Genomic DNA, 288,358 nt, shown 5'->3' with positions numbered 1-288,358 from the left:
CCCCCCCATATTTTTTCACCCCCTGGGGCCGAGGGGCATCAACACTGAACCCTCTTGGCTCTGAGGCCATTGCCTCCCCCTAGAATGCAGTCTCTGTATCACAAGGAACTTGGGTCTGTCCATCTCTCTTTTGGGACACCTGTCCCCACAATCTCTCCTTTGGGACACCTGTCCCCCCCATATTTTTTCACCCCCTGGGGCTGAGGGGCACCGACACTGAACCCTCTTGGTTCTGTGGCCATTGCCTCCCCCTAGAATGCAGTCTCTGTATCACAAGGAACATGGTTCTGTCCGTGGCTATACAAAAAGAGTCCAGCAAAAGCCACTCCATCATCTCTTCCCACTAGGATTCTTCTCTACTCTTCTACTATCTCTCGCTTGCCCAGACCTCTCTCACACTGGACCATTTCCTTCCTCATCTTCCACTCTATCTTCTAGGAAAGGTCAATGTTCTGTAAAGTTCTCATTCTCCAAAAAGGGGTTAAAAGCTCCTACACGCGGCTGGCTGAACTCCCGCTTCTCCGTCCCAGCCATGCTGCCGGCACAGGCCCATGTTTATCAAGCTTCAAGGTTACAGTCTCAGGCAGCGGCTCTTTCTCTCTCTCTCTGTGTCTCTCAGGGGGGGCTGCCCGATGGCTCCCGGTGTCTCTCCCTCTCTCTCTTCCACCCTTCCACCCCGGGGCTCAGGCCTACCTCTCCCGGCCACATGGCTTTTCCCCTCCCCCAGCCCAGCCAGCATCTGGGCCAGGGGAGAGACCCGAACTCTTTCCCGCCGGAAACCCAAGAGAGCCTCCCAGGGGAGAGCTCTGCTTTTAACCCCATATTCTCAGAGGCGTGTCCATGTCCCAATGGCCAGGTTAAATGCCAATATTAAAGCCTGAATATCCATTGGCCCAAAACACAGCATCCCAAAAAACACATTTCCTGTCAAACCACCACAGGCAACTTTATGAGTACTGTCTAGGAAACAGTTGAGGATATGCTGTTCATTCTTTTTAGTTCAGAGAAGCATGTGGTTCTGGGGCAGAATTACTGGAGGAACATTTGGCACAGACCATCATGAAACAGTCTTTTCTTTTTTGCTGTCTGTATGAAGATGCTGAAGCAGGGCATTGTGAAAAATTATTAAAAAACTCAAGGTGCATTATAAGACATGGACTCTTCACCTGTTATACACAAATGGATACAGACTATATCTGGTGGTATTTAATCCTAAACAGCATTCATTCACTCCACTGCAAAATGCAAACCTAAATTCAGACAAAAATGTAATATTTATTACATGCAAGTCTCAACAATAATATCCACCCAGTGAAAGAAACAACTTCATCTGAAGCTGACAGATGTCCAACATGGTGAATCACAACTTAAAACAGCCATAAGTAAGTCAGTGGGACATAACCAAGCAAAATATAGAATAAATTCAGTCTTTCTGATACAGTGGAGTGATCTGTTAAAGAGGGAAACTATAAGGCAGTTTTCAAAGAAGAACTACTTTTGAAGGTGCTGTTGATCTCAGAAAGGTGAGACTGAACCACAAAGATGCTTTCTTTAAAGTGGAAGACTTGCATCCTTTAGTTCCCACAGGGGAGGCTTGACATTAAATAAGTCCAAGGAAAATCCTGCGTAGTCCTTCAAGTAAGGAAAGAAATTGCCTCATAATACATAGCAGCCTGCTACAGTGAGAGTCAAGAACAATAGGCGAGGAAGTCGAAAGATCAATCCTAACCATATTGTGAAGGCCTCTGCCAAGGATAGGCTTTTTATACCGGATGCTAATCCTCAGATGCATTTCAATGTCTTTTTTGAGCCTGTTGCTCCACATAGTGTTTTTTGAAACTTTTTACATCGGTCAACATGTGTACAGATCATCAGGCAAACAAATTTAAATGTCATTGTCGGGGTGAGGAAAAGGGGCCGGGGGGGAGGGCAGGAGTTTGTGAAAACATACATAAAGAAGTTGCAGATTATGCTTCTAGAAGAAGAATCAAGGTTTGTGGTTTTCCTGTCCCTGACTAAAACAGATGTCTGCTTCTTACAAACCAAACAGGAGGTTTTCTGGATCCTGGTTTTAATATCTTATTTGTGTTTGTATGAATGTGGGTGTTTTCAGGACATCCCTGGACAGTTATTAAACCACTGACCGGTGCAGGCTCTGCTACAGATGGATTTAATTCAAGACTGGTGCTATTATATTAATGGGTTTAATTTAAACAGAACTAGCCTTGCTGGCCAAATTACTGCCATTTAAATCAATTGGCTTAGGGGAAAAAACAGCCTGACCATAGCCATTAGCCTTCAATTTATTACTGTATCAGTTTTAAACTGGGTAAGGCATATTGCTCAGTGTCTGTCCTCCTGTCCTTTGGTGCTGCTTCCTCTCCTCACCATACAGTAATAAAAGACCTACAGGGCAAAGAAAAAAAGAAAATCTGAAACATCACATTAATTTAAAGTCAATGTTTCATGAGCAAAGACCAGGTATCTCATGAAAGAGACTCTCCATAGGATCCAATACTTGCCTTTGATGTCACCTCATTAAATTGAGATTCAAATGATCTAACAGATGTATTAGTTTAAAAAGACATTTTACTGCATTTTTTTACGATATAAAAAAGTCGCAATGTCTTTTTTTTTTTTTTTAACACATTTCAACCTGATTCAAATAGAAAAGCAAAAGGGAAGAAAATGCTTTAGATGTGCTCTTTTGATTTTTTCCAATCTTGCCTGAATAAAATGGAATGGGAGATCAAGAACACTCAATTAATTTCAACACTGGGTGTCAGAGGGAAAAGGAGAGGGAGGAGGGGGGGATATTATAGATGCACAACACTTAACAAATGCATAGATTGAAAGAAGGAAATATGGGGGGGGGGAGAGAGATAAAAAACCATGTCTATATTTTATTGCACTCAGTAAGCTTTTCACTTGTATTTATAGCTGCAATTATATCTCAATGAGGTTTGTCTACAGTGTTGGCTTCACGCTAATTTTCCCCCTCACTGCATTCTTGGAATAGCCTCGGACTGTTTATGAACCAGACATATTGACCTCATTTACAGCTAGCAGTTTAAATCCATAATTTTTCCACCCACAATCCCTCTTTGACATTCCGGCAATGCGGCCGGCTCACTGAGACTGAACTAAAAGTCTCACACTTCATTGAACACCATTATGCGGCTTTATGCTTATAAGCCTGTTTCCCTCAGCTGCCTTTCAGCTTTGCTGGAGATCCGTTTGGCCACAGGCCGGCAGTGATTAACTGGAAGAATCCAATAAATCAGCCTGTCAGCCAGCAGGCTCTCCTCACTGTGTCTACAAATCGACATTTGGATTTGCACTCTCTTTTTTTCCCTCCCCCTTTGCTCTCCTTCCTTCCCTCGCCTGCCTCTCTGCCTCTCTTTATTCAGCCCCCATCATCATCTCCCCATCCTCCCTCACACACCATCCCCAAGGGTAGCAGGTTGCCCCTTTTCTACCCACTAAAAAGTGAGCTGGAAAGAAGGCTATTGTTAGCATGGCTGGACTTTACAAACAGTCCTTTGGTGAAGCAAGTTGGTTTTGAATTGTGTGCTATGCCAGTGGGCACTCTATTTCCCTATTTCATTTAAATTCCATCCATCCCACACTACACACGCAAATACAAACACGCACACACACACACACACACACACACACACATCTCATTAACTTTTGCTGTTCCCCTTACATCAGAGAGACAGTAATGGAGGTGATTGAGAGGGAGAGAAGATTGACTTTCTTGCACTGGCTTTCCTATCTGCTGTTAAAACAATAGGCATAGAGAGAGCCCAGGAAAACAGGGGTGCCTGCCACTGAGCAGAAGAGCAATGGCTCTCCAAGCTCTGTGTGACCTGACCCTTTCTGCTGCTTTTATATTAGAAAACTATAATCAGGTCCCCTGCTTGCTCATTGGGGGGGGCGGTTCCTTTTCCTTTGATTTCAGGTCTTTGGTCAGTGCTGCACTGGCAGCTGGCCTGCTTCCACAATGGCATGCTTGTGGACACTTTGAGGTGTCTCTGTCTGCCTTCTGCTGTTTCACAGGGATCTTGATTGCCCTTTCTCTCTTCCCTCACTTTGGTTGTGGTTCTGAGAGAAGGACTCCAAGTGCCTCCTTTTTTATGGGCTCTGGATCCCAGACAGGGTGCTCCCCTCCTCCAGCATGCTCCTGGGCTTCATTTTGGGCAGTGCTGGACTCTCCTCCATTGGGGCCACCCTGTTCTTCCATCCAGGATTACATCTGCACAAATATTTTTTTGGCATCTGGTGGTCAAACAAAGCACCGCGTAGCAGCTGGGGGAAAGGAGACCACCACAGACTGGAATTTCCTGGGACAGCCTGTCATGGTTTGACACTGGCACAATGCCAGTGCCCCCATGAGAATACCCTCTCCCTGGTTTCTGCTGTGAGATGTGACCAGGAATAAGCAAAGCAGGCTCCCACTTAGAAAAAAAAAATTATTAACTAAACTACAAGGGAAAGGAAAAAAAAAAAGAAACACACAAGGAAAATGAAAACTTCACAAATACATCTCCTCCTCCTCCCCAGCAAATTCCCAATACAATACATCCCCCAAATCATCGACTCTCAGTCCGGCACCACCCTTCAGAATACTCAATCCTCAGTTCATCAAGAGGAGGAGTCCTTCTTGTGCCAATGGTGACCTCTTCCTTTCATGTCCAGCGCTCTCACCACTGAACGCGGACCAGAGCTGCTTCTAGGGTTGACTTTTAAGGATGCTTCGTTCCACTCCAAAAAGGCACAGTCTCAGCTTTGGGACATCTGTCCCCCCCATATTTTTCACTCCCTGGGGCCGAGGGGTACCCACACCGAACCCTCTTGGTCCTGAGGCATTGCCTCCCCCTAGAATGCAGTCCCTGTATCACAAGGAAACATGGCTCTGTCCATGGCTACACAAAAAGAGTCCAGCATAAGCTACTCCATCATCTCTTCCACCTGAGTTCTTCTCTATTTCTCTCGTGGCCCATTTCCTCTTATCTCATGTCTATCTCTTGTCTCATTCAGCTCCAGGAGGATTAGCATTTGCAAGGTTTCCATCATCCAAGAAAAGGGTTAAAAATCTGAGGCTCTGTCTGTCCAGAACTCTCACAGCTGCCCAGCCGGGCACCTTCTCGCTGCCCCACCCCTTCTCCTTCTTGGCCGGCCACTATTCAATTTCAAGGTGGCACAAGCACAGGCAGAGGCTCTCTCTCTGTCTCTCCTGGGAGGGGTGGGGGTGGCTGCCCGATGCCTCTCAGTGCTCCTCCACCCTTCCATCCTGCAGGGGCCTTCCCCTCCCTTCTGTCCAGGCCCCGGCCTACCTCACCCGGCCCCATGGCTGCCCCTGGGCCTACCTCACCCGGCCGCATGGCTGCCCCTGGGCCTACCTCACCCGGCCGCATGGCTGCCCCTGGGCCTACTTCACCCGGCCCCATGGCTGCCCCTGGGCCTACCTCACCCGGCCGCATGGCTGCCCCTGGGCCTACCTCACCCGGCCCCATGGCTGCCCCTGGGCCTACTTCACCCGGCCGCATGGCTGCCCCTGGGCCTACCTCACCCGGCCCCATGGCTGCCCCTGGGCCTACCTCACCCGGCCCCATGGCTGCCCCTGGGCCTACCTCACCCGGCCCCATGGCTGCCCCTGCCCCGCCCAGCCCACAGCCAGGCAGGGCAGCTCTGAACCTTTCACTGACCAGAACCAAGAGAGCCTCCCAGGGCAGAGCCCTGCTTTAACCCCGTGTTCTCAGAGGCAGATTCAATGTCCCAATGGCCACGTTAGGTGCCATTGTTAAAATCTGAGCACCCATTGGCCTAACCACAGCATCCCAGAAAACATATTTCCTGTCAAACCACCACACAGCCTCATTTGGAGCTCTTCCTTGTACCACAGTACTGTTGCATCCACAGCACGTGGCACAGAGGGGAAAGACCTGGGCTGGAGGTGATGAGTTGCCTTCTGTTAGCCAAGCAATTGCTAGCTGTGACAGGTGGCAATGCTGGGTATGTCTGCCATCTCTCCAAATGTTCCCAGAAAAGAGAGAGAAAGCTGGACGGACTTGCCTGTGTTATCTTTGCATGAAATTTAAAAATTAAACCAAATTGTTTGGGGTTCTCAAATTCACACAAAAGAAATTGCAAAACCTTGAAGGCTTATTTTTTGTTTCCCTTTCTTCTGGGTAAGGATGCTCACCCTCTCCTACCAACTTTTGCCATTCACTAGCCCTGTACTGAGGATCCAAGAACACACCATCGACCCTAATACACACCACTGTAGACCCTAACACAGGGAAGGAAGAGCTGCTGGGAACTCTGCCTGCCCCATTACCCATCGGTGTGTGCATGGGTGTGCCCTCTTAGTCCCAGCATGACCTTTGACTAAAGCTGCCATTTGGCTCTATGAGAAGAGATTAGGTTGTATCTGTAAAATTAATTGAGACTTGGATATGAGAGATGCATGCAGGTCAAAAACCATGAAATTTAGGTAGGAGGGTCTGGTAGCTCATAATTACGCCCCACAATGAAGGCAGTATATTGTGGGATGCAGGCAGACAGAATTATCATGTGGAGTTTAACTGGTGGGTTCCTTTTGCCTCCTTTCTCATCTAGTGGCAGCCAGAGTAACTTTTTCATCAAAACCCACTACTATCATAATTTTCTCTTCTTCTCTGCGGTTTCACTGGAATGGTGACTATTTCTCTCTCTTTTCATTTACATTGCATTGCTTTATTAAAAATAGATGAAAAAAGCATGTGAAATGTCATACTTCAGGTCAGAAGATAATTTTATTTAGATCTCAACAACCCAAATATATAAAAGGAGAGAAAATGGAATTTTCATTCAACTCCAGTACATTGTTATATCCCTATTTGCAAAAAACCCTGTATATTCTTTGGCAGTAACTGATAAAAAGTTCAAAAGATGTAGCCGACATAAATTTTTTCCTTTTAAGAATATGTTTATACTGCATACAACTTCTTGCTATGCTTACTAACCACTTAACTAGCCACACTCCAGACCTTATAGACAAAAAGCCTTTCTGAAATTTGGTTGCTTTCTGTTTTCTGCTGCTCACATATGAAAGAATAAATATGAGCTGTTGATTTACTTTCTCAAAATTGTTCTATTTACCTCTGACTTCACCCTCCATGAATTAAAAAATCTCATTTTGCCTTTATATATCAGGTCTCTCCCTGATTTTATTTTGCTCTTTGGCCTTTTCTATTTTATATTTCTTTCTCTCACAAGATAATATATTAGGCCAAATTTGCAGACTCTGAAAATGCTTTTGAATCAATTTCTGTTATAGCACGAAATTTTGGAATTATTATAATTTATGAGTTTTCCTTCTTTATAAAAATTGTACCAAGAAACTTCTTTAAAAAATTGTTTGTTGTTAAAACTTCTATATTTCTAAATTTCCATTTAATTCATAACATGGAATAAAAAAATTTTAAAAGCAGCAAGTTTTGAGAAATGAAAATCAAAACTGTTCAAAATTTCTCTTTTTTTCTCTATCTCAAATTAATTTTCACTTTTCAATAAGCCCTAATTTTTAAATACTTTGTGTGCTAATTATTAGATCCCTCAATGGCACTGAATTTTAAATGAGTAATTTTGGGTTGATGTCAATGTGTTTGCTTTAACTCCTAATTTTAGTAGGTCTCACCCTTCTATCTCAGTTTATGTTCAGTTTGATATGATGTAAAGTGATATTTCAAGCTTAGATTGAATTTGAAAGAAAATTAATTATTTTCTAGTTAACATATAGGTTTTCTTGCACTTCTTATGGAATGAAGAATTACAGCTCTTATAATCAGACTTGTACACACCCTATAGCTGTCCTTAAACAGTCAGAGTAGAGCGCCAGTAACTTCAGTATCTTTCTACATTTATTTCATTTATCGATGTGGGGGATACATGTAATACCTGTATAGAATATATGGTGAGGATGGTATATTTATACATATTACCATTCTAGTAGCTGAGGACTTGAGAAAAGGAGTTCCAAGAGATTTTGTGGCTAGGCTGAAGGAAATTAGACAGAAGGAAGATTGCTTATGAGAGAATGAGAAATGAAAGCTGCCTTCCTAGAATGAGAGCATAGAAGAATACCCAAACCTACTCTAAACTCTTACTAGCCATGGTCTGGGATTCCTGCTCCTCGTGCCCTTGATACATGAGTTGATCCTTAAGCAGATCCTGTTTAGTCAAGATCTGCTTGCTGTGTCTGGGCAACACCCAGAGAGCACAGTACAGCTGGGGCAACCCAGGTGTGTGTCCAAGGAAATGAAGACACGGTGGCTGTGGCAGAGGTGAACAGAAGAAGCTGTAGGTTATTTATTCCCCTCAATAGACAGCAAAATTCTGGTTTTCCTCTCTTGGCAACCAGGGTTGCTCAGGAGTGACTATGTCTTCAGTATTTTTACTGTTTGCAGCATTACTTAGCACTGCCTGCCTCAGGGCCTGGCAGAGGTTAGGAAGAGGTCAAGCTGCCAGAAACCTGTCCCTGCTAAGAATGAGGACTTGAGTCTGTACCTCTTATTGTGCTCCTAATCTCTGCTGCTTAAACAGTGTGCAAGAAGATATTTCTGAGTACTGGGATGTAAGTATTTGGGCAGTTTAAAACCTATCAAACACAATAAAACTGATTAATTAATAGTGGTCACTTTGCAATAGTTGTCCTTAAACAGTCAGAGTAGAGCGCCAGTAACTTCAGTATCTTTCTACATTTATTTCATTTATTGATGTGCGGGATCTGATCCTGGAAACATCTGCCTTCTAGTGTCTACTACCTTGCAGTCTATGAAGAGGAGTTCCCTAGCCAAATGGACATTTCCATGTTTAGAATGATGGAATTCAGTCTGATGTCCATCTTAAATCATTATTCCAAATGGCAGTATGCTATTTCTTTTTTTACTACTGACTTCTATTATTGATTGCCTTTCGTGACTTGGTCAACAAATACACTTTAATCCTGGGTGTCCTTTCAAGCCAGATCTGGTTGGTCTAAGTTGCATCTAAATATAACCTTAAGGAAGGAACTGATTGCCTTTAAACTATGCTAGCTTTCTTATTTCTGCATTATTTTAGCATCAAACTGAACTGTTCCAGCAGCTGCTGCTAAATTTGCAAGGCTTCAGAAGCTGCTAAACATCCTACTCTTGCTTAGATGGAAAGGTAAACCATTGCTTGATTTTTATTTTTTTCTGTGCAGCTGAGTGCCTTCAAGTTATCTCATTAAGACTGTATTTCACAGCTATGATGCTGCCACTTCCCTGCAGGCCCAATATCTTTGATCAGAGATCTAGCCTGAAAAATAGAGGCTGGAAGCTGAGTCCCAGGAGGCACAATAACATGTGTTCTTGGTCTCTTTTCCTGAGGAGAAGCTAACTAGTCTGTTCCTTGTCCTCTGTTGCAGAAAGAAATATCCCCTTTTTTACACACACACAGTCCCAACACTTCAGTTCAGACTTGTTGCTGCTCTGCCTCCTTCACTGGCCACATTCTGCCTGGCTTGGCAGGAGCAGGAGCACAAGGGTAGCAGAAGAGGCAGCATTTCAGGAGTCACTCTGACAGGGTGACAATGACGGAAGTGAAGTGCTTAGGGTTCACAGCAGTGGGAACAATAGCTGAGAACACCAAGTGCAGCCTGTAAATAGGGAAGGGTATGCTCCAAGGCACCCTTGCCTCTTGCTTGACACTTGGTGCCTGCTCAGAAAAAAAGAGTTGCATGCTTTTCCTCTGCTGAGACCTATAAAGGGTATGTGTTCTTGCCCATATCATGCCCCTATTCATGACAAATTGAACACAAAATCTTGTATTCTGTCTAAGCATATAATTTGGGGTATTAGATGGGTTGCTGGGAAGCCACAGTTTATCTTGTAACTCTTATATTTCTCAAATAGCCCGACTGGAGCACACATAAAATCTGAATAGAGTCATGTATGGCACTTTTTTTAATTGCTAAAGTAAAGCACTTTCAATTCCTGGCAAAGAGGCTTCTGCTGCTGACATTAGAAAACCAGTAATATGTCTATACTGTAACCACTTAATTATACACAGAGGCATAATCACATAATGTGTCACTCTGTAAAAAAAAAATTCTGACTGTGAAACTTGTACAGAGACATCCACAGACATATGAACAGTATTGCATTCTGAATAACATAATTTTCAGAAGTGACTGAAAAAAACCAGCTTCCTTCCTGTGGGGACTATCCCAGTATCAAAACTGGCTTTGTCCTAAGCTGAAAAACAGAAGAACAAGAATCTTTCTAGAACAGAATATTAACTAGGCTATATCAAGAATTAATGTAAGAAGATATTTTAATTTCTATCAATGTGAAACCTTGTCTCCTTCATCACTCTTCAATAGAATAGTGTGCATTTTCTAATGGGAAAAAAGACTGATTTGGCACAATTTGTTTCTGCCATTTGAAATTTAACTTGATTTTTTAATGAGGTGAGATGTTAACAGGTTGCTTTTCTATCTCCATTTGCACTCAGGCACTCCATAAATAAACAAAACTCTCTTCTTGTTTTTGCAGAAATCAACCCAATAAATCATATATGGTTAGCTGTTTGAATACCATTAAAGTATTATTTTTTTTTTAAGGTACCTATCCCACCTCTAGTGTCACCTAGAATAAAAGCAGATTGTGGTGGTGGGGAGTATTGTGAGGAAAAATTACTTTTATTATCTGTACACAAAATTGCACCGTCTTTGACCTTTATGAAGGGTCAGGCGAGATCTGAGTGATACCATCCAGCCCAGATAAGGTTGTGGATGAATAAACAATACAATTTGTATTATTAACAGCTTTAAAAAATAATAATACCTGTGCTACCGCCTGATTTATTTATGTTTGTTTGTGCACAGCTTCAGGAGCTGATAAGGCTAGACACGCGTGGGTGTAAGCCTCACTGAAATGGGCTGAGAAAACCTGAGAGATACCCCATTATGATTACTAAGTAGTATTAGAGGGAAAGAAACAATAGGAAATGAGATTAACTAATTCTTCTGTTAGGATCACCCCTAGAATTCCTTCTCTCCTCCAGCACAAGGCAATCCCCATTAGTGGACTCTCCTTGAAAGAGTGGTCAAGGGGTCATATAGATCAAAATAAGCTGAATTACCTATGACACAATATATGTATTCACAGCAAGATATGCATAAATGGAAGGAAAATAATTAGTAATTCCAAGCATCATGGTGATGATGAGACACCTGCAGGATAATCATCCAAATCAAATATTTGTCTCAGCTTCTTCAGATGATCTATCTCTTCCTGCAGCCGCTGAATGTCAGCGGTACAGAGCGTGTGCTGAAAGGCAAGGCTGCCAGCTTGACAAAGGCAGGAATCCTCCTCCCACATGCAGCAGCAAAGCCCTCTTTCCCTCTCACTACCATGCTTTGCCCTCAGTGCAAGTATAAATGTTGAAGGGAATCAACAATATTGCATTGCATGGAAAAAGAGAACCAAATTTACTCAATGCTTGGCCACAAAACTTCCACTCAAATCTGTAGAAATTATTTTTCTTCATCTATACAGTACTTTATGGAAAGGATATTGGCTTTTGAGGCTCTCAGAGCATATCAATATGTGATGTGTTGTCTCAGATATAAAACTTCTTTTCTGAAGAACTACTCAGTATTTTTAAGAGCTTATTCAAGGGAAGACTAGCTTGAAGGCAGGCCAAATACAGAACAAAGTGCTTATTTTCCTCAGGTATCTAGGAAAATAATTAAGTTGGTTTTTCTCCCCTCTAATTCACTGAAAGGGCATATTCATTTGACTGGGAATTTCAACTGTGTCTAGGACAGATAGCTATGTTCCAAAAATTAGGGGAAATGCTAGATGGTCTTGAAATTAGATATTTGAAGGATGTTCCTAGGTTTGGCCTCAGTGCTGCCCTTTGCACAAGAATTGTGGAGATTTGCACTCTAAATGCCATTTATTCTTTTTCTACAAAAAAAGTCAACTTGGTACCTTTTGTGTTGACAAAGGTTGCCACACTGGAGGAAACATTTACAATCAATTGTGGATGCTTTCAAAATCTATTTGGTGTTTACAGAAATGTCTGCTGTCAGATATTGCCAAGTAAAGTTGCTGAATCAGTATCTAAATCTGTTTCCTTTCTGTTTCTAATGTGGCCAACTTCCACGGTTGTGATGGCCACTCTTCACTTCGTCAGCAAAGGTTTTGTGTGGCTCTCTAGGGTCACAGAAATAGTGATCTGGAGTATGTGTAGGTTTAAGAGATATTTATACATCCTACAGGGTGTGCCTGCTTTTTTTACCTTCCTGACAAGAAACATACCCTGAAATCACATCATACATGTGGGCTAGAGCTTTCAAAATCTGTTAGATTCCTGTGTAATCACATAGGCTCAGGTGACTATGAAAGTGAGTAGTAGTTGAACTTTTATCAATGAAAATGTCTCACATAGAATTTCCAAGTCCAACTTATTTCTGAAGATTTGAAACTTCGTGCTTGTGTGTAACTCCACCGTAGGCAGCAATAACAAAGCATTCTGGGTTTGCTCTCTTTTATGAGGTTAGAAACTCACATGGATAAAATTTAAGTACTCTGAAATATAGACAATGAGTACGTTTGTCATCTTGTCAGTCTACCTCCCTGTATTTAATTGCTTTTCATGTAATTTAGCTAAGGACCATCGGAAAAAAAAATTAAACAAACTGACATGACTACTCTCCCTTCCTCCCTCCATACTTATTTGGAATCCTGGATATCACATAAATATATATATACACATGCATATAGTTGTGTATACTTTGGTGATAATTAAGGTTCAGATAGTGGTGGATAATCCAAGTAACTTCTTGGAAACTACTGCTGCTTTCACTGACCCTTGTCTCCAAAACTTCTAAGATTTCAAGCGTTCAGATTATGGCTTACCCATTGTTTTGATAACTCCAGAAACATGTTTTCAGACATAGCAAATATTATATGACCATACTACACAAATTGTTTGTGACTTTTCTCTGAGAAAATATGTGTTTAAACAGCATAACTCAGCCAAGTTGTTCCAATGTCCTGAACTTCTTCCAAAGTGAAGTGAAAATAAAAGGACTTGACAGAAGGAAGCCATGCTCATGCTCATTTTAACTTACTTAGAAGTCTGTTTGCCCATTGATAACACATTGCTGCCCTAGAGAATGGGACAGGGATGGTTTGCCAAAGATTTTCAAGCTCCTTTTAAGGTAAGCACCTCACTCATATAACCTATATATTATATGGATTACACGTGGCCTCTTTCTCCCCTGTGCACCCCCCCAAACTGATGAAGTAGTGGCATAAATTCCTAAGATCCTGTTTCTTCTTCTTTAGCTATAAAGCTGGCAGAAAAGTAAAATCTGTCTGTTGGGGTTTTTAGCTATGCATATCATGAGCCTAGAGATAGATCAGAAGACATTATGAATATGAGTTAGAGTGAATGTGACAACAGCCTGTAGCCACACATCCTTGGACTGTAATCTTGTTAAATCTTGCTAGCTAAGCAGTCAGACATTTCCTGATACTTAAGTGGACAGACTCAGGTGTATTTAGTAGGAGTGACTCTGCTGAATTTGCTTGCTGATGTGGAGCTAATGGGTCACTGCTGATGGCATTATCGCTGTCTGAGGCTTCTAAATATGCTATTAGGAGAATGTGTCAAACTGAATTTTGAACTTTGAATGGAAAATCTCATTGCATAAGAAGGACTTTAAATGTTATATCTCAACATACCTACATATCTTTAGCAGTAATTCCACTCAAATTGATTATTCCATGGAACAGTTAATACTTTGTCCCCTTTTTTGTGACATGCTAACATTTTTAGAGGGAAGTCTTCTTCAGTTTGTGGGACCAATGGTTTAAGAATTGAGAGTGCATTTTTCTTTGAGTCATAGTAAAATGCCTACCCCTCATCTTTTCTTCCCAGACACTGAACAGGAGAATTCAAATATGGTAATAAAGTAGATAATGAGAAAAAAAAATCTGTGTATGTAGACAGGAACTAAGAGAATTATGAAATTAATTTTACATAAGACCTGCAAATGAAATCTCATTGCTAATACTGATCAGTGTCTTCTTTGGAATTCTAATGTGTCACATCCCCAAGTTTGAAAGTGTTTCCCTCATTTTGTTTATGTTCTTTCCATAAGAATGTGAAATGCTTCTTCCTTAGAAACAATCCAGAACAATTTCAGCTATGACTTTTGACTCAGTTCTTAAGCTTAGTTATTATTTAATCAGTGACTTCTCTAGAAAAGATAATATAGTTATCTGAATATATCCACCTTATTTGCTGTTGGCTTGGGCTTTTTACTTCATCCTTTCTGTTCATGTCAAGAACTTTTCACTGGGCACCTGACTGCCAGAATGCCTGGAAACGGTTTACACTGCAAAATATTGCAGAACATATTTTAGTAGTCCATAAAATGCTGATGTGGAAGAACTTTGCTGCAGGTGATGCGATCATACACACACACAAACTGATAGAATTAAACTACTTTAAAGATGTAAAAAACCTACCTAAAGATCCAGCAAGGTAGCATATTTATTGCTTTGTGCAAAACAACAACAACAACAAATCTTTATATTAATTGATTTTAATCCTTGTGTCACCTGAGGCCAGGGTGAATTATTTATTCATGTTTTCTATATAGACATTTCTTATAGGCATATAGACATGCCCTTTGAACATTATGTGTGTACATTATATTAAAATAGTCTTTAAAATGAATTCTTTATCTTCATGATTTTTAATTTTTAGTATTCCTACTACATCTGGTATCATTTTAATGCTTCCATCTTGCATTAAAAGAAAACTAATTCATAAATCACAGGTCTTTAATATTTCTTTGGCTATGTAACTTTAATTCATATACAAAATGATGTTTGTACATCAGACAGGTGACAAAAAGATATTTTTGTTAATTTCCTGTTTTGTTAATTTTATGGCTGGCAGATTTGGTCTTCTAAAGACTGAAGTTTAGATGAGAATGGATTAGAAAAGAGAGTTTGGAAGCTAGATTAGATGAGCTTTTCACCAGATCCTGGTGTTTTAGCTCTGCTGTGAAAATCTGTGGCAATGTAATTGAGAAGGCAGGTAACTGCCTTAATTTCATGTCTTGGGTTTCACTTCAAGTCAGGTATCTGAGTAATCTTTATTTTAACTTTTGTCTGGTTCAGGTTGTCCATATCTTGGTAATCTATAGGGGGAAAAAAAAACTATCTTAGGAATGCTCATATTTACACTTCATTCACTACCTTGTTTTTACCAAGTGATTTACATTAAATAAGCCCAAATTTTATATTCACCTATTCCTCAAAAAGCTAAATAATTGCATTTTTGAACTTCTATTATATCATATATAGAGAGAGGGGGAAAAAGATCGTTTCGTTCAGGAAGCAAACTTTTCCTGAGTCACAATTAAATGAATAAATTAATTTATAAGAGGTAAAGCAAGGTGAGATTTCAATGATTTAACACTATTATTTCAAAATTCCAAGGGTGGAAATAGTCTAAATTAGTGCAGTACAAAGAACTGGACATATTTTTATGTTGAATTCAGCCACTGGCAAGATAAATGTTTCCTTCCTGATTTTTTGTACCAGACTCCTGCATAATAGCCAGGGCATCCCAGTGATCCGTTTGTCCATTCGACTGAACTTTCCAAAACTAGCTAGGAGCCTTTACTCCCATATTTCTCTCTGAGTAATCTTCAAAATTTGAAAAACCTGTAAAAGAGGAACATATTTTTACTGGCAGTCCTTTGCTGACAGCTTTACACCATAAAGCAGTTATGTTCACCCTTCTTCCCTCTCCAGTGTCATATTGAATATCTTTCCTGATCATTCTTATTTGGCAGTGCTCAGACTGGATTTTTAAGGGTCAGATAAAATGGCACTGCTCTGACAGTTGCTGGTAAAAAAACAAATATCAAAAATATTCACATTTCTTTGAACAAAAGAGATTTGCTTCTTTGGTGCACTTAAGCAAAAAAAAAAAACAACCAACCAACCAAAAAAAAAAAGCAAAACAAAACAAAACAAAACAAAACAAAAAAAAAACAAACAAAAAACCACCACAGAGAGATCTTTAATCAGTGAGGTTCAAAACTTTTGAACCCCAAATCTTCAGGAAAAACACTTAAAACAAGATGGGTGGCCTGTAGCTGTAGCTCTGTGAAGGCTGTCTGAGAATGATATTAAGCTTTGTGTAGAACAAATACTGTGTGAGTTCTTCAGAGAGTACTCAGTGTGGCAGGAAGGGAGAAACAGTGTACGGAGAACCTGCAATGACACTCTGCTAAAGTGTCTGCCATGGATCTCAGAATCATGTTTGTGTAGACATATGTGAATCTGAGAAAACTGAATTGATGAACAAACTCAGAATCTCCCTTGTCACCTACTATCTCTTACGCTTCTTGAGCATAGTTCAAGAACTATGCAAGATAAACCAAGATAAACCAAGAACCAGTTACCTTCAAGACTAAACAAATACAGCTAGAGACATTTTGTGAAAAAAGTACTTGAAAATACTTGGGAATAAGAAAACCCTAAAGATGATGACATTTAGCATTTTTCCTCTGCAGATTTGGATTCTTTCCTTAGGCTATAATATGAATGGAAATTAATACAGTGATCTTTCCCAAGGGTTTTATTCACAGTTGAGTAGGATTGTCTATATTGACCTCAGTGACAACCTGCCTTGGATTCCGAGTCTCATTTGGACTATTTCATGTTTCAAAACCTGTGATATAATTTGCTATATTTGAAAATTACTGCATTATAGCCATCCAGAATAGAATTATAGGGAGAAAGGGAGTTCAGCTTCTGAAAACATGAGAAGCATTACAGTAATGTTAATTCAGCACTAGAGAAATTAAACATTTCTTTTACAATAATTCCTGTCTAACTTGTTCCACTGAGTATCATATAAAGACTGTTTTTCTGTCATAAGTCTTTTAATGAACATGAATTATAAAATTACTTGAAATTTACTCTCTTGGAACTTTTTCATCATTGATTTAAAGAATCAAAGGCATCAAGGAGATGGAGTTATAAAGTACAAAGACTATAAAATATATAGAAACAAATCTATAGCCACAAACACAGAACTGGCTGTTCTAATGTTATATTTCCCTTCCAACCTCACACGAAGAAAGTGCTGAGCTCTCTCAGTTTTTCACAAAAGGGAACTTTCTCATATTGCAGGTCAATCCCAAGGACTCCCAAATATCTGAAATGACCTGTAGCAGATTTCACTCCTGCAGTCTTGTTTTCACTCTTATGTTAATGGTGCTGCATTTGCTCTGTATAACACAGATATCTGGGGTTTTTCTGTCTCAAATTGCAAGGTCTTCCTTTTCTTCCAGTTTCCATATTGATCTTTCTAAGGTTCTTGTGCCATTTTGCTCTTGTGTTCTGGGTCAAATATTTCCTGTTTTCTGTGCAACAGGTCTTCAACAATACAAAGTTTACCTTCAACTAAAATAAGTAGCACTAAGTCATAAGTAGCACATAAATCTCACAAGAACTCAGAATTTCATTTGGGGCAAAATAAAAGAAAAACTTCTGAGGGTTCAGTGAAGCACTTAGATATTCTTCTGATGCTTTTCTTTTTCTTGCATCCTTGTGATCAAAATGCAAAGCCCTTATTTTCTCTCATTGACTGAAAACAGAAAAATATGTAGGTAGAAGTGAGAAGGGGAGGAAGAAGAGAAAAGAGTTTGCTTTAGGAAAGACCTTTCCTCTGAATTTGTAGTATCCCAGAATTAGAATGAGAGGCATTAAGTCTAGGCAGAGAGAGCAGCAACAAGCTAAGTTTGATGCCTATCCCTGCTTATCCTTTCCTGACATATTTCTACACCCAAGAAAGGTTAAGCTGCATGTGAAACAGAAAAAGGTCTTGAAGGGTCTAGCCAATAAATCCTTTCCATTTTGCAGCTCTGTGAGTGGAGGAAGACAGGTACAATTGCCCTGAACCAGCTTTAAATCAGTAACTGGTTTTTGATTGTTTTGTTGTTTTTGTTTTTGTTTTTTTTTCTTTTCACAATGATTAGCATCAGTAAGAGTGACTATAAAAATGCTTCTGCTCTAAAGTGACTTTGGTGGTTGATTTGTACTCACTCATCTCTTAGTTTCATAGATACTTAAGGCACTTAAAGCCCTTTAAAAGCAGTATTTAAGGACTTGATCCATTTACTTTCTTTCCACAGTTCCCCTCTTTCTGGTCCGCAAAAGATATTTTAAAAACAAAACTCTCCAGATAGTCTTGTCCTCTGTCTTTGTGGCACCCTCTCTACATTTTTATCATTGTGATTCTGACACATTCATCTCTTCAGTTGCCTCCCAGATGATTGCAGCTCTGTGATTTCAAAACTTGGATGTGGTCTAAATTTCCCAGTAGAAATCCAGAGTGCTGAACTATTTTCATTCCATTTTCAGAACTTCTCTTCCTGATTGTTGCCAGACTTACAGCTTCTTGCAGGCTTCTGTTGAAGAGACCACAGGAACAGGGTCCTGGGGTAACCAGGAGATGTACTGGTTACCCCAGGTGGGCAGAATGCAACAACAGCAAATGCTGTAGATGTTGAACTTTGACTTTCAGCAATAGGCTCCTTGACTATCTCTCCCCTCCTTAGAACTTCTATCTAAATGCCAGCCTTAGCTCTATGTGTGCTTATCATCTTCTCACAACTACACCAGACCAGGCCGCACACCCAGGTGATTATTTTCCAATGAACAATTTTCATCTGGGTATTGGAGAGGTAGTAGAGTAAGCCAAGGGAAAAAAAAAGGCATGTTCAAAGACAGTTTCAGAAACTGCTCTTCTGAGTGACATGTTTGTCATTGCCACCTTGGCAACATGAATGGTGTGATTCCATCTTCTTTTCACACTGCTCACCCAGTTGTAGTGGCTTATATCCTTACAGTGTATGTTTATTCTTCCTTCTGTACACAAACAGTAACACTCAATTTTTTCACTGTACTAGTGCAAACATCCTAATAATGCCGGGCTTTAGATTGATTATATCTATGAATAGCTGTCTCAGATCATGCAGCAGATACTGAGGAAATGAATTTGAGAATACTGGAAAAATTAAAAAACTAAAAGATAGGAGCATTGTCATAGGAACAATGATAGGCAAACAAACTTTCTATACTGTGTATACATTCTCCAGCTTTGTGGGGTTTTTCAAGTTAATTTTCTTTAATGAAACAACACTAAAATTGAGATATGTAAATGTACTTTTTTTCAACTTAGATGCTTGATTGCATTGATTCAGTGCATGGACTGGTCATCAGTAACTCACAGTGGTAAATGCACATGCTGCTAACATCTTTTTCTTCCATGTCTTTTGTCATTTGGTTGCTCCAGTCAGATTTTCAGCATTTGTAGATAAAATATCTGAGGAGGTCAGCTGTGGGTCAAAGATGCTTGGCTGGCTCTATATAAGCCAGTCTGATATGAAGGAGAATATACCCAAGTTCAGCCAATCTGTCTTGTGTACTCATCTGTTTGTTTGGTCACTAACTCAGGAATCTGTATTCCACAACCAGCTGTCACTAATTTTCTTATATCCTTTACATCTTCCTTGTCATTCCCTCTGATTTATACATATGTTCTATGTCATATTTCTGTTTATTCAGACACTTTTTCTCAACTTTGGTGTCTGACTGTTTATTCAGGATAACAGAAAATTGACAATATAGATGTCTAAAACATCTTGAGTTATAAAGAGCATTGCATCTCCACATGCACCTACATAGGGCTCCTTTGTCCCTGGATGATTAAGAACTTGTCTACAGAATGGTTTTCGCATTCATACGTCACACGGACCCAGCAGTTGACTAAATATGAGTCTGTGTTTTATTTTGAACTGTCCCTTTGGGATATAACCATCACAGACACTACAGTTACCATTCAATTGTCTTCTCCCTTCCTCCTTCTTCTTTCACAAGGATCTATTTTTACAGTATTTTTAAGGGAGACAAAAATAAAAATAAAAATTTGAAAAAATAAAATTAAAAGTAAAAAAAAAAAAAGAAAAAGCACAATGCCTTAGCATCTCTTTATACTGTCCCATGTAACTTTCTGTAGTCAGCATTGGACGTTAAAAAGTTATTATAAGCACCTAGTAGAGAAAGGGCAACTAGGCTTCTAGAAAAGAAAGTAAGCCTAAGGCAAAAAAAACTGAAGAGACGTCCTGAACTCTCAATTCTAGTGTTACTTTTGGGAAAGTAACACTTTGGAAAAAAAGTCTCTGTAAACCATAGTACCTACTGCTTATTTTTTGAAATGAGTAAGCAATTTCACCATTCTTTGCTGAGAACAAAGTATAATGCAAATGGTGATAATCTTTTGTAAATTTCACAAGTATTATCCATGTTTGTGGTGCTTAATTTGGGACAGAATTAGGATGTTTGTGGGATTTTTGTTACATCTTACTTTATGACAAAAGGAGCCTTGAACTTATTATATCAAACACTTGCTGAATTACTTCTACAGAAATGTACTTGCCTCTCAATCCAGCCAAATGGATAAAAATGCAGTCGGCAAGGAAACGGTTCCATAAAAAGAGAAGAATGGCAATTTTTCAGCTCAAAGTTCCTTGAGCACAAATAGAATCACAGCAGAACTGAGAAAGAAGAAGCTGTCCTGCTTGCTGCTGAGAGCACAAGCTTCTCTTTACACTTCATTTCTGAATGTCCTTTAAAACCTGGTAGAACAAATGAAAGTTATAACTAACAAGACCTTTTGTAGGTCTAATTTCAAGTGGCAGTTTGTACTTTTATTATTTCTAAGCAGCTTGTAAGATGCTTTGCATCTGATTTACAATGTTTTATTTATCTCATGGTCAAGCTTTGATGGAATTCCTTATTTTCAGCTGTTCTGTTCTAAAATTGTCTGCAAAAAATCATGTCAGACTCCTGTCTCAGTGATGTCAGAGTTAAATCTGCAATGGCTTCCATGATTTATTCCTAATCTACTCCAGCTAGAAATCACTCTCAGAACCTCAGCCCCATTGAAACTCATTATGCCAATTACACGATGGCAGCATTTGTCAGAGTTATTTATTCACTATTTCAATGGAGAATTACTGGGTATATGAAGATGCAGTTATCTTAGATGTTAGCAGCAAGAAATAAGTCAGTACTGACATATTTAATATATTCTTTAGTTCATAAGCAATGCTTTTTCTGAGCATTTACACCTCTAAAAAGCTTCATATGGGTTTAGGTGGTATGTGTGTCTCATTGTGCATTGTCAACAACTGAATGTGGCTATATGCTTTTTCACATGTTGAAACAATGCAGGCACTTTCCTCATTGTGCTTGGGACCTAGTGGTAACTCTTTGTGTTCACAAGCATTAATCATCCATTATCCTGGAGTCCAAGGGCCTATCTTCCTTGTCATTTATCATGGTATAGGCTTTCTTTGTGTCCTGGTGGGGTGGGCCCTTATTCTTGAGAACACACCCCTTCTACAGGGTGAAAGGTGAATGAGACTTTGCCCTTCTTTTAGGTTTTCCTCTAATGATGATCCATTTGCTGTGTATATAAAGTTTCAAATATGGCAGTCCTTATGGCAGCTGCCTAACTTCCAAGCTGACTTGTAGAAGAACAGATCAGGGGAATTACATGACTTTAGACAACATTTTACTATAACACTGTTGAAATGGTGCATGTGTGTTAAATACATAGAACATGGTATAGTTCATCTAGCTGGCAGACTGTTTGTCCAGCTAACACTTCCTGTCTGAGTGAATTCACCTCATTTTTTCTATTTATTGGGTCAGGAGAGAGAGGAGTGGGGGTATTTTTTGGCCCTAATTACTAGTACAAATAAATGAAGGCAAATATATTTTTATAGCATAATTCATCGCCATTGACCTAGATGAAAGCCTACCCTGAAATTTGTGGGTGAATGAAATTACTTTAGCTTATGGGGCTAGACAATGTTGAACTGAATATCTTGTTTATATGTTTGGAATTTTGGAAAAGAACAACTCTCTTCCAAGCATGGCACTGATGCTTATGGCCTCTGCAACATTAGCAGACTGAGACAGCAAGTGTTTCAGACAAAGTCAAGACAAGCTCTTCCTTAAAGGTGACACAAGAAATTGCATAGATGACTACAGGTTACTTAGAGATGACTAGCATATCATGTTAATGTGATTACTGTATGGAATAATTGCACTTTATGTCAGCAGTTCTGGTGACATGGTCTTCACTCATGAGATTATTTCCCACCACCAAAAAGCCGAAAGCATGTCAGCCCAAACTTCTGTGCTGAATTCTAAAATCAGTGACATCGTGTTAACCAACTTTTTCTTTTTCTTTTCTTTCTCTCTGATCATGGAATGGGAAAGTTGCACAGGCTGGGTTGCAGAGCATGAGGCACTCTAAGTACGTCTGTCCGGAACCCTGCGGTGTGTGTGCAGGCAGGGCAGGGCAGGGCAGGGCAGGGCAGGGCAGGGCAGGACAGGACAGGGCAGGGCAGGCAGGGCCCGGCCCTGCTGAGCGAGGCCCTGCCCTGCCCGCACGGCCCAGCCCCGGGGCTCTGTCCCGGCCCCGCGGTGCCGCCAGGCCCGGGCCCGCCGGAGGCCGTGCCCACACCCAGCCTGGAGCCCCGGGCTGGCCCTGCAGTGGCCGAGTGACCGCAGGTCCCACCTGGGGGAAGGGCCCAGGATGGCCAAAGGGTATTTAAACCAAAGGGTATTTAAACCAAAAGGTATTTAAACCAAAGGGTATTTAAACCAGAGCCTGCAGTTTAAAGCTGAACACCACTGGAACCAGGACTGGTAGCTATATTTGTTCTTTTCTACACCTTTTCTGTCTTTCTCTCTTCCCCTTTCTGCTTCTTCTAATTCCTTCTTCCTGGAGTTTTGAGTAACTTAAAATCAGATGGGCTTAGAGTTTGCAAACTCCAGTTGAATGCACTAAGTTAATCCTTTGTGAGATGTTTTATGCTGATTGGATGCTGCTCTGCACTTTTGCCAGCATTCTCTGATTTTCTGAAGGTTGTCAGTAAAGTTTTTTGTTGTTTGACCTCTTGAGAATATTTTGTCAATATTTTTCCTTTGCATCTAACTCAGGGTACAACCAAAAACTGTAAGTTCTTTTAAGAGTCTCATAAAGCAAGATTTTGGGGACTTAAAGAGAGAATTTAGCCATTTGCAATCTTCATGCTATAGTGTTGGTACAATTGTCACAGCAGTAAACCAACTGCAATGTAGAGGCAAACTGCAGGCAATCCAGGAGACTCCTGGAATGCATGGAGGATAACTTCTTGAGGCAGGTAATAGATACATCTGTCACTGGGGATGATGTGATACTGGACCTGATTATCACCAAGAAGTAAGTATCACCAATAAGTTTGCTGGTTAGCAGACCAGCTGGGGACATCAAGAGGCAGCCTGAGCTGCAGTGATCATGCATGGGTAGAGTTTGCAAATCTGAGGAATATGGAACAAGACCCTGAATTTTAGGAGGAGGGGTTAATCTATAGCGCCTTCTGGGAAACCCTCTGGAACAGGAAAGCAGAACAGAACTGGCAGATCTTTAAGGACACTTTTCATAGAGCCCAACAGCTCTTCAAATCTCATGTGTAGGGTGACAGCAAAGGATGTCAAGAGACTGATATGGGTGAATCAAGAGCTGCTGGTCAGACTTAAGCATAAGAAGCAAATGCAAAGTCTGTGTAAGTAGAAGCAGGTAACTGGGAAAGAACATTGGGACACAATCAAGTTGGGTAGGGATGGGGTGAGGAGGGTCCAAGCATGCATAAAGATCAATTTGACAAGATTAATAATGAAAACTTCTGCAGGTATATCAGCCATAACATGAAGACCAACCACACTGATGAACACCAATGGTAAATGGTAACTGTGGATAGGGAGAAGGCAGATGCACAGTGCCATCTCTGGAATTGTTCAAGGCCAGGTTGTATGGGGTCCTGAGCAATCTGATCTAGTAAGTGGTAACCCTGTCCACAGCAGAGGACCTATAACGTCCTTTTTTACCCTAAAAATTTTATGATTTTATAGTTAATTCTATTCTATAAAAATATGTATAAGTTTCCAAAGTAATTAGACATGGAAATTTGTGCCTATTGTTATAAATTAATTTGATTTGCACAATTCAAATTTCAGATGACAAGAGAAAGATAAAAAATAAACTTTTTAGAGTGAATTTACTGGACTACATTTACAGGGCACTTTTTGCAGTGTTAGGAACAGCTTGTTTTTATTTTTACTTAACTCTTCGAAAAATAAATACATAATGTTGGTTTTAATAGGTTAGATGAGGGCTCATTGAAAGAATTAGTTGGACTTTTCTTTTGCTAATGGACACCAGAGAATTCCTCATTTAAGAATGTGTAAGGAGAATTAGGATGAAAGAAATACAATTACTTTTAAATATCTGTCCCTAAAACCTGGGTATCAGACTGGTGATAGTCCTTATTTAGATCTGGGTCAGCAAATGTTGTTCATGCCAGATGCTGTCCTCTATTTAATTTCAAAAAAGAACCTGAGGGTTTATTAATTGCCATTGGTGTAGCTGACTTCAAAATGTAGATCAATGTAGATCCTCTGTGTTTACACAGATGTTGTACAACCATGGAAACCATTAATTTCCCCTAGCAATTTTGTGCAAGGCTTCTTATATGTTTCTCTTGTGGTTGTTCAGGACTCTCAAAGCTTGGTAACATTAGGCACCTGCATATTTCACTGCAGTGTCTTATCTGTCCCACATGAAAGGTCTTACCCAGTGGACATTCTTAGTATATTTTTGTCAGGTCAGACCTGGAGCAACCAAAAGACAAAGCAACGAGAGCTCTGACCCAATGCTAAAGAAGAGTATTCTACCAGGTCTGTTGGAGAACATGTTCTCTAATATCTGGATCATACAAGGGTTTTTGAGCGCTGTTCTTGGGAGATGATCCAGCCATCACACTCAAGGATACTTTTATACTGTCTTGTCCTGAGACAGCTTCTTTGAAGCATAAATATTCAGCAGCAGAAAGAGGGTGTTTTCATCTCATAGGATTTATGTGGGAGAGGAAGAAGATAGGGATTCCAGTTTCTTCTCCAAAAAACACATAAAACCTAACCTGACTTAAAACAGTCAAGTCCAAAGCCCTGTTCTTTTTTTTTTTTCCTATTTCATTCTTTCTGTGAATTCATATTCAAATTTACTTCTTTTGCTTTATAGCCTTCATTAATTCCAAGTGATGAGTGAAGTTAATGGGAAGTTTTCTTCCCACTGAGGTGCAGATTTAATGCATGCTTAAGAACACAGAGGAAGCCTGTCTCAAACTGAAAGCAAAGAGAATGCATAGGCTCTTTTAAAGGTAAGGGTTATAAAAATAAATTGCCAACATCTTCACTGTTTGTTTCTCAGGGGCTGAGCTGCCACTAGTACATTATGCATGTTGTTTTTTTAAAGACACTAATTATTTTACATGATGTTTATTAAGCCCTTTATATCATTGCTATTCACCAGCTACCCAAATTCTTCAAGTGCAAGCAAAAGAAATAAAGGTCATCCATGGCTTTGACATGCTTTTGATGAATATGGTCTGTATAACATTTACCACAACTCAGAACAGAAGCCATTATTTAAGTAAAGCCGGTTATTGTTCATTAGTACAAAGAGTGTGCAGTAAATACAATGAAAGATTGCTCGGTTTACTATATCTTTGTCATCCAAAACAGCTCTATGAATAACTACAGGGATTTGTCTTTGAATGACTTATTTGCTTGCTGCCTAATAAATAACATGTAATTAGGTTAATATATTGTTTCCTAGTTATGCTAGCAATGTAGTGGAGGAAAATAAAAGGGTGATTTCACATACAAAAGAATGGTAGATAATTTTAACACAATCCCTTAAAATGCTTGGACTCATTAGGTATGGCTTAAACTGCTGGGAGGTCTATGTGTAAAGGAAAATCAGGAAATGGGTTTAATGAGTTCCTTATTACTCAGGTCATGAGTTATTACACAGGTAGTATAAAACTGCAGCAACGATTCTGCATTGAATAAAAGACCCATGGTGACCTGACACTGGAGAATGAAAATATGCTGTGCTAGATTACAATTCTGGACATTTTACTCAATCTACCCATATTTTTTTTCTGGAACATTTATTTCAGGATCAACAGTGAATAAGTGTCCATTTGTGTCAGCTGGCTCCACTGGAAATAAATGTTTGATGAAATGTCTTGAGAAGACCTCATGGCACTCAGAGGAGTTGCTTGTTTATTGTGTGAATGCTGAACAGGCTAAATGCCATGATGTGTAAGGGCAGTGACAAAAAACAGCAGTAGGCAAAAAAATATTAGCTCTTTACTAAGAAAACAATGAATATGAAGTCACCAGTGATCCTTTAAAAATTAAAAGCTTGATCAGTAATATGTTAGCATACCAGCATCTTGTTTTAAAAGAAATTTAGGGATGCTCTTTTGGATGTTAAGACAGTGCATGTGTCCCTTAGGCCAATTTTAGAATTCTCTTAAACTGCCAATCCCAAATCATTCACCGTTTATAGAACTTAGTATTAGACTAGTATTAGAGTATTAGAAACAATGAGGAACAGTCATCTTTAGACATCTGATTAGAGGCATGAGTGATTGTTATTCACATTCAATTTTTCTGTTCTAATGCAACTATGTTATTTATTCCATAATGTCACAGGTCTTATAAATTTTCAAACTGGGTCTGTAGAGAATAAAATCAAATTCAATCATGATTTTCAGTCAAAAACATACTTAAATAGTTTCTCCAAGTCTCTTTGGTCTGACAGAGAAATTACAGGTGAGGTTTAAGTCTCAGTGACATGGATCTTCTACTACTTTTCCTTTAGTAGGCTCTTCATTCAAGTTTGCTAAGCCTATTTATAAAAGATGCAGAATTCTTGGTCAATATATATAAAATATTCAATCATTGGTCTTAACCAGACTACAAGTACTTGCCTGTGAAAGTCGCCACCTCACATCATTGGTCTTAACCAGACTACAAGTACTTGCCTGTGAAAGTCGCCACCTCACACAACAAGCTCTTTTCCTGACCCATACTTCTGTGGCAGCATGGCCTCTGTTGTTGGCAGAGGCCAGAAGAGAGGATGTTGTTGTCATGATCAGTGCAAGTTGCCAAGGAGATTGATTTGCCTCAATAAAAATGAATAGGAATCAGATATGTCAGATGACTGGTGATGAACTGGATTTGTCCACACAAATGATGGCTCCTATCATCTGATGAAAGGATGTGTCACAGGGACAGGGGCTGACTTCGTTGGAAATTATACAACTTCTAAAACTTTTTATATAACTTTAGTCACGGGTTTGTTCTCCTTTGCTCAGGGACAGAGGAATTGAACTTTCTCTTTAAAAGAAAGAGAACTTTCTCTGTTCATCTGGTGATGCCTGATGAGCTACAAATTTGGAGTAGACAGAAGATACACAGGAGGTAAACATTAATGAACATAACTCCAAACGTCACCCCTTGGAGAGGTAAGAGACACGTGGTCTGGGAAAAGATTGGTAAGAGAACCAAACAAGGAGAAGGGAGTGAGAGCCAATAGGAAACTGAATACTAAGAACTTTGTAGTTTAAGACTAATGTATGAGAATTTCTTTGTGTTTTGTCTGTATACGTATGTAAAAAGTCTGGTAAGAGCCATGTGTGGTGGAATGATTTTCACTGCACAACCCAGACATGTGTAGATGAAATTATTTCTATTACACATCCTAGCCAGAATAAAGTGATCCTTGATCCTGTAACACTGAAGAGATGTTGGTGGAGCATTTCTGTCTTTCCCACATTTTGACAATTAGATTGAAAGAGGCTTCATTGGTGGGTGTCAGCTATCTTGCTGTCTGTGCTGGGTCTGGCTGAGATAGATCTAATATTCTATGTGGTAACTCATAATGTGCTGCTTCTTTATGTCCGTATTTGGTGAAACTGTTGAAACACCAGTGTTTTGTCTGTTGCTGGAAAATACCTGAGCACCTTCAAGGCATTCTGGTTTTTGCCCCCTGTTCCCAAATTGAGCAGCCTTAGGAAGGTCAAGAAATTGAGAGAAGACACAGACAGAACAGCTGATCAGATCTGACCAAAGCGATATCTTATACCATAATTTGTCATGTTCAGCAACAAAAGTTCAAGGGAGGGGGAAGACAAGGAAGACATCTGTTCTGGTGTTTGTCTCCCCAATTAGCTGTTATGTGTGCTCAGGCTCTACCTTCCAGGAGGTGGGTGGACACCTGACTACCCATGGCAAGTAGTAAACAAGTTCCTTTGTTTTGCTTGAATGTACAGCTTTTGCTTCACCGGTTAAACTGTCTTTAACTTGATCCATGAGCTCACTCACTTTATTTCTGTTGTCCTGATCCTACAGATGTGTGGGTGCTCAGTTGTTTGCTAGACTCAACCCACCACACTTTCCTTGTAAATATGGGACAGGTAACATGCGTTTTTAGAAAAGTAAATTTTAACTCCAACCACAGTTCTAGGATTCCTCCATGCATATACCTTGCATGATATGTGTTTTAACACCACAATCTATTCTCAGCAATTTGAAAATCAACTTGTATTCCCTAAGAGTGCTACAGGCAACTGACTCTTCACACACTGCTTTGAACATCTCGCCTGAAGGCTCTGGCAAATGCACTAAGGCAAGGAATTTTAGAGATGAGATTGTTCCTTTTGTCCTTACCTCACCCCATTGGATTTACTAGCAACTACTATTCACTGTTTGGCCTGTATCACACACTGTTCTCCCAGTCCTGTGCATTGCCAGAGGCACAAAGGAACAGATAGAGAAAAGTGATCAATCCTCAGTTTGAAGTGAAATGGCAGGTCAGTTCTTCTGTGGGTTAAGAATAGGCAGGAATATAAAACATGACTTTGGTGTGCAACACTTGATATGTTTTGAAATCTGCAGTGTTTGACAACAGCCCAGTTTGAGAACAAGCTGATACCTACCGCTCAATTGCATGCTTCCCAAATAGTTTCAGTCACTTTTCATGGACTATTTAGTAAATGACTGATTTAGTGCACGTTTAGCTTGCTTAATAGCATTATTTAATGCTGTGTGTTATTTTGGGTAAAATTGTTATAGATTTTTAATAGGAAACTGCATCAAACTTAGGACATACACTGCTTGATCTTCAACAGGTATGATTTAATTAATTAATTAATTAATCATTTACGGGAAATGATCCTTTAATTAATGTCCCACTACAAATAGATCCTCTGCATGTTTATCTCATGTCAATAATGCTTTAAGTCTTGTTGGCTTGTTTATTTAAAAGCTGTAGACAACCATCTAGTATAAATTTTACATTATAGATCAGCTGCCTGCATGAACAAATTTGAAATATATGGTTGTGCACACAAACACATACATGCCTGTCTGTTTAAGGCCAAGTTTCTTGTAAAAGAGGAATCTGAAAATCTGACTTGTAAGGGCCTTTCATTACCCTCCATCTTCCCTTTATATTTTTGTACACAGTGAAAAGAACCAACATGGCCCCTTTTCAGTGTTTAAGTATGCCCAGTTCAGGGAAGTGACTGCTAGAGAACTGCTGAACCAGAATGAACCAGAATAGGAGTGAAGTATTTGCTTAATTTTTTTGCTAATGCACTTTATTGCAGTGCTTACATTAGTGCCTGTGTTAATTCAGTACCTATTAGCTGCAATTCAACAAGGTGATCAAGTAAAGGCATAATGTAACACTGCACAGTCCCCTTACTTCATCACCAGTAGCTCCTAAACTTGAAGTTAAGCATATATTTAACTACTTTACAAAGCTGCCTCTTCAGTGAATATGTTTTATTTAACATTTTCTAAAGTTAATTATTTTCCAAGCTAAGTATTCTGCCTTTCCTTCGGTTCTGTTCATAGTCTCTGTGTGCCACTGCCCATGAAATAATTAATCAAGGGGGGAAAAAAATGTATCTTCTAATTAACACAGACAACATAAACAGAATAGTGGCATTCCTTAGTGCAGTTAGACAGCTAATTGTTTCCTCTCCCTTCAGTGTGGGAGAGACAACTACACATGCAGGGAGGAAAGCTTTCTCTGTTGCACTGAAGGGGTTGTGCACCATTTATCAAGCTGACTGCTCTGTCATATCAGTGGAAGGACCCTGGAGAGCCCTGACCATGAGATTGAAGGTTGGTACCAATTTACTGCAACACAAATGCATTGAACAGGAAAGAGAGAGCTTCTAATCTCTTCAATTTTCCTACATTACCCTGAAGGCTAGGGAATTAAATGAAACAGTAGCTGGTGACAACTTCAGAGGATCCTGAATGCATGACAGGAAAAGTACTAAAATAACTCAATAGTTTTATTTTACACATTATACACTTTATACATTTATACATTTTATACGTTAATCTTAGCCCTGCATAAAGAAACAGGTTATGCCTCTTGGATATATATCTTCTCGAGAAAAGGAGAAAAGCTTACTGAATTCAGTATCTGTCTGTTTCAAATTTGTTAGCAACATTTATTAAAAATACATTAAAAATATATAAAACCAAACAGAACATATCCCAGGGTCTTGTAATTTTCCTTTAGTTCGTTGACTTTGGCAAAATTTCATTGCATTTTTGATCTTTAGCAGTGCCAGTCTCTGGAAAATCATTAGAACAAGAGAATTTGTAATGCCAGTCAGCTCTCATGCCCACTTCATACAGAGTCCTTACACCAGTCTCTCCAGAAAAGTGTAAGAGATCCGTCCCCACACTGTGCCAATGGGGGGAAATCAAGATCTTGTCCAAACACTTTGGCTAGAGAATGCTTTAAATGCCAAACATCCAGCCTTATTTTCTGATTAGTCATTTCTCATCTTGCATTAATTGTTGCAATGCTGAGTATTTATAGCTATATAAATGTCCATTTCCATCATTAAATCTTGCTTGTTTTTGATACTGCTGAATGCTGCATGGAATCCTCCTCTCTCTGAGACTGCAGTGTTAATTCACAAAAATACAAAAAGAAGGCATTTATGTCTCATCATCATCATCTGCACAGATTTAATTCTTGCTCAAAACCCAGAGCACCTTCCTTTACAAAGCTACCCACAGAAACAGCTGTGTTCCAAGTGCTGCTAGCAAGATATAAATAATAATAGCGCTACATGGTAATATATAAATGGGAATAATCTTAAGGCATCCCTATACCTTCAATTTAAAGGATTGCTAAAGGCCATCATTTCCCATTTCCTAGTAGGCTGGGGGAGTTGGGAGTCACACAATAAAAGGACATACAACAATTATTATAGCATTACCATTTGCAATCCTAGAGCTAAAGGTCAGTGTGGTTTGCTACTGTAATATTTCCAGGGATTTATAACATGCCTGCATAAAATTTTTCTCCAGGTTAATATTTTCTACATTGAGTGTTAATCTGGATATTTTTTTTTTTTCAGCATAAAACAACAAGAAAATGTTTCACTGTATGAATGCTGTTCCAGTCCTAGGTTGTTTTAAATTTATGCTCTCTTGTAAACATACACATTTTAGACTTCAGAACTCTGCTTTAGAAAGTGAGATCTCATCTCAAGTCAAAATGATTTCAGAGTTTGAAAATAAAATGAAAAGTATAATATTGAAATTATAATTTTCAAGTTTTATAATGCCCTAAACATTTTTGTGTCCACACATGTATGTCATGTATAGATTTTATTAGTCACAAAGTGGCACATTTCTTAAACAGGTAGTTACTCTTTCAACACTTGAAAAATAATTTTATCTGGACTGTAAGAAAGAGAGATCTATTATCACAGGGAGAACATAACAGTTCTGCAAGGTAAGTACCAGTTTCTTCCCAAGAGAGCTGCTAAGCATCTGGGCCTCAGAGCAGTAAAGTATTTGAGCATATGTTTTCCTAGAGAGCCCCTGGCAACTGGGGCAAGTGCTGATGGTCACTATGAGTCATTGCCCTGCTTTGCAAGGGCTTCTGCTGTCATTTGGAAAGATCAGTAGGAAAACTGCTACCTCTCCAGGTCTGCAGTCTCCCCTCACCTTTAGTTCCACTGTTTGAGATGACTTCCAAAAAGTCTCCTTGCTCCCACCCCATGGCCCACCCAAGTGACCAGCTTTCTCCTTTCCACACAGACACATGTTAATTCCAGGTGAAATTGCAGCCCTTTCAGCTGTCTTAGCACCTTCTCAGCATTCTCACTGCAAATCAGTTTGAATGCTGCAGGTTTAAAATAGTCTTCTTTGAAACCAGCTTCTCATGATACTGTTCCTTGCTAAGCCATGTTCCTGCATTAAAAATTAATCAGGTAGATTAAGTAGCTTTTATCCTCCCATTTCCCACAGTTTTAAGCTTATCTTCTTTGCCATGTACCCCATCTAAAAGAGATTCATCCACACCAGAGTGCTGGTCCCTAGGACCAAGGAACACAGGACATCTTTCTTTAGCCTTTTCCCATCCTTTGTCCCTCCTTCTTTTTCAACAGACGTTCACTCTTCAAATGATGAATCCAGTCTTTACCAGGTCATGTGGCTGTGAAGAAAGAACTGGTGTGAGGGGCTTCATGCTCTGAATCCCTGGGAGGGAGATTCTCTGTTTCCCACCCTGAATCCTTATGTTCCGTCTACAGGGGAGGTCATTTATAGAACCTTGGAGACTTGGATCTGTAAAAGTCTCATTTTTCTTGTCTCTCTTTTCCTTCATTATTGTAATTCCCTTTTTTTTCTGCATCTTGATCTTTGCTGGCTTTGTTTATTTACCCACCACATGTTAACTTACCCAGCACCATTTTCCAGCATCTGTTATACAGGATCTAGCCAACCTCATGCACCTCTGCATAGCTGGGGACAGAACTTCAGAAAGCACTTAAACCTTATCCTGTCATTTGAAATCATGGTCTAGTTTATGTTTGTTCTTGTTTTCTCCCACCTCTGTGAATTACTCCTTTTATGTGTCTTTAGGGACTTCTTTTATTTCATCAAATTATGTCATAAAGTATTTCCAAAGGGAAAAATATATCATTTCCATCCACAGTCTCATGAAAACACTAGTTTATCAAATGTTTACACTTTGCTCAGCAACTCAGAGTCTTTCCTTATACTAAAATATGCCTGAGATTTAAAAAGTTTAAATACTACTGCTTCTAGTTTTAAAACAAAAAAGAAATAGATGACAACTATCTACTAAATTGATTTGCAGTAAGATTGTGTCCCACTCTCGTAGAATTTTTCAGCTCTCTCTAACTGTGTAAAAGCATTTCCTCTTTTAAACTTTCATTCAACGTGAGCCCGAAAGAAACAGTAATTCCCTTTGTGCCACTGTAAATTGTAAAACTCTGCAGTGCAGAATTATGACGATGAATCTAAAAACTGCTTTTCTTACATTGACTAAATTATTTCCTCTTTGTGAGGAGACTTCTTTCTTTGCAAAAGCATGTTAAATCCCTTGTCTAGGCATTTCTTCTCTCCTTAAAAGGTAAATGGCCTTGTGGTGTTTTTCATTCCCCCATTGGAATGATTTTCTTTTTGAGTGTTTTCTATTAATCATTACCCACATTGTAAGATCTAATCCTAAGAAGCTTCCAAAAATAACAGAATCTTTTAAAATGCCATCTTTTTGAACACAAATGCTAAAAGAATCTATTTTAATGTGAGTGCAGTTCCTGATATCTGCAGCTGTAATGCCCTTTCAGGTAAGAAATATCATGACATTTGATCTACTGTCATGGTGGCATCTGTGCAGTCTAACTCAGGACAGGTGAGAGAGAAGATAAAATGCTTCTTTTATTAGGAAGGATAAGAATTAAATTGCTTTCTACAGAAAATGAAATCATGATGAATGAAGTAATTAGCCAATCAGTTTTTATGTTTTAGGGTGTTGGATGTTTGGGTACTGCTGTTAAGAAGTGATGAAAGTAAGTTCTCTGAAGGTGTAATCCTGCAGATGCTGGGTTCCACTGATTTTTGGTTTGATTTTGGTTTTGGCTTTTTTTTTTCCTCTGGGGCATATTTAATTACAATGTCACAAGGGTATGCTTCTTACTATTTCAGGAGGATATGCTTTTTAGTATTGCTGAGTAGTAACTGAAGGAAGGGTATGTCAAAAACATTTTAGAGAACCTAGAACTGTCTCTTTGCTAAAGAACACTGTCTTGTTATATGTATCTTCAGTAAAGAAAAGGATTTAGATTTTGGTTTCATTCTTGGTGTGTACTTCCACGTGAACAGGTTTGGTTTGGGCTACTGTATGCTGAATGAGGCGACAGCAAGTGGAACTGCATGACACATCCATGAAAATTGCTTGACTCATTTAGTAGATCCTTTCTGTGCAGCCTGACATTTTCAGATTTAACACACCATCGATCTGACTAATTAGGCTGGGCAGAGGGCCGAGCTGAGGGCCACAAGGGGTTTCCCATGCCTCAGTCTCTGTGCCTCACTGCACTGTGTCAGGGGAGCAGAGCAATGGGTCATGCACCCGGCTAGAGGTCACACAAATGCACCTGTTCCCCTTGTCATGGCGCAGCACAGAGCTGTGACACCAAACTGCTGCGACCCTTTTGTGTCATCAGCTTAGTCCCACATCCACCAGTGATGGGGAGCTCTCAGCTGGAATAGGGATAGTACTCCACCATGGGAAGAGGGTAGGCTCTTAGCATGGGGCAGGATGTGTCATCACTGTGTCTTAATTGTTTACTGATACTGCTGGTGGCCGCCTACTCACCTTGTCCTGATCAAGCTCAAACTGCCGAGGATCTGGTGGGCACTTGTCATTCAATCAGGAGTCTGAGCTTTCTAGCAGCTTTTTGTAGCCCCTCATAACACTGTCAAAAGCAGTCTTCAGAGGCTGAGACTTGGAGGCAGAAGGCAGGTAGATGCATCAAGGAAAACACCTGAATGAGAAATGGCAACTGCACATAACATAGGCTTGGCAGCAAGCTGCTGGAGGGAATGTGAGAAACTGCACTGCCATCCAAATGTGTCTAGCTAATGGACCTTAATATGTGTGATGAGTAAGGTGGCTTAAAAACACATACAGCTTTTACCTTCAGAAATAAGTTGAAATATTTATGCTGTGATTTATCTCTTTCATAACATATTGGCAACAAGAAGTGCACTGGAAAGTGGGGCACTAAACAGCCACTAAATTAGTAGCCACATATGTTGTGGTTTACAGAAGAAAGTATTTTGTTTATTCAAATTAACCTATAAGTACACAATTTCACAAAATAAAAGCCAGCAGCTTTGGTAGGATCAGAAAGAGAGAAGGGGACTTTTATGCACTAAGAACCCAGCCCTATTTCTTATTCTGAGGCTTGATAATTTAAAAAAATGTGACAGCTAAAACCCACTGGCACATGCTGCAAAGAAGGATGTGATAAAATAATGCTACTCATCTTCAAGGCTGTCAGTTCAGCAATCAGTACTTCTATTCATCTCCGCGGCCTGCTAACTCAGTGCTACCATGCGATAGATAAACCCTAATCCAAGTGACAGCGTTCAAATCAGAACTGATTTGATTGTTCACATATGATACCACAAGACACCAGAAGCCTAAAGAGTTTATAAAAATGCCTGGATGTCTCTTGTAGGCACACTTCCCTTCAGAATATCTTGCAGTATAGGATACACCAGCTCTTAAACCAGGGGTAATTTGTAGGTCATGAAAATGCTTTGGTGGCACAGTCAGTTCTTATCACAGTCTAACTCTAGCAAGAGAAAGAAAAGCTCAAAAATAAAATGTGGTTCAGACCTTGTGAAACCCACCTATTCTGCTTTCAAGTCTGCCTTGCAGGAAGTGAAATCCTTTTCTTTCTCTGCAGAGACCAGACTCGCTCTTGAAGAGATCAAACATGAAGGCATTTGTTTCCATGCATAAAGCAGAGTACATTGGAGAGTGGTTTTATGGCACACATGTCAGTATCCCGAAAGTCATCCTTGCCTCTCAGGATGCTCCTTTCAACAAAAGCTGCAACAGAGCTACTATTCAAACCTGAGGCAGTAATTGGGATTTTGCAGGCGTTCGGTGGGAGCATTACATTTAATTTCTGAAACATAATTCTGAACAAAGAACTGATGGTACTGATACTGTGTGGAGATTTCAAAGTGTAGTGTGCCTTTATTTTCATACTTTTCACTAGTGTATCCTGAAGTTTTATACTAACACATAGGAGAATAATTGTTCAAGTAGTTCCAGAAGACAATGGCCATGAAGTAATTGAAAGCAGAATGTGACCTGTAGCTGTTCAAGATCAAGAACAAAAAACTGAACAACTTTTCAAGGAAATTGACAAAGTGCCTGAATACAGAGTGAAATTATAGTACTTCAGGAGACAATGGGTTTTCCTCTTGTGTCCGGGTCATTTCACGAAACAAAGGGTAAAATTCTCTTTGTAAAGTCTTATGTTGAGAACAGATGTCTCTATTTAACAAGGTACTTAAGCCTGTGTTTAGTTTCAATCTTAGGAAAAAATCTTCACTCCTGTGCTTTAAATATAGGATCAGGAAGCTAAATTGCTCTGCAACCAGACTTTGCATCAATTGTATGATGACACATACACACACGTTGTACACATACATGTTATCTATCCATCTATCTATCTATCTATCTATCATTAATTATTTATTTATTTGGTTGGTTTTTTATTAGCAAGACTGTGGGGTTCTTATCTTTTTCAAAGGATATGAGTGCGAGACAGGTTTTTCTCACATGTTTTATGTAAAGTAGATTGTTGGTCTCATAGTATATGATATAGTTTTTATATCTTCTTTTTATGTTGCTTAAAGCATGTAAATGCCTTCTTTTTTCCCTAAGCTTTTTCCTCTAAGATTTAGAGGTGCATTGAATAATATTTTTCTACTGTTATCCTCAAGAAAAATGCAATTTGAACTTTTCTGAATCATACTATGCTTCTTTTCTTGGTGTTCACTTATTCTGTCTTTGGTTCTGCTTTTGCTAGTTGTTGTGGGATAAATGTTAATAGAGAAATAGAGAGAAGTCCTGATCTGAAATATTATCAAGTTGTCTTGAGAAAGGAAAAAAATTGCCATGTGCAGTATACAAAAACATACAGTCAGCCCACATATGTACTTTGTGATGTCAGAGGAATTTCAGATTTGTTAAATTTCCCGATACACTTCCCAATACACTTACAGCTCAGTTCTGTGAGCTTTAGGTATTTAAAAGTCTTTTAAACCTGATCTTTTGATTTTATTATAGGCGGTGTTTTTGGAGTACTTTAGGCTGTTATAACTGTCGCTATCTTTATACTACATTTAGGTTCAAATTGGGAATTTACATTGCACTCAAAAATACAAATCTCTTTTGGCAACTTTACTTGTGTAGGTGTCACCCTCCTCATCACATCTGAGCTGCATTGGATAGCTGTGGCCTCTATCAAGACAGAGTAGATTGTCTCAAACAGGTCACATTTCTCTTGCTCTCTCTGTATGAGAAGTTTTCTGACTATTTACAACATGTATCACCCTGCCCCAGCTTTTGATGTGCTTGCTCCTGAATCACTAATACATCTGTATTTAACTGTCAAGACTCTCCACACTTAGCAAGTGCATAATGTACTCTGTCCTGGGGACTGAAATCCAGGCAGAGTCTCCAAATCTGTGCAAAAACTGACCCTGCCTATACTGAATGATTCCTCCTCAGTACCCACTGACAGGTTGGTCCCACTGTACAGGTACACCTGACAAGCCAGAAATATTTGATCTTGGCCTGGCATCCCCGAGTATATAACACCTGCTATGATCAGTGTTTGCTTTATTGCTAGTGAAGGGATCAACAACTGCTCCCAGGGGCATGATTTTATGATTTTAAAGCCTGTTAGAATGAATAAATAAAAATGAACTGCACCTCTTTGTTAATGGTTATTTTGATTAAAACCCTATGCTTTTGCATTTCTAGTTGAGGTTAGAAATTAGCATTAGAGTTTGTATAGTTTTTCTTTTTGTTTGATTTGATGGTAAGAAAGCTGTAACCTTGCTGAGAGGGTGACAAATTCAGATACAGGCAACCAGTACTTGACAGGTTCTATCAGAAAACCAAACAAGGGAAGAGTTTGTATGCCTGCTACCAGCTGTCACAGTATTGAACAATGAATGTTTGATGAAGCTGACCTGCAAATACACACATCCCACTGAAAGTGAGCTTTAAGTACTCTCTATCTGACAAAATTAAAAAGAAGAGGCCTTTGTTGATAATATGTATAAATATATATGAAATAATATTTATTTAGGTCTCCCTCTGTAGAAGTACATCAGTAAAATTTGAACCATAATTCCTTTTTTGCTAAATGAGATCTGATGAGGAATTCAAATCATGGTGAAATGGCAGCTGAGGCTGATGGAGCTCTGTCCTTTCACAGCTGAGATTAACTTGGACCATGCTGTTTGTACCTTGAAAAGCTCTATTATCCTCAAAGAAAATCACAGTGAATCTTGCAAATAGAACCATCAAGTGATGTTCTGAAGATGATTTTTTTGTTTACTGTGTTAGCTGTGTATTTTTATTTTTTTGGTAAAAACCAAAACAAGATTGAACAAAAACCAAAACCAAAGCAGCAAAAACCCAAACAAAAAACAAATTTAAAAAATCCACAACCCCCACCCCAAAACCAACCAAACAATAAAAACCTAAAACAAACAAACAAACAAACAAACAAACACACGACAAAGAGCAAGAAAGTGTAGTTAGAATTGTCCAGCTTCAGTAAATACTTTGTGCATCCAAAGGATAGTAACCCTCAGGCTAAGATAACTTTTATTAATTTTATTAAATTAATAAAATAACTTTTTATTAAATTACTAAGATAACTTTTTCATTTTATTAAAATGAAAATTTCCATATGAAGACAGTGCAGCAGATCCTGGATGTATTATCCTATCTTATTGCAGTCAAGTGAGGTTCTTTGCTTTGCCCTCTGTTACTGTTGCTTTTACCTTCTGGGAGCAAATCCTTTTATGTCTTTGTCCTTATTGTTAGAATGCAGGTGCTAATGATATTTTTTAATCTGGAGGAGATTCTAACAAGGGACAGAGTATTTGGTACAAGTGACTTCTTATGCTAGTCACACTCCTGGTCAACAATGCTTAGCACTCATTGTTTTGTTTTACCTAGCTGCAGCCGTGATATAAAATGTACCAATCCTTAAAGAATGAAGAGTAGCACATAAATTAAAAAACAAAACAAAACAAAACAAAAAACCCAAAAAAACCCTCACAAAACTAAAAGGGCACTGATGTTGGGCTGCTTCTGGGCTCCACTATTTCTTTTTTTCACTAGGAGCTCAGAGTTTGGTCCAGCTGTTCTATGTATTCTCTACTGCTTTGTCCCTCATGCTAGTATTGAGGAAAGTTTTGGTTTTCTGTGGAAAAAGCAGCCAAGGACTGGATCCTAAGTAGCCCCAAAAATAGGAGAAAAAGAAAAATGCTTATGCCCCAATTTAGGGAAACCACTATTTACAGATCTAGTTATTTTTGCCTTTATATCCTCCTCTCTGACTCTATCTTCTCTTTGCCAAAAGAACGAAATTTAGACTCACAGAGTTTAAATTACAAGTGACAGTAGGCAAAGTTTGGAGGAGAACTTCTGTCTTTCGATAGAGTGGCTGATGTAGTGAGAATAACAGATGAGCCCTTTTGGAAGACAGATCTGCAGCTGGTCTGTTGTTTTTGGTGGTTTTTTTTTTTCTCAAACATGTCAGTTAGTCTACATAACAGATACAATTTTTCCTTACAGAACTTGTTGTGCTAATAATATTCTCAGAGTCTTACAGTTATAACAGTACTAAATCAGTGCTAGAGATGATAACAGCCCATCTGATTAAAAAATAAATAATCCCATAAAATATGGGATGTCTGATCCCTCAGCTTTAATGCAAAAAACCTGTATTTCAAATAAGAATAAACAAACCACACAGTCACATGCTTTGTTGCACTTAGTACTGTATTTTGAGAAAATCTTCAAGATACAATTTTTCAGAAGATCATTTGACTATTAGAAATGCCCCCTCAGTGCCATAGGATGCGATTCAAAAAATGCCATTCTGGCTTGGCAAAAGCAGTAGTTGCAGGCTACTATCTTGAGTTCTGTTTTGAAATTTGAAGGATATTAATATGAATGACTTGCTTTGATACTATTTTCTACATGTCATTGTCTTGTGAGACCTTTCCTTATCTGCTGAGGCCAGTGCAAGTAAGCTGTTTGGTGCAATTCCACTGAAATCAATAGTGGTACCTTTCCCTCCTAGGATGCACTTACTTAATATTTACCTGATAAGATGCCTCTTTCTTTTGCTTTGCCTGTTTCTCATGGAAAAGGCAATTTTTCCCCCAGTGGTAACAATGAGAATTTAGGTATATGCATGAGCATCTGCTTAGAGATAAAATCTTTAGCATGTGAGAGAGAAAAAAATTTCTCCTGCATCCTGTTCCTATGCAAATATTAACGGATTTCACTGACAAGTGTCAGAGAAAAACTTGTCAAAATTTTTTTACATCAATACCTTTTTTTCTATATCATAATGAAGGGATAATATATTGCAATAATAAACTTCAGGGGCCTTGGTAATACAGACTGCAGGTGGCTAGTAAGGATAAGTGAACTGGCACACTGCCTGGCCTGGCATTTGCTTCAATAGTTCACTTTTGGCAGCTTTTCTCAATCTGAGATTACTGTCTTCCCTTCCCACCTCTGATGTAACCTTTAAATAAACATATGCCAGTGACAGACCAGATATTTGAGTGGAGAACTGACCTAATATTTCTTTTCTTTCTATAATAGGACCATTCCCAGGTTGCCTGTTTGTTATAACCTGCCCCAGAAGGTGAGAGTCACCCAGGCTTTTGTTATTATATCCCTTAGATAGACTGAGTGAAGTAGATAGATAGATGGATAGATAGATAGATAGATAGATAGATAGATAGATAGATAGATAGATAGATGGATAGATAGATGATCGATCCCTCAAATGGATTAGTGTGAAATGACACTCAATGATTGGCATTTATAAATGTATATATGTAGGGTTTATTTTAAAATTACTTGGTTGCAATTGAAAGTAGGTATGTAGCTGTTTTGTTTATTATTATCTATAATAATATAGCAATATAAAAAGCATGAAAATATCACTTAAGAAATAATATAAGGAAAAGAAAGAAAGGGAAAGAAAAGATAAGAGTAGACAGAGACCACTGCTCGTGGATTCAGTGACAAGAGCTGATTGTTGCAGTTTAGATGTCCCTTGGTTGAAGTGATGGTGGCCATCTTGATCCCTTGGTTGTGGGGGAAGCCCACAGGACCCAGGGTTCAGTGGGTTGTATACATCCAGGTTCAGGTGGGCATGCCTAACCATCTTTCCTGGTGGTGGGGAGCTTTTACACTGTCTGATGCAACACTGTGGAACATGGCAGCCCTTCTATGGAAGGCCCCAGAAGTAAGTCTGGGGGAACATCAGGGATCTTTAATGGTATATGACACCTTCCAAGACATGACAGCTGCCTCTCACATCAGTGTGGTTGAGCCAGTTTTGCCCCATCAGAGGGAATTTCCCAATACCTTCTCTGACATTGTAGGAGTGAGTCAGTTGTGTAAAGAAGGACTTTGTCAGGATAAAAAACATTATCCCACCTCGAGGGTGCAAACCCCGCTCCAGCAAAGCACCCTGCTGGCCCTGCTAATGGTCTGTGTTTTTGAGTAGTTAACAATTAACATTCCAATCTCTCACACGCTTGCAGTATGATCCCATGGGCATGGTAGTACCAGACTATGTTATTTTCTAAGCATATTTTGGGAACACTATTGAGTTGTGTTGTCATTTCAGTAATTATATCAGGGATAATATTCTTTGGCTATGTTGTTTAAAATTCCATCTCACTGGTACTTTGGAGAACAGCAGACCAGTGTAAGTAGCTGCCTGCTTTGAGGTATAAATACCTGACTGCTGAGATTGTATTACAAGGAGACAAACTGGAAGCATTGTGTCCCTGTACAGTGCATACTCTTGGATGGGTGATGCAGTCTCACATTGGCTTGCTTTGTAATTCTTCAGGCTGAGACCACACACACCATGCTTGTCTCCTCTGTGGAAAAGCAGAGGTGCTCTGGTTAAGGCACAGCCACTCCCACAGTAGAGACAATACACTTGACTTCTGATAGAAGAGTCCTGATGCTGGTGTCTCACTGGTTAAATGATGTCAGTTCAGGTCAACTTACCCATATTTCACCACTGTGCAAGTGAATTATGGATCTGACAAACAGATATCCTTAATGATAAAAATAGTAATAGTTAATAAATATATATTAGATTAGTAAGTTTTTGTATATTATGAAGTATAGTTAAAATAGTTGCAACTTTTATTTGCAATAATGCTCCAAAGATATCTGGCTAGGAAGCGTAACATTTAGATGGATGCAGAATTTTGGAAGAAAATAATTCTGACCTTGCTTCAATACTTTTCCTTGCTTTTTCTTACCTTGGGTTCAACAATCATATATTTTCTTTATCCATTGAGTAAGATGCTGTGATTTCACAGCACATTTAAAAAAAAGTTTACATTATTCTTCAAAACCTGTCACCTGTCATTTAAATCTCTTTCTTTTCTGACTCTGACACTGCCTTATTACTGACATTTCTCTCTTGCTCATACTTTTCATTATTTTCCTCATTTGCTCGACATCTTTGCTATTCTGAGCCACTTTCACCTATTTTTCTGTCTTTCTGTCCCTGTTTCTTTCAATCCTCATAAGTAAACGCTTTTCTGTCCTCCATCTCCCTGCCCTCTCTCATACTCCCAGTGCTTGGTGCAGGTCCTGTGACTTTGTGAGATATTTGAAGCTTACGTATTTTTGTCCAGCTTGGTGATTTACATTTTGGATAAATTCAGCAGTGCTTTAGAGCTGGACCAGCAGCCGGGTAAATGTCATCAGCTGAGCATGCTGACTCAGAAAATGGTGCCAAGCCTCCAGCTTCAGAGGCTTTGCCCTGCTCCCTCAAAGAGGCTGAAATACTGTTCTGATATTAACTGCTCTCACCTCAGTGCCTCATGGTGAGCAGAGCAAGCTTGCTCTGCTCACCATGAGGCCCTTTAGAACATTGAAAGCCCTTTAGAACAATAACTGGAGCTCCCCAAGGACCCCATGATGCCCCTGCCATTACTTTCATTCAAGTTAGGTGATGTCTGAGTTTCACCACACCTTGAGCTTGACATAGAATTTCTGTTGTCTCCCAGTTAGGCAGATACTTCTATTACATCATTCATGATTCCTCTCTTCCCTCCATGGTCTTACATGGTGAAAGATTTGCTGGCAGGAATGGTCCTGCCTGCTCCTGGACAACTGTGTTGTTCATGGCATGACTGAACTGGGCTTGGCTCCTTATGGGTCTGGCTCTTGCTTTATGAGTTTCAATGCAGCTCAGCACCATGAAGAGTGGATATCTGCAGGAAATGCAGATGCTGTGGAAATCACAGCATACTGGAAATGCTAAATAAGGGTTACTGAACATCTGCGCCAAAAAGATGACAGTGCCTATTGAGAAATGGTTTAAGAGAGACTGGGAAGGCTGTAGCACTTGATGAGATCTAACCACAGTTGGTCTGTATGTAAGTTACAGTCTTACTTCTGACTTTCAATGGGTTCTGTTGCGCAAAGAACTTAGCAAACATGGAACAAAGCTTGGACCCTTCCTGGAAAAGATAAACATTCAAATACAGTCCTTGCACAACAGAAAAACTGATTTACCTCCAGGTTAAATACTCCTTTCAGGTCAGAATCTTTTATTGATACCTACATTGTTTATTTCTACTTTTACGGACTCCTGGAATGCTTTTATTTTGCAATGTATTTTTTTTTTTTTGATGGACACTGGCTCTTGAAATACTGACACCACTACTTTGAAAAGTGGAAATAGGAGGCAAGATCTTTTTCTCTGCCAAAAATTTTCCTCCTCAGTTAGGCTCTGTCAGTGACAATAATGTTGGCAGCTCTCACTTTGGAATGCCCGAGGTATAATGTGATGTCAGGCCTTCATACTTTTCAGGTTGAAAGGTTTTCAGGGTTTTTTTCCTTTTTTAAAGAAGAAAATCTGTACTCATGAAATTCTTATTTCCTTGACTGGGTTACTATCAACTGTCTTGTCATGAAAATCTCACAGCAAATAGAGAAGACACAAGCTCTTATGCTGTGGCTTGGCTTAGGTTCAGCATGTCCACACGGTTAGAACTTCAGATCAGTGTATTCATTTATAGATGACATTTTACTGTCTACATCTGTTTTCTTGTCCTGCACATGCTGCTGCCAGGACTAACAGATTCTATACTGCTCACAGCTAGGAGTTAGTGTGTTCATATCTTGTAGGCTGTGGGTTTAATACAACTTTCTTTCTCATCCTGAGTTCTCCATGGTGTTTTCCCATACAAAATAGTGCTCTGTAAGTCTTCCTTGTTGGTGTGAGTGGTACTAATCTCCTGCTAAAGGAAGAATGGGGTAGCAAATGATGAAAAAACATCAAAACATCACAATGAAAAGGTGCAAATTTATAGGATAAAGTAAGAAATGTGCATCACTCTACCTCAGGAATGGTCTATCAAAAAGAAGGACTTCAGAGACAGCTAAAGAGAACTGAAAGATCAGTCTGAAAAAAACTGCCCATATGAAAAGGTTTATGTTAATGTTTATGTTAAAAATAGCAGGTATAGGAAAGGTAGGTAGAAAGATACCCAGAAGAGTGGAAAAAAGAGTGGATGGATTATGCTAGAACTCTAGATTTTTAAAATTATTCTTCTGAAGCATCTTTGAAGCACTGTTCACTTAGCATTGGACTTAAACAGGCCACAGCAATTATCATATTGGCTCAGACAAAAGTATCAGTAGCAAAGCACATTCTTTGACTACATGTTTTAAACTAAAATCAGTACATTTTTATTCCAAACAGAGTTGGCTTTAAGTAACAGAACAAATTGAGTAGACTGTGTTGTATCTTTTCAAATTATTTCAAACACTTGTCTGCAGCATTTTAATTAGGAAAGGAGAATCATAAGCTTCTACAGGCTTGTTCTGATTTTGTGTGGCGTTACCTTTATGACATGCTAGTTTGGCTCTTCTTGAAGCAACAGGGGGAGAGTTGAACTTCATTTATCTTAATGACCATCATATGGCAGCTCTTTGAAAAAATGTTTTTTAGAAAAGATGCTCCCCATTTGTCTGGGAAGGTATGTATTGACTGAGGATTAAGGATGGATTGCCTCTTCTGAAATATAAACAGCAACTTTTTTGACTGCGGCTTGTCAACACAATTAGAAGAACTAAACACCTAGTTCTGCTTTTGGGAAATAGTACTAAATGAAAACAAGAATGTGGTAAATCTGTTTCTTGGTAGGAGAGAAATTAAGGAATTGGAGAAGGAGTTTTATTGTAATGAACTTAGAAATGTAAATCTGAAGACAAAAAACTGCCACACATAATATAGGTAATAACAGATAATAACATTGGTGGTATAAGCAGAAAATTCATTTTTTCTTTTAGAATTTGGGGAGAAAAATACCTAGCATGTTTGGCTGAATGTTTTTTCCTTTTGAGGAGCTGCTTTTAGAAAAAGCTGGTTTTTCTTAAAAACACTTGCAACATGAAATTATTTGAATTGTATCTGTTCCTTGGTAAATGGGTAAACACCCAAATAGTAATTTTTATTTCAATGGTGCTATTCATACAAATAATTGTGTGTAAGTGGGAGTGAGAAAATGACAAATGTCTTCCTTTGCCATTTCTGTGAATAGCTTCTCTTTTTTTAAATTGACTTTAAGTGAAAGCATCTCTCTCTCACTCTACAGTTCTCTTTTAACTGTTCCAAGGATTGGATAGAAAGCATTGGCACACTTAAGACAATTCCATTAGCAGCAGTATAACTTGGTCTTCTGGCAGAGACTGTCAAGCCTTGGGTGGATGTTATCACTAAAATACTACCTGCACATGCTGTACTATTTCACCTGTACATGGAGAAAAAAATCTCGCAGTGTGACAGGGAGACCTAGAAGCAATGCTGTCGTGCCCTTCTACTAAATCTTACAGATTAATACACTGAAGGTCCTAGATACTTTACGCATGGAAGGCAGGTTCCAACACTCCTGATACTTGTGGTATCTATCTGGTGCCAGCAGTGGTTTCATTTAATGCATCATGGGAGAAAATGTAGCATTTTAAAATCAGATCTCTGGAAATCATAAGCAAATTCTCTTCATCTCAGATCCATTGATCATGTTATAAGGATTACTGCTACAGCCTGATCTCAATGAGATTGTGCTAAAAGGAATTCCAAATTTCAGCAATGGTTAGTTATGAAATTAGCTTAGCTGATTAAAGCATGGTCCTAATAACACCAGGGTTGTGGGTTCAATCCCTGTTATGAGCAATTCACTTAAGAGGTCTCTAAGGAACCTCTTGAGTCCCTTTCAACTCAGAATGTTCTATGATTTAGATGTAAAAGTAGCTATGATGAATTCCAGTGATACATGTTTTTGTTGGTAGAATGAGAACAACTTTGCAGTTACTACTTGATATTCATTTAAAACAACATTATTACCAAACAGCCGTCCCATCTCTTCTGCCAAGTCCTTGTTCATGTGCCCTACTTCTGTATTATGCCACCACAACTAGCTACAAAGCCTTGTAGAAAACCATACTGATAAGCCAATCAGCTAAAAATTCCTCTTGTTCCCCCGTTTACTGTCATTTTCATTTCAATCAGGCTCCCAACCTTGTTACTTTACAAATCCTTTACTAGCACAATATAGGGATTGGTGTAAGAATAGCTTCAAAATGAGCAGTGGAACAAGACCAGATTTGGGGGGAAAGATGTGGACTTTTCTTGGAGGGTAAATTGAATTATATTTAATTTGTAGGCTTCTATTTTAAACAAATTCTGAATTCTTTCTTCATGGACATTGTTCATTTTTCATTTAATTTACTGTTTTCCTCCAACACACCTATCAGTAAACATTTCTACATTTGATCTGAACAAAAAGCGCCAAAAGGAAACAACAAAGATACAGGGTCTTTTTAATATCTTAACTTCAGTAGATTTTTTAAATTACTCTTGCCTAGATTTTTTCAGCTCTAATTAGTTCTGTAGAATGATTACTGAGTGATTTACCTGAGTGTAAGATTTTGTTGAATAGGCAAATACTACTTGTGATTAGAATTTGGGGGGAAAATAGAGTTCCTTTGTTAGGTTTTTCCCAGTTCCACTGGGATAAATAATAATCCTTTGCCAGTGAAAAAATGTTCATTCTTGTTTCAAGGGGAAGAAAATAGACTGGTCATTAGCAATAAATTGAAATTATCAGTATTATCAAAGTGAATATGCTGCTCTTGTTAAACACTGGTAATCTAGCTGTGTTTAAAAGCCATGTAAAAAACAGTAGTTTTGCATCTTCTTTTGGCACTTAGTCAACAAGGCATGATACATGATGCAGTTACCGATTCCTGAAAAACTCACTAGACAACATGACCACTTTTAAGCACAGAATACTAATGTTTAAACCATTATATCACCTACATTTCCATACAATTTTTCACGAAGTATTTAATGCATTACAGTAGTATAAATACTTTCCTATATTAAGACATCCACTGAAAAACTAGAAATAATAAAATAAAAATATAAAGTCTACTGCAAAGTTCATGTTATTCCAGACTTGGATTTCAGCCAACAGACCTAAAATAATTTTAGAATGTAGAATGCTTCTCACTTTGTAATGTAAGCATCTACAGAGGCACATACATGGGACCAAATCACCTTCAATGTGAAGCAATGCAATTCCATTGAACTTAGCAGATGAGGCTGTGGCCATATGCACATATCTACATGTATGTTATTGTAACACACTCATGTGCTTACGTGGGATGGACATAAAACCATGTGCGCATGTAACAGTGTAATCACACAGAATTTCTTTCCTCTGCCAGCAAATTTTTCATTAGACTGGAAAAATGGAAAGCCTTCATGTACTTTAGATATTAATTATTTCTGGTTATGAGAGTCATATGGTTTTTCATATCATTTCTGATTTTTAGGGTGTCCCTTGCTGAAACAGTGCCAAGGTTATTTGTCTGAAAGTCATTAATGATAGAAATAAAAGACTTGAGGAGAGGAGGAAAGATGGAAGTTTAATTTCACTGAATTTGTCCATAGAGAATACACTCAGTTAATATTATGACTTTTAAAATGTGGTATGCTACTGAAAAACTATTTATAAAGCCTTAGTATACACATGGTACCTGCTATGTAAAATCTGCAGAACTGTGGTTGAATAAAGGAAACAGACCTTCACATCGCAACAACTACAAGGTGTCAGGGCAGAAGCTGGCTCCTTTTCCTCCACAGGCTGCCACTTCAAGGGAGAGAAGATACTGATGGGGAAAAAACTTTTGAGCAACTTTAAAAGGAAAGTAGATGGTACAAATTGCAAAACCTTTTGAAGGGAAAAAAGTTATCCATAAAATTTCAGGTGCAATGGATTAAAAGATGGAAGAGGTTGATAGACAAATAATTAAAGGAAGCATCTCAGGAGGCAGAAGCTCACTCTCTCTTCTTGTATGTACACAAACTACTGATTTCCTGATAGCTGTTTCCATACTTGAAAGTCTTGTTTCTTTATTTTTTATTTTTTCTTTCCTTTTTTTCCCTTTTTTTTCAGCTTGTTTGTTGTTATGCTTTATAAAGATACCATGAATTATTCCCAAGTGGACAACAAACCTAATTCTTTTCTAAGCTGCACCTTCATAAAACCAATATAATTCTGTCAAAATGAATGGATAGAATAGTACCATTATTTTGCAGAGTGTTAAAAACAGCCTTGTTCCTGCAGAGGCAGGATATCTGTTATTCTTTGAGCTTCCTATTATCTATATTAAGCCTCTAGGCTACTTGTTACTTCTATTGTGATTGCTAATGCATGTTCCTGTTTAGTACTGGTATTATCTCTTGCATGGTCCAGGGATAGCTTGTTCTGTCTTGGTGTTAAGTGCTGGTGAGATGCAATCAAATTTCGTACCTTCAGACCACCATAAGTGACAGACAAGAGGATGATTCATCAATAGTAACTGCTTTAATGGACCTCTTCAGTGTGACAGAGTATTATGTGAATCACATATTACAATGAAATGTACCATTGAAGAACAAACTGCAAAACCTAAAGAAAAAGAAGATATCTAAGTCAGCCAAAGAGTGATCTCAATTCTAGTTAGAACCAATGATTTTTTCCAATGCAGAATAACAGGGGTTTTTTTTGTGCTCCTGACTGGCCTACTGCTAATACTACACACTGTATCTTGGGGTTTGCAGTACTATCACAAAATATCATAAAGTAGAAAGTTGGTAGGAACCACAGTGGGGTCATCTGGTCCAGCTACTTGCTCAAGTAGAAGCAACTCAGAGGACATGGCACAGGAATGTGTCCAGATAGTTCTTGAATATCTTCAGTGAAGGAGACTCCACAAACTCTCAGGACAATCTGTGCCAGTTCTTGATCATGTGCACTGTAGTATGTTCCAGAAATGGTTGGCACTTTCTTTAATCTGTCCTTTGTGTATGTTTGATACACTTATAAAATGTTTTTCAATTTCATTGCTTCCCATAGATCTTTACGTTCTTTTCCTTTTCCTCATTTTTCTCTCATTTTACTCGTGGTGTACATCAGGGTTAGGTTTTCTTTCATGCCTTACTGTTTCCAGCAGATCACCACCTTCTTCTTGAGACACTCCTGGTTTAAAATCAAGCATGATGCCCACTGACATAACTGGGGACTGAAATCCCATAGAGCAGAGGCCAAATTTGGTAGATATTTTCTAACATTTTGCCTCTGGAAGTATAGAAGAATAAGAAATAAGGCCTAAAGGAAATTTAAAGGCTCAAGGATGACAATGAGGTACTCCTTTATGATTGCCAGAAAAAATTCAGATTTTTTTGATCATGACAGTACTTATTAGACAATACGCATTGAAATAGAGCCATGTATGGTTTGATTCCTACCATAGGATGAATGAGGAGAGTGTAATTTATGGGAGAGTAATATGTGGAAAAACTAAGATTATCCTAAGTAAAATGCATTTTTTAAATATATCTCCCGTGAATACATCTTCTATGTTAAAAATATTCAGAAATCTTGAGAGAGTCTGATGTAGCAAGGTTCAAAAAATATGTGTTCACAAAACAACTGCAATGGTCAAGGCTTTGCATATGGAAACTTTTCGTCATTTCACAGGTGAAAATTACAGGTGAAAATTAAAATATGATTGAGTGTAGTTATTCCTACATTCAGAGGCAATGCTGAAGAGTGTTCAAGCTAAGCACCAAAGAGTATATAATCACATCTTGAAGAGAAGTTCGTACTTTGCAAGTTCAAATGAACAGCTAAGATTGTCATAGAGAAAATATGTCATTTTACCCTCTCTACAAATTGGTTAATGAGGTTCCATTGGAATAAGTAACTTCCCAAAGGTTATATAAGTCTGTGGCAAAACAATGAACTGAAATTAGCTCTCCAAGGTGCACAGTGTGACAGTGCAATGATGTCTTTATTTCTATTCCCACAGTATTTATTTAATCTCTGCTGATTTTTAAAATTTCCTTTTAATCTTAGAGAATATTAAGAAATCGCTTTAAAAAGCCAAAATCCTTAAATAAACCCCCAACCTGTTTTCCTGAATGCTTTTCTGTCCCATAGGTTACCATAGGAAGTCGTGTTATGATCATGTTTAATTGTATAGGCTGTATTATCAGCAACGAAAGTAAATCTTGACATTAGGAAACCTGAGGGTAAAATGTTTAAAAGGGAAGAAGGCATTTCATATTGGACAGATTTGCATGTGTTCAGCATTAGATAGAGAGCTTTAAAGAAAACACATAAGAGTCTGAGCACTGAGGCTTTTCTGGATTCCCCACTGGGGATGTGATACTGCACTTCGTTAATATGTTATAAACACAAACGGGCTGGCACTTGCTGAATTCACACTGCACATTAAAAGTTTGAGGTTCCAGAGGGAATTCAGAATTCCTCCTCTTAACGGAACTGCTTTTCTCTGGGGAGATGTAAGAAGCCACCACTGTGATCAGCAGCAGCGTGGAGACAGGCAGTTTCTGCAGTAGTAGAAACACTCATTTCTCCACTTGTTTAAACCACAAGCTCTGACTCTACCCTCCAATGTTCTGTGTACATGACAGTTTAGGATAGTTTGCAAGTCATTCATATGACATCTGTAAGAAAGGTCTTGCAATAAAAATCAAAATTTACCCTGTAGTATGCAGAATATGCTAGCTGAAAACATAAATTGTTATTAAATTGTCTTATTTTTTCAATGTAAGATTTTAATAATAACTCTTTGGTATTTTTCTTTCTTACCAGTTTGCTCATACAGTGATGCTTTTGACATATTTTTAAGAAAGGAGAGCATAATCCTGTTGTCCTAAACTCTTTTCTACAACTGACAAGAAAATATTTTTCTTGTACATAAAGCTGTAAAAAACAGATCTAAAAAGAGGACGTTGAAGTGGGAGTGTGAAAATTTACATCCCTAGATCCTATATAGCAATCCTGACAACGGCTGTTTTGCTGATGGCTAATCATTCCAGTACTCCCTTTTCAGATGGTTTCCATCTCATACTTTCTACCAGGTGCTAGGCATCCCATCTGCCATGCCCATTGGGATTTTGCTGTCCCTGGGCACTCTCAGTGCTTACTGGTGAGCTTAGTGTCAGACACTCAGTCAAATCAGCAGAAGTTATGTGATGAGGCATCTAAAACCTATGGTTTACTGGTGGCTCTTCCTTTATGGCTATAGCGGGGTCAGCAGCACATGGCCTTCACCATGCCTCAAAGCAAAATTCTCACCGAACTCTAGCAAAGTCAGAAAACTTGGGCTTATTTGTGTCTAAGGTGAGTTTCACCCCTCATCTCCAGTTCACTGGTTTACAAAGTGCCTTAAAATAGCTCCGCTGTCAAAGCCAATATATGAACTCCTCGTCACTATACCAATGTAAATTATTACTTATCTAAAATTTTTTAAGGTGAAAATATATGGCATTGCAAAATGACATTTGACAGCAAAATGTGCCTGCAGTGACTGATGTGAGCTTTCAGTCTGCTGTGCTCCTAGAAACAAATGGACTGCTTTCACATATCTCCAGTCTCCAGGTCTGTCTGTGGATACTACAGTGACTTCTCTTTGTTCTGTACTTGAGTGCTGTAAGAGTCAAGGTCTCATCTGTCATGTGCTATAGATAATCTTAAAAACACCTTAACAGACAACATATGAACCCCAGGGCTGTTTATATTCATGAAAACTATTCCCCCCGCAGAGGTCACATTGAGTGAGATAAACCGTGTCATCAAATATGCAGCATACATTGCAACAGGGGTCTGGCATTGCAGGCTGAAGACTTTTTTTGAGTTGTGTCAAGGAGCACTGTTTTTGTCCTTAGCTTGATGAACAGTTTTAAACAGCCAGCACTCTTGTAGTTCAAATGTAGATGAGAATAGAAGTTACCACTATCCTCACTTCTCTGTACTGAAATGACAAAATGCATTTTCTCTTACCTGACTGCTTAATACCCAGTGAAGAGCTGATATACAAGTGTCGTGGTTGTATATGTATGCAATGAAATAGAGCTAATAAAATTAAGCAGCTGCCTGACAGCAACATTGCAAAGGACTGTCTTTCTGTGTTGCAGGCTGCAATATGTGCCTGACACATAATCAGGTCACAGGTTGCATTTGTACCTGTGGCAATAAAGATAATATTTAAAACTGATACAATAGCTACTTTTTCCCAAAATGTTTTATGATCTAATCAGAGAAACAACCCTAGAAATTATTGTGTGTTTACTCTATTTTACTGCTGTTATCAAAATCTTACCTGAAAATAAGAATAGGGATGTCTGGGTATTTGCAGTGCACTCCTACACATCCCACATCCAATTTTCCCTCGACTTTAGTGAGTTTTGGATTAGTTCTTTTGAAAAAGAACTAATTAGTTCTGTTTGAAAAAAAAAAATAAGGCTGCTTCAGTAGAGGATTTCACAAGCATATTGATATTTGTTTTGTCTTATACTATCACTGCAAATAACTTCACAGCCATCACTGACACCCTCTATCTAGTTTTTGCAGAGTTGATGTCCAAAATGCAAGTATACATCAATTTTTTAACAAATATTAAGAGATTGCATCTAGCTAAAACTTGTTATGAAGAATTTAGTGTGCATATTGTGCCTCCACACTTGTTTTATTCTGCTAAATAGCCTATGCAGAAAACAATTTACTTATCCATTAAAAAACAAAACAAAAACACCATACAAAAAAAACCCAAACAAAAAAGCCCTAAGAACAACAACAAAAAACCCCCAACCCTGTTCTATTCTGTTTTGGTTTCTGGGGTTCTGTTGTCATTTTATCCTAAAGTGCTGTTTCCTCACATTTGCATCTACCAGCCTTTTTAATGTGATATTCCATTTAAACTGCCTTTTAATTATATGTGCTGCCTTGGCAGAACATGACTGATGTACTAGCGTTAATTAGGGCTCCAGTCAGCAGCCTATGCCAGCTGGAAACTGAGAAACAAGCGTAAATTATTCTGTCATCAATCAGCTCAAAAATGTTTGAATCACTAATTAGTTTGCAATTTGGGTGACAGTTTATCTGACGCAGGCGGTGTCAGAAACTTCAGATCTTAGATGAATAATTTGCCAGCAACAAGCACATATTCCCTGCTTTTAAATACATGAAGGTTTATCTGCATGTTGAAAGGTGGCTCAGCAGTCTTCATTAACTTCCAACTGGGACTATGTAAATCAGGAATCAGTGTGAGGCACTTCAGTCTGTGGTGGCTTAGCAGATGATATTTAGAAAAAGAAAGCCTCTTTTCTCTCTTTTTTTATTAATAATTCATAAACTGATAGACGAGAATGTTTGGGCTTTAACAGCTTAAAGAAATCACAATGGTTAAAAAAAAGAAGGCAATCACCCCCTTTTACATGAAAATTAGTTGTGCTGCATCTTGCTGTTTAACTGATTTAGCCTCCTCCACTGTCATGTGTCTGGAATGTTAAGCAGTAAGTGATTAGCCCTTGTCCTTTAAAGCAGGATCATTATTGGGGTTTTATTAAATGGCAGACTTGTGTTTCCATTTAAAGGGTACCGGAGGTGGGGGAGGGGAAACAAGAAATTGCTGACAGGAAGCAGAAAAGGTTAGCAGTGTCTCAGAAGGAGAAACTATTCAACATTATAAGTGCAGTTGAGAGAGTCAACATCTGTGTTATTCTTATCTATAAGAGAGATAAGTTTAATATCTTGCAACACATACACCTATTCTGTGTCCCATAGATAAAACAGAACTGTAAAAACAACTGAGGGAGACAGTATTACTGGGTAGAGAGACAGCAATGTGTCTTCCACCTACTCATCCATCCTTCTGGAACTGAAAGATGGCTTTGATATGGAAAGATGCAACAAGAGCAGGGAGGAGACCTGCAAGCCAACCATGGTGCCAAATAAAAAAACAGTTGAGGATAAGATTCTGAGGTTCTCTGTGGCTGGCAAAGGGCATGCTCTCTGCACTCAGAGCTTTGACAAGGTAAGAGAAGCAGAAAATATGATACTGTGTAATTACGATTAGCTAGTGCCATTCTAAGCACAACAGAACAGTAGCATGCATGGGGGTGCTAATGCTTAGTAAGTGTTAACAAAAGGATTTGAAGTAAGAAGTCAGTGACAGTTTGGTGACAGTCCTTTCCCCTACTGTCCCAAGTCCCTCTGCTTTCAAGTTCTGTTTGTTATAGCCAGAACAAATATGGTATGTCATATTTTCCCTGGTATGTTATATTTTTAACACCTTATCTACATTGGTTTAAAACTTTACTGAACTTTATCTACTTTGGTATAATTTTTTACAATATATTAAATAGACTTATGTAAAATAATTCTGTTTTCAGAAATTTATAGGAAAAATGAGTTTTCTGCTTTAAGGGAGAAAAAAGTCCAACTAACAGGACATATTGGGTTTGTATACGGCAAAAATTTTGATTCTTGGGCTGCTTCATTGAGAATTTTTAGATGTTACAGGCAAAAATTGTTAAGGCTGGCAAAATATACAGTCTTCATAATACAGCAGTATTTTACACCATTTTAATGCAAAGAAAAAGGCAAGGTTAGTAAAATTGCAATATCCTTAAAAAACTTCACATCACCAAAGACCAGGAGAAATTAGTTGGAAATACAGTAGATGTGGTCTTTAGCTGGGGGATCCCCCCCTAGCAGGGGGATCACATGCACACACATGCCCATGGGGTATGTCCTGTGAAAAAAATCAGTACTGGACTGGGTATGAGGCTGTGGAACCCTCAGGCCATCCAGAGTAACCAGTCCTCTTTCCTGTTGACCACCACTACATCCCTCATCCAGGCTAAGTACCTTCCATGGATGGTCCCTGATTACACTTCTCCTTAGGTGGGTGCCCAAAGTGGGATTCTGAGGGCAATCAAGTGGGAGGGAGCTGCAAATACAGAAATCCCTATGTAACAATACGTAGACTAGGAGATCCAGGTTTCAAGGTATCAGATCACGCACTCAACACGAATGGCACATTTGACTTTAATCCCTCTGTCTCAACTCTCTGTCAGCACAATGCTGGAAAAATAAATTCTTGTTTGTCAAGCACTTTAATGAACTACATAAAAAGCACATGCAGAAATTAATGAGTCTGGCTTTAGATGCAAGTTTAAATATTGGAAAATAAACAAAGGTTTGGACTGCACACTCCAGAATGAAGGTAAAGCAAAATAGTGAATAACTGCTTACTCTGCAGGCTCTCCTCTATACATTGAATAAGGCTGTGGTCTGCATAGGGACAAAAAAAGAGCTTTATGGGAATTTCTTTTAACAAAAACCTTTTTGCTTGTTTTTTGTTTTAGAAGAAAATACCAGTTTCTCAAAACTGAAACCTTTTATGGAAAAAAGTTCATATGAATGACAGTTTTTTCAACAGGACTTCAGTGGCCCAGAGGAGAATTTGTTGTCAAAAGGTAAGCTGGAGAGTGATAAACCCACAGAGGCAGACCCACTCCAGAGCTGCCACCAGCTTGATGATAAAGCAACACTAAATGCTGTGCTACCATAGAAAAATTCAGCTGTCTTGTAGGAGTAGATGATGGCTGGAGGTCATGCATCTGGCGACAACCTTCTTTCTTCTCCATCATATACCTTTCTTGTTATATTCTGCTTAATGTATGAAGAAATCATGCTACTCCTGCTCTTTCTTGACAATTCCCATCTTGCTTTCCACATCACAAAGGAGATCTGAGGTAATTCAAGTGCTGGAAATCTGTTTCTACTCTTTTTCTTTCATTGCTTTTATTTCAAAAGGTCTATTCTTTATTCCTAAATAACACTGCTGGATCCTAGAAATCTTTTGACTCTGTAAAGCAAATGGACACATGGACAACTGTGGAGATCACTGTAATGTAATACTGTCATTTCTAACTTTTGACTGTACAGAACGTACACATGAATATGCAGCTGCCTAGTCTGTAGACATTTGCCAGGGTGTAAAACTGCAAACTCCATGAGATTTCTAACAAAAATAAAGCAAAAAAAATAATCACCAAATCAATTTAAGCTTGTACGTATGGACTATTTATCTATCTCAGTACTGACAAACTACTACAAAAATCACTGTCCTACTCTATATACAGCATCCCTGTTCTCAGCCCTCTAAAAACTAAATAGATGTGACAGATCACTGGTGAGAAGAAAACTGTTCCTCCTTCAAAGAGGAAAATGGCTGCTAATACACAGAGAAAATGGCCTGTATAAAGTTGCACTGGAAGCCTTTGGCAGCATTGGCAGGTGAGCAGCTGTATAGTGAAGCCTAGCTTAAGGCTTTAAGCTCTTGATAGTTCTTTCTATTTGCATGAGGTGCAGATAACTTCTACATGATCATGTTGTATTTCTTTTTAAATTATTACAGACCTTTTATAAGTCTGAGGTCAGCTTCTTTGAGTTTAACTTATCTTAAAGACAAATTATGTTTGTTTTAAAGAGATCTTTGGACCAAGGGCAGGTACTTTGTCTTTAAATGCTCACTCAACTCTAGAAAAATAAGAACTGTGAGAGAGGTTTTTTTGTTTTGGTTTTTTTTTTAATGTGTAAGTTGAAGTCAGAAAATCCATAATTCTGCTGTTGTCAGAAGCTGGTCTGAGGAAAGGCATACTGCAATTAGAGGAAGGGCCTGAGTTCTAGCTCTGTGTGGCTCAGCTGGAAGAAATAAATTCCCAGAATCTACTCTGTTATCTCAGGACTTCTTGCTGAACTACATTATCATGACATCAAGGAAGAAGAATGAGTTAAAATAATAAAAACAGATTGTTTAGAATCACAGAGAATAAATTTCTGCTATGCCTTTTCTTGATGCCTCCTTAGCAGTTCCTTTAAATGCTACAAAGTATTTTAGAACTTCTTTGATTTTGTTTTTGGGCTTGGGTTTGTTTGATATTTTTCTTTTCAATGCAATTATGTTTGTAATATGTTGCTATTGTGAAGGGATGGAACCTTTACTGTTGGACATCAGCTGGCATGCTTTGTCAGTGTTGAGGGAGAGGCGTGCCAGGAAAAGTGTTAGCTCTTGTTTATCCATTACTGGCACTGGTGCAACTAGTGAAGAGAACATCTCAAACAGCTTTTGAAACTATTTTTTGGAATAGGGTAAGTTTTTTTTAAACCAAATATGTTTCAAAGGGAGTACAAACTTTTCTCTCCTAGTTTGTTCTCTTGATTCCTTCCATTTCATACATCTTATTAGACAATGAGAAAGAAAGATGAGGGTAAGGAAGTCCTTAAAATCGACTGACTATCCTTAAAGGAAACCTGTTTAGAGACTAGTATGTAGACTTCATCACAGAGAATGAGCCAAGACAGGAAATATCTAGGGTAAAAATCATATTAATATGAAAGACTAGTGAAAGACTAGTGAAGACAGAAAAGGGGCCATAGGTCTGGATGAGCTCTTGCTTATGTTTAGATATTCATAGAATCAGAGAATCAATTAGGTTGGAAAAGACCTCTAAGATCATCAAGTCCAACCTATGACCAAACACCACCTTGTTAATTAGACCATGGCACCAAGTACCATACCCAGTCTTTCCTTAAAAAACCCCAGGGAAAGTGACTTTACCACCTCCCTGAGCAGCTCATGTCAATGTCTAATTACCCTTTTTGTGAAGAAATTTCTCCCAGTGTCCAACCTGAACCTCTCCTGGCACTGTTTAAGACTACATCCTCTTATCTTGTTTCTGGATGTCTGGGAGAAGAGGCTAAAATCTGAATTGGTTAAAAACTCCTTTCATTAATTGTACAGAGCATTAAGGTCCCCCGAGCCTCTTTTTTACCAGGCTAAGCAACAACAGCTCCCTCAGCCATTCCCCATGGACTTGTGCTCCAAACCCTTTGCCAGCCTTGTCATCCTTTTTTGGATGTGCCCCAGCTCCTCAGTGTCTGTCCTGCACTGAGGAGCCCAGAAGTTGACACAGCACTTGAGGTGTGGCCTCACCAGTGCTGAGTACATGGGGTCAATCAGTGCCCTGGCCCTGCTGGCCACACTATTGCTGATCCAGGCCAGGATGCCATTGGCCTTCCTGGCCACTTGGGCATAGCTGGGTCGTGTTCAGATGCTGTTGACCAGCGCCTCTAGGTCATTTTCCACTGGGCAGCTTTCCAGCCACTCTGTCCCCAGCCTGTAGCACTGTCTGGGGTTATTGGGACTGAAGTGCACTGGCACTTCACCTTGTTTGTTGAACATCATACCATTGGTCTTGGCGCCTCTATCCAGCCTGTCTATGTCCCTCTGCAAGGTCTTCCCATCCTCCAGGAGATCAACATTCCCACCCAATTTGGTGTCATCTGTGAATTTACTGAGGACACACTTGGTCCCCTCATCCTAGCCATAAATAAAAGTACTGAACAGGACTGGGCCAATGCTGATCCCTGGGGGACACCCCTAGTGACTCGGTGATAACTAGGTGCAGCACCATTCATTACTGGTGTCTGGGCCTGGCTGTCCAGCATTCTTAATCCAGCAAAGGCTGCACATGTCCAAGCTATGGGCTACCAGCATTTCCAGGAGAATGCTGTGAGATACAGTATTGAGGGCTTTACTGAAGTTCAGATAGTCACACCCACAGCCTTCTCTCATCCACAGAACCAGTGACCGAGTCAAAGAAGGTGGTCAGGTTGGCCTGGTAGGACTTGCCTTTCCTAAACCCCTGCTAGGTGGGCCTGGTCCCCTGGGTGTGTTGTATGTGCTGTGTGATAGCACTCAAGATGATCTGCTCCATAACCTTTCTAGGCATCAAGGTCAGGCTGATCTTGCTGTCAAGCCTGTGGTTCCCTGGATCTTCCTTCTGGCCCTTCTTGTGGATAGGAATCACACTGGACAACTTCCACTCATCTGGAACTTTTCCAGTTAACCAGGACTGATCTTAAATGATGAAGAGCAGCTGAGTGAGCTCTTCCACCAGCTCCCTCATCATCTTAGGATGAAACCCACCTGTCCCCACAGACTTGTGAGCATCTAAGTGGCACAGCAGTCACTAATTACTTCCTCATGGATTACACGGGGTCTGTTCTGCTCCCTATGCCTGCCTACCATGTCAGGGGGACAATTGCTCTGAGCATAACTAGGCAAAGAAGGCAGTAAATATCTCAGCTTTTCCCTCCTCATTGGTCGCTGTATTCCCCTCTTTGTCCAATAAAGAATGGAGTTTTACCTTGGCTGGCATTTTGTTATTAATGTATTTTTAAAAACTGGTGCAACCAATAGCAACCAGATTAAGTTTCAGCTAAATTTTTGCCTTTCTAGTTTTATTTCTACATGACCTAACAACATCCTTATAGACTTCCTAAGTTACCTTCCCCTTTTTCCAGAGGTTATATACCCTCTCTTTTTCCCTGAGTTCCAGTGAAAGCTCACTGCTCAGCCAGGCCAGTCTTCTTCCCTTCTGTGTGTTTGCACATAGGAATAGCTTGCCCCTGAAACTTCAATACTTCTTTTTTAAAGTATGTCCCATCTTCTTGGCCCACTTTGTTTTTAGAGGCTGATTCCCAAAGCTCTCTCACAGCCAGTATCCTAGTCTAAGTTTGTATAGGCTAAAGTCAGTATAGGCTAAAGTCTGTACTGGGCAAGTTCAGGGTAGATGTTGTGGTGCTCTCCAGGAATGTCCTAGACTGCCTCTTCTGTGCTGTGGTGAGTTTCCAGCAGACATTTGGCCAGTTAAACAAGGACTGACAATCATGAAACATCAGCATCACATCATAGAATAGTTCATCCAGCTCCTCATCCTGGTTGGGTGGTCTATAACAGACTCCCACCAGGATATCTGCCTTTTCAGCCTTCCCCTGATTGTCACCCATAGGCACTCAACCTTCTCATTGCTAGCCTTGAGCTCTGTACACTCAAAACACTTCCTACTGTACAGAGTCTCCCCACACCTCTCCTTCCTTTCCTGTCCCTTCTGAAGAGCTTGTAGCCATCCAGTGCAGCACTCTGCTCATCCCACCACATTTCTGTCATTGCTTTCCTGCTGCACAGTGGCCTCCAGCTCCTCCTGTTTGTTACCCATATCGTGTGCATTGGTGTAGTTGCACTTCAGCTGGGCTACTGATTTTACTCCTAACCCTGGCATCCTACCCCCAGGCTCATCTTAAGTGAGCTTGGTCTTATTCCCATGCCCCTTCTAGCCAAATGCTTCAGGTAGAAACCTGCATACTGTGGAGGTCCTTGCTTATCAGTGAGCAATTATGAGTATCTAGAGAGCTGTTAAGTGGCTGGGTTGTCCATAGCCCCCTACTGATTACAGGGTTCAGCATGCTCCTAATGTGAAAGGAAAGCCTCCTTGGAAGTCTGCTCTTCTCTGCTTCCTGATCATTTGCTGCTTATGGAGAGAAAGGGTACTTAGGGCTATTTTTCCCTCCATCCCTCTCATCCTAGAGGACAAGTTGCAGGAAAGACTAACCACAGAACTAGTCTGCAAAATTTGGTAAGTGCCCTGCCTCTTCAGACAACCTTGTATCACTGCTACCAAGTTCCTAGACCTTCCTGGTGGTAGTGGAGTGATGATTTCCTTTTAGTTTTTCTTCATTTTTTTTTAGGATAAAAGGAACTGTTCTGTATCCCTGCCTGATGATGGTTTCTTCCAGGTGAAGAGGGTTGCAGGGCTAGTAACTGGTCCATCTCTAGCTCCCTGAAGTTAGTGTGGAGCATTTTCATTTCAAGGAAGTCTTGATACCCTAAGGCACTTGTAAAACTAAATATCATAGTTCTCAAGGTGAAGTTGTTTTTTTTTCTGGGATAAAATGTATTTTAGAAAATATTTTCCATGTCTTACACATTCTGTCTTTCTTAAATTGGACATTTATTAGCTATAATTGTTCATAATTCAATAATACTTAACAAAATATACTCCTGAAAATCTTTAAATCAACTGCCAACACTTTGGGCATGAAGGGTCAACCTTTATGCCTGATGTTCTTGTAGTCTTTATGATCTCTCTATCATCACTCATTCAGAACACTTCCTAGCAGATTTTCCTCACTTACCCTTATGCTCTTTGGTTAGAGTGTTTAATGCCATAGGGGTGATCTTTCTAAGTAAGCTCCTTCTCTGCTCTCTTTAAATTCTAATGCACATCCGCAGATCCCGATCAAGTAGATAAAAATTGCTGATTGTATGATCTTATACTTTACCTTGTGTAAAAACCAAAAAAAAGAGAAATCTCTGTCTTTAGTTCTACCTCTAATCCTGCAAGTTTGAAATATTTGTAGGTTTTTAAATGAGAAATAGAGTTTTTTCTGAACTACAGGTACGTTTCCAGTACTTCACTGTTAATCTAACTTACTGATATGGCTTCTTTATGAACAGCTGTTGCTTTATCAGCATGGTTATCAAAATCAGCTTCTCACAATACTTCTGATGCAGTAGAAATTGGGGTGAGATTTGGGAATTTCTTTATTGGACATGCTGGGAGGAGTTTATTATGCTTTTCAACATAATGAGGTCAAACCTAGGGTGCTTAATATTGAGAAATTACATTCAAAATGTGATTTCTATGGGGTTTTTTTGGTCAGGAAAATACATATTATTTCAAATTCTGTATAGTTCACAGTACTCCCCTTAGAACAAGACAAACCTGAAAAATGTAGTGTTTGTCACAGGCACAATGTGAAAGAAAGTTCTTTTAGTACTTACCAGAGGCTCCTTAATGTCTTTCAGTACTGAGTCTTTCCACGAGCTATCATAAAAATTACAAATGTTCCTCTTTTTCTGTAATTCTGAGATAGTATCATAGCTGATGACACCTTCCCTTTGCTACCTGCTGTGACAGGGGATAAAGTGACTCAGCTTTGTAAAAACTTAACAGGTTCTCCATCCTCTGGAGTTGTATCTCATCAGCAGGTAATGGAGCCAAGATTGTTCCTCCCACCTACTTCTACCCCATCTGATATTAGAAACTCAGTGTAGAATATTTTGGAAAATGTGAGGACAGTGCTCTCTTCCTATGAGTCCCATTCATGGTGTCTTGTACACCATATAAATGCAATTAGAAACTATTTTTCCAATAGTTTTAAAAAGGCTTTTGCATCTTGGTATATGCTATTTCTGATTACATTCTACTATGCTAGAACTTCTTGAAAATACCTGTTGTTAGATGTAAATTCCCTATTATATAGACATAATATTTTTTCTCTTAATGCTACTTTTATCCTTTTACTTTCAAAGGGTAAAGTAGGATTATGGAATAGAACTTTCTAAAACTGCATAGTTTATACATTTGTATCATTCTGGATGTTGTATGGTAGCCTGTTGACTTTTCACAAGACAGAGCTGAGCAGCTGGCACAGCATTTTTAATGTACTTAATCAGGAGGTCAAGAATGTGGTCTAATATGCTTTTTTCCTTATGATTTTGTTAAATATGTCTTTAATCACTAAACACATGATTGATGACTTCAGAAAATATATGCATTTTACACTTATACATACAATTTGGGTTGGACTTTTATTCTTGCATCCTATTTAAAGGATAATAAAAGCAAAGATGAAAGATTCATCTTGTCTTTCTAGCATCAGATTGTCATAAAGTGCAACTTAGCACACGTTAGCAGTAATTTAGACACCTTGGGTGTCAAATCAGGTTTGAAAGCCATAATAGGGGAAGGAGGTAACTGGGTTTGCTTGATTAGTCAGGTGAACCAGTCAGTAGCAAACTTCAGGTTTCTGAAAATGAAATCATGAAGCTCAGAGTGGGAAGTAAGTTAGAATAGTAGAAATTATAGAAATAGAAACTGAGAAATATAGTAACTGAGAATCCTTGCATGAACATTGTATGCCTTAGGACCTTACAAAGAACCCAGAGAAGTATGGCAAAGCTGGTGACGCCACAAAAATTCATAATCAAGACTGAAATTCTCAAAGCAGTACAATGGATTCTAAAAAAGGATTTGAGAGGATTTCTAGTAGCACTTCTGTGGATAACTTCCTGCAGTATTTGAAAATCTTAATCTAATTTTCTGAAGTTGGATAAACAATGACTAGAATAAGATATAAGAATAGCCTATATTTTCACATATGATGATAAATACTAGATGAAAATACCAAGATGGACTAAATCCATAATAAGGGATAAGATGATGACATTCAAAACAGAGAAAAGGGGATTTTTATTATTTTTTATGCAGACAATGAGATATAGTTCAGCCATAAGATATTATTACCCTCTCCATTGAAGCTTCAGCCATTTGTCACAAGATTTTTTAAACTAGTTAGGATAAAATACTAGAAAATATACTGCTAGGAACCTTCCTGCAGTAAGGAAGGAGCAAATAGTGATATATTTACTTTTTGTAGTAGCAAAAACTTCATCCACCTAATGTCTCAGTGTTTTTTCAAGTACTGCAACTCACTTCTCTAATAATAATGAAGAATGTAATTGTAATTAGTTGACGCTGGCTGGACACCAAACATCCACCGAAGCTGCTCTATCCCTCTCCTCTGCAAATGGACGGGGAGAGAAAATATAATGAAGGGTTTATGAGTTGAGATAAGGGCAGAGGGAGATCACTCGCCAAATACTGTCATGGGCAAAACAGCCTGGAATTAGAGATATTAATTGAATTTATTATTAACAAAATCAGAGCAGGATAATAAGAAGTAAAAACAGACCTTAAAAACACCTTTCCCCACCCCTCCCTCTGTACCTCATTTCCTCAGTGATGCAGAGAGGCGAGGAAGGGGGATTATGGTCAGTTCACCGAAAGTTTTTCACACTGCTCACTGAGAGGAGTCCTTCCCCTTTTCCATTGTGGGATCCCTTCTAAAAGAGGGGGATGAACTTTCTCCATGAACTTTCCACTGTGAGTCCATTCCACAGGAAACAGTTATCCACAAAATGCTCCAATGTGGATCACTCTTCCATGGGGTGCAGTTCTACCAGGAAACCTCTGGTGTGGCCTCCTCTCTTCTCAGGTCTGCAGGCCCCTGCCAGGAGCCTGCTCCAGGACAGGCTTCCCATGGGTTCACAACCTCTGCTCAGGCATCCACCTGCTCAAGCCTGGGTCTTCTCCATGGGCTGCAGGTGGATCTTTGCATCCCCATGGACCTCCATGGGCTACAGGGGCACAGCTGCCTCGCCATGGGCCACACCACAGACTGCAGGGGAATCTCAGCTCTGGCTCAGCCCTGGACCATCTCCTCTCCCTCCTTCTCCATTGACTTTGGTATCTGCAGAGTTGTTCCTCTCACATATTCTCACCTACTCTTCACTGGCCACAATTACAACTGCCCAATAATTTACTTCTTAGATTTGTTATCACAGAGGTATTGCCACCATTTCTAATTGGCCCAGCCCTGGCCAGGTTATCCATCATGGAGCCAGCTGGTGTTGGTCCTGCTGGACACAGAGGAAGCTTCTGTCAGCTTCTCACAGAACTTATCCCTGCAGTCACCCTGCTACAAAAACTTGGCCATGCAAACCTAATACAATAATTTTTTATTTTTAAATACTATTTTATTTTCAGTAATAATAAGCCTATACCAAACTTCCTTTCAGTTTGGGCTTATGTGGCCAATACATTTATGCCCATTCCCTTCCCATTAGGCCATTAAAATGCATTAAAATGGATCTGATTGAAATGGGAGAAACTTTAAATGTATCTTGGAGGGTTCATATATTTGGAGTCAGAAGCACCAAGAGAAGAAACTGGATCTTGGTTCAAAATAAATATATATGCAAAGCCATAGCAATATTCTGGTCCCTAGGGTATAATTTCCTCTGCTCTTGTAAGTGGGGTTGTAAATATATCAGAATATAACCATGCTTTTTTCTACACTGTGTTTATGTTTCTATAATCTCTGGAAACAACTGTATTAAGGCTCCATAGATTTTTTTTCTCCACTGTGGGAGACTTTCTTTTTCCGACAGCTATGCCTGGATATTTAACTACAGGCAACAGCATAATGAGTCCAAGAAAATGACTATTGAATTTCAGAAACACACTTAAATACTTTCCAGAAAAAGTGTCTCTGCTGGGCTATGGTCTACTATTTCCAAAATGCAATGGGAAGAAAAATAACAAAGAATTGTACCTTTGATTATTGAAGAGCTGCAGCAAGTTTAATCCTTGAAGCTTGAAAGAGCTTTCTGTAAATCAGCCAATTTGTTGAAAAGTCCTACCATGAGTATTTACAGGCAAATCACTATATGAAAATTACTGTGCCCCACTGAAATCCATAATGAAGTTATCACTGAAAAACCGTGGTTGTTCAACCATGCTGATGATTATTTCTAGTGTGATCAGGTGGGGTTGGCCTGTGTAGAGCTTTATGCAGGCATTTGATTCAGGTATTGAACACCCAATCTACTGAAACTATTGAAGACAGATGGCTTTTTTTTTTGGTGGGTATCTTATAAGGGCAATATTGTACTAGTTTAATTTCTTATATTGATGTTTTGGTCAGATGGGCAGTTTTGGCACTGCAGGTACTGCAAATGAGAATGTCTGCTAGTGTTTTCTCTAGTGTTATCCTTATTACAGGTATGCAGCTCAGCTATTAATCAAAAGTATAAAGGAACTCATTCTGACAGTAATGTGTTTTGATTTTATAAAACTAAAAACATCTGTAGGTTTTGGGAATCTTAACTTCTGATATGGAAAAAAATCTCTCTGTATATATTTATCAATTTTTCAAAGGCTTATATGTTGAATAGATATTTCAGATTGAAGTATATGATATAAAACCTTTGTTGTCTTTTTCTAACAAAGAAACAGAAAAACTAATTGAAGAAAACAAGACATTTGTAGGTAGCCTACAAAGAAATCCCACTTGCAGGCAGAATTAATTGGCAAATTGCTTTATGATGTGCCAATACATTTAGATGCAGCAAAGTGCTCCATTCTGGTAGAGCAGAATCTCTACCAGATTTCTACTGTTTTGCCTGTCTGCAAAAACACTTGATGGCATGGTGGTTTTAATTTAGACTGTATGTTTCAAAAATAAATTATCATGCAATTTCTAGAAATGAGAGAAAATTTTTTCAGAGGATGTACTTCATTTTAAGGAGGCAAAGTGAATTGTAGGCTGGCGTTACTGCTATTCTATAGCAGAGGCTGCTCACCATTTCTCAGACTTCAGCCCAGAGAATCAAAAATTTTCAAAGTATTTTGTAAAACAAAAGAACCTCGGTTTACTAGAGAGATAGGGCTCACACTTTTCTACCTATAGCTACACATTCACATTCATAGTGGAAAACGTAGCAACAGCTTATTTAAAATACTGATAATCAGCAAGCTAATAACTGTGGTTTTACCCATCTTAAGGCAGTTGAGAAACCTATTCCATATAATTAGACAAGTTTTGGCTTGAGAGACAAAGGCCCTTCATACTTCATTTTGGGCATAACTGCCTGTGTTTCTCTTCTTTTTTTTTTTTTTTAATTATTGCAAACTTAACTTTTGAAATATTCAGAGCAAAAATTTCTATGCCATGAGATAAACAACGTATATGTCAATTATTTCAAAACAGATTTAAGAGTGTAAGTGTCCAGACTTCATTTCTGACTTCCTCATTCAAAAATATTACCAATCCTACTCTAAGATGTCCAACTGAGGAATGGGAATCTTGTTATTAAATCTACAGTCATTTTAGGTATCTAATTTAAAACTATATGGCTAGCTTTTTCAGCAGAATTAGCATTTTCTATAATTTAATAGATGCGGAGGATTGAATCACTGATCTCACTTACAGCCATGAATGCTCAGCACTTTGCAGATTATTCAATATGGTCTTAAAATGCCACCCATAAAATAGAAATGCACGATTGGTGTCTGCCTATGGAAACTTTGGTTTATAACTTGTCTGAAACAGCAAAGTTGCTGCTGCAGTGACAGGACATCTTGGAAATATAAATACTGGCACAGCACTGCTTTCAGAGCTAGGCTGTCTTTAGTTTATTGCACTAGCCTTATCCACTAGCTCTATTCCACTAGCCCTTTCATGAGCTCTATTCAGTGTCACCCCCAAACTCCTGCCACAGATGTGAGAGGGTAACCATCAGCACTCTTTCTATTACCTCACAACTGGAGTAATATACCCAAATCAAGTTTTTTTCTTTATACTGAAGGAGAGCAAGGTGAAAATAAATGCAGAGTTATGTAATTATGCTTCAATGACCAAAACTGAAAATACTCCTAATATTGATATTTCTTTACTTCTTCATGCTGATAATCCCAACAATAATTCTTGCAGTGAGTACTTTATATGAAATTTTCTGAAGTTTTAAAAAGCATTTTAAAGCATTGACTCCTCTGTCCTTCTGTCCCTAAAAATCACATGGTAGCAAACTGAGACACGAAAAGCATTGCCTTCCTGAACCTGTATCACTAGAGCCAAGAGGCAGCAATAGCCATCATACCTGCTGTACTTGCTGGCAGCAAGGGTATCTTAGATCTGATGTGGACTTTAGGGAATGTGAGCAGACACAGTTCCTTCTGACTTTTTTGAGTCCTGCCACAACCACTCCAGTGTGTTTTTTCAGTTCTATCACTTAATTGTCATTGTTACTTTCTTCTTCATGGCCTAGTTACTCTCAAATCCTGTGAATGTTCCTCTTTGTTGCAGGCCATCATACCCACTGTTTTACTCACAGTCTTTTATTCAAAACAATCTCTACTGTTTTGCATTTTTTTTTCCTCAAAAACTTCTTATCTGTATTGTTGAGTCCCCTTCTGCTCTGTCCTGGCCAGCTAGCAGCACTGACTCTGCTTCCAAAGCTCTCTGTGAAGTTTCCATCTCTATTTTCCTTGACTCCAGTTCTTAGTCCTAGGACACTGAGCTATAAAAGGCTTGAGCATCTTGAATAAATGGTAAATGCCTCAAGGTTTTGGGAAATCTAAATTTCTCATTTGGTAAAAAATCTCAGTGCCCATTTACCATTTTTTGAAGGATTCAAAGGCTTATATGTTGGCTAGATAGGTTGCTTACATTTCTCTGCAGATGGTAGAAAGTGTGTTTCAGTGCAGACAAGTTCACCTGCTATATTTCAAGGAGTTCACTCAAAGTACTGGTGTTTTAGAGTTTCCTAAAATAAATAAAAATTTCTAATACAAGCAAAACATTTTCTCAGAACCACTCAAAACATTTTATCTAAACTTGCCAAAAAGTTCATATTGAGGTGCTTAATAGAAAAGTATAAATTCAGTCCCATACTGGATGATATATCAACATGATTTTATAATAAGAAGTACGAAATAACTCCAACAAAAGGAAAGTGTAATATGAGTTCGCTTGCTCTTTTATCTCATCACTGTGATGTGATTCTGCCCATGGATTTACTGAAAGAAACAGGAAGGAACAGGCAGTTGGATAAATGGCATCCTATCATTCACCAGGCTGGGATTTATTCCATATTGTCTGATGTGATTTAAATTGAGCAGCCTCCATTGACCACCAAACGGAAATACCAGCCCATATGTTAAGCTAGGATTGCTTCTGTGGGAGGCAAAGAGAATTCATCCCATATGCTCAATAAATTGAAGGCTTTAAAGTATTCACCACTTTCACTGGACATTTAGTTTATGCTTTATTTAGGGATGACTGAGTTGAATTCACCCTTAGTGTGAAAATTGTAAGTGGCATACTGTTTCTCTGAAACTGTGCACTTGAATCTGAATTTGCAAAAAAAGGCCTGATGGATGATAGTGAGAATACTTTGTGCTTTAGAGAAAACTAGTTTCCACAGTCAATATGCCAGGCCGTATATGCCATGGAGCAAACATTTGTAGTAGACACTTCCTCTGATTCTGGCAGTTTCTCTCTGGAAATCAAATTAATTCATGTTGCTTTTCTGCACCAGAATGCTTTTTTTTTAAAAAAAGATTAAAAAATATTTCCTTATTTATCTTAGAATATGTTGGATTTCTCAGCAGTCATATAGTAGTGACTTAAGCAGCATTATTATTACTTTTATTATTTGATGGTAAGTGAAAGTGAGGAACAGGAAACAAGAAAAAAACCCCAAAAACTACAGCAGTGGTATCATTAAAATGAGTTGGATTTTATAGTTGCCTAATACTGAAGAGGCTAAAGGTACATTTTGCTTCAAAGCCAAGAAAAATTAAATCACAATGATCTGATTTAGTATAGTTAAGTGAGATTATCAGCAAAGACATAGTATTTCATTTAAAGGAAGTACCTGGTGGCACCAACAATATCAACAATATAAATTACAGAAATGTTAGTAACAACAAAAACATTCAATTTCTTAACAAAGGTCAACAGTAAATCTATCTAAAATACATAAGGCTCATAAAAGTCATGGCTTAGAAACAGTGACTGAAACTGATGTTCACAAAGTCAGCATTTAAGCATGAAGATGCTATAAAATAAATAAAGACAGGATTAATTTAACAAGTTATCTCAAGAGTAGAATAAGAAAAGTGAATTAACAGTTACTCATGCAATTCAGAAGGACACTCTTTTCCTGTAAGGTAACTGAAAACAGAAGTGAGAACATTGTGTTGAATTCATTCACTAAATAAGTTTGCTGACAGCTGTACAGATCTGTGTGTACAACAAGGCAGCAGAATCTGTTGTATCAGGAAAGAGATCTGCCATAATAAAATTGCCTATCTTGTTCTTGTATAACAATAGAAAGCAAGCCTTATTCTCTTGTTTCATATTGACTCAGCTGTTCCAACAGCACAGGTGTGCACCAGCTTTTAGGAAGATGCAAGTTGGGAGAATCAGATCACATTTTTGCAGAAGAGCCTGGAACATTTCAGTGTCTTCAGATTAAATCCATCTGCCTTCTATCTTGAGGGAGGGAGGGAGGGAGGGAGGGAGGGAGGGAGGAAGGAAGGAAGGAAGGAAGGAAGGAAGGAAGGAAGGAAGGAAGGAAGGAAGGAAGGAAGGAAGGAAGGAAGGAAGGAAGGAAGGAAGGAAGGAAGGAAGGAAGGAAGGAAGGAAGGAAGGAAGGAAGGAAGGAAGGAAGGAAGGAAGGAAAGGAAATAATACTTCTCCTTATTTATTTGAACTAAAAGCTCATGTATTTGGAATACATTCTTCTATCAGCTGTTTCATGCTTTATCATTCCTCTCTGTTTGAAAGGACAATATGGTATTTGACTGCCAAAAATCCAGGAACCAAGGACCAAGTTTTCAGTGAAGGTTTCTGTCTTTTTCTATCAATTATGAAAACTGCAATTGGTTAAGAATGATACAGTGTCCCACCAAACATTTGTTTTAACTATTAGTATGCTATATTTTATAATAAGCATTAAACTAATAAATCATGTCTTATATTAATTTACATACACTACTGTCCCTTGTTTATTTTCAGCACCACATTCTAAAATAAGGTTTGTTTTTTCTGCTTAATTGACCCTTTTTCTTCTAGTCTGACAGAACTATAATAGTTCTTTTCTTAACATCAAACTCTCTGCTCTTTAATTTTGCTTCATGTGTCATTCTGAGGATTAACAAAGCAGTCTTTGTGAATTGCAAACAATGCAAGTACCACAGCTTGGAAACCACTGCACTCTAACATGTGGTTACTAAATTACCATTTTTTTCAGTGTAAGAACAAGAATTTTAGCTTTCATTCATACATGCTTGATTTTTTCCCATAGGTAGAATAGTTATATGACCTGAGGAATGAACATGTCTAAGTACAAATTCCCACAAAGAATTCACAAATGTCACAAAAGAAAAATAAAGGTTCTCTGAGCAAGGTTCATCTAATTGTGATAAGGATCTAAGACCCACAATCCCCTTTTTACTGAGGCAGTATGTTTTGCTGAAGTGCAGAATAATGCCGTGGCACGTGGAGTTTCCCTAGTACTGTATTGGGCTGTTAATAATTTTCTGTCTGGTACACTGAAACTTGCCAACACCAAGCTATTTATTCATCCACTGGTCTTTCTCCAGTTTTGGACAGTGTCTTCAGCATATTTTATCTAGGAAGACTTTTCCAAAAGTAGTTCCTGAAATATCTATTGGAAGAGCTTAAAGTTATTTCTTCCTTGAAAGATTCTATGTACAAACCAGACCATTTGAGCTTTTTATAACATGCTTTGATAAGAGCTCAAGGTAGTGAAAACCTATGTATAAGTATACAAAACCAAGCAACAGTATGCTAAGAGAAGTAACACAGAAGTATCTCACCTTAGGAGACAATTAATTGTTTCTGTATTCAAAGCATACACCTAGTGCCTATTTACTCAGTAATCAAACACAGTGGATGAAGCCTTAATTTAACATGAACATTGGATTCTCTTCATCGTTAACTTCTCTTGTGAAGGGTGTAAACATTCTCCTGAATGATGTGTATCCTGTTCATATTGGTTTGACTGGGACATTAACTTAGTGTAGAGGAAAAAAGCATTAAAATGTCACCAACTGGAAAATGCAAGCCTAGCTGCTTCTTCTTTTTCTTTTTCTTTTTCTTTTTCTTTTTCTTTTTCTTTTTCTTTTTCTTTTTCTTTTTCATAATAATAATAATAATAATAATAATAATAATAATAGTAACATATCTATTTTACAGGTGACTGGCACATATGTATCATAGTCTCTCTACATTTTTAAAATCCTTTTCATCTAATTAAATAAGACACTAATTTTGGAGAGTAACTTCCACTAAAGCTATCATTCTAATAACATTGCAATTTTCCTCAAGGGAAAAAATCTTTTTGTCTACTATGTTGGGTTTTTTTAACACACAGGCATTTAACTTTTAAATAATTTAATTATGATGCACTTCATAACACAAAATAACCAGAGACTTCTGCTGAAATAATTTATAGCTTTTAGCCTCAAAAATAAATGGCAGTCTTTGATGTTTTCAGCCATACCATAACACTGGTATGGCTGATATATAGTTTATTTATATAGTTTATAGTTTATTTTAGATATATAGTTTATTTTCAGGTAATCCTGTAAGATATATAGTTTATTTTCAGGTAATCCTGTAAGGAGCAAAGGTCTTGATTGTTTTTTGACACTGTCTGCCATGTTACCCTTATTGTCAAAGTCCAGAAGTGTGGACAAGATAAATGGATGGTGAGGTGGATTGAGAAATGGATGAATGGAGGATTCCAGAGGGTTATGTTCAGTGACACAGAGTCTAGCTGGAGGCCTGTCACAAGTACTTTGTCCCACTTGGATGAAGAGACAGCCTCCTCCTCAGCAGGCTGCTGATGACACAGCTGGGAGCAGGGGCTGATACTACAGTTCAGAAGGGCGCTGACAAAGTGGAGAGAGGGGCAGAGAAGAACTGTCTGAAATTCAACAAAGGCAAATGCAGGGTCCTGCACCTGGGGAGGAAGAACCCCAGGCACCAGCACAGGCTGGGGTCTGATCTGCTGGGAAGCAGCTCTGAGGAGAAGGGCCTGGGGTTCCTGGTGGACAGCGAGCTGTCCATGAGCAGCAGTGTGTCCTGGTGGCCAGGAAGGGCAATGGTGTCCTGGGGTGCATTGGGAAGAGCAGTGCCAGCAGGCTGGGGGAGGTGATCCTGCCCCTCTACTCTGTCCTGCCCTGGTGAGGCCGTGTGTGGAGAACTGTGTCCAACTCTGGGCTCTCCAAGACAAGAAAGACATGGAGATCCTGGAGCAGGCCTAGTCAAGGGCTATGAAGATGATTAGGGGGCAGCCTCAATTATGAGGAAAGGCTGAGACAGCTAGGAGGAAGAAGCTTGTCAATGTATTCAAGTACCTGAAGGGAGGGTGTCAAGAGGATGGAGGCTCGGCTTGGTGGTGCCAAGCAATAGGACAAGAGGCAACAGGTACAAACCGATGCACGGGGAAATTCTGCTTGAACATGAGGAAGAACATCTTTACTGTGCAGATGATTGTGCACTGGCACAGATTTCCCAGAGAGGTTGTGGAGTCTCTCTCACTGGAGATCCACAAGGACTGATTTGGACACAATCCTGTGCCATGTGCTCTGGGATGATGCTGCTTGAGCAGGGAGGTTGGACCAGATGACTCCACTGACGGTTCCTGCCAACCTTACCCACTCTGTGATTCTTGATCTTTATGGGTCCCTTCCAACTTGAGAAATTCTATGCTTCTTTGGTCTTTCATGTTTTAATTCTTGAAGGGATAAAATCAAATGAAGTGTATGAGGCTATTCAGTGCAAAATATTCTCTACTATTCCTCCTGGCCTTCAGGAACATTTTTTGTAAGAGTCAAGGAGATACAGCTACAATTTTACCTCTGCTTCCCTTCCCAACTTCCCACAGCAATGAAGTACTTATTCTAGCTCTCAAACTTTCAGGGTTTTTTCCAAAAATATTCTTTTTCATTTCTTTCCAACATCTGATCTAGTCCAAAATCCAGTCCTCCACTTGTTCCCCTACATATTTCCACTTGTAATGAATCTGTCTCAGCAAGGATGACCTCAGAATTCTGCACAGTTCTTGCTTTCCAAATCCTGTTCCTGTCTTGCAGCATGGACACCTGAAATCCTCACTGTCCCCTTGCCCCTCAGACCTTTTAGTCAGAACTCTTTGCACAGCCCTCTACTCCAGGTCCTGGTGTTCCTAGAGCCCTCCTAAGCCCTCAGTCTTTCCCACTGACAGCCTGGTGCAGCCATTACTCCCCATGAGCAGGGGCTCTGGTAATCTAGCACCTTTTTTCCCGGTTTCCCACCCTAGCTCAGATGCTGTTGTGCAGGAGAGGGGAAGCAAGCTTGGCTCATATAGCCGAGGCTCTGACATCCAGAGCACACCTCAAGCCACAAACGGGCCTGTGACTGCTTAGCGCCCATTTCCCAAAGCTAAAAATACGTAACACACACCTAACACACGTGTGTCTCATTGAAAAAAGGTTAGAGAAAAAGCATAAAGGTTAGAGGACAATATGTTCTTTTTCTACCACTTTTCACAGCATCCTTACCCTTTCTTTATGCATTTTCTGCACTTCCTGGGCAAAGAGTTTTCCTGGAGTTATTGGTGACCAGTCTTCACCTAAGGCAAATGAAGAGCACCAGAATGGGAACAGTAAGTCCTTCCCCATCCCTTACAGTCAGCACAGGCATGAGTCTAAGGAAGGAAAGTCAGAGTGAGGAAAGAGAAGTAAAGGGGAGGGAAAAAATACAGGGAATTGACAAGGAAGGGCTCTGCAATGACCTTGGAGCCAGACAAAAGAAAAGATCACTGAGAAGTCAGAGGTGAACATTTAAAGATTAAGAGATAGAGAAGAAGGTATCTTGTTTCACAGCAAGCCTTGCAGCACTGTAATTCCCTATGTGTTTCTCACTGGCCATTTCTTGAGGCATTTGCTCCTCTTTAACAGCTGGAGGCTCCCTGGGAGAAGGCTGCTGGAAGTGCTGCATCAGTGAGGCACTGGGGCTAGCAGCAATTCTCATTTCTCAAAACAATCCCCTTACTCAGCTTGAAAGTCATGTGCTAGGTTTTCATCTTGTCTTTGTATATTAGCTTCTGTTTCAGATCTGATATCACAGCTTAAATAGGTAGGCTCCACGTGAAGGACATTGAACTTGGCAAAAGATAATCCTGCTATTCAACAAAGCGCACTTTGTTGCTTGCATTGAAACAAATTATTTGAAATGAAAGCCCATTATTTGGAACACATTGGTTTCAAAATTGACCATGCCCTTCTCTGTATTGCAAGAATTCAAAGTAAATTTTGATGATATGTCATTTTGCACCTTTTCATCAGACACAAAGGGAAAAATAAACCCACATCAGTTTATTTTTATTCAGTAATGTAAAAAGTTAGATTTTCTAATGACTTTTGTCAAGTGGTGAAGCTTATAGCTTGTCTACTAGAAGTTCCTTGTCTCTTCTTTTGTTATTAGTTTTAAAGTGTTTATCACCCTTCTGTTTAGTGATATTGACCCTGATGTGTTCAGAAATCCCCTTCACTTGTTGTAGCTAAGGGATAATTCTCAGTGTCTAAGAAAACGGGAGGCCTGCAGTCTACAGAAAATATTGCAAATAAACAAGACTAGAAACAAATTTCCTTCCTGTGCATCTTAACTGAGACTGTTGCAGCATCTTCTATTCTTTATCAGTGTAAAACTAGCATTTTTGGCAGTGATCTGTTTACTTCAAGAAGTATCCCAAAGTTGGGAAGGACTTTTTGAAGACACAAAAGTTGTGTTTACACTCATCTCCCACTTTTCCTTAATATTGGGCCACAAAATACATCCTGTGTTACCATATGAATACAAGACCGAGATATCCAGAAGTCTCAGGCTAACTCTTGGTGTAGCTCTAAACTGGTTGTGTGTTTGACCTGGGAGATGTTTATTAATTCAAGGTTTGCTCTCTGTTTTCTTATCAGAAATTCCATATCAAACCTGAGCAACACTTCGATGGAAAGTACATCTGAAACCACTGCACTTTTTGATAGACCTTCTTGGACATTTTTCCTATGAAAAGCTGTTTTACTGATAAAGTGCTTCATAATATTTGAAGCTGGGTTGGTACCCTCAAACAAGTTTAGTGAAAGGATTTAAGGGTAACAATTAGAAAGAATAGGAGGTAAGGAGGACAGTAAGCTTTTATCAGTATGCTCTAAGCCTGGAATTAATTGCTTGGAGCTATTTCAAGGGAGTCTTTTTATAGAACCTTGCACAGTTTGGAATTGAGTTTTCATCCTCACCATTAGTACCACAAAGCAAAGCCTCGCTTATCAATTGGTATGAAGCTAGAATGCTGTATTTCCTCCATACAAAAGTAGTTTGAACATTAAATTTGGCATTCTCTCCTAGAGCTCTCTGCTTTCTAATACCAATTTGTTGTTCTGTTCAGCATGGGCTGTCACAACAATGTCAATATTTTCAGCTGTAAAATGCAACTGAGCCTGTGAAGTTTTTCCAAAATAATGTCATTCAAGCCAGATCATATGCTATAACAAACAGTATTTTCAGTCTGTTGGCCACCAGTGTTTTCATTCATTTTGGGATGCTTTCATTTATCTTTATATTCTGTATGTAGAACATAATTCTGTGATATTTCTTTATTGATCTTCAAATGTTTGTTGGAATTGGTTGGAATTGGTTCAGCCAGGTTTTTTGGGTTAGTACAATGTGCTCATACCAGGATAGCAGAACATCGGTGGCTGATACTTGTGTTACTGGTTTTCCCTTAATTGCCTCAGTTTACCATGCAAATAAACAACTACTGTTAAGCCATGACCAAGGATACATCTTCCGTATTCCCCGAAATACTGCAATTTCAGAAACAGCTACCTTTCCCCAGAGCTGATGCTGTAGAGTAAATGGTTGCAATCTCACCAGAAAAAATACAGAAAAAAGTGTTTGACACTAGAAGTCTTACTCGATAAGCACAAAGAAAGAGTGCTGCAAGCATATGTGTTTTGGTTTACAAGACATGAACAAGTGTGGTCTTTAACACTGTTCTTGAGATTACTGTCTGTAAGAGCCTGATTTCACAGAATCATTTAATCACAACATACTTTGGGTTGTAAGGGACCATAAAGATCTTCTATTTTCAACCCTCCTTCCACCCTAGTGGACATCTTCCACTACACCAGGTTGCTCAGAGCACCATCCAGCTTGGCCTGGAACAATTCCAGGGATAAGGAGTCCACAGCTTCTCTGGACAAGCCACTCCAGTTTCCTACCACCCTCATGGTGAAAAAAAATTTATTCAACCTGGTTCACTTGAGCTGTGCTAATGTGACAATCATTCTCAGCAATGTAAGAAAGAGTGATGAGAACTTCTGGTTGAATACAAGCAATGTATTCTCTTGCTGTTCCCATGTCTGTCTAAGCTTTTTATTTAGCTTTTAATCAATGGAGATGAATTTTTAATTTTTTTTCTCATCTAAATGACCTCCAGAACGCCATGTTCTGCAAATTACAAAGGCTCCCATCCTCCCATCACAAAAACATTGCCAAAGGTTTCTTTTTTTGCCTGATTACAGCAACTCAATATTTCTTTTATGCCCTCTGCCTTTCTAAGTGAACCACCTTCAGTTTCTTTGGTGGAATGATTATGCAGAAGAAGCATTCACAATGCTACAGAGCCCAAAGGGGAAAACGATGGCTTTGCCATCAGCCCTGAAAAGGGGCAGTGCAAATAGGAATCACTCTATGTTTTACTGTTTGTCCCCAGTTTGGAGAAGCACTAGGCAGTAAGTATATCTCTCATGCAGCCTTGGCCCAGCTAGACCTGACGATGTAGGGACCCTCTGTCTGTCTCTGCTCTTTTTCACTCACTGCTTCCTAGTTGACAGAGGAGTAAGAGGACTCCTTAATGTATACTACTTTCCTGTGAAAACCATGCTTCGGCACATGGATACATAACTTGACTCAAAGACACAGCACCAAGACAAAGCTTTTCTGCCTGCAACTGTTGTGTTTTTAACAGGTACTTACAGCTAACCTGCCTGCATGAACACTACCACCCTCAGCAAGGGCTCTACCCTATTGTGGCACAGGTTTTTTTCCTATCTGGAAGGAAATCATCTATAGCCTGTCTGGGCTGTAACTCTGCCTAGTTTTAAATCCTAGCAAAAGACAGCTACTGCAAAGTGTGCCTATATTTCATTGGTAAGAAGCAGCCAATTTACAGTATGATATATAATGTCTGTTGATCTTTTTTTTTTTTACCTAAAATACTGTCATGCACTCTCACAATCTTATAATACACAGAATATATATAGGATGTACCTAGGTGATACTAAAAGATATTTAACTTATTTTGTGAAAAATGCTTGCAAGAGACAAGCAAGACATGTTGAGTTGAATCAAAGTTGATTAGGAAACATGCACAAAAATGCAGCCACAAGCACTTTGGGGCTATAAGGCTGCATGTTCATTTTCTTTCAAGTAAGTTGTTCTGCATGCTCCATAACTAGGGTAACAGTGGCAGATCTATAGTCTCCTTTGACTCACTGTAAAACTGTGCTTGTTGTACAAAAGGTAAAACATTTCAGAAAGTATTTTTCAAGAAGAATCTTCCATTCGAGCTGTCTGTGCATTTTTATAGAAACACAGGTAATGCAAAAAATTTGTGGCCAGGAATGTTAGTTCATCTCTTTTCAGACTTAGTCTTCAAGATTTTTGTTCACACATCCAAATATCATGTAGCTGTTCTTAAGTTTTAGGAAGCTACCCTTTTAAATTAGGAATTTGGCTTCAAAATTTTTTTAGTTATAGCTAAGATGTATTATGAATTCACCAGTTAACATGCAAAACACATCACTTAGATCAGGAAATGGGGAAGCCTCTTCTTCCTTCATTACAGAGCTCAATAACCTCCTGTCCCACAACAGTCTGACAAACTTCTTCCAAGTTATTTACATGTTAAAGAATGAACATCAGAATACAATCCTTTATAGAAAATATGCTATATTCTGGTATGTTGAAAGTAAACTTGCTCCCCAGAGAGATCTTTTTCTTTAATGGAGAGACAGCAAAGTAAAGCAAGGTTTGTCTGGCAAGGTTATGGCTCTGTCCAAAGAGCCTCCTATCTCCATGGAAAAGTCTGCAGTCCTGTACCCACAGTTGGCAAGACAAGAGGAGTGATGCTCGTGTGTCACGGTTTTCTCTTTGCAAGTTCAATTTCTTTCCTAGGGAAAGCAAAGCAAAGAAGAAGGGAAAAAAGTGGGAGGAGGATGACGTACACACAAGGTTTATTAGGTCAGGGCTAGGACATGTACTTGGATTTGACAGCTGAAACATGCTTTTAGGTCCTCAGCACAAAGAACTACAAATCTCATGGCACGTAACAGCACTTCAGATAGACAATGGTTGATGTCAAACTGATGTGAAATGAAAAGCTTCTTTTCAGTTTGTCAGAAAATGACTTTTTGATTTCAGCTGAGCTGGGCTAAAACAAAACATTCTGTTTTAATTTTTCTCATTCAAAACCAAACAATGTCTTTTCCTTCCACAGCAATTTCTGGGGTTTGTTTTTGGTTTGGTTTTTTTTTTTTCCCCTACAGATATTTGTTGAGCCTCTTTACAAATATCTGCAAAGGTCCAGTTAGATAGAAAATATCCAGCCACCTTCAGTCTTTTAAGGATTGAAATCTGTGTCTAATGTCATCATAAGGCAGATGTTTAGACTGCAAATGATGGAGAGCCCTCTGGAGATGATGGAAAGCCCTCTCCTTTGCCCTTTCTAGCTTCCTGATCCTACAAAACATAATCTGACCTGCACAGCTTGACCAAAAGCTCAGCAAGCCTGGGGTATAACTTTAAAATACCACTTTGAATCAAATCCATATACTAGAAGGTTCTCTCCAAATCACACTGCTTTGTTCTTCTAATAATGTTGCTATTCACTAAAATTGTGCTGAAAAAAGTCATAGAGCTGCAGTAAAAATGTTTTCAGCAGGATTTCAATAATCATTATCCTTAAGATAACTTAGAAGGATAGATTACTTGCAATATGAGAAACACTTTTGTTCCAAAGTCGTTTAGGCATTACCAAAAAACTAAACTAAATTTGTGTAATTTTGCAAACCATCTTACAACACAAATAGGAATATGCAGTCACATATTTAATCAGGGAAACTGCAAGAGAATGTGCCATGTGTGAACTGTGGCTAAATCAGCATTTTCCTAGGAGCTGGCATTAGCTGAACAGTATTTAAACTCAGCAAAAATTGACTCTTTGTTTCATGAAGCACTTCTGAACTCAGCTGAAATATCCAGAAAATACTATGAGCAAATCATAAGTATTCTCTAGGTACCTTTTTGCACAAAGTCTCAGGTGTTGATGTTTAGAATGCTAGTTCTGGAAGTGGTCACCTATGTCATGTTAGTTTTTTCCTCTGCTTGGAAAAACAAGAACAAATGTAGATAAAATCCTTTTCTTTGATAACAATTTTGTGTTGACTTCAAGACCAGGCCATCTCCAAAGATGTCCACAGAAAAAGCTGCAAATAGTTTGTATTTGCAGTTGAATAAAAGGCTTGCCTGATCTAGAAGTAATTGTGAACGCGTTCCTTCTTTGGCTAGTAGCAGTTTCAAGTAATTCTTGTCTATACATAGCTTTGCCAGACTTAAATTAAGTACATGAATGACATAGAAATGTTTTACATTGTGTAAAAATATCACTTGGATATAACTTAATTTGTACATTTCTCTTGAACTAGGAGAAACATCAACACTGCATTAGAGTCAGGACAAATAATTCTCTTCTTTTTCTGGCTAAACAGACACAGTCTGATTAAATTTTTGTTAAAGATTAATATAGTCTATATATATTGTTTGCAATATCCTTAAAAATAATTGTATTAAACTATAATCTTAGTCATTATCTGCCTTTTCTCCTCAATAAAAAAGCAAAGTCTCCTAGAGTGGAGACGTTATACAAATTGTACTGTTTAGTAATAGCAGTGTTCATTATGAGAGGCCTAATTATGGTCATCATTTACAAAAAAAGTCAGTCTTGCCACAGAAGGCATAATAATGAATGCCTCTTGCTTAAAAATTAACTAAACATTTTTTTCTGAAGGCATGAAGTCTACTAGTCTGCAGTATGTCATCACTTTTATTCTTCTCTTTAAAATAATTAATAATAATGAAAAGTATATTACAAGTAATTGCGAAATCAGAGTATTTTTTAAACTGCAGTTGGATATGTTTGTTTATTTACATGATTAACCATGCAAAATCCAGAAAAGGGTACAAGAATAAAAGACAAGTCATTTTAGTTATGCAGGGATTATTCTATATGCAGGACCAAGCTGACTTCTTATTTACAGTGGTGCAAATAAATGGCAAATTTAATTCTACTCCAATTTACAGAAGAATGGTCAGGAGCCTCCTTATTTCTAGAAACTAATACATAATGTGAGAAGCACAAATAACAACTGCGTGTTCCTCAAGGAATGATGTGTTCCAGTAAAGGAGTCCAACACAGTACTTATCTAAGGGGTTTAGACTGGGTTTCTAGGTGTGGCCCTAGGCTTTACAAACCCAAGATACAATAGGATTTAATAGTTTTAACAAGTCAGGAGGATGGAAAGCAGCTTTTAGGTTTCAGAAGAACTTATATTTTAATAATGTAGTGTGCTTTAGTTGATGTGTAAATTGTACAACACAATTTTGAAAACAAAGTTTGTAGCAAGCTCACTGACATTTTAAATTTCAGTTTTAATTCATCTGTAGTTACTCTGAGTTTGGTAAAACATGGATTCTTCATTTAGAAGAGGCATTTTGTTCTTAGCTAACCTGGCAAAGCACATTGGAGGCTCATGATTTTGAAACTTCATAAAAATTACCTGTGTTTTCTTCTTGCAACCAAGAATATAAAGAATTTGGTATAAAAAAGTTTTGTTCCACCATATCAAAGGAATATCTCTTTGTAGCCAGTTCTATCTGTTATGGTTTGCTGTGATATCTTTTGGGATCAGAGTTTACAAAGATGATGCTCGGACTAGATTCAGAAGACTCTCACCCTTCCAGAATAAATTAGCAAACAAAAATACTGCTGGCAAAGAAAAGGGTTTCAAAGCTAAAGTGTTAGGATAATTAAATGCATATTTCAGCAGTATTTATTTGGCATTGATTGGCTGAGGCCACTTACTGTGAAGAGTTGAATAGTTAATTCAAGTGCTAGACATCTCCTAAAGGAGATGACCTTGGGGTCATATAATTGTAACGGTAATTTATTTAGTCGAAGCAAATGAGTATGTTCTCAATTAGCTTAGCAGGCATTATAACAAGACTGTTGGGATTTATATTTGTTTGTGTCATTCTGCTGTAAGAATAAAGTTATTGGATCTCTTTGCCTGCATTTAGTTCTCCAGTTCATGATTCTTCACAGAAGAGATGTAAAAGTTTTCTCCACTTGATTAATAGGTGACTAATCCCAATGCTGCAGATATTGGCATAATCACTCAAGGGAGCTGTGGGATATACAGCAGTATCACTGGCAGAAGACAGTGTTACTTACTTAAATCTCTCATGCTGTTTTTTTCCCCCTAATAGATATTCTAAAATTTACCCCATAAGTTGGTGCCTGATATAAAGTTATTCGACCATTGGGGCTCTTGAAGTTTTATCACAGATATTTTATTCTGCTGGGACATTTTTTCCCACTGCTTTAATCTGCTGTCAGTATAAAATTGGAAAGCACTAACTCAACTGTGTTCTTCCTCAATAATGCTGCAATCCTCTGGGCTAAATTTCCTCATGTATTTTTTAAATTTTCAAATATTAATACATTTTCAGTCTTCACTGGTTGGGGTAAATGCCAAAGAATGTATGACCTACCTCACACGGCAGCATATGATTGATTAATGGAAACTTGCCATCTAGATTTGTCCATTATCACGAACTACCATTAGAAATAAAACAACCATTATGATTTTGTAGAAATTGCTCCATAAGACAGCTGGGAAAAATGGGTCACCAAAAAATGTTTAAAAAATTGAAAATTAGAAAAAAAAAAAAAGAAACAAAGACAGAAAAAATAGGAATTTTTTTCAAGGCTTGTCTTTCAGCAATCAGAAGATTGAGTGGAGACTCACTGTGGTGGTGGAGGTTGAAGTTGTGTAGGTGATCAGATCCGTGGGTGCAGGTCGATGCTACTAGCATGGCTGGACCTGTGCCTGCCTCGCAGGTGGAGAGTGTCAGTATGAGGATAGGTAGAATTGTGGAGATTGATGATTGGACCTGGATGGGTCATATGGCTAGGGCAACGTATATATGGATAGCATTATGTTCCCCAAACATAGTAGGGCAGAGATTAGATGGGTTCGGTGAAAGGCTAGGCCTAGGCTGCTTAGAGTAAAGGCTAAGCTCAGGAAGTCACTCAGTGTGACTTCCTGCGCTCTGCCAGGAGAGGTCTCTGCAGGACACACACTACTGCAGGAAGGGCTGGGCAGCCTGTGTGTGGTCCCAGCCTTCCCCTCTGGCAAAAAGCACGAGATGTATGTTCCGACTCAACGCTATGGTTAGGATGAAGGCAGCTCAGTTTCATCACGTGCTCCCATTTATAAAAATTAGAGGCAGGTTTGGAAATCCTTTAGAGTTTAGAAGCAGACTAATCAGGTTGTTAAAACAGTCTGGCCGAGTTGGTTTGCTTCATTTCGAACAAATAACATTCACATACCCCAAGAAAAAAGAACCATCTTCCTACCTCCCTTGTGACATTTACAAATCATGCAGAGCACTTATGTCCAAGCTTTAGTCTCTTTCTTATACACATGCTTGAATATTTCATTGAGCAGAGATGACTATCACTCAGTCTGTATAAGAATTCCTTGATTGTCTTATTTTCCCAGTCGTGGGGAATCTGCTCCCACTGTTTTCCTGCTCATGGGAAGTCAACACATGCACACAGCACTCTCAAAAGTCAGAGGACATTTGGTGGTCAAGGAAACTTTGCATAACCTGCTTAAAATTCCATGTGATACAGAATATCTGTCCTTCAAAGTGTGCAATAGAAAAAACTGTTCAATTTTTCTAATATTTGGCAATCAATGATGGTACTGAACTTAGCATATAGATACAAATAATTTTGTAGCCAGTGCTATTTTACAAAATTTTCCAAGGAAAAGATAGTTTCAAAGTAAGTTCATTTTTCTGCCTGTACCGTGAAGTTGTACAACTCTGTCTGCAGAGGTTTGGGAGAAGAATTGTTTAGTTCTTTTCAGTCTCAAGCTCCCTATCAACTAGGATAATTGGAAAGAAGAAAAACCAAATGAGAAATTTACAGTCATAGTAGAAAACATTTGTTTTCCATTTACTAGTCAGTACTTTGAAAGACATTTATGGCAACAGTGAATGAGTAACTTTGATCAGGATACTTATGTTGTTGTTGGAACATGGATTTCAGGGTCTGTCTATGGACACTGGGGCTTGGAGGTTGACTGTGATTTCCAAACAAGTTAAAACATTTTTTTGTCCCTTGAGTCGACTATGATATTTCATTGTAAAAAGATTATTTAGTGTTAGGAAAACAATAATGCTAAAAAATCATCCTTCCTTTCCAGTAGAGTCTCATCACCTCTTAATCACTGAAAGGTGATTAGGAAATCTTCACTCTGTCCCAAATCTCATTCTACTCACTGTGTGAGGCCTCCTGTTGATATTATATTAAGGCCTTTGGGCCATGAAAAAGGCTATTAAATCTTACAAGTTAATATGCATATACACCTTCAAATTAACAATGTGTAGTCTTTGCAACAGCTTTGAGAGCTCTGGCTTATTGCATGAAATGCAGTATTCTCTAAGTGAAAGAATATTTTGTTCAGTCTTTAACTTCTTTGAACGGAATAATTTTGAAGAAATCTTCTGTATGTTATGTGTCCTGTTTTACAGCAAGTGCTATAGTATTGTACAAAAGCAGTCTGTTTTTGGTGATCCAAAAACCACCAAGTTTTACCATATAGATTTTACAGTGACTATTATAATGTTCTGTGTGACTGCTTCATGTAAGCAATTTCAGTCTACCAAGCTCAACATTAGTTTAAATACTTGAGTGCTGAATGCTGTTGGTCCTATTTAGATCAAGAATATGTGGGCAGTATGTCTTATTTAGACAGAGAGTATGTGGGCAGAGCTTCACTGAGTTGGAGGAAGTTGAATCCACTCTTGCCAAATCTGACCATGCCTATAGCAGTAACATCAAATTTCTTTATATGAGATAATCTGTAGTCTATATGTAACATGTATATAATAGAACACATTTATTTCATGGCAAGCTCAGTATTTTACCTTGCTGGTAGAAAGGCTGGAAGAGAGGGGTAGAGGAACTCTCTTCCTCCCATAATACAGGAAGAAGTACCAGAAAATTACTAAGATGCTTCCCCAATGCTGTGTCTCTGTGGTATGTCCTCCAGGAACTCCCTGCCCCTGGCCACATGCAGCCTGGAGGATAATATCCCAACAGCCAGCACTGCTGCCTTCAACCTGAGTCTCTCTCACAGTGACAGCAGAGGTCTTCAACAAAATTTTGCTATCTGGCCTCTCCCCATTAAATTTTCTGGTCAAACAGTAGAAAAAAAAGATTTTCCTGGTGGTCATGTTCAAATGTTTTCCCATTTGCCCATGTTCTGCATTTTATGCTCACAGAAATTCTACTGACCACTGAAAAAACTGTTGTCTCGGGCTGTAATCAACCGCACAGGCAAAAGGGACAGCAGGTAAATGATGACATATGGAAAACCTGTGACATTTTGAGTTGTCTATTGAGAAAAATTCCACAGGTCTAGGTTTCCCACTGGTGTAGGTTATCTTTTATTGGCATTAATGGCACTTGGCAGATAAGCTCCCTTGAAAAAATTACATACCTTACTGTCCAGATGCCTGACCAGTAACCGCACGAGGAAATCATCATGCTCATAGAGGAACAGTAGGTTTTCTGAAAACAGACCACATTCCACCTCTTGGTAGAAAAGATACCTTTCATCTTGACAAGCTTGAGATATGGGAATTTAACATTATAGTCTTGCTGAAATGAAAGTGCCATGGGTTATATGAGTATATTTTTAATAAAATTCTGTAACATTGATCAATCTGTGCCCTTAATGTAAAGCTGACATCAATTCCCCAAGACACACTATGGTACTGTATTAATACTTGAAAATGTCTTATAAATGTTTATTTTGTATTTGGCATAACTAGTGTACCACTATAGAAATTGCTTCTATTGACCCTCAGAATACAAATTTGTTGGATTATCATGACTGACATATTCAGAATTACTCATTCTTGCCAAACATAGCATAACAACTTTTTAACATTCCCTTTTCTTTCCAACTGCTTCCACTTTCATTATATGAAATATAGCTGTATTATATACGCCCTCTCATTGCCTAACATGTTTTTTTCAGGGTTTGAGAAGATTTACATTTGGAGCTAAATGTTTCAGTGATTGCTCTGTTGGATTTCATTATACTAGTGTAGTTAATCAAAGCAGGTCCAGCCTTGCAACCATGATTCATTGTACGTTTTTTTGAACTTAGTCATTTATACTGAATGAATATACACATTATCACCAGAGTACCAGATTTCCTTTAACAGACTGCACAACACTGCACTGTAGTGCCTTAATAAACTGCTTATGCCATGTGCACACTACAGCTGCTTTTCTGTTTTTTTTTAATTTTTTTCCCTTTTTGAGGAATTAATTGAAAGCCAGTCTCCTTACCAGGGGAATGAGAGACTCACTGGGTGTGTAGCCAGTGCTAGGGAAATGGTTTTCTGTTGTTGTCCTAATGACTGCAATTTCACTACACACATGGATATTTTCAGATCTACACACTACAGGGATATTTACAGATCTACTACACATGCAGCTGGGTGGTCTGCACAATAGTCATTAAGGAGAAATCCCCAAATAATTGTAACATGCTCAAGTTTGGCTGATGTTTATTCAACCACATGCTTAATAGTGTAGTTCAGTTACAGGCAAGAGAACCACTGGGTTTGGTATGGCTAAAAAAAGATTTTGTGGTTTCTGTTTTCTTCTCTTGGACAATCTAATCTTGGTTTTGCCACTTCTGTTGAGAGGTAAAATTCTTTTACCCTCCAAGAACCCTGGGAGGTAAACATTTAAGGTAGTAGCCTATGTTAACTAACACTTGCTAACTATTTTGCAGTTTTATGCTGCCTAGCATCTGTATTTAATGTGCTGGCAGAGTTGAGCTAAAGCCTCAGCAACCTCTTTCAAATGCTATAAATCAAACATACAGAGCTATTTAGCTGCCTAGAGGTGAAGATGGGTGTTTAGTAAGATTTATCTAAATGCCTAAACAGGTCAGGTACTTAATTCCCACTGAAATCGAATGACAGTACTTCAAATACCTCTGTAAATCAAGATGCTTGTACTTCTGCCAACAATGGACTTTTGAAATGTGTTAATACTAGCACCTGCTGTTGTCATCCTTTTATTCTCTGTCTGGACTGAACACTTGTGACAGTCACATGCTTTTAGTATAATGTGGAGGGAAGCAGTACTATGTGGAGGAAAGTAGTACTAGCAAAACCAGTTTTGACAAGTGTCTAGATGAAATTCAGGCACAGCTGACTGGGTATCTCTGTATTCCTAATCTCTGTTTATGCACAGCTGGCTCATTACAACATGTGGTGTTCACCATTTCCAATACAGGAAAAACACACTGGCTGTAACGTGTAAGGTGTGACTGAATGAGAAGCCAGTCCGTAAAGAGAACAGTGGTGATTGTCCACTTTGCATCAGTTGCTTAGTAAAAGTAAATGTGGTGGGAAGGGAAAATCTTGTAGATATTCAGTATGTTACTGTTCTATGAAAACTGTAAGTTTGCATCCAGCATGTTAAATGGATATAAATTAATTGGATACTGATACATAAGATTTCCTTGATTGGAAGGATCCTCCACTTATTTAAAGCTGCCCCCCCCCCAACAGCTCCTCTGACACAGCTCCTTTTAGCCGTTGTCACAGAAGAAGTATATTACAAAAGTGAGAAGTGATTTTCACCTCCTCAAGCAACCCTGAGCACAATGGTTAGATAGCACAGCATGGAACAAAATCAATTTTGAGGAGGACTGTTGGATGGCTGTTGCTACTGTCATCAGTCTAGTTTGCTACTGCCTAGGAACTATTTTTTGTCTTAACAAAAGGTACCCAACAGCATCAAACAATTACAAAAAGGGGACATAGACAAATAGAATGCAAATATCTGCCCCTGGGATTGTCTTTGTGTCCTCAGTGTCACTTATCTGCCCTACCAACAGCATATTGTTAATTCATTCGCCTGTCTAAAAATGAGATTGTATATTGTGTTGGCTATGTGATAATGACAATCCCCTTTTGTGTTTGCTTTCTACACACATTTGAATGATTGCCTTTTACTGGCACAAATGGTCATAGAACACATGCTCCCCTGTCACATGCAGGGGTATTCACTAAAAACTAAATGTCATAGTCGCATGTGTAAGTATTTATTTCAGAAATATATGCTAGTTTTTCTACTGCATGAATAGAAAGAATACTTTGCGACTCATTTGGCTCGTCACAGCTAAACAATCCAACCAAGTTGTCAAATACTTACATATTGGTTTTGGATTAATCTACATGGTTAATGGCTACTTTTTAAAAAAATTATTTCAAATAACAAATTAATCTGGAAAATGATAAGCTTTTTGCAAAAAAAAAAAGGCAACATGTGTCTGATGAAAGATTCATTGTGAATTATTCACCAGTCTCAAACTGTAGAAAGTGTTAAGATAAAAGATCTGTAAACTCATCAACATTCAACAAAATTCACCAAGCCTGCTGCATCTTTCTTTTTTTTTTTTTGGTCACAGCATTTCTGCCTATGAAAATATACTCATGAATTTGCAAGATTCTACATATTTTATGTTTATTTCCTGAACTAACAATTATTTAGCAGTTAAAGCAAATCTATATTTCCAATAGATCTGTGGTGTTCTGTTTTATTGCTTTACTTCAAAGACTTATTAGTATTTCACATAGATTAATGCTGCTTAGAACACATAGTTTAATTCCTTCCCAGTGCATATGATTTCAACAACTCCAACTCTTCAACAAGAGGGGAAGACTATTCAGCCTTCCTGATATTAAATAAAAAGAATACAAGTAGGAGGAAGTAGTATATAAATATTAATTTATCTTAATCATCCTTGTAATTTTATATGACTAATTTACTCACATGTAGAAGTTTTGTTATGTCTACTGAGCCATGATTTGAGGGTATGCATTGTCCTCATACAGGATGTTGGGCTACTTGCTTCTGGTGAAACTTTCCCCAATGTACTAGGGAATGTAAAGATAGCTGGGAACTTTCCTATGCATCCTAATACTGTAAAGATTGACCTGCATAGATAATCCCTATTGCAAGCACCTTGACTGCATTATGATGAGCAGAATACAAATTTTTGGCAATTTTTAAAATTATCTAAACAGTGGAATGTACAATTGTTGACTTTTCAGACTTAAACCATCATTCAGTTAGATTGTTTTCCACAATAGAACTTTAACCACAAAAAGTCTGACTACATAATTTCCCTATCTCTTTATAGGAAGTGATTGCCTTCTATGATAGGCTAGAAAAGGGCTTATTGGGGGGATAAATAGCCTTCTTAGATGGGATTCTTGAGAGAAGAAGTCCAGCAGATCACTTTAAAGATTGCTTTTTTAATAAGAAATCCTACACAGTTAAACTCTGATAGGAAATACAGCAAATGTTTAACAGAATAGCACCACCCTTTTTTGCAAAACACACAAAAAATCATACTATTTTACTTCCAGTTAGTGAGTGGGAAATAAAATGTTATACTGAATACAAAAATATGTATTTTTAGAGCGTTGAATTGTGAATACATAGAATTTTTCAGGCAAACACCCCCTTGCCCCAGTTCTTCAGAAATGTGACTTCTGAAATCTACAAATTAGGAAGAGGCAGGAAAAAATCCTCTACTTTTTTTTTTTTTTCTTAATATATATATCGATAGTGGGGAAGAAAATGTCTATCTAAACATTTGGGAAGATGCTTAAAGTTTGTACACAAACCCTAAAGCAACAGTTAGTAATTCACTAGATGGAGATACTAGAAGGCAGCTTATAATTATTGATCTGTTAAGGGTTTTGTTATTGGTCATTTGTGTCTGTTGAAGATGTTCTAACAATTTACTGTCAATGACAACAGGATCCTGGAGTTGGGATCACTCTAGCATTGTTAGCATTTACTAGGATAGATAAAGGCCACATTTCTAGATACATCCAGAAGCACTAAGAGTGAAAAGGCATCCTTCCCAGCCAACATAGTTAAATGCTAGTTCCCAGTATAGTATATCCAGGCCCTTGAGCACAGAGTGCAGTGGTCTCTTACTCATTCATTCATATTTATTTATTTAATTAATGTCCTTTACAAAAATCAAATGCTTACAAAGTGCATAAGGAGACCTCAGGTGGATGAATCACCTTTATCTTTTCCCACCCTCACTAATCCTGCTATTTGACTCATGATAAGAAAAAAACTCCACTTATGAAAATCAGGCATTTGAAAATAGATATCTAATGGTGCAGAAATATGTCTTACTAATTCTGGATCCAAGGCACATGTACATATATGAATGATCATTTAAGATAAACTTAACTTTTCACTAAGACTGACTGTAACTTGAGAAAATGTTATTTTAAGATAAAAATAGGCTAAGAACCACCTGTATTCTCTGGTTCACTATGTGAAATGGGAAGCACATCAGAATACACCTCAAGGTATTAAAAGCAACATATCCTCCCATCAACTGCATGTCACCATAGTACAAAAGGCTTTCTGCTAAGACTACCTGAGAACTGAAGTGAACAGGAAAATCCCTTTTAAATAATTAGAAGTTTTAAAAATGAAGTTTTAAAAATGAAGCCAACCTATGGAGAGACAATTCATGTCCATGTTATACGCTTCATGATGTGAAAAGTCTCCTGAGCACTACTTGCATGCACAAAATTGTTGAGTTTCCTGCCATTTTAAAGGTTACATTTTAAAAGTCAGGTTTATATAGGAGGTAGGACTGAAAACCAACCTGAGCAACAGAAGGATAAGAAGAGATGAACAGCTCTTTTAAACAGTGTGTTTAGGAGAAAGAGGAATTTCTAGAGCTTCAGTATTTTGTTTGGAGGCAGTACTGTTCCTGGATATTACCAGAAAAAGGCCAGTTTGAGTTCAGTGCCTCAGTGTGAATGGCTGTGAAGACAAGCCCAGACTACAGCATGATGAAGTGGGAGCAGTAGAATTTAACGCAAGGCCAGCAGGTGAGTGCCTCCTTGGGAGGTTCTCACAGATGACCCCACATCTGAAAACCTCCTGTATATGTTTTATGTGAGTCAATTGAAAAATTCATTGACTTAATAATCAGCACCTCCTTAAGTCCGTTCTTGAAATGGGTCAAGGGATACAGGAAATAAAGAATGCCAGACAGAGAGAAATTAATCAATGCAATTACATGCTTTGGTTGTTTTATCAAAAAGCCGACCCAACAAACATGCAAAGCCAAAACATCTCAAGAATACCTTGCATTTATTTATTTATGGCTTAGTTTTACTTGCTTCTTATAGAAATAGTGTTGCACTATTATTACTATTAGTTTATTATTATTTAATTTTCCCAGAAAAGTAAAAGTATGCTTAAAGGTAAGGTATTTTGGCAGTGTTTAGCCCTTTCTGTCATATTCTTCTGCTGTGCTTATATTAATTTAAATGTGTAATCTGCAAAATTATTTTAGCAGTGTAAAGTTTTTCTTAGTTCTAATGAAAGACAGAAGACACCAACTGCTATGGAAACTTCCCTGTCCAGCCATCCAGAAGCCACTCTGGCCATCACTCCCATACCACCTGAACTGGGACTGAGACCCCTTCGCAGCTACACCCCCGTGCTCACCCAGCCTGTGTGAGAACAGAACAGGTTTCCTGACTGGCATGACCCCACATTTCCACAGCACTCTCAGGCATCTTGATCCTTAGAATAATCTAATCATGGTGCAATAACTAAATAAGAAAAATAACAGCTTGAGAGGGGTGCCTCTGAATAGACTGTGAACAAAGGATCCCCTGGGCTTTTACAAACTCACAGTCTAAGGACAGGCAAGGAAAGGAAAACCTGGGACTCACCTGCTCTTGCTGTGCCTCAGTGTCCCCTCACATGGCCAGGCCACATGTCCCTGAGCCCTTTGTTATGGAAAGGGTCAGCAGTTCCCAGCCTATTGCCCAGGGTCTTCACCTGCCAGAGCTCAGCCTGCAGCTCCTACTGCAGCTGCACCCATAGCTAGCTACCTGCACTGAACATATTCCTCAAAAACCACAACCCTCCTCCACACTTCATCCTAGGCATCATTAAGCTGGGTTTAATTTCTATTTACTTATTTTTCTCCAAATCTCTTGGGCCCTGTGCATCATTATCTTCAATGAACATCTTTAGTAAACAGGACATTTAAGTGTATTTGTGTTGTTCTGGCTTGTTGCAGTTGTTTAACTGATTGGATCACATGCTGCTTTGATCATTTAAAAGAGAAAAGGTTTTTACAGCAAAATATACTGGAATATTTTGCAGCAGACTAAGGAGAGAGTTGTATTCATTTTTTTAATTTTCTCAATGATGTCTCTGTTTTCAAACACCCTGGAGATGAACACCCTCCCACACACACACACGTGCGCCTTCTGATCATCTTGACTTTGAAGGTTCAAGGTTAATCATTTCCATTGCATAAAGAATTCATTTTTCCTTATGATGAAGAATCTTCTGAGGTTAATTTGAAAGTGCACTTGAGTTGGGGCCTGCCATGGAGTACTTCAGGTTACACCACACATGATCTTGAACCTTAAATCTCTTGGTTTTTTGCTAGTCTAGGATAAGACAATTGTATTACTGATACCTACAGACAAGATTGGTTCTTTCTGCCTTCTTGACAGTTCTGCAACTTTGGATTGATCTTCAGGTTTGAATATGAATATATTGTTCATGAGATGAAGTTTGCAACAACTACAGTAACTTGAAAATTCTGCCTTAATGGTAGAAAGAAATGAAGTGGTTGTTTTGAGTAAATCCATGCATGCTTAAGTAAAAGAACAGATCAGAATATTGAAGACTGGTTGTTCGATGTCATATAAGGATTTCGTTATGTTTCAATTTGTGGGAATGGGATTAGAACTGATTTGGGCTGCCCATGATAAATCAGCATGCTAGGAGCAGAAGGAAGTGAGGTTGGTCACCTTTGCTCCACTGCTCCCCCCTCATCCCAACTGCTAGATATAGATACTAGCTAGCTCTTTTTGCTGTATGTTTTATAATAGTCAATCCCATACAGTTCCAATCATTGGTAGGTGACGTGATACCACATTTCCAACTTGAGTTTTCTAATGAAAATCCTATCAGCTTTATTTTTGGAAAATTGGTCCACAATCCAGAAGAAGTGAAGTTTTAGGGTCAAATCTTGAAAAAAGGAAGCTGAAGAACTATATGAACACTGCACACTCTCTCCCACATGCACATGGGCATTTGCTCACCTGCCTGTTGCTTGCAGCTGCAGTAACACAGAGAGGCACTTTTAATCAGATGTCCAGTTTTTCATATGCTACTTGGAGCCCCTGCTATGAAATTTTAAATGCACAAACATGATTGGTTATACTCTTTGTATGTAGATATTCAACTAATATTAGTAATGAACCATTTGAGTTTTCTTTTGTGTTGGTTCTCTAGAATGTTTTGGGTGAGCTTCATATCTAAGCACATGAATCTGAACAATGCTAATAAATCCAGATGGTACATTTTTACACTAATTTTGCTTAGCTAGAAATATCTGCTCAAGACAGAGAGTCAAAGAGTGAATACTTGTGGAATTAGGCCCTGTATATAAAGTCTTCTTTCTCAGGGATTTCAACAGCCTTAATTAATTCTCATCATCCTGCTGTGTGTAGCTAGAAATTTTACTATCCCCATTTTAGAGATGGATAAAATTAGTCATATAAAGGTTAAGTGATTTGTGCAAGGTCATGTTGCAACTCTGTAGCAGGGCTGAGAACAGAATTAGAAGTCATAACCTGTGTTACCTTGGGCTAATGATAAGTCCACATGCCACGTGTTATCCTTTCATAAATGACACAGACAAAGGCTGACTATAAATTAAGTATTTAAGAGATTCTCTATATAGCTCTTAATATTGTATGTATCATAAAGGGGCTCAGGTGCACCTGATGGAACATTGGATTCTCTGAGTTGAGAAATAGCCTTGTCCAATTGGTGAAATGCATAACTTGCACAGGCAAAATGAACTGTATACCAAATCCTCAGTTGATCCTAGTGCTTGGTGAAAAAGTCTGCATAGGGAAAAACAAGTCAACTAGATTAGAAGAGTGAAAACAATTTCCATGGGAGCATCTGAAGTGAAATCTTTCCTTCCATTCTTAAGAGATCATGAATGCCTTGTGTAGGCAGAAAAACAGAAGTTCTTGCAGGGTTCACAGTGAGCAGATTCTCCAAATCTCTGAAAGAATGCAAATAGTCAAGAAAGTCTTCCATTGCTGCAAGACATCATTTCCTACAGTTATCATCAATGCTGAAGCTAACAAAACTCTCTGTGTCTGTCTCATCTATATAATTCAGCAGTAATTGTATAGCTCTGGGATAGACATTACACTTCTGGCTTCTGTTTGTCACTGAATAAAAAATGTGTCTGTGTTAAATGACATGGCCTTGACTGGACTTGTGGTGATGGGGTGGGGAAACCATGACATTCAAGGCATTTATTTATGAAGAGGAGAAATTATGTTTGTCAGTTTCAGATAAAGGTTATTGTTCCATCCTCAAGAGAACAGACAAGATACAGATCCTAATAACTTGGCAATTTATTGTAAAACAAAATGTGAGGGGAGCAAAAACAGAAAGGAAAGTTTCGATGCTTTTAAAAATAATTTAAGTTTTACTTAAATTTAATAAAAACTAATTATATAATTAAATGGCTGAGTTACTAATAAGAAATGAAGTGTTAAATAGTACTATTGCAGGAGTTAGTAGTCAGACGTCAGTGATGTGTTTTTTACTTTGCATTCTGATGGTACCCAAAAAAGTCATCAAGATAAGGACTGAGTTATCATTTTTCATTTTTTTCTGATGTGTATTGTACTAGGAACAAGGAAAACATACAATAAGAGCAGTCCCTGCCCAAAAGACCTTACAGTCAAAAACAGTTAGTGGGATAATACAAGGGTAAAGTAGTATCTCAGCGGTTTCATTTCCTTCACTTTTAAAAATTCATTTATTGTCATTTTTATTACAGTAACAGGGAATGAGGAAGTTTAAAATGGCTGAGGGAGATGAAGAAACAGCAGAAAATTAATTAGAAAGGAAAGAGGACACCAGAGTGGAGGTGTGGCAGGAAGGCTGAAAGTCAAAAGCAGAAAAGGAGAGAAAGGATGGAACTTAGCTGGCAAGCAGGGAGCCAGGTGAAGCCAGGTAAGTATTTTAGAGCAGCTGTGGGAAAGGGGCTTCCCTATGAAATTTTAAAAGGGCAGGGATTCTCAGAAGACTCCAAGACTTCTTTCTTTTGTGCTATATTGTCCTAGTGATGAACACCACTAAATTTTTAACACCAATTAGCAATGGCAGAAGCTTCAGATCAGTTCTGGAGCTGATGTTTGGGTTCTCCTAGTTACAAACTACTTTTGATCCTTCCAGTATAAACCTGCCCCCAAATTACCTGCTTCCATTATTTTTAATGACTGCAGAGATTCTCTGCTGTTGGGGTGATTTTATTTTATCAAGTGGATTTGGTCAAAAATGTTGGGGGGAAAATGGAGGATGCTGGTGGGAAAGGAGGTGTGCAGTTAATATATTGATGTGAGGCCTGTAAGATCAGAGATAAAGCACAACCATTACCTTCTCATACCTTTGCATTACTAGCCATTACTGAATGACATGGTGCAGAAAGGCTGTTAGAGAAGGCTAATGCCTATACAGCCGGTGTAATGAAGAAATGGGAGATTTAGGCACAGGAAACCACAGCTCCAACAGAAGGAGCTGAAAAGATATAGATAAGATTAGTGACATATGTAAAGGCACAGATAATGTGTGACGGAGTCTGCCCAGCTGAATAGGCTGAAGCCAGCAGTAATAGGAAGTCCATGTTCTCCCTAATCCTCCCAGATAAGCTGTTCCATCCAGAATTATCAGCCAACAATCTTCAGGGTATCAGGCTGAAAATGAAGTTTCAGACTGCTTTGATTCCTCATCCATAAATGAGAAAGTGCCTGAAGGATCTTTATTTATTCTCGCTCCCTCCGAAACACTCTTCAAAAAGTGCCAATATACTAGCAACAGATGCATAAAGCCTCGCTTACTTTGATTGACAGAACATGATATAAAGCAACTCTCACTTGACATTTCAGTTTCATAAGGCTTCAAGCAAGTGTATTGTGTGTGTGTAACTTTAAAACTTCAGAAGGAAAGGAAAGGGGATATATGCAAACTTCAAGAAAATGTTTTCTGAGTAGAGTACAACATTTCTCTTGTTTCAAGATTTCGTATGACAAGTAATTTCAGTGTATTGTTTCAGTCCTGTGTTTTTTAAATGCCTGCAACATTTGCACCTGTTGGTTTTTGTAAACTTTCAAAATAATTGATATATATGTCCCTAGGAAATAAGTTTAATTTGAAAAGTTAAAGGAGTTTAGAAAAAACTTTCAAAATATGAATCAGCATGAAAAGGAATATGGATTCATATCTTTTTTCAAACAAATGAGAATTATCAAAAAGGTAAAGGAAGAATTTTTGTTGGGTTTTGTGTTTCTGTTCCATACAGGGATGAAGGAGAATGGTGGAACCCGCCTGTAGTGTGCCTGTTTTCCTGATGTAACTACTGTAGTCTGACTCCCCTGAGGAAGCAATCTGGGCGATGGTTATGAGAAATATTTGCACTGTGTCCTCATTAGGTTTTATGCTTTAATATGTTTTTCTGTTTTTACAGCTGGTTTGCCTGGAGCTTCCAGTGACAATATATTCTAAATACGTGAACACTCCAGAACACTGACAAAATCTTGGGGATTTAACAATTTGTACCTGGAGAGAAAGGAAACTACTTGAAAGAATCTGTAACCCTCAACCCTTTATGATAGGATGCATCTGTTCTTCCTAATGAGGAATGCTTTTCACGTCTGAAAGAAAGAAAGAAACAAAACCCCTCTGTGTGTAAATTTTTTTGGGGAAAAGAACAGAACCATGATCAAAGGAAACCGGCAGGTTTCTTACTTTTTATTTACAATGGGCAACCAAGATAATTAAATAAAATACAACTAGCGGAAGAACATTAGAAAAGGGAAATTGTTCCTGAATATTATCAGGAAACTTCAAAGAAAGGGTGAAGAAATGGAGATGAAGCATTCCAACTTTTCTTTCCTCTGGTTCTATTTCCCCTACAAAAAGCTGTAAATTACCTGCCTCCAAACCTTAAAAAGTGCTGTTTGCACCTGTTAATCAATTGTCAAAAAAAACCCGCTGCTAATTTTTGCAATGCAACTAATATTTCAGAATACTAATTATAAGATAAAATAATGAACAACTAGTCTTTTCAGAAATAATCATGATTTTCAGATATTGCAAGACTTTTTAAGGCACTAGCTTTTCCAATACTACTAGCACAATTTTTCTATTTCCTCTTGCTCTTGCTTGATGCTATTTAATGTAACAAAGATAACTGATTGAAATGTCCTGTGCTATCTATTTCCTATAGGGAAAAGAGTAAAACTGAAGGAGGTTTCTTTCTAATACTAATTGCAATACAGTTACATTTTGAGGAAGTATATGTGAGCTTTGAGAACACTAAATACATTCATGATTGGTTCTCCAGTGTTTTGCATTTTCCGTCTTAATTTGTTCTGTTGGCATGATTGTAAAGAATTTCTCTTTACCATGTCTGCTGGTTAACCTGTGCTGAAGAGTGGTAACAGGTCATTACCAAATCACTTACAGGAATACACTCTAAAATCAATGCCCCTGCTACTGAATGCAGTGACAGGACTAACAGAAATCTCCAATCCAAGGAATCCTGTGGGAAAATCTGGAAATAGGGGAATGAATCTTAGCTAAAGCAGAATTAGAAAGGAACAGCAGTAGAAGTTAGAAGAAAGGTAGGTTTGGAAATGAATACTTCATCTTCAAATGCAGACAAAACGTGTCTTTCTTGTATTTTCTTCTTTCTTGTTGTTCACTACTGGGCCATTCATATCTTTTCTGAATTCCTAAAACAGACAACCTAGAAAACAGAATACCTATGCCCAGCTTTTCATCACAATATATCGTAGAAAACCAGAAATGTAGTTTTATTTCTGTACTCTTAACTATAAGGGAGTAGGAAAACTCTTAACTCTCTCTCCAGTTACTAGACTTCTGTTTGCTGAAAGATAGTAAGAAAAAAAATAAACTAATATTTACAGTGTTGAGTGTCCAGTTGAACACTGCAGAACAGTGGTGGGGAGTAATGTCCATGTTCATGCTTGGAGTCATGAGACACAAATGCAAGTCCCATCAAGGTCAGTAGGGATTGTCCTTACTCAAATGACCTTGGAATTGAATCCTTTTGATGTACCTTTGGCCATCTTATCAATTCAATTAGTGGACTTCAACAGATGTTGGCCTTTTTAATTTACAGGTGGCAGCCATTGTGAATGTGCCAAAGACAAGTCTGTAGGCATTACTTAATAATTTTCCTCGGCTGCAGATTATTCTCTTGTACATTGCAGCTAGATGTTTGTCTGTGGATATGGAAAGTACCGTACCAATTTTTAAGTGAACAGAATTTATTAACCATGCTTTAGGATGAATTTCAACTGGCTGAGAGAAAAAGCACAGTTGGAAGACTGTGTACCAGAGAGACCGTGCTTTGCCCATACATAAAATGTGAGAGAGGGCAAAACAAGAAAAAAGAGATTAAGGGGGAAAAGATAGGTCCTGTTGATTTCAAACAACTAATTGAAGACATTATTTTGAGGACAAACAGGACAGTGAAAGGATTAAGAAATCTGTGGGGTTTCTCAAAGCTTTATGGCAAGGCTGTTTCCTCCACCTATGTGGGTAGGTTAGACAATGAGGTAAAAGCTTGTAAAACTCCACTTTTTTGTACTGCCCAATTTAGTTAACGTAACTGATGTCCCAATGTCTTCTGCACAATGCAAAACACCTTCTGGAAGTGCTGACATGCTGGCATAACCTGCATTTCAAAAACAAAACAAAACAAAAAGTGCAGAAAAAGAAAAAAAACCAACCAACCAAACATAAAAACAAAGAGGAGCTTTAAAGAGTTAAATAATTTGAAATGCCACAAAAAGTGCTCCCACAGTTTTAAAATGTTAATCAGTTATGAAAGTGTAAGTCATCCCCTGCTGATAAAGAAAATGAACACAGGAAGAGAGGAAAAATTGGAGTTTCTGAATTAAGAATCTGTGTAGCTTTTCATCAACACTTGGTGGGCAATCCAAAGACTCAAGCCTGTTATCTAGCAGACTGGTGTACAACTCTGCATTTTGCACTACATATGCATTCAGAACCATGGTGCCTACCTGTGTTTCTGTGGTAGCCATTTTTGCTGTACAGGTGCTGCTGATGACAAAGGAGAGCACTGAGACATTTAGAGGTCTTTCTGAAAGCACCTGAACTCACTGATTGCTTTCATTGCCAATTACCATGATTCTAACTTAGTCCTAAGGGAACCATCACCTGCCCTACATCCTTTGCTCTGGCTGATTTAGCTCAAGTGGAGTAAGAGACAAAGAAACCGGGAAGTTGTTACTGCTCTGGGGGTATTTGCAGAGATGGATCCTGGATTCCCATCCTGCCACAGATGACTCTGTGCAGGATGAAGAGAAGATCTCTAAATTACATTAGCTTTACCTTGCAGTACATGTGCAAAGAGGTTTTGTTGTTATTTTGTTTTGGGTGTCCTTTCTCTTTTGGTCTTCAGCCTGACTTAGTCTTGATTTTTAGTTTTTAGCGCTTAATTTCATAAGGTGAGGGCAGAGGTGGTTAATTCTGAAGAACCAAGATGATGAAAACCCCATTCAGGGGGAAAGTCTTCACTGTAAGAAGCACACAACATAGTGTTTTTCTGTAGATTATCTGTTATAACAAAGCTGGGAGAGAGATAAAAAACCAGCAAATATAAAGCATAATTTTCTTCTTTTGCTGCAATCAAAAAGATGCCTTAAACTTGCACAAAAACAAAAATACACAAAACACACTTTTCAAATTTTAAACTGGCATTTGCTTGTTTATTTTAAATACGCTGCATTTTATAAATTCAAAACTTGTGAGCTCAAAGTGGGATGCTTCTCATGGCCCCAAGCAAACATCTCTGATTTTAACATCCTATTATGCATGGATGAAAAGCTAAGCTAATAACTAATTTTCACCCTCACAACACAGCCATCTCTGACAAGATTAAAAGCGATTGTTTCTAAGGGATGTTTACTAACATTAGCTCAAAGTGGACAAGTGGGCAAGTCAGGAGGCAAAGTGCAATCCTGCATTAGAACATTAGAACCAGGCAATTTTGGTACTGCACATACGAAAATACACCACATTCAAAAGAGGGGAAAAGACAATGGGCAGAGACCTCATCATATTAATGAACTAAAAGCAACAGAGGAGGAGACTATGAAGGAAATGCCTAAACATATTATAAATGAGCATTTAGTTTCATGCTGTCTGTGAATATTACACAATCTGTCTTCAACTTTATGCCCAAACTTGATGTGTTGTGTATCACCACAGCACACCACACACACAGAGGTTTGTGTAACCTCTGTATAAGAGAGAATAACTTCTTCCGCATTCATATGAGCTCACATACAGAAATTTACCTCCTTATAGTGAAATAATGTAAATAATTTTCATCTTGCTAAATAGAACAACTTAAGGAGCTCTCAATAGAAACCTGAAATGGTACATCTGGCCACGTAAACCATTCCTTTGTTCAACTTCTTAACAACTGCTGTGGGTGCACTACCTTTTAGCTTAGAGAAAATACGTATCTGTTTGTGGTCACTAAAGACACTATGGTATGCTTGTGAATGTCAGTGTCAAAGTTAAACTGTAGCTTAGGTCTACTGTGTCAGGAGGGGACAGGGAAGATGGGGCGGGGGCGCCCTGGGAGGATTCTACTATATAAACATCAATCACCTGTAGTCCACTCCTTCCCTTCTGGAATATTCCCTGTTCCCCACTCCCCCATTGGACCTTGACACAAGACCACCCTCTCCCCACATTCCTATAGGTGTACCCCTATCACTCCACCTTGTCCCCTCCTCTGAGCCCTCTCCCCACTGGTTGATTTGTACCCTGACCCTGCCTACCCTCTTCCCTTTATAAACCCCGGTCCCAGCCCGCTTTGGGGGTCGAGCTCACCGTGACAGCGGCTCCGTTCAAGTGCGGATGCACCCCTGCTTTCCTCCCCTCCTTAAACCCTCGGACCATCCTCTAATAAACCCAGCTGGATCTGCATCGGTGCCTCGAGTCCTCCTTCTCCCTGGTCGTGCTATCGATATACATCCGGGAGTATGCTCGCCGTGGACTAGGTGGAGCCGCTCCAACGGGACCCACAAAGGAGTGATCTGCCCACACGCACACAGACGTTCCCCCGCGAGGGGAACAACCCAGCAGTCTATCTAAACTGTCCCATGTGGTTTTTCTGAGGCTATTCTCTTGTTCCTTTTCTCTGCAGGACGACCATGCAGTGCAGCTCTGAATGGCCTAATAATTAGCTCATTTTATCTTGTGCTGTATGCAACTGCGTCTCAGTGGAGAAATTAAAGATTACTCATCCATGTTTTCCTATTTTTTTGTTGTTCTATTTGGTTTGGATGTTGGGTTTTTTTGTTGGTTGGCTGTGAGAAGCCAATGAGTTTTGTTATGCCTCATCAGTGGTTGTCAGAGGCATATGGGGGACGGGGTTGCACGTGTGCCATATCCAGGAGACAGCCAGAGAAGAAGGAGGAAAGCCTTGTCTCTGGGGGTGCCTTTGCCTGGCACCTTTTCATGTCCCACAGGGGACAGGCAGTCAGCAAGGGAACCCCGAAGGCTCTGCACCCCAGGGACGCTCTCCCGCCAGACGGCAGAAGGTCTCTGCCCGAGGGCTGCGCTGGCACATCGGCCTGGGCCGTGCTCTCCTGTCCGCAGGCGGACCTGGGGAGGAGCCGGGCGCATGAAAAGTAACTGCACCCCAAGCTCCGGGGGCTGTTCTGTCCCTTGCCTTTGGACTCTCTTGGGAGGGCTTTTCGAACTTGCTTTTGGAGTCCTGCCTCGCTGGCCCTCGCGTCTGTGCTGCCTCCCTGAGTCCCTGGCCAGGCCCGGCCCGCTTCGTCCCAGCGCCCTGTCCCTGCGTCCGGCCCTGCCGCCGCCGAGCCTGACCAGGCCGCCCCTGCCCGGGCTCCTGCCCGACCCCCTCCCCTCGTGTCCCGCCGCCCTGCCCGATCCCCTCCCCTCGTGTCCCGCCGCCCTGCCCGGGCTCCTGCCCGATCCCCTCCCCTCGTGTCCTGCCGCCCTGCCCGGGCTCCTGCCCGATCCCCTGCCCTCGTGTCCCGCCGCCCTGCCCGATCCCCTCCCCTCGTGTCCCGCCGCCCTGCCCGGGCTCCTGCCCGATCCCCTCCCCTCGTGTCCCGCCGCCCCGCAGGGGCCGTGCCCCGGCCGGCAGCGGGCACAGCGCCGCCTCATCGGGACATCGCCGGCGCCCCTCGGCCGCCGGGGCTAACGCCCTCTTTTCCCTCTGCTCCTCTCTCCCTCTCTCTCTCTACAGCCCCGTTTCTTTCCCAGTTTTCTTCCTCTTGCTCTATCTTCTCTAGCCCTCTTAAGGAGGGTAACTCCTTTTTATTTTGTCTTTTTGTTACCCATAAACTGTTCTCAGATACAACGTTTGCCTCGTTTGGCTTAATTTGGTTCCTGACCATACATTGTTAAAAGAACTCATTGCTGTTTTCCACACTGGAACACAGCACTTGGGTTTTGGGGATTTTTTTCTGAAGTTCTGTGCACCTTTAGAAGGGCACTGAGATTTCAGGGCTCTAAACATTCTCTTACTCATTATCATTACCAGCAACATGAAGATGCTATTTAAATAGAAAACAAGGCTAAAAATCCTGAATAAGAGAAAAAGATGTCAAGAAATTCCCCTTATAATTACTGATGACTGCAGATGAAATTTAACTGTAAGGTTGACACATAAATTGATATGGCCATTACCAGACACTGTGCAACTTGTGATGTATCTCTTAGTGGCAGAATAGATAACAAGATCAGTTGCTCATTTCAGCTGAAGAGACAAGAATGGCCTAGACACAAAGGAAGAAGGAAAAAAAAAAAAAAAAAGTGGATATTGTCTGACCAGTACTGAGTTTTCACCACTGTACAAGAAGTAATTGCAATTTTTATCAATGCAGTTAAGCTAGATTTAAACTAACTCTGATCTCAGTCGCAGGGTAGTTGTAGAGATGCAAACTAAATTAATTAAAGGCATGAACCATGCCCATTTTCCCATGGTTTGCACCTTTCACTAAACTCCAGAGAGCCACTGTAACATTACTTGTTATTCAAGTAAGTTTATTCATAGCAGAACTGAGCATTTCTTTCAATATTGCTGTCACACCTGGAGTGTGACTTTTTTTGCCTCTGTTTGAGTGGTACAACCATCTGGAAAACGAGTATACCTGCCTTGTTGAGGATTATCCATTTGTTAAAGCACCTTCCTGGAGCATGGCCCATAGTACCTGACCTTCTGACTTTCAGTTCTGAGCGATCCCACAGTCTCAGGTAGTCAGCAATGACAGAACAGTTTTAGATGGCTCTAATTTATACCAAACTCAATCTGGCCTCTGCCAGTCCCAAAATCACAGGACTGTAGAAATAGATTCAGGCCATGCTTTTCCCACCTTTCCTTGTAGTTCAGGCAGACAGAAAGCTTATCCAGCAGCTGTACAGCTACTGATTAACTCAGAAAAGTCTCTTCTAAAACAATTTAGAAATTGGGCCTAAAATGAAAAATAGTTTATATTTAAGATATTGTATCTGAGAACTGAAATCTGAAAGCCTAGAACAGCAACCTTAAAATGCACCCTTTTCCCTTTGTTTATTTTTCTTTTTACTCAAGAAAGAACAATTTCTCAGGGAACAGAACACACTTATTTATAACACAGTATGTAATCAGTTCAATCTACCCTCTACCAATAGAAACAACAAAATTTCTACTCAGAACACTGAACAGGAATACATTAAAAACATGACATGGGCCCTTCAGAGGTTTTCAATTATTAGTTTTCTTGCATTGCACAAAAGTACAAGCTGTCATTGTATAGTGGCTTTTTAAAATTCAGAGTATGAAATAGATGAGTTTTCTCCATACACAGATGTTAAGCCCTACCATTGTAAGATGTAATCTCTCTCTCTTTTTAATCTCCTTGCTTCTTTAATGATTCCTGAATACTACAGTTTACATAGATGGAAAATATAACAATGAAAAGCATCAGAGCCCATGGAGCAGGATATGGATCTTTGAGATGCTCTATTTCTTTTCCAGGCTATGTCATTAGCTCCCCATGTTGCCACAGATGGGTCATTTTGTTTGGCTGCTTTGGGCTCCCTGTTATGCAAAGAGCAACAAGACTAGTCATCCATGTTTTAAAAAATTCTGAGGAAATAAAATTGGATTTACTTATTAAAAATTAGACTGATACTGAAATTCAAGACTGAAATCTATAAAAGTACTTCTACTGAAATAAAATTCATGATAGTAAATATTATTCCTAGTAAGAATTTAAATGCAGATAGTTATATATAACTTATTTAGATTGGTGCTTTTTATTAAGTATATAAAACAATTCTACTTCATATCTTTATTTAAAGTTGACAGTAAAGCCAAATGAACTTGTCATCTAAATTTGTTCCTGTTGTTGGAGGCTACGATGTCTCAGAAAGTCTGCTACTGTGGTGATAGATTCTAAAAAGTACCTGTTAATGTAAAATGTTTGTGAACTTCACCCAGTACATAATTATTTATTAAGTTCTTTAGACTAGGGACAACAGTATAAAAATTATAAAACCTATAGTCTTGAGTCATAGACCAGAGTAATCTTGTGCACAGAGTTCAGAGGTCCCTGCTATGTCTTTCAGCTTCAGGTAAAGACATCCTTAACCACAGTGACTGGGAACAGTCTATGTCTTCACACTTCCATAGGAATTAGTACCTTCAGCATAAAAATGTGAAAAAAACTAGCTTAAGATATGGTGTTTGGCACATAAACCTTTCCAAGATTGCAGGAATATCATGATGTGTGAATTTGTCTTGCACTTTTGTAGTCAGCCACTCCTGGGAGTATGGTATAGGACATGAACTTCGTTTAAAATTCATACAATGTATTTTTGGCTTGCAATGAGTACTTTCTGCAATTAATGCAGCAAGCAGTTTATTGTCAAAGAAGTTAAAATAATTGTATGACAGTTATCTACCAGTGTTAAAATGGTGAACTCTTAAAAGAATTAGTTAATACCAATGCTGCCATAATAGCAAATAGCAAAAATTTGAACATTACAATATATTTTCTAAAATATTAGCAAATGTGCTTTAGAAAAACTCTGTAGAGATTGGTGTAAAAACAGAAGTACTATGCTGATATGCTTTCAGCCATATGTTATGTTGTTTTATTTTTCAGCACATGTCATCAACAGTTTTCTTTTGGTATGATCAAAGAACCATACACATTCACTCAAATAAGGTATAAAGAAATCTGTGCTTCTTTTTTTCTTTAGTTTTCAATCCTTCATTTTGTCTGTTCTCTAAACAAGAAACCAGGAGTGTTCTCATGCCTAAGATGTGTATCAATTAAAAGTGAAGTATGTGCTCTAGGAACACTAAAAACTTCAGCATCTTTCAGATATGTATATTAATGGTAGGAATCTGATTGCACTCCAGAGAGATACTTTCAGTTGTCACAAAAGGAAAAAAACATATACAAATAACTGGATTAAATAGAAACAACTATTTTGGGTTAGTGAACTGAGCTTGTAATGGCATTCCTGTATACACTCTTAGCTTTCATTACTGGCTAGAGGAAAACATTACTATATAGACTTGTATTTTTCTGGCTGGGCTCCACAAGTGCATCAAGATGAAAGGAACTTCCATTCTTGAAAGGACTTACAGTAATGGTGCAAAATCTCTTCATACTCACTAGTGCCAAAATTAGAGATTGATGCAATAACATAAAGTCACCAGACATATTCTACCAACATTTTCCTGATGTCATGAAATTTCATAAGACAATTTGTACTAAGATGGAAAATCTTTTAAGGATGCTGGTTATATTCATTATAGCCAGTTTGCACTGGAACACCTATACCTTCAGCTCAGGGAGAAGGAACAGCCTCATGCGGGGGTATCTACTTTCCATATTTTGCATGTTAAATACTAAAAAATCATGACTTTGGCCAAAAAATTATCTACCAGTGTTAAAATAATGAGAATTTCTCAGAGCCTTTGTTTAAATCCACCATTCAGATTCTTCTTGGATGCCCTGTGATCATCTTCCTTCAGAGAATGAAGGTTGTATGGAAACTTCTTTCTGCAACTAGAAAATCAAATGTTGCTCTATAAAAAATTTGTAGACACTTTGGCAAATCCACAATGCTAAATGTGTGCCCTAATCTCCAGCATGCGGAGAAGGTTAAAGGAAAGGAGCATGAGCCTTGAGATCTTGCTTTCATACCAACCCCACTTGTAACTGTACTCAGCACAGTTCAGCACTCTTGCAAAGCAGTACCAGAGCTGAATTTGTACTATGTCTATGTAGTATTGGTACTCTGCCCTTATATTTTTAGTTGTGGTTGGCAATGTGACTGCTTCTGTGCCTACAGAGGAGATGTGTTTTGGCCATGTTCATGTTAATGTTCACAACAACCAATATGACAAAACTATCTTAAAAAAAATAGTGTCCAATGCCTAAACTGTCCAAAATATTGCTTCTCTTAGTAACGTACCGCTATTTGACTTCAGAAAGTCTCAGGTTTGTGTGGAATGAGCATGTCAGCTTCTCTGGATCTGCTGCTACTGAGGTACTGCTTAGTCTATTTAGGAAAACTATAAGCAGACAGAGTGTGTGTGTATATGCCATGACCACAGCAAGCTGGGAGCAGAGGCTCCTCCTGTTACTGCTGCACAAGTGCTCAGCTAATTCATCATGGATTTAGAGAGTAACATGAGAGCAAGATACAAAGTGTGCATGTCTAAAAACATAATGCACAAATGCATCATCACGGGGCATGAAACCTTTTCGCAGGATCTGAGACCAACACTATTTTGTAGATTTGGTGCTAGCACAGACTTTTTAAAAATGAAGTTGAGAGTTTTATGACAAGACTTGGAGCTGACAATATCATAAAAATACCAAGTAGTGCAGAGTTGGTGTTAAAATTATAAGCACCAACAGTGTCATGCTGAAATCCTCCCTTCACCAATGTCAGCAAGTTTTACTGAGGACCTGAGAGGGCAAAGGACTTCATGTTATGTTTTTACAGGTGATATAAAACTATGTTAGTCTTGACCTGCTCATTTCACCTTGCCTACTAGAGCCCTGGAAACTTTTCAGTGATAGCATTTTTAAACTAGAAGAACTGTTTAAATGCAAGTTTCTTAAATACTGAAGACCAAGCATACCTACATGTCTTTACACATATATGTCCAGCCACAGAAACTGCAATTCTCTTTAAAAATAAAAAAAAAAAAAGATAAAATCACATTAAAAAAAAAAATATAGAGAAAATGTTCAGTACAGAAAGACAAGAAATGGGATCTAATATATAGCTTCTGAAAAGAACAGAGAAGTTAACCCAAGGATCTTGGCAATGTTCCAGTTCTAATAATTTAATTTTAGCTCTCTGAATTTCTTCTGTAATTTCATATAGATAGAGAATTTTTCAATCCCTCTCCTAAGATGATGTGTAGATATGCTGTTCATTAATGAACAATGCCATTTTCCACTCAGGCAAAGCTTAAGTCATACATAAAAACTATATGGATTTTATCAAATTAGCTATTAAGAAAATGCCTTAATTCCAGCTTAGTGATATGTAACTTCTCAGATAGTTTCACTGGTAAAAAGGATCATGGTTCTCTAAAGTTCTACTTCTTCTCTTCAGATTAAATATCTGACATTTTGATATTATGATACACAGCAGTGGTATCTTTTGAATCAAATAAAAGGTATGTTATTCAGATGATCACAAAAGGAATTGTGTTACTGTAGGTGAAAATTTTATATCACTAACATTCAACAACATGTGTATCTACAAAAAAAAAAAAAAGAGAACAGTTTTTCCTGAATTTTACTCTGTCACTGGGTACATTTTTTCTGCTGTTCAGCCTTTACTGAGTACATTATGGACTTCTCTAGGGAGCAGAAAATGTGTTTTTTAAGTAAACATGCAATGCTTTGATAAATGAAAACATTCAAATGAGATTGCTATTGGGGGAAAAAAATCTATTCAGTTAAAACTCTTGTTCTATCGTTTAGGATAATAAAACCCTTTATCCCAAAAGACTGAAACAAATTTTGATTCATTGTGGCCATACTGCACAGTTATAAAAAACTAAACTGTCATATTGAATGTAAATAATGTATTCCCATAAGCTAATCAGAAAAAAAGGAGAAATTGTCTACAGTATACTGAGTGATCAATATTTTAATGCAGTAATAAAAAGAGTCCTCAACTTTTCAGTAAAAATATTCCAGTATCACAGACATTCACCCTTTACTCATTCAAAAGGAAACAAAGCGACCTCTAGTACAAACAAACCACCCATCTTTTGAATATTGACCTGTGATGGTAAATTTCAGACCAGTGCTTGAAATGGTCTTAGCTAACTCCAGAGAATCGTTTTTACCCAAAAACCTATACTTCTTACCTTATACTGTTTTAAATTACACCTTGAAATCTTATGGCCATCCAGAGATTTGTCTTTATGGAGATAAGCACCCAAATACCTACTTTAAAGTGAAAGCCTTATTTTTCAGCTTTAAAACCCAGATTGTAAGCCCAGTACTGCAAGGCAATATTCACTATTCAGCAGTGCCTGTTATCTCCAATAGGCTCCTTGCAATTAATTTGAGAGTGCTCCGTAAGTGGAAGATGCAGCATACATTTTTACATGCATTTCTTGTGTACTGTACTAGAAGTGATAAAGCTGATGTTAAATGTAGTGTTGAGCAGAAGAGAGAATTTCAAAAATGTAACATGTAGTAGCCTCATTGCAGTTGCCTGAGGCATGGTGGTTTATAGCACTATAGATTTTAGCCTTGAGAAAAATAAAATGAATAAATATGAGCTACAAGAATATGAGTCATACACAGTAGAATCTGAAAAGTTTAGATAACTAAATAGGAATTAGTCAGCTTCTAGATAAGTGATAGTACCTCAAAATCCTGAGAGATCTCTTCCCCAAAATGACTTTCACAGAAATCTAAGTCCACCACTTTCAGCTGGATTGTGAGTTCCTAAATCAGGAGATCTGACCTCAGCAAGTTTGTAAAGGATAACTTAATCATAAACCTAACAATCTCCTAAAAGTCCAGGAAAGCATTTAGGCATGACCTTAATCATAATTGAGTAGTATTGTAGTGATTAGCTGCCCTGAATTAATAGCACAACTCATGGGCTCAAAGTTAAGTGAACAATTACAGCATTTTACAGACTCAGTTTCAACTATCAGATCAGAGTTTCCCACTGCTGCTTTTCACTCCTGCTGTAGTTATTGTGAGACTAGAACAAGTGTTGATGTCTAAGAAATCCCTGCTAAAGCCAAGGGGCACACAAACTGCATGCCTTTGTAGGGGTTCCTGAATTTACATATGCTAACCTTGGAGCCTTTTTCTGAAATATAATAAATAAGTTACAGATTCCACAGCTCTGTAATGCCAATTACAGCAAGTATTTTCACACTTTAGCCAAACTGAAAATAAATTGTCCAAAACCAGACAGTGAGTGGTGAAGCTGGTATCAAGCTTTTGCTATCCATTTATTTGATCCTCACTTTGCTTTGCTATTCAAAACAAAAAGATTCAAAGATTTAAATATTCTTGTTTGACAAATCAGACTTTGGGCTGAGGTTATTGCATTTAAGCTAATCTACTCTAGGTGGAGTAGTTCTAAAATTCTTTCCTATTTTTCTTGGGCCTTTAGTTTCCAGGACGGAAAGTAGGTGATGAACTTTTTCACTTGGAAACATAGTATCAACTTACAGGATTCCCTAAGTGAAAGAATGTGCTACAGTGTGCAAGTACAAACCTCTCCCTCGAGAATCCAGAGGAAAAGCGTCTCTTTTTGGAGGGGGGTATGGATGGACTTTGTTCAAGTGTGCTTCTACATACTATCTGTTACCAGAACTACACCTCCATCATCAGCTCTTTCTGCTTAAAATGCTGATACCACTGCATTGTCATGAGAATCTGCATTCTTCTCAAGACACAAGTTGTGAGCTCTAACACTTTATATTATGAAATAGCATTCTAAACATTAGAATCCAAGGCACTTCTGTATGAATCAATTAGCACTCTTGACCTCCTAACTATACTGCAGTCTGTAATTTGACAGTTATCTCTAGCAGACCCTATAAACTAGTACAGTAGATGTATGCACGCTGCCCTCTAATTCAGAGTAATAATCTTTCTACAGTTGTATTCACTGTTGTTCATCCAACTTTAGAGAAAAAAAAGAAATTTATCAATGCAATTGAATGAACCCAGTATTTACTTCTCCCTTACCATCTCATATTTAGAAATTACAGAGCATTTTTCATTATATCTGCTTGGTAAAGCCAGTCATAAAAGGCTGGTGTAGAAAATAAGTGCAGAACATTTAAACAAAAAATATTCAGGGAATTTGGTAGGTATACAACTTTTATAAACTCTGTTTCCTGCTGGGTTACTGTATTATGAGTCTCAAATCTTCCTCCAGTTAAGGTTAATTTATTGTTTATATTAGCACATATGCCTTAACAACATAAAGAGCATTTCTCACAGATCAGTTGATAAGATGCAACATAGAGAAAGGGCTAAATAATGATTATTACAGTCTACTTAGAGAAACTATGACTACAGTACTCTGCTGCTGAAGTGAGTGAAAAGACACCAGCACAACACAATCCCAGAAAATGCAAGCTGATATAGCACAAAAGATTCTTTGTTTAAGAGCAGCAAAAATTTCCAGCAACTGTCTGAAGATGCATGGCATAAGAGAATGCAATTAAATAACAAAACAAATCCATTCTAAAGGACAATCATTATAAACCAGGACAGAGACACTTTGTTTTAAGTGCACACAATGAATTTTAAAGATCTTTCTTGAGAAGGGGAGTGGGATGATGACCAAGGAGCTAGGGAAGGGCTAAGTCTTGCTATCTAAGGCCTACACTGTGTACTCTCTGTGTTATCTTTGCAGATGGATCTGCATAGTCAACGTCAAGAAGGGATGAACTGACTGAAGGAAGAAGTCCTGTGGAGACAGGAGGATGGTCCTGTTTTGGCTTTGAAGAATGACAAACTGGCAAAGTCCTATGATTGCAACTTTGAAGGACACCATAACAAAGAAAAATTAACTTTTGCCTGACTAAGGGTTATTTAAATTGTAAAGTGCACACTCTGCATATGTTAACAAGCTCAAGCAATTACATGCTATGACATATATGACTATTTTACATAACTCACTACCTGTATCTGCTACATGTAACACAGGAGGAGGGGAATAAGATTGGACTGTATATAAGAAGGGTAGAAATTTCACTTCGGAGGAAAACCCAAAAAGCCTTGAGACAGAGGACTGGCTACTCTCCTCCCTCGTCTTCTGACCAGTGTAAGTTTCTAATTATTATTACCCAGGTTATCACAATGTTACTGTTATTGTTAGAGTTCTATCCCAGCTAATGCATTTGTAAACAGCAATCCCTAATCTGTATTTCTGTTGCTTCAATAAACTGCAATTTTTGTGAATTTTTGCTACCAAGGCTCTTGAATAATGTGACCAGACCTATAGTGCCAGATTGGTTTATCACACTATTCATGAATCTGTGATTGCACAAGTTCTTATTGAACATGACCTGACCTATAGCATTGAATTGGTAAACCACATTATTTGTGAATCTGTGGTCATGGAACATCCTATTGAACGTGACCAGACTTAATAGTGCCAAATTAGTTCTAATGAGAAATTAAGCTCAGTTTGCACCCAACTCTTCTGAACTCTGAGGACCAGCTGGAAAGCAAGTGTTTATTTTCTGCCAGATTTCTTAATTTTAATGCAAAAGAGGGCAATAAAGTATTATGGAGGAGTGACACATTTGATGGATGACTGGGTTCTGAAGAAATCTATTATCAATTACTTTTTAGTGTTTGGCTCTAGTCCAGTAATTTTTATTTGAACAGGCCACATGTTAGCATGGTTTTGATTGCAAGAAGTGACTGACTGTTCTTAAAGGGGATACTATTAATTTGCTATCTTCAACTTTATCCCTCCTTTTTCTGATAGTGATTCTGTTATGTCAGGTGCTATTTTAAAGTTAAGGGGGGCGGGGGGGGGAAGTAATTTAAAAGAAGTTTGTTTGTAATAGTAAATTACTCTGTTTTGTTTTCAGCCAGCTCAGATCAAGTTCAATCCAATACATCTTGCAAGTTATTCTGAAAACAAGCAATTTAACTGCCCCTCAAATTTAGCCCAAATCAGTTTGAGCCTGTGGGTTGTATCCTTTCTTTTTTTCATACCAGTGTTCATCCAAAGCAGTGCTATATAACCTGATGGAGTCACTTGAGCTACAAGCAAGTGGGGAGTAAATCTCCATTCATTGTTTCCTTAAGTAAACTTTACTTAAGGAAGTTCATGAGATCACCCTATTGAAAGGATTTGTTATCAGGAACAAAATGTCATTGTTTACCTTTCAGACAGGTGTGGGTTAAAGGGCTGGCTGGTACCTGAAGTACCTGGAGTGACAATCACTGCATGTATACCCAGTTATCCAAATAGAAGGAGTCCTTCAAATAACACACATTTCCTCATTACTTTCTTTAGTTATGGTTTGTGAATGTCCATTTAGTCAGTACCCAGTGAAGAGAACTGCATTGTTTGTGTTCAGTTTTCATGGAGACCAGACTGTGACCCCAACTATAAAGCATACCTAGAAGAGTAGAACAGAGTCTCCTACTTACAGGATCCACTCTTCAGACAAGGCTGTAACATAGGAAGCATGAATTATCAACTCTCCAAACCTGTGTGAACAGGAATAACAGAAAGGTAACCTCATATGTGGCTTTGACATAAAATCTGATATCTTGGCAGTATTTCTCTGCATCACTGCAAAATATGCATATAAGCCACAAAAGCCATTGTTGACCATTTTCTGAAGAAATGACTCCTTGGATATGTCCATGTCCAGGTCATGAATCTATAAAGGATTTATCCATTAAACACAGAAACAGAATGCATTCATTGATTCTCAAAATCCATGTACTGTTCAAAAGTTTCAATGCTGAAGTACACTAAAAATTCAAAACTGCCTGCACTGAAAGACAGGGAACTCACATTTCTTACTTGAAGCACATGATCTCCACTATTTCCATTCTGAATAACAGCTGGAGAGGAATTCTTCTTTACATTCCTTAGGAAGGAAAAGTGTGTTTAGAAAATAATCCTGGTTGTTCATCAGATAAAAACACACTGCCATAGAATTAGTTTTCCGTGGGTTTAGGAAAAAAAAATATATTTACAGCAGCTATTTGCTGAATTCAGTCTCTGCTAAACACAATTATCTTTATCATATAGGAATTCCATAGCTACTATAAGAGGTGTGTACATGTGAGTTCTGAATATGATGCTCCTAAGGAAGGTCTGAAGGAAATAAAGCTGCCTCACAATACATAAATCTGAACTCCTGATTCCTGTGCTGACAGAGTCTGCAGTACAATGACAGCTTGTAATTCAATTTCAATATATAATTAAAAATTAAAAGAAAAATGGTGTCTGCACCTTTTCAGAGCAACTAGGAAATTTGCAGTACAGGATGAGAAAAGGAGAAGTACAAAATCCTATTTACACTCTTTAAACACTGAAAATAAGTTAAAAATATTTTTGAGGTTCTGTATTAGATAATTTTGTGCTGCTCAGTTTACTTAGTTTTGCCAAAGTTAATGTTAATAGAGCCACTATAAAGAATATTAAGCTAAAGACGTACTATATCCATTTAGAATTATTTTTCTTTCTTTTGGCCTCTTATCCTTCAGTGTGAAGTACCCTTTTCTCATCCTACTTAAAGCACTTTGAACTTGTAGAATTAAATTGGTTTGTATAGTTCTCTTGCATGTCAAAATATAAACAATTTGAAAATGTTAAGTTCCAAACTGGTGGTTTCTCTTTCGTCAAAAATTATATTACAAAAATTCCCTTTTCAACTTAGTATTTACTTTGGAAAAGCTAACGTTTTGAAAAATGCAGAATATTTATTGCACCTAGGAAAACATGAGTTAAAGAGTTAAAAATTTTGATTTATTTATTAATCAATGTGTGTCAGAGTGCCAAACAGTGACATTTGTTAATGGTATTGCAAGAGCTGAGAGAACTTTCTTTTCATTAAAGGCCACAGACTACATCTTGAGTAGCAAGAAGGAATGCTAAGTTCATTCACCTCATCTTCTAATATGGTTAGTAAACTTCTAACATTGCAGTAAACACTGAAAGCTGGTTAGAGAGATTGAAAGCTGAGGTAGAATGATACGCCATGTGCTCTACTACAGTTATCACTCCTGATAAGGAAATCCTTCTTCTTTTACTGGGGGTCAATGCAAGAAAGAATCTGTTGTGTGAGTGGTTGACTTCCTTGTTATAACTCTGGATTTTAGCACTTAGACCAGCCCATATATTTTCTTATAAAACCATCTGATTAGTTTTCTGTAAGCTAAGAAAATTTTGTATCTGATATTGCAAATCAAGTGGTGGATTTAAAGTTACTGAGACTAAGGTGTTTCCTATGAATAAATGCAGTACAAAACACTGTAAATCTTATCAGGGGTATAACTTGTGATGTAGATGCAATCTGACTATAAGTTGTAACTGTAAGAAAATTCTTTGTTCAGGTCTGGTTTTGTCAGTTCAAGACTTATTGCATTTATTTCATGTTTATTGCAACTAAGAGTATTACCACAAAATGTGGAATAAGCAGCCTTATAGCTATATGCATTTAGCAAATGTTGCAGGTGGGCCTCAGGACTTCAGTCGCTTGACTAGGTAGTACTCACATATTGAACATTATAAAAAGGCTTAAACACAACTTAATGACATCACAGGACTTTTTGAGACTTCTCTAAGACAGTTAAAGTTTTCCTCCTAAAGAACTTGTTGTGTTTTGGCCATGGATAAAAATATTCATTACTACTAGTTCACAGATTTTAATGCAGAAAGAAGCACTGACTAGGAAAAATTACTTTAATTGCAAATATCTGCCTGAGCCATTTTGCACCAAGTTAGTTTGCAAATCCAGCTTCTAGGATAACTAAACTATTATTCTTCCTGCAGAAAAGAATGTCAGTGTACTTTAACACAGGTTTTCCTGCCACATACCAAGTGCAGTTCTTGTAAGTAGAACTGTGTCATTGCAAGAATTCTGCATGTGGTGAATCAAGCCGAAGTAAAGATCATAATCCAAACCACCAATGCCTACAAAAGAACTAAATAAAGTGTGACTTTGGCAATGTAAAAGAAAAAAGACTTCAATGAGAAATAGTTTGGAACATGGAAAATTCTTGTTTGCAAGGGAGCTACATATAAATTGGCATATAAATAATTGCATTATACATAGTACCATAAATTCCCTTAATGTGCTTACCAGCAACAACATATCCCTAAGGTCATTAATGACTAATTGTAGGTAGGGAGTATTTCAAAAACTTGCTGAGACAGGGTCACTCGATAGCACTTGTAAAACACCAGATCATAAACTGTGTGTCATGCTGTTACATTCTTCCACCAGTAGAAGAATGTAACTGACTTAAGGCCGTAATTAAAATTTTCAAGCAGAGAAAACTTAGTTTCAATTCAACTAACAACCTCACTGAGTTTATCTTTCTGAAAGCTAAGAAGAGCACTTATTACACAGTGAACTTAAATATGTATAGAGATACAAAATTTACTCTGGGGCATTCTGAACTGATTATCAGTTCAACACTTTATTTTTATGAGTGTCTGTGCTTCTCTGTGTGTGTGTGTGTGTGTGTGTGTGTGTGTGAGTATACAGCTGAGAAAGTATGGTGACCTTGTAACTTGGTCCCAAAATAAACTGTAATAAGTTGCAGTGCTAGGCCCAACGGTCTTGGTCTTCAGCTACAATCATTCCACACAGGGAATATGTGGAGTTACATATAAAACAGCCTCAGGACCCATTCTTAAAGGTCCTTTAGTGCTGATAACATCTGTACTAAGATTATGATATGACTGTAGGGGAAAAAAAAAAAATCACAGGAGTCTGAAAGTGGGTTAGAAAATCTTAGGTGGAAAAAGTGTTTTTTCACCTATTCAATTAAGTACATATATAAGCACATATTGTTCTGTTCACTTCAGACTCTAAATTTTGAATGTAAACAAAAGCAGGCTAGTTCTGAACTATTAGGACTGAAATAACCAGTTGCCTTTCTTGACAAAAGAATGGAAGTGATATTTTGCAACCTCTGGCTCTGCTGAGATATTTTATAAGAGTTTTTCTACACCAGTAAAAACTCAGCACACTTACTGTGTATACAAAACTGCCTAAATATTTCTTGCAGTCGATTCACTTATGAGAAATCATTAGCAATATGTGTAAAACATTTAAAATCTAGCTTCTCCACTTTTGAGGTAACAGTACAGGTTATATAACCTAGCACAAAAGATTTTTCATAAAAGAAGGAAAAAACAAGGAACTTTAAACACAAAACAGCCCATATTTAAAGATCCATCAAAGCTGTGTCAGAAGTGACAAAAGATAGGAAAACAGAATGACAATGACATTCTGATCTTAATTCACATAATTTAAAAGTGGCAAGTTATAGCACACTTCCTCTTAAACTTCTGAGTCTCATGGATCCTGACAGAATGCTGCAAAACAGTACAAAAATAGACATTGATTAGTTACATAAAGAGTTAAGTATATGGATATAGATGTCTTGTTAAAGCTGTGTAAACCAAGCTCTGCCTTACTTTTAGCTACACAAATTCACTTAAGACCAATGGGCAAGCAAGACCAGACACTGGTGAAGCTTTAATGAACATTGCTGGTAAACTGACTGGCACAAGAAGACCAGAGATGGCTTTGACCAAAAAGCTGTACTCTTTTGACCTTAGGTTTGGGGCTCTGTACCTAATGCCAAACTCGTGCAGGGCAACAGGGAACAATTAATCCTGCTGTTATTTTCAGAACTCGGTTTCTTCAGATATACAATTTATTTTATAACTGGAGTTATACCTTCTCCACTTTGTGGATTTGATAGTGATATCTACTGTAAACACTCATCAGGTGTCCAAAGATGCTTGCAACTCTTCAGAGTGAATTGTTCTGTTCCTGCACAGCTTTCACACTCTCAGTGACAGCCACTTAAGCATTTCTAGATTTGGCAGCCATGCTTCTGAATGTCAAGACTTGGTCCAGGCATATGGTGATTGTCCTCTATTTCAGAGGAACTGGAAGTGCTCCTCTGTCTAGTGAGCAGTGCTCATGATTAATTTTTTAAAATCACTTTTAGTGCTGGAAAATTTAGACATGTGAGAAGCAGCATTTTCATAATTAGGCAAGTGTTCTATAATGAAATCTTTAAACAATATTTAGAGGTCTAAATCCCTATGGAAATCTGATTATGACCTTGGTAAATATAAAAATTGCAGCAGAAACTACACATGCAAGTAGGCTGGAGGCTGAGTACTGCAATATGTAATGTGTAGATATTTTTGGTGGTACAAAAACAGAAGGTGACAGGAATGGACATATTTTGGCCCATTTTGCACTTGCAATTTTAGGCAAAATCTTTTTTCAAAAGGATTAAGAATTTGTGTGACAAACTGCTCCAGAGGCTAGTGATCATAGCACTCACCATAGAGGAGCAGATTTTGGTTACAAATTCTAGAAAAATATGGAATTTCTACTGTGTGCCTCTTGCAGCTGAGTCTTAGGCAGCAGCAGAAGACGGATGCCACCTTCATCATCACCAGCACCACAACTGTTCCCCTGGATCAGTCCTTGAAGGTCACTCTGCAAGGCAAAATCTCAATGGTAAAACTGGTGGCATGTCCTGTCAAGGCGTCAAGGTGCTCAGTAGCTGCAGGCCTTAACCAGAGATCTGTAGGCAGTAGAGAATTTACAACCAAACCTGTAAGCATACATAATTTAGCTACCATCATTAGGGTATTAATTGCTGAGTGTATGTTTTGAGATTATAGATTTGGTATACAGGCATCAAAAATGACATGACTAAACCACATCTATTTTGCATGCAGGTTTAAACTGCAACTCATCAGGAATACAAACTGCTTGAAGGCAAATCTAAGCATGACAGACACAGAGAAGAAAAAAACCCCAACAATATATGAGCCTATCCCTCATGCATGCATCACTGCACAGCATTGTCTAGAGTGGGGCTCTGCAGAAAAATTGTTCTGGGGTCTTTTTAGGACACAGCACTACTACGTGCAAAATCGTTCTTTTTTTTCGGAAGAATGTGTACGGAATCAGGTGTTCATGTTCCAGCTCTTCACTGACAGCCCCGGAGAAAGCATGCGACGCTCAGGCCTAGGAAAACACTTTCTGATGCCTGCTTCCCAGCCTGCAAAACGCAGCAGCCGCGGCTGCTGCAGCGAGACGAAGCCGTAGTTCCTGTTCTTTCCTCGCCACAGGTCGGTTCCAGGTGTGCTTACTGTACGTTCCAAAACGTGCAGTACGCTGAGGCCGCAGCCGCCCTGCGAAGCCGGGTCTGAACGCCCCGTCGAACACAAACGTGGCATTACAATGGAGCATTCAGCGACCGGGTCTTGGAGCGCTCCTCTTGCGAGTGGGGAACACCCTGGCCCTGTCACCGCTTCCTCCAGTACAGGCGGAGCTCCTTCAGTAAAGCCGGGGGGGAAAAAAAAAAAAAAAACAAAGAAAAAAAAAGAGAGCAACAAAACTTAAATCACGTCACATTCGGCGACTGTAGCAGGGCACCGCTCCGCCTGCCCAGCGGCACGGGGAGCTGAGGGAGCCATGGGGCGGCCGGGGCTGCCCCGGCGGAGCCACTGCGGCCCCTCTCGGGCGCGGGGAAAGGCGCCCGGCCCGGCCCGGCCCGGCGGGTCGAGGGTAGGCGGGAGCGCCTCGCCTTGGCGGCAGGCAGCGGAGGGGCAATTCCCCCTCCCTCAGGCAGCGGCGATGCCGTACCCCCCTTTCTTAGGAGACGTTGCCCCTCATTAGCGCCCGTCCCCGGCGGTGCCCACGGGCGGGGCGCAGGGCGGAGCCCCCTGCCGCCCCCCGCTCCCGCCGCGCCACCGCCCCGCGCGGAGGAGGAGGAGGAGGAGGCGGCGGGAGCGGCGGCGGCGACAGCCGACACCGGCCCCACGTTACTTTGATTGACGGCTGAACAAATGTTTCCCCTGTTCGAACGCCGGCGCCGCGGAACGCCGGCGATCTGCGGGCCCCGCCTCGGGCGGCGGGCGAGCAGAGGCGGAGAGGCGGTGGGGAGCCTTCTGATTGGCTGCGGGCCCACGGCGCGTCAGGACCCCACGTGGGGGAGAGTCCGGGGCCGCCCCTCTGCCCGAACCCGCGCGCCCATTTGTCAGAGGCGAAGTGATAGGCATTAGTGCCGAGCGGCGATTAATGGCAGCCTGCCGCCCATTGGTCGCCGCCACCGCCCTTCATGGGCGGGGCGCGGGGGGAGCGGCTGACAGCGTCGCGGTGCTTGATGGGAGAAGTAGTCCCCGGAGCGGCTGTGTGCGGGCAGTCTTGGCGTCGGGAGGACTGCGACTCCCAGGGTGCCCCGCGGCGGCGGCCTTCCGGCTGCTGTGAATATGTATCAGAATGTTAATGACGAGCCGCCGCTAAATTTGGTCAAAGGAGTCACTTCGGCAGAGCGTGCTGTGGGAGCGGCGCGGAGCGGCGATCGGGCTGGACCGGGCTGGGCAGGACACGGCTGGGCTGGGCCGGACCACGCTGCGCTGACGAGCCGAGTACGGGGCTCGGATCTGCGCGTCCCCGCCGCCACCACCGCCACTTCCCGGAGTTTCGAAAGGCGCGGAGGGAAAAAGAGAAAAAAAAAAAGACATAAATAAAGCTGCCCAGACCGTACCGTATTTTTAAATCTTTCTCGCTTTTTAAATTTTTTTTCAATTAAAAAAAAAAACAAACAACAAAAGGCGGTCGAGCAGCACTAGCGGGGGAGATGCGGTGCGGGCGGTAGCAGCGAAGACCGGACCGCCGCACAAAAGGGCACCGCACCGCACGCACCCCCGCCGCGGCAGCGGAGCAGCCGCCCGACCGCCGCAGCCACCGTCCCCGCCGGGGCTCCGCGCCCCGCTTCCTCCGGCGCCGGGAGAGCCGCCGGCAGCAGCAGTAAAAGTTTTCAGGAAGGGAGGAAAACTGCCGGCGGGGGGAATCTCCGGTGGAGCGCGCGTCGGCGCCGGCAGAGGGGCTTTCCCCGCCCTCCTCCACCTCGCCCTCCGCCGCACGGGGCTCGTAGCCCGCCGGAGCCCGTGGAGCGGCGGCGGAGCTTAGGAGAACCGGCCGGCGTCGCCCGCTGACCGCCCCCGGGGGATGTGGCAGCGGCCCCCGAGCGTCGCGGACGCCGCCGCCGCCGCCGTCGCGCCTCGCTGCTGCCGGCGGTGCCCCGCCAGCCCTGGGGCGGCGGGGCCGGGGCGTCCCTGCCCGCCGTCTCCGCCGCCGCGCCTGCAGCCCTGATCCCCGCCGCTCCGGCCGCCAGCGCCCCCCGAAGCGGCGTGGATGATCCGCGACCTGAGCAAGATGTACCCGCAGACCCGGCACCCGGTGAGTGGCGGCGGCGGCCCCGCGGGCAGCGCTCAGGCGTGGGCACCGCGGAGTTGTAGCCATTTTCTTATTGTTGTCCGCCGCGCCGCCGTCGCTTCCCGGGGTCGGAGTTGGCTTGTTTGAGTTGCCCTCACCCGGTGCGCGGCGGTCCCGGCGCCAGCCCCGCGTCCCGCGGCTGCCGCCGGTGCGGAGGGTCCGAGCGGGCGACACCTCTTCCAGCTGCGGTCCCGCACCGCCGGCGGACACGTCGGGGCAGCATCTCGGGGCGTTTGGGGCATCGCGCCTCCGCCCGCGGACGAGCGCTGGGGCGCTGCGCCTCGGCGGAGCCCCGGTGCGAGGACCGCGTTGGGGGACGGCGGCGGGCGGGAGGTGGTGACCGGATGAGAGGGTGCGATTAAAAGACCTGATATTCCTTGCTTGCAGGCTCCTCACCAGCCAGCTCAGCCCTTTAAATTCACCATTTCAGAATCCTGCGATCGGATTAAGGAGGAGTTTCAGTTTTTGCAGGCTCAGTACCACAGGTAAGACTGCCTACTTTGCCCGAGCCGCGCGTAGTCTTTCCTCTCGCCGTTTTCCGCGCCGCGCCCGGAGGGACGGCGGGGCGGGGGCCCGGGACCCCTGGCGGAACCGGGAGCGGGGCGGACCCACCCCAGCCGGGCGCTCCTGGCCGGCTCCTCCGCATCCCGCTCTGCTCCCGACCCTGGGGACGAGGGGCTCCTGTGGGCCCCGAGCCGAGCGGATTTTCTTGTTTTCCCCGCGTTCCGTTTTTGTTCATGTTCTTTTTTTCTTCTTTTCTTTTGTTTCTTTTGGTCTTTTTGTTTACTTTTGGGTGCGGAGTGGGGGAGGGCGGGTGTTGATAGAAAAATATGTGTCTGGTTGGGCTCGTCCTCTGCTTTTCTTCGAAATGCCGCTCAGGACAGGCATCTTGTCTTGGCTCGGCCCCCTCGCGCCTTTCATTGACATGTCAAGTGCTGATAACCTGGAAGTGAGGCGGCGAGCTGTTTCATTATCCTTAGGTGAAACAGCGCTGTGTCCTCAAAGTGACAAGTGACTTCTGGCAGGATTGTTTAGCGGGCTTCTGAAAACCAAATAAACACTGGAAGCGATAGTATTTACCACGGTATTCATTAAATTACACGCAGTATTCTACTTGCAGTTCTGTCATCAGTAACAGCAAAGAGCAAAAATTCAAATCCACAAGTTTTTCTTCTTGAAGCGGTAATGTGCATGGGATTCTTCTGTGGGTCGAGTAAAAGAAAGATGTGTTTCTAAAACACCTAAATAAAAACTCTGAAACCCAAATTACATTTTTGTTAGTAGCTTCTCAAGCTTAACTATTAAAGATATGAACCCCTGCATGCTTCTTAAACCAGCGTCAGTGTTTAGTTTTTTTGTCAGAAAAATAATTTTCTGTGTATACCACATGTGTGTCTGCAGTTCTTTTAGGAGATGAGGATGCTGCATGGTATCCTTTGAAAATGGAAAAGTACAAACCTCCATCCTAAACTCCCAAGCAAGAACTGGAATACGCATTTATGTTTGGGTAGTGGAGAAAAGGGGAGCAGCCGGTGCTCAAGAGAATGTCACTTTAGTGTTATGAAGTACCCATGCTTTTTCCTTTTTGTGTCTTGAACAGTTTAAAGCTAGAATGTGAAAAACTGGCCAGTGAGAAGACAGAGATGCAGCGACATTATGTCATGGTAAGCAAGCTGCATAACAAATTCAAAATGTCTATTAGCCTGGTATACTGAGACTGACATATATTCGGATTGCTGGAGGCAAACAGGAAGATTGTAGTAGTGCTGCTGTTGTTGAAGTTGCATCAGTGCTTCCATTATAAATCAGTAGTTTCTGGGGTCTTTTAACTTCTTTGCAGTGGTCAGTATCTGTGTGAAACTGGCTTTTTGATCTTTTAAGCAATTGAGCATGTTTCTTCCAAATGCTAGTAAATCACTTGTCAGCCCTTTCAAGCTGTGTGCAACTTCCATAGTGCACCTGGGGATGATGTTTTCACTTTTGCTGACTTTTCCCAGTGGTCATATTTCTGTAAAATGGTTCTGGATAGTATTTTTTTCTGTGATGGCAGTAAGACAAAATTGTACCTAAGTGCATGCAAATCCAAAGTCTACTTTCTAGAGGAACTGTTGCTCTTTGGCAGCTGAATCATTGTTTCATTAAATTGAGAATGTCAGTGATCTCAGCTGTGAAAGGGATTTCCTCAGTTGTTGTGGTCTGCCTGGTTAAATTATGTGCATAGAAAGACATTTCTAAACAGGTAATTGTGTGATGGATCCTGATAACTCTAGAGGAACTCTTGATATCTCTCCTCTTGTATATCTCTGAGGGATTAGCCATTTTCCATATGCACAAGACAAGTAATACTCTTGTATACACAGAAAGAGTAAATAACCTTGAAAAAATCTTAAGGGAGAGCACAAGCAAATTGTAAGGCTCGCAGTTGTCATTTTAATGCCTGATATGCCTAAGTCTTGGAGATTGTTTTGTATTAACATTGCACACTGAAAAGAGTTCCCTGCAGTACTGGGGCACAGGAGGATGTACTAAGATTGGTGTGTCTGCTCTGGCCCTGAATTTCCATGCTCTCTCCTTTTTTTTTTTAATACCTGCCATTTAATTACAGGAATTTTTTGTGGTTTTTTTTTTTTTTAATTTAAAATATGGAATCGGTCTGTTAGATATTGCTGATTTATATGTTTATATGCTTGAAGCACTTTGAGTGTTTTTTTGGCATCTTTTATGTATGCTAGTGAATAGAATCTTCATAATTTTCTGCTTTTAATCCTTGATTCTGCTTGTGATTATTTTTCATTATTTTGCTGTCTGTTTTTGCCTTATTTTACAGCTGTTCTTTGTAAATGTGACATGAAACAATGTAGATAAAGCAAAAAACAAAGTTTATTCTGAAACACTTTGCAATTCCAGGAACTCTTCAAGGCAAATTAATGTGTGTAGGTTTGTATGTCTTTGTACAGCTGATGTTTCAGTCAAAGTGAATTCCAAAATAGTTTTCACAATTGCAAAGTCTAATAGAGTAATTTTCTTTTTTCTTAGTATTACGAGATGTCCTATGGGCTGAATATAGAGATGCATAAACAGGTAGGTAAAGAATTACTTTTGTCGTAAGAATGCTCTGTATAATTTCTCCCATCAATCTTAAAACACACATATTCTGTGTGACTTGCCTTAATTGCATGCATGAGTGCATCAGAAATTTTTTTCTTCACCTGACCCTGAATCTTCTGCCTTACGTTTGGTATGCAGACTCTTTGTAGGTTATGGTCTTGTCTGCCAGTTGTGCATTATTTGCTTGACTTTCCATGTGCAATTTTTGCACATGCAGGCATTCCTATACTTCACAGGGAGAGTGTCTGTGAGGATGGGTGGGTTTGTGGGATGTATCTTCTTTACTGTCTGGTCTCAAACCCTTGGGGTTTATTTTTTGGGATATGTGTATTAGGAAGGGGAGCATGTGTGGAAAAAACTGGATTTTTTGGTTAACCTAGGGTGATTTAAGCTGGAGCTACAAATGCTGTTGATGTTACAGCTATGTTGATATTTCCCTCCAGCTGCTTACTTGGACTTCTGTCCAGAACTAGTGTGCTAGTATCTCAAACACAAAGGAGTAAATGAGCTTTCTGTGATGGTGTAAGCATAGAATCATAAAATGCTTTGGGCTGGAGGGGACCTTAAATATCGTCTGGTTCCACCCAACCCTGCCATGGGCAGGGCACCTTCCACTAGATCAGGCTACTCAAAGCCCTATCCAGCCTGGCCTTGAACGTTTTCAGGGATGGGGCATTGTCAGCCTCCCTGTTCCAATGCCTCCCCATCTTCACAGTAAAGAATTTATCATAATATCTAAATTAAACCTGCCCTGTTTTCAGTTTAAGGCCATTTCCCTTTGTCCTATCACTACATGCTCTTGTCGAAGGTCCTTTAGAGCTCTCTTGTAGGCCCCCTCTAGATACTGGAGAACTGCTATCAGTTCTGTGCCTTGAACTCTAGCACTTAGGCCAAGATTAGCAAGAGATTACTCAGCTAGAGCATGCTAATGTAAATTAGAGTTTCTTTTTGATAATGTACATTTTTTAACCTTCTCTAGAGGAGAAGAAATTGAACATCTGACCTCTTTTCCAGTGAGGGAACTTTTTATGTAGTGGAGTTTAATACTGACAACTCATTTTAGCAAATGGTTGAGCAATTTGCCAGCGTTGCTGGGGAGCGTAAACTGCAGAAATAAAGAAATGATTGGATGGGAAAAGAAAGATCACCTGAAAATTGGTTTGTATGTGCTTCTGTTCAAAGTTAGGGATTTGGAATTTCTCTGGGTTTGGAAATAGGATTTCTTTATCTTGTTGATCTTTATCAGCAGACTTTGAACTCAAAAGTTTTTTCATGTTATTTATTATATTTTGTATTCCATTAGCACATCAATGCCACAGAACTGATTAGGGACATTTTTGCTAGATGGCATACATACGAACACACTGGGATTTCCCTCCTCAAAGCATTTGCAGCTACATTTTGCATTCTACAGCTCCAAACTTATGGAACCCTGTACATACAAGTTATTTTACAGACATTCATAGGTCTTTTGAATTCTGTGGGTCCTTCTCACAGGTAACGTTAAGACTCAACAAATGGCTGACAGGAAAAGGCAGTGATTGCAGAGATCAGATTGTATGCACATGTTGACTCTCTGGACCTGATCCTTGTTGTGTGTGCTGGTGGAAAGATTGGTCACTGAATCTAAGAGGTGTTGGATCTGTTCTCAAATGAATATCCAGATTGTTTCAGGTCCCATTAGAGTAAAACAAAAAACAAAATAAAACCAAACAAATCCTCAATCAGTAAAGCTGTAGATATGGAAACAATTCACACAGACCAGAGTCTTTACAGGCCACCTACGTAGCAAATTCTTACAGGCGTTTTAAAGCTAGCATTGCAGTCAAACTTGTTTATATTTCTAGATACCCCATTTTTACAGCGGTGCTTTAGACTTACACTGACAGCACAAAATTCTTTGCAACAAAATCAGCTTGCAAGTGCAATGTGTAATGGAATTATATTAAGCAAGGGGAAAAAAAAACACAGCAAAAGACTTTTAACTTTAAATTTCTAAACATTTTACTTCAGAAATTTTATACATTTATGGTGATGGAGTCGTCAGTGATACTCTGCAGAAATTAAGTACTTGGTGACAACTAAGTGTGGGGATTACAAAGCACTGGGTTTTAATTGAACACCTTTTCCCATCACCATTAATTTCATTCAAGTTTTAAGTATTGTACTCGCATGCTAAACACTGAAATATTTTGTCAGGCGATGAATCAAATTAGTTGCGGCTAAGAAACTTGTTCACTCACATTCTTAAAACTGATATCAATTTCCTGTCTTTCATATCTCCCTTTCTATTGACACAGTGTTGTATTTTTCCTTTTTCCTCTTGTCTCAGCAAATGCAAAATATTACCATTTTCCATTATGATCACGGTATTACGGTCCAGTTTGATATTTGTATAGATGGCATTGATTGCTTCATTCGATGTGTGTGAAGCTGTTTTAGTCTACCACCTTAAGTTCCCTTTTCCTCCTCTCCCATCTTTGAATTTCACTCGGCTGAAATTGAGCAATTCACCCTTTTTTATTTTCCTTCTCCCTTGCCCCACCAGCTTTCTAAATTCAATCATATAAAAAATCCTAAGGGCGGTTTATCACATTATGAAATACAGACAGCCCTGCAAACCACCTACTTATTATATTTTCTTTCTTTTTTTCACTTTAGCACAGAGGCATATCTGTCTTTATTTGTTTTTCTGGGCAGACAGCCTTGGTTCCTCTCGGGTTCTTTTCCAGATGTACTCAATGGATGCCCTTGTAATGGAAAGCAGGCAATAATGCGGTGAAGTTGCCCTTCGGCGTAATTGGGCCTAGTTCTCAAGATCAGGTTAGGCTTATTCACTTATTAGATTTGCGTCTCAAAGGGTTCAAGAGCAGGACTCCCTGGAGTCCTTGGAAGTACCCTAGTAATTGGTGGCCCTGATATTTGAAACCTTTGTGTATTTTTCTGTTAAAGCTTCTGTTCTTCTTGGCTGCTTCCAGCCACAGAGTATTTATTTTTAGAGAAATTTTTCACTGGAACAGAAAATGATGTGTGATAGAGTCATGACTCTGTGACTTAGCAAATTGATAAAAGGATAAACGTGCAGAAAGCAGCAGTAGTGAGTGTGCCTGTGTGGCTGGGGGCATAGAGGGGGGAAGAGCATCTCTTTTCCCACCCCTTGTGTGATGCTCATCATCAGTCATCCTGTGTTGATTTTGATAGAAGACTATTAAAGTGAAACCTATGGGGAATTTGTCATTCTGAAAGGAAAGCTAATGTAATTAGTACCAATTAAAGTACATTTAGTAAATTGGATTTAATCTTAATTAAGCCTGCATAATGTTGCCAATTTTTAACAATTATGTTTGAGAACATAATTAATTTAAATTTTGGTAACTGAGTAAATAGCATTAGACTGGTAGAATTAGGCATTTGTAATTTTTTAAAAGACAAATGTAGGGTGTGTTGTCACATGTGATGTTATAGCCTAATATACTAAGCTGATTTCTGATATTCTGTATTAGGATCAATACAGCTTCAAAATCGACATGTTCTGGGAAAAAAAAGATACTGGATATTAGGAATTTTGGGTTGCAGTATAAGCAGATATGTCCCTACTATTTTAGATTTTAATATTAGCATAATGCTTGACTGTGGTCTAAAGATCCCCACTTGTTACTAAGTTGCTTTTTAAAACATTTTTAAGAGGCTCAGTTGATAGTTTATGAATGAATAGTTAATTGACTGGTCTTTGTTTCTAACATACTGTTGGTACTTGGAGGTGGTCAATTGGTTTAATTTCTGAAATTAGAGTGTTTTAATGTTATGGTAAACAGTTTATTTAAATTGCTGTAATCAAACACCCTTGCTGAATGTTTAATTGAGAATTGTAATTATAAAATAAGTGTCTGTATTTGGCTATAGACAAGAGATATTTATGAATGGGACTGATGGAAAGTATAAATAAGATACAGCATTAATTTTTTATTTTGTGTTTCTTTGGAGATGTCAATACATAAATTCTTTTTCACACTTTTTGCCTAGACTGTCATATTTGAACTAATTCATGTACTAGAATGTTGAATTTCAGCATTTTTGGAAGGAAAATTTAGGTCTTTTAAGAAGTTGGGTATTGAAAAATAAATGAAATGGCTTTTTAAGATCACAGGGAAAAAAAAAAATCAGTCCAATCCATGTAAATTTTATTACAAGACTTGGGTAGCAACCATTTGAGTGCTGCTAAAATATTAATTGGATAGAAATGAAAGGGTTCTGCTAGCTGATAGGATATCATAATCATAGCTGCAGTAGTCGATGGTAAATGATGATAAATGGCATTAGGAACCTTTTAGCAAGCTGTAATAACTACAAGGAGGGAAGCAGTATGGATTTGCATTATATCTGATACCCTCTAGTACCAAGTGGATTGCCAATACTGCTTGTTTAGCATTTTCTAAGGGCAATAGGATATTGATTTCTGTCTTACAAGGAATAGCTCTATTTTCACCATTGAAAAGTATTGCAGGTTGTTAAGAAGAAATTGACTTGAAGAGGCCTGACTGCTGCCCATCATGGAGCAAATAAAGCAAAACTGCCGAAGCATGGTGGAGCAGTGAGATGGGGCCCTCAGCAATTTGTTGCTATTAATTTACCATGCTCGACAGCAAATCAATCGGCATCTACTTTATCTGCTGGAGAAAATGCTGTCCAGGGCAGATAAAAGGCCCTGTGTGGTATGGGGAATAGACTGGATTGGCCAAACGGAGGCTGCAGTTAATGTGTAAATAAGTGAAATCAAGGCCACTGTTGCCGAGAAAGCTGTTTTTAATTAGGTTAGGGCTTTATAGAGCTATTTAAGAAAGAAGTATGGAGAGTAAGGGGAGATTTATTGCTGACAGAGTTAATATATGGGCTCTATGACATCCCAGCCTTTTCTCTACTTGCTTCTTAAGACTTAGTAAATTATTTTCCTATGGGGCTAAAGACGGAAATCAATTTGTTTAATTTAGGGCAGAATTTTGACTGTTTTTCATCTTCATGGTGATAAAACACATACATTACAGAGAAATGGTTTTTGTATGCTCTACCTGTGCAACAGAAAAATACATTCCTCTTTCTCCTCTTTATTTTTTGGCAAAATCCTGGGCTTGGCATGAATGCATACGCATGCATGTGTGGACTTCCTTTTTGACACATTCAGTAGCTGAGTGTATGTTGTCTTGCATTTGAAAAATAGCTGGAAAGCCAACTAAAATTATACTGACTGAATTTGTTCTCTATTGTAAACAGTAGGAAAGATTTAATAGAGATACAAGCAGTGGGTAGTCAGAACTACACGGAAAAACTTCAAAATGAGAGAGATTAGAAGTGAAATTTTGAAGACTGCAGCTCACACAGTACTGTTAAGGAGGAAGAGAAAAACAAGTGGCGTTTTGATTAAAGTCACAAAATGTAAAAAATAGGCTGTCAAATCAGTTTGACAACTGAGGCTTGTTTGTCCCAGTTTTGGGTTATTTAGCCTCTGAAGCCAGCAGAAAAGCTTAGAAGCTTATGAAAAGTTAGAAAATCTATTATTCTGGAGTTAAACCAGAAACCTTTTACTTGGTAATAGCTGCTAAGTTCTGTAACAAGGTTCTGTCCTTTCTTTTCCTCACAGCTGTTAGGCAGCTGTTCTGTGGAGAGGTCCTGGTAATTACTGGGAAGTTTGTTGTTGCTACTACTCCATGAGTTACTGTTGAAATAACCTTTCCCCTTGCAACTGCAGAATAGCGTGCATGATGACAAGAACTTCCATGTCATCCAGTTTTTGCTGTTCATCAGCAAAGGAAAGTGTCGTTTTCTCCCACTTGTTTAAGCAAATTCAGACAGATGCTTAAGACACAGGAAGTAGCACAAAACATGCTGAGCAAATGTTTAAATTAAGACATATGCTCTGTTTTTACTGGCAAAAGGCTGTGCTCTACAGTGCTTAAACATAAAAGCATTTTTCTATCTTTGTAAGATACTAATTGCTATGATGCTGCCTCACTGACTGTATTAGTTTATGGGCTGACTTGCAATTACAGAGGAGGCCAGTGGTGCCCCTGTGGTTATGGTCACCTAACACTTTCCCTTATAAGAAATACTTGCATTTTAATTTTTTTTTTAATGAAAGGAACCTGCTATTCCTTTCATTAAAAACAAGGGAGAGTGTTCCACAGTGAGAACCCCCAGTTCCTCTGGGGCAGTGGTAGAGGAGAGGGAAGGCAGAGGGAAGAAGAAAGGTGATGTGTACCTTTGCAGTGAGAAGCTCCCCTCCTGTCTGGCACCACCGCTCTTTGGGTTGTCCAGTGTGGCTGGAAATATGACACAGGCATAAGGCTCCTTCGGAACAATCGGGACTTACTGTCCACCAAGCGAGAGAAGCTGCGTCACCATTTTGCACCATTTTGTGCGGTGAGATTTGCTGTCCTTCTAGGGGCAAAAAAGAAGTGCTGAGGTCATTCAGCACAGGAAAAAAACATTAATTAGCAGATAGGTTTCAGAGAGAAGTATTGCTTTCCTGGGATGCCCAGGCTTTACAGCATTTGTGTAAACTTGATCCTGCCCTATTGTGTATGTGCATTGTGGTGCAGGTTTTAGTTATACACTTGCTGATCTCATTACCAGTGTTCCTAGAGGAGCTCTTTCATTGCACAAAACAGACATTAGGAAAGTAGAATTAAGACTGCAGAGCTGATTGTAAAGCTGGTTTAAAAGTGTTTGGCTGCTTGTCTCAGTTAAGGAAATAAGTTCAAACGGAAGGATTCAGGCATGTGAAATAATTGCCATTGTAAGCTCCTTAAGATTCTGATTTTGATTTATGTTACAAAATGTGAAGGGGCTGCTTAAACCAGTCAATCACATTGAATACCATAGACGGTGAATTAAAACTGGTGAAAAAATTTTAGCATCGACGCTCTCAGACATAGAGAATTCAGAATTGTCAATTTGGTCTTACTTTTTATTTCTTTCTTTTATGGATAATTGTAGTGTACTGTTTATGAACGTAATAGAGAATTTGGCTTATCAAAAATGTGGGTCTGTTTGTGTACAGTGCAATTAAAATTGTTAAAAAAGTTACTTTTGTGGTCTGCAGACTGTGTACATCTGTCACTGACTTTTCAGAAAACCTGTTCAGCCGCAAGGTTCAGTGGGAGCAGAACAAAGATGATAATGTGAAATGCGGGCTATATAAACTGATGCTTGCATTAGCTAGCAGGTGACAAAAGCGCATGTGGAAGCCATGCCTATCTACAGAAAAGAAATGCTGTTCTGTGTCAGAATTGAATGTTCAAGTTAAAAATAAATCTTTGTTTTAAAATGCAAAAATATGAATTGGTTTTAATACCTATTTGTCTTTCTTTTTATCTGTATTCTTACAAGTTTTGTCTTTCTTCAAAGTAATAGTTTTACAGTTCCAGTGGTATCTAGTGGAAGATGTCTCTGCCTATGTCAGGGGGAGTGGAATTAGATGAACTTTAAGATCTCTTCCAGCCCACTCTATTCTGTGGTTCTACTTCAAGTACTTCTCTGAATTTTTTCCCTGATAACTGTTTGTCTTAGTGGTGGCACAACCTCTGTAGTTCAGTGTAGCAGAAATGGTTTTGGGCATAATGTCAAAAGCAGGTGTCCATATTCCTTTTGCTTAAAAAATAGTTTTTAAATATAACTGAAATATGTAACAAATAATAAATAGAACTCTTAATAGTGATTTCTTGCCTGTATGGATAGGATTTTGACATAAAAATTGTCTTCCTTAGCCTTGGATAGGTGCATAACGCTCTGGTATTGAACACTGTGGTGTTATGGCTAAGAAACTTAACTATGCAAATGTATGGCAAGTCAAAGTTATAGTCCCCATACTAAACTTGAATTGCTCTCTTTATGGTTATGTAGTTGTATGGTATGCTGTATTGACAACTCCAAATGTTAAATCATGACAGTTACTGGAATATCATGAGATTGGCTGAAGATTAATAATGAGATAAACATAGTAAGTTTAGAGTTCATTTTACTTCCATTCTCCTTTTAAGCTGCCAAACTGTTCATGTCTCATGCTTCTTAGATTTCTCACTTCTTTCTTCCATAGTTGGTTTGTTTTGCAAGTAAGGAGGAAAACATACCAAGATTCAGGATAAAGCCAATGGAGCTAAGTATGAGATACAGCTGACAATTTTTTGTTGTAATTTCCTGCTCTCAGAAAATGTGTGAGGTGTACTCTTCTAAAGAAAAATAGTACCAAACTGAAATATAGAAAGAATCTTTCTGGAACTTCTTGTTAAGTTTTTGTGTCATAAGGTGGCAGAGATAGGGTGGTGACAGTTCTTCATGTGTTAGAAGGAAGTGGAGAACATAGTTTTGAGTGGTGATCTTCTAAGTTGGCCTCTCTTTTGGTCTATTTAAATAGCTTCTCTGCAGAATCACACACAGACAGAGGTTTTTGACATTTGCTGCATGAGATTCTAATTCTTCAAAGAAGAAAAACTTTTCACTGTTAGTTTGGGATGTGAAACATTTGGCAGTAAGAACATGTGCTTTTCTTTTTTCTTGTGTTTGCTTAAAAAACCTTGGCAGAACACCTCACAATTGAGCAGAAGTAAAAGTTTGTGCCCTTCATGTTAAAAAGAATCTGCATAACACTAGACCCTGCTGCTAGATTTTGTTTGATATTATATTACTTAAGTGTGTGCATGTTCTGTATGATTACATTAGATAGCATTTAATTTTTAAAAATGCTGCTCTCTATCTAAAGTATAGGAAACCTCTTTTGTGTTACTCTGTCTGCTTATGGATGTGGCTTGGCTGTTTAAAGACTTCAGAACCCCCTCTGACCCCGTTCATGCTTATCCCAGAAATAAGTGATTGCCCTAGGAAGGAGTAGCATCACAGAGAGGGCAGGACAGAGCTGCTGCTGAGACATCACCTGTGTTTCAATTACAGGTGTAGCCTATGGTGCACATACACTACAGCAAAAGGGTGCTTTGGAGAGCAAAGGGGATCTTAGCCCCTTGTCTTTTCTGACTTTGAACCCTTAACCAACAAGTCAGAACAAGGCCAATACATGCTTCTCTGCAAATACTTAATAAAATATTGTGGTATGTATTGGCAGTGACAGTAAATGCTTTTGAAATTCAACATTGACCATTTTAATACCAGGAACAACAGCAAAAAGGTATAGCTTGGGTCTTTTGTGTCCTCAAGGCAATTGGTTTCCTCAGAACTCAGGAGTGCCCATGGGGTTACAGCAACAAACTCAGTTGTGGATGAGGGAGGAGCAGGTAACCTGCTGAACTGGCACAGTGGTGAGATCCTTGTAGAGGGTGGTAGAACACTTGCTTGATGGTGCATAGACCTCAGACCTGGCAAAGTTAGGGTTACAGGATGTTACTGACAGTTGCTCCATGGCTGAAGTTATCATTTGCCATATTATCTTGACAGTATTATTTAAAATTATTCATAAGGCAAGCTTGAGTGAGCTTTTAGCTGGGGGTTAAGGAAGAGAAAGAAAAAGTGTAATCAAAATGCTTTCTCAAGTCTCTTTGCTTCTTGGCAGGAGAGGTGGATCTTCATTTTTGCACATTCCTTATAATGAGATAGACAGTGGGAGTTCTAGATTAAAATATTTGGATATCTGATTAATCTCTCTCAGTAACTTATATGTGCTGGTAAAACAATTTCTCCTATATATCATGCAATTCAAATGTTACTTTTAAAAACCAGTGGGAAAATAGAGAAATCTTTGAGCAAAGTTTTTATCTTGGATAGCCACTTTTCTCCTTTTCTACCCTTTTACGGGGGCGAATAAGAAGTTCTCAGCCATGCTTCATATCTGAAATGATTGTCAACTTCTTTTTGATGACACGGTGCTGTTTTCCAATTACACTTTCCTATTAATAAGTGCAAGGGAGACAAAATTACTAGTGCTGTATTTTCACCTGTCTGCCTTGAGAGGTCCTGTGTTGGGTTTGAAGTGGATTAGCCACTATCTTGCCACTTGACAGCCAAGAAGCCAGTGGCTGCATGGACTCCATGTGGATTTTTGAGACCAGCAGCTGAGCCAAACTATGTCGTGGTTTGGTTCAGAGGGATGTGAGTCTCCACTGTGTTTTTATGGTGGCTGCAGAAGGAAAACGTTCAGTACTCGTCCTTCATGAAGTACTGTGGATCTGCAGAGAAAAGTCAGTGTTGCTGTTTGTTCTGGTTTGTGCTCTAGATACCTGCTGAAGCTTATCCAGGGGCTTGCTTGCCTCAGATCCAGGGAAGAGGCCATTTTTAATTCAAGGCATGTAACAAATTACTGGCTGAATCCCCAGTAATTTGTTACATGCCTTACATAGACTCCCACTGTCTATCTCATCCAACTGCGAGTTTGTGAGGAGCTCTGCAGCCCTTTGCAACAGTCTTGTGACATTTCTGTCTCTCTGCTGGATGGTGACGGGGCATGATCTAAGATTTAGTTACTTAACATCCATTATTAGATGAGAGATTCTAGAGAATCACTGAATATTGAATAAAGATGTTTGCTGTGGAAGGAGGAGGACTCCTTGCAACTCACTGTGTAACAAGGTCCAGTAGTACCTTAACTGTTTTGGAGTCTCCTTTGTCCTTATGCTCCAGAGGTTACCAGGAGATATAACACCACAGATACTTGAGCTGTCCTCCTGTCTGCTATTCTGTTAATTGTATTTGGAGGTCGAAGTTGGAAATAGCAGTCAGGTCTTTGTGATAACATTTGGAGAAGGAAAGAAAAGAGCGTAAGACCAAACCAGGCCACAACACTTACACTTTTCCATTTAATGGAGAAGGCAAAGAAAAGGGAATGTTTGGAGGAAGCTGTTTAATTGGTTTTCTTCTCACATCTCCTACTTCCCTGCAGTGCCATTCATTCTGTTTGAGAACCATCCACTTTCTTAGTGCCGTTTTTGAAAGATGGCACTGTGCTGATGTGTAAAAGAGAGTCAGCTACAACACCACTAATGTTGGGTTTCTGTAATTTTGTAGAGCATGTGACTAGATACAAAGTAGGTGCCTCTTGAAATACACATCCACAGATCCACAGTCTTGAATAACACAAGGTTTGAAAAACTTTGGGCATAAAACACTCCCTGTGTGCTTGTCTCAGTGTGATAACAAAGGAAAGATTGTCTATTCTTATACTCAATTTGACCAGTAGATTTTTCTGTCCTGGTTGCAGAAGGCTGTTGCAGTCTGAACATGTTGCTTATTTACAGTTTTTATCAATACTTCCTAATTTCTGCTGGAAAGGTGTATGTTTTCTTTCTGTCTCTTCTTAAACAATATCTAAAACAACAGCAAAATCAAGCATTGATGAGGCTTTCGTGCTTATTTGCTGTATTAAATATCCTTGGCAACTTTGTCCAAATGTCAAGGGACTTTTTATGTCAGAGTTATTTTTTATGTATTTATTCTTGAAAAGCAAATTGTGTATAAGCTCTTGGTTTAATTAATTCAAGAGTGATACCCTGCTTCCTTTGCACCTCCCTGCTTTAAGTCTTTTCTAGAGGTGGAAAACAAAGCTAATAATGTGTCTTGAATGTGAAGAACATAAATAGAATATTTTCCATTGGTATCTACAAGGCAATTAGTTTTCTTACCCCCACAAAGTTCCCTGGTTTATCTCTATAGACTAGTGACACCAAAAATGCCTCCTGTTTCAGCTGTTGGCAGCGTAAGAAAAAGTCTTACAACTATGTGCCTGTGACATCCTAGAAATTTCTGGGGCATGGTTTCTTTCTGACATTTTTTTCTAAAACCACCATCTACCAAGGATGAAAATTGTTCTTGTTCTTAGGTTTGATCACGTATTTAGAGATGCAAGGAGGAACAACACCACAAGACGGTGCAAGAAGAGGGCCCCCCCCAAGCATACATGTGGTTGCTTTTTTCTTTCTGAGGTTGTAGGTTTCTGTTTGAGGATGTAGGTTTCTGTTTGAGGATGAGCATGTATACAAGATGCTTCTAAAACTAATATTAACAGCCTTGCTATTATACACCTAAAGAGCCTTCGTCCATGGAAAGACATGAGACTTTTCTTTGCAGATACAAATTTCTAGCTTCTTTGCATTTGCAACATTTTTTTTCAAATATTCTTTCAGTCAAATGGGCATAGAGGCTTTATGAATGTAGGAATTATCTTTTGTCCTTTGTTTAGTTGCTGTTAGCTCTATTTTTGTGCTTGGAACTCAGGTGTATATTTTGTCTGAAGCCTTGATTTTTAACATCTCTTTGTGTAGGTGAAAGAATCCTGGGGTAATCTTAGTTTACACATTTTGAAAGAAAAATGCAGCTGTAAGTATGCACTGCATTAAGGGTCAAGAGGGTTTTTTTCAAGCCTGTGACAGACCTGGAGGGCCTGAAAATCTGTAGACAGAGGAAATGCCTCTCTGTATTAATGTAAAGCAAGGCAGAAAGCTCTCAGGTGGATGAGATGCAGCTGCCAGGATCTGGGGCTTGGAGGGAAACTGGTGCAAGTTTCTAGACTATGCTGTCAAAGGATTCCCGTGAGACCTTGGATAAGCTACTTCGACTGCTCTCTGCGGCAAGATGGGAGCAATGATGTGGGCACTTTTGCACCACTGGGCTGCAGGACGAGAGCAGACAAGTGCTTGATGTGTGTGGTGTAAGTGACTCAGCATGGTGCCAAAGAAATCTAGCACACATGGAGGGTACTTCATAGGGGAATGTTGATATTGCAGGAGTGGCTCAAATCTCTCATTGCCTGAAGTCACCACAGTTGGTGCTGTTGGGACACATTGCCTTGGCTTAGTAGTTCCAGAATCACTTTTCAAAGAGTGGTGCCTAATGTTTATATCAAAGTAGAAGCATAGTATGAATTTTTCTTAAACAAGCTGCAGAAGGCAGGACTCTTGATTCATCTCAGTTCAGCTGTTTTTTTTTTTTTTGTCTACTTGCAAGACCCATGTTTCTTCTGTCCCAGGAAAATGACTGATATACCCAGCAGAAAACACTCTGGTTTCTGTGAGATTCTTAATGGTCCACTAAAGCTGAGAGAGGAGAGGTGCAGTTTGTGCTATCCCCCCTGGAAAGACTCTGGTCAACTGGATGATTTGTACTGGGTTACAGTCCCTGCCCAAAACCTATTTACATGGTTTACCCTATGGTGTTTTTTCATGTACCTTGGTTCTAAGCAGGGACTGGAAAAGAGACTTTCCTTCTCCAAGGGAAGAATTGGGCATATTTCCACTTTTCACAGAAACCTATTAGACAGGGAAAGAGAACTAAAGAAAGAATATAAGTAATGTGTAAATTGGTCCAACTAAGCTCTTTAACCACGATGCTATTACACAGAAGTCTGTCTGATCTCCACTCCTTTTTTTTAATGTGTTGCTGCTGTATTTAATGTCTGAATAAGATGCTAGCAAAGATTCTCAGCTGTCTGGGGAACATGGCTGGAGAAGGACTGAGTTGCAGGGACCAGGTTTTTGCAGGGCTGAGTTGTGAGCTGTGTGACAAAGAACTCGATAATTTTTAAGCCAAAGACTCAGCAGGGTAGCTTCAGTACTGAAGATGGAAACTCATGGTGACTTCATCACTATGTCATTCCTGAGTGGGGAGACTAGGGGCTGAAGACTGTAGTTTGGGATTTTTCTGGTAATATGCTCTGGTTTTTTTAGGATGCAAAGCTACATTTACATAGCTGTAAGTAAGAGTAGAAGCCCCCATGTGCTTAGGTATTCTAGAAAATCCTCTTGAGTATCTGTCTCTTGCTAACATTCTGCAGAATTACATGTCTAGTCTGTTAAGACATTTTTAAAAATCCCATTACATATCTTCTGGAGACTTCACCTGTGACTTTCACTGCTTCAGATTTCTGTCTGGGAAGTGGAAGTAATATTGTTTCCTGAAGCATTGCCATTAGCACAGGGGATTGTTTGGAGAGCAGAGTGTTAAGAAACAGGAGGTGAGATGCTATTACATGGGAGTCACTTAGAAGTGGTTGTGTTTATCCAGTAGAGTGGTATGCTTGGGGCAGAGTGCTCTTTCCCAAACAGTTTTGTCCTCCTTTTGTTTCCCATGTGAATTCTGCTATCTTCTGTTCCAGCTGAAATTAATAGGTTCGAGTAATGTACCTTTCAGTGGTAGTGCAGTCAGTGCTTTGGTTTGTATTGAGGAAATTTGCCTGTGGTAGTCCATCTTCTCAGCCTCTGTTCTCCATTTGGACAATGGGGTAATACTGCTTTTTTTTTACCAGGGTGGGATTTTTTGGGGAAAACCAAAATTTCTTACCTTGTGGTAGCATTCATGCGACCTGTGTGCATGTGCAACCTTTACAATGCATGTGTAGGTATGCATGAGTGGTTGCAGCACCGTGGGATTTTGGTTCTCTGGTACAAGCAATTACATTGTAATGTTAGGGATAATAGGGAGTTTGATACACTTTTCTGTGCTGGCTGGTTCTATGTGGAACTATGCAGAATTAGTCTGAGGCATCAGATTTTGAATCAGAATTAAGATCTTGGTGTAGCTCTCAAATAGATAGTTTCCCAATCTCTTTTTAAGCATGATTGTATTTTTACCTGCCCACTACATAATGAATTCCTCAAGGCTCTTCTTGATTTATTTATTGCAGAGGTTGAAGGAAGGAAGATGATGACAATGAGAGATATCAAAAGATTAGGAAAAACCAGCTTCATATTCAGTAGAGAGGATCACAGCTTTGACTGAATCATCACTCCTCACTATATAAATACCCTACACAAGAGAAGCTGTAAATGCAATTTGAGCATAATTGCAAGTTGAACTTCTGAAAAGAAGTACTAGTCTAAGGACTCTCTTCAATACAATATAAAAGAAAGGTTTGATATCTGGTTCTCTCTGCAACACTCTCTGCTTTTCCACTTTGGTGGAGCAGTGGAATTTAGGTGGTAAAGCAGGTCACTTTCTGTATTCGAGCATCAGTTTGCTTCTACGTGTTGTGGTTACCCTCCCTCAGAAGGGAGTCAACTTTGGATGCAGAGCAGCTATGAATTTAATAAAACTATAAAATCTCTCAGTGTACAGTCTAGGTTAGTCAGTGGAGCTGGAGATTTACAACCATAACACAGGTTCTGCAATGGATATTGAAAGTGATTCTGTATTGCTTTAGACTGCAGAAAAATGGCATCTATTTTGAATACTTTGTTTACAGGTACAGAGTTAAAGTGCTGTTTGGTGCATGTGGGTGGTATTTAAGAGTATGACTGAAGTACACGCAGGTGTGCTTGAACAGACTTGCTCAGGTCCTAATAACTGAGGAGTTGGCAAGTTTTGACTGTGCTGAGTATTTATCCAGCTCCTTGGGTTATTCTGTAGCTAGTTTAAAGCAACTTCGGTTTTGTGTTGAGGAGCAGAAGTTATACTTGTGATGGTAGAAGTAATTGTATCCCTTGTTGATGACATAAAAAATACATGTTTTCTCACTTCTCTTTCCCTTGCTTTCACCCACACTTGCTGTGTTACAGTAGTGAAAATGGACTTATTTCAATATATAAATCAGTAATTTTAAACGGATTTCACTTTATATTGAAGTATACTATTTTCCAACTTATTCTCACATCTTCACTGAAGCTCACACAAAGGAAGCACAGTCTGAGCTATCTGCTTGTCATCAAACCTATTTTTCATCCTACTCCTCCCAGCATTTTCTGCTTCCTTTGTGAAAAACAGATAATGATTTTACACAAGCAGGTTTGCAAACCATCGGTAGGTAGTTCAGTAATTTTAAGTTTCCTTTCTTGTATATTTCTGGCAAATTTCTAATGCAAACAGAATAGCACAACTAAGTCTCTAATTGTCATGGGAAGCTGCTATTACAAAAAGGAATAATTATCATAGTTTGTGCAAAACAGATTTTCATAAACCAGAATATATCCAACCTCTATGTATTTTTGTGCGTAAAATGTTAGGATTTGAATGAGTGTTTTTCATGTAAATGCTCTCCTGAAACCTTTTTGATTAAAAGAGTGGCAAGATTACAGACCTAGCAAGCTAAATGTGAAATTAACAAGCCCAGAGACTGCATTTTGGTAAACCATAGAATTATTCCATGTCAAAAAGCAAGAAATCCATTAAATCCACAACAGACAGGGCATGCAAATGTGGTTTTGCTGTCTCTCATTCCGTCTGCTATGACTAAAAAAAATACATTGTTTTGTGAGCGTGGGTTTTTCTTAACACTTTCGACCACAGTATTTAATTTCTTCATTTGACCAGTACTGACTTGGTATGTCTGCCACTAATTTGCACTAATTTATATTCATTTATTGTTTTGAATTCACTGTGAAGTTGGATATTGGTGACCTGATTTACCAGATATCTAACAGGTGCTCTAAAGGCTAGTTGAAACTTCAGGCTAAGGCAGTCATGATACTAACCTGAGAGGTGAAAAGATTAGGATATGATTGATACCAATGTGACTTGGTGGCAGCGTAGTGTAGCATGTGAACTGGGTGTCTTATCGTGCCCAGAGAGTTACTGGTATCTCTAATAAAATGAGCAGCTTGACAGAAATGCTGTTGCATTTCTGTGCATTTCCTTGCTTAACTGTGCTTTTGTTTTCTGACTCAAAGGAGTGCTCAGAAAAAGTCTCACATCGGAGATTTTGTGTGTCGAGGGCTGAAGTCTTCTGTGCACTTTGAGGGCTGAAGATGCCAGTGGTAATGTGAGGGGTGATCCTGCATTTGGGTCAACCCTATGGTAGACTGGTCCTGGGATGGTGTGTATATTTGAAAAAATGTAATTGTTTCATTTGGAAGTGGGCTCTGCTTCCGTGTGGATAAATTCATTGCTTAGCTTATCACATGCCCACAAAAATGTTACCAATAGAAGGATGGTGCAAGAAGGAGTAACTGGATTAAGGGCTACTTCTATGGATTAAGGCATCTTCTCTGCCTAGGTGCATCATAACTGGTGAGTGTGAATCCATGTTTCTGGCCCAGACGTATTTATAGTAGAGGATCATGGGTGTGAAACTGGTACAACTTTGTGAAGGAATATTCTGACTGATGCCTCTATTAATATGAACATGTTTAAGGAGAACTGCTTTAATCACATGGTTAATCTGTTTAGGGAGTTATTTGCCCCCTATATTTCATGTGTTTACCATGTTCTAGATGCTCTTGTTAGAATTTATAGGTGTAGTATCATGAAAAGCACATTTAACATATGATGTGTCTTGAGTATTTGTCTGGAATTACTGCAGTTCATAGTAGCTCTCCACAAAGAGTGATCCTATGGAAGTTACACACTGGAAAACGTTTAATGAAGTCTGCATTTCCTAACCAGATAGTTCTTCTTGATCTATTCCTCCTCTGTTCTGCTTTTTATGGCATTGCCTTAAACTTTGCTTTTCTACAAAAAGTTATTTTATGTTGAAATCCATTTTAGATGAAGAGTGTGTGAAAACTTCAATAATGCTGACGTAATTTAAAGATAAATGCCATTAGGTGTTGCTTGACTCAGATTCTGTCTGTTCTGGTAGGAGTTTTACTGGGGAAATGCCATTCAAATGAATTGAACACCAAGATGTACTTAGTGTATCCAGCTGTCTTGGACAAGCGAATTTTTGTGAACATATTAAGCATGCATGTCTTACAAATGTCTTAGCATTTGCTTTGCAAATATGTCTTCTTAGGAAGGCTGAAAAGAGAATTGTAAACAACCTGATTATTTTAGAGGTATTTCCCTAGTGAAACTACCATTTGTTAGGTATTCACATGTTAAAGGCTTAAAAGACTTATTCTTTCATTGTCCTTCACTTAGGAGGAAAAATAGCAAGAAATCCTAATTGCAGATATGCTGAAATTGGAATAGTTATTTTAGGGGGAGGTAGTTATGATGAATGATGATTGAAATTATGAGCAATGACAATTCATATCAGTATTTTCTTCTTGATAGAAGAAAATATGTGGAACTATGGCCTTTTTGGATCTATGGTCTTTTTTTTTGTTTTTCCTCTTCAGAAAGCAGTATTCTGCTGTATCAGGAATCCCCTCCTGTTGAGCTGGTTTCAGCAAGTCTTTTACTTTTAAAGTGCCAGTAGCAATCAGTATCATCTGAGAGTGAGATGATACTGAAATGTGTCAAGTGTGGAATGTCCAGCCTTTACTTGTTGGCTATTCTGCTCAGCTCCCCAACTCCATGGCACCATCCCTTGTACCTTTAGGGCAACACGGTCCAGAGAAAGGGAATTGGGATCCTCACTGGCTGTGTCATCCATGGTGTAAGCTTCTACTGACAAGCTGCTGTGACCTACAGGGTACTGGAAGTTTTTAGCTGATGCTTCTGTAGGTCTGTGGCATTGCCATCTCAAGCATGAGGAAATCATGAGCCAATGCCTGAAACTGAAACTTCCATTTAAATTTGGAGTAAAAGGAAATGTGTCCTACATATTTTAGTAAACTTCCACTTGTAGTATTTTGATTTTACAAACAAAAAACTCTTTAGATCAGAAAGGGAGATAGGTGTCTTAGATATATTCTGCTTCCCAGATGTACACTATTCCAGCAACTGGGATTTGATAGAGTATGAATCATTTATTTATCTTGAGAAAGAATTAGCAGGTATCATACTTCAGTTGGTTTAAAATGTGAGAGACTAACACCTTATTTGAGTTTCTGTCTTTATAAGGATTCCAAATCAAAACTTGAAAATACTGTTGCCACAGAATCCACTGCACTGATTTTTCATCTCTTTAAGAGATATTAAAATTGTGCTGTTCTGTATTGGCTTAAAAGGGGCAATATTTTTGTCTATTGTTTCAAATACTAAAATCTATTGTGTTAATCTGAAGAAATTGCATCTGAGTATTGCTCATTTTCATGGTAATGGCTATGAGTTAAAATTTTGTTTCCTTTAAATAAAAACCTTCTATCTTTTCATTTTTGAGCTAATTGACTGCTGTTTGTGATGTATTGAGAAATTGCTGGGTAAGAAGAAGAAATGAATAATTGAAGGTAATACACAGCAAAGTTTCCAAACACTCAGAATTCTTGTAAATGGAATTAACAAATCCACCAAATAGATTAGTGTTTATTCTCAGTATTTTCTTTTCTGGAAGCAAACACAATCAAGGTGTGACTATCAATGAATCAGACAAACTATGGACTCCACCTTTCCTAACCTGCAGGGCTGAGGCAGGCAAAGGAAACCAAAGGTGGAAGAGAAATAGTCTTGTTCCTGATGTAGAAGGACTGTTTCCTGACTTCCAGATGAGTTTGGAAGAAAATAAACTTGAGTTCAGCAGTCACATTGTATTTGTTGTTTTTATGGGTGACTTCTGATTGCCGCTTTTATCAGTTTATTGATTGGTTTTATGTAGTTCATTAAAACCTGTAAGACCACAATACTTGCTGGAGAAACTTAATTTTCTTTCCTTGCAGACTGTTGTATGTTGCCACTGGTTACAGTGTTTTCTGCATGTATCAGGACTGTAAAGTATAAGTTTTTTAGGTGGAACTTGATATCTGTCACAGTCTTTGCAGTTCTCAACTCTGGTAGCATGTTGGTTTCTAAGTGATTAACATGTGAACCATGCTCCTCCAGAGTAAGCAGTGTAGCCATAATACAGGGAGTGGATGCAAGATAACAGGTACCTATAGCTACTTATGAGTCTTCCTCTATATCTATTTGCTGACAAAAGTGAATTTCTGACAAGGGTCAGAAGTGGACATTGACGGTTCCATTTTGTAGTGGGGAAAATTATTGCAGTGTTTATGGTAACATTATTTTTTAAAAATCAGATCCCTCTTTTGTGAGCACAGTATATGTAAATTTTAAAAGCGTGGTTTCTTTTAGATTAAAATGCTAGATATTTTCATCTTTTCAATGAAATCTTACCCCCTTAATATTTTTTCAGAGCAGTTAAGGCCACCACCTCAAGTTAAACACAGACCTACAGAGAACAGGTTTTTGCTCTCTCAATCTTTTCTTGTCTTTGTTTAATTTTTCATGATGTAGCATTAAAACTACTGATCTCAGTATTCCTTTCTGACTAGTTTTCCTGTCGCCTGTGTGAAACAAAGTGTAAAAAATCTTGTGATGTAAATAAATACATAGGAGACTTTTCTTCCCCTAACTAAATTAAAACTAGATTCTAAAACCAATATATGCATATAGCTGCAAGGACAGGGTCAGACTGGCTTGTGCCATTTCCAGCAGGTGCCGAACTGTGGTCAGACTCTTTGGCAGAGAGTGTGAGGGCAGAAACTGAGTAATAAAAGATTGTGCATGTGCTATTGTCTTTCAGCAGTTATGGGAAAGATTAAAATAGGAAATTCTGAACTATTTGCAGCTAGGGAACAGATGCAAAATACTGAACTTCGAGCTGAAGCTGCCTTAGTGTGGTGCCATAGGTCTGTAAGTTTAAAACTTTATTTTTTTGTATTTTATTTAACTGTGAAGTCACAGTTTAAAAATTGGTAGAGAGTGGTGGAAAGTTCTCATCCTTATGTAATGAAGACATATTTCACAAAAAAAAAGTATTGCTGTGAAATGCTGAGGATTTCTTGTAGGTGAAGGCATAGTACCTTAAAGAGGACTTCAGAGCTCTACTGACGGAAACAGCATTTCCTGTGGCAGTGTCCTTTTACTCATTTCTGTCTGATTTTTCAGCAAGTGTTTCCTGCTGCCTTTGAGGAAGGGAAATTGAAGCCAGTCTTTGACATTTCAAGTTCCACTTGCAGCCTTTTATTGGATGCTCTGCAGGTACATATATCAGGGCAGGACAGGATGCAGCTTCATGGCTGCCTGAGAAACTGAAGAACTTTGGTATTGTCCAGGCTGTGCATTTCTGTTTCCCTGCTTGCTGATGTAAGTTGATTTTAACAAAATACCATCAACTTCATCAGATGACAGGCCTGATGCATGTTTATATGTCACCCTAGTTGACTTGCTTTTCATTGTCTTAATCATGAATGATTCAGGATGTATCCTTTTGTGCTCAGTTCAGCTCCATGTGATTCTCAAGACATTAAATAAAAGCTGTGTCTTATCAATTCACTTCAGCAGCCCACAGAGCAGTATGTACATTAGAAAATTGATTTTGAGAAGTCTTCCACTCCAGTTTATTGCTTATGCTGCTGTTTGTAGTATTTTTTGCAAAATAGACAAATAAATTAACTTACAAAACACTGAATTAAGTTGCAAAGGGAAAGTTGCATCACTTTATGAGCTTTGCTGATATGTAAAAAAGTTGGTAGGAAAGTGAGGTGGGGAATGGTACTTGTAGTTATTTGGCAGTCTGATGATGGTGGTTGCTTGTATATGCATTGCTAATATTGTTTCTCCTAAACATCAGCAATTTGGCTTTGTGAATAAGATCTTTTTTATTTAGTGTCCTTCTTACGACATAAAGTAAGAAGTTCTTTTCCCTCCGCTTGCTTTCACTACAAGGGTAGGCTCTTTGTGTCTTGGTTTCTAAACACCATTCCTTTAGGGCTGAAAAGAAATTTTATATTCAAGGCTTGTAGTATTTCCTCCAGTTCTGTAGAACTGGAGTAAGCATTTCCAGACAAAAGTCTGTGATTAAAACAAAACACATTCTTCTTTATAAATGAAGAGTTAATTTTCTGTGAAATACTAAGATTAGCTTTTTTGCTTGCTTTATTCAGAATCATGGTATGTTTCATACAGTGTAATAATGTTTTTTTGTTCTCACTAATTTGTGAAATGCTTGTTTAGGGTGTGTGCATGTGTTCTTGGTAAGCACTTAATAAACTAGATTGATCTTTTTGGCAAAGGCTGCATTGTGTAGAACAAATTAAACCTGAAATAACAGTTGTTGCAGATTATTTTTCTGAAAGCGTAATTGCATATATTCTTCTTCCTACTGGCTGCTGAAATGGATTTCCCAATAATGTTTTATTATTCTGGTTTATTTCAACAATACATATATAGTAGTTTTGTTTCCATTCCACTGACAAACCTAGAGGCTCCAGTGGTAATTCTTTACCAGCAATTTTTTATAATTGTAATAACCATGGAACTTTGTGAAATATAGTGGAAATATTTTCCCAAAGTTTATGTGCTATAAATAAGATCCCAATTTTCTTTTTTCCACAGAATCATTTATGGTTTTTTTTTTTCCCAGGAAAAAGGGAGTGTAAATAGATATTTTTGAGCAACAAATTTATTCTGAACTCTCTATCTATTAGAACATTTCTGAATACTTTAATAACTGGAGTTTATATGACTCTTGCTTCTTTTTTAATCTCCATCGGTGCTAAGAATTGGGACATATGCTAAAATGCTAATTAAGGCATGTGAACATATTTAACTGAGTGCTTATGCCCTATTTTAGCTTTGTGTGGCAAGGGTAAATTGACTTAAACCATTATGTTGCCATCCTGAAAGGGATTTAGGATTCTAATGGTCCATCACATGGTCCTCTTTTCCTGCAGCTGATAGCTGTGGAGCCATGGTTGTACTCCAACCCCAGCTTTACTGGGTCACCTCAAGTGGCCTGAGGTATGGTCTCATCTACAGACTTATCTTTGAACATTTTTCAGAATGCTTTATAGGCACTTCTGAACTTAAGGTGTCAGGTTTTTGAGTGTATTTAGGAAATAAAGTACCATTTAACTTTCAGGTTAAAAAGATTTCACTGTCTGAATCAGAAACTTAAGCTTTTGCTCTTGTGTTGAATCCCTGCAACAATGCTGAGGGGACTGTTAACTGATTTGGGTCTTCATAACTTTACTGGGATCAGATTCTGGCACAGTGATTTATTATAATCTCTTCATATGCAGAAAAAAGGAAAAAAGTTAACATTGTAGTTAATAAATATTTAATCTTTCTCTTTTTAAAATGATGCCATGTAAGTGTCAATGAAAAGAGATCAAAATTTTTAAAACAGTGTCTTGTAGGTGTCTCCCAAAGGATGCAAACAATACAAGCTTGCATTGCATAAGCAAAAAGGCGATTTGAGCACAAGCCTTTCCTTTCTGCCTTTCCTTCATGTTTTCTGGTTCCATGCTGGTGTGTTTTTATGCAAAACCAAGCATCTTTTGTGTTCAGGGAAAGGAGTAATAGAAGTGTCGGTGTTTGTTAACAGATTTGACAAACTGTGGCAGCAAAAGCTATCTTTTTTATATTTTGGCATGAGCAGTCACCCTTTTATTGGGCCATTAATGCTATTTCAGAGCGTCACGCTGTATCCACAGGCAATAATTTAGCAGTTGTTTATCGGAGCTTTCATAAAGCTTTGAATAGTATTATAACATTCAGTAACACTAACAACAGCATTTCAGAAAACGTGCCAGTTTACATGGGATATCCGTGAATATAGTTGTTTGGGAATGCATGACCCACATAACCTATAAATGTAATTGGAATTTACAGTGCTGGCATAGGCTGATGGATAGCAGATTAGAGCCCTGATTAACCATGTGATTCACAGGCTGGGAATATATTGTCCTAAGAAAGATTCATTAGATGCAATCAGAATTTCAAGTGGTCAGATGAAATTCAAGTATGCTGTTTGCTTTCCTTCCCCCTCATCCCCCCCTTGTGTTTTTCTTTTTAGGTTGCCCTTGTACTCATTTATTTATTTATTTTATTTCCAGAGCTGGAAAATACTACTTTGATGAATCTGTTCCTCACCCTAAAGCTGTCTGTCTGTTATTCATCAGAAAGCAGGTCGCAGTTCAGTGAGCAGAAGAAAAGATTTTAATAGAAGCTGTGCCAAGGGCTGTAATGCATCATTTTAGGGCCCTAATTACATTACAATGACAAATATCAATGGTGACAACAGCAATAACCTACATCCTTTAATGGCTATGCTGGAAAAGGAGTTTGGGCACTGCGCCATCAGATTAGACTTGGTTTCAAACATAGGCCATTAGAAGTGTGTGTGTCCACAGCATTGCTGGCTGATAACTGAAGCCCAGTGGAAGGGCCTGTAAATAAATGAAGCCTCTCTAAAGCCTGGTCCTATGGGACAAAAGAGGTAAAATTAGATGACTCTGGAAGCAGCCGCGTTTCCGAGGCAATTTTGACTTACTGTGTAAGGAATTGGATGCCTGGTTTTATGAAATCATACTTTCTCCTTCTCCTGGCAGTTAGACTGATCATGAAAAACCTATTGACCTGATGCCTAACAGAAAAAAGAAATCCTGAACTGTTGTTCAAATGTAGGGTTGTAAAAGTGTGTGTGAGTAGAAATGTGAATTTGTGCTTTACCTTGTGTTGGAGTTTGTACCTTAGGCAAAGAAGAATGAGTTTCCAGGCTTCCTCCAGGGGTACTAGGAATAGGTCTACTGAGATGCTAATCTATGTCATCAGTACCTACACCTTCAAGCTTCAGGGCAGCATCTCAAGAATCCCATCCAACTAGCTTCTGGCAGCTAACTCCTTTCTCCTGTATGTTTTGTGGAAGACAATCAAGCCTGTTGCTGTGGCATTATCTCCTGCAGTTAATTGTCGAAACAGTTGAAGTATTGAGATAGAGTGTACTTCATATTTACCATGTGAAAATGTCTAGTGTGAGACTTTTCTTGGTACAGAGTGTGTACCTTCCTATCATTTGTGCATGTACACAGTGTTTTCCTTTATTCCTTCAGACTGCATGTGGTCTCCAAAGGTAGGCAGTCTGTGTCTCAGTCATGCTGTGTCTCTGCAGTCTGCTGCTGCTCAGCTGGGCTGTTTCCTTGCTGCCTGAGTTTGGAGGATGATAACTGTATACACAACCATAAAAGCAACTGGGGATGCTTTTTGTTAGGGAAAGTGAAGACTGTTTTAATAAAGAAAAAATGCAAACACTTCGGCATAGCAAGGGCTTTTTGGCTTTGTTGTGATTGGCCTAGCAGAGAAATGCTGCTGAGGGATGTTTTGACATCACTTGAACCTGTCTTAGCTATTTTTCTTCTCCACAGGCTGAGCTGGGTGCTGTCTCCATCAGCTCACTTCCCTGCATACAGCATGCAAGGACTCGTTCTGCACTCCAGTGGGATTGATATCAAGAGATTTATTGCTGTTGTGTAACTGTACATATTCAGCCACCTGTTTTCAGTTACTTACAGCTTTTTAGAAAACTCTTTTTAGTTGAACATTTCCCAGGTTTGGAATCTGCCAGAGGTGAATTTTTCTATTGAGCAAATATATTTCAGCCCACATTGGCCAGAAGAGCAGTAGAAGGGAGACATACATCTGTTGGGGAGAGGGGAGAGAAGTGATCAAAAGAAAAACATAATAACTGAAATAACTTGAAGTATCTGTGGTTGAATACCTTACTTGAGAAGAAATGCCTCAAAGTAAATTGAATACAATTATTTTTGTTGACTAAGCTATATTCTAGCTGAACGGTAATTTATGGGTTTGATGGGGAAGCCAGTGAAGTTTTACAGCCTGTGTTACACAGGAGGTCAAATAAGACAATTGTAACAGTCCCTTCTGGCCTTAAAATCTATGAATCTACAAGCTTTTTAAAATTAGACGCTGAGCTCCTGCACGGCTCTTCGAGCTGTTTTTTTTCTCGGTTCCTTAGCAGTGCAGTAAAGGTATCTAGCTGATGTAACTGTGGTAGAAAAGGGATTTTCCAATGGCTACCCCTGGGGAGCTGTGCAGGGCAAGGTTGTGACAGGCATTTTAAAGATGGGGAGGAGTTGTTTTGCAGCAGAAGAAAGCATGATGTGCCTTTTTTTTGTTTTTTATGAAGGCACATGTGTATGTTAAATGGCAGGTCAGAGTGGCTTCAGCTTACCCCAAGACAGGGGCACTGGGGAATTTTCTGCTCATGTGAAAAAGCCTTGAAGAATTGAATGTGTAGTTTTCTCACTGGCTTTAGGGCACTCAGGAGATTTCTCAAAAAAAAAAAATAGCAGTGTGGCTGGAACCCAAAATTTGGAAATTACTAAGAACCACTAAGAAGAGGTACTTTACAGCTGTGCCTTTTATTACAGTCTACATTTCCTTAATCAAATGCTGTTGTTCAAGTAATGCTGTATTGGGTTGTGTAGTCTTTCTGGCTGAAACTTAGGTGCCCACAACTTGTCACTCCCTGTGCTGCTCTGTGTAACAAGCAGTTATAAATCTCCTTGTCAACTAGTGTAGTGAATGCTGTCTATTTAAAAGAATATTTAAGTTTTGCCTTGTGGGATATCTGATATTATAGATGTATTTGAAATTTGTGGATAATTTAAATTTTTGCTGAACAGAACATATTATAAAGTATCCGATAAGATACCTATGCTGCTGAATAAATAGAAAAGATGTAGTAAACAAATATGAAAAAATCATTAAAATGCGTAAATTTAATGATATGAGGAATTGCATAAACAGTGAAGACCAGTGAGGAGATACAAGGACAGTTTAACATAGAAATTGCTATATAAATAGTATATGGGAATCTAGGTGGATTTCAGAGAAAGGGAGAAGTGTATTCCAAAATAGTATGTATTAAGTAATGTGTATCACGCAGTATGCACAAGGGGGCAGAGTTAGTTTCACATGTGCTCTTACCTCTTGCAAACCATATCTGCTGGTTACATAGCTTTTTAACTGTAATATTCCTTGAACCCAGATTTTTTTTATATGAACTTCTGACTTTTTAGTACTGCTTGTGAGCCTTCCTGATCTGCAGATTCTTTTCCAAGTGTTTGCTATTTAAAAGACAGCATAGCAAAAAGGCTGGAAGGTTTGCTTTTAGAAGAAGGAATGCTAAGTTGCACGTTAGTATGTCTTCATCCCATGATTCGTGACTTTGCAAAAGGAAAAGCATTCTCTCCGATTGTAAAATGAGGAACTGACCCTGATTAGAATTTAGTGTAAGAAAATTATGATTTATGGTAGGAAAGTCTATGTGGCTTTGAATATTCTGCTTCTGGAGCTGTAATTCTTGCATTATTTAAACAGACCTCCTCTGTCTCTATTGAGATTTTTAGATTAAATACAGAGAATTGATCTCTGATATGAAAATAAAACATCGTGTATTATTAATTTGTGGTTACAGTTGCCACATGAAAGTAGCTACTACTAACCAGGAGAATAGATAACAGCAGAAGTGTGTTACAAGGCTGCAGTATTCCTTTCTGAAATATATGGTAGAATGATTATCAGTAAGATTGTATACTGCAATCTAATGTTCTCATGATATGCATTGTTACAAGTAAACGGTGTATTTGTTCCCTTTGCTTACAATGGCATTGCTCTTATTTGAAGTGATCCTTCCTTTTGCGTCATAAGAGAGAGTTCAGTTTGATACACAGAATTTTGTTTACAATTTTTTTGTTACATGTCCTGAAGATTCTGTTCTTTAAATGCCTGTGATTATGTAATCAAAATTAACTACACTTTGTATCAGTTCGAAATAGTGGTTTTAAGGAAAATATTTTAGCCAGAAATTACTAGCTTCCTAAGTACATTTGGATCCCTGTGCAAACACTTTTGTTATTTTGAGAACATCTCTTGGCCAGAGTATGGCCAGAGTTGAAAGAAAACAAATTTCTCTTTAGGGTTCATGGGTGACAGCTGCATTTGAGAATTTATGTAATTGAACTTCTTTTTCTTGTGACTTACAGGCAGAAATTGTCAAGAGGCTGAATGCTATATGTGCGCAAGTCATTCCCTTCCTGTCCCAAGAGGTAGGTAGTCATTTGTACTGCTTCTGATCTAAACGATTGCATCATTGTATCTATTACAAATGTGGGACTTTGTGTTGAGACTGTTTCCTTATGGATCTCTTGGCACTTGTAGATGACTTTCCGTTGTGCTGTTATCACTTTATCATCATTATCTTCAAGCCTATTAAAATATCATTTAAATATATTTATGAAATGGCATGTATTGTAATGTCAAAGCAGAATTTTAGTTTAAATACTTTTCTTCAACATACAATGTAGTTTCTCTTGCAGTTATGATTTTGTGGGTCTGAAATCAAAGACAGCTTGCAAAAATGCTAGAAAGGCATAATTTGTGCTCCATCTTTGGCAGTGAACTTTAAAGTTCGTCAGAAACTTCTGTTTTGATACATGAATAGTGATGTTCAACACAGCAGGCATAGAAACACAGTTTTTATGCTGGCTTTTTTCCTCTCTGTATCCCTGATTACTTCCTACCTTAAATCCTTTTATGTTTTTGTGTATTTGGGAAATAGAAACAGAAAATTGAAACTCACTGTGAGCTAATTTCTCTAACCATTAATTTTCTCCAAATTATGATTTGCTAGTATTATTGTGAGTGCATTGTAGATAATTTAAAAGGCGCTGGGATTTGGGGGAGTAGATGGGAGCTAATGAGGAAACTTCCGAGCAACTGGCGTGTGTGAAGTAAGTAGGAAGTGTGGTTCATGAAAGGAAACCTTTGGTGCATATTGGCCTCCCTTGTCCACCCCTCTAAAGGAAAGGGACTGGACACTGGGATCTGTTGGTGCAGGTTTGTGTGCATCAATTTAGCACACAGTTTCATTTTAATACAATATGTAGTTGCAAAGACAGAATTGGAAGATGTATTTTTTTTGTATTGCATCTGTAAAACGTCATGCCTGAGAACACGATGTGACTTCCTCCTGGCTTTTCAGTTGTTACATAAAATGCCAGTGCTTTTTGAGGGAGCTGCTCAGCTGGCTGCAAATGAGACGTTGTGTGCTCCATATTGCTGTTCAGCTAATGAGCTTTGTGCACGCCACACGTGTGTCTATCTGTGTATATTTGAAACAAGAACTATGCCATCAAAACTTGAACCTGACAGTGTTTGTGAGTGCCACTGTACTCTCTGCTTATGAAGATGGATTTGTGGAAACTAAATAATGTGTAATGTTCTTGCTCCATTGCTGGAGGACCAGAATTCAAATCCTTCACAGATCTAAAACATATAGCTGTTTTGTATTTTGACTGCTTCAGAGTCTCTATAGGGTGCAGTTACATGGTTTTATTTGCTGTTCGGAGGTAACATACCGTATACAGACAGCAGGGAAGGATTGAGAGGGAAAGCATAAAAAAAGCTTTTCATGTGTCTTGACAGCACCACTGCCAGTGACTTTTTTGTAATGGGTTTAGGAAAATCTTAATGATTTTTTGACCTCTTCAAGTAAGAATACATATTTAAATCAGTATATATTGGCATACATTTGACTGATGTGTCAAAAGGGAACTGAGCCTCAGGTCTGAGTTTGCTAATAGTCTTGCTTTCTCTCTAATTTGTATCCTTAAAAAGTTAATGTCTTAATGGAAGTCTCTTTATTTCATCATCCAGATTAATAGAGAATTGAATTGCAGCATGCTTTTGCTGTTTATGCATTTTACATGCAGTCTAATTGTAGAATAGTGGCTGAAAAATGTGATCAGGCTTCTTTATATTGTGCCTGAGGGAAAAATGAACAAAATACAGTGGTTGCATGCACTGATGGCAACATTATTGCCTCATAATAGCACCAGGTTAACTTGTCTTATTGCTTGTTAACTTTGTAAGGAATCAATGGCTTGTGATAACTCACTTAGAAGTAAGAAATTGTGGGCAAAATCACATAGAGTTCTTGTGAAAAGGATGCATTTATAATACATCACCCTACTGTGTACTATTGTCTGCTTGGTTTCTGGGGGCAGTCCAGTAAAGTATTCAGTAAATTCTCCAGGCCTCAGTCAGTTTTATTGTGCTGTACATCATCTAAGCATATATTTAAAACAAAGTTTTTAACCTGCCTAAACACAGAGTCAACTGATACCTTGTTTTTACATTTATTCCAGTTTAGGCAGACTGTAAAAAACAGCACCAAGAAATACAAGCTTCCCATTTTTGTAGGGGAAAGAGTGATTCTGTGGTCAAAAATGTGATATGGATCTCAGGGGCAATGTGTATTCAATTTCTGCTGTGGTTTTGGGCTTCCTGTGCTGCAACAGTCATTTTCCACCTCTGTGTGATACAGTGAGATACCAGAGTGCTCAAAGCAGTTCCTATTGCATAAAATGAAAGGGGTGCCTGCCTGGGTGTAGGTTGTGGTCATTCAGTTAATTTAGTTTAATCTGCTGCAGTTGGTAGATAGTTCAGTGTTCCCATGCTTGAATGACCTAGCCAGTACAGTGCAATTAATTTTATGTCTATAGCCATAGACAGTGCCTCTGCTAATTGTCACTTCTCAACTGAATTTAGCTTCAGCAGAGTATGACACTTTCACAACTCTGTGGTTTTCAAGCTGGGGCTAGTTCCTGTCTGCTCAAGGTGGTATTTGTGGCTAGTTGCAACCTTTGGCTGTTATTGTGGGCTAAGTGCTGAATGACCTCCAGTGTTGGATAGTGGCATTTCTTCAGTGTGTCTGGAGATACATATCACAGTCACCTTCTTTTGAGTAAATACTGTCTGTGTTTATATTCATGAAACACATGCAAGCTGGCTGATGTACAGCAAATGCTGTAGTTGTGGCAACTTGGAGCTCAGCACTACTTGCAAAAGCTGCTTGAGAAGCAAGTCAATTTACATGCCTCAATGTAAACATTTTGGAAGGCTGAAGGAGGCTGTAATAAACTTTTTTGGGAGGTTCACTTTACTTTCCAACTGCCAGTGAGCTAGCTAATAACTAGCTAGATGGATTGTTTTTTAAGAGGCATCTTCAGTTCCCTGTGCACACTAAGGTCGTCAAATATACCTTCTAGTGTAATAAAATGCAAAGCACTGGCATGCAAACATGTAAACATCAAGAGGAAATTCTGCTTGGAGTCTTCTCTTTTCAAACTTTTTGATATCAGTTGATGGTTTTTCTTTTAAGAGGTTGGTGTGGACCATAATATGCTTGCTCTTCTTTGTCCATACTTCCCTTAGAGGTGTTTCTAAAGTCCAGTAAATTTGAATGAGGAGTATGAGATCCATTATGTAGAAGCAGAGCAGCAGTTCTTAGATACTGATCGAGAGGAAATAGCTTTTGGTCTGAGATGTGAGGTTGAGAAGACAGAATTATTTGCCTCCATCTCAGACTTGCCCCAGACTAGAGCTAAACAGTAAATGCAAGGAAACTCTGAGAGATCTGTAATCCTTCTGCCAAGGAATGCATCTCATTAGCAATTTATGGATATATTGCTAATAATGCTCTCACATTTTTCTGAAGTAGTTATTATATCTTGTCCGAGTTATGGTGCCTGGATGCAGTGACCCAACTTGTCCCTTGTAGCTTTTACAGTGTGTGCTGTACTCCATGGTAAATGTGTATTTGCTTTCCAGTTCTCACTAGCATTTTTGGCATGGCCTTGTCTCATTATGCTGTCTCTAAATAGGGTTTCCAAGAAGGGCAGTGCTGCAGTTCTTAAGCAAGACCTGTACTACCTCTAAACGTATCATAAACAACAAAATAATACAAGTAAGGAATAGCAGAGGCTGCTTGCTTCTTCAAAGCACATTTTTCAGTGAGGTTTGCTTTGGATGTTGGTGGCAACCGTGAAGACAGGCTGTAATTAGGGGGTTTTAACACCAGTGTAATTGTGTCCATGCCTGGGGAAATTTTGGCTGCTCACTTGCTGTCAGCACAGCTCCCCCTGTCACTAGGAGTTGTGGAGAGTGCTGACATGTTATGAAAAGCCTGGGAATTTTCCACCGTGTTGCAGTGCCCGTGCATAAGCCAGGGCTAGGTGACAAGTGCGTGGTGAGACAATGGGATGGTGAAAAAGCCTAGGTTCTTCTTGTGGTCTCTGTAGTTGTTGCTACACACTGTGAGACTTAAAAGAAGTGATTTTCCAAAATGAGGCAAGTACAGGCACACTGCTCACTGTAGAATGCAAAAAGGGGAGAAGAAATGAGAAAAAGTGAGAAAGGAGAAACAGTACTAGTCTGCGTGACAGGTGGGGCAGGGTATCGAGCTCATTGCTCTGGCATGTTAAATGCAGTGCAAAGTACTGTTTTCCCACAACTAAAAAAACCCAGATCTGTCATTTGTGTGTGCACAGAGGAAGTCTAGCATTAAATGTGTGTGAAAGTTGCAACCCTGTATCTATATTTGGTTGGGGAAAAAGTAACCCTTTTTTGTTGTTGCTGTTTTCACTTGGCTGTAAATCACTACATGATAACTTGATGAACAGGCGGATGTGTATGGCTTGGTTTTAACATAATGCTGCTTGTTGCTGCTTGTGCTGGCTCAGGAGGGTGTTCAGGCACATGTAGTAGGTATTGGGACTATCCATCCTTGGGTACCAATTCAGGCTGGGCCAGCCAGCTGCCATCCTGCTCAGTGGGCCCTGGGCTCCCTGCCCCCTCCCAAAACCTTGGTTTTGAGTTGCAGTGAGTCCCTGGACCCAGCTGGGTTCCTTCTTTAGGTGTAGAGATCCCCGCCTGTTTCTGGAGCCATGGCTGGTAACACAGAGCTCCCAGCCCACCCCAGTTTCAGAAAGACTGTGAGCAGACAGCTCTTCAAAACCCTGCATAGGTTTTCCTGCACCCTTTTTCACTCAAGTGTGTGGTTTTTGTCTGTAACTTGAAGTAGTGCCAGGGTCACCCAACCCTGGGTGCTTTTGGGAGCTGAGGAAGTGCCTCCTCTGTTGCTGCAATGAGCTGGAAGTGATGGAAAGGCTAATTACAGACCATCTATTTTGAGTCTTTTGCATACAAAGCCACTGAAGATGAAATCGATGTTAAAGCAGCTAGCAATAGCAGAATTTTAATAGTCTCTACGGTACCTAATTTAGGTTCAGTGTTACTAGGCCCTTGGGTTTTCTCCTCTCTGTGAGGTCTTGATCCCAAGCCTATTAGAATCAATGAAAGATGGACTGTGTGACTGCTCTGGCAGAAATCTGAAAGTGGGGTTTTGGTAGTCCATCCCTTCACCTTTTCTTCCTCTGGCCTAAGAATGAAATAATATTTTTCCCAAATTCTTCTGAGAGCTATTCTTTATGTATTTGCTGGAAGGGAACAGAATATACTCTAACTTCTGTGGAGTTGACTTATTTTCTAAATCCTGGATGCAAATTGAAGTTCTACAATAATTTTGATAGGTTTAGGCCAGCTTTTGTAGATGCCTTAGACATTTTTTCTTCTCCTGGGAGCAGGATTTAAGTAAATTGATGTTGGAATAGAACACTCACATACACAAGAGCTTTCTTTACCTCAGTGCAGAAAGCATTGCCTGTTGTAGGACAGAGGAGATGACAGTAAATTTCTCAGTAAATATTTTTATTTAAAAAAGTAAATATTTTCAAACCTCTGCCTTGTTCTTTTGGGGTTTTTTTTTTCAATGAATTAATGAAAAATTCTGTGGTGTGAATTACTTCTACCAGAAAATAGTGGTGTAATTTTTATAATCACTCTGTTGACATATAGAGTTGTGGGTCACCAGGCTTGCAGCTATATAATCGATGTAAGCTGTACCTATCCTTAACAAGTGATAACCTGGAGCTGATAACACATTATCAGGAGCTTGGTGCTTGAATATCATAATTTCCTTTTTTTCTGATATCTGTGGTAGGGGTACACTGCATTTTTAATTTTTCAATTCTTTTTCTTGAATACCAAGAACATCGTATGCTGATGTTCAACCTGCTTTTTAGTCTTTACATTCTTATAAGACAGATTGGGCAGATTTGGTTTATACTGGCAGTGTAGTTTTACAAAACTGAACAAAATTTCTGTGATTCTGTTTACACCTAAAAAGTAGCAGTATTCTAAGTGATCTCCAGTAATTTCCTTCATTTGTTTAAAAACAAACAAACAAACTCTAAAACCGTTTTCTTCCTTCCAGGAGTGTTTGTAATGACCTTGTTATGACCTTCATTACTTGTGTTTATCTGTTTTTCTTAGTTGGGATCAGAATTTCTTAGTGTCATTGGTTAGGAATGGCACTCCCCAGTTTAGTGTTCCCACTAAGAAAAAAAACATGCAGCCACTTCCCCCACGACCTTCCTCTATGGGAGAAAAAAGTCAGAGATTGTGGGTTGAGATAAGAACAAATTACGGGAAACAGCCATGAGATAAGAAAACAGACAGTAACAGCAACCATGCTAATTCCAAAAATATACAGAGAGAGGCTGATGTACAAGTAAAATTGCTCACCAAGCCTAGGACAATGAAAAACCAATGAAAGACCCTCCAGCTACCATGCTTTCCTTGACCAAAAGCCATTTCTTCTGGAAGCCCAGCCCTATTTTTGCCCTGAAGCAACGAGGTGTGGTGGTATAGGACAGCCCAAACAGACCCAAACCTCATGGCTGCTGTGTAAAAATAATTCTGTACATGCCAAAACCAGGACATACAGTTAGGGGTGGATTTTTAGGTTTGTTTTTCTTTGCCCTGAGAACTTTGATGCAAGAGGGCTTGTAAGTGAAAATGCAATTTTTGTTTGTGTGTTGCACTGAGAATTGCGAAATCTGGGCCTGCCAAGCCCCTGAAGTAGCAGCACCCTTTTTTACAGCCCCTCTCTTTTAAGCCCCTCCTGCAGTGGGGCTTAGGGTGCTCCCTGGGGAGTCCCAATGATCTTCATCTAACTCTTGTGTTGGAGGTGGTCTTGAGGATTTGGGTCCTCGTTTTATTTTTTGCTGCTTTTTGCTTCTGCTGAGGATGCATAGGAGGAGTTGCTGTACAAGATGGTCTGTACCTTGGCTCCATTCTGCCCATATACACAGCCATGGGAGGGCAAACTTGAATCTTTAAAGGGACCTTCTCAACCTTTCCCTTAAACTTTGTACACATCTGGATGTTGGTTTTGATGCAAAGCTGGTGTTTCATTGTTACAGTTTTCACACCTCTCCAGATTGTCAGGACCTCCCTCCTTTTTCTGTTCAACCTGTGGCTGTAAATCATCGATGTCTCACTCTCAGTGCAGATCACACAACCTACTTGCAGTTCTCCATGACCCCTCCTTGCACCTACTTGTTCTGTGTCATGCTGATTCTGCGAGGCTGCCTGTGAAGATTAATTTGCCACTGGTGGTGGTCTGAACAGCCATGGATCTGGTTGCAAGATGAGAACCTTATTTTGTTTGTAGTTGATGTTTTCAAATAAATACCAGTCAGCTTTCAACATAGAGCAATTTTGAATTTAGTGCAGGAATACAGTATCACTCAAACTGATAAAACCACTGGAGCTTGTAAACTGTGTTGTTAATTAGACCATGTGTTTTTGATGGACTTTTTAAAGCTATTAAAATTTACATGTTGGGGATTGAAATAATTAGTTCTCTTTCACATGTTTGACAGATTTGTGAATGCCATTTTAATTTTTTTTCTTATAGTTGGGCTGCATTGAAATGTACCTAGGAGGAGAATCTGTATATTCCTCAGTGATGTGGTTGCCATGTGCTTGTTGAAAAGATACACCTTTCTTTTCAGGAAACTGGGTGGGCTTTATTCATAAAGTTTCCATGGCTGTAAGGAAAGAGGCTTATACATTTGAAGATGGTATTTAAATTCAAAAGCACACCGTGCTGATGAACAAAAGGAAGACAGTTTCCCATTTAGCCAGGTTGTGAAAGAGCTCTTTGGGAAGCAGGGGTGTAATTCCCAGCATGTAATGGCATAAAGGTAAAAATCCTTCCCTTGCCTATATATTTTTGCTTATCAACACACAATGTGACTGTCTATTAGAGAGCAGTTACTTCAGATCCTGCATGTCTTAGAAAAGCAAATAAGGACAGTAAAAGTAAGAATCTATGCTAAATAATTTAGAAAACAAATAATTTTATTCTGTTTCTGATCTTCATTTATAGCACCAGCAACAAGTGGTGCAGGCTGTGGAGCGTGCCAAACAAGTGACCATGGCAGAACTGAACGCAATCATTGGGGTATGTGGTCTTTCCATTTTAGCTCTGATAGTGCTTGTAAATAGCTTTTCTTTTTCTTTCTCTCTTGCATGAACTCATTTCCATCAGGTGGGCAAAAGTTGTGGGCAGTAGTGAAGTTCAGTAGCTTGACCTTCATAAAAGCTGGTTACTAGCTGAAGACTTTTGCTTGCACTGTGCCAAGAAGACTAATGGGGTAATTAATGTCTGTGTTGTATCTATTCCCCAAAGCAGGCTCAGTATTTGTTTTTTCCTGTAATTTTTTTTGTTGTTCTATTTAAGTAACATTGTTTCCTTTGCATACCACCTGCCAGTCTGCTTCTGCAGCCATGGTAACAGGTACCCTTGATATGATAGATTTTTTTCCCCATCCTTGCTGCCCACATCTTTTTCTGTGTGTTGGTTCAAGACTCTGAGTATTAACCACACTTTTTATTTTTACATTAAAAAATAGCTGTTACTTTAGAAAAACCAAAAAAAGCACCCACTCACCAAACCAACCAACCAAAACACACCCACCAAAACCAAAATACCAAGCACACAATCAAGATGGGCAGCAGAAAAACTCATCCCCACTGTGCTTATAGGTGTCCTGCTCTTAGTCATCTATAAATAAAGTGCATGGAGCTCCTCTTGTAAAACCTTTGCTGACAGTGGTATTAGCCAGGTACAGAGATTTTATAGGTGTGGGCAGCCACAGTGTTTATATTTTGTAACTGGAGAAGAGACATAACAGCAAAAAATCTGGGTGTTCACACTACATAAAATAAAGGTGAGAAGTCACAGCTTAATAACACATTATTCTCTTGTATAATTATGCAGCTGAAGCAAGCAGTTGTTTTAGTTATTCTAATGAAGACACTACAACTGTACTTCGTATCTTCTGCATCCTCCCAAATGCTTTTTCTTTTGTGTATAGATTAAACATAAAAGTATTTTTCCTTTTTTATTCAGTGTATCAAACACACTTTGAAATGCTAATTATTCCATTTACTTTCATTAAAATTCAAATTGCTGAATGAAGATGTGGATAAGGGTCGCCGAATAATCAATCTGAAGTGAAGATATGGCTTCAATTATGCCTCTGTCTTTTAACAAGGAAATCAGGACTTTCTGATCATTGCTGACAGTAGTTTAGAGCAGCGGTCTGATTGTAGCTTGTTTTTAATAGGCTATTTCTAGCTCTATTTTGTATACCTCTGACCACAAGAAAGCACTGGTAGTCAATTAGAAATTATAAATGGAAAAGAGTAACCCTTATTTCCTCTGAAGTGCCCGTTAGAAAGAAGGGGGTGAATCAGAGCGCATCGTGTAGAATCATGAATAACATTTGTTGTATGTCTATTATGCTCCAGTGGGGAGAGTGGGAAATGAATAATTTCCCAATTAGTTTTCATTACCTAACCAAAAATATTGCCTTTTATTAACATTTTTGTATTAAGTAAGTAGCTAAAGGTTGGCTTCTTTGTTAAAGCTTTTATATGTGTGTGCTGCATGTGCATTTGTAGCATGTGTGACTTCACAGTCTACCTGTGCACGTTTTTGCCAATTCACCTTTGCATTAGACAGACTGCAAAAAGAAATTTGATTTCTAGTAAAGGAAGCAAGTGTAAAGTGTGTGATGTTACAAATACTGGCCATCACACTAGTTACTTAAATTTGTCCTGCTTTCATGAACCACTAAACCACACAGAATAAAAATAAACAGATGAAACACTTGTCTGGGAGCCTGGCAATAATTCTGTTGGTCTTGCCCCCACCAGACAGAAGTAAATTTTCTTTTCTCTTCCTGTCTGAATTTGTCTTTTCATGTCAACTGAAATTCTGTTGTCTCAAACTTCTCTAAACTCTCGGATTTGGGTTTGTGCATTAAAGTCAGCTAGCCCTTGCCTCCCTCACAAGCCTGATTTTTACCTGCCTTTTTTCACTCAGCTGTTCTATGTTGACTGAGGAAATAATGTCTGTTCCTCTTTAATTTTAGAAAAACAGGAGCAATACAGACTGAAATTGAGTACTCATTAGGTTTAGAGATAAGTAATCTCATGCAGTCTTTTAGTGATTAATTTTTTAAAAATGGAATGAACAGGAGTGCAAGTTATCTAATAAGCTTAAGATAATGTTGCAAGAATCCCACAACAGTGTTCTGTCTGCACTTAGATTTAAAGTCTGAAAATGTAGCATGGGGCCAGAAAAGGCTTATCATACTTTGTAATGTGAATACCAATAAAAATAAAACAAAGAACATAATTGGAAATAATGGGGTTTTTATGTATCCGATTATGTTGTCTTATGTTATTTTTCTGTTTAGTAAGTCCGGCAGGGTTTGTGTACTTTGAACCCTATGGTATATTAAAAACTCCCAGTGTTTGTTTAACCCATAGAACTATGTATCAGACAAAAAGAGAAGCAGTATTTGGAGTTTTTGAAATGAGATTGTAGCTTAGGTCTCTCTTTGTTTTGTGGGCATCTTGTTTGGTTCACCTCACTCATGCTAAACTGTCTTGGTTCGAATAGAGCAACTCTGGCCTTGAGTTAAAAATGCATGCTGCCAGAATGCAGTGTGGCACATGGAAAGAATTGAACGTGCACAGATCATATCTCTCTTTGTGTTTCACATGTATGTATTTTTGTATGAATGTGCTCTGATTTAATGGAATCTGATGAAGCACCTTTTAACTTTGCAATATTATTCTATCTTCATTGGTAAATGAACCAAATCACTGATCCATGCAGTTTAAATGCAAAATACTGAAGTGAGCCCAGGACCCAGAGAGACTGCCTGTTCTCCTGACAATAAACTAGTTATGTTTAATGGAATGAAACAGAGTTATAATGACTTCTTTCACAGGTCATGTTCAGTTTAAAACTATTGATGGGCTCAAACAAGTTAAATATCATCTATCATCTTCTGGAGAGATGCAGCGAGAAAAACTAAACCAAAACTGGATGCATCATAAGCATGCTTGCAGGAAGACTATAAATCTGCAGGCATCCAGGGTCTACCTCTGGTGTTTGCCATGGGCAGTGTGTTGCAGCACTCTTGCTCAGGGCAGTCTGTAGTGCACATCCAGAGCTACTTCCCAGGCAGGGTGTTCCAGGATGAGCAGTGTGATATATCCAGTTGATCTTGTCATGTGTCATGCTGCCGTGTTTTACATTAGAATCTGCAAGATTGCGCTGTTGGAACAGCACACAAATCGTAGCCTTAAATCAGTAATATGATCTAATTAGGAATGATGTTTTCATTTCCTGTATTAATAAATTGAGTCATCTAACTTTCTTAAAATGTTGAGGTTTGTTTTCTTTAATCCATTATACTATATGATTGGAACATGCTGTGTGAGTGTGGTTACATTTTAATGAAGAAGCCAGGCAATTAACTTGTAACTTTTTAGGATTTTTTTCTGTTTAAAATAGTATTTTTTCAACTGCAGTTGGACAGTAAGGCAGAAATGAAGGCTTGTGTGCCTGCTTATCACATGGAGAGAGATAAATGTGCCAAAAACTTAAGAACAGGTATGTGATGATGTTCAAAGAAAATGCAGTTTAGCACAAGAAATGCTGAACCTCAATTTTTAGCAGTGACATTTTAATGATAGGAAGTCTGCAAAATTATTTGCCATCAATTGTGAAGGCAATAACAAGCCTTGGTGGTTTTTCACACCCTCTGTGTTAAGTGCTTTCAGAATGACAGCGTAAACTGTGTTGGAGAACTCCAAGGAAGTAAAACTGATTAAAATGTTCATGCTTGAATGATGCTGATGGAATAGTTCATTTGGACTTTCTCTACCTCCTGCAGCTCAAGCTGAAATATTAAAATTCAGTGAATTTAAATCTCTCTCCCCTCAGCTCAGGAAAAAAAACATTACATTTTAATAGGTTTTAAACTCATAATTCATTGGTTTGGAGCAGCACTATTAAATCTATTTAAATATTACGTGTATTACTAAGGAAATGATTGAAATAATTCTTTTTCTTTACCATTCTATGCATCTGAGTGAAAAAAGAATGGCTTTGGTTTAATTTTTAAGCATTTTGTTTTATCATGCCACTTTCATTATCTTCTTAAAAAATAAGCAAATGGCAGCTACTGAAAGAAAGGACGCCTTCTGTCTTGTCACATATAATTACTATGTTAAAAGGTTTCTTCTTAAATGCACTGTTTGTCACTATTTCTACCCATTTGAGGCTAAGGTGCTTGTTTGACCTATCTCAAAAGGTCCATAATTTTTGTTTGTTTTCAAGAGAGTGATTGTTTTACAGCTCTGGAGAACAACAGCTGTTTAGAAAATAGGCACAGAAGCCTCTGAAAGTGGGGTGGTGCAGATAAGTACAACTTGAAATGAAGAGTTGGCTTCTGTGTCTGCCATGATTACTGTGCTGCCTTGTCTGGGGCTGCAGATGCCGAATGCTGCTTAACATGCAGAAGCATCTCCTGCTTCTCTCAGATGGCAGCTTGCTTCTGGCTCACGTGTGTGCAGGTGCTGTGAGGAGGAGCGAGGGTTTTCTACGTGAACCAGTACACACAGTTTGCATGGAAAAGTTGTTCCTGCCCAGGTGTGTGCATTCAGAAATGGTAGTGTCAGGGAGGATGAGCGAGGGCAGTTAGAACAAAAGTGTTGTAGCATGGGGACAACAGTCACTTCTTTCTCCAGCCCTTCTGAATTGCGCATTCAAGGTGTTATAAGCAGTGGTTGAAGCTTAAATTCTGTAAAACAAGTTGGTGGTCTGCTGTATATTGTACACAGGTTGTTAAAGTGGGGCAGCAGATGTTGACTTAATAGCTATATGCTTCGAATTATGTTTGTTTGTGTACCCTAAAGAAATGTTGAAATTCATTGCTCCCCATTTAATTACTCTTGTTTGCTGATTTTTTATTTAGTGGTCATATGGTCCTGCAAATATTTTGATCCTGCCTAGAGACTGAAATTGATTTGTAGAAGCTTTTGGGTGAGCACTTTTGGTTTTGAATTATTCACCTGAAGTCTGGCTGAGTTAAAGACACCCAGTTTTTTGGTTGCAAAGATGTGTTTTTGAGGAATTTATCATCTTGTTCCTTTATTCCCATGTGTCAGCCTCAGAGAGAGCCTTGAAGGTGAGGTCTAATTTAAATAAATCTCTTCCGTATGCAGTGTCTTCATTTAAGGAAACTGAAAATTATCTTTTTAGGGATTTTTGAGGGAATTAATTGGAATGTAAATAATTTCCAGGTTCCATATTGCCTAGGATGAGTTTTAAATACTGTTGCTACACTTTGAGTGGGCTGCCACACTTCCGCTTTTTGTCCTATTATCAGTAACTGTGGTAGCTAGTTGAATTTATATTGGTCTATCACTATATGAGCAGTCAGTGCTGTTGCAGTGTGAAGTGCTGACCACTTAGAGCCTCTCACTGCCAATATGCTGGTGCCAGAGGCCTTTGCTCGTTCTGCCCAGCTAAACGCGTGTGACACGAATGTTGTGGCTCACACGCTCCATCTCATCCGGCAGGAGAGCTGACGTTGGCCTCAATGTTTCTCAAGCTGTGTGACCACTGTACCTTGTTTTTCAAATTAGGGTTAATCAGTGCAAATATGAAGAGTTGTGGAGGATTTTTGTAATATTCTGTAACATGAACATATGTAATATTTTCTTTATTACTTATATTTGTGTGGTTTCACTTCACATGCTGTAGAAATCAGACAATACTGTTGCCAGCGGGGTCTGTACTCCAGTTAAGTGGAAGCTGTTGCCAACCATATACAGATGTATTGTGTTCCATCTTGGTCTTGTTATATGCTGTGTATTGCCTTCAGTGATAGCTTTATACTAGTTCTCTGGGGGAAAAAAAGTCTATCTATTAGGTTTTACAGTATTGTAAAGACAGGGATTTTCCAAAACCACTTGACTGCAAAATCAGCAATGTTTATGTACTCAGTGATGATGCTGTCTGTTTAAATAGGTACCCTTTCTGTACAGTATGGCCTAAAGAAAGGTGCTATTGTATCACGGTTTCAGCTACAGGAGTCCTGATACCACCCCTAAACAAGGTCATATATTTGCCACCTAGACTTCTTCCCAACCACACTTTGTATGCTGCTGCCTACAGCAATGAATGAGGACCAGGACTGTATTGTAGAGTGAGTCAGGTAAATGTTTGCATTGCTTCAGGTAGGTGAGTAGTTCTTTTCATGTCTTCAATCTTAAATGTAGGACCAGAGCAAGAGCTCTAGTGATTAACTGGGATGGACACTAAAATACTGCATAAGTAGAGTATTTCAGCATGTTAAGTCCATCAATGAAGAAGGAATTTAGAAGGTCTTACACTGTCTGATGTTTCAGAACGTTTGACTTTTATTAGCAAGACAGTTACTTGCCTATTGCTTGCTGAATCCTTCACAGTCTTGTCCTTGGGTATATGAATGCATCACAAACACTGACGAACTAACTCAGGATTGTTTGTGGAACAGAGGTCTACTGCTTTCTCTGTTATACTTTTTAAAGAGGCTAAGGCAAAAAGAACAAGTGGTTGTTCCAGAGTCTTGGGGCTGCAATTTAAATCCAGATGATTTGATCCTTGTCAATCTTCCTTTATTGAAGCCACTGTAACTAGGCTCTTTCCTCTTTAGTGCAGGAAACTGCACTAAAGCAAAAGAATTCACTTTAACTTTCAGTTACCTGGCTAATGGGCACTACATTAAAGAGGCATAACACTACATCTCACAGTGAAATCTGCTTGGAGAGGGGTAATGGTATCCATGTCTCCTAACACTTCTGGGAAGAGGCTGCTCAGCTCTGAGAAGAGCAGGCATTACAGTCCTCTGCACAGGACCACAGCTGCACCAGAAATAGCCATCTTTAAAGACACAGAATGGGCTGGAAAGAATGGATCAGTCTGTGCAACCCAGGTTTTTATCTCAAGGAAAGACAACTTGTTGAAATCCAACACAGTGTGTACTTGTGTGCTGTAAGCATGAAGAAGCATCGTGTTAGCACTTAGAGTTAAGGAATCTCCACTTCTCAGTAAGTACTATGTAGAAATTTGACTTGGTAAGGATTGACTTGATAAGATGCATTAGAGAAATATATCTGTGAGATGCATAACATGCATCTGTTTTATATTGGTATTACATGGCTCTAAAACCATACCTTGTGAAGAATCTTAGAAGTGAATTATAGTTGCCACATTTAAAAGCTCTGGTAATAGAATTGCGTATGGATTTAGCCACTCGAATCTCTCTCTGACCAGTGCCATTGCTTAACTTCTAGCTTTTATTGTTTGATTTGTGATACATCTCAGATGGTAACTTTTTCACTTTTTAGCCCAAGGTTTCAGAAACTGTTTACTGTGGTGACCCTAGAAGATTATTTATAAGTCTGCTGGGAAAAGCACAGATATTACTCTCATTTCTAAAGGAAAGGACCAAAAATTACAGAGTCCCAATAGAAATGCTGTCTTTTTACTGTTAGTCCAGAGGAGAAAAAAAATAAAATCCCTTCCCAGTGCCTATGGATAGGACATTAGTGGAGCATTTGGTAAATAAGGTACCTAAACCAGTGTGCACCTACTTAGCCAGAGATTGATTTTGCCATCTGTTTATACATAGCAGAAAACACAGATTTGCTGCTGTTGTTATTTTTTGCACTGGTCTGTGTGGAAAGGTTTTGAAGCAGAGGTTTGAAATGTCAAGGCGCATATCACACCACTGGCACTCCTCATGGCAAGGCCTTTAGCTTACAATTTGTGCTTTCTGCCTTCTCTGGCAGATGTGGATTTTCTTTACCTTAAATAGAAATTGATGGGGGAGAAGGAGGAAGAGATTTATGTGGAAATTTCTGCCCTTTATTAAATGATAATAGAAAGTGATTTTGAAGAGTTTTATTCTTCCTCCCTCCACCTCCAGTGTGAAATTGAGGTGAAGTCCTGCAATCAGAAGAAGGAACTACTGGACTCTAATACTGTGGGAAGGTGAACTTAGCCTTTTGCAGAGGACTAGGTTTTCCCTTTATAAGATTATGTCCAATTTTTGGCCATGAATCTTTTATTTGTTAGTAGGTTGTATTAATTTTTTGTCCTCTATCTGTGCTGTTTTGCTGGGTGAAAAATAGTCATTAGAGTGGAAGGGAGGACAAATGGTGAAACATGTATCCTGACAGATATTCCTATATACATGATTAAGAACGGAAATGTGCTCTGCATGTATTGCTTTTCATCCCACAATATGATTTGGGAGATGACTTTTTGTTCCTAGATCACTTAAAAGATCTTTGAAGCAATTTGTAGAGATATGATTCTGATGGTTTCTTTGTTATTTATGTAGGAGCTCTAAATGCTCCTCTTCTGATTAATGACAGCTATTGATTTTTTCATTCTCCTCTTTAGTTTTGTCAGTAGAGCTTGCTTTCCTTCTGTGGAATCAGCATCCTCAAAGACATAAATTTCTGAATCTTAGAGAGCAAGTAACATGGTATTTGATTCTTAAAAAAAAAATTATTATTATCCTTATTATTATTATTACTAGTCTGCTCCTTATTCTCTCTCCTTTTTCATCATTTTTCATTCTTAATCCTAGATTTTTTAAGGTCTGTATTCATTCCCCTTTGTGAACAGACACATGCAAATTTTCTAGTAGATAAGTTGCATCTGAGCGCTTAGAGTTTCCACTAATTGCTGATACATTACATAGAATCACAGAAATTTTTTATGTTGGAAAAGATTTCTAAGACCATTGAATCCAACCATCAGATCAGCACCACTGTGTTCACAATTAAACCATGTTCCCAAGTGCCACATCCAAAAGTTTTTCTGAGTGCTTCCCCAGGTATCGTGGTTCCACCACCTTCCTGGGCAGCCTGTTCCGATGCAAGACTGGGTTTTCAGGGAAGAGGTTTTTCCTAATATCCAATCTAAACCTCCCCGGCACAACTTGAGGCTGTTTCCTCTCATCCAATAGCCATCTGGTAAAAGAGACTGATTCCCGCTGCACTAGAACCTCCTTTCGGGCTGTTGTAGACAGTGATAATGTCTTCTGAGCCTCCTTTTCTTCTGTCCAGACAACCCCAGCTGCCTTAGCCACTCCTCACAGGACTTGTGTTCTGGACCCTTTCATTTGCTCTGTTGCCCTTCTGTGGACACACTCCAGCACCTCAATATCTTTCCTGCATTAAGGGACCCAGAACTGGACATAGAACTCCAGGTGTGTCCTCATCAGTGGCGGTACAGGGCAGTGATCTGTTCCCTGGTCCTGCTGGCCACACTATTGCTGATAAAGGCCAGGATGCCATTGACTTTTCTGGCCACCTGGGCACACTGCTGGCTCATGTTCAGCTGCTGTCAGCCAGCACTTCCAGTTTTTTTTCCACCAGTCAGGTCTCTGGCCACTCTGCCTCCAGCCTGTACCACTGCATGGGGCTGTCATGACTTGGTCTTGTTGAGCCTTATACCATTAAGCCTTGGCTCATTAATCCCTCAAGAACCTTCAGCAGACCCTTCCTGCCCTCCTGCCCAACGTGGTGTCATCTGCCAGCTGACTGAGGCGGCACTCAATCCCCTTGTCCAGATTGTCAGTAAGGATATTCAGCAGAGCTTTCTTCAACGCTGAGCCCTGGGCTGCCAGCTGGTGTAACTCTTTTCACCAGCGTTGCAGCCCCAACCATCCAGTCAGTTTATACCCAGCAAAGAGTGCACTCATCCACACCATGAGAAGCCAGTCTCTCCAAGAGAATGTTATAAGGTGTCAAAAGCTTTACTAAAGTCCATGTAGACAACATCCACAGGATGTGGAGGATGTGCCTTTCATAAACCCATGCTGGCTGGGCCAAGAGGGCCTCTGACCACCACCTCTCTCACTAATCTCTTTCTGTTCACAAACAGCAGGTCCAGTGGGGCACCAACCCTTGTTGTCTCTCTCATCCCTACTGTGTCAGGAAATTATCCTCCAGAAACCTCCTGGACTGTTTCCTCTCTGTTTTGTTGTATTTCCAGTAGGCATCTTTTAAATTGGAATCCCTTATGAGAGGAAGGGCCGGTGATTTTGAGAATTCTGCTGGCTGCTTACAGAAGAAGAATATTTCTTCTTCCTCACAAATAGAATATTTCTTCTGCCTCTTCATCTTGGTGGTCTGTAGTAGGATTCCCACCAGGTTATTTCTTTTTACTCTGGGCACTGTAATAATTTTCAATATGCTCACTCTCCCTTTAAAGAGTAAGAGTAGTAATTTGTTCTACTCTTCATCAGTACCACTGTTTCTGTATGCAAACCCGTTATATGGTATATATCCATATAGCTCCAGAACCATGCCACTGGAGGAGCTGCTATATGACTCTTTGTGGGCTGTTTTGGTGTCTTTTATCATAACATCAGAAAAACTGTTTTTTATTTTTTAAGTATCTGCCAGCAGAGAGAGAGCAGTACAAAGGAAGTACAAACCGTACAGATCACATCAAGGGTGCGAACAGGCACAACAGATAAAAGTTCATATCATCTTAAGTACACTTGTAACTGTGTGTGCCAAAGAATTGCCTTTACTGGTTTTCAAACCACCGACATTGATATTGTGTACTCTTGAGCCATTGTTTCTATGTCTTTGTTTCCTCTTCAGCTTGGTTTCAGTTTTGTCGGTATATTATCTTACTCATGATTCACTCTGAGCAACCAACCACATCACTTAACTTGTTTCAAATAAACAGTGAAACTATTTGATTCGGATTTTTGAGGTCCTCTCCCAGCAGTGTTGCAGGTATGAGTAGTGAACATGTGTAAAAGTATAAAAGAAAAAATATCTTTTTAAGACATTAGTTTGTTAACATTAGAAATTTCTTCAGGTTATAGTAGTATGTTCAGGTTGTTTAAGTAATGGCTGTGACTTCTCAGGGTCTGTAAGAGGGAAAGTGGTAGATTACTGCAATACAAGCCGCTTGGAAAATATCCAGTAAAAACTTGAACCTCTTCCAGGAAAATAGGCTTTGAATGTGCTGACTATAACAAGAGAGCATTTAAAGCTAATTTGTTTGTGGGTTTGTTATCACATTTTACTTAAAAGTTGATCTCTTAAGATGTGTTGGGAAAAGAATTAAGCTAAGCATCAACATTTAGAATGGCGGTTCTAAGAATTACTGTTACTCAGATAAAAGCCTTCAGCAAATCTTTTTTACCTATTTGTGTAAATGTGACTTTGGAGTTATTTTATTCCTTACTCTAGACAGCCTAGAAGAATATACAGAAAAGAAAATACCATTAGTAGCAGCCAGATGTTATCTTTATTTGACGTGTGTTAATGTGTTTTGAAAGCTTTACTTCAGTTTTTACTACTCAGCTGATTTAAGTTATCATCTTCCTAAACTTACTACTAAAGGAATGCAGTCTTCTCTTTTGGTTTCTTTCTGATTGCTGTGCTTACCCTGTGCTCTTATATTTTGTGTGTGTTGAATGCTCCTTAAAAACATTGCAATCTATTTTGTAATTCCATAGGGTGTATTTCTTGCTAGTAACTCCTGATGTTTTTATCTTCAAATAATTCTGGAAAATTTACAGCATCATAAAGTCTGCCTTTCCAAGTTTGCACCTATTATGCATTAATGCTGAAGATGTATGCTTGACTTACACATACTGTAGTCAAATGTGATGGGATTGTCTGAAGTTAACCACATGCTACACATGCTAGGAGTTCATAAATAACATGACCAAAGATTACAAATTACAGAGAAGATGGAGAAGGGGAAGAGAAGGCATTACAGCAACTTAAAAAATTATGTAGTTCCTCAGTTGGCTCATTTTCAGGCTTTCCTTGCAAGTTTTTAAATTGTGTCAGGTTTTACGATCTAAATTCATGCTACAGGCAGAAACAAGTGTGAACTTTCTTCCATAATGGAATATTTCTGTGTGTGGAGAGTAACTATCTCCCTACTTACCCCTCCATAACTTTGGCATTTTGATGACTAGAGGAGATCACCCTTTTTTACCACTTGGTAGCATTAATCTCATGCCCAGTGGACTAATGAATTGCCCATTTTTCTATAACTTTCCATTTCAAGAAATTGCTGCATGTAGGCCACCTGATTCTCACCAGTGATGCCTATAAGCAATGGAAAAACAAAGTCAAGCTGTCATTGTGGGTATTTGTATACAGTAATAGGAAATGAAAGAGATGCCACTTCATCTTTACCTTCTTGACTAAGCCTATTAGCAAACAGCATTATTAATTATGTGATTATATACTTTTATTTCCTTTTCTGCTTATATATTTTGAGAGCAAAAGCCTACCCAGTGTTTCACTTGCATTTGCTTCCTTTCTGGTTTTGGACCAGTGCCTCATTTTTGGTGTTCAGCATTTCTCCTTATATTGGAGGAGGTCATAGTCTTTCCCGTACCCATACAGTCCTAGTCCACAATCCTCTTTCTGTTGTTGAAGTTTTACTCCCACCCCATCTAACAGTATGCAACAATATTATCCTTGTGTGGCACAGGATGTGTGCTATGCTGAAATTTTGGGAGTTAGTTTAGACTTATTTTGCAGTCTAGTTGTCATACCAAAGCATTTTCTTTCTGCTGTTACAAAGTGACTTAATGACGCTGAAGTTCTGCTGTATCAGTGAATGACACTTTGTTGCTTCTGAGGCCTCGATACCAGATTTCAGGTTCCCATTACTTCAAATGGAAGAACTTGGTCTCCAGAAAAGTTCTCTATGGCAGGAGGGCTCTGGGTTTGGTTTTATAATTCCCTACTCTTTGCAGTTATTTTCAGAGCTCTCTGCAATTCAGCTTGCAGTGAAAACACTTTGATTCTTGGGCAAGATGGACTGGCACAGCCCAGCTGTTCTGGGTGATCTCAAGCTGCTAGGCTACTATTCTTAAAGACCACATTATGTCTGAGAATCATTAATGATGTTCAGTTGTTCCAGGCTTCAGTCGGTGCTGTTGTCTTGCTGAACTATGAAGAGAGATTCCTATCAAAGACAAGTAAAAAACCTTCACAGTGCGGTTTTCTTCCAGTTCTTTGGAAACCATCCTATGTCAATAGAGGAGGTCATATAATGCAAATTGGGTAGGTCAATAGGCAGATCTCTATGGATTGTACAGTAGTGTGTAATGAGTGTTCCTCTTCAGTTGACAGTATAATAGTTAACAAGGGGAAAGCTCACTGTTGATATTCTCAGGCTCTTCTCAAAGTCTTTAAGCCACTGGCAGATTCAGACAGAGATCTTCATGCAGTGGTTTATAGCACATTATCAAATAGGAATAGGAAATTCCTTGTTCAAATCCAGGTAGCAGAACACAGATTATTTTGTTCGTCCCTTTTCTTTTGCTTGTTCTTCTCCTCCCTCCCCAAGTCAGGCACGCCAGATTGCTGTAAGGCAGCCCTGTTCAAACCCTGAAGCTAAACAATACACTATTTGCTCTTGCTTTGTTTCATTGTAGCTAATTTAATATTCTGAAGAATAAAGCATACTGCCATAAGAGCATCAAGCAAGCAAAATGGGTTTGGTATGTTCTACAAGAAGGAACACCTGCTAGAATGACATGGGTTCACAAGCAGGAAAAAGATTTACCCTTTTCTTCTTCTTCCACTTGGAAGAACTTCTTTTTGGGTTTTTGTTCGGTTTTGATTTTGGTCTGCCTCCCGCCATCTTCTGTATTTTTATTCCCCCATAGCTTTCTTGTCAATCATTGATGTATTTTCCCTGGTACTGGTCTGGATCAGATGATGTGTGCATGCCACTGCCAGTCTGATTCCACTGCATGAGGTTTATTTCCAAGCAGAAGAGAAGGAGCTGTACTTTCAGGGTGGGGTGTCAAGGGAGCTATGTGAAAAGTGTGCTGCAAGGGTTATCTAGATTGCTGTGACTTGCAGCCTTTTACTTTCAGCTCACCCTTATATAAGTAAGTCTTAGAAGTTTAAAGTGGAATGGTTTTATGCAAAACCAGTTAACTTTTTATTTCTTCTAAATCCTGTGTACAGACATGCAGATGGGGGAGAACAATGCTAGAGGACTTGAGATTTGACTTATTCTGGGCAATAACTGCTTGAAAATGAAAAGAAAATTCTAGGGGTTATCTGATTTTTCTATGAACAGAAATTAGCTGGATGGTTAGTGTGTAAGCTTTAGACCTGAACAGATCTCTCTTGGGATATATTTAACTAAACTTTTTCACCTGTTTGGTTTTTGTTGTTGATTTGTCAAGGTTTTTTTCTGCTGCCTTTCCAACGAATAGCAACAGTCTATCTACTCCACAGTGGTTAGTATAGCACAGAGCTTGATGCAGCCCTGGTTGAGGTCAAGCACTCCAATTCGAACCTCTCAAGGGCTTTCTCTATGTGTTGCCAGTGTACTGGTAAAAATGACTTTAAACTCTTGTCAGTGCAGTTACTGGTGCATGCATCACAGTCCTACTCAAATAAACCTGTCACAACACAGAGTCAGCAGCTAGAGAAGAGTACAAGGGCAGGCCTCTAGCTTTTCATTCGAGCATCACTAAACGTGCACAGAGTGCCCAATTATTTCAGCATTATTGAGCAAGCCTACAGGAGGACCCAAGCCTTGCTACATTAGATTTTCTTTAGTAATTTGCTCAAGTACCGCTGAGGACACTTAAAGGGCTTAAAACGGTGGCTGCAACCAGTTTCCTTTTCTGGATTGTTAATTCAGGTTTTCTCTTTCAAATTAACTTTCACTGCATGCTGTGCAGTAGCGCTGGGAGAACTGTTTAACACTAATTTTCTCAATTTTCAGCTTTTTTTTTCATTATATAACTGCTTTTACAGTTACATATGTTTTGATTAGATGTGTACATGGTGTGTTTCTACTAGAAAGAGAAAAGCATAATACCTCTGTCAAAAAAATAAAAAATTCACCAAAATGAATTCATTTGCTTTCTTCTTTTTATTTTTTAAGTTTTGTTGTTGTTGTTTTCCAGTTCAGTCTGAGTTTTACCAAATATGTTGTGTCCAAACATCTGGACATTTTTAAGGCACCAGGCTGTTTGGATTGATCAGATGCGTTGATTGATCTGATCAGTCACAGTTGATGTAGGTGATCAGTTAGACAATCCCCAGCTCCCTGAACAAATTCAATATCTGTGTTTTGTTTTTCACAGCAGCAACAACTCCAGGCCCAGCACTTGTCACACGGACATGGTCTCCCCGTGCCGCTCACTCCGCACCCCTCTGGCTTGCAGCCTCCAGCCATCCCACCCATTGGCAGTAGTGCTGGTCTCCTGGCACTCTCCAGTGCACTGGGGGGGCAGTCCCACCTCCCAATTAAAGATGAGAAGAAGCACCATGATAATGATCACCAAAGAGGTAGGCCCTGCCAGAGGAGTGTGTGGCTTTGGTTTCCTTTTTTTTTTTTTAAATTCTCCCGTTTAAAGCAAGCGAAGGTGGGGGAGCGAGGAGCAATTTTCAGAAGATTTCCTAGCTAATTACTTCAGTGTTTATTATCGAGCAGTAGCCAGGAATTGTGTTCAAATGCTGGAAATACAGTTTTATAAATCTGGCTGTACAGCATTAATAATTAACTGTACGGAAAAGTTAACATCTGTGCAATTTATTATTTAACAGACATCAGGATTCTTTCTTCGGAGTATGATAAATGTATAATTTTGTGTAAACTAACTAGTATTTTTCTCTTTCTTTTTTTCTTCCCCCCCATGCCTATCCCCTGCCACCATATCTCCCCCTCCTTATGCATGGGGGCTGCTCTGCATGCAGACAGAGACTCCATCAAGGTAGGATTCCGTTTCATAGGTGTAAAGCGTAGCTCAACAGAGCTGCGTGAACACTGCGTTTTTCTGAAATGTGGCACAGAGTGGTGGAAAAAGTCACAAACTGGAACTGGGTCGTGATGCTTGTGTTGATTGGCAGCACCCTGCATAGCCTGTGTATCACATTTAGGCAAAGGCTGGTAGTGGGGCAGCTAGGATTGCAGGCAACATGCTGACCAGTGAGTTTACCGGAACAGCATTGAGGCTGTTCTTGGGTGGAAGGAAAGGTCTGCCCAGGGTCTGTGTCCAAGCTTTTGAGACAGAAAGAATAAGCCAGTAGTCTTAAGTCATTTGGATGCTGTATATTGTAATTCTGATATTTCCTTATAATGCAGTTGAGGAAGGAGAGCTCTGTTGCTCACAGGGGAATGCAGGGTGCTGCCTGCTATCCTGTAGTTGGAGAGGAGTGAGCTGCCCTTCCCTCTGCCCTTCCCCTGATGAACGTGGTACTGAAGCTTGCACTGAGGATTCTGCCTTCCTTTTCCAAAAATAATTTTCAGGTTCTGAGTGAGTCTGCAGCATACCTGTATCCTGTGTACGGTGATGATAATAAGTAGATGTAATAACATACCTTGCAACTTGTATAATTTTGAGCATTCAGTAATAGATACAAGTATGATTCAGTGACATGTGATGCTTTTCCGTACTGATAGCCATCAGAGTCTCCCACGGACTCCTGTGGTTTTAATGCTGCACCTGGAGAGTGTGTTAGTCCTGTCCTCTTGTTTGTGGGTCTGCTCTCCTAGTTTGCATGGTTTTCAGAAACACAAGGTCAAGCCTTATTAGGTGCTGCTGAGTGTGAAAAGAAAGATACATTTCTCTTATAAACGGCAAGACCTGTACCAACCTTATGGAGCACTTAGAAACAGTTTGTCAGCTTTCTAGTTGTGCTTTTTTTAGGAAGATATAATATATTCTTGAGGTTGAGGAAGTGATGGAAGAGATGTTCACAGCATGAGTCTAGTGTGCATTACACAAGATTAGCAGCATCTTGTCAGGCAGATATTACTAGTGTTCCCTTTATGGTGTTGGGAGAAGCATGGTTCTGGGCACAGGCTTCGCCCCCACTAGAGACCTGTCCATCCAGGGCTGACACAAAAGCTGACATCTTGGTTCTTTGGCAGCTACAGGTGGGGACGTGTCCCACAGCTTATCCCAGCACACCCATTCTGCCACTGGCACTCCTGACATGTCCCAGCCAAGCGCAACTGAGCCAATAGTTGTCAGTTTTGCTGTTACACACATGGCTCTGCATAACAACCAGGAGCTGACAGGAACTGTCAGTTTTCACCGTGAGCAGCAAAGGCACTGAAGCTGCCTATCTGCCGACCTAAGACAACAGCGTGCTGGATTTCACTTCAGCCTTTTTGTCATGAGGGCTGGAAACTGCTAATACTACTTAATGCGATGGGGCTGGAGTACACATTAATGACAATTTCCCTAGAAAACCTAGTCTTCATTGTGAACAGATGAGCTTAGTCCATTTTCCTTTTTCCTGCACTCAAACTTACAAATGCAAGTGGGATGCATAACTAACTGTGAGAGCACAAAACCATGTGGTTTTTTGAGTGAGTTTGCTTACCTATATAGTTGAAACCATGATGATTTCATTCAAGAAAGTGACTGAGAAGAATTGCTAATATATGCCATTCACTGTTTCTAAACAATATATGCTAGTCATGTTTTTGTATCATGTGAGGTGTTGGGGTGTTTATGCTGACATGGATATTAGGGTGAGCATTTGTACTGAAAAGGCTGATTTTGTCTGAGATGGATTCAAAAGTGCTGCTGTTACTCATACAGCTTCCAGAAGGAATGAAGGGCATCTACTTTGTGTAGTTTACTTTGAAATGATAAGTAGATGTTTGTCTTGCACAGTGCTCAGGTTGTGAATTGGCTTGTGTGTCAGTATTATGGGGCTTACTGCCAGCTTTGCAAGGTGAAATAGTTTGCTAATTTCCTTAAATGTTTTCAGTGATGCCCAGAGTAGCAGTTAGTTGCTTGTTCAATCGATCCCTCCTCCCTTAAGTGGTTCCCGGTTAAGAGAGGCTTTTTATGATTGTCTGCTGTGTGACTTGAGACAGTTTTTGTCAGCCAGAACCAGCTGGAGTCTGTGTGCTTGTATGAAATAATTTATTCATGCAGGATAATGCTCCTTAACATTTAACAGGTGATGAACGTGACATAAATTTCCTTCTTCCTTTTAATTTTTCCCTTTCCTCTTCCAATGTGCAAACAGGCAAGCTCTGGTACTCTAAATAGTAAGTAATTTTTGGCCATCTGTCAAAAGGAAATTTCAATACAAATTTAAATTAATGATGCCTGAAATTTTTTATAGCTCCTCTAAAAGCCTCTAATGTGCAGAAAATTCTGAATCTGTTGGTAGTAATTAGTGTAGCATGTAATGAGGATATGGGCAATGTTATACAGCCCCAGTGTAACGTTTTGATATGGTAGCAAAATTTTGATTTATATAAGGTTGTGCCTGGGTTTAATTGTGAGAGACACTTTAAAGTGTTTTCTTGCTGATATAGATTATTAAGCAGGGTGGATTTTAAAATAGCTCATGAAGTGTAAATTTACGCTTTAGTGTGGAATTCAGATAACAAAGGTACAGTACCCATTTCTACAAAGAAAGGAATTTGGCTGAAATGACCCATTTCTTGCCACTATTTACAGAGCTTTGGATTTGCTGGGCAGTTTTCTTACTGAAACTTGCTGTCTCTATCTGCGCTGGTCCTGACTCTCCTCTTAGTTCAAGCCAGGGAAAAGGCAGTTTGCATCACTCTACCAGACATGACATGTTACGCCTGATCCTGCCCAGCACCTCCCCTCACTGAGTAGTTCACTGCTGAAACTGAGTAGTCACCTTCAGGTAATATAAGATTGTCCAGGAGCTGTTCCTAAATAATAGATCAGCATTGACACAGCAAGCTCTGTAGAGAAGGGCAGCTTTGGGAGCTCTTTGATTTCTTCTTGGATCCAGTCCTCCAAATTCTTTGCAAAGTTTGAGGTATGGGAAAATTCTAAACGCTGTAAAGAGGGTCATGGGAGTGCTCTTTGTGCAGTGGCAAGGCTGTGGAGCAGACAAAAGGAAGGGAAGGGTGGCATGTGCCAGGGCTGTGCTCAAAGTGCAGCCCTGGCTTAAGGGCTCTGAGGGAATATAATGTGTTTAGACAGAAAGACAAACAGCTCTGCAGTTAACTGCACAGCTTTTTGTGGAGGACTTGGTGTGTGTCCTTTTCAAAGCCATTAAACTTATTTTTTTTTAAGAGGGGAAAGAAAAGGAAAGGATTATTATTTTAAGTGGATTCTTTCTTGCAAATTGCACTTGCACAAGTTTTTTCCACCTCCTGTGAGGACTCTTGGTGCAGGAGGCATGTCCTTCTTTCCGGCCCTAGTATCATCTCTGGAACGAAGGTGGCAAAAGCTTCTCTGGTGCTTAACAAAATTCCTTTTCCAATACATTCCCTTTGGAGAAGCTATGGAAACATCTTGTGTAAAAAAAGCTTCACCTGACAAAAAGTAGTGTAGTGCTGGCACTCTCTTCCCATAGCTCTCAGTGCAGCAAATGGAATGAAGGAGCTCCCAGATACTGGCTGGGCTGTGCACCTGCCAGAGGCAACATGGATGTCCCCAAGCAGATTGTTTAAGAACCTCAGAGTCTCCTGACGCGTGTGAATTCATGCGCAGGATCCATCATGTGTAACTTTTTATCACTTCTAATGTAGATCTCTTGTTCTTTATATGCCTGTTAAGCATTGCCTTTCTTTTGGGGTTGGTTGGTTTGTTTCTTTGGGTTGTTTTTTGGTTGTTAGGGTTTTTTTCTTTATCTGATTTTTAAATTATTTGGGGCAGAGACTATGCCTGTAGTAAGACTTGCCAAGGCGATGAAACCTTTTTTCATTTTGATCTGTTTCAGCAGTAACAAGTGCCAATAATTGAAAATTGTAGTCTTGTGACAGGAATAAAACACCTAGTTTGAGATTCTTCGGGGGGGGAAAAAAGAATTTTAGAAGAAAATATATGAAATAATGCATCAAATGGAGTTTTGGGGTGGATTTCTGCCCAACATACTGATGAATTGGGAAAAGTCTGTCAGGGCAAATTGAGGTGAATTTAGAAATAAAATTACTTTTGCCTTAATCTGTGTGAAAGCTAATAATTACACATGTGGGCGATACAGGGAAAGTGGATGGATGCGATTCACACATTACATTTACATTTGTGGTAGCAGGTGCTCCAGTGCTTCTCAAGCTGTTAGCCATTATTAAGTGTTTAGACCTCTTTTCATTTAGTTGTGAGTAGGCTGCTTACTCCTGAATCTGTGAGTAACCTGATGCTTGGAGGAGATATGTGGATGCACTTCTGGAAAGAAAAAAATACTTTAAAATAAAAATCCCCCAACATATAAGATTTCTGGATATTACCAAATGTAATTATGTTGCTGACTTTGTTCTTCTGCTGATAGAGGAACACCACATAAGCTGCTGTTATGTATTTTGTGGACTTTGCCCTCATTATCAGGTTTCTTTTAAATGGGACTTCTCTAGAGGCGTGAGTGTCCTGCCAAATGTCTCAGCATTCAGTGTTGTCCGGTCGGCTGTCTGTCTCTGCCCAGACACGCGTAGGGTGGTTCTGGGGCCGCTTACAGTTCAAAGGACGAGTCTGGACTCTTCAGTTTTTCAGTCTTCAGATGGGTTATTATTTCTTATCTACAGAATTTTCTTTCTGCCCAGCCGAGGTGTGACCAGCAAGGCAGCCAAGGGCACTCTGACCAGCCACGGGGCGGTCGTGTCTTTTTATACTAAAACCTACGTACATCATATTTACCTTTATTTCCCAATACCTTTCACCCATATTAGCAAGTGCACCTTCATCATGAACCAATCCCCAAGTGCCAACATCACAACAGAAAATGGATGACAAGAAGAAGAAAGAAGAAGGACAAGACACGCCCTGATCCCTCCATCTTGTCTCCATAGCCCCCTGTACCAAAACCCTAAAATCTATATCTCACCCTGTAGATACATCATTCCTCCACCATTCACTCCCAAGTGACTCTCATGCCCTCAAACAGGTGTCACATCCCTAGAGGAGTCGAAATCAAGCCACCAGACATTCCTGGCAACATTCCAGGATTTCCGAGCCCCCCAAGGGTTCTCTCGGTAACTCTGGACATCCAGAATGATGTGCCGAGTTCCCACAAGTGTCTATGAAACAAGCCAAAAAAATGTGGCTACCTGTTACAAACTTAAAGGAATTTGCAGAATCTATTTCCTGATCATTTTGTTATTTGGCCAATTAATCACCATTCAGCTAAAAAACACTTCACAGGCCAGATATTTCAGACTCACATGGATTCTGTTTGTACCTTTTGCCGTTCAGGAATGAAGCTTTGCATGTATTTGCTTTCTCTTTTGATGAAGCAGTAGTTTTAAACAGAGCAGATTTGAACTACACTGCTCTGCAAGAGGTGTGGTTTTGGGGGTAGCATTAACAAATAATAATGAGTAACTTCTGTTGGCTTCTGATACAGTAATTTTTTCAGTATTAATTGATATCTGCCTCTGGGTGTGTAAACTGTGCCGAATGTAACAGGTGCCCTAATTCCAGAAAATGTGTTGTAATTGTTTGTTTGTGGAACAGATGAATAAATATCTGTGGGGCATAGCTGGTCCTCAGGTGGTGAACGTGAGTGGATTAATGATGTGATTGGGTGAGACATGCTTGTTTGTTGCAGTCTCGTCCAGTAACTGTCTGCTGAAGCAGAACAAATATTAATTAGCAAGGTCCTGTTTGTTGTCTCAGTCTATCTTATGGAGCTGATTTTTTGGCTCTGCTTTTTTTTCTTAATAACCTTTTAATGGCTAAACTTGTAGTGTGTCATTCAGGCTCTGTGGTTTTTAAAAGGAACATGAAACTAAACCTCAGGTGTGTATCTCCCTGCTGAGTTTTTTCTTCTTTTCTCCCCCCCACCCCAACTGAGTTTTAAATTTCTTTCATTCATGCAATATCACATCTTTAGTCTTTTTCAGGAGGTCATCTGGAAAGTTTAATTTAGTGTAGAGTACTCATATTCATATGAAAGTGACAGCATATACTCTGGCATCAAAGAATTAGCTGCTTATGGTAGTTTTGATGGCTCCACCTCTTTTACCCAATAGCTTTCTACCCACTTCTGTCTATTAATGGCACACTGTCCTCTTATCTTACATCTTTGTGCACGTTACCACAGGGTGATTTTTACTCAGGGGTGTCCCCACATTTGGTCAAATTCCCATAGTGCTTCCCACTGTCAAACTTTTGTATTGCCACTTGGTGATTTAGGGTAACTCAAATATTCTCTATCCAGATGCTCTCTTCGCCCAGAAGGCAAATACATACATGGGCTCTAATTTCTAACCTGAGCAGTCATGTCTAATTATTTCCATGGCAACAGACTGTGATGTTGATAACACAGGATTATGATTTCACATCATAGAGTAGGAAGAGGAAGTTTGCTGGAATGAGGAGGTGGGTGGAAAGGTCTCCAGTGCAAAGGCTTTGACAATATAATGGCTGGGGGAAGAGAAGTAAAGGGAGGAAATTAATTTGTTTATTCTATCTCTTCAAGTTTTTTCATTGTAAGCATGCAATTAAAATCATGCTTTACACACTGGATTTCATGTCTTACACTCGTTTACTCATGGTGGATGAATTGGAATGAGGAACACATCTGCAGGTCAAGTTACATAGACGTTTGTCAATGTAATGGGAGAAAAAACCAACATGTATCAATTTTTGTCAAAAGAGGGACTTATAGATTTCTGTTGGCTGTGATTTTTTCTTTTTTTGGTTTTGTTTTTTGGAGCATGTAGCATTTTAATTTTGTCTTTAAAAAACCCTTAGGTCCAAAGTAACTTGAAACATCCCTTATTTTTACATGAATCAATGGACTCCTTGGGTATGCGAAGATTATCTGGTAAAGGGAGGGAAGGGAGTGCACCTTCTGGATTCAGTGACATGTATGACATGCATGACATGCATTGCAAGTTTCTGTCATATGGGTAAAGTCACTGAATGCTAGTAGTATATTTGTCTTCTTATCTCTTTTCTGGGAAAGGAGCACATTCCTAGTCCAACATGATTGGCTTAGGGAAATGGGTAGTCTGACTGATATGCAAGTTGTTATGCAAGATTGTTGAGTGCAACATGAACTACAAAGTTTTAGCTGTGCTTTGAGGGAAAAAGCAATTAGACTGGCCAGCAGGAATTGGCCATTGAGGGAAGTTTGCAGGAAAATTGCACTGTTTCCTACTTCTCTTTGGTACAGCTCTAATTGAGTTGAATAATTAATTAAATATCTAAAGCTCGATTAGCCTATTCTGCATAGCAATTTGAAAAGTTCTGTCTTTTCTTAAGCGACATTTGGCCTTTTGAAGAACAAAAAATTGGAAATGCTAATGTTTTTCATCCAACTAATGGAAGAAAATAAAAATGTCTCCATAGCAACAAAGCTTCTTTCTACATGGTTTCCTAAAATATGCCTGAACCAGAAGCAGATGCCTGATTTGAGAATCTCGCCTTCTTCAATGTAAACAAATAACTTATAGGCAGGTGTTGGAAATAATATGGAAATCCTATTAAAGAGCCCTGGGTTCCTGTCAGTCAGGAAGCCCCTGCCACAAAGGGGTTGGTTGTCTGAATAAAGGAGGCAGAGTAAATTCTCGTTAGGCTTTAGCTTTTCCCAGGAAATGATTGTCTCTGCATGCTCTTTCTCCTGCAAGTCTGAATGCAAGCCATTTCTTCTACTGATCCCTTCTGCCACCCTCGCTTTCTGCCTCTCTTCTCCTGCTGGATTAGCGCTTGATGTCAGTGGCGGCTGCTGCTGCTTGGGGTGTTGTGTCATTTGTGATTTTAACCCCTGTTCCCTCCTGCCCCTCCCATCTGCAGTGCGGCCTTGAGGGGCTGCAGAGAGGACAGCTCTGGGAGAGGTGAGAGGACAGCTAGGGGAGACACCTGACACTGGCCTGGAGTAAGGAGAGGAAGGGAAGTTCTCTATGTGAATTTATAAATTTTGGTAAAGGTTTTGGCATGGGTGGTTTGCCTGTGTCATGTGTTGGGATTCCAAATAAAAGTGTGTTTTTTCTTGTGTCATGTGTCTAGAAAGTTGATGAAATGATCTTCATTCTTTTTAATCTTCTTTTGAAGTTACTGAGAGAACGTTCTTGCCATCACTTATCTGTTAGTCTAGTGTGACACTTTTGTTGCATTTGCACTTTCTGATGTCAGTTTTGTCCCCAGACATGGCTGTACTGAGGTCTGCCCTACAACAGCTTACCTGCCAGCCTACCTGCAGGCCGTGGGTGAAAACTTCAGTGCAGGGCAGGTGCTGAGGACATGCTTTCCAGGGTCTCTAGGCTGGAAACGGAGACGATGTGTTCCTCACATCCTGTCTCTACATTCCTTGTCATTCCAGACATAGTGGCGCTCTTAATAACACTCAGAGGGTTAAATGTGGATAAATACAAAACAAGGCTTCTGAAAAGCCTGAAGATTATCATGCAGCATTTCTCGGACTATAGCCCCCGAGACGCACTTCATAAAGCCAATAAAGCGCGCGCTGGTGGTCTCCCGTTGCCCTGGCAACGGACCACAGGGCACCCTCTGTGTGAAATGCATGAACATCTGCGAATTAATCTTTTTTAGTTTGTTCTTTCCTTGGCACCAGTGGAGCTGTGCTGGCTGGTAGCAATAGGGCCAGAGCTGGAGGGTACCCCAGGGATGCCCCAAGCTCCTGGCAGAGGGGGTAGAGCCAGGTCCTTCCCCAGCAGTGCTTCCCACAATGAAGGGATTGAAGGAATTCAGCCTGATGTCGCTTTTTTTTCTGGGATGCTGTTAATTTGCGTTTGGGTGCACTGGGGGAAGAAATTAAAAAAGTATTTTTCCTAAGCTGAGGTATTGTTTGGCTTGTTGGACTAACATGAAAAAATAATCCAAGAGGAAAATTGAAGTCTTGTGTCCACACGACATTTTTACTGGACTTCACCGCTCACGTGCTTCACTGTCAGAAGGCTGTAGAAGAAACGGAACTTGAGGGGTAGAAAGTCTTGCAGAAACTGTAAAATGGAGACGTGTAGCAAAAGTCAGCAATGTGGCAGCTGACCCAGCAAGAGGCTGGGTCCATGCTTAAGAGAAGCAAATCCTGGAGATGGTATTTTCCATTGCCTCCTGAAGGACTTATGGAGACCACTGGTGCAGGGCCTTCTGCCACCCTCACCCCTGCTGCGGTGCACCAGGGGTTCAGGTTTCACATCTAGCTCCAGAAGCTGTGCTGGCTGCTGGCTCTGACTGCTGGCTGCCAGCTCAGGGCTTGCCCCAACTTTCCACCAAGTCTCAGGGAGGACTGTAGGGGGAACACTGTGAATGTTGTATCATCAGCAATTGCTGGATGCAATCAGTGTTTTAATGAAGTATTGAAAGTGAAATGCCACTTAAATCTCCTAATTGCATTAAAAGGACAGCAGATTGCTCTGTATCACTTCTTTTTGATCTGCCAACTTAACAAAGAGTACCAAGGAGCTTTTAAGTGAGGCATAGCAGCCAGTCCAGTGATACTTGTTTGCGTACGAATATTAGTAGGCACAGCGGCACCTCTGTTTTTCTGCCACTCAAGAGGCAGTGAATACAGCTGTGGGAATATTCTTAATGCATACTGATGAGTAAGTGGGGCAGAGGGGTAGGAGAAGGAAAAGATTCAACATGGGTTGTTCCTTTTTTCCATTAAATGGGTAAGCTGTCTATCACAGACTCACCATACATAGAAGCTGGCATATTTCAAGCCACTATATTGTTTGAAAGAGGGCATAGAGTATTTTCTTTGCTATATTAATCTTGACACATCAAAATAAACTCTAACACTGGTTTTGCTGGCAGGGTCCTGCTTTGTCAGACTGGCATGTTCTGTGGAAGTGCAGTGCAGGAGTATGGAAAAAAGGCCAAGAGAGGTGTCTCCCAATTACAGCAACCCCCAGAAAGGTTTTCTGCAGTTGTGTGTGGTTTGTGTTTGGCACAGACCACACACAACATAAAACTCTTCAGCTATTGCAGTGTATTTCTGAGTCCTTTTCTCTTTTTATTATATTAACAAAGTGGACTGACTGTATAGAAATCACTAGTTACATTGAGTTGAAAAGCCAGTGCTGACCTAAATAACATAAAGCTTTGCCTTGTGATCTTCCAATACCAGGCATTAGGAAATTGTTGTATCTGGCTTGTAGAAATTGTAGCTTGTACCTGTGTGTTTATATTTCTCCTTTCTCCCTGATATATTTGTTGAAGCCATATCTGTTGATGCTATACTTCTGTCTCACCTCTCCTTTTCTTTTAAAAATATCAAATTGCAATTTATTCTAGCCCTGGAAGAAATTAATGTTTTGCTTTTCTTCCCTGCTTTGAAAAAAGTTTTGTGCCATGACCTCCAACTACTATTTTGTAATGAGCCTTGCTGTCCAATACTGCAGCTTATGAGAAGAATTCAGTGTCTGAATAATTTAAAAATAATCTTTTTTAAATCAATTACAGTAAACCGTGTGAGGTTATAGAAACCTTTTTCTGTCATTCCCTTGAAGTACAGTATTTTTCTGAGCCATGTCAGTATGTATAATTGACATGAGAGTAGCAGTGGGACCCCACCTTAAGCATAAAGGCATCTGTCAGTGATCAGTTTGTTGCCCTTAGAAAAGTAGTGTGTGCTCACCATCTAGCCTAAAAGCTCTATGTCACACTGCAGGAGTTTAAAAGCAGTAAAGTTATTTTCCAGACCTTTAGGATTCTGGTGTCCTTTACGAAGGTTTTCTGGTGAACAGCATTACATTCACCTATGGCAAAGGATGGGGGTGCCATTTTTCAATGCTTCTTCCTATTCTGCTGGATGAGGAACAGGAGACACCATCAAAAATTGTGATGTTATCTCTCTTTCCCATATTTTTTAGGGTATTCAGCATCAGACTGTTTCTAGTGTATCTAGCATCAGAGATTTTTCCCATTTAATCTGTGCAAGTCACAACTCTTTTGATACCAGGGGTTTTCTGTTATACAGTACCTCTCTCTGCAGTACCCTCTCTGTTGTGTCTTTGCTCTCTGTGAACCTTAAGCAATTTTACAAATTCTGCTAATGACTGTAACAGTCCTGCTAATACAAATAAACAAACTTTGGGTTGCAAATAGCAATAACCTGATTTTTAATAGTAAATCAAACAGAAGTTTCCCACGAAGTAGTGTAAGGCTATAGTGGGTACTAACAGCTGTGGTGATCACAGCCTGATGGAGCTGCTGCTATTTAGTAGACAAATGTTTCATGATTGTTTTGGACAGAAAGAGGAAGAAAACTTTATTTGATAGAAGAAGTCTCTCATGTTGACAACACACAACACCAGATTGCTACAGTGCAATCACTGCAAAGCCGCATGTTTTGCAAACAAAATATGTTGCAGATTCTAATTATAAAAACAAAAATATGTTCTTTAATTTGACATACAGAGAGAATTTCTCTTACTCTTTTTCTAAGTCTTAAAACTGCCAGGAATCCTCTCTGGAATACTAGTTACTCAGCATTCGCAACTGTTACTGTAGATGTCAAAAATAAAATATTCATAAGTGTATTTGATATTGTATTCTGGCTTAAGGTATATATCCGTCCAACACTGCACTGTGATGTATATGTAAACTGGTCCTAGAAAAAACATTTATTCACATCCAGGTTGCTCTTGCCAGTAATGAGATTAAATCAAAACAAGTACTATTTGTTACCTAATTTGCCCATTTTCTTAACATTTGCTAAAAAGTTAAAAATAATATGTTAATATAATGGAGCAATTGTGAAAAAAGCCAGAAAAACCAGGGAAGCAGACATCTGAAGGTGGCTGTTTCCTGTACCTAAATGGCAATTAAAGTAAAATATATAATGTATAGCACTGGGTTCTATGCAGTAAGACTACTTTGTCCTGCTCTTTGAAACTGTAAACATGAACCTATGTGAAACCTCTGGAAGAAGGTGAGTGAGCATTTGGCTTGTGTCAAATGAACACAGGGGGCAGTGGAGGAAGAGAGATATATGGGAATAAATGCATGTTTCCTCTCTGCATCTACTTGACTAGCTACTGTGCTTATTTTTACCTACACTTTACATACTCTCTGGAGAGAACTCTTTTACAATTCTCATGAAAAAAAAGGAAGAAAAATTGTACACAACCTTGATTATGCTGTATAGAGCTCAAGCAGCTAGTAAATTGATGCATGCCTAACACTTGTGTTAGAAGCTGCGTGTTCTTTATACCAGAAGCAATGTGTAAGAAGACATTAATCCTCTAAACACTAATGCTTTTCAAGATCACAGGTTACCATTGCCCTCTCTTACGTCAGAATGTGCCTTATGTTCCCTTTTCTCCTGTAGGACATCTGGTGGTTCCATGGAAATATTTGAAGAGCCATCGTCTAGCAGTTTGAAGGGAAAGCCTTGAATAATTCACACAACAAATGATTAGGCAAGCACTTGTCTATCTAACTGAATTATTCTGCATGTTTGCTGAAGCAGTTAAGCAGCAGAACAGCATTTTCTTCTCTGGAGGCTTTACAGTGGTAGTATTGACCCACCTAGTTATTGGGTTTCAGCCTTTTGTTGACACTGTTGTAAATGAAAGCAGTCTGGACAGGCACTGAGCAGCTGGGCTGGATAATTGTGAAGGATTCATGCTTGTTGCTGTTACCCTCAGTGTTTGTAGTGGGTTGTTTGCTTTGACTTTTGTTGAACTGTTGACAAAAGCATTAGATACAAATGGGAACAAATAAAGTGGTGAGATGCCAGGAGGGCTTGGCAGAAATGGTGGTTTTCATTCCGACTTAAATGGCGAATGTCTTGTATGGATGGGTGAAGGAAGGTGTATTCAGGATTTTTGTGCCTTTCCCTCCCCTTTCCCTTTCTTTCCTTACTGCTAAATAGTTTTTGGCAATCAGGTGAATAAAAACAGAGCAGAGGCAATTTCACCATAGCCTTAACTCCTTGGCACTACATTTTTGAAGCTCTCTCTGACTGTGGATGTCTGGCTGGGAAAATCCAGTTCCTGAAATGAAAGGATTAAGTATATAAAGGGAGGAGGAAAAAAAAAACAGAGAGAAAAGGATGGGGGTGTAGAAGGGCTAGAGATGAGGAAAGAGAGGCTTAAATAGAACAGTATACACTAAGTAGTATAGCCAGCAAAATTGAAGTCATTTACTGGAACGCTTTTAATTTGGTTTAAACAAAATACTCTTTTGTATATTCAAATGGGGAGTAGCTCAGCTGTTGTGAAGCCAGAAAATTAATGGTATTTTTAGTGAAATAACAAACGCATGTCAACAACATAGCTGTGGATGATAATGTTGGCATTTTATTCATGAGGAATTATCAATGCAGGTTACTGGACAACATAGTGTGACTGGAATGATTGAGCACAGGGGGGAAGCGGCTGTCCTTCTGTGAGACGATTTCATTTTACATTTAGTCCTTCAGGAAGAGAAGAAGGAGACAGAAAGAAAGCATTTTAAAAAACATGCCTGATATACCTATCCTTGTGGTTTCTGGGTCCCAGCAACTTACCTTTTTAGCTCTGTCTGACTCATAGTTTTCTGGCTATCCTTCTTTTCAAGTCTGTCTTGAGGGATGGCAGAGAATAGATGCAGAAGAATAGCATCACATTAGGGTATCCTTGCTGAAAAGGTAGTTTTGGCCCTGGAGGAGCTGCAAAGTTTATTCTAGCCATCTCTGGCACTTGAGTTTTGCGCCTGGGTATTGTTTGCTCGGGACCCATAAGGCATCTAATGTGTTGTGAAATATGGTTATGCTGGGTGGTTGTGGAGGAAGTTAGCATATGATCTGGAAGGTCTTGCCACTTGGCAGGAGAGATGCTTTGTGTTTGTTATTTTGACTGTAGTTTTCTTGTAGTGATCAACTTCAGGGTGTTGTGCAGGTCAGCTGGAAAGTGGCAAGTCAAGTGCACAGGGGTGAGGACACCACTGCAGTGGAAGAAGAAGGCTCTGTTCAGTAGTGCTGTCTGAAGGCATACAAAGATATTCCTTGCCTCTGCTGCAATATGTGCGCCTGCTGGTATATGAGGTAGCCACAGGGTTTTGGGGTACCAACGTTTGATATGCAGGTATTTTTTGTCTCCTGCCTTCATGGATCTTCACGTTGTCCTGAAATCAAATGCCATAGTAGCCAGGTAATCATGGTATTTATGGATCCAATTTGAGTAATCATCTGTGAGTGTTTTCATCATTCCCCTTTGTTATGGTTGCCATATTTTTCCTGCTCTCATCATGATAAGAAAGGAAGCACAAAAAGAAATAAGGAAGAAATTGCCTTTTACTGCTGTCACTGCTAAAGTTTCTTGTAACATGCAGGATGTTTGTTGTGTGAAACCATGTTGATATCAGCAAGAAGTGTTTTGCCCAGATATTATATACTGTGAGATCAGGCCTGAATTTGTTTTTAATCCTATAAATATCAAAACAAAGAACAGAAATACCAAGCTTTTTCTAGCAAACCTACTAAGAGTGGTGTTATTGTAGATATCAGTTTGTGCATGATGAATCCCCAAATCTTTTCTCTTTGGGAAATACGCATAACAGCTCTAAAGGGAGCTAAAGGTATTATGATAGCAAATTTCAACTTTGATTGAAGGTAAAATGAGGACTTTTTGAAATGCAGGGACTTAAAGCCCAGTCAAAACAAATATATTCCATAATCATGTTTGAATAGCATTTGGGAAACACAGTTTTGGATCACCTAAATTGCGTGAGAATTCACAAAAACTAACTTGTGAATGTTCTGTGGCATTGCCTTACTTTTTAGACAGACTTGGATAGTTCTGTGTTTTCATGTGAAATGTGCTTTTCCCTGTACTTAGTTACACAGAGTTAGCTCGTTAGGGTAATCTCTTTTGCCTGCAGATCTAGAAGAAGTTTTGCTTTACCTGGAGTTTCACAGAGCTTAGACCAGGAAGCAGGAAAGTGCTTCTGCAATGAATTTGGATTGAAGTAACAGAAGTTTTGAATGAAGCAAGGAGGGAAAGAACTGGTATACTACATAGGTGGAGATTGAATTGGACTTACTCAAGTCACAAAGTGATTATGCATTGTGGGGCAGTATTTTTTTGCACTGTCTGGTGTGAGATAATACACAACTGGAGTTCTAAGCTGGCCAGTTAGGAATAAGAGTGGATATGGGAAAAACATTCAGTAATAGGAAATGCTAAAATAAGATAGAAGTAACAGTATAGCAGATAGATGAAACACTAAATCAGTGGTGCACATCCTCCAGCCACAGGTCTTTACTGGCAGCTTGCCATTAACCAGTGGGCTGCACTGTTTTGAATATAATTTATATTGGATTTTAATCAGAAAAGCACAGACAGTGTTTGTTTTTCAGTGCTTTAAGTGCAAACACTGCATAGCAAAAAGCCATAAAAGACACTGTATCTGGTGAGTTATAGTAAATGAAGTGATGATGGAAAGACTAGCTCTGCATTTCTGCAGAAATCAGGGAGGTTCATCTGACATCTGGCTGTCTTTGAGGTCTTACGCATTCTGAAGTAGTGGCTTTAGGTTCTCACAGTTTGGCTGATTAGTTTTACATACAATGCAGAAATGCTTCCTTTTTTACATTTCTCATGTCTGTGTCATACCGATTTATGCAAAGTAAGAATTGGCTAAAAGTTTGTATGGTTTCTGGAGTTTAGTACAGGTACTCTATTACAGCAATTGGATTGCTCCAATCTTTTAGTTGTGTTTTGATCCAAGGATTACTGATTATTCCTTCCTCATTTTTAAATTTTGGTCTAGCATATGTAATAGATCCATTTTGGTGATACCGGAGTACCTCTAAATCTTCAATCCATGAATCCTCACAACAACCCTGTAAGGGAAAGAAGCACTCTCTAGACTTCCAATATTATCCTGCTTTTTGAGGCATGAAGAAGCTTAATTGACTTCATGTGATCAGACAAAAGAGCAGACTACTAAACCTACATTTCCAAAATACAAACAGTTTTACAACCTCCCCATTTTTAGTTTTTAGCTCAAGCACCACTGCTCTTGTGATCTAATTCTTTCTTTTGAAACCTCACAGTGGTTTTTAGTCCCATTCTTGGCAAGTACATGCATGCTTCTAGTTTGACCACTCAGTCCTTTTGAGCTACTTCCAGTTTCATTTAACTGTCTAATCTCTGCACGTTTTGGCAGAAGACAAGCTTTGGTTGAATTTTCATCCTTCCTTCAGGCTTGATTACATTGCTCGTGTGTTTCTGTGGCTCCTTTCACACCAGGTTGTTGGAGACAGGACTGAAAGGGACACTGGGCGTGTTTTCAGATGATACAAAACTGGGAGGAGCTGTTGACTCCCTCCAGGACAGGGAGAGGCCCTGCAGAGAGACCTCCACAAATCAGGGGTCTGGACAATCACCAACTACACGAAGTTCAGCAGGGGAAAGTGCTGGATTCTGCATCTGGGATGGGGCAGCCCTGGATGTATGCACAGACTGGGAATGAGGTGCTGTAAGCAGTGCCATGGAAAGGGACCTGGGGGTCCTGGCAAGTTGAACATGGGTCAGCAGCGCCCTGGCAGCCAGGAGGGCCAACCCTGTCCTGGGGGGCATCAGGCACAGCATCACAGCTGGGCAAGGGAGGGGATTGTCCTGCTCTGCTCTGAGCTGGGGCAGCCTCACCTCCAGTGCTGGGGGCTGGTTTGGGTGTTACAATATAAGAAAGACATTAAACTGTTAGCATTTAAAGGAGGCCAGTGAGGATGGTGAAGGGCCTTTAAGGGGAAGCTGTAAGAGGAGCAGCTGAGGTCACTTGGTCTGCTCAGCCTGGAGAACAGGAGACTGAGGGGAGCCCTCATCACAGTTACAACTTCCTTGTGAGAGGGAGAGGAAGAGGAAGAGCAGGCTCTGAGCTCTTTTCTGTGGTGACCAGTGACAGGACTTGAGGGAATGGCCTGAAGCTGTGTCAGGGGATGTTTATGTTGGCTGTTTTGAAAAAGTTCTTCTCGCAGTGGGTGGTTGGGCACTGGAACAGCTCCCCATGGAAATGGTCACAGCATCAAGCCCGACAGAGTTCAAGAAGCATTTAGACAGTGCTCTCAGGCACACAGTGTGACCCTTGGGGATGGTGCTGTGCAGGGCCAGGAGTTGGACCTGATGATCCTTGTAAATACCTTCCAACTCAGCTTATTCTGTGATTCTGTGATACATAGCCAAATCAGCAGAAGCCACAGCACTGTTGAGAGGGTCCTGGCAAGGGGAGTTTGTGTTCGGTTGTGTTGCTCACCCTGGGCTAACCAGCTGTCACACAGCATATATACACTGTGCAACAAAGCACAGTGCCAAAGCCCCGGGGTTAATGTTAGCCCTTCATAGGACCACGCCACCCACCAGCAGCAGTGACTCCAGACATCCCAGCGCTGTGCCTGAACTCTTCCTCATTGTGTTAGTTCCAGCCCAGGGCCACACAGGGGGGGGCTCTACCACTTTTTGTGCATGGAGCAAGATTGTTCAGCTGCAGATTTTGGGCATAGTGCTTTACTGACTGTTAGCAAGGTGTCCAGCCACGTCTGCTGCACAGCTAGAAGACTCTTCCAGACTTCCTGCAAGGCTGGTGCATGGGAGCAGCCCTAGAGGTGGATGTGGGAATGTGATTTTTGTAAGGAGTGAAAGTGCCCAGTGGGGAGAGCATGCAGGAGGGGAAGAAGGATTTCCATCTGTGAACTGGAGCTTTGGATACAGTTGTGTTTGCTGTGAAAGAGTTTGTTACATTTTCTTTCTGTAAGGGCTCCATCTGGTGCTTTAGGTCTCTTTAAATGAAAATTTGCATTTACTGTCAGGACTTAAGGCTATGCACAGTGAGCATTCTGATGGTATTATCTGTCACAACAAATAATGAAAGCTTGTCTTGCACTTGAACCCTGTAATATAGAAAGGGGCAAGGAAAGGCAGTGAAATAAAAGGGGACAGACTGGACAGGTTCAGAATCTGTCCCTATGTTAGCAGGAAACAGCAGTGAAGACCTGCTTTAAAATTCAAGGTTTTCTATCTTAAAACAGGACTTAGCTCATTACTGAGAATATGCAAGGTAGCAGTGCAAGGAAACTCAAGCAGCCCAGATGCTGGTCAGTAAACAGTGGTGTGACTTCAGCTCAGCATCTTAAATTCTGGCTAAAGACATGCTGGCAGTGCTCTGTGTACACAACATAAAGCCCCACTCACTCTTCAAATTTGAAGATAATGTGTGCAGAGATCATCATTGTATTCAAGCCTTGCATTAGGAAACACTTTGCTAGCTATTCTGACTACTGCCTTAAAAAGGAACAATTTTGGCAAGCTGTTATGGAGAAGAAATGCACTGACAAACAGCTGTAATTTGAGATTAAATAACTTCCCAACAGAGAAGCCCATTTTATAAGTCATTCTGTGCATTCATCCCAGCTCTCTTTTAGCCTTCTCACCTGGATCAGTGTTTACAACTAAATTCATTCTTGACTGTGCATAAGATCAGGCTGCCTATTTAGGCGTCCTTTAAAGTGTGGGTTGGTTTTTGCTGTACTCCAAAGCAAGTAAAAAAATGCTTGTCTGCACTGTTTCACCCAGTCAATGGGTGACTAGAGGAAATTATATGTGTTGAAGGAGCCTGTGGAGGCTTTCCCTTAACCCTGTAATTCCAGCTTTTACAGTGCTTCTTGGGCCTTTGATCTCCACACTCTTAATTGGCTCACAGGGAGATTATTTACAGTCAACAAGAAAAGTACCTTGAACTTGTCATTTTAATAAACTTGTTACTTGCCAGCTTCTCTAGAGGCATCCCACATGGAAATAAACATCTTTCATTTTGTTTTATAAGTAAGTTTTTAAAATGGTTTCCTGGAACCTTGATGAAATATCAGGTCTTTGCAGATCTAAATCCACACTGTAGGTATTGCTTGGAAACATGCTTGGTGTTCTTTAACATGTACTTAATGCTAGATTAGACAACATAAGACTTTTTTTTAGTCCCCTGTTTCCACCAGCTTATTTCTAAACTATTTAAAATAAAGAGCCTGAGCATGTGTGGTATTTAAAAAACCTTTCACATGAGGTTTTTAAAACAGATCAATTTCAGCATTAGAGTGTTAATAATTCAGCAAAGGAAAATTCAATTCAGGATTGTGTTGCTGTAATAATAATGTATTATATCTGTCTTGAAAATTATTTTAACAGTAGAGTTGAACCTAGTGAATTACATAATTCAGGACCATTTGGCAGAATGCTGTTTTAGGGATATTACTGTAGTCTTCCCTTAAAAGCAAGTGGAAAGATGAATCGTATTATGAAATACTTAAATGAGACAAGAGTTTTCAGAAATTACCTAAAATAACTAATTTGAATAGAATAGAAGGTCATGTGCGTGCATGCCAAGTTAATCATATTTAACTACTTGGCAGAGTGAAGGGGGAGTACAAGAGGGAGATTTTTGCTTTTCTTTTTCTCTAACCTAAATTAAAAATGTATTGGCTACTCATTGCTAACATCAAAACATTTCCAGCTAGCCTGAAGTCAGTATTTGATTGTGCTTTTAACATTTAAAACATTAACAGTGTGACCTATCTAATATAAATAATGGAAGGCCCAGAGAAGTAAAAGCTACTGCTGCTTCTCTTGGCAAAGCTCTACGATGTTCAGGAGTTGTAGTGCATCTAAAAATCTGGCAGAAAGGACCATGTGTTTTATTTTTTCAGTTCTTCAAAAGTAGGTGTTTTACTTATGATGTGCTATTATATACTGATGTAATTGCTTTAAGGCTGACTGCAGAATCTGTGTTCCCACCACTCCTCCATCCATTCCATTTAGCAGAGTCCTGATTTGAAGAATTAAACTTGGGACTATTATTTTTACAGCAGGCTGAGGTCCATATTCAGAGTAGTGCACAGTAAGCATCTAAAGTTCAGCACATATGTACATTCCACTGGTTCCTTTTTCTGCTTTGTGACTTCCGTAAGATCAAAGTGTGTGTCTCAAACCTGGCATCTGCTCAAGTGCTTTCCTGAATAGGAAATGGGATAATTTCCCGAACAAGGGTTTTAGGAACACAAGTAGGTGAGGGTAGATGAAGTGAGGCAGATATAATGGGCTAGGATATTATTTGGGCAGAGAGGAGAATAGTAGTGCTCAAAGATTTTTTTTATGGAAGATATTTTTAAGAGATGGTTAAGAAAATGTTTTGTTTCAGAATCAGCATGACCTAGAATCTGCAAACATTTAATAGCACCCAGTTATGTTTTATTCACCCACCCAGTTAATAGTTTGGTTGGGTAATGAAATTCTGTTTTCAGTGGACACTTACCAGTGTCTGTGGCTTCCTAAATCATGTAAAAACAGGTAAAAAACAGAAAATAAATCAAGTTATATAAATAAATTTTTAGGTAAAAAAACAGAAAATAAATCAAGTCTTCAGAAGCCACACAAAATCTAATGGAGAAGAGAGAAAACCAAATTGCTAGTCTCTTGCTTAATATTGGAGAAAAACATTTGAATATGTTTCTGCTAACAGAAGCAGTCAAGATGTAGAGTGAGTGTTTCTATTGAATTTTAGGGGGCTTTTTGTAATCATGTTTGCATTTTGAAGTCTACTTCTTTTCCCATCACTTTTCTACTGATCAAGTCAAGAACAAATAGGATTAAGAATAGGGATAAGGGAGATAACTAGTCAGAACATGTAGAAAGAGATGATCAGTTCTATTTGTGAATTATTCAGTTAAAACAATAATTTGCTTTGTCTTCTTATCATCTCCTAGGTCATCTCTGCAGCAGAACAACTATAAAATCCTTTAGAGACAAACAAGGGTTCTGTAAACCTAGCAGAAGGGAAGAAAATGAAAGTGTTTTTCCCTGAAGCATTGGTAAAAATGGATAGATCGGAAGGGAGCAAAAATGTGATAACTCAAAACTGATGCCTTTGCCATGAATATAGCCTTTATTAGATATAATCAAAACTGAAAATGTAGGATACTGGGGCACAGTACCTGATGGAGGGAATCTAAATTGAGTGTCTTGTGGGACTGTCTTCAGATGTGATCTCTGTGGTTTTAAAGCAACCAAAAAAAAAAAGAAAAGGCTCATTAGTAGTAGGTTAGATCCTTCTGGTCCAAATGGAGAACAGATAGGGAGTGTAAGTCCCAGGAGAAAGTTAGGACCTGTCACATGAAAAGTGAATCCACTAAAATATCCCTGGAGAAGGCAACACTTAAAGCCTGATCATTTTGCTGCTTGAACATGGAAAATCTAGGGGGTGTAGATGTGTGTATTTTTTACCTCCTAACTTTGGTTGCCAGTACTGAAGGGATTTTTATAACCCTTGTGCCTTGAGACGCTGCAGGAAAGTGTTTGTGTTCAGCTTGGCTCTGTGCCTTACAGTCCATTTTAATCACTTTGCAAAGTGGAAGGATAACAGTTCTACCATGGTGCTTGGTCTGAAAAGAGGACTTTGAGTGAAATCCAGTTATTCTTCAGAGGGATTTCCTGGTTCTTGCAGGAACAGACTGTAAAGCATACTGACACAAGCCTTTAATGGTTATCATAAAACATTCCCTCTGTAGTGTTTTTTAGAATTCTGAAAACTAACCAGGTATCCTTGTGTATTCTGTTTGAATGCAGTTGCTGTGAAAACATAATTAGTGTGGATATTCTGGACATATATTGGATATTGGGAATTTTTATGCATGTCCGTCATTGGCTTTTGAAAACAGTAATGGAGTGTTGCTGTTTTTCCTTGCCTCATGGCATGTCAATGACTGAAAACCTGTAATACAGGCTGGTGGCTATTCTTATCTCTCTCTTTCATGATGTTGAGCCCACAATTAAATGGCTGTATTGAATGCTTCAGCCAGTTGAGCTTTTTCTCGTAGTCTGTGATTGCATGCTTTCCCTTGCTTTTTCTCCCTAGTTAACTGCCCATAGTCTCTATTCTTTGTGTTTCTGTTTTGTTAGAACTGTTCAAATTGTTTCAGGTCTCTGCTAAAGGAAATAGCATAAAAGTTCAGTAACTAGAACCCCAAATAAATATTTGAGGGGAGGGAGGACTATTGTTTCACATTTCCTTGGCACTGCTCAGTTCCTCAGGTTTCCAAAGATATTTACCCTGAATTTCTGTAACTTGATGGCCTTTGACCCTTCCCTTTAAGTAACTCTGATTTTGGCTAAAGTAACATTTAGAGGCTTGACCAACATGCAGGTGTGTCCTGGATTTTCACATTTTCTTGAATGCCAGCAGGACATTTTTCTCTGGTAGCATCCTCAGGCTTGTGATGGTGGAACACTTCTTTCTGGAATTATTAGGGTTGATATTCCTTTGCAGTCTGCATATGTCCTGGGGCTCACCTACTCTATTGTCTGTAGCAGTTGCAATTTGTGCCTTAACACCTTCTTACAAATCTTTTCACTCTATCCAAATTACCTACTCTGCTATGTTCTGAAGCATGTATTCTTATTTTAGGGTTTGGTCAAGGGATGAGATAGAAACACAGAGTAGTGAATGCAGAGAATGGATCAAGTGAATTCCTCTATAGATTGGGTGGGGGAGGATGTTTGACAGTGCCCAGGTTGTCTTACTGTCAATTAAATTCAATGTTAACGAGTAGCAAAATGTGGGTGAGAACAGACTTCCTAGTAAATGTAATATTGTGAACTTTGAGGCTTCTGTAAACCTAGCAGAAATGTTTAACTCTTTTTCCTGCCATCTGTTTCTTTCTCTTTTGTTCCCTGTTGAAGCCAGGTCCTGTGTTCAAACTGTTCTTCTTTACCAAAGGGTGCTTGCTACTCTTGGCGCATTTGATTTCACTATCTTCATATGCCTGTGCTAGGATGTACTTTAACCTGAACCTAGCCCTCCTTTTTTCACTTTCATCTGTGTTCTTCTACTGCTCCACTGCTTGTCCTAAAGCTACAGTAGTTCTCCCCATCCTCTGACCCTCGCAGTGTCAAGTAGTGCTCAGGCCTTATGTGTGTTATGTCCTTCAGCCAGTGATTAGTGGAGAAGCTGTATTTTAAAGGATTTATTGCAAAAATCCATCTGCAAAAGACTAGCCAGCAGACCTGACCATTGCTTTAAACATCTACTTTTCATGTCACCAATATGAACCTGTACACCAGGAGGGGCCAGAGAATCATCATCCCATGCTGATAGGATTATACATCAAAATTGCTAGGTACCTTCAGCTGTTGTTGTGTGTCCCTCTCAACTTTTCCAGCAAATTGATAAGTATATATTGAAATACAACTGGAATTTATGTGTGCAACTGCAGTAGTTTATTGCTTCGTTTTATTACCCATTTCATAGCATTTAGACTTTGACTCTTTTAATTAGCACAGATTAAATACTTCAGTGGTACCACCAATGGCAAGCAGATCACGAGTGTCAACAGTTACGTGGGTATTTTTTATGAAGTTATACACACATATACATAATAAACACGCATATCTGTACTTCTCTTGACGTAACACTTATGAGAACACTTAGATTTTGAAGACTGCTGACCCTACATATTCTCTTTATTCTGGACTTTTTTATGGTCTTCCCATTGCTCTTGCAGGCAGCACTGCACATCTAGACTTTGATGTTTTTTTTATGGCACTCTTATCCTCTAATTAACTTCATTAATTTTGCAATTAGTGAAGTTAATTAGTGGTTAAAAATGCTATATAAAACTTCAAAGTTTGCATTTTAATCATAGTTTGTATTAAAAATAATTATCACACGCTTGATTACACAACTTGATGCAGTTAGCTCAGACCAGGTCATGTGATATTAAAACCAGCTTTGTTCTATATCTTTCCTAGCCAGTTAGTTGCATTTTTCCCTGACAGTTTCTGAGGCTTTTTCTGGTATCTGAAAATGCAGCCATAGGGAGAAGGCAGTGACTACGACCAAAAAAAAAATTGCTCATGGTATGGCTTAGTGGAAGTTAGGTTTTAGTTTGGGCAAGCAGAGAAACAAGCTGGAAAAGGGGGACATGAAAATATTAAAGAAGTCCACCATGACCAGTGAGTATACATGTGGGACCAACACTTGCCTACCAGCCTCCTCTGATGAACCATTTTGGTAGTGCTGTGGTCCAGGCTGTACTGCCTGACTGTGTCAGCCTGATCATGGCCCACTACGGAAACCTTAAGGTAAGGGCATGATAAAGAAAATCTGCTTGCCCAAGGGCTGCAAACAGTGTGTGTTGAAAAATTAAAGCAAAGAGGACAAGATCCATGTCCATCCATGCAGATAGTGGGATGTAGTAATAACAATAATAGTAACAATAGTAATAATAATGATAACAATGCCAGCAACAAACAGGCTTTGTAAGTATGGGTGACTTCAGAAGGCAGAGTTGCTATGCAAATGCTCCATTATGGTATCTGTAGATCAACCCACAGCATTTCATGCCATCTTCCTGAGTTTAATCAAAGTATGCTGTGCATATAGATGTCTGTAAATGAATTAGTTTTTTCAACAGTTATGTGGGTGTTACCTTAGAGCCCTTAGGCTTGCTTTGTGGGAGCCCTTGGCTGCAGTTTCCTCCCTGAGCACATGGTCTCTGGGCTGTATTTGGACTGCCTCTTTTTCTTGTGCCCTGACATCTCACCTATCTGGTGGGATCTCTCCCTTAGCGTGTCAGAAGTCTTAACCCTAATTTCTTACTTTCTTTTTCCTTTCTTTTTTTTTTTTTTTTTTCCACCTCTGATATAAGCTTACAGTATTAGGCAGCTTAGCACTCCAAGCCCAAACCTAGGACAGTGCCTGAATCCAAGTTCCAGTGCTCGTGCTTCCATCTATAACAAATTGGCATCAGCCAACACAAAGCAGCATTACTGCCTGGTCATTCCACTGTGATGCATATTGTATCCATTTACAGTTTCTTTTATACTTTCAACAGTCTTTATAACAGCAATAATGTCATTCAGATAATTATACTGTAATTGACCTTAGCGTTGAGCATCCTTGGCTTTTACTGCAGTTTGCTTAATACTTCAGTATGGTCAATTATCTTGTAATTCCCACTTTGTTGAGAATTATTGTTTTAATTAATCCACTCCAAATACATCATTTTGGCATAGTAGTAAGGGTGCACTGGGGAATGGTCATACTCGTGAATGCTTTAAAGAGTCACCAGCTTTAACATGTAGGAAGGCTTTTCATCTTGTCATCTCTAGTCATTACTTTTAAGACTGATTTCATTTAATTATCACTTAGTGTGCTCAGGCCAGGTCTTATCTGGAGAAGTCAGCATATGGGGAGTTGGGGCTTGCAGCTGGATGGCTGTACAATTTGATTTATGATTTCCACACTGATTTCTGCCACATTACAGTGTGAGCTGCATATGTTGATAAATTCCATTAAAAGGTGGCGGAAAAACAGGGATTTTTTTTTTCCCACCCCTAGCAATTTGAATTATTAATTATCCCAAACAGACATTGAGTATGCTGGTAAGAATTTTATGGCTGCATAGGAAGCTTGCATGGCTCTCTGGATACTGGTTTAATTTGCACCTGTATGGCACTGATACTCCAGCAGCAGCGTCCTGATGGTGTTGGAGAGAAAACGGTGTGATCCTTCTAGTGGGAGACCATTTCAGTTAGCACTGTGCTTAGCACTGCCCAAAACAGACACTGAATCATAGCACGCTATGCTCCATAGCCTAGTGCAAAAAATACTGTGGGTCCAGTACTAGAAAGACACTGTTCCGCTTCTTAAGTAAATTATGTGAACATGGCAATGTGCTCAGCCTATCTATAAATGTGTATGTTCATTGGTTTTTTGTCAGCATTTTGTGATGTATTTACCATGAATAAAAATGTTCTATCGAAGCAGAAAATGAAAAACTGGTATGTTTTGCTCAAACACAAACTAAGTGTAACCTACTTTCACCAAAGAGTATTTTTTCCTGTGTCTGATATAATTATTGCATGTGAGCAAACTCAGCATTGTTTAATAGGAAAATGCTACTCTTCTAGTAGATTAATGCATTTTATTGAAGAAAACAGCAGTGTAAAAAGACTTCATTTCTCTATAAATTTTAATAGTTACTAAAACAAGGCCTCTGGCCCATTAAGTTACTGCCTGCCAAGTCATAGTGCTGAATCACTTAATTTCTGTAAGTAACTATCTGTTCCACCTTCTTAAAGGCAGCTGTTAGGAGAGCACTGATGTTTTAATCATGGAACAGGGCAGGGTCTATCAGCTGAACAGTATGTTTGATGGGGTTTTCTTTTACCATCTGCAAATATAAGGACCTCTCTTGGAGTTTGTGGGCTGGCACACTCAGGAACCAAGGTGTGGGTGAGTACAGGATTATTTGCAGGAATCTAATGTCCGTGGAAACCCTGAGGACATTGTTACGTCCCAGTATTTCTCAAGGAAGGTTGGTCCTTATCAGTGCTTATAGACTGAAAAGCTGTTACAAACAATAGAGGGAACTCAGTATGATTAATACTGTTGTCTCTCTCACAGTGAACATAGTAGGCATTAGGTCCATAGGAAGATCTAGACCATGGCTCTTTGTCTATGTATGTGACATATCTTTATTACTTAACGTAAGACATAAACTTAGATCCGTCAGCAAAAGTAGATCCCATGAAGATGCTGATCTTAATGTGGCAGGTGCATTTCATGTTGAAGGGAAAAGAAGGCAGTTCTGCAGGGGTGTTGGTGCAAGGCGAGGGGTGGGACAGTTAAAAGTGGGGGTGGTTAGATTTGGTCTGTAGTAATTGACTCATGAGGCAAAATAATGTCACTCCTAGTACACTTGCCTAATTTCAGATTGGTAAAGGAGGTCAGTAGGTGAGTTATCTCTGTTTTTTCTGCTAATGTAAGAATACTGCAGGAGGATCCTTTCATATTGGTATAAGGTCAGATCCATCAAGCAATAAAACCATTAAGCAGTGTGCATTGCCGCAATGCCCAATGTGGTGCTCATCCTTTAATGTGCTAGTGATAATTAGCTACTTTATCTTTCTAGTAGGGACCTTCAATTTATTACTTTATTAAGTAGTGAAATCAAAGATTAAAATGGTATCTATAGCACATAGCTAACCAGATTGTGAAAAATGGAACTGTATGGTTTCAGATTTATGAAAATAAATATTTCTATTTAAATAAGTGCAGTAGTTTAATTCTTTAGACACCACTTTAATTTGTGGTTTATTGGTGATTATTTTTCTTCGTTTTAAAGCAAATTGCTTTCTGTAGGGTGAAGTTGAGAAATAATGAATTGAATTCACATTACAAGCTACTGCCTTCCAAATTCTAAATGAATATAAATGTAATAGGATCTTAGTATAAAAATCTTTTGCAAAAGGTTATGCTATATCATTGCAGACACAAATACATTTTTCAAGTCATCAGTTCATTTAATGTTGTGTTTCTACTTGGCCTTTATTTTAAGGGCTTCTGTACCCTGGCAGTGCTGTCTCCAAATGTCTTAACATGTGTTGTCACTTCAGAGCAAAAAATAACTTTGTTAGTTTGCATTATTTGCTATAATTGTTGATTAATGATCTGCTTTAAAACTAAATTAGTATTTTAAGATGTATTTGCACAGTATGCGAAAGGCACAGGCTGTGCCTTCGACACTACCTTTGTTCTAAAATTTTTCTTTCCACTCACTGTTCTTAGAGGGTAATTAACAATTACCAGTCCAAAATACAGAAAATTTTTGCAAATTCTACCACTCATTAATCTGAGCTGCTGTTCTTAAGAACTGTAAATTTCAGCAAAATAGAGAGGAGGACCTGTAACATTCTCTTATGTGACTTGGACAATAACTACAGTTTAATTTCTGTGTTTAAGTTTTCCTAGTCCTTACCAGAAGCTTGTGATATAATAAGGAAAAGAAGAAACTCTATAATAGTGATGGAACAGAAGTTACTCAATGTAAATGCTAATTTCTTGGTTTGTATTTGTGTTAAATAGCTGCACTGAAAACCCCAAAACCAAATTGCTATGTAGTACAGTTTTATGTGGAAAAACAGCTGTCTGTCATGCATGGAGGAAAAAACCCCAAACAAGTGTTTCTGGATGAATGGGAGGATCTAAAATCCATCAGTCAGGACTTCTTTGGTTCTTCCTTCCCACCCCAGTAAAAAGGAGGACAGAGATGGAAACAGTCAGCAGGATTTCAACTGACAATTATTTTCATCTCCATTGCTGTCATTCCCAATTCTGCAAAAAGCCTGAACACATCCTTACTTATGTACGTTCAACCACTGACTTCAGAGTGAGATAAAGTTTAGTGCATGCTTAAATGCTTTCTTGAACTAGGGCCAAAACTGCTGCTGCTACTAAAATCAGTCCCAGTGGGAACATTGCATCTTTCATTGCTGCTTTTTTTGTATACGAAGATACAGACTCCACAAAGCTTTGGAAATATGGTAGAATTTGATAAATGTTGCCTGCCTTGTTTAACAGAGTAGAGTGGAGTTGTTGGATGATAGTGCATAAAGTACACATTATCTTCCTTTCCCTCCTGTCCATATGTGTGCTCTTTAGCAATCATTACTAGGTGAGCACTGTCAAATAGCAAGAGAATCACTGAGCCAGTCTGTGTTTTGTTTCTGTCTGCTGCAGGCATAGCCTGTAGTTGTAAAAGGCAGCAAAATAAAATGAGTTAAGGGGTTTCCTCCTGTTCTTGCCCTCTCCAAAACTGCTCAGAAGCTTGTGTCTTTCTTTGGTAGAAATCTTCATTCAAATGTTTGCTGAAGTGTGACTTGCCTTGAGCCTCTTTGTTATTTTTGATTTACACAGGCAAACACACACACATGTGCAAACACACACCCCTCTTCTGAGACTATTGACTTAACCCTGTGTATTTGTAGAGGAAACAAACCAAAACAAGACCAGTGCACAGTATTCATAAAATTCATCCCATTGGCAGTGCAGATAGCCACTGTGATCTGTCAGTTGATCACCTGTTTCTGTCTCCTGCAATACATAGTGCAGTTTTTGATACGAGACACTCGCTGGGTAGCTGTCACTGGTTCAACCCCAACATGCTGTCTGTGAGAACAGCTCCAGATCATACTATCAGCATAAGATGTATTGAGGGGTGGTGACAAATGAACCACTGTTGTGAATGAGGGCCTGATGATCCTTTCTTCTCTTTTTGGACTACAGAGCTCTTCTGTATCTCCCTCAGCCAGTTTCAGAACAGCAGAAAAGCACAGAAATTCAACAGATTATTCTTCAGATAGTAAAAAACAGAAAACAGAAGAGAAGGAAATAGCAGCTCGTTATGTGAGTAGATTGTCTACATTGTGCATTGTTGAACTTCGGTGTTCCTCTGTAGTTTCACCTGGTTTCTGCTGCATAACTAATTTTAAAAAGAGGGTCAAATTTTAACTGGTTTTTGCTGCCTACCTCTAGTGTCTCTGCTGGATTAAACATTTTGGCGCATATGATTGATACTGTTTTTAACCATATAAATACAAAGCACCTGGAAGTTGCGTGACAATAGTGCTGAGCTTTTGTTAGGCTGGGACTTGTTAATGAAGTCTATCTTGACTCCATTTTATAGTGCAGTGCCACTTTGGATGAAGATTTTCATCCCATGTCCTTCTCCACCAATTTGAAAACTGACATGATTGCTGTAGTTGTGGCAGCCTGCTAAGCAGAAGCCCTGTAGATGACTTAAAGATGTTAATTGTATTACCACATAAAGTGAATGGTACACTGCAGATTTGTGAGCAGATTTCCTTTGTTTTTATAGTTATTAAGAGACACTGGGATATGAAATAAATTTTTTTAACATGTTGTGATTTGTCATTGCAGGATAGCGATGGTGAAAAGAGCGATGACAACTTGGTAGTTGATGTTTCCAATGAGGTATACACAATGGTGTTTTTTCAGCCTTAGAGAAATGGTGGTGGGGGTATCTTCAGTGGTTTCTGTGCATATTGGTTTTATGAATAGGATTATGGCATTTGAACTTGAAATGCCTGACAGCATCCAGTTGTATCCTCTTTCTTTAGAATACAAATCAGATCTGAAGCATTTACTTCTACAGAGTTTTAAGTACTTCTACAAAGCTTGTAAGAGTGTCTTTTTTTTCCACTTTGGCCATGACTTCACATGTAAACCTTATCAGGTCTGCCAAATACATCAAATCTTTTTAATCTGTCACTTGAAGAAAGAGATTTACTTGCCTATTTCAATATCCATAGATTTTTGGCATTATTTTTCATGGTTTAGTGGCATCAAATTTTAAGAGTTTTTTTAAAAAAACCAAACTGTCCTTCATTATCCCTCTCAATTTTACAATTGGGTCAGCTAAATCAATTATGAATGGAAGGAATGTGTCACTTCCTCTGACAGATCTTCATTCCAAATTGAGATGATGCCTTGAGAGGCTGCCTAGAACAGAAGTTAGACAGAGTTAAAGGAATAAAGTAGGTATTTATTAAAAGACCTTCAAAGGATATATCTTAGGCAGTACAAGAGCCTGGCCAGGGCTACACCCAAGATGGACCCAAGATGGACAACTGGTCACGAGTTTTGACACTTTTTATAAGTTTTGATCCATTTACATTTTGGGGTTAATTGTGCAATTACAGCTTCAGGTTATGAAGTCCCATCCTCGCAGACCACTCTCCTCAATTCGCTGTTGTTGACACTTTTTGGGCCTGAGGCTGTAATGGTGTCCTTGGTTCTCAGGCTGGGAAAGAATTGTTTTGTCTGACTAAACTGCGAGGAGAACTTGCTAACACTTTATATGGAGTTCATAGTTGTATACTAATGCACTATAGAATCTGGAAAATATGAAAGCTAAACTTAAGGCATCAGAGGACTGCTCAAGACAAGAACTAGTGGCTATGAAGTTTTTATGCTAACCCATATTCCTGATATTTAGGATCCTTCTTCTCCCCGTGGGAGCCCAGCACACTCTCCACGGGAAAATGGCTTGGACAAGACTCGACTGCTGAAAAAAGATGCACCAATTAGTCCGGCATCTATTGCATCTTCTAGCAGTACTCCTTCCTCCAAATCCAAAGAACTTAGCCTTGTAAGTGCTACAAAATGCTTCTGACCCTAATCATAGGCTGAAATACATGCTTACCGGACTTCTGTCTGGACACAATTTGTATTTCCACAGCTGTCAATAAAACACTGTGAAGCATGAATTTAGTATTAGTTTAATTTATCTTTTCAAGGGAATCTAATAGAAAGTCTACAGTCTATTTTTGGGATAGGAAGAGGTTATTTTCACTGGTGGTGTGAGTAGGTGATAGATGTGGTGTTCTGAGAGATATTTTTCTCTGCCCCCATATGAAGAACTGTTATTCTGAGAATAAATAAAAGTACACAGAGGTTTCTTGAGCTGTTTGCCTGTGCTGTGCTTTATAGCAAATTCAGTTCCCTGCTTGGATGTGATTTGGTTGTTAGCTTTGTTTGAATTACCAGGCTATATACAACAACAATAATTTTTATTTTCTATCTAAAAAGTAATCTGTCATTTACAAGAGCCTTCCTTGACTTGCATCACAAATCAAAATGCAAAAGAAAAGAACTGCCTGCAAGGGGTGTTCTTTCCTTTCCTGTTTGTGGCCACAGTTAATCATTACCTGAGCTGCAGAGTAATTCCCCTCCCAGTTCTTCACAGGGCAGGGTATGCAATTATTTAAAGAAATAAAATAAATAAAAAGAAAGCTTAAAGTGAATATAGTGCTCAGAAATAGTGATGGAACGACAGGTTCAGGCCTGGGAATCAGTGGTGTGTCTGATGAACGACCCTGTCACAAGAGCAGCACTGCACAGTTCCTGACTTTATACCCATCACTATCTTCATCCTGTGTTTCTAGCATCACACTTGGATATGAGTAGTCAGTCAGTTTGGGGATTTTTTTCCTACTCTTCTTGTCCATCCCTCATGGAAAATTATAATGGGAGCAGGTCCATGAGCATAGTGATACTACTGACTGATTTCACATATGCTGCCAATTGTCAGAGAGAAATGATTTTCAGTCATTTACCTCATTCTGAATCATACAGATTCTCCTGATGAGAAAAGCAGTGAAGGCTGTAGTTAATGTTCAAAGCCATTCTGTCATTTTCAGTGTCTTTGCATCTTCTCTTCTCTTCATTGCTAGGAACTGTTGAAATCCAAACCCAGAAGCTAAATATCACTAATATCACTAATCACTAGCTATAAAGACAAAATTGTTTACAAACTGCCTTCCTTTTTCCTTTTTGGTGATTAGAATGAGAAATCTACCACTCCTGTGTCTAAATCAAATACCCCAACTCCACGGACTGATGCTCCAACTCCAGGCAGCAACTCCACTCCTGGACTGAGGCCAGTGCCCGGCAAACCCCCAGGTGTGGACCCGATAGGTTAGTGTCCATGTCTTTCGGTGGCGTGAACCAGTCTGACCTTGTCAGATTCCCTTTAAATCTGTAATGACAAGTCTGTGCAGTACAGACACTTAAACTGGGTGCTGAGCTGGTTCTTCAGCAATGTAAAACAGTGTTAAGTGGCTTTCCTTGGCTGACTGGCTGGTTGGTTTGGGTTATTTGTGAGGTTTTTTGCAGTTTTCCAAACACATGTTTTCATGTGATGACTCTAGAATGCCTCTGTGACTTCTCACTTTCCCCCCTCTTCTTTTAGCTTCAGGTTTAAGGACACCTATGGCAGTACCGTGTCCTTACCCTACTCCATTTGGTATCGTGCCACATGCTGGTATGAATGGGGAGCTGACCAGCCCTGGAGCTGCCTATGCTGGTCTACACAATATTTCCCCTCAAATGAGTGCAGCAGCTGCCGCCGCAGCAGCAGCAGCAGCTTACGGGCGATCTCCAGTGGTAAGTGTTTGCCGTTAGTGCATTTAGTGTTGAGAGCTGTTCATATTAAATACAAGGCCTGTGGGGTTAACTCTAGTTCACTCATTTTGTGGTTTGGGGAGTATGCTATGGAGAACATGAATTAAACAGTCTTCCTTTGCCTAACTCCTACTTTAATACACCTTTTTGTTTTGCTTGGGGAAAACTACAGGTTGGTTTTGATCCACATCATCATATGCGAGTCCCAGGCATCCCTCCTAATCTCACAGGCATCCCAGGAGGAAAACCGTGAGTATCAAACATTCAGCTTTAAAAGTCAATCATCTGTTGGAAGTCAAGTTCCCTTGCTGGTTGGAATTCCCCTTAGCTACTGAAAACTATTGTGTGAATATAAATAAGTATAGCTATTCAGCAAGAGCAGGAGAATCACTGTGTAATCTTAAAGTTGCATTTGTGAATTTGTTTTGAAGACTAATAGCAGTTGACATGGACTGGGTGATACAAAGTAAAGGAGACAGAAATAAATGGAAAAGGAGATGAACTTCAAATCTGACTGGTTGGTTGTTTATGGAAATGCAAGCTGGAATGAGATCTCAGCTTTCCATCTCTACTGTACTCTGCTTCTCAGTTTAAAAAAAATATTTCTTTGTTCACAAAAGCCTTGCAATTACTTGCAAGCTTAGCAGCAGTGTGCAGAAAAAGGAATACTGAAATGTTTTGTTTGATTGGAAATACTGGAAAGAATTATTTTATGATAATATTGAGATTCATCCTTGATGGAACTGACATGTATAGTGCGACCTGCTGTACCAGACTTTTCGTGTTGTGAGCCTTGGAAGAAAGATTACAGAGACAAAGAGCTCTCAGCTCACATTCCTCTTGAGGTAGAGAGGAGAAAAACTAACTAAAGCAGCTATACAAACTGGGATCATATTGATCCAGATTTTCTTTAAATTTCATCCAGTTCCCCTTCGTTGTCACATTTCTGGGAGACTCTGATCAGTTCAAACTGGAAATTTTGATGGTCAGACTGGAAAGTTTGCTGCCAGTCCTTCTAAAGCTCTTTTGCACGTGAATGCTTTTGTGTAGGTGTGGTTAAGATTAGCCATACACCTGGATTTGTGTGAGTAAATGCATATGCTTAGCTGCCAGTGAGCTTGCAGACACACAGGATCAACAACATACGGTGACAAGTGGTCAGGTCTGGTGCCTGGAGCTCCTGGTGTACACATCACACAAATCATGAGCCAGGTCCAGATCTCTCAGGTGTCACACACTGGTAACCACCTTAATGTACTTTCCTGCTAGTTGTGCCACCCTGTTAGGTGAATGCATAAGGCAGGTATGGAAATTGATGTACAGCAGCTTGTAGACCAGCTGCTTGCATTAAAAATTCCGTGGGGCACAGATCTTCATCCATTATATACAGTGGGCTCTAAGAAATGTATTGATGTAATGTTCAAATGCTCACTGGATTTAAGTTCATCCCTAATGGAGTCAGTCACCTGGAAAGACGTGTCTCTAGATCTACTAGACTTTGCTTGCTGTGGTGAGAGAAATGGCAATTGCAGGGGTTCAGAGATGTCCCTGCTCACATCTTTGTTCTGTTAAAATTGAGAGGAATAAAACATGAGGCAAACTGAAATCAAATCACTTCAATTCTGGTTTATCTCCAAGATTTTTAAATGTTGTTGCTCTGCTGATGTCTATTTAAACATTTAAATATAACTGTCATTTGTCTACCAGAGGGCTTGAAACTTTTAAAAGCATGATTATATTGACTTTTCTCTGTCTTGAGTGTGATAGTTGTCACATCTTCCAAGATTGTTATTTTCTCATCCTACTCCATTTTTATTTTAGAGGGAAATTTATGTAAATTCTCTGCACTGTTTAGTGTCCTGAAATGAAATGGGCAGCATATGGTACGTTTGGGATCTGGCCCCTAATAACTCTCTTTTCACTTCAGTATTGTATCAACTCCTCAGCATTGTACAGTATGTAAATACTGAAAGATAGTATATAAAAAGCTAATGCATTTTGTTTCTCTGAAAATTATTGATCTAGTGCATTATGAATCTTAAATGACAAATTCAGTAGTTTAATTGTGAATACTGCCTTCTTTAGTCACTTTGAATTATCAATTAAGGAAGTGATCTTACAAAGTATTCTCATAAAACAATTTCTTTGTGAGGTCTTCTCATTCAACCATTGTGACAATGGATTTTTCACAAGCATTATGATGATTTTTTAGGTGTAAGAAAAAGCCTTCCATTAAGCATACCTTGAAATGTATAGGTAAACCCTCTTAAAAATTTTGTGCTCTTGTAATAGATGCGATGTATCAGGTAGCATCTTAGAAAAAGGCAATTTCACAACCGAACTGTTCTCCCTGGAATATACTTTGAGATAAAGCTATTGATAGGTTATTCACAGGTGGCATAAGTGGCAATCACAGAACAGATTTTTTCTCAGTGAGAGGCCTGATTTTGGCAAGAGAAATTGGGATTTGTAGCAGTTGTTTGAGTCCACAAAAAAAAAAAAAAGAAAACAAAAAGCCCAAACCCAAAACAACCCACAAAACAAAAAATTCCATTGCAATGCATTTTAGCTGGTCTGTCATGTCAGCTGTCAGCAACCATGCCTTGAGGACTTAACTCCTCAGTGTTGGTGGAAGTTTCACTGCAGCCTTAGGTACAGTGCTGAGCAGATTTGCTCAAGGGGCCTGGGGCCCACAGTACATTCAGGACAGATTGGCAGCAGTTCAGCTGAAGCTGCCACATACGAGTCAGTAAAGCGAGCAGCCAAATGTCCCCTGGCACACAGCTACCCACCATGCTCTGGCAGCAACCAGCCAACTATTTCTGTCTTCCAGAGGGCCCTGACCCAACCTTCCTTCCCTTCTCTGCCTGCTGTGATATCCCCATCCAAAGTTAAAAGTGGTGTCATGTAGCCTCACTCATGCCAGAAATCATCATAATGTGAGTTGTAAAAAGCTCATTTGATTGGTGCTTGACTTTCCACATTAAAACCTGAGTGGCTATGTGCTTGGAGGGTCATGCTACAGATAAATAAATGCTTTTTCCTTATGTGATTAAAATACCTGGTATGTGCCCAGTTGAGTAAAGCATGGTGCTAATAACACCAAGGTGATGTGTTCAGTCCCCATATGGCCATTCACTTAAGTATCAGACTCGATGATCCTTGAGGGTCCCTTACAGCTTAGAATATTCTGTGGAAAATCTGTGAAAAAAACTGAGCTGAGGGCACAACCTGAATGCCTGCAGGGGAGAGCACATCTTTGATTCTGTTTTCCTAAACAGCCTTGAAGTAAAACTCTTTAAATCATCTCCTTAATTTTTTTCCCCCTCAGAGCATACTCATTTCATGTAAGTGCAGATGGTCAGATGCAGCCAGTTCCTTTCCCTCCTGATGCCCTCATCGGTCCAGGAATCCCTCGCCATGCCCGTCAGATCAACACCCTGAACCACGGGGAAGTTGTGTGTGCAGTTACCATCAGCAACCCCACGAGACACGTGTACACGGGTGGGAAGGGGTGTGTCAAGGTTTGGGACATCAGCCACCCTGGCAACAAGAGCCCTGTCTCTCAGCTGGACTGCCTGGTAGGTGAACAGCAGCATACGACACCGAAAGAAGATAAGACGTTGTGTTAAGATTGCAGTGATACCACTAAGATATAAAGGGCAAGTGGGTTTCTGTCAGGGTGTCACAGGTCGGTATTGCATTTGTAATTTTGTTGTTTCTATTAGAACTGAGGTTGAAATATGTTCCTCACTATACTTGTGGGTTTTTCCCCCTGCAAAGAATCAAAACATTTTTAATATCCTAAAATTGTGGTGGGAGGAAAGATCAAAGACAGCACAGCAAATATTGTTTATAAACTTTGACATTTGCTGGCAATCTTACAGCTTGTTGATACCTGATCATGCTAAAAATTGCTGTCTTGCAGCTGTATTCTCTGAGACTATTTGGGGATTCTGTCACGTATTTTGTATCTGTGTCTGTGTATGAATGCATTGACCTGTCTTAATGTGGCAATTAAAAATATCCATGAATGTTATTCACAAATTATTTGAATGTGCTAACAAGATGAACTATTGTTAGCAGCTTTTCTCTTGTCATTTACCAGTTCTTGCTAAGATGCTGCTGTTTGTTACAGAGGCAGTAATATGAGAACTGTGTAACACGTGTAGACTTATAATGAATTGCTACACAAGTTGCTACGCAAGTGAAGAAAATTGCCTAAATATTTTCCTCTGACATCTCCTAGATGGTGGCAGCAAGTCTCACTGGAATGGGAAGGGGGAAAGTGTGCAGGGAATTTGGTACTCCCCCATGCTGAGAGGTTAATGTGCTGAAATAAACAGAGTATGAAAATACAACTTTCTAAACCGGCTGTCAAATTCAGCTATCCTGAATTGTTTTGGGCTGGGTTCAGGTCTTTGCATTTTGATGCTAATTAAGATTAAATATCTCTCACTACTGAATTTTGTAGATCAAGTTGAAGTACTTCCCTAATGTCATGTAATTTTCTGGCATTAATACACTTTATCATTGTCATAAGTATAAATGGCTCATTAAAACCAGGAGGGAATACAATACTTTTATGGATTTTTGCTCTCATGTTAATGCTGTTTTCTTTCCTCATGAGTAATCTCTTGATGGCTTCTGTCTCCACAGAACAGAGACAACTACATCCGTTCCTGCAGATTGCTCCCTGACGGCCGCACCCTGATTGTTGGCGGGGAAGCCAGCACGTTATCCATTTGGGACCTGGCAGCTCCAACTCCTCGCATCAAAGCAGAGCTGACATCTTCTGCTCCAGCTTGCTATGCCCTAGCTATCAGCCCTGATTCCAAGGTCTGCTTCTCTTGCTGTAGTGATGGCAACATTGCAGTGTGGGATCTGCATAACCAGACTCTAGTAAGGTAGGTCGGCCAAACTGGATCATCAGGTTGTGGAGAATTATTTAGGCACAGCCGTAAATGTGTTTTTGCACATTATGTATTCTATTTTCTCCATGCATAGATGCTTCCAGTATTTTGTTGTTCAGCATAGCCATGGTAATACCTTGACAAAAGTCTATAGGATTATAGACTATAGGTTTTGAGAGTTCCATAGTTCCAGGCTTTTGATCAGCCCATAATTAATTCCCTAAATATCAGTTGGTGTCAGTACTGCTGTAGATTCCTTGAACAAATGATTTTTTTCTGTTTCCATGCAATACACTGCTCTCACGCTAATTTCTTTAATCAGAGATCCAGCAAATATGTCTTGGGTAAAGATATGTGTAAATTACTGCACTGCAGACTTAGCCCTTCAGAAGTAAGGATTGGTTCTCAACACTGATAGACAGTATGTTAAGAGCTGGTCACACAGAGATTCTCTGTGCACCGCACTGTGTATATGTTGTTACATGTAATATCAGCGTTGCATGAAAGTCAAGCTTTTCTTACCTGATGTTACCATTTAGACTGCTCTTTTTTTAACTTCAGGGACCTGCACATTTTTCTTAAACTAAGTTAATTTTGCTGATCATACTACAGTCTTCTGGGGGGAATGACTATTTTAAGTTGAGTAGTGGGTATCACACAGCCAGCAGCAAAGATTTTCAGAGTACCTGACTCTTAAGTGTTTTTTTTTGAAATCACATTAGTTGTCTGCCTGATTGCATCATCGATTCATCAAAAAACTCACATTATTGTCCCAGAGTTTGTATTCATCGGGGATTGCTATTGGAATCTAAGTTACAACTCAAGGACTGAAAGAAGGTATTTGTATTTTTGCTCAGAATGTGCTGATCTTCTTCTAATATTTTCAGGCAATTTCAGGGCCACACAGATGGAGCAAGCTGTATTGACATTTCTAATGATGGCACCAAATTATGGACAGGAGGTCTGGACAATACAGTCAGATCCTGGGATCTCAGAGAAGGGAGACAGCTACAGCAACATGACTTCACATCACAGGTTCAGTCTCAGAACTTTTGGCATGTTAACAAAGTTTTCTCATGGTTTTTAAAAACAAGCAAGCACTTTTAAAATTTTTTTCTCCTTTATAAGCAAAAAAAAACAGCCTCAAAGAGAATTCCAAAGAATTTTTCAGTTAGTCTCATATTCCATACTCTGGTTTTTGTTCTTCGGGTTTTTTTCTTGTGGCAGCTAAATGTCGATCTGGTTTATGACTTTGACAGATTAGTACCTCTCCCATGGGAGTAACCAAGATTCAGTTTTATAAAACAAGTGCCAGATTAAAATATTCCTCTCTGCAATCTCTTCCCGTTTCCGTAAATTCGGGTTCAAAACTATTTTGCAAAAATACTTCTAAATGCTGTCAGATAAGTTGGACATTAACTTTTATAGTTTGATTCAGTACTTCACCATTGCAGTTTTAATAACTTTTAATAGCATAGATTTTCAGCTGTGTTTGCATGAATTAATTTATCTTGATTACTGTAGTAACTGGATTATCATGTTTTTAAAACTACAATAGACCAAAAAAGTGAGTTTGCATAGTGCTAACAGAGTAGCAAGGGTCAGTTTTGAATATCTCAAGCTCATTCCTTTACTGATTGAAGCATGTGCTGTGCTAATTACAGATCTTCTCACTGGGCTATTGTCCAACTGGTGAGTGGTTGGCAGTAGGAATGGAGAACAGCAATGTCGAGGTGCTGCATGTTACTAAGCCGGACAAATATCAGCTGCATCTTCATGAGAGCTGTGTGTTGTCACTCAAGTTTGCTCACTGTGGTAAGCAAATCATTCTAAATCAGTTTTTTCCTTCACGAGAAACTGATTCAAGGTTACCTTTAAATGAAAGTGCAATACAGTTATTAAACGACAGAGTATAGTTAAAAATTTGGTATTAAATTTAAGTATTAAGGCTATTTTAAAAATTCTATCTGTCTGCTTTTTTCTATGTACTGCCTGTTTAGTGATGGAACATCATAGTGCAACCAGATGAAAATGTTACTGTTCTTTGGATATGTGTGAATGCTTTGTTATGATCATCTGTTTCTGGAGATGTATTCCTTGAAAACAAAATGCAGCAATAACATTTAAACAATCTGTTGCAGGCAAATGGTTTGTAAGCACTGGAAAAGATAATCTTCTTAATGCTTGGAGAACACCTTATGGAGCCAGTATATTCCAGGTAATAATCTCCTAGAAGCTGTTTCTCACAGACATTACCGTGCAGTAGAGCTGCACATCTTAGGTGTGTCAGTAGCCTAAGGAGTTTTCAGGTGGAAATGCAGCTAATTACTGTAGTCGTTAAAGAGTTTGTTTGTAATTAGGGAAAGAAATGGTTTGGTCCTTTCTACTATTTCACTAATTCAGCTCTCTCAGTAAAGTAGCCCTTTATTCCAAAATTGTTCTTAATACCCTTCTTTCTCACCTCTTCTGCATATTGGTGGAATACAATAACCCAAGTCATGTTGTTAGGTGAACAGCCACTGAAGGTCCAAAATGTAACTAAACCAGTGAAAGTCATATTCAACATGTGTGTTTTTCTTGGATGACATATGTTGATGGATTGGACCAGCAGACTCCTGAGCTGAAAACTGAAGAGATATGGAGAGGCCCACTGAAGTGTAATGGAAGATGTAGCCTATCTATAGTCCCTCTGTGCCCAGTTTTTATGGCATTTCAGTGCTACTATAGAAAAGTGGTATTTTTGGTGTGTCTTTCTATTCTTTCACCTGCAAGTACTTCTAGGTTGGGAATATTTTTATTAAATTTAACTGTTAAATGGCTGTAGTTTAAATGACTAGTCTTGTGTATGGATGCCTGCCATGTCTCCACTTTTGGAGACAGTGCTGTTTACCTTGACATGAGAAAGGTAGGGTCTACATTTTCCTAGTAGAGGCTGTTCATTTCTAATCATCCTAACAAGAGCACATCCCTCTTGAAAATGGTGTTTAAAACTCCAGTACAGGTTTCTTACTGAGGGGTAGATAAGGAAACTTCTAGTGCAGTGAACAGAGGTGTCCTTGCCAAAACACAGCATGACTGGAAAGGGTTTGGCTCTTGTGGTAACAGGCAGAAAATTATGTGAACATATATAATGTAAAGAAAAGATGCACTGAAACAGCAAGGTGAATGTGGCAATGCATACACTTCATCTGAGAACAGACAGCAAAGCCAGAAGAGACAGAGCTACAGCAACCTGCTGTATGCTGTGTCCCATCCAGCTCCTACACACCAGCTGTGTATCCTGTTCCACCACAGGGTCTTTTCCTACTTGCATCCTCTGTGATAATGTAAATTCCTTTGTGCAAAGCTTTTGTGTTCTTGTGTTGGGGAAACAGTGAGAGGGGATACAGTTATTTCTGTGGAGTCTCTTTGTTTCATACCTATGGGTGGGTAGGGCTTTGAAGTGTTTCTCTGTGTTAATTTCTTGTTTACAACAAAAGAAAGGGGAAGAAGATTTTCATTCATTTTTATGCAAATGGAATGCATAAAATATCAATAATTGCTCATTCCTTGTAAAGTATATAGAAAGGACTACTTCTGTTTATTTGATTGATAGATTACCTGTAGGTCCATAATATTCACTCCCCTTTCTACTACTGCTTTATTTTAAAAGAGATCTTTCTGTGGAACAAAAGTATTTAAAAAGATTTTGACATTATGGTGCTGATACTTTAATGAGATTTTCATGTATTCCCTATCTATAAATTCTTCCAATTAATCTTCAAGCCCTTCAGGATTGAAGAATTGGAAAGACGTAATTTTCTTTTTCCTTTTCTCTTTTCTTGTAGTCCAAAGAATCCTCATCTGTGCTTAGCTGTGATATCTCTGTGGATGACAAATACATTGTCACTGGCTCTGGGGACAAGAAAGCTACAGTCTATGAAGTTATTTATTAGAGACAAATCTGAATGCAGACAGAACTCCTTCTCCTAGCACTTTGCTGTATATTCCTTTTTTTTTTTCCTTTCTAAACAGAAAACTTAAATGTTCATCACAGTTATAGAATTTATTTTTACCTTCTTAACTTGCTATTGATTTGTGAATGTTCATTAAGAACTTGTGATACCAAATTGTCAGATATCTACTTGGAAGAAGATGGAATAAGCATACATAATGGTGACCTTGACTCTTTAATTATGTATTATAGCTGTAATGTATTTATTTTGTTTAAAGAAGGCTTTCTAACAATGAACTGACTAAATAAAGCTGTCTGGTCCGGCTTTAGTTTGAAAGATGCATCATATACTTGTGTTTTTGCAGGTGGATAAATTGGGGATCTTGGAGAAGGATGTTCAGGAGATAGTTAAAATTACACTAAATAGACTTGTACTTTCTATTTAAAAAAATAAACTTTGTTATATTTTTTAGTCCTGTTCTTGGATGAGACCTCTAAGTGTTATTACAGTATAATTATTTGGTGGGAAGATGCTGTATCTTAACTATTTTAGACAGTCTTGGAAACTTAGGAAATTGCAAACTGTAGCCAGTGATCTACATGCCTGTGATGAATGGCAAATTCAGTTCACATCTAAATTAAATTCACTTTAAGTAAGAATGTGCTAATTTATATATTTGCAATGTTAATATAGCATCTTGTGTACAGATTTGTTCTCAATGCTTTTCTGTTGATAAACATAAAGCATTTTGGTGTCAAGCTAGGTTTTTTAATATAAACACCTCTCTTTGTTATATTGTAGAGAGTACAATAAGTTGCCTCAAAGAATCACCTTTGTTACTTCTGGAAACTTTTGCAATGTTTCCTTGAAAATGGGGATATGTGTCTTTGGGCAATTTTTCAATTACAAGAGATTATGAAAAATATTTGATATGTTCTTTGGAAACTGCACTGAAATAAGAATGGATGCCTACCAATATACAAACTACAAAAGCAATGACCTCTGAGGTAGGATTTACAAGAGTACTCATTCCAACATACAAAAAGGAATGGATTCTCATTGGGATAAGGACTTGCTTTGTTTGCCAGCAGTTCAATCCAAGTCTTGATTGGATGTCCCTAAGATGGACGCAGACTGAGCCATTGTGCCAGAGACAACGTGTTATCTTTTTATGTTGTTGTTGTTGCTGTTAAACTATGATCTGTGACTTTTTTTTTTTTCTGAATGCTTTAAAAAAGAAATCTTTAAGTCTGTGGATCTGCTGATGTACAGTGCCTTTGCTGCTATGGATCAAAATCAAGAGACCCGTGTAGATAAATCTTATTGTATAAGTAGAAAATTACTTAATTTCATACTAGAAATGGATTGATGCTGCAAGTTAAAATGGACTGTTTATTGAAGTTCCAAATGTGGTAGCAAAAAATGGTGTCTTAAGTGCTTAGTGTTTGATGTCATTAACAGTTTCGTAATACTCTACATTGTAGAAAGATTTTGATACTAAACTGTGTCATTGTACATAGTTCTAATGCATTGTATTGACCACCAGTACTTCTATAATTGTAGATTATTGTTTGTGCATTCAGACTTTTAAGCATTAAACATAAGTAACTTCTAAGATGCATTTTTCTTTTTTTTTTCTCCTCCCTCATTGTCATGTTTGTGATAATCTCAGTCACACATGCAGCTGTTAAGTCACGGAACATACCACTACAGATACTTGTGGTTTTGCCACTGAAGCACAATGTAGAGTTTCAGCTGAGATAGTGAAACCTATGAATTTACAGTTTCTCAGGTTACCTGACTGCACTGATTCTGAACACTTGAAAGCATCAGACTTCGCCTGTCACCTACGAGTTTGCCTCTTCCCAGTTTTGTGGTTTCCTATCTGACATATTTATCCCATACCTTGGGAGACAGTGAAATTGAGGGCCATTACTACTCACATGCTCAGTGAGTATGTGGAGCTCAGCAGGATTTGGGAGGGATATTGCACTGCAGCATCACACCAGGGTTTACTCATCCAGACCTAAAGTCTGTTCACGCTCACAGACAGACTTCTCTCACTGACTTTTGGTTTCGATCAAGGATTTAGGCCAGCTTCCATGAAGTTAATAAACACAAGTTAAAGTGAGCTAGGAAAAATCAATGCACTGTTGGGAGGGGTGATAGAGGGAGGAGTTACACTATCTGTAACAGGAAAAAAAGGAAATGGAAAAAATCCAAAGGAAAATTTGAATTTTGTTGTTCTGTAACCCATTTCTGAAATGATACTGTGCATGGTCAAAATCCCCAATCATGCAAACCTTTCATGATATGCCAGCCTGTGGTGGCTGCTGGTACATGAACCCAAGCTTAGAAATACTTTGGGTTTTCTTGAAATGTCAAAACAAGACATAAGTTGACAAAGTCATATACTTGTACTCTGAGTGATTAGGTAATGCTTGTTGATGGAAGAGAATGTAGAGGGAAGTTGCTCTGAGAGCTTTTAGTTCTGTAGAGTTAACAGTGAAGTGCTTTCCAGATTTCCCCCAGAATAATGTAGTGTTTCACTTACACTAAGGTTCTGTGCTACTTAATACAATAATGCTCCATAAAAGTAAACATGGTACAGATACCTTCTGTTAATATTTACTCTTGTCTGAAGAAATAGAATTTACTGGTTATAAACATAATGGAGACACCTTGTCTTTTCAAAACCATTCAAAAATATAAAAGGCTAGGGTGTGCACCATTTACTAAAAAGAGAGAAGTCACCTGCTTAACGTTCAGAGAGGATGTTGTATTTTTATGTAGTAGTTCAGGCATGAGATAACTTAAAACATCTAATATAAAGCATTCCTTCAAAAAGAATTAAACATTGCATACACCTGAATTTGTAACAAAGCTAGTTTTGACAGCAAAGTAATGTACTTCTGAAGCAGCCTGCCATACATCTGCTTATTAATGTTTGTATTGATGGCTTGTAAACAGTGTAGGAATCAAATACTTTAATCCAGGATTACTGCAGTTAAATGTGTAGTCATCCTGATTTTTTCCCCTTCAGGACTGAGTGCAAGTGAGAGATGGTACACAGCTACTTTCTGTTTTTCTGTGATGCATACACAGGGTAACCTTCCTTTTTCATTAGTTAGTTTTGTTTGCAACTGCACAGCAGTTTTGTGTAAAGTGTTTTGATGCAGGTGTGTGTTGTGCTACACACTTGTGGCAAATACACTCCAAAGAAGGTACAACCATCTCTTTCTCTGTATTCTTCCCTTCTCAAATCTTATTAAGTATGGTGATTGAAAGACATTTCTTTTTAATTTTTATATCTTTTCTGACTGACCAGTATACATACACTTTATGGGAACGCTTCCTATCAAACCAGTGTTTCCTAAAGATATGCAATTTTAGATTATTTTTCTCTGTTTTTAGCCAAAAGTGATTTCTCTCTCCTATTTCTTAAGCTACTCCATTACATGAAAAGAAAATAAAATTTACTTTACCAGCCGTGATTTTCATGTATGAGGGATTTTAAGTCTGTACTGGAATAGTTTAAATTGGATTTTGTGTATTGCATTGAATTCTGGCACCTGAAGCACATATAAAATTCCTTCTTCTTGAAATGTTGATAGGTGTGTAGGAGAAACAGGAAGGTAGCTATGCAGGTCTACATATGCCTGGAGAATATTCTACAAAAACATGCTAGGGCCTTGGCATAAATAAATACTTCTTCTGTTACTACTGTATTTATTTCTGATCATTCCATCTGAAATCCTGATGTGATTAGCTTCTCAAGGACTTGTGTTGTGAAATAAAATGAAAATAAATTAAAATAGAAAATAAAATAGAAAAAATATGATACAGTTTCAGTATGTGCAGGACTCAAGAAATTTAAAGCAGAACTTGGTCTGCAGTGTTTCCCATTTACATTGAATACACTACTTCTTTGTGGCACCAAATTAAACACTGCACACAGGAATACAAGAACACTTTAGAACATCAGCTATAGCTACTGAGAAGAATGCCACTTTGAATTTTTCTCTGAATAGCTCATCCAAAAGAGCTGCTCTCACATGGTATGTAGGAGGGTAGTTGCCATCAGTACTGGAGAACTTTTCTGATACTAATATTTTGCAGAGACCACAGTGGTGTTGAAGAGGGTTGAGCAGTTTGGGCTTGATGTGCAGCCAGCCAGTTCTGCCATATATTTACAAGAGAATCCCCTTCCCAGACATAGCAGGAGATGAATCCTGGAGTGCTGTGCTGTAGAAGATCATCTCTGACAAGCTCTTAAATAATGCACCTGCCACATCTGCCTTTGAACCAAGAGGTACTGAACATAGCCCTTGAGATTTCACGTTTCTTCCAGTATTTGGACTACAGCATTTCCACTGCACAGCAAGAAATTTTTATGTCAAAACCAATAAATGTTCTTCCTCTTACCAAATGATTTTCTGTCCCAGTTACAAGGAAACAGTATTATAGTGTCTTTTTTTATTATTAAAAATGGTGTAGTCTGACATTTACAACATGTCCATAAACCTGCCATGGAGTGCGAAGAAGCTCTTCTGTGGGGTCACTTTGACTCACGTGGTTATGTTTTAAAACATTGCAGAAATAAACCTTTCCTTGTTTTGGGAGAGATTAACCTGTCATATCATATGCACAGTGTGCAAATTTAGGGGAAGGAGTATCTAGTGGTTATGTTTGTGTCTGTGGTTTGGATTTAGCTGATTACCCCAGAATGCTAAAATGCATGTGAAGGGTAAAATCAGTAAGTACAAATATTTAAGGATTTAAAAAACAATTCTGCTGTTCTACAGTAATTATATTGACCCAAACTGTCTTTTAAAGTCATATCAAGGTAAGCATCTGTATTCCACTTTCTTTTCATATTCAAATAAAAGAAGGGGTGGAGGAATTTTAAGATAATCTTTACCTTTCAATCAAACCTGTCTTTAAAAAATACCCCAATGCTAGTGCTTGAAGAAGGTATTTTCTTTGGTTATTGTCATTATACTTGAAGAATTTTATAACAAATGTGCTGTAGCACAATTTACAGTAATGCTATAAATAAGAATAGGTAATACAGCTGCGATTAAAAGTTAGGGTTTAGAGAATGCTATTAACATTGGGGAAAACTGTTTGATTTGGTGGTCAAAGGTGTTACCTCATTTCCTGAGCAAAAGCAATATGGAATTTTAGCTGCATGTTTTAATCCTCTGTCTGTCCAGTATAGCTTAGAGGTTCATCTTCAAGGGGTTTCAGCAATTCTGTCTTTTTTTTTTTTTACTGTAATTTAGGACATGTTTGATGAAAAATGGTAATGGTAATTAAGGAGAACTCTGCCCATGACCACGGGCAAGAGATGGAATGTGGAATAGGTTACTCTGCTTCTGATTGCAGCCTGTGCTCTGTGCTGCCTGACACCTAGTGAAATGATTTGCATGAGCCCAGTGTAAAATGTTTTTATGTTCTTCTTCACGAAAGGCATTATCTAAAGGCTAGCTATCCATTATTTTGAAAAATTTGTCACAGCTGTATTGAAATATAGGGAGGCATTTTCTGTTGGGAAAAGAACAAGGAGAACCTCTGGGGAATCAAGCATTTCAACTCTTTATCAAGCACTGTAAATGTGCAAATGAGGCACTCTCACTGCTGTGTTATAAACTGTCAGTCTTCTGCTAAAGTGGGAAGAAAAAATATATGATACAAAGATAATAGACTGTCTTTTGTTTCAGCATGGCTTTAAGGTATTAGGTATGAAGTCTGATTTGCAATCATTGTAGAATAAATAATCATGAATCCTCTTGTGGTATTAATGATAGTGTGTCTGGCCACCTAACAAAAAAATAACAACTGAAAGAATGAGGAAAGTTACCAGGCTTTCTCATCTCCAACACATGAAGCAATATTATAAAAATAAAAATCAAAATCTGCTCATTTTATAACCTCGTATGAGCAGCGATGTTAATATTTCAATGAAGATATTTTTTCTAAAGAAATGGTAATGTCATCCTCCTATTTACCTATGCACATATCTTTGCCTGAATAAAAAAATTCCCACCTCCACTGCAAATATACTATTTTCATCCAAGCTTTTAGGAATAATTAGAATAGCTTCTCTATGTCATATCAGTTTTAGGGTTTCTTGCAGGTTGTGTGTAACTCCAATGATATTTTCTCACTTTTTCCTCCCCTGCTGAGAACCTTCCTGAAGCTGGTGTTCAGTGCTCCAGAGATGCTCTTGCTTGTGGCTTGGTCTTGCTCTCAGGGGTTGCTCAGTGAATGGGAATGGGAAGCATTCACAAGATTTTGCTGGCTGTAACAACTGCTGTGACAGCTGTTACAGACTCACTTATGCCTCCTCCTTTCTCTGAGCAGTCTTAAATAAAGAGATGCAGTAGGAGCAGTCCTCTGTGCAGCTGACCCTTCTGCTTTACCAAGCTTCACAGGTGCTCATCATCTGGAAATGACAGAGGAGGAGAAGCAGTGAGGAGTTCTAGGTAGGCTCAATGTACCAGTGGGAGACAGCCATGAAAAAGACAAATGTGATATAGGATGTGTCTGGAGAAGCATTTGCTGCAGAAATAGGAAAGTATTGCGGCCATTATACAAGGCACTGGTGAGACTGCCTAGAATAGTGAGTACAAACCTGGTCACCCATGTTCAAAAATCTTAATTGAAAATGGAACTGATAGGAAAAAGAGTGTACCCTACCAGGCAGACTGGAAAAATAAGAGAATGGAAAATGTGTCATGTAAGGAAAGCCTATGTCCTTTTAATCTTTCAGGGTGGCAGACCAAGAGCAGATACAAATGGCATCTAAAAATACTTCAAATGTCTATTCATCAAGGGTGATGGTATTACAGCTGAAAGATAAATCTAGCACAAAAAAAACAAGAGAGGGAACCAGTGTAACCTGGAATTAAAGAGGCTCTGTTAAGAGTGGGCTACCCTGCAATGGCTTTCCAATACAGAGATGGCCAGGAAAAAGCAGATTGCTTTTAAGACAGAGAGTGATGCATTTATGAAGAAATGTTCTGTGATTGCAGAATATTGGTGTCCATAGCTCATGGATCTCTCCTAGTCCTTCTTACATGCTTCATCTGCATATAAAAATAATGTATTATCATAATTGAGTGAAGGGGTGTTTATTTTGGAAAGAAGTTTGGTGGGTGAAGAGAATGTCAAACGTCCCTGGGGGGAGGCAGGTAGACTCTCTGATGTTACACTGTACATCATGAGCAGTCCTCTGGTCAAAGGCCCCAGAAATTACTCTGCGAATGCTTCTGGGGTCTTTGATGGCCTAGGACCCCCTCCTAAGCTGCCTCTGCCTCATAGCTGAGCCAGTTGTGCCCCTCAGAAGGGATTAATACCCTCGGGCCTGTGTGTGAATGTGAATGTGAATGACCTTACACCTTGGAGATTTTTACACCTGAGACAATTGTGTAAAGAAAAAATTAGCACGATAAAAAAAGTATTATCACACCTTGCAGTATCTGCAGATTGGGCTTTCTTCCCTATCTGGCTCAAAACCCAGCTTGTTGTTAAAAAGAAGTCAATCTGACCTGCTCATTCTCTGGTGATGGGTGTGTACCTCTCTGCCCCGGGGCTGTTTTATTTCCAGAGATTTCCAGAGATTTCACCACCACACACACAAAAACTCCTTCTCCCCTTCAGCTGGGGGTGCAAACGTGGCCTCACAGAGCACCTTCTGCTTTTGCAAATACCTGGTTTTTTGAGTCATAAACATTTCAGTCTCAGGCCAGGTTGGATGAAGCAGTTCTAGGGGAAGGTATCTAGGGAAAGGTATCTAGGGAAAGGGGTTTGAACTGGATGATCTTCAAGATCTGTTCCAACCTAAAGCATTCTATGATTTTATGAGTCAATGACTCAGTCTCAAGGAATCTTTCAGAAAATAATCTTCTCTTTTATAGTGCTTCTTGACAATCTTATTTCTATTAAAAATCATGAAAAATGTGTGATGTAGTCCCTTCATCTTATTGGGACACCTCTCCATTGTGTGCAAATTCTCTTAGCAGATTGGCAATTTCTGGTTTTTCTGTACTTGCAGCTCAGCAAAACGTAGAAATTCTTCATTATTGCTTTTTCTTTCTGTGGCATAATTGAATAACAAAGTATAAGATAGTTAATTTCCTTAAGGATATTACTGATTTTTTTCAAAAGATATGGGTTTGAAGCTTAAGGAAAATATTTAATTTTTCTGCCTTTTACCCATGATCTCTGCTTGGTGATTGGTGCTGGTTTGTGGCAAGACATTTCTTACAGAGAAAAAAAAACTGTTTGTGTTCCAGATTAGCTGTTTGACCTGCTCAGTCCCAGTGTGTATGCCGCATAGTCCTATTTACTGTCCTCTCTGGATGAATCATTGTTTTTCTGTTACTGGTCTTTCGCTTCATTTTGCAACACTCCCTTGATTAATGGGAGGTTTTGTGTCCAAAAGAGAGTACCAAAGAGGGTGAAAGGGCATGATTTAGGAGGAGTGGCTTAGGATCCTAGAAGAAGGAATCCCCTCAACGATTTCCTCCCTGTTGTTTGATGACAGGATGCAAGGAATGGCTTAAATTTAATGAAGGGAAGTTCAGATTGGATGTTAGGAAACAGTTTTACACTGGGAGGGTGGTTGAGCACTGAGAGCAAGTTCCCCAGGAATATTGCCATGGCCCCAATCCTGTGCATTTGCACGAAGGTTTTGGACAACACTCTTAGAAACAAGGTTTGAGAGTCAAGAGTTGAACTTGGAGAACCTCACAGGCCCCTTCCAACCCATGAGATTCTTTGATTATTAATTACATACAGTTAAAAATCTAAAAAAAAAAAAAAGAGTCAAATATAAAAAGAAACCCTTCAAGCAGCCCAAAGTTTCATCAAAAATATGTTCTTTCATGGATAATCTAAGATAATTGATACTAATTAACTTTTCAAGTTGAGATTTACATTTCAGATTACTTTTTTATCTGGAAGCTCTCTCATGACTCAGAACTCAGATTCAAAAATTGTGAGCTCTCTTCCTGCATGGCAACACCCTGGGCATAGCTACAGGTGAAGTGGGCAGCTCATGTTCAGTCCCCTGCTCTTCTGGACTCAGAGCAAATGTTTGTGTGTTGGCTGTTGCCAACATTGCTGGCTATTCACCCTGGCCATTGGATACACAGCTGTGTGTCTGTGTGTCCTATCTTGTTTCCTTGGTTGCAGCCTATTTGGATACAGGATTGCTGTCTCTTCTGTGTGTACAGTGACTGACCCTCTCTGGGATCTTTGTGCTCTTCTGGAACACAAATAAAGTTGTGTCCTTGTTGCTGGTTCTAGAGATATGGACCGAACTGTGGCCCCAAAGGTTCCTCTGAACAAATTGCCCATTTTTAATCTGTTTTCCAGTTAATATTTTTACTAAATATCAATTCATTGTGGTGAGTCTGGGATTCTTTTTTGTTGTCTTTGGGGTTAGGAGGTATAATATCAACTCCTAAAATCCTATTCTGACCAATCTAGAAGATTTTAAAGGCCTGTTTGGCATTGTTTTCTGTTACATTATATATGCCTGCAACACTGACTTCATTTTGAGTATTGCATATTAGACTCAGATGTGAATTATATTTCTTCTTTTCTATTCTGAGTAGCAGATCTGTTTTGTCACAGTGGCTCCTAGTCCAATATTTTGATAATGTATATATGGAAATTTCCATATGATATATATGGAAATTATTGTATGATGCTGCTCTAACTTAGCTTTTATCACTTGTTAAAACATAGCTGATAAACATGCTTCTCTGGGAGACATTTTGTTATCTGTGGATTAGAAGTGGGAGTGTAACTAGAATGTTTTACTTAGGGATTCATTTATAACCTACTTAATATTTATTCTGTGAAAGATTACATAGAGGACAGAAACAAATTTTTAACATGCTGCCTCAGGAAATTTGAGATCAAATCACAGTCTATTGTAAAAACCCGACACACGTGTAGATATTCCAAAACCCAGAATGCTTGCATGTTGTGTCTCATTATGCAGAATCATGTATAAAATGAGGTGCCTCCTGAGGGATATTGTAATGACTGCCAGTTGGTGTTTGCTGAGCACGGTGATGTTGCTCTTGGACATATGAGTCCCTTACAAGGACTTTGTGTTATGGCAGGGGGAGTCTGTAGTATTTTCCCAGAGAGACCAGAATTTTAAAACGGTAAGCTTACTCTGAGCCTCTAAACATCTTGCTAATGAATAGATCATCACAACTGAAGTCTCATTTCTCCTTTTCTGAACCCAGATTCTGGATGGGTGAACTTTGACAAAAGACTGCATTGCAGTTGAAAGCCTTCTCCAGACATTGTTATGTAAATACAGGGCACAGACAAAGTGTGAAATTGTCTCTCTCTTTTGGGTGCATCCTTGCTCATCAGTTATAACAACAGGTGGTAGCAGTTATGGAAGGCTGGTTGTTAAATATGTGGAATCCTGTGTATTTTCTGTTCTAGAAGTTATGATAAATGTGACACTTTGTGTGAGTGGAGATGGTTGAAGGTATTTGATAAGATGCTTCCATTACTGTACACCAGTATCTTTGCATTTTTATTTCAAGACCTACTTTATATGAGACTGATAAAAATATATTTGCTTTTATTACAGACATTGTTTATATAAGGATTTGAGACAAAAATGGTGTCATCAGGGTAAATAATGTGCAAAACCGAAAGGAAAACATGGAGATTTGCTAGAAACAGTGGTTTTTTTCAAGGTCCTCTGTTACTAAAGAGTTTTAAACAAGCTTTTAGGAAAATCAAAGATTGTTTACATAAAAGCATTTCAAACTCTTCCTCTGTTATAAATAATGTGTGGTGACTAGGTATGTTAATGTTCACAGTAAACCTTTTTATCATGGTAAGATAAAAGAAATATTTATAAGTTTTTAAAAAATTTATTTAGCTCTCAGTAAATAAAAGATTATTCCTCTGAAGAGAACTATATTTCTTGCAGTTGTTAAACCACTATGAGCTGTATAAAAATGGTTAGACTATTTAAGTGTTTCACCTATCCAACAGTCCTTTTGGTTGCATGCAGATAAGCTTCAAGAGAATTGTATGCATAAGCCAAATGTTTTATCTTAAGCAAGAAAAAAGCTATCAGTTTCACTTCAAGACACTATATATAGTATACAGGTCCCATTTTTTGTTACATTTTTCTGAGGGTTTTTTATTACTTTTTTTTAATAACTGAAGCATCACTAGGTCATAGGCCATAACCAGTGATTAGGTAAAAGATTTTCTTGTATATAAGCATCTTTAAATTTTGATAGACATCAAATTTTGGACTCAAGCTGGCACAAGAATATATATGGGTGGTTTAGTTATTAGCTTGAGCATGTGTCCAACAGCCAAAGATCTGATGCTCCTTTGTTCTGAGAAGAAGCAATAAAACCCTGAAAATTGTCATATCTTTTTAAAGATGCAATCAATTTTAACCTGCTTCTCTCCTTGCTGCAGGGTACGTTATTTTTGCAATCTACTTCTGGGAATGGTTCCTTTCCTCCTGGAAAGGAACGTTTTTGTTCCACTTTGCTTTTCTTAATTTTCCACAGGGCATCAGTTTTACTGATCACACAGCAGTGTAGCCAGATACCTGTAAAATAGGATGCTAAGCATAACTGTGAAGGTCTGCCCAAGAAACTGGTATGCCCTCTGTGCAGCCTGTCAGAGTCCTGACACTGCACTGCCATTTTACAGAATCACAGAATCACAGAATAAGCTGAGTTGGAAGGGACCCATAAGGATCACTGACTCCAGCTCTTGGTCCTGCACAGCACCATCCCCAAGAGTAACACCTTGTGCCTACGATTTATCCCAAGCAGAGCATTTTTACTGCTAAATAGCAAAAAGGTTGAAATTTGTTCTTGCTGCATTTCATTGCTGTGTGGTAAGATCAGTGCTGCCCTAGTGATGGGTGATGTACTTATAAGTACTTGGCCTTTCTCCACCTTACAGTTTTCAAAAAATCTGGTATTTAATCCTGAAGTAACTGAAACTATAACTGTTCTCTACAAAACACTTTGGAAATGAAAAATGAGCTAGATCTCTCAAGCTGGATTCTTTTACATAATATATGAAAGGTGTCTTTATATAACAATACAGTAGATGTTCTCACTCATTATGATATAGTTAATTTGATATCCCGTTGTGATGTACAGTTCTGTTTAATGCCTTAACTTGCTCAACTGAAGCACAAAAGCAGCAGAGGTGTAATGCAACCATTCAGACTGATAAGGGATGATACACTTTTTCTTGAAGGGATAGTCCTTTGATTTTCCTCTAATTTCTCTGGGGCAAATGACCTTTTACTTCTATATATATTTGCGTTCATAAGAAAGCCTCATGTTTGGAGCTAAGAGTAGGGTATAGGGTATACAGTTAGGCTTTTTAATTGCACCTTTTAAAAACTTTGTTTATATGTCTTTGCAACTAGTACCTCAAGTAGGTAAATGATTTTGGAAAATGCCTTCTTTGAATTCCAATGTGAACCATCAAAAACTCCAACTAAACAAAATAAACACATAATCCAACATGTTTTAATCTTCCCAGAAGAAAAAAATGGTAGAAAGCTGACAATGAGCTTTGGTTTGTTTAGAAACAGGGCAAATGTGACGTACAGCTCCTGTGGGAAAGTTGATAATAAAAAATGCTTTTTCTCTTATAAATACATTGCTGAAAAGAGTACTGAAAAATATAAGGCATACATTATGCAAATATGCATCTGGATATCCAAAGGTACAAACTTGAAGATAATACCCATATGCAAAAAGTAAGATCTGCACTTTCCAGAAGTAGGTGAATGTTTAGCGGCAGTCAAAAGGAAGGATAGATTTGTAATTTTAAAAGTAATTGTTATTATAATTGAGTAATTTGTAAGATAACAAACAATCTTAAAGATAGTTCAGTGTGCATAACTGCTTACCATGAAATACCTGAAATGCAGACCACAAAGGGACACTCACAAATAAAGATGAGGCTCTTCCTTTAAGCCAAACAAGAATGGAATAGGATTATTCTGTTTATCTGCTCCTCTCTTTCTAATTATTCTGTTTATCTGCTCTTCTCTTTTCTTCTTTCTCTAAAGAAAACCATCAGATGGATGTGGATTTGAAATTGCATTCCTTTGTTAAACATTCCAAAGGTAAACATTTATTTTTTTAAATAAATATTACAGATGAACGTAAATGAATGAAGGCCTCATTCCATTGTTTCTTCCTGCAGTATTATAAACAGATATTTTTAGTAGGATAGTTTAATGTTTAGGGTTTTTTGTGGTTATGGAGGTAGAGGAAGAAAAAGGGAAACATGAACAACTCTTCTCCAACAGGTTTTGCAGATTTGTTCTTTTCTTCAACAGAAGGAGAATTGATAAATGCCACTTATCTGATCTTGTTCCCTGAAAATTCCTGCAAAAAACCTTAAAGAGAGTAATTTGATATTTTTCTCAGTATTCCAACCTCTACTTATTGATTATAATACGGTGTTTTGTGCACTTACTGGGGAACTTGACTTGAAATGCTTTTAGTTCAAATCAAGTAACTCACAGAAACAGCAGAAGATGAAGAGCTAAGCCATGCAAAACCACAATTGTGGTACAAGTATATAGAACTTAAGGGAATTGAATTTGGCTGCTACTACACTTATTAACAAATTGTATTTTGTAAAATTTATTGTCTTTTCCTTGTATTGGCACAACAAAGACCTAGTGATTGCTTCTGATGTGTGATTAGATGAGCATGAGAGGTCATACTGAGAAGTCTTTCCAAAAGATGGAGATATGCATAAGAAATCATTTTGGAATCCTGTTAACCTGGTAATCCTTGCTTCTCAAAACCTCAAGAGTTATGAGTATGTGACTCTCACCAGCACTGGGTCTCTCTACCAAGCACTGGATTATGTGTTGTGGCAGTCATCTACCCATTGTAAGAGTAATAAAAATGAACAAAATCTAGTTTCTACCTCAATTTGCTTTAATCACCAGCAAAAAAATCTTTTATCCAGCTCAACTGCTACTACCTCACATGTTTTTCTCCATTAAAAAAGATAATTAAAAACTGAAAATTAAAAACTATTTCTTAATGTGGTTGTGAAAATCTCTGCCAGTATTCCTGCCTGTAGAGACTTTTAGGGAAAATGCAACGTGAGAGCAGGAAGAGGCATTCCACCAAGAAGATGGACTGGGTGAGTCAGTACCTAAACCTCATGCCATTTGCTGCTGATTTCAAGGAGACCTTGAATTGTAGGAAGGCATTGGAGAAGGAGGATCATCTTGCAGCACTTTCAAGCTTCAAACGCTGCTGCTGACAGGTGTGCAAAATTTAGAGCAATGTATTACTGCATTTCATCCCTAATTTAGAGCTAGAGCATGTTTCCAAGAATGCGCTGACTGTTGCAGAAACCACCAGAATAACGCTGAGAAAGCTTCTCTCAGCGAAAGCAACCATGTTAGAGAATAGCTCCTGCTATGGGCTTAAAATCAGTGCTGGCTGCCTGCCAAGGGGCAAATATTTTTGGCAGCTCAGGAAAAGGATCCACAAAAGAAAGTCTGCTACCACAAGAAATACTTGCCTCTGAAAATATATCCCTGTTTGTGGAAAACCAATTAAATACAGTCATTGAACCCTTTTAATGTTTTGCTTTATTTTATTTTATTTGCATGGACTACATTAACAGCATTTCAAGTATAGAAACTTTATTTTTGCTAGTATGAAATAATGAGATTCTTCAGACTTAGTATATGTTACACACTATTTTATGCACTTCACATTGTGTAAAATTATTTACAATATTCTCTGGAAGTGAAATAAGGAAAGCAGTCCTTTACCTGAGCTTAGATAATAAGGAGTTTAATAATGAGTAATAATCACTTATAAGATATAAAAAGGATTACTCACTATAAGATTAAATCAAAAGAAAGAAATTATAGGGGATACTTTCAAAGGCACCCAGCCTCCCCAATTCCATCTGCTTAAAATGGGAAATTTGGCAGCTAGATTTTAGCTTGCTGAATTATACTGCGAGATTCTCTGCCTTGCTCCTTTTCTATATCAGAATAAAAGCGAAAGAGTGGATGGCTTAGCTTGAGTATTTCTAACCTTTTGTGACTTAAGGATCTGAAAAAACCTAGGCTGGACAGATTTCCAGTGTGCCTTAAGGGGCTGACTTCATTAAGGGAATAGATTTCTGTATTGAGTATGGTTGGGGTTCATTTTGGTGGTTGTTTGGTGGGTTTGTTTATTTGTTTGTTGTTTGTTTTTCCAGAGCTGTATGCTGCATTGCTGCATTGCTGTTTTACATTATTGAAATTTTCTTACAGTCTAGAAGAGAATTATTAGACATTTTCATAAAGTTGAGAGACATTGACATGTCTTTCTTTGGAAAGCTCAACTGCACTAGGCCACTTGTGTAATCTGAAACTATGTTTTCATTAAAGGTTTTTAAGTGTTTTTAAATGTTTAGCAGGGCTGTAAAACTGGATGTATTACAGATACAGGCTGTACGTAGATAAATACAGCTGTCTGCTATTCTTGGGGGCTGTGATACTCCAGTTTAGATAGCATGGACTTACACCAAATAAGGATGAGAGTGTTTTGGGGGCACTTTATACCAGGCATGTCCCTGATCGCTGTGATTGAGTAAAAGATTATGATTTTATTTTTTTTCTTTCAGATTACATGTTTTTCAGTCTTTCTAATGGCTATTTTGTAGTTTTTTTGGCCACTTGCAAAAGTCATCAAAGGTATTCTAAGATATGAATTTATTGATATCAGTCATGTCTACCATCTTGATCTTGTTCATCCAGCTCATGTATGCAATTGGTATAGTTTTGTTGCCTTGTGATATCTCTAGACCATGCAAGCCATATGCTATGTTTATGAAACAACAGTCTATTTATCACCCTCCATCCTATTTCTCCCTTTGAATCTTCTGAAAATTCCAGGCTCTGCAGCTAGTGTCACTGCCAAAATCTGTGTTGTTTTCACCACAGAAAGCCCTAAGCAGTACTAGATGTGCTAGCATCAGATGGGACCCACCTTTCTCATCAGAGGAGAATCTGCTTGGGAACTAGCAGGGCTCACTGGCAGAGCCCTTCAAATTAGATGTGATGGGGGAAAGGGACAATATCAGTCTTGTCCCTGGCAAACTCTGGGATAAGAGGCAAAAGTTGGAGGGACAAGGTGCTGGCAAGGGCCCTCAGCTGGTGACTCTGAACAGTACTGGAGCAGACTTTCAGCCTTAGGGAGATGAACTGGGGACTCCAGAGCTAAGAGAAGCCAACAGAGAAACAGCACGAAAATATATGAAAGGAATTGAATGGTGCTTCTCTAGGATGATGTCCTAGTTTCAGTTAGGGTAGAGTTAATTTCTTCTCAACACCTGTGTTTTGAATGAGAAAGGTGTGATCTGACCAAAGGGATATTCCACACCACAGAAAACATCATGCCCAGTAACTCTGGGGAGTTACTCAGGTCTGACATCAGTCAGCAGATGGTGAGCAATTGTATGGTGCCTCCCTTTTTTTTTCTTTTTTCTCTTTTGCTTATCATACCTGTGGGTTACTGTTTGACAGCAGACAGAACACGTGTATGCCAGCTGTGTGCCCAAGTAGCCAAGAAGGTCAATGGTATCCTGGCCTTCATCAGGAGCAGTGTGTCCAGCAGGACCATTCTTCCCCTCTACTCAGCTCCGGTGAGGCCACACCTTGAATCCTGTGTTTGTTCTGGGCCCCTCACTTTAAAAAGGACTTTGAGGTGCTGGAGAGTGTTGAGAGAAGACCAACAAGGCTTGTGAAAGGACTAGAAAACCTGTCTTATGAGGAATGGCTGAGGGATCTGGGTTTGTTTAGTCCGGAGGAGAGGAGGCTCAGGGGGAACTTCATCACTCTCCACAGCTCCCTGAAAGGAAGGTGTAGTGAGGTGGGCGCTGGTTTCCTCTATTGTGCCAGCAGTGAGAGGAGCAGAGGAAATGGCCTTAAAATGAGACAGGAGAGATTCAGATCAGATATTAGAAAATATTGTTTATTGGTAGGAACGTCAGACATTGAATCAGTTGCCCAGAAAGTGGAGTCACTGTCCCTGGAGGTGCTCAAGAGGTCTGGATCTGTCATGGGGTGATGTGGTTTAGTGGTTAAGGGGTTGCTGTGATAATGCTGGGTGGGTAGTTGGACTCTTGATCTTGAAGGTTGATCATAGTTGATCTTGAAGGTCTCTTCCAGCCTTGTAGATTCTATGATTTGGTGATTCACAATCCAGTTAATAGACAGAAGAGCATGTTACTGTATGTGTTGGTCATCAGCATAGGTGAGCTCATTGGAGATATCAATATTAGAGGCAGCCCAGGCTGCAGTGACCCTGCATTGGAGTTTGCACTCCTGAGGGATATGGTCAGGTAAGGGTCTAAAATTAGACCCCTGAACTTTAGGAAAGCAAGCTTCCAGCTCTTCAGGGAGATAGTCAGTGGGATCCCCTGACAGATTGCCCTGAGGGACAAGACAGTGGAACAGACCTGACAGATGGAACAAGAGCTTGCAATCCCCAGAAGCAAGAAATCATGCAAGGAAGGCAAGAGACTGGCATGGCTGAGCAGGGAATATCTGGACTTGTGGAAAGTCCTTAACACAGTCCCCTACAAGATCCTTCCCTTTAGATTGGAAAATGACAGAACTGATGGGTGGAACTCTTAAATGTATGATGAAGTGGTTAGACAGTCACATCCAGAGGGTAGTGGTCCATGGCTGAGTCCTGAAGAACATCAGTGACAAATTGTGTTCCTCAGAGGTCTGCATTCAAACCAGGCTTATTTATATCTTAATTAATAACATAGATAAAGGAACCAAGGGCTCCTTCAGTGAATTTGCTGATAACACCGAGCTGAGTTGCTGCATCTGAAGGGCGGGATGCTATCCAGAGGGATCAGGACAACCCCAAGAAGCACACCCATGGGAATCTCATGAGGTTTAACAAGACCAAGTGCAAGGTGCTCCACCTGGGTCAGAGAAACACTTGGCATCAACACAGGCTGGGGGATGATCAGATGCAGAGCAGCCCTGGGGAGAAGGACTTGGGGGTGCTGGTGGGTGAGAGGCTGGACATGACCCAGCCATGGGCACTCACAGCCCAGAGAGCCAAACGCGTCCTGGGCTGCATCCAAAGCAGCGTGGGCAGCAGGGGAGGGAGGGGATTCTGCCCCTCTGCTCTGCTCTGCTGAGACCCATATGGAGTTCTGTGTCCAGCTCTGAGGCCCTCAATGTCAAAGCACAAATTTACTTGAGTGATTTCAGAGAAGGACCACAAAGATGATCAGAGGGATGAAGAACCTCTCCTGTGAGGAAAGGCTCAGAAAATTGTGACTGATCAGGCTGGAGAAGAGAAGGTTTTCAGGTGACCTAATTGCAGCCTTCCACTACCCAAAAGGAGCCTCCAAGAGAGATGGAAGGAGACTATTTACATGAGCACAGCAGTGACAAGACAAGAGGCAAAGGCTTGAAACTGAAAGAGAGCAGGTTTAGGATAGATGCTAAATCTATCTATCTGCTAAATCTAAAATCTATGGTATGAGGGTGATGAGACATTGGGGCAAGTTGCCCAGAGATGCTGTTGATGCCCCATCCCTGGAGGAGTTTAGGGCCAGTCTGGATGAAGCTCTGGAGAAACTGGTCTGGTGAAAGACGTTGTTGCCCACGACAGGTAGGTTGGAACTACATGATCTTTAAGGTTCCTTCCAACCCAAATCATTCTATGAGTCCATGATTCACCAGTGAAATAACTTCAGATTATTCCTGACTCCTAGACGAATGTTTTTTATGTCTCAGAACATCTGATATTCAAACTGGTTATGTTAATTAGATAGAAGTAGGAATGGTGATGGTAAATTTATTTTTTAAGCACTATATAAGAAGAAGTCTGATTCAAGTTTTAAATTTAGGTTAGTCTTTACTACACTAGGTAAGCTGGAGCCTTGTGGAAATGAAATGGAACTCGGATGGATTTCTGTTTGTCCCTCTCACTCAGACTGCATTTTCCAATCTACCACCTGAAACCTTTATTTGCTGGAAATGGTCCACTACAGAATGCATTCTAGACTGGCTAATATCTAGTCCATATCAGTTTTATTCAGCAAATGTGATTACTTTCCCTTTTCATGTTACCATTGTTTTCCTTGCTATTATTTGTATGCAGCAGTTTAACTATAGTGTTGTTGACTGAAAGTGTGTGTTTGCCCTTGTGCATGCATGCCCATGTATTTGTTTGTGTCTTTGAACACTTGTGGATTTCCTAAGACTTTTGCCTGATTCTCTGGTGCAATTTCCCTGCACCACGTGTTTGAGAACATTGTTTCTTAGATATCTTAAGTTCCAAAATATAGTGGCACTTAAAGGTGAGTCTGAAGTGACTACAGCTCTTAAAATGATAAAGTCTGGTCTTAAAGAGAATTTTCAAGTATTATAACTTTTATGTTGTCTTGGATAAAGGACAGAGGAAATTTCTTTACATTGAAAAATTTTAGGGTTTTATTTGTTTTAATAGAAGAGAGTTTGTCGAGTTTGTCTCTTTTTTTTTTCTTTTTCTTTTTTCTTTTTCTTTTCTTTTTTTTTTTCTGTCCAGGGAAAATCTGTACTTATATGAGAAGAATGGTTTTCTATTGTCTATAGAATTCACCCTTTTATATAACACTATGTTTGCCTGGCATTTATATTTGGTCCTTGTTAGTGTCTTTTAGTATTTTGTCTTGGTTTGAAAAGACAGGTGTCTGCTAAGGAAGGCAGGAGCCTCCTGTGAAATGAAAAATGTAAACCCCCTCCCTCTGAATAACCTTGATTTTGAAACTAAGAGGCTGTCCGGCAAGGGTATAGGAATAGGAATAATGGTTCTTTATTAGGAAAATAAAATTACAAATGCAATAGTACAAACAAACAAACAAAAAAACCCGCTGACAGAGTCAAATACAACCTGACACCCTGTTGATCAGGATATTGGTAGCAATCCAATTCAGCAGTGGCTGCAGTCCTCCTGCAATGACTGTGTTTCTGTTGAAACAGTGATCCTGTAGAAGGGTGTAGTCTTCCTCTGAAGGTTCAGTGGTGGTGTAGATGGTCTTCCTCTGGAAATCCAGTGGAAAAAGGTTGTTCTGTTGTTCCAAGTCTCAGATTATATCCAGGTAGGAATGCTTGGCTCCTCCCCCTGGGCAGAGCATCTCACAATGGGATGATGTCATTTTTTCAGTCATGCAGTGAGACTCAATGGCCCATTAGCAGAAGATATCTCCCCAGAGGGAGAATTTGTTTATAGAAGAGATAAAGAAAACTGCCCAATTAACAGAAGATAACTGCCCCACCTCTAACAGATGGCAAACAGAATACACACATATCCCATAACCCAGGACATACTTGAATACTCCATGTAAATGTTTACAGAATTTCTTTCTCAGAGTGGGAGAACATGAGATATAAAAAATCCCCTGAAACTGAAAAAAGTAAGATTTTATTCAGTTCCTTTGTATTTGGAAATGTATTAATTTATGATATTCCACAGTGAGAGAATGAAGTGAAGATGTATTCAGGAGTTGATTAATTTCCCAAAGGTGCTCTACTCTCAAGATATCATCAAATTACTATTGCTGGTTTTCTTACTATGAAGACTTCTTGGTTTTCAACATTTTTTGGAGTATTTATGGAGCACAGACTGGTGAGGTGATTAAACTTCTTGTTCCTGAATGCTTGTCATCACTGGTGTTCTTGGGATTGCAAAACTCAAAAGAAACTGAATGAGCAAAACTGCTGAAAATTATTGCCCAAATCAGAAGAGAATTGGTTTTGTTCACAGAATGTCACACACTGTATGGTGCTTGTACAGAGTGTGACATTCTGTGAACAAAACCAATTCTCTTCTGATTTGGGCAATAATTCTAAGTACAGTTTTCAGAGATCAGAAATCTTAATTTATTGGAGTTGCAGCTCTGTTCTTTTTCAGTTTCATAAGTGTTCAAGACAGTTAAAACAAGAGTAAAAATTTTGGGCATGAAGCAGGTATCACTTTAACTGGCCAGACCAAGAATTAGCTATATACCTCTGTCTCATTCCCACAGATAATGCAGTATTTCTGAATGGAAGGTTGTGGATTGCATCTTAACAAAATTTTTTAAATATATAGATAAATAAATGGACTTTGTAATTCTTAAAACAGATTCAGATGGGCACATTCTTTGTCAGTTAACATACCCTCAAAACACTGCGTAGTAGAGTAGCTTTTGGAAAATAGCTCCCACTGTAGACAGTGTATCACTGTTTTGTGAAAATTATAGTATTTCCACAATAAAGGTAAATAAACCTTTGCCATTCCAGAAGTGAATGCTGAGAAGAGGGGAGAGAGGTATCCTGTAATAAATACTGTGCTCCTTTTCCCAAAATAAATAGGCTTCTAGTTTCTCCCAAGTGCAGATCAGTTAAAAGTATGTCTAAAGGATGTCAACATTTCTAAAGAATGATGAAGTTCAGTACTGGACTTGCTAGTAGGTAACAGGAGTTTGAATATGGATAGTCAAATTTACAGACATTTTGCATAATGCTCACCTGTTACTTTGGTGAGAGGAGGTCTGTGTTTCTAATAAGAGACTTGATTGAAATTTGGGACACAGCATCTACTCCTACTGATGCCAGGAATGACCTCAACCAGATTTTTCAGGTCACATTTTGGAAAAAGGTTGGAGCACAGATTTATGTCCCACTGATTGTGAGATATGTTTCATGGAACAGAGAAAAATTCCACTGCTACTTAACTTCTCATCTAAAAAACTGAGGAAAAATACCAACCCTTTTGGGTCCCTCTCTTGGTACACCGTGCACTTGCATTGTCAACTTTCCAAAACAAGTATTTTTTTCTGTAGAAATACAGAAAAAAAAATTACCATCTTTGTAATGCATTTCTGCCAGGTGAATTGGTTCAGGCTATCAACTCTCATCACCAGCTCTCTAGCAGTCGTGACTTCTCCCTGAGATTTCTTGGCATACACAATGCAGCTCTTTGTAAAGAGATCTGCAAATAGTACAACTACAAGAAAGTCTGTCATGCTTTCTTTTCTGTTTGATCTGTCATTAGGTGAGTGAATGTCTTACTTTTTTTTTTTTTTTTGCATTTATGAAATTTTTATTTTCCCCTTACATTTAGAAGAGGTTCTTTTGTTTATTTGTTTAAGGTACACATTACACTTGGACAACTGAGATTTCAGCAGAATTGAATGCCTGCCATTTTTGAACATTCAGCAAGAATCTTTTGTAGCTCAAATGCATACATATAGTTTTCTGTTTAAAAGTAATACAAGTTTATTTTTCAGTCAATCAAAACAAACTGAAACCCCCCAAAAAGTCAGAAATGGTAGAATTTTATTTTCACCACTGAAGCTGTCAAACTGTTTTCCTAGTCAGTAATACCGCATTTTCAGTCTTAGTAAACTTCTATTTTACCATCTAAGAAATGTAATTAATACAGAAAAATATTTGGGAACATCATAAGGTTGTACGATTACCTTTGCAAAAGTCAGGAAAACTGAAAGCAGCATGTGGGACACCAACGTAAAAAACAGTTCTTGTTTAGTTATGCTAATATTTAGGATTTCCTGTTAATGCAGATCTCCATTTACATTCTTACTTGTATCATTAGCCTTTGAAATGGGAAATTAAACAAAGTGATAGATTTCTAGAATGTGTGGGCAGCAAATATGATGCCCTTGTCTTCCTTCATTCATTCTGTCTGCTCTGAGGCAGACCCTTCATCTCATTCCCCACCTTTGTAGGAGTTGCTTTCAGGATTCCTTATAATAGACAAGGTCCATAATGTTCTTGCTTCCTGCTTATAAAGTTGCTATGCAAGATCTGAGCTTAGTCATCTGCTCTTAAATTTTCCACCAGCCCTAGCATTCCAGACGGTGATCTATACATAGGCCTGGTTGGCCATCACCACAGCATTTTTGGTATTGACAACTAAAAACCATCTTTAGGCAACAGGTATTGAAAGTCTTTAATTATCTCTGCATTTTACTCCATATTTTGTTTTTATGTTGACAAGGCAATTGCTGTTGTGCATTTTCAGTTAAGCTTTTTGGTATAGGTGAGGCAGCTGCATCAGATCTTTCTCACTTGTCTCCATACACTCTTGTTTTTTTTAAGTTTTGTTTAGATTATTTTGTCAATTGATTTTGCTAGTAGCCTAGTCTCTTTCAAGATTTTTGTCTTTCTTTACGCCCAAGACTGATGTACAAACATATATGATAACTGGTATGCAAACATACACACTGCCTTTCTTAACTTTGAGGGAACAAATTTATTTTAATTTCTTCAATTGTGTGTTATATGTTGCATCATTTGTTGTTCTTTGTGAAGGTTCCAAACCTTTATGTGAAGTACCATATACAAATTTCAGGTCCCTTAGCTATTTCTCTTCATTTGTCTGGTTCCCATCCACTCTAGTCAGCAGTTTCTCCATATCACAGTGGCTGATCATGGAGATGCAAATGTACTCAATGTGCAATCTTGAACTGTGTACATCGCAGGCAGACCTGGAGGTAGATCTGCCCCAGTTCAAATAGTTAAATCAATAGTGATGAATCATTTAAAGTTATCTAAAGGATCATATCTGTATATATTTTCTTGACTAGTAACTAACTTGACAGGTACTAATGCAAGTTTTTTTCACCCCACATATTTTTTCAGATCCTTGACACAAAATACTTATAATTTACTTTATTGTTTTACTGTATTTATTATTTATAGAAATGGTTATTCCAAATAAAAGAAGAATGGAATTTTATTTCACTGAGAGATTGTACACAGCGTGCAATAAGAACGAAATACAGAGTAGAACAAATGTGAGGGCTTTATAAGCACTTCTATCAGTAAGAGAAACAGTTGTTCTCCTGCCTGTACTTCGGCTGGCATCTTCTTTTACCCTCTATCTGGGGGAATTCTAGTCTCCCATATTGTTAGAAAAGCTGTTTATGTGTATATTTTGTAAACTATTTGGGTCTAAAATGCATCTGGTTAGCTAAAAAAAGTACAAAGAGTAGCTTTAAAGGACCCAGTTTGATTCATTTAGAAATGAAATGTTATGAAGCTCAGATGGAAAATTTGGAGCCATGCTAACTTTCAGTGGGACATGATCAGCCAGGGGAAGTTAAGCAAGCTGACTTTTGCTTCTGCAGGATCCCCACAGCATGGGTGGGTCTTGGACCCTGCCTGTAATTTCACAATTTCTCTTCTAAGAAAAGATGATATAATCCTAGCAGAATAATTATTTATCTATTTTGTAATTTCCAAAATTCTCTGAAATTAAAGCATAAAAAAAATGGCATTTAAAACTTGATTTAAATTAAAAGTAGTCCTCTAGTTTTCTCAATGGTTAATGAAATTTGTAAGCTGGACCTCAAAGCATCATATGTTAAATGTAGTGTAATTGATAATGACTTACTTTTATTTCTTTTCTGGTTTCTACATTGCAGTGATTGTGTAGGTTTTTTATGACATTCTTGTCCCATATAAAAACATTACTTCAGTTTCATATTTTTTTTAATATGAGATGAGGTTTTAACTAGCAACTACTAACTGGTGTTCAAGATGTGCTAACATAAAAATCAAGTAAAAAGAAAAAAATAATGTGAAATCCCCTGCTTATCAAAGTAGTTTCTAATCTGTACTCCTTTGGTAGTAAAGGTGAAAATATGAAGCAATTGATTGCATAACAACTTGACATCTGAGTCTCCAGTTCTTCTGCTATAGGTATAAATAATAGGATATCAATGGTGATTCCTTCCCTGTGAGATTTCTCTTTCCTTTAATGTGTAGGAGGACATATTAATTGTACGAGTCAGAATGCAGTGTTTGATTTTCCAGGGCTGTGCACATGTGGATATGGGGATCCTGTAGGCTTTCTGGCTGGATGTTGAAAAAAGATGAAAATATCCATCATGATGTTATTAAATTTAATGTCATATTTCCTGTTGATCTGGTGAAATCAGGATTGGAGCTCTGTGTTAGCAATATTCTATGATACATCAGTTGAGTGATGATGAAATAGTCCTACTGTGCAGCTATAAGAGCTTTCTAAAAGTGAAATAATATGACAAACATCAAAGGGTAAGCCAACGCTGGTAAACAACAATCAACTATTTAAAGTAAGTCTGTGAAAAACTGCAATACCTTATCAATTTCAAACAGGAAATGCAAGAAAATCAATTCATTCAAATTGCATTCACCTTAAATTGAATTTTGAACAGTATGTTTACTATTTACAATTAATCTTTGTGGAGGCCAGTTGCCTTTACTGCCAGTAAGTTTTTTAGTAAGATTGCAGATGTTAGCCATTGGTCCTCAACTTCTCCTCTACAGTGCAGGTAAGTACTTTTTTTCCTGCATTTATTACTATCCACCCTTGTGTGACCTTAACTTCTGCAAGTTATTCTTAAACTGGAACAGACACAGCAGAGAGGTATCTAGTTTGTAAAGAGTTCACTGCAGGCAACTCCAGTTCTGCAAAGGTGTTTTATATGTCATATATTAATTTTGAATTGAGGGGCACTGTGTGCTTGCCTGAGCAGGTGCACACCTAAAATGAAACTTGATCTTGCTGTGACTTCCATGTGAGTAGTGCAGGGTTTTAAGGCTCTTTTCAAGCTCCAAATCATAACATCATAGAATCACAGAATCGTTTGGGTTAGAAAGGCCTTTAAAAATCATCTAGGCCAGCCACCCTGCAATGAGCAAGGACAATTTCAACAGGACAAGGTTGTTCAGAGCCTCATCCAACCTGACCTGGAATCTTTCCTGGGGTGGGGCTTCCACCATCCTTTGAGGCAACCTGTGCCAGTAATTAACCACCCTCATTGCTGAATGAGTTCTTCCTACATCTAATCTAAATTGATCCTCCTTCTGTTGAAAACCAATAGCCCTTTTCCTATTGCAACAGGCCCTGCTAAAATGTTTGTCCTTATCTTTGCTACAAGCCCCTTTAAAAATGAGTAAGAGCTCCTTGTAAAAGTATTTTCAGGTCTCCATGCTTGGAGTTTGTAACAGATATCCTGGTTTCAATCATATTCCCTATCTCTGGCTAAGTGCAGCCTCATATCTTGTGAAATATACAGTAGCCAAGTACAGTAAAGAAGCCTGAGGTTTCATAGTACAGCCCTTCTATTACATTAGAAGGATGGACTGCAGCAAAAAATGTAATGCACTCGAAATTTTAAGTCCTCAGCACTGTGTGATACAAAAAATAGCTTGCTTCATCAGATATGTAAAATAAATAAGATATAGGAATAGATAAACAAGTTGGTTTACATGAGAGAGAAATAAAGTATTGGCATATTTTTCCTTTTCTCCTGCAGTAAATGTGCCTTAATGTAAGTACCCTGCTGCTAAATTTCTAAACTATCTCTGATTTTAGTTCTATCTCTCTATGAAAAAGAAAATGACAAAGTTGTATATTATTCATATATTTTATACCTATATATATTTTACATATACATATGAACGTTACATATATATAAATATAATTATATAAATATATATAATGTATATATACAATTTTTATATATATATATATATATTATAAAAGTACATTTTTAAGTGCTCTGCTTTTTTAATCATGGTTTTGATGTTTCCATCTGACAGATAGCTCTGCATAATAGTTCATGTGATGATATTATTGCCATACACTAAAAATCAAACTGTGACAGGCAACTGCTGTCTTCTAGTGCTGTTGGTGTTTGCTCTCTTGTAGGAAGTGGACAAAAGATCATTCTGGACAGTGTATAAAACTCAACATCTACCCCCCTCAAAATGATGCTCTGAGACAGAGCATGGAGATATTCAGCCATTCCTTAAAGCTTGTTACCTGTGGAGCTAAAACCATGTGCATCAGCGAGCTGATGGGTGCAAAGGGCAGCTCTGTGATGGAGCCATGCGTGCAGGGGCAGGGCATGGCCCTCCGAGGCAAGGGAGCCTGAGCTCTGCTTGGTTACCATGCAGCATAACTGCATCACAGCTATGGAACTCTGTACACACAGGGCTGGGGATGGTGTCCTAGAGAAAGAAGAAGCTGCAAGTATAAGCCATGGCCAGGGAAAATAAGTTTCCAAAAGTGTAGTGAGCCCTTTGACAGTAGTGGCTGGTGATGAGCTCAGTTCAACTCTGCTCTGGTCATATGAACAGCCAGAGAGAGATAATAGTACTATTTAGAAGTTATGTATGCTAATACTGCCTTCACAGTTAACAAGCTAAATCTGCCAAGAATGAAGACTTTTAAAATATTTACTACTTTATTTCTAAGGCAATAATTTCTGACATGCTAGGAAGTAGCATTAAAGCACTATGGAAAAAGGTTTATAATCCTCTTATCACTCTATTTCTGAGGTCAAAGATGATGTAATTTTTCAACGGTTGCCAGCAGCCATATGTTCTGCAATTACAAACAGTTCTAACAGAAATCTTAATTTGCAAAAAATCCAGATTTTTTGCGAGTGATTTCTCTATGTGATCTTTCAAAATACCATTGTGTCCCTCATAAAATAAATACTCAATCCTTTTAGTTCTTATTAATCATTGAAGAGCTGTATAGGGCTACTGTTACTATCCCCCCAGTTTTTTTTCCCCAAACAGGATGAGAGGATGATTTTGAGGAATGCAAGGGCCCAATATTTTAAGTATCTCAAGAATGTTTTCTTTATAATAATTCATTTTCACTGTTAAGAAGAAATTACTGCAATGAGAAAGATATCTCAGTGTAAAACATTAGTAAGATATTCTTGTTCTTTACAGAAAACATGGCAGGTTGCATGTCAGTGAAGCAGACAAACATAACTTTTCTTGCAAAATACCTGTTCAGCATAGCACTTAAACATCCACGTAAGACACTTTGCAGTCAGTGCTTAAATTTGAACATATGCCCTAGTGTTTATTGAATCTGGTTCATGATACATACCCATGAGTACATTGATTTAATGAATAATCTTTTTAAATGTATATTTTCCATTTCCATAACTCACTAAACCTCCTTCCTTTTGGATCCTTCTATTAAACGCTTGTGTTTTCCCCTCTGTTTAAGGAAGGTTAGAGCTTTTTCTTATATTGTGACTTCATAATTATAAGAATTTGGTTTCTGTCTCAGCAGATTTTTGAGCATTTGTGATGTTAATTGCCAGATTTTCAATCTTTTCATTTTAACTTGCTTCCAGTAAAAGCTGAATTTATAAATAAATTGGGTATAAAGTAAAGATGATCCTGAGAGCAAAAGATAAATCATTATTATAGACATCACAACAGTTTGTATGACTTTGTACTCAATAGGTAAACTGCTGCAAGATAAATATTAATCTGTTTTGGAATTAAAATCCTAATTTTACACAGGAATAAATAACACCCATGTATACCATTTTCTATCAGGTTGTCAATACTCTATCAGCCATGGGAATATGCAATATTTCATCTATATGATATTATTTGTACAGAAATTCTCATTACACACAAATCCTTGGAATTGTCATAAAAGTAGTGGTCAACAGACTCCACAGGGGGATATGCCCCAAGTTCCCTTTCTGATCCCATGCACTGGAGGTAGGGTAGGGGTGGCTGGTGTGGGAGTAGGGCTGTTATATGGCTGTAGAATCAGGACAGAACTGCAGTCTGTGGCTGCAAACAGAGCTAGCTATACACTGCCTGGTACTGACCGTGGTCTCTCCATGTCTATCCAACCAGGGCATCCAGATGTGGAGAGGGACAGAGGGCATCCATTGTTCTGCTGTTCAAAGGCACTGGTACCCATCAGGGTTGCAGGGAAGTGGGCAGGAAAGAGGCACCAGAGATGAGTAGTCAACAGCACAGCTAATGGAGCCAGCTGAGGATGCCACCACGTGCCTGGAGCAGTACACTCTGCAGTTCTTCTCTTTGGCTGCTTATCCCACTGCTGATCATTCATCCCCCAAAGCCTCTCACACAGCAACATTGTCCAGTGTCCACATGACTTCCAAAGGTTGCATTTGCCATTTCTGTAGGAAAAATTTAGGATCTTTTAGTAAACTGGGTTATTATTATACATCAGATCAAAATATTAATCTTGGGTTTAATTCAGCCTCGAATAAACTACTTTTATATGCCTCCTAGCCTTCCATTAACATTCCTATATGTTTGCAAGGAAGTTATTTTATTTCTAAGCTTTCAGGTAATCTCTGTCAGGCTGTAAGTAGATGCAGAAATCAAGAAAAATACAGGCTTGTGTAATTTTTGTTTTAAATGCTAATACTACACAGGGAAAACATTGTATTCATCTATTAATTTTTAAATAAATATATATTATAATTGCTGCTCACAAAACAAAATAAAACCTATATTTCCAGGAAAATGATCATAGGATCTATTTTTCCTGATTAGAATACTACAAAAATAATTTCCTTTTTATTAATTGATACTGAAAAGTGCTGTTTCATTTTAGGAAGTAAATATTTGTTATTGAAAAGTTTAAAAGCATCTTGAAACATCAATGTACATGTTTGCGATGTACACCTATAAATAAAAAATATTTTTATGTTACATACATAAAATAAAGGAAAACATTAACAATAATGAAGATTATATATTATCAGACATTTAATTAAAATGTTTCAGAGTCATAGAGTCATAGAATCATAGAATGATTAGGGTTGGAAGGAACCTTACAGATCATGTAGTTCCAACCCATCTGCTGTGGCAATGACATCTTTCACCAGACCAGTTTCTCCAGAGCTTCATCCAGACTGGCCCTAAACTCCTCCAGGGATGGGGCATCAACAGCATCTCTGGGCAACTTGCCCCAATGTCTCAGCACCCTCATACCATAGATTTTTTCCTAGCATCTATCCTAAACCTGTTCTCTTTCAGTTTCAAGCCTTTGCCTCTTGTCTTGTCACGTGTACACTTGCTGTGCTCGTGTGAATAGTCTCCTTCCATCTCTCTTGGAGGCTCCTTTTGGGTAGTGAAAGGCTGCAATTAGGTCACCTGAAAGCCTTCTCTTCTCCAGCCTGATCAGTCTCAGTTCTCTCAGCCTTTTCTCACAGGAGAGATTTTTCATCCCTCTGATCATCTTTGTGGCCCTTCTCTGAAATTACTCCAATAGGTCCATACCTTGACATTGAGGGCCCCAGAGGAGACAGATAATACTTACCACCAGGTCAAAGAATTCATGAAGGAAAAAATTTGTCAAATCCCAGCTGTGAAGAACCTCTCCCATGATGCAAGGAATCAACACTCTCTATTTCTTTCAGAAATTTCAGCTTCCAAGGGTGTAGAGGATAAAGAGAGTGAGCCAGATTACAAAGGGATAGATGACTGAAGTGAGAGCAAAGTCAAATTTCAGTTAAAGGTCTTCCAACATATTGCAGAAAAACAGTTATTCCTTATAATTAAGTATGGTGAATGAGGGGTTGAGTTTCTTTACACTGCATATTGATGCAGCATCATTTTTACAGATTCTGGAGAGGCGTCTTAATTTAAATCACACAATCCTACCCATTCGTCAAACTGCCAAATTTGTTTGCAATTACATAAAATTCCCTCTTCCAAATTTATGATGGTTTTAGACCTAAGGACATTGGGTAAGTGTCTGTCTGCAAAAGCCATATATCCTTTTTTAAAAAACATTTAAAAGAAGTGATAAATAAAATTGCAAGAATGACAAATATCTTAGCTACATTGCTCTTAAAATACTGTACTGAAATAAAGATTTAACAGTCTGTGCTTGACCAAAAACATTAACAATAGGGGTTTTTTCCAATGTATATTGGGAGTAACAAAACACTACAGTTGATTTTTAATAAGCATGGTGCTATTGTAACTGTAGAAATAATTCAAGGAAATGTATTAGAGAGTGATTAAAAGAAATTACAACCTATTTGTCATCATTCTTCTTCTAAGTGTTTAAGTTTACAGATTCATCATAAGAAGAGTGTTTCAAACTGAACTCAGTCTAACAATGCAAAGAATAAGAGGAAGGGCTTCTACAGTCTTCTAACCAGAAGAGGAAGGTCAGAGAAGTTGTACCACTGTCCTGGATTGCCAAGAAAATTGTATTCTATTTGCCATCTGTATGGCAGTTGTTTTCTGTTAAGTGGGCAGTTTTCCTTATCCCTCCCACAACCATTCCTCCCTCTGGGGAGCCATCTGCTGATAATAGGCTATTGAATGTCACTGCATGACTGATAAGGACTAGAGCATCCCATTGTGAGATGCTCTGCCCAGAGGGAGGAGCCAAGCATTCCTACCCAGATATAATCTTGAGATTCTGGAACACCATCACGATTTTTCTCCACTGGATATTCCATAGGAACAGCTGCCTCTTCCGCTGGATCTTCAGAGGAAGACTAGACCCTTCTACAGGGTCCTGCTCCAACAGAACCACACCTGACACTCCAGGAGGACTGCAGCCACATTCCCAATTGGACTGCTACCAACACCTTGACCAAGAGGGTGTCAGGTTGGGTTCTGACTCTATCAGTGTTGCTTCAGTTTACTTCATTTTTTATTTTATCTTTTTATTTTCTTCCCTAATAAAGAACTGTTTTTCCTGCTCACCTATTTTTACCTGAGAGCCCCCCTTAATTTCAAATTTAAAACAATTCAGAGGGAGGAGATTTACATTTTTCCATTTCAGGGGAGGCTCCTGCCTTCCTTAGCAGACACCTGTCTTTCTAAACCAGGACAACCACCCTGATAAACAATGCTGGAAAACTGGTAACTATGGATGAGGAGAAGGCTGAGGTACCCAACAACATTTTTGCCTCAGTCTTCAATGTAGCACTCCTGCCCAAACCTTCTACAATGTGAGTCCGTCCCACAGGCAAAACAGTCTTCACACAACTGCTTTTTCATGGGCCATTAGTTCATGGGGTGCAATTTTTTAAGGATAAGCTGTTCTGGTATAAAAGCAAGGGTCTTCCTCCTCTATCTCTGGAAGCAAGAGTTCTTGCTCTCTCTGTTCAAGCCTCTCACCAGATCACAGCTTCTCAGCATCCACATGCTCCAGTGTGAGCACCTTTCTGTATCCTTCACAGCACTTCATGAATTACAGGGAAATAGCTTGCTGTAGTATAGTCCTCACCATGGCTTGCAGAAGAATCTCAGCTCTGATGCTCAGAGCACCTCCTCCTTCCCCTGACCTTAGTATCGCCATATTCTCCTCACATGTCTTCGCCTTTCCCTTTTTCTCTGACAGAGAGAATTGACATTCATAGGTTGGTTTGTTCTTAAGTTCTAGCTACTGAAAAGTTTTTATAGAATTCTGCAGCACTGAAAAGTTGATTCTGTCCGGGCTCTGTCTTGGTGAATTGCTTGCTATGCCTCTCACTGCTGGTCATGTGGTCCCAGCTGGCGCTGTACATGCCACACCAGACACTGCCCTCACTCAGTGCCTCTCCTCACGTGGGGAGCTGAAAAGGAACAACTGCTGTCACCACTTCTGCCCTTCTGTTCTCAGCATGGCTGGCTAAAAGAGGCTAAACAAATAAAGTTCATTACGAACCATGCTGAGATAGCAGCAGCTGTGTGGCACTGTCCCGGCCACGCCACTCTCAGCCACGTGGGCACTCCTGGCTGCGTGAGCCCTCCTGGCACTAGCCCAACCTGCATGGTCCCAGCCACGTGGCTGCTCACAGCACCGGGATGGCCCCTGGCAGCATGGCCTCTCCCTACCCCTCAGAGAGCAGAAGGAAAGAGAGCTTCTCGTGGGCTTTTCATTCTTATATATGGTATCATAGAGGCCTTACCAATGCCTCTAATTGGCTCAGCAGCATGCTAAGCCTACTCTCAGGGCAGTCAGCAATTGGTTTTGCCAGGACGGAGGAAGCTCCTCACAGAAAATCACTTCCATGGTTGGCCTCTTCCTTCCTCACCAAAAGTCAGGCCATACAAAACCAACACAATGGTGTAGGTGATCTTGAAGTCAGGGAGGAAAGCAACCTTCTTTATGTTCTCCAATACCATTCAGCCTGCTTTACTCTCCAATTGAGATATACTTTCCCAACTCAACTACCAGAAAGGTGGTGGGAGTTTTGTTTGTTTATTTTGTAAAAAGCAGTGAGCTGGCCTGGGATTTCTGCTGGAACTGAGAGATAACATCAATTTTGAAAACCCATTTTGCATGCTGTTTCAAATATCTGACTGTAAAGGAAAGATGTGTGAATGGCATATTCTCTGTGACAGCAGTGGTGAATCAAAGTTATAAGTGGGGTTGGCACAAAAGAAGTAATGGACTTTAAATCAGACTGGGCATAAGTCAGTAGCTTTGTGACCCAAAATTGGTGCAAACCTTGTCTTTGATTTTTCATTGTTGAATGCTAGATCTGCCAGTGCTGCATTTTATCTGTTCTACCATTCACTGAAAGCTGTTATATCTCTATGACATCAGCATGAAATGATGGGTCAATTAAATGCTCTTCTATATAAAACAACTGGGGAGCTTGCAATAAGCTGCAAATCCAGTAATTTTCATGTTTTTTCTGTGCGCTTTGAACTAGTCTTTTTTAGATTATTTTTGTATACTGTTTTTTACACTCAACTCCACCCCCACCTGGCATGGTAAGAAATAGAAACAGAAAAGTTCCATCTTCTGATAATGCACCTTTGTTTTTGTGGGAGATATTTTTGTTTTGTAAGGGTTAAAGAAACCCAGTGGGTCAAAATCTCTCACTATATTGGCAGAAAGACACTACAAATGCCTAGAAGAGAAATTTCTGTGGAAGGAAGTTTTCTTGTGATGAAATCTTCATTTGATGACTGTTGGGCTTGAATTCTAACCCTGATTCATGCAATAGAAAGTGTTATGTGAGGAAGCACAAAACTTCACTCTTAAGAACTTATGGTTTAGAAAATATTGGTCTTTGTACTTTGTTGGTCTTTGTATTGGTACCACTCAATTCCGTAGTATCTGCCAGCTGAGCAGAATGTGAAAGGAGGTACAGGAAAGTGGAAGTGATCTCTTTCTCATTCTCTGAACTGGTCCACCTTTCTTTATCTCCTGCTGTGATGAACAACTTTATTAGGCACAGATAACTATCTGAAGTGTTTCTTATATGTCCTGAAACTGCCAGATGTCAAAAATCTCCCATCATTCAGGGCAGTCTATACATTTTTGCTGGTGTGGGTTCTCATTGTAACAGCCTCTCTCTCATAGGCTGAATGCTTTCAGAAGAACCATGAACAATGTTTCGCCATATTCAAAGAAAGTAAGCCCTTTTAAAAAAGACTCATTTTATTTAATGTATTTTTTAATCCCATATTTTGTTAACTGTCCTTTTGTGGGGAAGAGGAAGAGCAGAATAAATAATTAAATTATGCTACTTCTCAGAACTACTATCTTCATTTATATTGGATCAAAGGCAAATGTCCTGAAAGTGGTATAATCTTGAAGACTTAAAGAAAACGTTTCTGCATTTATCAGAATAATTTATTTCCTGACAGCTTGACAGAGACATCTTCAATCCCCTGAGTCTGTAGTCCACACAGAATCAGAAATGTTTAGCTGAAGGTTGTACAAATCCCAGAATATACAGAGTTGCAGGATCTTTTATAAGTGTAATGAACAAGGCTATGTTCTTTCTGACAGGGACTCTTTAAACATATTTTTGCATGATGTCCAGAACATTTATATCTCAGTCAAGTCAAGTCCTTTGGATGGTGAAGTATAAAAGATTAAAAATCTGACAATTTCAGAGACATGGTGAAAGCCTGCTCCCATTAGTTAAGTGTAGTCTGCATATAAAACAAATAACTGCAAGAATTAGGAATTTTCCTAGGTGATCCTTTTATGTGAAAATGTGCCCATACCAAGTTTAAAGGAAGCTTTGACTAGTTGGGCTTAAAAATATTGAAAATAATAATATGTAAGATACACCCAAAGAAATATTTCAACCAAACGTCCCTCCCTGATTGCTCCATCTGAGCTGTTTACCGGAGAAGGAAATTCTGGAGTAGGTTTCCCAGCTGTAATAATGGTAAAAAGTGGTTTTGGTTGTATAATAAAATGTGATGAATTTAAGTGAAGTGATACATCCATCTCTGTCATGTCACTAAACATTTGATCTGTTCACTATCTTTACAACACTGTAATATCCCTGTGTTCTATCTTTGTACTTATGAAGAAATTGTAACAGCAAGCTACTGCAAGGATTAGAAACACAATTTAACATCTTTTGTTTGTTAAACTAAATTATGGACATGTTTGGGTATATTTCAGTCTTTCCAAGAACTTCCCTTTCTACCATTACTCTGTAGAAGCTTAATTATAAAATATCAAGACTCATAGTTTAATCTTTTCCAAGTCTAAATTATCACATAATTTCCTAAATAGTGGTTTGGGTTTTTTGTCTGGGTTTGGTTTTCCAAAAAAAAAAGAAAGGTCATCTAAACACCAGTGAGAGACAATGAACTTTGACTAACCTCCGGAGGACCACTTGACTATGAGTAGTACAATATTTAAGAGAACTTCTCTTTATTGATCAAATGCAATTGAACAATGAAAAAAGCAGAATTTGTGAATGTGCTGGCCAAAGGGGTCCTGGAATGAGTACCTAATTTAAACCTAAATTTAAAAAAAAAAAGACAGAACAACACCTTTAAACATTTGTACCTTCAAGGGGCATTTCAGTAGGTAAGGTAAAGAACAAAGCAATAGACTATTGGTACATGTGAGACTGAGACAAGTTGCTAAAAAACATGTTGATGAGTGTTCACAGGAAAGAAACATGAAGACAGTAATTCTTTCTAAAGAGGAAGTATACGATGAAAAATACATATGTTCTCATATGACAAAAAATTTATAATAGAGTAACTGGAAAGGAGTCACGTAAAAGGAAGAATTGAAAGCCTTAAAACTGATGTAAGCCAAATTGTCACCTTAGAAATATAAATCAAAGGTGTTGTATACTACTTAATACAGGTGAAGTTTTCCTTAGCATATATGTAAAGGATCAGAGAAACCGAATTGATCATAAGACTTGGAAGATTGTGATCCTGTTTTTCAAGTATTGTGAGATGTTGTTAAGCAAATGGTTGGATTCCTTTCCACACGTCATTTCTGTGGTCAGTTTATTAAGGTTATTAAGAACTTGAAAGTAAGTTCCAATAAAAGGGCATGTTTTGTACTATGAGATGTTTACAATGTCAATACTCTGGATAAAAAATCTCAATGATTTTTTGGTATTTTGCACAACCCTCTTGTATTTTGGCATTATTTCAGCTTAAAATGCTAACTTTTTCTTTTTTCCTTAAGCACTTCATTAACCCTATGAATTTCAAAACATTTAAAAGAAGTAAAGGTTATGACAAGAGGGAAATGGGATAGATTAACAGTATTAATTATTTGTGAAATTTGTAAAATCATTTTCTAACTTGTTATTTTACTGCATACTGCTTGCTTATTTACATTTAAATAAGAAACTAAGCTCATTTCCTCATAAAGTAGTTAAAATACCACTCTCTGCATAGTCCTCAACTTTATCTTCATGACTTACAAGACTTGTTCTAACGGAAGCCCAGTTTTCTGCCTTGGTCAGGCTAAACCTCTAAAAGCAAGGTGCATATTTTCTTAATTTAAGTAGAGTTTATCTCTTTTTAAATGTATTACTTTATTTTTTAAAAATAGCCCTCTAGGCTGAAATTTTGCAATGTGACAGAAAGCATCAGGAATGATTACCTAACCAAGTGTCCATGCTTTACAGGACAATTATGGAATGCCACAGGCCATGGGCTACAGTACTTGGGCATGGAGAGCATAGACTGAAGCAGGAATCCTTGTTGCACCCATACTACTGGCAGTAGAACCCCAGGTGTAGGTAAATGTACTAAAAAATTAATTGAATTTTAAAAAAAGGGAACTTATGAGATAGCTTATAGGCAGTCTAGGCTCATTTTCTGAATTCAGCAAGAACCAGAATATGTGTTTAATTTGATGCAAAGGAGCGGTCCACTTATAAGTGCATCACCCCATCAAAACTAAGTTTTAGAATGTTAGCATCTGCCCTATTTCAGCTCTGGTGTTTAGAGAGGAGATTCACACCGTAGCCAAACACCTTGTAACTTACAAGTACTTCTTTGCTAGGAGGTACATTTTATTCTGATCACTCAATGTTATTTTCCAGGAAAGGACAACTATGACCACTACAGTCAAGGGTGGGCTATGAGAAAATTGGAGGATTTGCCTTCTCAGCACAGCTCTTTGCAGAATACATATTAAATCTGTGACCCAGTATGTGGCTGGGTCCTTTGTTCTGAATGCAAACGAAAAGGAGGAAGGGATTAAATGACCTTGCTCTCCACAGAAGTGTCTCATCAGGAAAAAAATGCCTTTTAGGGAAGCTTTCTAGAAGCTTTCTAGACTATGTGTGAGGACTAGTAAAAACCATCTTACTTAATATCCTCTTACATGAAATTTCCAGGTTGCCAGTTGTACACCAAAATAAAATAAATTCCACTCAGTTTAAACATGTGCTTATACATAGACAGATCTGGATTATTAAATGTGGCATCGTTAAAATCTCTGTAGATGGGTAATTAACAGCATGAAGCAAATTAAGCAGAGACATGCTGTATCTAATTTGAGTTACTGTACACTAGCTCCTTATTGCATACCTCCAGAAAATGGCATGATGGAATGTGGAAATAATTTTTCTTAATAAGAAAAATTAGTGGGAATGTCCCAGAAGGTCACTGGAAGCTCATGCCATGAAATTACTGCAGATGTTTGACACATTAACATGCGTTTTGATACTTTCATTGCTTTTATAAACAGTATCTACATAAACCTTTGGCTGAAAATGCATCAGTCCTCTTTTTCTGAACCATTTTTCTATGAAATACAATATCGATAATGCACCTTAATTACTTAATAGATCTTTTGTTAATGTCTTCAACATCTTGGCTACTTCAATGTGTGATGAGCATCAGCAGAAGCCTGCCATCTAAGCTTTCAGGATGCAAAAAGGTATGAAACACTGTTCTACAGAATTAATATCTATCAGGCCAAATGCAGGACAGGAAGTTCAGCAGTGTGAGGATGTAAATCAGTGGTGCTGTCAGCCAAACATCACAAATTTCTGCAGGGGAAAGGTAGAATTTCTTCATAATCCAGATTCTGCTGCTCTGGGTGACTGGGAAAGGCAATTCACTTTGAATTCTTTCCCCACAGTGTAGTCACAAGAGTTTGCATTTACTTGTGCCAGTGTACAGTCTTGCAACAATAGCTACATTTTGTTGGCACCTTCTATATGGCAATAGCAAAAATGAGACAAACAAGTAGAATTGTCTAACAGTATTTGCTTTTGGAGCAGTCTGATAGCATCCATAAGAGGTGGAAGAGTTGTATAAAGTTCTTTTTTCTCTGTTTTTCTTGCATGGCAAGGAAGTATTTTACATGCTGATAATTGAGGCAAAACTGTAGTATAAACAGAGCACTTCCAGAGTTAGCACAAGGTCAATCAAATCAAGTCAGTTACAGGGGTATGGTACAGATTTTACCTTACGTGGATACTTCACAGAAAATAGTGAACATACTGTGTCTAAATGTCTAGGATTTTTGAGTTAAATAAATGACACTGGGATTTTTAAAGTTCGTTAGAGAAAAACAATAGCTTTTAGTCAGTACAGAAAAAGCCTTAGTGTTTGCTCAGTGTTTTCCTTTACAAATTCTCTCTCTGAAGAATTTTCTTGTTGAAATGTTTGCTGCAAAAGTGATTTTTAAGCAAATGCAAGAGTTGTTCTTAAAATAAAAAGAAAATAAAAGATAAAAAAGCACTGAGAAACCGAATTCCCAGTTCTGAGTGGTTTTACTAGAAATCCATGTCTAAGTGTTACTTGCCATGAGCAAAAACCATGGCACCTCTCTGTCCTGTTAGCAAGGGTATCTCAGTCTCTAGGTATTCTGAGTGAGCAGGACTGGTCTATTGCATGTGAAACCATCATTGTTAGAAATTGTAAGTAAGGAAAAAATTATTTTAATGATGAACTAAGCTAAGGTAATTGTAAACTGGGGTGAGAATCACAGAATCATTTTCTCTCAAATGTGGCAGAAACAGTACTGAATACTGACTCTTCTTTTGAGATATTGTCACGATTATTTTGTCTGTCTGCCTTTTAATGTATTGCTTACTGGGTTTATTAGAATAATGTCAATAAATATCCTCTGTAGATCAGAACTCTGTACTGATAGACCATGTATAAAAGTGTTGGAAATTGTGTGATGTGTATAAAAAAATGTACTCTTCTCAGCCTTGCTTTTGCTGGTGAAACACCCTGCAAAAATAAGTATTCTGCAGAGCTAAGGTGTGCACAGGAAGCTAACATGCTTGTATGCAACACTGAAAGCCATGCAGCACTGCTCCTAGATTTTCTAAGGCTTTAAAATTTCTTAGTGTGATTTCCTCTCACCTTGCACATAGCGTACAGGGATTCAGATGAATAGTGGCTATGAAGAAAGAAGGAAATTTGGCATCCAAGTTTTTTCTTAAAATACTTTGGGTGAAGACTCAAGCCTTCATTTCATCTGAAGGAATGATTCAAATTAAATTTATTTCTATCTTTTTCCTTAACCAGAAGAGTGCCACTCTGGGCTTGAGACATTAAAAGTTGCTAGCTGAGCCCACTCTTTTCCCCTTTTCTGGAATGAGGATGCCATTACAATGCCATTACAATGCCTACCTTCCATAGATCTCACAGGCAAACTGCAACACTCCTAGAGCAGAAAAGAGAAAGGTTGTTCATAAAGCAGCAGGTAAAAATTTATTCAGATGGTTATTATTTAACTTCTACCTTGGTCAACACTACATGGCATAATTCTACCATGTGTTCTTTTTTGCAGAAAACTTGCAAAATTGCCTGGTTATCCAAATAATGTGATTTTAGACTTCCAGTTACTCAAGGAATTAAGGCTGCAGGAATTAAGGGCAACATTGGGAAGAATTTTGCAGTAAAATTAAATTAAAATTCCAAAACATTCTGCCTCCAACAGCTAAGATCATGGGGGAAAGACAAGAGCACAGCATAAGGGACTGCATAACATAATTTTTAATTAAAAGCCATTTGTACAATCAGTTGTAGGCAGTTAGGCTGACATAAGAAATAGACAGAGAACATGAGGCAAACATAGGCATCTCTGCTCAAAGACAATAGAAACGTGAAAGAAATAAGAGCCTGTGGGTATAATTGTGCTCTCAGTCACACGAGGAGTAGAATACACATATGTCTTGATTAACTGCACAACATTGTAAAGAAGATCATAATCAGAAGCTATAAATCCACTGGACAGGTTAGGGCAAACAATTGATGAACCTGGAGCAGCTCTTCAGGAAAGGACTTAGAGAAGTGAAGGTACTCACAGCTGTCAATTAAAGGGAGTCAATGGCCTTTGTCACAGTGAGAGGTGGTGATCTGGGTGTATTCATCCATGAAAAGCAGCACACTTTTGTTTGCTCATCTTCTTTCTCTTATTACATAGCGCTGAGAGCTCCGCTTCATCTGTCACATTTTGAAAACTTGTGTAACTTGTTTCCCACTCAATTTTTTGTCCTATCTGGCTTCATTTTTCATCATGTTGTGTTTCTGCTTTTCCCAAATTGAAAGAGGACTCTGTTTATCAAACTCCAAAATTTTCTCAGGACCCATCCTAAGACATTTAACTTTCTTAACAAGTACCTGTATGAAGGTTGCATGAGAAGATGATACAGATTTCTTACTGGTCATGTCAGAGACATTATGTACTCATGCCACAGTTTCTAGAGGTTTCTGATACATCTAAATGTACTGTTACCTGAGGAATTGCCTCCTTAGCATCTTTCAAAAAAAAAAAAAGAGTAAATTCTTTGCTTGACAAGCTAGGAACTGTTATGCAAATGTCTTTGAATTAAATCTGGTCTGGTTGCAAGGGCTAAAGGATGTAATTGCCCTGTGTTCTTCTGGAAGACTTTTTTTTTTCATTATCTTGTGTCTTGAATTAATTTGGTTCATGTGCTCAAAGGCAACTCTGTGATGAATGACATGGTGCAAGAAGTGGTGATGATTTCAGGAAATGCTTTCTTCACTTGCTAAAGCACCAATGCAGCTGTATAGCTCAACATTTTAGAAATATTATGTTCATACATACTCAGAGTTTTCAGACCACTCTTCTGTCAAAATATATTTGACAGAATGTTATTTTAGTCAGTACAGAAATATAAAATATTATATTACTTATTCAGTAACAGTTTAGTATTAACTATACCATAAGTAACAAATGCTAGAAAAAGATTGGGGGTTGTTTTCACCTTTATTTGGCAAGTTTTATTTTATGAAGTGAAGTCACTTGTCTACGTTTTCCATTTATTTATTTTTGATAGAAATTAATAGAAAAGTATGTCATCTGAACTCTGATATTTTGATTTGGAGATGTTGCCATGGTATCCTATCCAGACTGTAGTTGGAGCCCTGCTATTCTGCTGGTTTTGTTGGTGACTTAAGTTCCCTTGTTAGACCACATTATTCTTGAAGTGTCTAGTTTTACTTCCAACTTCATCAGCTAAGTCTGTGTTTCAAAGAGTGGTCAGTAAGGAAGAAAAATTATTTATGTTATTAAAACTGCAATATTTGGTGACTACATCAGGATTTCCAGATTTCTTGAGTATATTTATTTCTAATTTCCACAGCAAGTGGATTTATTTTGAGAAATCTGTTTAGTTAAAAAATGCTTAGTTACCACAAAACAGTTTCAACAAAAAAATTGGTGACTGTGCTCTGTGACTATACTCTTCCATGTTAAATCAATGGTTTACTTTACGTGTGGCACAGTATTTCTCTGACCTATCTTCAAAAGCGGGAGTGAAATTAAACCAAGAGTTCACATCTACCACTTGAGTTATGAGACTTTGACATGATTTCAATTTTACACAGTTTTTCCTCAGTCTGTTGAAAAAGATAAGCCAAGTGGGCAAGGGAGTGAGAATTTTCAGGACTGAATTTGCAGCTAATGTGGTTGTCAGAGCTAAAGACATGCACATTCCCAGAAGTATTTCTATCGGCTATTTTTCCTTGAGAAGTATCGTCTTTCTAAAATCACCTTTTTCAAGGAAATCAAGTATTCCCCAGCATGTGGCTGATGGTGGTCTCAGGGCTCCATACTTTCTGGCATACCTCCATCAGACTTTGACATAGGCCAGAAACTATAATTTGGAGCCAGCAGTGTAAACCCTGAGACAATGGAATTATTTTTAACTGACCTAAATCAAGCATAAACAATAGAGCAGCTTGAAAGGTTTGGTCTACGAAAAATGTCACAGTCTATGGAAGACTGCTTCCTCTGTTTAATCTGTCACTATATTTCTCAAAACATGACACTCCTTGAACATAATATACTTTGATGATAAACTAGATTAACTTTCCCAGTACAAATGAAAGGCCACCTGTTGCCAGAATGCCCATATTCCTTGTTGGCTGTCTTGTAGCTGTCATCACTTCAATGCAATCTGCGCCCAACATGCTGGAATATAATGAATATGTCAGGAGTTGGAGGTCAGCCATCAAAGTACATGAAAACTTGGCTTGCATACAGTGTCAGCATGGAGGCCTTGCCTATCATCTTGTGCAAAGGATTTCTGCACCACTTGATTTGTTTGCAGAGGGCTTGTTTCTGTTGGATGGAACACATTTACGGAGAGGCTTTTTGACAGCCCATTCAAACATTTTCAATTTGGAAAATGGTGCTTCCTGTTTCAAGCTCTATAAGTGATGGATGCTGTGAAATGCCACTGTAGCTGATCATGCTTTTTGTTTATTGTTTTTATTCTAGCATGAAAAGAGCCATGATGAGCCTTGAAGTATTTTGATGAGAGGAAACAATAGAATAGAAATGCAGCTTACTATCAAATCCTGTTCCTTTTGTATTGTGAGCAGAACCCTACTTTTGCTTTCTTCATCCTTGGTTGACATTATAGGTCTGTTTGCTAGCTTTTTAATTGGGATTAAAGATTTCAGACTCTCACCTATGGCAAATCTAGTGGTTTAAAATACCATGCACATTTCTTAGAATTTTTAAAAATTATTCTTAAGCTTCTCCTGAGCTCTCATATTTATGTGACCTCTTGAGTCCTCTATTAAAATATTTTTAAAGTGACCTTTAATATTTTCAAAGTGACAATGTGAGAAAAGCTTGAATTCTCTTTCAAGCATCTTCTCCACATCTGTCCCATTATGTTAAAAAATTTATGTCTTCATTTCTTGGCACCAATTTTCTTCTTCCTCTTCTGCACAAATATACTTTCTAAAGCTTCACACATTTTCTTGGGTTTTTTTAGGTCAAGTTATGTTTCTCCACATACACAAATGAAGATGTTCTGAATAAGCCGCAGTTACACATTTAATCCCAGCTCAGCCTATGGAGCCTTACTTTTTTTGAGAGAGAAGTTTCAAAAACTTCTGGATAAAAAAATGTTAGGTGAATGTAATTTCTCCTATTTCAGAAATAAATTCATATATCTTCCTTTTTACATGCCAACTTGTCAAGGCAGTCAGTAAAAGAACCATAGAATACAGAGTATAGAAGGCTGTAGTTGTGATTTGTTTTCTTTGCCACCATAACCTCTTCATGTCTCTTTTTGGGTGTCAGATCCTTTTCTCCTCAGCCACACTTGATAACCACTGTGAGGATGGCTAAGGAAGGGCTCTGTAGGTATGGTAAAGTTAGCAGAGCCTTTTTTATATATGCCAAGTGGAAAGAAAAAAGAAGGTGGCTTAGATGTCCCCATATTATTAGCAAACATATGAAGCTGGACATTTAATAAGAATGAAAAAATGACAGCAACTTCTGAGCCAACAAGAGAAATGTATTTTGACTACCTACCTTTTCCCAAGACATTGCCCTAACTCAATTTTTTAACTTGCTGGTCTGGATGATCTAATTTGGCTTATGTACCTTCATCTAAAATATGGTATATCCACAGAAATTCAAGCATCCTGATGCCTGAAGGTAGCAAGCATCTACTGAGTCACAAATATTTCTGCTCCCCATCTTGAATTGGATGCAAATGGAGCCATGTCACCAGAGATATTTCTGATGCCTACTGCCTTTTCAATGTATGTTATTTTGGGCATGTAAATTTTATAAGGGATAAGGGATTTTAACCTGTATTTTTTACCTACTCCATACTTTGTAAAATGTATTTTAATATTGTGGGATTTACCTTAGGTAATCTCATGACTCAGATGTATCCCCTAAGTAAAACCCTCAAAATATGTTAAAGCTGAAGACAACTTACAGCACACTGCTCCCTGAACAGGAAAAAGAAACACCCACAACCTGCAGTGTAAAATTTGTGCTGGTTTTTATCTTTTAGATGTCTTCAGAGTATATACTCTGTATCTGACTTAGAACATTAACAAAATGTAAAATCTTACATGGAAGGACAATGTACAAACAAATTATTTTTCCCAGTTACTTTACATAAGTGTAAAAGAGTGTAATGTTTTCATGGTTGCTCTGAAGATCTTGTTTCATGTAAATGGAGGTTTGCCTATAGCAATAAATAAAAGAAAATCTACATTGTGAATCCCCACTGGAGTTATACTTAAGTAAAATTTTCAATATAGGGAACACTAACCATAGGCTAAGACAAATTTCTCAAAAAACCAGTAACAATATATCTCAGTAGAGACAAAGATCTTAAGAGCATGTGCATATTATGAGGTAACTTATAGACCATTTATTTGCCTTTACTGTTATACTGGCAAACAGATATGGTTGTCATCTTATTGCAGAAGTTCCATTCTGTTGTCTCCTTATTGCAAAGGTTTCAAACCTTCTTGGTGTTTCTCATGGGCAGCTCCTCAGAGCACGGGCTGTTTATCCTTCACAAAGTAGCCAACTGACTCCAGGTCCCTTCTCAACTATCCAATCTACTCTTTTACAGCACTGTTCTTCTTATTGGTTACAGCTGTGGCCTGTTAAAGTCAGGCCTGTTCTATTCTTTGATAATTGGCCCAGCTGCAACTCCTTGGGGGTAAGATTACTTTCTACACGATCTTTATTTTCTTACATTCTGTCCCACTACAAGATATAAACAGGTTTGAAGTTGTAACCATTGCAAGCCCTTATTCCCATAGGATTTGGGTGGCTAAATTTAGATTTGATACATTTTCTTAAAACCCTGCCAGTATGTAATATAGAGATGAACTCATGAGCCTCCCTAAAGATTGGAACTCCTTTTAGTATTAGAATATTATAGATAACAGAGCTCATCTTAGAAGTGAGCTCACCTTAGTGAAAGATTTTTTTTCTTGAACTTTGACCCTTTCAATTGTCTTTTATTATGATCTTACGATTTAAGTATCTGTCAGAAATCAATAGAAATGCTTTTGTAGAAGCTGATATTTTCATGTGTCTACTGAATTCCTGTGGGGGTAGGGATAAGGGAATCCCCACTAAATATTTAATATGGTGTAATTGGGTTGCCTATATTTTTTTTTTCAGCAATTCAATACATGTGTGAAAATATAAATTTCTACTAAAGAATTTAGATTCATTCACAACAAGTGTGTGAAACAATATTCTTAATACTAATCCATTGTCTTCTTTCAAAGATATGAGAAGTTTTATCAACATCCATTAATTAAGTCCATCAAGCCTTTGAGAGGTAGGTACATCTTGATGATTCAGGATAAAGAAAACATAGAGCACCACGACTTCACCCAGAGCCAGGGAGCAGCTGCCCTAGTAATTATGTCTGTGGCATTCAGGCATTGCACTGGGACTTTGTATAACTGTGCACCATTTGTGTGTCCATCGTGGCCTTATTATTATGTCCTAAGGACATGTTTTTTTTTCCTGAGTAAATCTTAAATGTAGCTTGTGATGAAGTAAGTGATGAAACACACTTCATTCAGCTAGATCAAGATTTTATGTCCTGCAAATGCGTTAAGAATTAACACATTCTTCCATTAAGAATGAGATACATTTCCCTACCGTACAAAGTTGAGAACAGTCTAGATTGTTAGAAATATTCATATTTGTAATTTGTTTGTTTACCCAAAATGCTACAAAGATTTCTACATCTAACACTAGCAAACTTTTCAGTAAAGCTGAGAAAAAATTGTGTGCAAATGGAGGTAAAGGACTGAAATTAATTTTAATTAAAAGATAATTTCAATTAGCAGAGGAAAAATGCCCATATGTAACAAGAATATTGTCTCCATCCTGTCCTTTATTGTCCATTGTCACAATTGGTGACAGATGCTTCAGGGAAGGTGAAAGAAATCCACAAAAACATTTCTGTTCATCCACAATGCATATTAAACCCAGTAATTTCTAGAATTATATACAAAATAAAATATATTAATACAACGCATGTAAAACAAGTATAGTACCTTGAAATGATGGTAGAATTAGGATGGATTTAACAAGTATTTCACCTGTTATATAGCTTATATTTTGTTCTGTAAAAAGATTTAATAATTTGGTATATACACAATAGATCCCTTATGAAAATTTATACTAAATGTTTATTTGTGGATCCTAACCTAAAATATTATGGAGGAAAGGTTATTATTGATCCTATATTAAATCCTTGGCCTTGTTAATTTATTGTTTAATTTAAATTCATTATTTATGGAATTACTTAGCTGTAAAGCAGAAGCAACACAATATGTGTGGGTTGCTATGAAACATGCTTTCAATGCTAAATAAGTGAATTTTTCACTGACCCTTGTTTAAGCTTCTTTAGGGGGGTCTGTCTTGCATTATTCAAGGATTTTTCTTTATTAATTGTTCTTGAAGAAAAAAGATGTAGCTTTGCAAAAAACTCCTGTGTCTGTTAATGATTGTAATTCAGGGAATGCAGAACAAACAATATCCTAGTTGCAACTTTCAGAAAGGCAAAAATAATTATAGAATTTTAAGATTTAACAGGCATCAGAAATTGCCCCATGTAAAAGATTTAAATTTACTAGATTTAGGTACAATTCAAAATTAATAAAAATTCTACCTGACAAGTTACATGCATGTATATATGTTTATATCTATGGAAATATAGACAAACATATATGTACACAAGTGCATATATCAAAACAGACTTCTATGCAAGCCTTCCTGGCAGTTCTAAGTATATTAATACTACGCAGCATTTCCACTTTTTCTCACATATAATTTCATGAGAAGATTCTCTTAGAATTTCCTGCCTCAGAATGAGAGAATTTCCTGACTTTTCTTCTTTGTTAGTTTTCAGATGCTGACTTGTGGATAAATGTACGTACAAGGCTGGAAACTGTTTTGTTGGTTTGGCTCTTCTCTTTCCACAGCCTTTGTGTTTCTTTGTCTTGCATTTGGATAAATGTCATGCAGATTTTATTAGGATTCTGAGCATGAATAGAGTTTACTCTTGAACTGTAATAACACCCTTATTTTCTCTGAGTTCCTCTTTCCTTCTCCAAGCTCATTAAAAGACCTCTCGACTTTATCTCGTTCTCCAAAGATCACGACATATGTGTCCAATTACTGTTCCCTGCCTTAAAACTCGAATTTACTGCTAAATACTTAACTCTGGCTAGATGGGAAAGATCAATAGAGTATCTGACTGAAGGCTGAAACATGCTGTGACTCACCTTCACAGATGAAAAAATCTGCAACAAATGTATCCTTCTTCTGGTAGAAAGCTATTAAGGAATCTTCTGAAACTTTCTGTGCGTCTCCTGGCAGGATTTGGTCAATTCTTGTAAAGTCTGAAAAGTTGTGAAATGGTCACTTCAGCGATAAAAAATAGTTCCTGTGTAGCTTGTGACTTGAGGGAATCTGCAGTAGAGTGCATAAGACTGCTCCTGGACACGTGCAAAGGAAGGGCAAAAGTTACCTGATGAGATACTTGTTTGATATCAGTGCTGGCTACTTGGTGCAGCTGTATCTGCACATAAGTACTAGTTTCTCATAGTTTTTTTTCTTTTTAGGAGGTGATAGCCAACATCACTCCACTTAGAGAGCTCAAGGTCAATCTCCTTGTTTGACACCCAACCTGTATACCTGTATACAACTGCCCTGTGTTCAGCTGCTACATCTTCACTATTTTCTCTGCTTCTTATGCTTCTGACATTTATCCCACTTTTTGGGAATAGTCTCTAGAAAGTGACATCTGCTTGAGTGTGTGAAATCCCATGCTGCTGTCCTGAATTTGATGTGGTGGAACAGAGCTGCCCCTAAAGCGAAAGGATGGTCTGACCCCTACACTCAGCTAAGCCATCTCTATCTCTTGCAGATAAAGAGATGTTTGCATGGAAGACAGGACAGTTCTCAGAAATTACCCAGAAACATGTTATGATGTAATTCTTAACTAGAGGTCTTCCTTCTCCCAGTCCCCCTAAAAGGATACTCTCTGTAACTGGAGATCAACTGAAATGAAACTATATTAATTTACAAAGAAACTTAAATGGGTGAAATAAAAGTAACAAAATTATGTGACTGAGGTTCTTCTTGACAATATTATTTAGATCATGCTGCATGTTCTTTGTCTTGTGATAAAGATTGATAAGTATTGTACATGCACTGAAAGTACAGCTCTCAGTCTGTGCAAGATGGCTAAATTAATGCTCCTGTAAGGACTAGAGCTGCAGCACTTAAATGTTTTCTTATTTTACTTTCCCTTTGCATTAATTTTATATTTTTCACAATACAGACTCCCATGCTTGTATAATGTTCTGGCCTATTTGCATAAAGGAGTGAAGATAAATGTATGCCCGCATATGTGTGTACATGCAAATAAGTATGCATTCACTGAATAGACATATTAACTATATTTGTAGCAAATTGTATGAGCTATTGTCTTATTAAAAAATTGTCTTTAGTAATGGAATCTTTTCTTACATGGCAAATGTGGAAACATGGGAGATAGTACCAACTGAGATAAGCACTTTGTTAGTACGTATTTTCTTGGTGTCTGTTTTCTATATGGGGTAAAAGGACAATTTAAAGTAAAGTTTTTCAGGAAAATTATCAGTTATGCAAAACAAGCAAACAAAATTTGACACAGATAATAATGAAGCTGAATTTGCAAAATCTGAAGCACAGAAATTTAAATTCCTCAGAATTTAATTTTCTTAAAAAGGTAAAAAAGAAAAGAACCAGCCTTTACCCATTTGAGTCCTTCTTGGCTGCAGTTCTAAAGTGTTAGTTAAGTACATAGGTTCTTCACTAAGTCTCTAGACACTCCTTAGTAAAGTAACCTTTAAATCCAAAAATATACATTTCTCATTCTAGAAATGTGTATCAGAGGTGAATATAATTGGTATTGGTAAGTTTATTATGAGGCTTGGGTTTTTTTTTTCTATTTGCAGAATTTTCTAGTGATTTTTTCCAATTATTAAAGGTTGTGACTTCAAACTTTCTAAAGTAAGAGAAAAAGCTGAGGTTACTTTTCTAGTACTATCAAGGTCAAAGCACCTTTCCTGCAAGACAGGCTTGTGAATAATACATGTGCGTTCTCTATGTGGCTATGTCATGTAGTTCTTTGTAGAGAACACACATGTTATGTAATATACATATTAAGGCTAGATAAAAGTTCTGAAATGGTTTTCATAGACTTAGAGAATCATTTTCCTACAATGTTTCTGAAATAATTTTGGTTTCCACACCAAGTATTTAGCTGATCACTAATTGTATATCTAGATGTAATTTGGGTATACGTTTCAGTGTGGATGGCTTGAAGAAACATTAATTTTAAACAATCCTATTTTTGGGCCCTTAATTTTTTCTCTTTTCTGTATATACATATAACTTGCTTTACAGACTACTATAAATAAGTATATAATAACTATCTTAATACCTTAGCTCTTTATATATGTATAGGAAACGTATTCCTTGGTCTCTATATAGCAAATTTCATTTCTACGTGAGGTTAAGAGGCCAGAATCTCTGTGATTATGCCATTCCTTTATTTTCTCATGTTCCTTTGTTTATGATAATGTCATTTTCTATTATGTTGAGAGACATGTCTGCTTTTTCCTTTCAGTCCATTTCGACTCTAAAGTAATGCTGCAGGAAAAACAGCAAGCATAAATCAGTACATCAAAATAAGTCCCACCATTCTACAGTTTACAAATAGCTGTTGATGAGTTTGCCATGCTTACTGAACTGGATAAATATAAAAGCTTTTTGTGTGCATTCCGATTTTCAGTCCCAATACAGTGCGTTAACCTCAGAATATCAAATTGAATCAGGGCTTCTGAGGAGAGCTGGCTCCAAAGCAGTTAGAATGACACTATTCATTACACTATCCAGATTCAGGTTTCAGACAACCATAACCAGTGCTTTCACAACCTCTCACCTAAAGTCAGATAATGTACAGCCACCCAAATAAGCGACTGAATTGCCCCGCAAGTGCTTCTGAACCTCTCGAAATGTGGAGCCTGTGGAGGCCCTGAAAACTGAGACTAAAATTGTTATGAAGAGACTTTATTGGATGAAATTTTTCCTTGCCAGGCACAAATAAACAGCTCTCAATAGGGTGCTCACCACACAGTGTGTCAGCACATATTATGTAGTCTGGTGCTGAGTGGATGTGTCAGCTGCCCATTAGACCACACTAAAATAGAATTGCTGGGAGCCTGAAGCATGAAGCATGATATTAGATAAAGTGATGAAATTTCACTCGATTAAAGAGCCAGGTCAAGGACAGTTACCTCAGGAAATTCCTTTTTTTTCCTAGAATATTCTCACAAGTTTGATAAATTTATCCTCCTTTTCCGCTTATATTCAATTATCATTCAAATTATATGAATGGCTGCATTTACACTTGCTGGCTTATGACATATTGAGGATGACAGGGATGGTAGATTTTTATTATGTAAAAAAGGGGAGGAGACAGAAAAGAATTGACTGCTTCACATTAGATACTATAGGAAATGTTAGATTGATTTTTTTAGATTTGTTTGTGTTTTCTTTATCTGAGGTGAGAGCAGCTGGGATTTTTTGTTAGGCTCACTGATTACTAGCATAGAGCAGTACCTGAGGGAATAGGAGATTGGTCTCTTTATCCATGGGAAATGCATTCTATTGGCAAAAGGATCTGCATCTGTTTTGCTTCTTGACTGGAGTGCTGAGGCCTCACCTAGTCAGATAAACCCGTGGATTTGATTCAGTGTCTGTATCAGCTGTTCAGAGGGCTCTGCAAGAAGAAATTAGCGTGTATGGCTATATCTGCTGCATTTTATTGCAGTTTATAGTTTGGCAAGAGCATCTTTCTGTGCCTCCCTCAATTTCATTTCAATTAGGATCACAAGTTGCTTTGAAATCTGAGAGGAATCCAAAAGGTTAATTATCACTGAGTATGCCATCCTTGGAGCCAGTCTCTAACCCTTATCCTGTGAAACTTTGGTACAATTTCTAAGCAGTATCTGATATCTTGCAAATTGTTTTAATGCTTATTAATTAGATCAAGCAAACTCTTCTTTTTAAGAGTGACTCCTCCTCATGCTATGCCAGGTGTAAAGCAGAATTTTCAGTTAATTCAAGCACGGTCATCCATTCACACAGAGCTGCCATTCACCCATGTAAGTGTATCATAGTGAACTGCATCAAAAATCACAGACACTGTGCCTCTTAACTGTTTGGATGTATTGGTGCTGGATTCTGGGCCAGCCAGAGATTGGTGGCTACAAGATGGCCAGCAGAGAATAACATTTATTCCAGGATAAATATGATTCCCTTCTGATGCAGTATTTTCTAAAATCAATAATTTAATTCCTATATATATACTTCTTAATACGTGCAAAGCTTGTCATGGAATTTTACTGGCATGATCACAGGGACTCAAATGCCCCTTTGGTATTACTGATGCATCTGAAAAAAGAAAAAAATTCTTATTCATCTTGAAAACAAGTAAAATGTTGCAGGGCTGCAGTTATTGCTGGAGATACCTTTCTGATGAATGGGTTCATGAAAAATGCCCAGATCAACATAATATAGAGGTTATCATAAAATATGAAACCTTAATATAAGTCTAGAGAAAATTACCTTTTGGATGACAAATAGTGTGACATTCACTCCCTAATAGGAGTAATCTAGGAGTCTCAATAGACACAGTCATCCTACCCAAGCACACATTTAGGAGCTCATATTATACTGTATGTAATATTTTGTGTATAACATATTGTTAATAAAAACACAAGATATAATATGTAGAAGAGATGCACAGCCAAAGGGAGGTCAGGCAATTGTAGAGGCATACTGATGAATTTTAATAATTGTTTTCTATTTCTGCTTTATCCGCTTTGTGAGATTTTGGTTTTTTTTCACTCTCATTGTGTAAGTAGCAGTTTATTTTCTGCTTCTGAAAGTAATCTGGAAAAAAGTCACAATGGCCATTTTTATTTATTTACATTTCTTTATTTATTTATTTTTAATGGTGAATTTTGTCTAAGCTCAAGAAGATTTCCTCATAGAAAATTTCCTCAGACATACATAAGTTCTGTATGAAAAGGATGAATTTTTTACTTTTCATCCATATGAAGTTAGGATTAAAATAACATAATCCTTAGGTGCTGTTTTTCAAACCAAACCAAACCAAACCAAACCAGACCAAAATCCTTGAATTCTTTGCTTAAATTATTTTAATATAATAAGGATCTTTATGAAGCAGAGAAAGTGGATGTTTCCTGCTGGTTGACTGCACAGGGACATGCCTCATTAAGGAGGCCATAGGAGGAAAATCTGATATGCCACTTCCTCCTTTTTCCATTGCTGGAGGAGTGACCAACAACTTCTGCCAACTGATACAATCTACAGCAAAAGTTTCACTGCTCTTGGTCAGCCTAGTACTTTCTATCCACACCCCTGTACCACAGCCAATGTTAAGGCATGTGAGCACCTTGAACTGGTAAAGAAATATGGTCATGCTTTTTTGATATATTCTTTTTTTTTAACATTTTGTATTGCCTAGTGTTTGTGCATGCTGGTAAAGGGTAAGGGGAGTGAAGTACTCTCCCTTGACTCTTGCACAGGACAGCTCTTTCCCTCTTATCTGTCTGTAAAGAAAACAATATGGGAAATCATAGAATCATGGAGTCATAGAATTATCAAGGTGAGAAAAGACTTCCAAGACCTCCAAGTCTCACTTTTGAGTGAACACCATCACTCCAACTAAGCATGACTCTCAAATGTCCCGTCCAATCATTCTTGAATACTTCTGGATAATGACTTCATCACCTCCCTGAGTGACTGTTTTTACATTTGCCCACCATTTTCAGGCACAAAATTTTTCCTGATGTCCAAACTGAGTCTCCTGGTGCAGCTTGAGACCATTGCCTCTTGTCCTGTTTCTGGTTGTTTGTAAGAAGTGGCTAACCCCCACCTCAATACACACTCCTTTCAGGTGCTTGTAGAAAGCAATAGGGTCTCCCCTGAGGCTCCTTTTCTACAAGTTAAACACAGGTGTCACTGCTCACAGGACTTGTGGTCCAGACTTATCAGCAGCTGTATTCCCTTCTCTGGGCACACTCCAGCACCTCACTCAACATCTTTGTTGTAGTGATGGGCCCAGAACTGAACACAGTGTTTGACATGAAGCCAATCACTGCCCTAGTCCTGCTGGTCACACTATTTCTGGTAGAGTCCAGGATGTCACTGGTCTTCTTGGCCTCCTGGGTACATGCTGGCTCATTTTCAGCATCCCCACATCCTTTTCTGCTGAATGTTCCCAGCCATTCTGCACCTAGCCCGCAGGACTGCATGAGGTAGTTTTCACCAAAGTACAGGACCTGGCATTTTATCTTGTTGAATCTCACACCACTGGCCTCAGCCCATTGATCCAGATGGTCTAGAGATCCCTCTGCAGGGCCTTCCTACCCCCCAGCCGATCAGCATTCCTACCCAACTTACAGTCACCTATCAGCATTCTGAGGACACACACTCAATGTCCTTGTCCAGGTCATTAATAAAGGCTTTTAACAGCCAGGTCCAGTTCTGAGTTGGCAAAACTCCCTAGTGACTGGCCACCAACTGAGTGTAATTCCATTCACCAACACTCCCTGGCCCTAGCTATCCCAGCCAGTTTTTAACCCAGCAAAGAGAGCATCTGTTCCAGCCATGGCCTGCCTGGCCTGCCAGCTTTTCCAGGAGTATGTTGTGGGAGACAGTATTAAAATATCAAAGACTTTACTAATGTACTTTACAGCCTCCCTTCATCCCCTGGGCAGGTCACCTGGTCATAAAAGGATATCAGTTTGGCCAGGCAGGACCTGCCTTTTCTAAACCTCTGCTGGCTGAGTCTGATTCCCTGTTTGCTGTTTGCATGACATGTGATTGTGCTCAAGATGATCTGTTGTATAAACTTCCCTGTCACTGAGGTCAGGCTGACAGGCCTGTAGTTCCTCAGATCCTCCTTCTGACCCTTCTTGTAGGTGGGCCTTATATTGACACATCTCCAGTTGTCTGGGACCCCAGCAGATAACCTGGAATGGTGATAAGTGATGGACAGTGGCTTGGTGAGCCCCTCTGCCAGCTCCCTCAATACCTCTGGGTGAACCTCACCTGGCCCCACAGATTTTTGAGTGTCTAAGTGGCAGAGCAAGTCACTAATAACTTCCTCCTGCATTACAGGGGATCTAATCTGGATCCTGTCCCTATTAGCTATGGGGACCAGTTGCCCTGAAGATAACAGGTCTTTGTCTTGAGGAGTGAGGCAAAAAAGGCTTTCAGTGCCAAGTCACACGGACCAAAAGAGGCTCAGGACTAATATCAGGTTCAGGCTCAGGACTAATATCAGAGTTGCAAAGACTGAGAATAGACATTTCCTTAATTTCTCCCAGGAGTGTTTTCAAAGGACACTGGTCCTTTGGCTATTTACATAGTGCAGCAACCCAGCTTAGCCTTTTCTTTCTTTCTAGACACCCTAACCTCCAGTGTGAGCAAGTTGAAGCTTCTTGGGCTTTTACAAGGCCCAGATGCCAAGGAATATTAATTAGACTGAAATGAAATTATCAGCAAATTCCTGCCAAAACCCTCAGCAAACCCCACAGGGAAATAGTGGTTCAGTCAGTGTTTCCACACCCTGAAAAAACTGAATCCCCAAGCTGCTAAACAGTGTGTTTGCAGTTTTCATTAAACTGCATTAGTTGCTCTGCTTCTAGGGCCAGGAGGTGAATCAGCCCCCACAAAGAAATTCATGAGAGAGTATGCCCCTGAAATGTTGTCTTAAGTACCAGGAACTGCTACCTACCAGGCTGTGGGTGGCAGCGTGGGCTGCAGTGTCACATCTGATGGTGACATGCTGTCCTCTCTCAGCAGGAGGTGTTAGCTCATTTATATCCTTAATATTTTCCAAGGTTTGAAAGCTGATTTCTAGCCTTTTCAAGCTTGTAAAAAGTGAAGCTTTTCTTCCCTTGCACCCTACTAGTCCACTGTTCATCACTATTCAAGGTCTAGCCAGCATAATTTGCATCATCCTACTCTTTACAACCAGTCTATTGCAGTTTTTCCATAAGTGACAGGATAATACTGCCCTTTTCAATATCATGATTTAAATAGATGTACAGATGACAGTACAAATTACTTGAGATACTATTTGTGTTAAGGCTTGGTGAAGCAGGCTTGAGAGTTTATGTTTGAGGGTTATTGTTGCAGCCTCTTTGAAAAATGAGATGGACAGTCAGTACTGGATGGCTAACACTTTGGGTTTGGAGGGGCTTCTTTCCATAGTGACTAGAGGTATGTCATGACCATTAATAGAAGTGCAGTTGATAGAAGATAGAGTGTCTGCCTTTACCTGCCAGCTCTCTCAGATTTATGTGCATTACATTTGGTAAAGACCAGTTTCTATGTATACTTCCATTGCGGATGAATTGATTATTAAAATATGCAAATGATTATTAAACTGCAATTCTAGAAAGTGTTTCCTTTACTTTGCATCCTAACTGGCTGTGAAATATTATTTTTCAGAATCAACAGTTTTGGTTCAGAGGCAGTCTACTGACTGTTGGAAAGCAGAAAGCTATTATGAGACTTGTTGGAAAAAGTGACAAATGCCTATCTTCATGTCAGAGATGCAATAGTCTCTGCTCAGAAGTCTGCAGGTTTATACAGTTCATATTGATAGGAGAGGAAACCCACTAATAGGAATACCTTAAATCACTGGAGGCTCAGTTTTGGTGAAATTTCAGCAGAGCCACATCACAGATGTGTTGCAGCTGATGGATCTGAATACACTGAAATAAATTCAGAACATTGCTCCTCTGACATAAATGGCATCACCATTAAACAGTTCTTCAGTCCTTTTAATGAGACTTTTAATTTTAACCAGTACACCTCTGTCAGCCTGGAACATCCCTGTGTTCAGAGATGTATATTTTTAAGTATTACAGGAAAAATACTGTACTTTCCCTCATCAAATCATCATACAGATTCAACCAAGAAGTTCAAGGGTTTGGTGTTTTTTTTTTCTGTAGAGAAACTGAAAAAATACACTTGAGAGAAATTTTCTTCTCTTATTCTCTGAGAAGTATTGAAGTGAGCCTGATTTCTGAATGTGCTAAATTTATGGTATGCGTGATAGCCACAAATTTGTGGATGGATCTTCCCCCTGTCTCTAGCATCTCATCTCATATTGGGCTACAGGGTTGGCTTCTGTCAGAAGCTGCTAGAAGCTTCCCCCATGTTCAACAGCTAATGCCAATGTAAGTGGCTCCAAGATGGACCCACCTTTGGCCAAAGCTGAGACAATCAGCAATGGTATGATATATATAAGGGGATATGATAATATATTTGATGATAATATATTTAAGGGGAAAAAAATTATTATGCAGAAGCAGTGCAGCCAGAGAAGAGAGGAGTGGGAATATGTGAGAGAAGCAGGCACACAGACACTAAGGTCAGTGGAGAAGGAAGGGGAAGAGATGTGCAGGTTTTGGAGCAGAGATTCCCCTGCACCTTGTGGCGAAGTCATGGAAGAGCCCCACAACAAAGCAGGTAGATGCCTGAGGGAGACTCTTCTGCCATGGGAAGTCCATGCCACAGCAGGCTTCTGGTAGAACCTGTGGCTTCATGAGAAAGCCCATGCCGGACCACCTTTGCTGGCAGGATGGACTTGTTACATCACAGGAGACTTACACTGGAGCAGCCTGTTCCTGAAGGACTGCACCCCATGGAAAGGGACCCATGCTGGAGCAGTTAATGAGGAAGTGTGCGAAAGATGTATTTTGGACTCTTTTCTGTCAGGGAAGTTCCCTGTCTGAGGGACCCTACATGGAGTACAAGAAGGACTCCTCTTGCTGAAGACAAGCACTGACAGAAACAATATGTCTTTAACTTATCATAATTCTCATTTCTCATCTCCTTACACTGCTGCACGGGGTTCAGGTAGAGAATCAGGAATAAAGTTAAGCCCAGAAAAGAGGGAGAGGTGAGGGGAAGGTGTTTTTAAGATTTGTTTTACTTTTCATTATCCTACTCTGGTTTTTATTGAATTTCTGTTTTCAAGTGAGGTCTGTTTTGCTTGTGATGGTCATCAGTGAGTGAACCTTACCCATCCTTATTGCAGCTTACGAATCTTTTTTTGTATTTTGTTTCCCCTGTCCAGTTGAGACGGGGAGTGATAGAGAGGCTTTGGTGGGTAACAGGCATCCAGCCAGGGTCAAACCATCACAAAGGCAAAAAATGGTACAAAACTAAATGCACACAGGAGATGCTGAGGTTGTACAGGCATCTTTCTGTTGCTGTCTGTTTCTTTCAGGAAACTCTGTCACTCTGCCTTCCTTCATAACGTTTTGCCTGGTAGGAGGTTTATTCCTTACAGGTATCCACAAGTGAACACTTTTTCACTCTTTCATTTTACTGAACTGGGAACACAGCTTTCCCCTGAGTAAGTCCATTATAACAAATCCATTGGAACCTTTAAAAGAAAATAGTGAAATAGTGCCCTGTCTGGCAAAGTGACAATTGTGTGTCACATTTGAGTTCTGGAGATGTGGCCCATCCAAGCTGTTCAGAGGAAGCAGAAATGCTGACAGGTTTGAAATGACAGTCTGTAGCTGTACTCAGTTGATTTACTGGACTTGTGAGTATTGGTTTTATTATAGCACATCTGAATACTTCTGAGGTTTCTTACATGTTGGGGTGTGGGTTTTTTTTGTTTTTGGGGGTTTTTTTGGGTTTTTTCTTTTGTTTGTTTGTTTGTTTTTTCTTTGTTTTTTTTTTTTTTTAGTATTTTTTTCTTCATTTTGGTTTGTTTTTTTCCAGTATTGTGGCTGAAGGGCAAGCTTGTCCTCTGATTTTGGCCTGAAACCAATACACCTCTGTCAGCATGGAAAAGAAGCTAGAAAATATAAGTTGCAAATCAGTGGGCAGGAATGATCAACTGCAAACATACAAGTTGGAAAAGTTGGAGGATGCAATTATTAAATACAAGAAAGATTAGGATATCAGTTAGATAGAGCTAATCACAAATGGAAATGAAGGGATTTAACACTGTCTTATAACAAACTCAGGAAATACCAAGTAAGCAAGTGGATCTTGAGGTCAACTGAAAAGTGGATAAACTGTGGGCCTCTAAGGGTTCTTATCAGTGGCCCAAAGTCCAGCTGGAGGCCACCAATCAGAATCCTTATCCCTTATACTGTGTCCCACATGTCAATACTGGATAAAGTACTGCTTGTTTTTATCAATTAGTTGGATGCTATTGCAGAGTACGTCCTCAGAAAGTCTGCAGGTGATATACAACTAGAAGTGGCTAGCTGCGCTGCCATCCAGGAGGATGCCAACAGACTGAAAAAATGGGCTGATAGGAACCTCATGAAATTCAACAAGGGGAAATGTAAATTCCTGACCCTGGATAAAGATAAATCCATCCATAAATACAAGACTGAGGCTACTTAAATGGTAAGGAACTAACAGAGAAAGACCCTAGAATCTTGGTGAACAACAAGTGGACCATGACCCAGCAATAAACCCCTCTGGCAAAGAAGGCCAACAGTTTTCTGGGTTGCATTAGGATGAGTCTCACCAGCAGGTAGGGGAAGATAATCCCTCCTCTCTGCTGAGACACACCTGAGTGTTGTGTCCAAATCTTGGCTCCTAAGTACAAGCAACATATGGACATCCAGCAGTGAATCCAGTAAATGGTCACAAATGTGAAAGCTTTGCAGTATTTGACACACTGAGAAATCAAGAGGCTTGTGACTCTTCAGCCTGGAGATAAAAATTCAGAGGAATCTTAACAGAATGCATAAATATCTGGAAGTGTTTAAAGAAGGTAGATGAAGGCTCTTCTCAGTGATGCCCAGTGGCAGGACTCCACACAAGAAGTAAAAGTTGAATAGAAGTAATTCTATCTAAGCTTAACGTTGTGGGTTTTTTGTTGCGTGATCAGACATTGAAACACATTGTTTGTTTAGCTCACAGAAGAGAAGGCTGAGGGAAGGTATGATAGTGGTTTTCATATTCCTAAGGATGAGTTCTCTTTCACAAGTGCACAAAGAACTGACTAGGAAGGAGCAGATGAGCACTGGACTGAGGAAAGTTTAAATTGGATGTCATAAAAAAACCAACATACTATAGAAGCTGTGAAATTTTTCTGATTATTGTTAAATAGATTAAAGACAATCCTTTTCATCTGGATATCACCAGCATAGTTGATTCTATGACCATAAAGGATGATGGACTAGAAGATCTTTTGTATCTGCATACTATTTGGTGATTGTTGGGTGTCTCTCTCTCTGCCTGAAGGACACACAAGGTGCAAAGAGGGAAAGATCAAAGTGGCAAACACAAAGGAATGATTTATGAATTTAAAATGTAACCAATAACTTTATTTCAATTTGTATTTTGATAAAGATTCAGGAATGAGGAGGTAAAGGAAAAAATGTGATAAGCATATTTTTCAAAAATTAAACCATAGACATCAGTTTCTCTCAACATACATTACACCAATCCCAAATAAATGCTTGACAGGCTTGTGATGTGCAATTTAGAGTATAAAATCAGTATTTGGCTTTTTTTCCCATACTCTGACTATGTATTAGTGAAAAAATTCAAAATGTTATTTGTGGATTTTAAGGTCCTAAGAACATTATCTTCTTCTAGTGTGTGCTCTCACTCAAACCAATCAATCATCTACCTACTGGTTTGCAAAGAGTTTTTTTTATCAGTTCCACAAAGTTTTTGTTTGATCAGTTCCACAAAGAGTTTCACCAATAATTGATTTTCTATATGGTCCACGATAACTGCCATACTAATAAAGCTGTCATGTTTGTGACTAAATGCAAAATATTCTCTACTTCTTAGAATGATGGAGCCTATGAAGCACAGTAGAGATGGAATTTAAGAAAGAGGATAGCTACATGTTGATACCAGTAAAAAGCAAAGCTAGGAAGTTTAAGTAGAAGTTTCTGTTATGGGGCTGTTGTGATATCAGTAAACAAAACTTTTCTAATGAGAAACTATTCAAAATTGAATATAATTAAATTGAAATGAATTCCATCAAAACAGGCTTTGAATATAAACAATATTTTCCTTTATTTGGAATCATATTAAACATGAAAAAAAAAATGAATCAGGAACAGAAAATTTTCCTCTTACATTTTTTTCTTTTTTCCATTTTCAGATACCCTCTCTTAGCCATGTTGTGCACTCATGTTGATAAATTCTAGGATCATGTGAGTGGCACATTTGTTGAAACTAAATGCTGGAGAAAGATAGATTTCAATGTGGAGCTTTAGCTACATATCCACCCTATGTCACAAGATAAAAAATATGGTTTAGGGAAGCAAAGCCACTTTTCTGTTTACTGAGCAGTTGCCGCCATTAATGACTAAGCTGCTGATTTTATTTATTTTAAAATTTATTTGCTAAGAGGAAATTGATAATTTCCTCTTAGAAGGTATCACATTTACTTGTACACTTGCTTACCCATTCATTGTTATAATTTACAAAACTAGCTTCACTTCTTCATCTCTCCCCCAGTAATACAGATAATTCAACCTAGAGAGTCTTTAAACCCCACAATCTCGCTTGTTTGCTACAGGGACAGATAAGATTCTTCGATTCATTTGCTGCAAGAAGGGAAAGAAACATAAACCCATAATTGGGAAAGATCAGAAGCATACAGCTTGTAAGGCAAAGTCAAGAAATCAGTGTTTCAGCACAAGGACACTTCCCAACAACCTCCTTGTCCAGTGGCTTTGATCAAACCTTTCTTCAAAAGGTCTGAAGAACAGCTGACTGATCTTTCCTCCCAGCATCTGCTCAGGAGGATTCACATGGTGTCTTCTTGTAGCCTAGTATTTTACAGTTTTTAAAGCCTTATTTTAGTAGCTTTTTGTTAAGGTATAACTCAGACCTATTAAGCTTGTTCATGGTAATCAAATTTATGTTGCTGAAAGACTTATGTGTGTCAGTTAATAAGGTCCCACAAAATATCCAGATTATAGGGATATGAGCAATGCTGGTATTCTTGGTCTGGAATATCTTATTATCAAATAACAATGGAAAAATTCATGTCTGCTACTGAGAGTTTTTCTTTCTCTCTGCATCCCTGAGAGCAACTGTACAAGGCCAGTAAAAAAAAGCAGATATGGACAAATTATGATACCTACCATTAAAAAAAGCTTACCTATCCCTTCAAGTGGGATGTGAGAGTGTGAACCTCCTGCAAGACAGTGGATAGTGGTGATCCTTTCTCAGTTTCAGCATATTTTATCACAGTAAGGATGATGGAGGAGTTTGAAGAAAAGGTCAAAAGTTAAAAAAACAATAGAGAAAATAAGTGCCAAGTGGATCCTTCCCTTCCCTTCCCTTCCCTTCCCTTCCCTTCCCTTCCCTTCCCTTCCCTTCCCTTCCCTTCCCTTCCCTTCCCTTCCCTTCCCTTCCCTTCCCTTCCCTTCCCTTCCCTTCCCTTCCCTTCCCTTCCCTTCCCTTCCCTTCCCTTCCCTTCCCTTCCCTTCCCTTCCCTTCCCTTCCCTTCCCTTCCCGGAACTTCCCTTCCCTTCCCTTCCCTTCCCTTCCCTTCCCTTCCCTTCCCTTCCCGGAACTTCCCTTCCCGGAACTTCCCTTCCCTTCCCGGAACTTCCCTTCCCTTCCCTTCCCTTCCCGGAACTTCCCTTCCCTTCCCGGAACTTCCCTTCCCAGAACTTCCCTTCCCTTCCCGGAACTTCCCTTCCCGGAACTTCCCTTCCCGGAACTTCCCCGAACTTCTCCTTCCTTCTCTTCCTGGAACTTCCGTCCCGGAACTTCCCTTCCCAGAACCTCCCTTCCCTTCCTCCCTGCTTCTTTTCATTTTGTTTTCATGTACATAACCTACAAGTTTACTTTATTTTGTCTTCCACTGTGAATCTAATGAAGAATCAACTGGCTTTCACAAGATTTCAGTGCTATAATTCACTGAAACTTGGGCAAATCTAAACAGGCAGGTTCTTCAAAAGCTCTGATCCCACATATTTGTCTTCACAGTATTTGATTTTTCTTTTTTTTCTGCTTGTCTTTTTATGTTGTACAGATTACTGCAAGTGTATTACATGAAGCTGTATAAGCTGAGTTAAGCCTGCATCATGCAGTGAATAAATGAGGAGAAGGAGGGGAAAAATATAATACTTCTCCCAAAAGAATATTTTCCTTGAAATGGATTTTTGCTCTCAATATATATAATGCAGCTAATATCTAGTACTTGATTGAAAATTTTGGCAGCTTGTTCAGGAGCAACAGTGTGACAGTAGAAGACAATGAATTAAAAATTTGTCATTCCGAAATGCTTCCAGACTTTTATCTGATGCCTGTTTGAATCCTCTCAATTGCAATCTGTGTCCATTAGTACTCCTGCAACTTAACTGAGAAATGAAATAACGTATTAGCATTTAACTTGAAAAAATGAAGTAATTCAAAATTTACATAAAATTATGGAGTAAACTCCAAACAGGTTGCCCTAGAAATGTATAATTACACTCAGCAGTTCTGTCAGCATACATGGAAACAACTTTGTTCCTAATCATCTTCTGCTTTTATTCACTCTGGAATATATCATTAAAATTTCCATGAACAATGATTCCTAATAGGTGCTAATGAAATTGTGAATTGTGGTAGTTTTTACCTAAATTAACCTCTGTATATTAGGTTTCTCACTGCCCTATGAAAAAGGAGTTTGATAGAGATAACACAGAAACTGAAATATGCATAAGTTATCTGTTTGGGTTAGGCAGTATTTTGTTACAGTTTAAGAGTCTAGTGAGACATTTTTATACTTGTATCCACTAGGATAATTTGTTATGTAACTTTAATTAATTGCTGTTTATAAGTGATTTTTCTCAAATAAGTTCTTTTTTTCTCTTAATATCTAGGAATTTCAAGCTGAATAATATGCATTGGTGTGCAGTGTAATATCCTTCTAGGTAAAATGATCTGTACAGTCATCAATTATATTTTTGTTCTTACTTGTATGTTTACCCAGTACATCTATGTATTGGTGTAAATTGAAGCTGTGTGTTTTGTAGGTAGAATTTTAAAGTTATTTACAAGACCAACTTAACAGCCAGAAAATTATTCTGAAAAAAAATAAGGATCACTAAGCAACTCACTTTTCTGGTAAGTGAAATGGAACCATTCCTTCGGTGGAACAGAGTAGCTGTTCACCATCATACTCTACTCTTGGAGTCATGGCAGGAAGATTACTAACATACTTAATTGAAACTATAGTTTGAGGGTTTTTAGAAAGATCCTTTTCAGAAGATAATTATTCAGACTGGAATTTATCTATCTTCCAACGCAAACATCATCGTAAGATACGTGAAGAGCAAAATACAGAGTTTTGATGTGACGTGATGTGCTGGTTCGGGCTGAGCTGGAGTTAATTTTCCCACAGCAGCCCTCACAGTGCTTTGCATTGGTGTCTGGAAAGGTGTTGATAACACAGCAGTGTTTTGGCTACTGCTGAGCAGCACTGGCACAGCATCAGCCGTGTCTCTACATTGTGCCCCATCAGCAGGCTGGGGTGGTCCTGGCAGGGGACACAGCTCGGCCAGCTGACCCAAACTGACCAAAGGGAACTCCATACCATGTGATATCTCTCAGATATAAAACTAAGGGAAGAAGGAGAAAGGGAGGCATTTATTATTTACAACATTTGCCTTCTGGAGCAACCTCTACACATGAAGAAGCCCTGCATCCTGGGAAGTGGCTGAACGCTGAATATCACTTGCTGATAGAAAGTAGAAATAATAGAAATTAATAATAGAAAATAGAGATTTTTTTTTTATTTTTGATTATGCATGTGCAAAATTCCCTTTTGCTTTAACAAACTGCCTTATCTCAACCTATGAGTTGTTTTCCATCTGATTTTGTCTCCTCTGTCCATCTTGGAAGGGGGGAAATACAGTGGTTTGGTGGGTGCCTGGCATCCAGCCAAAGTCAATCCACCACATGTGACCTCAACCCAAATTCCATAGCTTAGTTCAGGTGGAAAGTCCTCCTATCTTCCCTTTCATTACAGAGAAGTCAGCTGCTGGCATTCATTCTCATTCAATGAGATTGTGCTGATTTGATGATATCTTTCTCTAACTTTTGCTTTTGCCTTTTTTTTCCCCAGGGTTTCCTGGAAATTTGACTTCCTCTTGGTCCATGTTCAGAAATATTCTTTAGGTTTTTCATTTAAGAACCAAGTACCAAATCTCTCCTCTGGCCAATACAGCCCTTCTTAGAAAAAGAATTCATAATTTTTCTTAGTTGGTAGTCTGTTCCTCTCTTCCTACACTTGCTCCATCTTGTCTCATGACTGTCCACTACAGGCACAAAGTTTCATTAAGGAAAGATGATGACTCAGAAGGTTTAGGGAAGAGAAAAAACCAGAAAGTACAGTTTCTTCTAATGTGACTTTTTTTCAGCTACTGATATTGAACACTTTCATCCTTTAATCTCATCTCTCTTGACTATTGCAACCATATCCATATCAATTGCAAAAGTATAACTCTTATATACATTGTGAGTGATAACAAATCATATCCTTTAACTCACTAGAGGGGTAAAAAGCATGTGGGTCTGGATATCTTAATGCTGAGATTTTGTCAAATAAATGAGTTTTCTTTTTAATAGAAATGTCGATATTGATAGCATGATCAGAATAACACTATTTGATTTGAAATGAACGTCTGGAGGGTTAGAGTTAACAAGAGAATTAAGTGAATAGGCAATTTCTTGAATATCTCAAAAGCCAGCAGCATTCAAGCAATCAAATATTTCTGCTTATTCTTGTGATCTGCTATATGAAGTTGCACAGCTGTGATAGAGTTTAATATATTTATTTATACATTGCCTCCCTCAATGCAGTATATTTTCATAGAACTAAATATGTGTAGGGTTTATGATGATTTACCAACCTGGTGAATTCTGTATTAGAGCCATAGTATTCCAATACTGTGTGCCCATCTGGAATTTGTAGGAGAAGATTACTGTGAGACCTGAAAATTGTTGATCGTAACTATGCATAGTAAACCAAAAATTTCTATTTCAAACTATTCAGCTTGAACCCAAATTCCCACTCACAAATTAAAGAGGTGAACTCTTTAATTTTCTTTCAATAATATTTTTAGCAGGAAAAACAAACTCAAAACTCAGTGCTTCCCTGAAGTTAAGCAATCAAAATCCAAAACAAGTGGTGTAGCCTCACAGACATGAGTGGATTTGGAAGGGTTGAGAAAAGGAAAGTGGGATGGGATTATTCAGTCTTGACAAGCCTGTTCTCAACTAATTCTTTCTTGAGATAAAGTGTTGTGTAAATTGTAGAGAACAAAGGAAATAATTATCTGTTGGGCTAGAAAAGAACAAGGGGCTGCAGTCCTTTAGAATTATATCTTTGGTAACTACCATGGTCTAGAGACTTGCAGAAATGCAGCAGAAGGGGAGAGAGAATACTTGAATCCTCTCTCTCTCTCTCTCTTTGTCTCTCTCTCTTTGTCTCTCTCTGTCTCTCTCTCTATATATATGTGATTTTGCAACATTCCACAACACTGTTGGATTTTATGAATTTATGGCTCTTATTCATCTCACTGTTACCCACTTCCCACTTCATATAGCTTTGGATGGTTTCTGGAGAGTCAAGACTTTAAGTCCCATTAGAGAATTATCAATGATTTCAAATGTCTGACTGACTATAGGTGTGGGACCCTTTCTCTAAAATAAAGCATATATAATCATTGCCATAAAAACCATATATGCCACAGTAGTTAACTAAACTAAAATAATAAATGGGGACATGATGTAACATTGATCTTACTCAACTTAGAAAAATAGCAAGTTGTGCTTTCTAACTTTGGAAATTTAAAATTTTACATTAAGATGTTACACTTATTTTTTGTAAAGTAGATGCATAGTCTTTTTGACTTTTCATTGGGAAAAGCAGTGTGGGAATGTCATGGTTTGACACTGGGACAATGCCAGTGCCCCCATGAGAATACCCTCTCCCTGGTTTCTGCTGTGAGATGTGACCAGGAATAAGCAAAGCAGGCTCCCACTTAGGAAAAAAAAATAAAAATTATTAACTAAACTACAAGGGAAAGGAAAAAAAAAAGAAACACACAAGGAAAAGGAAAACTTCACAAATACATCTCCTCCTCCTCCCCAGCAAATTCCCAATACAATACATCCCCCAAATCATCGACTCTCGGTCCGGCACCACCCTTCAGAATACTCAATCCTCAGTTCATCAAGAGGAGAAGGAGTCCTTCTTGTGCCAATGGTGACCTCTTCCTTTCATGTCCAGCGCTCTCACCACTGAACGCGGACCAGAGCTGCTTCTAGGGTTGACTTTTAAGGATGCTTCGTCCCACTCCAAAAAGGCACAGTCTCACCTTTGGGACATCTGTCCCCCCCATATTTTTCACCCCCTGGGGCCAAGGGGTACCCACACCGAACTCTCTTGGTCCTGAGGCATTGCCTCCCCCTAGAATGCAGTCCCTGTATCACAAGGAAACATGGCTCTGTCCAGGGCTACACGAAAAGAGTCCAGCATAAGCTACTCCATCATCTCTTCCACCTGAGTTCTTCTCTATTTCTCTCGTGGCCCATTTCCTCTTATCTCATCTATATTTCTCACTTGCCCAGACCCCTCTCACACTTGCCCATTTCCTTCTTCATCTTCCACTCTATCTCTCTTCTAGGAAAGGTCAATGTTCTGTAAAGTTCTCATTCTCCAAAAAGGGGTTAAAAGCTCCTACAAGTGGCCGGCTGCACCCCCCCCCCCCCCCCTTCTTCTCCGTCCCAGCCGTGCTGCCGGCACAGGCCCATGTTTATCCAGTCTCAAGGTTACAGTCTCAGGTAGCGGCTCTCTCTCTCTCTCTCTCTCTCTCTCTCTCTCTCTCGCTCTCTCTCTCTCTCTCTCCCAGCGGGTGTCTCTTTCTCTCTCTCTCTCTCTTCCACCCTTCCACCCCGGGGCTCAGGCCTACCTCTCCTGGCCTCATGGCTTTCCCCTCCCCCTGCCCAGCCAGCAGCTGGGCCGGGGCAGAGACCCGAACTCTTTCCCGCCGGAAACCCAAGAGAGCCTCCCAGGGGAGAGCTCTGCTTTTAACCCCGTGTTCTCAGAGGCGTGTCCAATGTCCCAATGGCCACATTAGGTGCCAATATTAAAATCTGGGCACTAATTGGCCTGACCACAGCATCCCAGAAAACGTATTTCCTGTCAAACCACCACAGGGAGTTTTAAATGTATGTCATGTATTTAATTTCTGATTGTTTGATGTAGTGATTCAAAATGGTCACAATGCGGAAATTTGTTTTTCAAGGTTGTTCAATACGTTCCCACTCTCCAACTGGCTTCTGTATGGTCTTGTTATACAATTCTTCTGTCTTTGTACAAATTTTCTGTCTTACTAGTTTTGTCAATCTATTCTAGTATTGTGAATGGATTAGAATAAAAGAAGTGTAGCTTTTATTTTCAAATGTGCTTGTATTCCTCTGATGCAATAATGTGAGCTGCACTGCGATAAACCCTTGGTCAGTCCCTCCATTATTACCAGGGGAATGAGGTGCTTTAATGACCCCATTCAATCTTTGGCACTATGTGGGATGTGTTGAAGAGTCTCTCATCTTTCAGAGTGCAGTACCTTTTGTTTTCAGCTCTGTGTGACTCTTTAGACAAAAGAACATAATGCAAAATGTCATTTTTTGGTAACATTAATATTAAATAAAGTTGAGAGACATAATTTGCCACAACCCTAAGATGCTCAGATAATTATAAAAATGGTGACATTTAGGTTTGCGTTCTTGAAAAGTACTGTCTAGTTTTGTTGCCTTTCTTTTCTTTTTATTTCCTGCCCTATATATAAAAGAAGACAATAAGAGATAATTACCTAGAAAGTATTATTAATCAGCTACCTAATACAATATTTTCCAAAATTTTAAAATATTACTCAAGGCATAAAGATGGATTAAGCTATATTAATTACAAAAACATTAAGAGAGGCTCATGCAACCCCTCAGTATCTCAAGAAAGAATGCATATTGCAACCCAGACTTAGTTCCTAAAAGGTGCCTGTGTCAATCACAGTCAAAATAGGTTGGAGTTTACTGTTTTGGACTGAGCTAATCAGACTGAAGTAGAGGAAGTATGTGGGACAAAGATGAAAATTTTTCTACTGAACTAACCTGATCATACATTCAAACACATAAGGTACACTGGGCATCATTTATGGAAAGATAGGTACGTTTTCCAGATTTTTCAACTAAATACAATAAAGTTTAGCAAACTGAAGGTCAGGAAATTGTTTACAAACAAGTCATTGGAAGTAGTTGACAAATACATAGCAAAGCATCCTACCTGACTAAGAAAGAATATTTCTTCATTATTTTGAAGGAATGGTCAAGAGAAAATTACTCAAAAAACTTGATCTGAGGAGCAGATACAGTGCAAATTGTGCAGATAGAAGAGCCTTTGTGATACAAATAATGTTGGGAAAGAAGCTAAATCAATGTTACCTAACTTTTGTTTTCAAACCTTCATTTCACTGTAACAGTAAGTCTGCTATGAATAGCAGTGAAGGTGACAAGGTGTTGGTACCTTTAGGAACCTGGCCCTAGGAAGCCTAGTTGCTGTGCCTAATGATGACCAAAATCAAGTAAATTATACTTTGAAAATTTGTCTGCTTCATTTGAAGTAGTAAATCAGTTTTCTAGTGTAGTCATCCTGCTGGGATAATATTCATGTATATTTTAAAAAAGCCCAACAAAACCACAATTTTTTATCACAATGGTTGTATGCAAACTCTCTGTATTTCAAAGATCAAATTTTTATGCCCAAATCAAGTAAAACAGAGGCAAATTGTAGGTGCTTTAGGCAGTATATTTGTGTACATGAACAGAAGTGTTTATTTATGACAAAAATTCAGGCTTTCATCCAAGTTTTGTAATTGTAATTTGGAATGTAGAAGTATTGGTATTTTCAAAACAGCTCTGCCTGTACTCCTCATGGGACTGAGTGACTTGAAATCTCAAAATAGTTTGTGAATTTAGCTTCAGAGTTCTTATTCATCTGAATGGGAATACAGAAATCACAGTGTTGAACTTGGGTAAAGTTTGGTGATTCTTCTTACTCAGTTGTAATATGAAAGGAGGAAGGGGGAAAATAGAAGAGAGGTAAAGAGCTCAGTTATGTTTTAACAGAAGCTGGAATTTAGGCTCTGGTTGCTTCCATTTGTGTTTTGGTGTCTGGCTCAGACAAATAGGAATAATACTGGGTTTTCTTTAATTTCTCCTGTCAAATACTTTGATTTCGTGGCTATCTATATTTACGGTTTAGCAATGACCAGAAAGGACATAGCACAGTAACTGCTGGATTGTAGAGTTGCTTTTTTTTTTTTCTCATGCATTAAAATCTTTGGAAGGAACAGCTTATCAGAAGAGTTAAGGGGGGATTGTAAAATGAATTTGCCCTTTATTCAGTTCATCAAAAGTGTTTTTGAATTGTTGTTTAAAAGTAAGAAATTCTCCTTCTATGTTCAATACACATGTTAGTGTAGCATCTCAGGTCTCCAAGTCTCCCTTTTGCTCTCTCTTTTTGCCCCACTTCAGATTTTTCTATTTCATGAGGACAATACGTAAGGCATTCAAATCTCCACAGCTTGTTTAGATGACAATTGTAATGAGAAATGAGGGAAGCTACTGGCACAACATGAACACATTCCCATGACAGGGACTATATATGAGGATTGTAAAATTGACACCTTTCTTAAACTGTTTTTCACAATAAAAAAATTCTTAAAAGCTGATTCCTAGGGGCACCCCTGCTGGCACCAAGTGTACAAATAATGTTTGTATTCCAGTTCAGAGAAGGAAAAATGAAAATATTTCATTGAAAGCTGACAGCTTTAAGGAACTTTAAAGGTTAGCCTTGGTGTTAATTAGCATATCTATTCATGTCTCTATCAGTCTATTGAATTACTTAGCTGAACAGGCACACAAAAGCAAAACTAAGGAAAAAAGTAGAGAAAGCCAACATTAATAATTCATAAATACTAGAGGCTTCTGACTGTTTTTTTTTTTCCGTGTGGGTGTGGGTGCTGGAAATCTGCTAGAAACTGAATCCTGCTGGCTCCAAAGTTACTTTAGAAGCTCAGAGAGCAAACCTGCCCAAGAATGTTAATATTTCTGTAAGTGGTTAGCTACCAAAACATATTGTGGATTTTCATCCCCTCAAGCACTTGTTCATGTTTCTTTGGATTAGTAGAAGGTAGGGCTTTTCATGAAATGTTTAACTGACAGTTTATATATTTGAATTTCACAAGCCTCTGTAGACCATAAAGTACTCCAAATTCAGCCATAATCCTCTGCTACAAAGTAAATCAGAATTTCTGAACAGATTCCAGATGCCAATTATGGTAATAATGAGGATATACAACCTCCTTCTCTGCCTCAG

General features: G+C 38.9%; 1 protein-coding gene across 3 annotated transcripts; it reads left to right on the top strand.

Moving 5' to 3' along the window:
• The first annotated feature begins 120,155 nt into the window (after nucleotides 1-120,155).
• Nucleotides 120,156-219,071, top strand: LOC129132686 (transducin-like enhancer protein 4). 3 transcript variants are annotated; one of them, XM_054652093.2, is made up of 20 exons: nucleotides 120,156-121,126; nucleotides 121,550-121,647; nucleotides 122,763-122,826; nucleotides 124,199-124,243; nucleotides 151,804-151,866; nucleotides 159,897-159,971; nucleotides 175,045-175,246; nucleotides 175,655-175,671; nucleotides 204,910-205,029; nucleotides 205,564-205,617; nucleotides 206,642-206,794; nucleotides 207,990-208,122; nucleotides 208,397-208,590; nucleotides 208,781-208,857; nucleotides 211,940-212,189; nucleotides 213,268-213,515; nucleotides 214,409-214,556; nucleotides 215,186-215,336; nucleotides 215,663-215,739; nucleotides 217,349-219,071. In XM_054652093.2, the coding sequence occupies exons 1-20, from the start codon at nucleotides 121,082-121,084 to the stop codon at nucleotides 217,454-217,456; spliced, it is 2,322 nt and encodes a 773-aa protein (XP_054508068.1). In that variant the 5' UTR covers nucleotides 120,156-121,081; the 3' UTR covers nucleotides 217,457-219,071. The 3 variants fall into 3 exon arrangements, with proteins under 3 accessions (XP_054508068.1, XP_077027464.1, XP_054508067.1); XM_077171349.1 differs by having other exon boundaries at nucleotides 175,042-175,246; nucleotides 207,990-208,107; XM_054652092.2 differs by having other exon boundaries at nucleotides 175,042-175,246.
• The last annotated feature ends 69,287 nt before the right edge of the window (nucleotides 219,072-288,358 follow it).

This window comes from Agelaius phoeniceus, chromosome Z (genome assembly GCF_051311805.1).
Source record: "Agelaius phoeniceus isolate bAgePho1 chromosome Z, bAgePho1.hap1, whole genome shotgun sequence".
Lineage (NCBI taxonomy): Eukaryota > Metazoa > Chordata > Aves > Passeriformes > Icteridae > Agelaius > Agelaius phoeniceus.
Note: the sequence above shows the minus strand (reverse complement) of the source record. Positions and strands in the feature narration are given on the sequence as shown.

What these genes read in the sequence shown, in the direction of transcription:
- LOC129132686 (XM_054652092.2), top strand. Translation starts at nt 121,082, where the DNA reads ATGATCCGCGACCTGAGCAAGATGTACCCGCAGACCCGGCACCCG. An exon ending in CTTACGGGCGATCTCCAGTG is followed by an intron (nt 208,591 to 208,780) that starts GTAAGTGTTTGC and finishes GGAAAACTACAG; the next exon opens with GTTGGTTTTGATCCACATCA. An exon ending in TCTCTCAGCTGGACTGCCTG is followed by an intron (nt 212,190 to 213,267) that starts GTAGGTGAACAG and finishes CTGTCTCCACAG; the next exon opens with AACAGAGACAACTACATCCG.